Source organism: Mustela nivalis (genome assembly GCF_964662115.1).
Source record: "Mustela nivalis genome assembly, chromosome: 1".
NCBI lineage: Eukaryota > Metazoa > Chordata > Mammalia > Carnivora > Mustelidae > Mustela > Mustela nivalis.
Genome location: NC_139020.1, coordinates 1,134,707 through 1,366,653, shown reverse-complemented (window position 1 = coordinate 1,366,653; position 231,947 = coordinate 1,134,707). Strand labels below are relative to the sequence as shown.

The 231,947-nt window shown below is 59.8% G+C and overlaps 2 protein-coding genes and 3 long non-coding RNA genes across 12 annotated transcripts in view; 3 read left to right on the top strand and 2 right to left on the bottom strand.

Annotated features, from left to right (window-relative positions):
- Positions 1 to 38,236: 38,236 nt before the first annotated feature.
- On the bottom strand, positions 38,237 to 39,890 carry LOC309846227. Its single transcript, XR_014301802.1, has 2 exons — positions 39,810 to 39,890; positions 38,237 to 38,714 (listed from the first exon to the last, which is right to left on the bottom strand). It is a non-coding gene; the product is annotated as an uncharacterized lncRNA (long non-coding RNA).
- A 184-nt stretch (positions 39,891 to 40,074) lies between these two features.
- ADARB1 (adenosine deaminase RNA specific B1) lies at positions 40,075 to 171,001 on the top strand. 4 transcript variants are annotated; one of them, XM_082719857.1, is made up of 11 exons: positions 40,075 to 40,209; positions 92,937 to 93,066; positions 126,400 to 126,470; positions 129,590 to 130,524; positions 134,874 to 134,988; positions 136,922 to 137,090; positions 137,919 to 138,067; positions 139,241 to 139,409; positions 148,923 to 149,104; positions 166,487 to 166,621; positions 167,517 to 171,001. In XM_082719857.1, the coding sequence occupies exons 3-11, from the start codon at positions 126,443 to 126,445 to the stop codon at positions 167,900 to 167,902; spliced, it is 2,268 nt and encodes a 755-aa protein (XP_082575983.1). In that variant the 5' UTR covers positions 40,075 to 40,209; positions 92,937 to 93,066; positions 126,400 to 126,442; the 3' UTR covers positions 167,903 to 171,001. The 4 variants fall into 4 exon arrangements, with proteins under 4 accessions (XP_082575983.1, XP_082575982.1, XP_082575984.1 ...); XM_082719856.1 differs by having other exon boundaries at positions 126,396 to 126,470; XM_082719859.1 differs by lacking the exon at positions 40,075 to 40,209 and adding an exon at positions 61,152 to 61,304 and having other exon boundaries at positions 166,487 to 166,665.
- A 16,153-nt stretch (positions 171,002 to 187,154) lies between these two features.
- POFUT2 (protein O-fucosyltransferase 2) lies at positions 187,155 to 196,436 on the bottom strand. 4 transcript variants are annotated; one of them, XM_082720189.1, is made up of 9 exons: positions 196,170 to 196,436; positions 195,087 to 195,337; positions 192,953 to 193,097; positions 192,364 to 192,413; positions 190,938 to 191,004; positions 190,021 to 190,146; positions 189,148 to 189,328; positions 188,820 to 188,943; positions 187,155 to 188,211 (listed from the first exon to the last, which is right to left on the bottom strand). In XM_082720189.1, exons 1-9 carry the CDS (start codon positions 196,419 to 196,421, stop codon positions 188,058 to 188,060), a joined length of 1,350 nt encoding a protein of 449 aa, XP_082576315.1. In that variant the 5' UTR covers positions 196,422 to 196,436; the 3' UTR covers positions 187,155 to 188,057. The 4 variants fall into 4 exon arrangements, with proteins under 4 accessions (XP_082576315.1, XP_082576316.1, XP_082576317.1 ...); XM_082720190.1 differs by having other exon boundaries at positions 192,364 to 192,474; positions 196,170 to 196,352; XM_082720191.1 differs by lacking the exon at positions 192,953 to 193,097 and having other exon boundaries at positions 196,170 to 196,339.
- Positions 196,437 to 198,985: 2,549 nt separating this feature from the next.
- LOC309859565 lies at positions 198,986 to 203,227 on the top strand. 2 transcript variants are annotated; one of them, XR_014308760.1, is made up of 6 exons: positions 198,986 to 199,074; positions 199,202 to 199,525; positions 200,234 to 200,355; positions 200,483 to 200,575; positions 201,911 to 202,099; positions 202,884 to 203,227. It is a non-coding gene; the product is annotated as an uncharacterized lncRNA (long non-coding RNA). The 2 variants fall into 2 exon arrangements; XR_014308759.1 differs by lacking the exon at positions 200,483 to 200,575.
- Positions 203,228 to 226,984: 23,757 nt separating this feature from the next.
- Positions 226,985 to 231,947, top strand: part of LOC309847689 — a 5,326-nt gene continuing 363 nt past the window's right edge. The window contains exons 1-3 of the long non-coding RNA XR_014302570.1: positions 226,985 to 227,122; positions 227,831 to 228,244; positions 230,632 to 231,947. The exon at positions 230,632 to 231,947 is cut by the window's right edge and continues 363 nt beyond it. This is a non-coding gene — a long non-coding RNA (uncharacterized lncRNA). The remainder of the gene's footprint in view (positions 227,123 to 227,830; positions 228,245 to 230,631) is intronic.

Below are 231,947 nucleotides of genomic sequence, written 5' to 3'. Positions count from 1 at the left end.
GGGTTTCTGAGAAATCCCGACAAGGAGCCCAGAGTTTTATACCCAGCCCAGCAGTCCCGCACGACCGATGGAGAAGGAGAGCCGCGTTTGGACCTGCAAGAGCTCAGGACACATGCGTCCCTTCCGACCTGAAGGAACTGGCAGGCAAGAGGATGACATGGGGTCCGGGAAAAAGCGGCTGCACCCCGAGAGCACAGAGAGTGGGGTCGACAGATGTGACGCAGCTCTGCCTGGCAACGTCCCGGGCGGGCAGGAGTCAGGGACCTGACACCCTTGTCTCCAGCACAGGTGGAGTCCTTTCAACAACAGAGTAATTACGAAGCAGGACGGACTGGGGCGAAGGCGCATTTTTCTGTCATCGGGAGAAAAGAAATGTGGTTACGATCTCCAACAAAAACACAGCTTGTCCCAATGAGTCGGCGTCCGAGGAGGAAGCCAGCGGGACGGGGCAAGCGTTGGAGCCACTGAGGAAGTGATAGAAGACAGGACCCATGTGCTCTTGGAGCCTGGAGTCCGGCGCAGTGGGGGCCCAGTCCTGGGCCGTGGGGGCAGCGTGCGCCCCAGGGCTCTGCCGTGCGGTCCCGGTCCTCTCTGTGCCAGCCGGAGCTGGGGCGCCGGGAGGGCCGGCCTCACCTTCTGAAGGCCGACGGGCTTCTGCCAGACTCTGGTTTCTTCGTCACTGGCTTGTAAATCCTTCTTTGTGTTTGCTGGGGAAGCCAGAGGCCATGTGACGCTTTTGGCCCAGGGAGCAGAGAGGCGGTCGGGGGAGGGAGAGCTGGCCCTGGCCAGAATGCAAGTCCCGGTGGCCCGCGCTCTGCTCACCTCCCGCCACCGCTGGCTGGGGCAGGGGTCCTCCTCCCGCAGATTCCCCCCGGCATCTGTGTGTCCGTCCTGGGTCCCCGTCCAGGTTCTGGCCCCTCCACCTGTTCTAAAGGAACCGATGGGGTGGGTGAGGGAGAGGGGCTGCCTTTCGTCTGGGCCAGACTCGCGCCCAGCCTGGACCCGCGCGCGCACTGACAGCTCCGGCCCCCAGACACAAAGCAGAGGTTTCCACTCCTCACCATAAAAGGGAGCATACGTCCTGGGAATGTGTGAATATAACAGAGATGCGGCGGCCCTCGGAGGGCCAGGCTGGAAGGGCAAACGTCCTGAGCCTGGGTAGAGCCCGAGCGCCCCCAGAATCCTCCAGAAGCAGCAAGTAGGGGAACCAGTGTGCACGAGGCCTTTCCCCGAAGCTGGGAGATGGGCGTGGTGGGGAGCAGGGCTGGCGCTCAGGAGGCAGGACAGGCCAAGCTGCCGAAGGTGGCAGAGAGGGTCTCGGGCGCCCCCGGGGTGTGTGCCCGGGACGGGGCGGCCTGGCTGAAGGTGAGCTCACTGCGGGCTGTGGTCTGTCACCGAGGCCGTCGGGAGAAGGGGACGCACGAACCCGGGCTGAGCCTCACACCGTTCTGTGCAGGCAGTTCCAATGGCTTTCAAAATCAGAGACGTCTTTACAACGTTGAAACTGGAAAGCTTTTAAACTGTACCAGCGTCCAGGGGCCCCTGATACTTCTGGCTTCATAAATATGGAGTGGTTTCTGCCCGACAGGGCGCGCGTGACAAGGGTAAAAGGTGACACGGGCCGGGAAGCTGTGGACAGGGGACTGAGTCCTCTGGAAGAAGGTGGGCCTAGAAATCTGGGCGCAGAAGACTTGCCCACAGAGATCGGGAGAAAAGAAACACCAGCGACTCCACGCGTGCTCTGCACACGCACACACACGCCCACGTGCACACACACGCGCACACGTAACACGCACCTGTTCCGACGAGCACACCAGCCCTGTCTCACGCCCTCCTCCATCCCAGGACCCTGGGATCATGACCTGAGCCGAAGGCAGACGTTTAACCCGCTCAGCCCCCAGGTGCCCCTGCCTGATGCCATCTGACGACGGGGCGACCCCAGCTGTCCGTTCGCAGCAGCTTCTCCTGTCGGTCCGCCGGCCCGTGCGTGCGAGGCCTCTGCCCATCAGACCTGAGACCGAGACTAGCTGCCACCCAGTGGGGTGGCTCTGCCAGGCCTGGTGCCCCCAGCTTGTCATGCTGTGGGTCCCCCAAGGACCAAGCCGGGGAGGCTGTGCTGAGCAGTGAGGGCTCCGGGACAGACAGAGCAAAGGCGGACCACAGCCAGGAGGCTGTGAGACCCACATTTGATGCCCCCAGAGAGGCCACATGGTGTCCTGCTGCGGGGACATCAGCAGGAGGTGCGGGCCGGCTGCGGGCAGGAGGACCAGCCTCTGCTCCTGGACCTCCCGCCCTGCCCGGGTCATCTGCTCTCCCCGGCGGCCGTCCTCATCCGCAGAGAAACCCGGGTGCACGGCCTCTGCTCTGTGGTCACCACCAGAGGGGGGAAGGCCCACGTCCCCGCTGTAGAGGGGAACGGGGTGCTTCTGGGGGCGGTGTTCTTGGGGGACACTCCCAGGGGGGTATGTTCCTGGGGGGTCACTACGTGGGGGGATGTCCGGGGGGGGGGTCACTACGTGGGGGGGATGTTCGGGGGGGGGGGTCACTACGTGGGGGGATGTCCGGGGGGGTATTGTTCCCAGGGAAGATGTCCCGGAGGCTACTCCGGAGGGAGGCCGTCCCTGGGGCAGATGCTCCTGGGGCGGTACTGGGAAGGGCTGTTCCCCGCGGTGGTGCTTCTGGGGGCGTCGGGGCACTCTCGGGGAAGTCCTCCGTGCCCCTCCCCCAGGGCAGAGGACCCACTGCCCGCCGTCTGGACTCCAGAGGGGACAGGCGATGCCCGCGACCCTTCAGACTGGCCCAGGCCGCTCCCTCCACCGGGCATGTGTGCTGAGGGTCAGATTTTATTTGGGAAAAAAAAGAGTTTCTGCCACCAAATGTACAAAGGGTAAAAGCCGCCATGTGCCCAGCACACCCGGGGGCGCCCAGCTGTCGGGGAGCTCCGCGCGGACTGTCACTGCGTCTGTCCCTCTGGGGAGGCCGCCCAGAAGGGGCGCTCCTGGCTGCGCGCTCCGTGCCCTGCCCAGGGCGTCTCTATTTTGGAAGGTGAACGCGGCAATTAAGGGAGGAAACCGCCCCTAACTGCGCCCCTGGTGTTTTAAGGACCCACAGATGCTTACTTTCAGCCTGAAGTTCTTTGTCTAAATCCATATTTTATAGTTTAACCGAATTACTCTCATGCATTTTTAAATTCACGGGAGGCGCAGCCCTCCCCGCCCGCCGCTTTCAGAGCACCCCCACGGATGTTGTTATTTTGCCCACAGATAAATAAAAAATGGCCAAGACCTAAAAGTTGGCATTTTTCACTTGTCTGGTCTTCTCTGGGAGTTCCCACAGGTGATTCTGGGAAGAAAAAAGAGAAAATAGCCGAAAATCTAAGTAACTGGAAAATCCCTTGGCCACGGTGAGGCGGGGATCCCACCGACAGTTGAGAGCGCTCTGAGACGGCTGTGAGGTCTCCTGGCCGGGGCACAACTTTCCAGGGCGCCTCGGGGGTGCAGGAGGGTGACACGACAGCCCCCCCACACCCGTCTCTTCCCGTCTCCCAAAAGTCCACTTTAGGACAGAGACGCAAGGAGAAACACGCCGGGCCCGGGGCCCTGCCAAGACGCTGGGCTGGCCGGGGCTGTGGCTGGCCCCTGTCCCGTGCAGCCCCGAGGGACAGCTGCGGGAACATCTTGTCACCTAGAGATGGACGGCGGAGGCCCGGGGAGCTGGGTGGGCGGCGGTGCCGGATGCTGAGGGGGCCTGAGGCCAAGGGGTCCGTAGCCCCACTCCAGCCTGCTGATATGTGGCCCGTCCTGAGTTCTTCACTTCCAATTTCTTGTCAAATATTGCATTAAAGCAGTACGTATATGCGTTCGTGCATGGCTGGGCGTCCTCTAACATTTTGGCCTTTGTTTAAAAAAAAAAATCTGTGTGCGCGTGTAGAGGGAGAGAGAGAGAGAGAAAATGTACAAAAAGGTCTAAAATGGGGGCATGTAGGTACAGAGTTTACAGGTTTTGTACGGTTATTTCAACTTTTCTGTGAGTGTGACATTTTTCAAGATAAAAAAATTTAGTTGAAAAAATATATCCAACAAAATGAAACCACATTTTAACGTACGTGATGGTAGCATTCTCTGATTAAAGAGAAAAGAGCATTTTGTGTTCCTGCCTCTAGAACACCCGAGACCCACGAACTTCTTCGGCCACACGTCAGGGAAGGGCGTCCGTGGAAAGTCCTTTCTCCCCGGGGTGGGGCCGGAGCTGCCGGGGCCCCGGGACCTGGACCCGACCACTGTGTTTTCTGCCCAGGACCTCGGAGTACCTCTGGGTCTTCCAGCGGGCAAGATGCTGCCTGTGGGGCCTGGAGCAGTTCTTTCCCAACTTCTGGAACATTCAGTTTCTCATCTGGTTCTGGAAAATGGGAACGTTGTTACTGGCTCTGCCTGTATCACAGGTGTTTTGTAAAACCACCCAAATTATGCAAGATCTGTAATGTTCTTACAGACCGAGCTAAGCAAATGGACAGTCGGATTTCACTGTCATTGTTTCCCATAGCCGCCCGTATAGTTATCATCCCACGGTGCGAGTCATTAAAAAAACGAGTTGTTGTTGAAAGGAGAGGTTGAGGGGCCCACGGCGGGCACAGTGGTGGAGGGTGCGGCTCTTCACCTCAGGGTCCTGGACTTGAGCCCCACATTGGGGGTAGAGAACTTAAAGGCAGAATCTTTTTAAAAAATGTTTTAAAAAGATTTTTATTATTATTTATTTATTTGACACAGATCACAAGTCGACAGAGAGAGAGGAGGAAGCAGGCTCCCCACCGAGCAGAGAGCCTGATGCGGGGCTCGATCCCAGGACCCTGAGATCATGACCTGAGCCGAACGCAGAGGTTTTAACCCACTGAGCCCCCCAGGCGCCCCTAAAGGCAGGATCTTTAAAAAAATAAAAAATGAAGCCAAAGAAGAGGTAGAGCCAGTAATGAATGATAATATAAAGTGGGGTCCTGGCACATAGAAACTACGAGAAAATTAGGAAAATCTGAGAAATGCCTAAACTGACATGAATAATAATGAAGCTCCCGTGAATAATAATGAAGCTCACGTGAATAATAATGAAGCTCACATTAATAATAATACTAATAATACTAATAATAATAATGTAGTAATATGGGCTTGTTGTGCTCGAGACGCCGCAGCGAAGCCTAAGCAGGGGGGCTGGGCGAAGGGCGCGCGGACCCTCTCCCAGCCGCCTCTGCAGCCTCCCCATGAATCCGGAAGTACTCTGACATTGATTTCTTTTTTCTTGAGATGACTCAGGAGCCCGTTTGAAGGGATTCTGGTAGGGACGGTCCAGACGTCAGTAATGACCGTGGCCGGTCTTACACCCAGCAAATGTGCGCACTTCATTATGACGTTGGAGGAGGGAGTCCGCGTCATCTTCGGAGGGGCCGGGAGCCGGCTCGTGGCCTTGGGAACTGGAGCTGAAGGGACAGGGAGGGGCTCTCCTGCCTTCCTGCGGACTGTTGCCCGGGCAGCCAGGAATAGGGGAGAAAACCGCCCCGGCTGACGTGCTCCGCCCAATGCGCGAATGACGGGGAATAAAGGGGCACTGTCGCCACTCTGCAAACCCTGTGAACATAGACGCCTGTGTTAAGGGTCAGAAGCTGCAGACATCCTGAAGAAGGACAACGTGCCGTGTGTCCTGGGGTCCTGGTGAAGGGGTAGAATCTGTCCATCCTGGTCCCCGATGCACCCACCACCCCTCAGGAGACAGGGGACAGAGGAACACGCGGGACCGCACCATGAGGGAGCGCGTGGCCTCCCACGAGTCTGTGCAGGGCCGCTTGCCCAGGATGGACAGGACAGGGCTGGAGAGAGACCCCGCAGATTCAGGGACCCGAGTGGCCCACCGGCTTTACAGACGGTGGCCAAGACCCATCCACTGGGGTAGAACCGCGCGGAGTGCGTGCGAGTGACTCCCGCGAAAGCCAGGGTCCCGGGGACGGGGAGGGGGGCAGGCGGGCGCCTGTGCGGCCCAGGGCGGGGCTGCTGGGCTCGGCCGCCTGCGGCTGCTTCCTGGGGGGCCCTTTGCGACTCATTCAGCTGTGTGCGTTTTGAGTGAGCTCAATTTATGATATACATTACAATAAAAAGATTAAAAAAATGAGAAAACTAAAAATCAACGGTGCGGCAAATAACTTTTCAGATTAATCTTTTACGGCAGAATATTTCATTCATGTCACCAACGTGAGCCACGTGACTGCCGGGAGTAAGGGAGGGCCCAGGTTGTGGCGAGGCCCGCCCAAGGCCTCATTACCCTCTGGACGTGTTTATGCCTTCAGAGGGTCCATTCTGGCCTTAAAAGGAAAGCCCTAGCTGGCTCGTGGCTGCTCATATTTCATCACTTTATAAGTATCTGGGAAGCATTTTGTTGGTGTGACCGCATTGCTGTGTGATGTGTGAAGCTGACTTCGCCGTTAATGTGAAATTACCTGTCGGACGCTTCTCTCCGCCTGGTTGAGATCCAGGGACCTGACAGGCTGGCCTCCAGCAGGCTCCCTCCCCCAGGGCTCCCCGTCACCCCAAAGCCAGCTCCAGAGCCCTTCCTCACACCCTGAGCACAATGGCAACGCTGTGCTTCTCTCCAGCTGAGGTCATCGCTTTGGCTCGGAGAGTGGCTGTGGCCTGGGCCGGGGCCGGGACAGTGAGAGGAGACACGGGCTCTGCCGGCGGCGGCAGGTTCGCGCGGCCCACTGATAGGGGGCTGGAGAGGCAGGAAGGGCCCTGGGGTGAGCACAGCAAGGCTGAAGGCAAAGATGTTCAGCTTCCGGTTTTGTTACTGTGTTTGTTTTTTATTTTCAGGGTTTTTCTTTAAGTGAATTTAACACTCAGCCAGAGGATCGTGGAAAATAACGTGACAGGTTCTGTCTATCCCAGTGGACACAGGAGGCCGCAAGGTCAGCTGATGACCAAACGCCCGTTCTGTTCCCAGCTGTGGCCTCCCTGGGGACGTGAGCCCTGAGTAGATGTGACAGAGCCCGAGGGAACCTACCCACGCCCGACACAGGCTGCAAAGGTCTCTGCTGTTGTTTGCACAAGGATGACTTAGTTGTCACTCTAATTATAAACCCGTAAACTCTTTTCAACATTAAAAATAAAATGTGTGGTGCTTATTTGCATCTGAAGAAATTTTAATGTGAAGTTACAAAGATCTGATCAAGGAGTATAATTCTTCTCTGAGAGGTTTCAGACTATTACTGATTTTCAGACCACGGCTGATCTTTCCTCTGCTGCTGTTGCCTTAGTATTTTTCAGTATTGTTGTTGTGATCTTCTGGTGAACCAAAGAGTCGAATGCAACAGTTTCTGCTTCCATTCATGGCCAGGTAGTTCCTAATTGGACCATTTCTTTCAGAGATGTTGACTATAAACTCAGGATGAGAGTTGAAAGCACCACCAGGGATGTGCCGGGTAGTAGTAACCCAAAGCAGGAGCATTTGGAGGGGATGAGGGGACGCTAGTAAGAAAGAACAACACCGGGTGACTTTTCTGTATTTTATAACCCTCAGTCTCAGAGCAGACTCTAGTTCACATTTAAATAGACAGATAATGTTATCAACCACTTTTTTCTGTGTTCATGGGGTCAGAAGAACAGAGAGAAAAAAAAAAAGAATTCAGAAAATGAAGTGACTCTGAGGAGTCCATAGTAATATTAAAAAGTTGAGTGTACGTTTAATCATAGTCTAAGGAAGAGAAGAGAGAAATAACAGCTGAAAAACTTCCAGTTTTGGTGGAAAAGCTAGACTGATAGATTTAAGAAGCGCAGCAAACCCCAAGTAGAACACATACCAAGACAACCACACGTTAAGTACGTCACGATCGAAGCATGGAAAACCAAAGATCAATGGAAAATTTCATGACAGCAGTCACAGGAGCACAGCTCACTGGTAAGGCTGATTCCAATAACTGAATAAAATATGGAGTCTCCACTGGCAGACAATCAGTAATGACACAATTCAACTCAACATCAATCCATCAACAGGGTTCGACATCTACATCTACAGACCACTTCCTCCAAAGGGAGCGGGATGCACATTCATGAACACTGTCACGGAATAGTCATTAGGACTGACCGTGTTCTGGGCCCTAAACACACCTTGGCAAATGTAAAAGAATAGAAATCATACGGTGTATGCTCTCAGACCACAATGGAATTAAACCAGAACTCATGACAGAAAGACAGCTGAAAAATCTCTGAATACATTAAGATTAAAAAACACACTTCTAAATAACATGTGGGTCAAAGAAGAAATCACAAGAGAAGTTTAAAAATATTTCCAAATAAATGAAAATGAAAACACAGTTTATCAGACTCTGTGTAATGCAGTGAAAGCAGGTTTAGGGGGAATTTATAACATTAAATGTATCAGAAAAGAAGAAAGATCTGAAATCAGTCATCTAAGCCTCTATCTTGGGAAGCTAGAAAAAGAAAAGCAAATTAAATCTAAAGTAAGCAAATGAAAAGAAATAATAAAAATTAGAACAGAAATCAAGGAAAATAAAAATGGGAAATTAATAGAGTAAGTCAACAAAACCAAAAGCTGATTCTTTGAAAAGATCAATGAGATCAGTAAGCCTCTAACAAAAAGGAGCACACAAGTTACTAGTATCAGAAACTAGAGCGAGGACAACAGCACGGGTCCCCTAGACATCAAAGTGACAAAGGAGTACTGGGGACAATTCCACACTCACAAATGTGATAGCCCCGGTAGGAAGGATCAATTCCTTGAAAGGCACAGTCTGCCAACACCCACACAAGAAGAAACTGACAATCTGCAGACGTCCGTGTCTACAAAGGTACTGAATTAAGACTTAATAACATTCCGGGACACCTGGGTGGCTCAGTGGGTTAAAGCCTCTGCCTTCGGCTCGGGTCATGATCCCAGGGTCCTGGGATCGAGTCCCGCATCGGGCTCTCTGCTCAGTGGGAAGCCTGCTTACCTCCACCTCTGCCTGCCTCTCTGCCAACTTGTGATCTCTGTCTGTCAAATAAATAAATAAAATTAAAAAAAAAAAGACTTAATAACCTTTCAAAACAGAAAGCACCTGGCCCAGATGGGTTTAGGGGTGAATTCTTCCAAACATTTAAGGAAGAAATTATACCAATTCTTTACAATCTCTTTCAGAAGACAGAAGCAGAGGGAGTACTTCCGGATTCATTTGAAGAGACCAGTGTTACTCTAACGCCCAAACCAGATAAAGACATTGCAAAACAAGAAAACTGACGACCAGCATCTCTCAGGAACACAGATGCCAAAATCCTCAACAAAATATTAGCAAATTGAATCCAACAAGGTATGAAAAGAATTATTCATCACAATCAAGTGAGGCTAACACAACATCCAGAAATCAGTTAATCCATCCAATCAATATGCTGAAGAAGAAAAATCACAAATTATCTCAATAGATTCAATGAAGGCATTTGACAAAATGTCGTACGTATTTATGGTACGCTCTCCTGGGAAGCAGGTATAAAGGGAGGGGAAGGGTATAGGGTATCTACAGAAGACCTACAGCTGGTGTTATACTCAATGGTGAGAAGCGCGAGGCTTTCTCACTAAAATCAGGTTCAAGACGGGGAGGTCCCCCTCTCACTTCCTTTTAATATCACACCAGAAGTCTGACCTAATGTGGTGACATAAGAAAAGGGGGGAGGGCATAGAGATTGAGAGGGAAGAGATAAAGCTTTGCTGCAGATGACATGACTGTTTCTGTAGAAAATCCAAAAGAATTGATTCAAAAAAACCTCAACTCCTGGAACAAACAGGTGATGATAGGAAGGTTACAGGATCCAAGAATAATATCCGAATGTCAATTATCTTCCTATATTCTATACAACAAAGAAGCAGAATTTGACATTAAGAACATAATACCATTTATATTAACACCCCCAAAATGAAATATTTAGGCAGAAATCTAACAAAATATGTACAAGATCTGTATGAGGGAAACTACAAAGCTCTGATGAAAGAAATCAAAGAATTAAACAAATGCGGAGATAGTCCATGTTCATGGATGAGAAGACTCTGTTGTCACGAAGTCCACTCTCCCCGACTCGATCTGTAGACTCAGATCGAAGTCACTGTGTGGGTATCGACAAACTGATTCTACAGTTTACATGGAGAGCCAAAGACCAGGCATAGTCAAACCGGTGTTGAAGGGGGCAACGTTGAACTCACACCACCTGAGTTCAAGACACTCTGAGGCTCCGAGAGTCAAGACGGCGTGGTATTCGTGGACGTACAGAGAACTGGGTCAGTGGCCCAGAACAGAGAGCCGTGCACACGCACACAGTCGGCTCACCTGCGGGAAAGAAGCAAACGCAACACAATGGACAAAGGTTGTTTCTGTAACGAACAGTGACGGAAAAATTGGAACTCCAAAAAAAAAAAAAAATTAACCTAGACACAGACCTTACGCCCTTCACAAGAATTAATTCACAATGGATCATAGATCTACACATAAAATGCAAAACTAGGAAACCCTTAGGAGACAGTATGGAAGAAAATCTAGATAATCATGGGTTTGGCAGTAACGTTCTATTTTATTTTATTTATTTTTATTTTTTATTTTAAAAAATTTTTATTTATTTATTTGGCAGAGAGAAAGAGATTGCAAATAAACAGAGAGGCAGGCAGAGAGAGAAGGAAGCAGGCTCCCCGCTGAGCAGAGAGCCCGATGCGGGGCTCGATCCCAGGACCCTGGGATCATGACCTGAGCGGAAGGCAGATGCACTGGGCCACGCAGGCTCCTGGCAGTGACTTTTTAGATACAATAACAGAGACACGAGGCATGAATGACAGAGCTGATAGGTGGATTTCATCAAAATTAAGAACTTTCCTCTGTGAAAGACTGTCAAGGCAACAAAAAACAAAGCACAGATTATCAGAAAAGATTTGCAAAACAGTATCAGATAAAGCACTGTTATGCCCAATATACAAAGAGCTCTTAAAATTCAGTAATAAGAAAATAACCTGATTAAAAGCTGGGCGCAAGAGCTCGACAGACACCTCACCAAAGACAACACAGGGGGCAACCGAGCATGCGAAGAGGTGCTCTCTCCGTGTGTTGACAGCGACCAGACGCCACAGCACCTTCACTGGCGCGGCCGCCATCCAGAGCACGGACGGCGCCGAGGCCCAGGGAGGACGTGGAGCTCCCTGAGCGATGGTTCGTTGCCGGTGGGAACACAAAATGGTGTTTCTTTTTAGTTAACGTGTAATGTGTTATTTGCCCCAGGGGTCAAAATGGTATTTTAGCAGACACCGTTGAAGACACTTTGGCTGTTTCCACAATGTGACGTTTTCTTTTAAAAAGCAATTGAAAGTACAATGGGAAATAGTCAGAGATCCACCATGTACCCATGGCAGCCCCGAGGAAGAAGGTGACCCATGGGACAGAGCATTTAAGGCCATCATCCAATCATCCAAGAATACCCTTTAAATGAAGGGAAACAAATTTTTAGGTTAAAAAAGGTCACACTGGACTTCAAGAAAAATGGTCGTCCCACTGTCAGCAGCGAGACACCCTGGAAATTTACTAGACTTGTGTTAATTAAAGTAAAAATATCTTCTCAGCAGCCTCGCAAGAGCATGAAGCTGGTTATAGAGAGAAGCAGGGGCGGGGCCTTGAGCTCCGTCCTGCCGCGAAGGCCGCGAGCGAAGCCCTGAGATCCCCGGGGACAGGTCTCGGGGGCTCAGCCTCACCGGCAGCCCCGGTGTCATAAGAGAAAGGCGACCGACCGACCGTCTTCTGCATGCGGAGCTCGGGGGACGCTGGTCCTGCGAGCCAGATGGTACAGCTCAGCCCACTAAGGAACGAGTTTCAGAACATCGGACACCAGCAGGGAGCCTCGGCGCCGTGTAGCCGGAGGACGGAGGCGGAACAGGTTTGCGAGAAGGCTCGATGGCGGGTTTCGATGCCAGAGAAGCACCGACGCTCGTGGCGGTGTGGAGGGGCAAGGAGCGGACAGGGCTGACCCTGCCACCGCCAGGGTCCGCCGATGACGGGCCTGCCTCCGGGGTCGCAGTGCCCCCCTGTATCTTCTCTTCCTCACGACTTTCTCGATGGCGTTTTCTGCCAGAACACCGTGTGAGACACACGACAGACACAACACGCGTGCATCCACGGCTCCGTGTCCAGGAAGGCCTCCCGTCAGCCGTGCGCTATAAGCTGCCACGTTTTGGGGAGTCAGAAGTCCTACATGGATCCCGGGTGGTGCGGGGGCAGCGCCTTGAACCCCTGCGTTGTTCAGGGTCCACAGTCACTGGGAAGGAGGGCCGGTGTCCCATGTTCTTCTCTTTGGGGCTGGGGCTAAAATATACTATTCAAAATTGATAGGGGCGCCTGGGTGGCTCAGTGGGTTAAGCCTCTGCCTTTGGCTCAGGTCATGATCTCAGGGTCCTGAGATCGAGCCCCGCATCGGGCTCTCTGCGCAGCAGGGAGCCTGCTTCCTCCTCTCTCTCTGCCTGCCTCTTTGCCTACTTGTGATCTCTGTCAGATAAATAAATAAAATCTTTAAAAAATAAAATAAACTAGACAAAGCAGGGGATAGAGGTCCCGTGTGGCTAACCATGAGGAGTTAGCACGAGAAGACGTCCCCCTGGTGGGAGACGGCCGGGGGCGAGACACACAGAACCCCGGCTTGCGGGGGTGCCCACGGCGGACGCTTCCGGAGAGAGGAACCGGCTCATACAAAATGCAAATCTAGTTGCTTAAGTTTTAAAAATAAAATAAACAGGCCCCATTGTTCTCAAAATGGTAGGCACCCATCTGACACAAAACGTGGTGCGTGAGAAGCCCGCACACATCGCCCCTTCCAAGCTGCTCTTCTAGCTTTTGCCTCCAGGAGCTACGGCGGTCGAGACCGGGAGCCAGAAGTTGTCGCAAAAACAGCCACTTGGGGCCTGAGACCATGCAATGACATTCGGGGCGCTCAGGAGAGGGAGCTGCTTCTCTGTCTTTGCTAAGATTGAGTTTCGTGGCCAGCCTGAGGTGGGGTGGTGCCGAGGAAGATTTCCCGTGGGATGCGTTCGATCCTGCGTAAAGTCCTGGGACCCGGCTGAGAGCTGCGCGGACACCAGGCCGTGGCCCTCGCGCCCCGGGTGTGGGCTCCGGGCGCCCGGCCGCGGGCAGAAAGCCGGCCGGAAACTAGACTCCCGCGGTGAGACGGCTTCGTCCTTTGGGGAGAAATGATCCGCAAGGAAATTTCCAGATTCCGTGGCTGCAGTTTTAAGTTTCACTTTGGGCTCTTGTTAAAAATACATTGAGCGGAAATTGTTAGTTCATAAGGCAATTGCTTTGCTTACAACTGAATTGATCCCCAGTCAGGACGTCCAGTCCGGGGTCCCCACACCCGCAAGCCGTCGAGGCGGGGGGCTGGTCTCTCTTCGCGGCCGGCTGCCGGCTGTCCACCTGCCCGCCTCTGCCCAGCCCGTCTCCAGGAAGCACCCGGCCCTCCGGGCGGACTCCGACGCCGACCGCGCAGAATGCCAGGAGCGGCCCATCTGCTGCCCATTAGTCTGGGGACTTTTTGGTCAGGGTAACTTTCACATAGTTTTGGTACAAACTGAAAATACAGTATTCGATTACAAAAGAATTTAGAAAAATAAGTGTGGTCAGAGCAAAGTTGTACAGAGATCAAAAGGAAAAAAAAAACACCAATAAAAACCCCCCAAAACAAAAAAACAAACCCCAAACCCCAGAAAAAATACACCGGGAAAAAAACAGGAAGATTCACTGAAACAAAACTGAAAGCCGTTCAAAGATAGGCAGCGTTTGCCACAAAAGTTCTTTTTAGAAACAAAATCTTCAGTTGGACATTTTTGTGGTGTTGGCATTAATTTTGCGCGAAAGAACCCCACAGATAAGTGCTCGGGAAATCGTTTCTCTGTGTGCTCGTGAATCGTGAATCACGGTGCCTCCGGTATCTGCTCATTTAAAGGGGAAAAGTGGTTCAGAAGTACCGGCGGCGGGTCCAGGAGGACTCTGGCTTCTCCCACTCAGCGTCAGGGTTAGGGTCTGGGGTGGGGGGGACCCCGGCCGGATTCAGGCTTTTCTTCCTCATGTTTATTCTAGAAAGTGTTCTGGGTGAGCGCAGGCTGCCCGCGGCTCCTCAGACCCCGTTCTCCGCTCCTGGCCCCACGAGCTGCCTTCGTCTCCTCCTGCCTGTGGCCCGTGGGCTCCGGCCGGGGTCCAGCCCCTGGGTGGTGGCTGGGAGGGGGCCTGGGGGCCAGGAGGGGGAAGAGCCGCACCCCTGCCAGAAGCCCCCGCCTCCCGGCCTCCCCCATGCTGGCTGGCAGGAGACCGAGACCGTGCCTGCCGGAGGGGGGACCTCCCCGCCCACACCCTGACACCGGCCCCCGCGCCCCCATCAACCCTGTGCCTCTCTCAGTTCTTCGCCGGTCCTGGGCTGGAGCCCATCTCACGCATGCGCGCGCGTCTGTGTGTGTGTGTGTGTGTATGTGTCTGTGTGTCTGTGTGTGTGTGTGTCCGTGTGTGTGTCTCTGTGTCTGTGTGTGTGTGTCTGTCTGTGTGTGTGTCTGTCTGTGTGTGCATGTGTGTGTGTGTCTGTGTGTATCTGTGTGTGTGTCTGTGTGTGTGTCTCTGTGTCTGTGTGTGTGTCTGTGTGTGTGCGCGTGTGTGCGTGTCTGTGTGTGTGTCTGTGTGTGTCTGTGTGTGTGTGTCTCTGTGTGTGTCTGTGTGTGTGTGTGTCCATGTGTGTGTCTCTGTGTCTGTCTGTGCGTGTCTGTGTGTGTGTCTGTGTGTGTCTGTGTGTGTGTGTCTGCTGCGACCGGTCGCTCACCCAGCACACCCCGCAGATCGTGAGATCTTCCGCTCCCTTCCCTAAAATATCGCCAAGCGTCTCTGTGTTCCGTTCGCCTTGGGACACCAGCTTCTGTTCTGTGACTCAAGTGCCTCAGCGGCGTTACTCCCTGACGGAGTTTTTGTTCCGAGCGCGGGGTTCCCAGCAGCCGCGGCGCTCTGCTGCCTCGCCAGGGCTCGGCTCCGCTCTCGGCGTGTTCTGTACCCGCCCGGGCTGGGGAGCGAACCGTGGGCGTCTGCGCCAGGGCTCCTGTTCTAACCTGCCGCTGCACCTCCAGAACATTCCGTCCCCAGGGGCGTCTGCGCACACGGCATGCGTCAGTGCGGCCGAGGAGCTCAGACTCTGGTCTGATGCGCTCCGAGGAGAGCCTGTAACTACCTTCAGGCAGCTTGCGGAGCGCCTTCCGGAAGGCTCCGCTCTTGAGCAGGGGCTGGGCAGGGGCTGGGCAGGGGCAAGGCTGCAGAAGCTTGGCCGCTGCAGACCACGTTTTCCAGAGGACGGAGACCCAAGAAACGGAATGTAGGTTCTGCTCCGACCTCGGGGAAGCGTTTTATCCATTTGCCACATGAGGAAGAGGTGTCCTTGCAGAAAACATTCATAGCAAAGAAGTCTCCCCTCAGCCCGTCACGCAGAGGAACGGCTGGTGTCTGCGTCTCCGCGAACGCACGAAACAGGCACGTGGCTCTACACAAGTGTGCGTATGTAACGCGCCTCCAGCCACGTACAGTTTCTCGTGTCGCAGTCACGTCCCCAGCCGTCTTCGGTGGGTGCAGACGGACCGATGGTCTCCACCGCCGCGCCCGCCGGTCTTGCCGGAACGCGCGCCGTCCGTCGGCCGACCCTGTACTGCGGGCCACGTCGCTGTGGTTCGGGCTGCCGGGAGGAGGTTATGAAACTCCGCAGGCCTCTACCCGGCGGCTGATCTCTTGCTGTACGGTCAGGACAGCTCCTCGGAAGTCTCTGGTTGGTGTGATCAAAATCCCGCAGGATCGGGGATGAAGGTCCAGGGTCCCCCCCGCTCCCTCCCGCGCGGGACCCACGGTGCTTCAGTATTTGCGCATCGGGTAACCGAAACGTGGGACCGCGTAGGGTCCGTCCACGTGTGGCCGTCAGCCGTGCTCGGTGGCCGTGGGCCGTCCCCCTGCTACTTGCCCGCGGACTCCTCACAGCGTCTTTCTGGAAGCTGGTCTTTTCCTAGTTGATACAGAGGCGTCCCTTCAGGGCCGGGACTCTGACCCTCGGCTCGCGGACGAGGCTGTACGTGCTTCCCCTGGTTTGTCGTGACTTTGTCATCGTTTTGTCTCTGCCCCCGGAGTTTCCTTCCGCCTCAGTGGCCGCCTCCCCGCCAGCGGCCGGCGCGGAGAGGCCGGGCTCCCAGGGCGCGGCGTCGGCGCTCGCTTTCCCTCTCGGCTCTTTAAAACCCCGGGCCCCTGTCCCGGTGCCGGAGTGAGGCACGACGGGGGGGTCGTCAGCGTCGTGGGGACACGGCTGCCCGCCCGGCAGCTCCCACGTGTGCCCGCAGCAGAGCGCGGGGGGCCTGGCTCGCGCCTGGCTCTGTGACCCCAGGAAGGGCCTCCCTCCGGGTCCACGAAGCGACTCACCGCAAGGGGCAACCCCATGGTTGCTCTGAGGGTCGAACGGGCAGATACACGTCAGGTACTTATGTGGGCATCTGCTGCGCCGTAAGCGCCAGAGGTCTGTTCCCGTCGGAAGTCTGGTCTTCACTTTATGACGAGAGGCGGCGGCTTCGTCCCTCACAGTCACAGATCGATGCTCAGAGGCTCCTAAAGACTTCCCCAAGTCATCAGAGGCAGATGGGCTTGTGCAGACCCAGCGGGAATCCGAGGGGCACCTGGAGGTGACATCTGTCCGCTGGTCCTCCCAGGGCAGGCCCCTGGCCAGGAGGACGTGACGTTCTGAGCTGCCAGTTAGCGGGGCCCAGGGGATCAGCTGCCTCTTGGTGGGAAAAGATCAGAAAAGACAGTGTTCGAGGGAGAAGAAACCTAGAAGGAACACCGGAGCCCTCCAGAGACTGTCCATTAAGCGGAGAAATGTCCTCCCAAGGCCAGTTGGCTCTGCAGGCCGGATGGTAGCAGACGAAAACCTTAAGCAGCTCCCGCGAACCGAACCGGCCGGTGTCCAGGAACCTTGATGCGGCCGCAGCTCATCGACCGAGGCGGGCTCTGGGATCGCTGGGCAGAGGATGCGCTCCACTTGTCGTCCTAAAATTATGAACTCATCTCATCTCCCCTGTGGAGCTGGTGAGGCCGGTCCCTACACCGTCCGGTTTCCGAGCAGACGTGCCCTCCCGTCCGGCAAGCCGGCTTCCGGCAGAGGCAGACCGACGGGCGACAGGTTCCAGGTAACGCTGCTGTCCGGCTCACAGAGGAAGGAACGGTCCCCAGGCCCGGGGCAGGTGCCGCCGTGGGCCATGCGGCTCCCTGCCCGCACGTCCCTGGCTGGCCGCCCTCGCCGTCCCGCGGTCTGTCCCCGACTCGTCTGTGCTCTCACGGCCTCTCCTCGTCTGCGGCGACAAGCCACCTCCGAGGCTGTTGTCTCCACACCCGGCTCTGCCAGAGCCTCCGGGCAAGGGCACCCAGAGCTGCGCATGTAGGGAGAAAGGTCACGGCGGGGGATGGCTCATGGGACTAGGGCAGCTGAGCCCCTCGGGGTGGGCGTGAGTCGGCAGGCTGCGGGTCCGGGAGAGCGGACGGCCCGGTTCCAGGCAAGAGAGGGAGAGGCTGGCAGCCCAGCTCAAAGGCCATCAGCCCGGAGAACCCTTCCTAACTCGGGCTGGGTCAGTCTTCTTGCTCGGTCCAGCCGTCCAGCTGACTGCGGAGGCCCACCGCACTGGGAGGACCTGCTTCCTCAGGCGACTGCTTTCCCATTAACCTCCCCCGGAAACAGCCTCGCAGAAACGCCCAGCGTAATGTCAAGTCAGCGCCCCGTGGCTTGGCCAAGTTGATGCGTAAGAGTGACCGTCACGGTCCCCGGCTGCCCGAGAGGCGTCCATGCAGAGCCTCACGGGCACCGCGGGCCGGACGGGTCTAGAACCAAGCTCTGCGTTTCCTCCCCGAGCCCTCCCTCGGGCGGAGGCGAGACCTGTTCCCCGCGCCTCTCTCTGACACGCCGATGTCCAGTCCACCAGCACGTCTTGCTGGTTTACCCGGAAACACACCCCGAGTCGGGCCTCTTCTTACCGTCTCCCCGTCCCTGCCTCCCCACCTCGTCGGCCTCCATCGGCCTGTGGCCCGGGTCGTGAACTGGGCGCTGACGGCCACGGTCCCTGCCTCGGCCCCGGGCACGGCCGCAGCCGCTTTGGCGAGAAGGCGTGAGCCAGGGTCCCCAACGGGTGCGGGTGCCACCGGGAGGCTCCGGGCCTGGCCGAGGAGCTTCCCCCACCCTCTGCCGGTGGAGGCCACGGCCTGGGACCCCGAGTGGCGTGATGCCCCACCCGTCGCCCGATCAGCAGACGTCAGATCACGGTGACGTCCCCCAACCCTCCGGAGGTTTCTCCACCTCGGCTTCAACGGTGAGCCCGACTGACGGCCACCACCCTCCAGGTGCCTGTCACCTCTGATGGGGCCCTGTCCTCCCCCCTTCTCTCTGCAGGCCCCTGCCCTGCCCCTGCCCCCGCTCCCCTTCCCTGCCCGGGATGGCGCTCCCCTGGGCGCTTGCCAGCGTTCAGCTCCCTCCCCTACCTTTGCTCAAATGCCACCTCCTCCCTGAAGCCTCACAGCCGCCCTCCCACAGCTCCTACCAGCTCAGGGTCTCCCACCGAAAGGCAGCTGGGCAGATGGCAAGGGGTGCGAAGGAGGAGCAGAATCACCCTCGGGGGGTCCGGGGGCGGTGGGCGGGGGTGCAGGGGCTCCCGTCACCTCACGCTCTGAGGATTGACCCAATGATAACCTGTTCAGAAAACTGAGTGAGGGTTGTTGATGCAAACGCAAGACGAGCCCCCTGCAGATGTTCGGAGCAGCCATTCCCGAGAGACGCGCCCACACCGGGTCCCTGGGGGCTTCGGTGAGCGGCCCTGAGGCTGAAGGGAGCACGGCGGGGGGGGGGGGGTGCTCAGGGGCCAGCGCCTGGCCCCAAGGAAACGCAGCCCCTCCTGCCCTGTAGCACAGAAGGGAGGGACCTCCAGCCTGGAGGGGAGCGATCTGAACCACGGAGTACTGCTGGGCCGTCCAGAGCCCTGAAATCCTGGGGCGCCTTCGGCTCAGGTCATGGTCTCAGGGTCCTGGGATCGAGCCCCACATCGGGCTCTCTGCTCGGCAGGGAGCCTGCTTCCTCCTTTGTCACCGCCTGCCTCTCTGCCTGCTCGTGATCCCTGAAATCCTGCCATTCACAGGGATGTGGATGGAACCGGAGGGGACTGTGCTGAGCGAAGTCAGTCCGTCAGAGAAAGACAATTCTACGATCTCACTCGTATGCGGATGGAAGAAGACAGGATTGTCGGGGAAGGGAGGGAAAAACAAGATAAGATGAAATCAGGAGGGAGACAAACCGTAGGACAGACTCAACTCTAGGAAACAAACAGAGTCGCTGGCGGGGGGTGGGGTGGGGCGTGGGGGGACGGGGGTCGGGGTCGGGCGTTCCGGAGGCACCAGATGGGACGAGCCCTGGGTGTCGTGCAGCGGGACTCCCTGACCTCCACCTCTGAGACTAATAATACATTCTATGTTAATTGAATTTAGAAATAAGAATAAATTTTTTTAAAATACCCTATTTAAAAGAAGAAGAGGAGGAGGAGGAGGAAGCAGCCGTCTAAACCAGAAAAATCCAGCTTCTGAGTCTTCCAAGCACGGAGCTCCCGCACAGAGGCAGAAAGTCGGGGAGCGGGCCCAGGACGGAGCCAGGGCACACCTGCGTCCCGGAGATGATGGGCTTGGTGACAAGCTCGCCAGCCCCTGCCCTGCCCTGCGTCAGAGAAAGACAGTCCACCAGGACCCACTGGGACTCAGGGCAGCCAGGGGCAGCCCGCAGACCCGGCTCTGGAAAACTTCTGGTTCGGAGAGGGCAGCGCCAGAGTGAGGAATGAGGGTGAAGGACAATTCGGACGAGAATCCACTTGCAGCGCAGACGGGTTTAACCCTCCTGCGTGGAGCCACCAACACGACCAAGAGATTAAAAACACACCAAACACTGATCCTCAAGACACGGGCAATGGACACGAAGGGACAGCTCTCGGAGAGGCGGGGGGCAGATGAGGTGGTCCCGAGAGGTCCCTGCTGACCTGCTGCGGAGGGGGCGGGGACCGGAGGGCATCCGAGGGCAGGCTGGCCCGAGCCGTCTCTGCAAACGCCTGGGAAGAAAGAACAGGACGTTGTCAGACGTGGAGCCCTTCGGAGCTGTGTCACTGCGTCTGCCGCCCTGACTCACCCGCCCACACAGACCCGGCAGGGCGGAATTCGGTCCTGGAGGGTCCGAGCTCAAGGTGGTTCTCGGTGCAGTGGGGGTGGGGGGTCCCCGCCCAAGGGCCCTGTCTGGAACCCGCCTTCCTAATTCCTGACACGATGCCCCTCTACTCCCCCGGGGCCTCTGCTCCTAGGAGCAGAGCCTGCTGCTTGCAGATGAGGCTCAAGGACTTGGGGTGAACAGAGCCTCTCATCAGGCCTGATGGCCTCATGTCGCAGCACAGGAGTGGGCGGACGGGAGCACGAGGAGGGTCCGCCCTGAAGGCCGATGGAAACAGCCCTGCAGGAGCGAAGCCATGTTTCTCCCTTCTGCATCCACACCGTGTCGGCCAGGGCGACCCGCAGGGCGGGCAGGAAAGCACCCCTGTCAGGACTGTCCCAGAACGTCCTTCTAAACAACGTGGGTGTGCCGAGCCCCTGGGAGGTAGGGAAGGCACAGCCTGGAGACTGGCCTGTGCGGCAGCACACATGGCTCTGGGACGGGGGCTGCCACAGAGCTGAGAGGCCAGCGGGGAGTCCGAAGCAGAGGGCAGTGCCAGGCGGCCCAGATTTCCCGGGACAAGCTGCGAGGGCAGGTGCAGCCGCTGCCACCCTGCAGAGCCGTGTCCGGCGTCTCGCGCTCCCTGGCCCGTGGCCCACACACCGCAGCGGTCCGGGAGTGGCCCTTTCCTAGCCCAAAGCCATCAACCTATGGGCTCTGTCGGTTTTACGAACAGCGGCTGTGGTGGGGAGAGTATTTTTAGGCTCTTACTGGCTTCAGCGAGATTAGCATAACCAGGCATGAAAGCCCACACGGCACACGGCAGCGCGGGCGGTGCGCTCCCACACGCCTCACGGCCTGGGCAGGAAAGCCCTCTCCAGCCCAGACTTGAGTCATCGCTTCTATCTCTGGGCTCCTGAGACAGCCAGGATCTCGAATTAGCCACGAGAGAAACAAAACCAAAAACCATTTCTTTGTTATGAGGAGGAAGACGAGCCCCTGACGCGGATAGGCAGGGCCGGGCCCCTCTGTTTGCCGACGGTTATCTCTCTTCCTGCACCCTTCCGCCCCTCCTGCTCGCGGGAGGCCGGAGCTGCCCGCGGCAGAATGGAAGGACGCGCAGGACAAATGAGCAGTCTCGGCGGAGCGGGCTATCGGCCGCTCCAAAATACCCCGAAATAAAAACGGTTTTCCCGTAAAACATTTTCTTATTGGAGATGCAAATTAGAGATATTTTTAGGAAATATTAATGCACCAAGCACTAATTTGCAGACTGCGACTTACTTCTTCCCCTCCCCACCCAAAGCCACCAGCGGCTCCTTCGTTCTAAAATTCCTTTTCAGAATCCTGACCCGGTCTGCTCCTTCACAGGAGGGGTGCGCGCACGTTGTAGAGAGTCAGACAACTCCAAAAGTTGCATAAGAGAAAGCAACAACAAACTGAAAAACTCCCTGCCCATTCCTGGGCCAGAAATAGCCCTCATTCAGGTCGCGTGGGGCGGGCCGCGGCCACCGGAAGACTGGCCGCTCGCTCGGTGGGGGAATGGGCAGGGGCGGGGGAGGAGGGAGTTTCCTCGAGTTGAGCAGAAGAGGCTGAGTGAAACTGGGGACTGCCAGACTCCACAGAGGTTGATCTTCGTCGCAGGAACTAATTTCTGGGCGATCCCTGAAAGAGAGCCGTCACACCCTTAAAAAAAGAAAAAAACAAAAGACTCTGGGTCGGGACCAGAGCTCCTTACTGCCCGGCACCAGGGCTGGCGCAGACACAGACAACCGGACCTGGGACAGAAGTGGGACCAGAAGCAGGACGGAGTTGGGAAGTGGGTGATGACAAAGATCCCTGGGGAGAAACCGGACCTTGGAGTGGGGGAGCCCTTGGGAGGGGGTGGCAGCAGCTCCCCCCCAGCACACTCAGGGGTGGACGTCGAGGGGAGGTGGGCCTGCCGGGGGACAGGAAGCCACGCAAGTTCTGGGAGACGGTGGGGGAGGTCCTCTCTCACCCGGATGGGGGGAAGCCTCCTATGACGATGTCAGGAAAAGACCAGCACATAGAGAATGAACAAGAATGTTTGCACAGCAAAAACCACCACAAATAACCCCAAAGACAACGGAAGGAGGAAACCTGAGCACCGCACAGTACGGATGAGGGACCAAAAGCGCGGACACATGGAGAACGCTTAGAAAGAAGCAAAGGCCCAAACCAGGTAGAACATGGGCAGAGGACAAAGAGACAACTCACCAAAAAAGATGTTGAAGTGAGTCTTAAACATCCAAGAACAGTTCACTCACTCGTGCCTGCGGGTTGCAAATGTAAGCCGTGCCAAGATGCTCTTCCCTCCCGTGCGATCGGCGAGACGCGCAGGTGGACAAGTAGCGTGCGTCCCACGGCTCCGTCCTCTGCTGGTGGGAGTGCGACCCAGAGCACCTTCCAGAGGAGGTTGGCAGCACCTAGAGACACCTAGAAACTACATGCACACTTGGGTTTGCACCCAGAACCCCACCTCCAGGACTCCACCCCAAAGATGTCTCCCACAAAACGAAAATCCCTGTGCACGAGGTCATTCCACGGCCACCCTGTGTGTCACTGCCAAAAGCCGGAGAAAACCTGGACGTCCACCAGCAGGAGAGGATTGAGTGAACTGTGGGACGGCCACGGGTCTGGTGTGGTCCTGGGACGTAGTGATATGTGAACAAAGCCAAGTGTGAAAGACCATCTACAGGACAGCATCTCCCCGTGAGAAGGCAGAAGGGGGTGCAGAGGGGCAGTATGGCTATTGAGGGCAGGCAGGGGGCCCTGGGAGGGCAGCGCCATATAAACGAGGCAGGGGCAAGCTTTCAGTCCAGGCAAAGTAGAGCACGTCGGATTCTGCAGTCTGGAGGCTGGGAGGGAGGTAAGATTAGAAGCAGACTTCTGACCCAGCAGTCTAGCCGAGCCACAGCGGCCTTCCTCTGCCGCCCTCCTCAACCCTCTTCTGCCCTTGGCAGGCCCTAGGACACCTGTGCCTCTTCCAGGAAGCTCTTGATTAACCCAGAAGCAGAGGGCACTCCCTGGGCTCTCTCTGGGCAACCCTGTCCCTGCCGGCCTAGCTTTGGCCTAGCTTTCCAAGTTCCCCAAAGAGAACTGTGCTCTGGCCACAGTGCCTTTGCACTGCTACTCCCCAGGCCTCTCAGGGTCCTGGTGAATGAGTTCAGTTCTTTAAGACTCAGCTCAAATGTCACCTCATTCACCAAGTCATCTCTGACCCAATCAAGCACAAGTACCAGTGTGGTCACCGACACGCCCATGGCACAGATTTGCCACCCTGGGCTGGTCAGTTAGGATGGGGAGACAGGGCTGGATTAGACTGCCGTGTTCCTGCCATGGCACCATCTCCTCCCAGGTACGGGACCCGGCATGAGTTACGTAGGCTCTCGGGGCTTCAGTTTATCCGCAGGTTCTCGGTCATTGGGAGAGGGTAGGTCCTGGACAGTCAGACGTTCCAGATCTTAAGCACAATGCCAGCGCGTGGTGGCCTGTGTGGGACGTCGCTGGATGACTTCATTCATCTGCGTCCCCAGGGAAGCAGTTTTCATGCTGTTCCTCAGATGGTGCCCTCAGTAAACCTTCACCAAGATGAACTTGATGGATTTATACTTTTATCATCAGAAAGGGTAAGTGGTATAAAAATAAGAAAAAGGGCCCCTTTACCTGACGCCCAGAGCCACCATTAGGTGGGGTAATGAATCTCAATTACAAACCCTCAAGCACAGCTTTCCGGGTGTGCGAGCCGAGCGTGTGAGCCCCGCAGTCCCGCCACACCTGCTGGGGAGGTCCGTGCTCAGCGGGCGCTCCTGGGGGGACACGACTGGCCGTTGCAGGCTCTGTGGTTGCTGTTTTGAATGTCAGTATGTCACTGCGCGATAAGCGATAAGGGAAGGGGTGGGTGTGGGTACCGAGTGGGGCCCCTGGCGCCTGGGTGGGCAGGTCTATATTCTCCCTTAAGTATTCCCACGCCTCGGGGAGCAGGACCCTAAATAGCAAATCAAAACACCAGGCTCGGGGAGAGACAGGAATACAGAGAGGAGACAGGAAGAGGAGGGGGTGGGGAGCGAGAGAAGCACAGACAGACAGACGGACACAGACTTCAAAGGAAAGGAGAGAACTTCGTTGAACAAGGTGCCCCACATCTTCATTTGTCTCGGGGCCCTGCGAATCCCACAGCTGGCCGGCTCTCGAGTATTATACAAATACGAGCCGTCCTGCCAGGGTGTGCCGTTTACCGAACACAGAGAAGGCAGCAGAACCCCCAGAGGAAATCATGGTGACACTTTCTCTTGTGATTCCCAGGGACCTCCGAACCGTCTGTGTCCCCGCCCCGTTAGCTCAGTCGTGTGGCACAGTGAGTGCCGTCTGCAGCCGTGCCTCACAGGTCCCGGCCAGTGCCCTTAGGCAAGAAAAGGAACCAGGAGCCACGCAGATGAGCGAGGAGCAAGGGAACTGTCTACTCAGAGGCAACATGACTGGAGATGTAGATACAGAAAATCCTACACACCCTGGAAAAAGTCCTGGGGTCTGCAAGGCTAAAGGATACAGAGTCATTACAGAGAGTCATTTTTGTCTATAGACGCTAGTAAGAAACCACAGGCAATTAAATTTAAAAGTATGATTTACAGTTGTAGCAAAACCCAGGAAACTGCTGGGAATGAATTTAACAAAAAGATAGGCAGGAGCTCCACACGGAAAAGCGCAGAATGCGCCTGCGCAGAAAGAAAGCAGCTGAACGAGACGGAGATGCATACCTCGTGCGTGGACGGGCGGTGCGGTGTCGCTCGGCCGTCCGCTCGCCTCCAAGCAGCCTACGGGTCAATGCTGCCCTCGTGGGAACCACCCCAGCAGGCTGGGCGTCGACATGAAGGACTTTCCTCTAAAGTGTACTAGAGACATAAGGGACTCTGAGTAGCCCCCAGTTCTGGCAGGGAACCTGGGTGTCGATAGCAGACCCGTCTGCTAGGGAGCTGCACAAGTCAAGGCCGTGTGACGGCCGCAGGGACCTCAAGCAGACTGGCGGGCACAATGGAACCCGCCCACCACGGGCGCAAGACCGGCTTCCTCCTGGATCGACCCCCAGGGACTCTCGGGGCGGTAGATGCTGGAGTGAGACTGGGGCGCTGGTCCCAGTGAGTGTTGACCTGTCCCCAGTCCTCCGGCCGTGCAGGATGCACGTGGCCTGTCCTTGCAGGGGGTTAGTTCATATGGGAGGGTCTGATGCGGCGGGACAGGACGCGCCCAGCCCTCCCTGATGCACGGACCGGAGACGGCAAACTTGCTGCAGGCTCCTGTGGGTCATAGAGGGATTGCCGCTTTAACAAATGGGTTAATGAGTTTCTGTTACTTTCTAGAAACATTTTTAATCCTTGAGCTCCTGCCCATCAGCTGATTGTGAGGGAAGCCGGGGAACTGGAGTGGGTGTGCCAAGCTGGTCCACACCCGCCGGCAGGACGACCGCGGGGGGCTTCCCGAAATAGCGAGAGAGCGCGGCACCCACACGCATCCTGAGGGCGATGTGGCGAGAGAGGGCAGGGGCCCTGCTGCTCCCCGTCCCCCAGGGCAGGCCTGACCCCATTACAGAACGGTGGACACGTCTGACATCCTCGCCCAAGCCCGCCAACTGGCATATGTGTTAAATCCCGGCGTTAAAAACCAAAGCAAGACGGAAGTAGAGCTGGGGACAGCCGTCCACGGCGCACGCGGCCAGCTCCTGCTGGGAGACCCGGACGACGGCTCACGGAGCTCCTCTACAGACTAAAGGCACTTACTTAGTGGGCAACCAAGACATTGTAAGACAGTCAGGGGAAAAAATGTGCTTTTCCATTTTGGGAAATAGTCAAAGCTTTTCTATTCTACCAAAAATAGAAGTGGAATTCTAGAAAGCAAAAATAGGTGGGCTTGTACATGTGTGCGATTCAAAGGAATCCGCAAAGTCGACAGATGCTTTCTCATCTTTCCGGAATGTGTGCCTGCGCTGCCACGAGGCCGGGGACCCGTCAGGACAGCGCTGCCGTGGGACCTGGTCCGGGCCCCTCTCCAGACCCCGTCCTTCCCTGCTGGACCCGCTCCACGCGGCGCCGCAGGAGTCCTGCCCCACTCACAGGGGTGTGCCCCTCGCCTCTGCCCCCAGTGGGGACAACGGCGAAGAGGTCCTGTCCCGTGATGCTTCTCCCTGCAGAGAGCTGTGACTGGCTGACGGGTGACTGGGTCACAAGTCCCCTTTGGTGGGGGCACTGGACAGATAGAGACTTGCCCTCAAGGACCCTAGGTTGTGCTAGAACACTGAGGGCCGCGTCCCACAGTGGGGGAAGGGCCTCCGCGGTTCCAGGCCCGGACGCTCACCCGGGTGGATGCCCTGTACGGCACCTGCTGAAATTATTCTGCTTCTACATTCTTTGCTCTACCATGATTTAGTCTATATACTCGGGTGATGCGTGACGTATAGACAGTTTTTTGAGGAGGACATCAAGACCCGCAGAGACCAGCTGCTCTCCGGGGAGTGGCCTCCATGCTCCGGACAGGAGGCGAGGCCCGAGCCTGTCTTCCTCCAGGCGTGGTTGTGAGAAGAAGCGGCAGACAGGCAGGCACGGGAGCCGGCTGGAGGTCGGGGGGCTGGGCGTGGCACAAATTTTCCTGTTCCTTCCGCTGCTTGTCCTTAAATCAAAGACTGCGCGTGAGGCGGAACAGAGAGCGCTCCCGGGAGGGTGCCGGGGAGGACGGGAGCCCCAGGAAGCACCAGGCACACACACCATAGAGGTACGGGGAGCTGGGTTTCACTGGGCTGCAGGGTCATAGCTCGGGCACTATCTCTCCAGAAAGTTCTGCCGTGAAAATGAGCCATGCCTCAGCGCTCCCCGTCTGGGCAAGGGCCTTGCCAAGTGTCTCTGGGTCTCCCAGGAAGAGAAGGTGGAGTACGGGGCTTTGGCAACTGCCCAAGACTTCGAACAACACTTTGCCCAGTGATGCCCGGCCCCTCTCACTGCCTGCTGCAAACGGGCTCCGGGGGCCGCCCCACAGGGCCTGATGCCGTCGGCCTGAGTGTCCAGGGTGCGCGTCTGTGGGGAAGAGCCGGGTGGTGGTGTCAGAGCTGCTCTGCAGGCCACAGTAGCAGGAAAGCTCACCCGATCCATGCCTTCGTAGCAGACAAGAGGCGTTGTCAGGAGGAAACACTCAGAGCTTCTCCTTCTCCTGTCTGCTGGCCGAACCCCACTGAGTGATGGGTGTGGGAAATAAGGAGACTGAGCTTGGCTCAGTTAACTCACAAGGCAAAGCCAAGCAGATCCTCCTGGAAGAGAGCACAATAGATGTAGAAGGCGGCTGGGCAGGAGGGAACTTCTGGAACTTAGGAGAGAGCGAGGGGCAGCTGCCGGGCCGTGATGAGGGTTCCCGGGGGAGACAGAGCAGAGGCAGAGCTGCAGGAAGTTGCAATGTGTGTAGGAATAGAAATGCCGCCTCGGCTAAGGATTTGAATCGCTTCTCAATCCTTTTTGTGTGTCGGACTGGTATTCCTGCTGAAGGCAACACCATGCCAAGGTGGGCCGCTGGTCCCGGTGCCCCTCCCCACCCCCCAGCCAGCCTTCTCTGGCCCAGTGAAGGTTGGCTTGAGCAAGACCAGGGTGTGACTCTTGCCCAAATAAGAAGAAATAGAAAATCTCCATAGTCCTATGTCTGGTAAAAAGAAACAAAAATGAATCTATAATTAAAAACTATCTTACGAATCAAGCTCCAGACTTAGAAGGCTTCTGAATTCAACAAAATGTAAGGAAGACTTAACACCAGTCTCATATTATACTCGTCCAGAGACAAGCAAGTAAGAGGAACACCTCCCCACTCGTATGAAGTTCAATATGACCCTGACCCTAAAGCCGGAAAAGGACACTGTAAGAAAGGAAAGTTGTAGGCCACCTCTCTCATGAACACAGATAGCGAGGCCCCTGACAAGGTCTTGGTGAACCAAATCTAGTTCTACACAAGAAGGATATGGGGACCTAGATAAGCTTATTCGGGAAATGCAAGGTTGGTTTAACACTTGAACTTCAACCAACTTGCTGGTGTAGGCAGGTAGGTAGGCGCTAACAGGATACCTGGAGGCCAGCCACGAGGAGTCATGGCCAGCTGTGGGGAAGGTCAGGTGAGATGCCCGTAGGGGCGGCCCTCCTCAAGAGCTTGGATCAAATCAGGGAGGCCTATGGTGGTGGATGCCATGACAGGTGATCCCTGACCAAACAAGGAAGAAAGGACCCAATCCTTGTTCCCAAGCAGTCACCACCCTAAGTAACGAATATTCCCCGTCCTAGTTAACAACCATCCATACAGGACAGAAACCCAGCCCCAGGGCGTGCAGCTCTCTCTCTCCCTGGGCTCGCCCACTCTCACATCCCAAGAAATGAACGTTTCCGTTTGGTTCGCTTGTCTGCTCTGTTGTGTGTCTGTCCTTGAATTCTTTCTCCTCATGAGACCAAGAACCTTTGGTGACATCCTTCGGATGGGCAGGGTTGAGGCCTCAGGGCCTGCGGTGTCCAGTTCACCAGGCAACAAACTCAATTCATTATATTAATAGAACAAAACAGAAAAATCATGTTATCACCTCATTAGGCACAAAAGGAAACATTTGATAAAACTCAACATGCATTCATGAAAAGAAACTCTTAGCAAAACAGAGATAGAAGAGAACGTTCTTCATCTGATCGATGCGTCTATATAAAAAAGGTCCCACGGGACGCCCGGCGGGCTCAGGCGTTGAGCGTCTGCCTTTGGCTCAGATCATGATCTCAGAGTCCTGGGACGGAGCCTCACGTCGGGCTCCCTGCTCCGTGTGGGCTGCTTCTTCTCTGACTCTGCCCCTCCCACCCACGTGTGCTCTCTTTCTCTCAAATAAATAAAATCTTTAAAAAAATGTCCCTACAACAAATATCACATGGAATGTGGGATTCTTTCCCTCTGAGGTCAGGAGTGAGATAAGAACGTGCACTGCCGACCCTTCCAGACAGCACCAGCAAGCGCGGCACGCCAAGGGAAGAGCGATAAAGGATAAAATGGTTGAAAGGAACAAATAAAAAGTTGATATTCAAAGACAAATGACCATGTGTACAGAAAATCCAATAGGACCTAGGAAAGGTATTAGAGTTATTAGGTATATCTAGAAAGATTCCTGGATAAAAGTCAATATACAAAACCCAGAAACCAGTGATAATAAAATAAAAGAGAACATTTTATTTTAGTTTTTAAAAAATTTAATTTATTTATTTGGAGGGGTGGAGGGAGAAGGGGAGGGGGAGAGGGAGAGGGAGAAGCAGACTCCACACTGAGCAGAGAGCCCAATGCGGGGCTCCATCCCTGGACCCTGTGACCTGAGCCGAAGGCAGACGTTTACCTGACTGAGCCCCCAGGTGCCCCCCACAATAGAGAACATTTGAAATTATCATTGGAAGAATCAAATCCTTAGGAACAAACCCAGTAAATGTGTAAGGACTATCTACAGAAAATACTCTTAAGGGATCGAGAGTGGAAGGACACTTAACTAAACACGGGGGTGTGAACGGGAACCCTCAACGCTGTAAGATGCTCATTCTCACTGAACTGGTCTGCAGCTTCAGTGCGATTCTGGTCAATATTCAGGCAAGGGGCTGGGGGAAATGGATAGGCCAATTCAACACGTTATACGGGATCGTGAAATACCATGTACAGCCCCCAGGTTCTGAAGGAGGACAAAACTGGAAAGCGGCTGTACCAGTAACAAGGAAAGGCACAGCCCTTAACAAAATAGCGAGTCCGATGTGAAAGCAAAAGTAGCTCCTGCAAACCACAGGGAAAAGGGCCACGTCTTTTCAATAAACAGCCCTGGGCCAAGCGATGATGACCGCACGTGGATCTGGATCCCTACCTCACGCCACACAGGCACGGCAGTTCCGGATGGACTGTTGCTCGAAATCTGAAAATCGGGTGATGGGAGCGTATCTGCATGACGACGGGCGGGTCTGGGTTTTCTAAACGGGCCACAGAAAGCACTAAGCATAGGGAAATGTCACTACTTCGGATCACAGTGATTGAGAACCGTTCATGGAAGACACCATGAGGACTGTGGAAGGCCAGCAGCTGAGCAGGAGAAGATACCGGCACACAACCTACGGGGGAGTCTGTGTTCACAACACACAAAGAACTTCTACAGACAGATAGGGAAAACCTGAGACGCTCCTTCACGGGAAAGGACACGCGTGGGCAACAATGTGGACACATCGGTCCTTGGCGACGACTGCAGGCGGCTGCCCTCCTACCAGATGGAGAAGACGCCAGCACCCAGTGGCGGTAAGCACAAGGAGCCACTGGAATGCTCCCAGACCGCTGGGGGACCCAGCGTGGGTCCAATTTGGAAAACTGGCTCCCATGGGACATATGTGTGCCCCTGACCTGGTTTACACCGACGTGTGTATCCTGAAAGACGGGCTGGACAGCAGTCCCTGGAGCGCTGATCACTCAGCAAAAACTAGGGAACAACCGAGCCCTTGTTGGCGCGGAATGAGTCAGTGCACTGTGGCACGTTGATACTCTGGACACACTCTGGTGCGACAAAAACACATTATAATTGGTGCTGCTTGGACAGAGCATGGTTGGTCTCACCGTGCAAATGCAGCCAGACCAAGAGTTTCACACTGCAGGGTTCCACGCCCACGGAGTAAACACTCGCATGACTAGTCCAGGGTGTGGGTGTCAGGGCAGAGGTCTCCTCCTGGAGCCTGGGAGGTGGCAGAGGTTGGGAAGGGGGCTCTGGGTGGTGGGTATGTTTTATTCCTTGCCCCAGGTAGACGGTGTCTCTTGTGTCCACTGTGGGTTCATGCATCGAGCTGCACTCTGTTGGTGGGGGTGCTTCTCTGTGCGTGTATTACCCCTTGACAGAGATGTTCAGCAACGTGCTTCCGAGGGCCCTCCTCAGAGCTGCTGCATCCTTGAGAGACTTGGGACAGCCAGCTGGAGCCCTGAGAATTGGAGCTGAAAACTCCAGCTGGACCATATGGAGGTCGAAGCCCTCCCTTCCCCACCCGAAGGCTGCAAAGAACCACACGGGCCATCGACTGTGTCATTCACCAGACTCTGATGAGGTGCGTGTGCAGCCTCCAGCCCTCTCCGGAAGGTTGCCTGGGCGCTGGGAGGAGGGGCCTAGGGACCCCACACGCTCCACTCCCTCCTCACTCCCCGGCCCAGCTCTGGTTCCTAACTGCCTTTCAGTGTCTCCAGAAAGACTGCTAACATCATAATTAAGAGATAGCTCAGCAAAAACGGAAATAGGAAAGAAAGCTCCTTTTACTGGTTCTAGTTCATCATTTTAGAGTGGTGCAAACCAGCTGCCGTACTGGTTTTGAGTCTGATGTATAAAAAAAATCCACCACTGCTTGAAAGAAGTTGGTGAAGCTGATTTGTTCAGTTTTACATTTTTTTATATTCAACTTATCCCACAAAGAATTCGAGGTGTTTGGCAGCACGAAATCCTAATAGCGACGACAAAGTCGTCGGCCTCGTGTCAACCTCGGAATCGCGTGTGGTGCTAGCTCCCCCGTCTCACCACCGAGAACTGCTCACCTCCCGTGCTGGAGGTTCTGCGCACCCGGTCCCTCGGGACCCTCACGGAATCCTCCTCTCTGTGGACAACAGGCAGCCTGTGCCACGATCCTGATATTAAAAGCACCGCGGGGCCAGGTCTCCCGGGAAACCTGTACGAGCCTCTTAAGGGTGTATGCTTAGGAGAGTGACTGTGGATGTGTAGGGGATGTACATCTTTATGCATGAAAATTCCAGCTGCTTTCCCAAGTGGTTTGTCTTTCTGTTCCCCCAACCCCCATGCACACTGCTCAGGGGTTCTTGAGCCCCGACTATCGCTGGATCAAGCTTGCTCCCTGGTGAGGGGCTTCTCCCGCTGACTCTCCTGTCTCCATCCTTCTTCTGTCTGCGTTGAAGGGGTGCTGGGCGGCTCCATCGGTTCAGCCTCTGACTCCTGATTTCAGCTCAGGTTATGGTCTCGGGGTCTCGAGATTGAACCTGCCTAAGATTCTCTCTCTCCCTCTCCCATCCCCTGCCCCCTCTCAAAAAATGTCATTAAATTTTACATTGAAAATATACCTGATATAGGGGCGCCTGGGTGGCTCAGTGGGTTAAAGTCTCTGTGTTTGACTCAGGTCATGATCTCAGGGTCCTGGGATCGAGCCCCGCATCGGGCTCTCTGCTCAGCGGGGAGCCTGCTTCTCCTCTCTCTGCCTGCCTCTCTGCCTACTTGTTCTCTCTCTCTGTCAAATAAATAAATAAAATCTTAAAAAAAAAGAAAATATGCCTGATATGCAAAAAAAAAAAATACAATAAAATATACTTACTATGTACCTTGATTTACCAAAGGGCTATGTGTAAAGTACACGTAAGTTATAAAGCATCGCGCCCCCCTGTACCTCACCAGCTTCCCAGACTGAGACCACTTCCAGTAACCTTCATCTACATGCTGCTCCCAGAAGCTGTTCCCGGCGGCCTTCCTGCTGGAGGCGGTCGGCCCCTGAAACTGTGTGCTCATCACTCTCTTGCTGGTAAACATATCCTGTGTACACACATGTGTATGTGTGTGTGCGCGCACACACAGTAACGCACATGCACACACAGTACGATAGCACACGCGCGAGTGCCGTGTACACACGTGTGTATGTGTGTGTGCGCGCACACACAGTAACGCACATGCACACACAGTACGATAGCACACGCGCGAGTGCCGTGTACACACGTGTGTATGTGTGTGTGCGCGCACACACAGTAACGCACATGCACACACAGTACGATAGCACACGCGCGAGTGCCGTGTACACACGTGTGTATGTGTGTGTGCGCGCACACACAGTAACGCACATGCACACACAGTACGATAGCACACGCGCGAGTGCCGTGTACACACGTGTGTATGTGTGTGTGCGCGCACACACAGTAACGCACATGCACACACAGTACGATAGCACACGCGCGAGTGCCGTGTACACACGTGTGTATGTGTGTGTGCGCGCACACACAGTAACGCACATGCACACACAGTACGATAGCACACGCGCGAGTGCTGTGTGTGCCTGCCGACCCCTCTCAGGCTTGGCTCTCCGCATCTTCAGGGTCTCTTCTCAGCAAGCATGTTGCCCGTAGGATTCAGCAGAGCTGGGTGCTGCTGGCGTTGACTCGTCCACCAGCTGTCGCCATCCTGGGACGTGTGCACACTGGGAGGACTCAGCCTGATGGATTTCGTCTTTCCTCGGACGTGGACCATGGGCTATTGTGGGTGTGGCCATGACGCACCTCCGGGGCCTGTCTCTGAGCAGGCGGAGGGAGTTTTCCTGGGTGCGTACTCAGGGATTCGATCGCTGGCTCCCGGGGGACACAGCATTCATTCTGACGGGAAGGGTGTGTTCCACAGTGGTTGTGAATTACGTTTAGGAACGCCGTGAGCCGCAGCCTGTCCAGCACCTGCTGTCATCAGCGTTTCAGACTTGCAGGTGAGGGGGAGGAACCGAGCATTACTGCAAGCGAGAGCCCCATTTCCCTGCTTGGGACGCAGCCGGGCACCGCGCCAGGTGCTTACTGCCCCTACGGCCTTCCTCTCCTATTCATGGCTTTTGCCCATTTTTATTAAGTCCTTTGCGTTCTTCTGTTGGGTCAGCTTCAGGCATCCTGCATGCAGATCCTCTCTGCTTACACAGGGCAGGTGTCCTCCCCCTACAGGGGCATGGTCTCACTTCACCTCTTTTACTGAGCATTCTTCACGTCAACAGAGTCCGATGGACCCATCTTACGGTTCACGACCCGCAGCTTTCGTACCTTAAGACGTTCTTCCTTCCCCAGGGTCATAAGGATATTTGCCTCTGTTTGAGAAGTTTAGGAGTCTTCTTTTTTTTTCCTCCTTAATTTCTCTGGAGCTGAGCTTCGGGCAGGGTGCGGGCATGTGCCCAGCTGTAGCTTTCCGACGTGCACAGACGACGACCCAGCATCAGGCAGGGAAGCCCTCTCTCCCCCCACTGACCTGCGGCGGCTCTTCCCGTGCAGGTGGAGGTGGGGTGCGCCTGCTCCCGCTCTGTTCTCCCTCATGGCTCACTTTGTCCCTCCTTGGGCCCGTCGCGAACCGCGTGGCCTCCGAAACTTGTCAGGTCCTTGCCGCGGCTGAAGCAGATTGTCGACTTTGTCTTCTTCCTTCTGGTGATTCCAGCTCCTCTGCCTTCCTGGGGTCTGGGTTAGAATCAGTCAGTTGCATAAACATCCCTGTTAGAGTATTTGTAGAATCCCATCGACTCCACAGGGAATGGGTGGGAGAGGTGACATCTTCACGACCCTGGAGTCCTCTGATCTATTACAATAGTGTGTCTCTACGTTCGCTCGCTCTTTCAATAACTTTGTAGAGACATTTTTTCTCCTTAAAGATCACACACTCGTCCATTAGGTTGTTTTTAACTCATACTTTCACATGGATTGTAAGCAGGATCGTTTCCCGAACTGTTGCTCGTGCACAGAAATGGCTAAGTGTGCGTGTGTTGGCTTCGTACTCAGGGATCTTGCTGGATTTTATTAAATCTAATAATTTAGCTGCGGATAATGTTTTGTTTTCCACGTGTGTCATCAGGTCACTTGTGACTGCCAGGACCCCCACCCCCACTGCCGCGTGGTGCCCTGTCCTCGGGGCTCTCACCCTGAACAGCGCTGGAGAGGGCCAGTGTCCCTGGTTTGTTTCTGATTTTAGCAGCCTGCGTCTCACATTTCCTGTGTGTTTCATGCTCGGTTCAGGAGCTTATGGGCACAGTTATCAGGTTAGAGAAATGCCCTGTTATTCCCAGTTTCTCAGAGTTTGTGTTTCTAAACACGGGGGGTGCTGGTGTTACTAAAAGCCTCACCTGTGGGTGATTTGCAGAATAGATTTTAAGTGTTAGGCCAATGTCATCGTGTTCCTGGGTAAGCCCAGCTGGGTCATAATGGGCCATAATGTTCTCGTTCTCATCTTACCTGTTCCTGGACTTCGGCTTGCTGGGTGCTTGTTCTGGGTCCGTGGGTACCTACTTAGTTTGTGGACGGGGTTGGTGCATCATCTCTTTGGGGCCATTCTTAGGTTCCAGAGTCCAAGAGATGTCTGCCTCCTCCTAGGGGATGGGGGCGCCCTCTCTCTCTAGCCAGTTCTGTCCACCCCACTGAACTTCTCAAAGTCAGCACGAGCTCCGTGTCTTTCTCGTTTTCTCTGGACGGAGCTTTCCTTCTGGAGACACTCCCTGTGGGGCTCCTGGCGCTGTCTTCTGCGTCCACCACTTGCACTCTGAGGGGCCTCACAAACTCTGCACAGAAGGCCCTGGGGGCTTCTTCCCTGCTCTGCCTCGTCTCAGTGTCTGGTGCCACCCTCCGCCGGCACGCGCTGTCCAGGTCCCTCCTGCTCCGTGCCCCTTCACCCAAGCCACCACCAAGTCTTACCGAGTCTGCTTCTAGAAACATCTGAACTCGGCACCTGCACTGCTCCCTCCTGACACAGACGACTCCCAGGCATCCCACCTGGGTGGGCAGCAGCCTCAGGACACACGGACCCTCGTGAGCCACCATGCCACGCCAGTGACACTGTGGTTTGGGACTGCATTGCTTTCCCTCCCCAAGACAGTCTGTGTACTTGGATGGGGCCGGTCCGACTCCCCGTGTTGGGGTAGAGCCGGTCCACCCGGCTCTGTAAGTGGCCCGCGGGGGAATATTTCAGGCTTTGTGGGCCACGCACATCTCTGTCCCATGTTCTTCCGTCCCCCCAGACTGCTATAAAGGTGCCATTCAGGCTGAGCAGGTAGACAGTGCAGAAACAGACCACGGGCGTTGATGGGGTCCCCGCTGGTCTCCCCGCCCCAGGGTTCACCCCACAGGCACCTTCCGTCTTGACAGTGGTTGAGGGAGGAGACGGAGAGGCCCAGCGCTCGGGAAACTGCCCCTGACAGCCCCGATCGACGTGCTGAGAAGTCCTGCCGTCGTTGAACTCTGGCCAGATGCTCTCCCCGCCCCTCGGGTCACCCTCACCACCTGCTCACGCATCCGTGAGGCTCCGTTCAAAGCTTCCCCAACGAAGCCTGGGCTGCGTCTTGGGAGCCGGACAGGCTGCAGCTCCCGTGACCCCTGTGGCTCTCCACCATCGGGGGTCTTCACCGCGTGGCCCGTGCGGTGGGGGCGACGTCCTCCTTCCGTGGGTGAAGAGCGGGCTCAGAGAGGCCGGGCGCCCGGCTCACGCGTGGGGGAGCGGAGTCTGGACCCTGTTCTGGACCCTGTTCCCCCGGCCCGTCTCCCCTCTGCGCTGCCCGCCGCCCTTGGCGTGTCTCACCACCCCGCGCCCGGCTCTGAGGTCTGCCGGCTGCGGGACTCGCACCGCGGCCTGCTCCCCGGGGCACGGCCAGGGGTGAAGGCCATCCCGGCTGCTCCGGGCTTCCACAGGCAGGTGCGGGCACCGACGCGAGGTCGTCTCCCTGCCAGCGCCCACCTCCAGGTGAAGTCACGCTGAGTCAGACCTCCCCCTCTGGGCCTGGCGCTGGAGCGTGGGAGCAGCGCTCCGTCCGCTGCACAAACAAGTCCTCTCTGGGTCGGTCCCGGGACGGGGCTGGGTCCGCTGGCAGTTGGGGGGCCCCAGAGAAGGAGGTGGTTGTGCGCTGGGCAAACTACGCGCGGTGCCCCCTCCCATGAGGAGCTGATTGAAGGCTTCGCCCTGTCTGGTTTGTGTCATTCCAGTGTCATGCTTTTTATAAATGTGGGACACACACAAAAATATTTCATCTCAAATAAATGTATCGCAGCTTACTGGTTATCTCTTATTAGCAGCTTTATCTTCCTGACTTTTTTAGAAACCAAGAAATCAATAGCCTCTCCCAAGCACACTGGGCAGAATTAAATAAAACAAGGAAACACATCTTTACTCAGACACATTTTTGGTCAGACACGGAGACCACCGTGGAACAGACTTTAAAAGAGCACAAACAAGGTTGTCCTTGAATGATCGAGACCCACACTCCAGGCTCATGGGTCCTCATGGGTCCAGGCTCAAGAGCCTGCGTCCACAGTGACCATGACCAGAGCGTAGTCTCCACAGGACATTTCGGGAGTGGGATCACCACGGGGAGGCAGTGCTGGGACCACATGGTCATGGTGTGTGAGCAGAAGGTGTGGTGGGCCCAAGGCCTAGAAATGAGGGGCAGAAAGCCAGGCCAGCCCAGCGGGCCTACCCAGAGCCACCAGCTCCCCACTGGGCACAGGTCATGTGCTTCTGCCCTCTGGCTGCCACTCTACTGAGGACCTGGGCACAGGAGTGGTTTCCCCGCCTGCTGGCCGGAAACGCTTCCTTCTGCCGAAAGTCTTTCCGGACGCCCGGATCACGAATGAAGGCAAGCAGCCCCATGTGGTCGGGCTGGGCACCTCCTTTCCCCTCCCAGCGTCCCTCAGGTCACATGCCGTCTCCGGAGTCTACAGGAGGCCAGTGTCTCAGGGTCACAAATCCTGTAGCTCTGCCTGGAGGCAACTGCCCAGAGTGATTTCTTTTTTTTTTTTTTTTTTGTTTTTTATTTATTTTTTTTAAAGATTTTATTTATTTATTTGACAGAGAGAGATTACAAGTAGTCAGAGAGGCAGGCAGAGAGAGAGAGGAGGAAGCAGGCTCCCTGCCAAGCAGAGAGCCCGATGCGGGACTCGATCCCAGGACCCTGAGATCATGACCTGAGCCGAAGGCAGCGGCTTAACCCACTGAGCCACCCAGGCGCCCCCCCAGAGTGATTTCTAATTCTGCTCATGGGATCCAGCTAGGAGGCCATGTCAGCGAGAGGGATAACGCAGCCAAGCTGGTCTTTCGGCGTGTACAGACTGCGTGCCCCGCAGCCGACAGGTCCATGCACTCCTATAAAATCCTAGACCTGGGTTCCCTGGGCGAGCATTTGAGCAGTGGGTTTTTTCCCAAACACCAAAGTGATATTTTATTTTCACAGTTTGCATGAGTAAAGAACAGACTGAGTGCCCGGAGGGCAAGGCGGGCCACATGGAATTGCTGCCAGGTTGTAGCCCCCACGCAGTTCAGCTGCCAGACCTCTGTGGAGACCCAGGGATCGTCCCAGTGCCCCGGTGTCTGACGCTGACGGTAAGCAAGGGACGGGCAGGCTTTCCTCTGCAGCCTGTAGGACCCTCATCGCGGCCCTGGACCTCACAGGTGCTACGTGGGTGTGGCAACGTCCCACATCTTGGCCCTGGTGGCTGGAAACTGCTTTCTCCACATCAGCATAAAGAAGCATGCTCTGTGTGCCATCGTCCCAAGTCAGGGCGGAACACCCCAAGCCCGGCTTCGCCCGTGATCCCTGGCTCCTTGCTCGGTCTGTGTCCAAGCAGTGTGAGCGGGAAGGTCCCGGTCCGGCTGCACCAAACGAAGGCTTGCTTGTGGAAGAGAGACACAGAGAAGTGACCTCCAGTGAATCACACGTCCCTTCATGTGCCCTGCACAGCCCCCCTGACACCCACTCAGCGTTTGGCCCTGTGACTTTGGCCAATGAGACTTTAGGCTGGAAATGCCCCATGCACTGAGCTCTGCCTTTCCTCTCGTTGCAGATGGAAGTCCCGCACCATGAGAATCAGCCCTGGCCAGCCTGCTGAGTGCAGGTGACACGCCGCCTGGTTCCCCCATCCCCCATCCCTGCCGGTGGCCGGGGCGTGTGGGTTCAGCCCATGTCCCAAGAAGCGGACTTGAGCTTTGTGAGCTGGTGGCCATAGGATCGTGAGCAGTCAAGCAGCCTGGTTTGGGGGTCTCTTTCACAGAAACCGGTCTCAAGTCCTCATGCACGTATTTGTTTATTAAGGTGGAGTCCCTAGAGGGCATTCCGGGAGTCCCGATTTTTCCTGGGTTGTCCACAAGTGCTCCTCTGGGCACTGTGCCTGGCCCTTAGCCCTCAGGCTGGGGGACGGGCTGGCCTGCTGGCGGGCTGGCCCCAGACAGAGGCGGCTCCTTTCCAGGAGAGCGGCTGGAAGCAGGTCCCTGGCCCGTGTGGTCAGTGCAGGCTGCTGTGGGGGTCCTGCCCACCGGGCTCTGGCCTGGGCTCCTCCCCCGCCCTAGGCCCATTTTGCAGGGCGGGAGGCCGGCGGAGGGCCCGAGCTCAGGCGGCCCTGAGCGCGGCTCGGTGGCTCGGGGTCCAGCCTGGGCGGGGGCCCGCTCTGCGGGGTCGGGAGCCCCGGAGTCCCCGCCGCCCGCACCGCCCGCTCCGCTCTCAGCACCCGCTCCAAGGCCGTGGGCCTTTCCCGACGAGGCTGAGGTTTGCGTCCTGCTCGGAACCGACCCCGCAGCCGGTGGCATTTCCGCGCGTGTCCCCGCCGTGCGCGCAGTGGGGCGCCGCGCAGGGCGGGGGGCGGAAGCCGGCGGGTCGCCGCGCCCTGCGAGCCCGCCCCGCCCCCCGCAGGCCCGCTCGGCTGCCGACCTCGGCGGGAGCGCCCGGGGCACGCGCGGGGACCGGCTCCGCGCCGGGGCGCCCGGGACCCCACCTGCTCCGAGCACGCGCACCGCGCTGCCGGGCCCCGCCGAGTGCGCGCCCCCGCAGCCCCGGACCGCGCGGAGAGGGGCGGGGGGGCTGGCCGCCCGCGGGCGCGCGCACGGCCTTGCGTCGCGGCGCCCCCTCCCCCCGGCGTGCGCGCGGCCGGCGGCGGGGGCGGCGGGGAGGCGGAGCCGGCGCGGAGGGCCGCGGGCGGAGGGCGGAGGCTGAGGCAGAGGCTGAGGCGGCGGCGGCGGCGGCGGCGGGGTCGGGCCGCGCTCGGGGCCGCGCTCGGGGCCGCGCCAGGCCACGGCCAGCGCGCCGCAGCCCCGGCGGCCGAGGGGAGCCCCGCGGCCTCGCGGTCGGAGCCCGGGCGCGCCGTGCGGAGCGGAGCGGGGCGGACCGCGGCGGAGGTGAGGCGAGGCGAGGCGAGGGGAGGCGAGGGCGGGGGCTCGGACCCCGGGGCCCGGCACCGCCGCGGGGGCGCGTTTATGTAAGCGCCGCGGGGCAGGTGGGGAGGCCGGGCGGGCGTGCGCCGCGAGCTGGACCCCCGCGCTGCCCGGCCCCGGGCGGGGGTCAGGAGGGGCTGCCCCGCGGCGGCGTCCCGGGGGCCGCGCGGCCGCGTGCGGGACGCCCCGGGAGGGGAGGCTGCGCCCGGGACGGCCCCGCGTCTCCTCCCCGGGGCGCCGCGTCTGCGCGGGATGCTCTGCGCCGTGGGTGAGGGAGCTGCGCCCCGGGATGAGCTGCGTCGGGGCGGGGGGGGGGATGGAGCTGCGCCGGGGGGGGGGGTGGACTGCGCCCGGGGATGGAGCTGCGCCCCGGGATGGAGCTGCGCCCCGGGATGAGCTGCACCGGGGGTGGGGGGGGGTGAGCTGCGCCCCGGGATGAGCTGCGCCCCGGGATGGAGCTGCGCCGGGGGGAGGGAGCGGGTGGGGTGGACTGCGCCCGAGGATGAGCTGCGCCCCGGGATGAGCTGCGCCCGGAGCGGGTGGACTGCGCCCCGGGATGGAGCTGCGCCGTGGGGGGGTGCGGGGGGTGGACTGCGCCCAGTGCTGAAGATGTGCCCCTTGTGGAGGGTGCGGCGCCCTGGAATGAAGCTGCCCTGGTGTGTGTTTTGGGGGGGTAGGTAGACGGCGCTTGGAATGAAGGGGAGACTGCACCCTGGGAGGAGACGCTGCGCTGCCGGGAGAGTCGGGCTGCGTCCCGGGACGAAAGGGAGACTGCGCCCCTGGGACGGGAAGCTGTGCCCCGGGATGAGGCTGTGCCCCAGTGGAGGGGACACTGTGCCCGGGATGAGGCTGAGCCCCGGGATAAAGGGCACGCCGCACCCCGGAATGGAGATGAGCCCTAGGGAATGGGAGACTGCGCCAGGACAGACCCTTCTCCTCCCCCGGCGGGCCGCGTCTGCTCCGCCGCCGCTCTCCGCCCCAGGGAGGGATGGCTGCGCCCCGGACGGCCGGCGTCCCCTTCTGGAGGGCACCGTGTCCGCGCGGGAGGCGCTGCGCTGCCGGGAGGGGAGAGTGCGCCCTTGGGATGCGGCCGTGCCCCGAGAAGGGGAAGCTGCGCCCCCCGGGATCGGGCTGCACCCCCGACCGCCCCCCGTCCCCTCCCCCTCGCGAGGGCGCGGTGTCCGCGTGGGATGCTCTGCGCCGCGGGCGGCCCGGGGCGGGGATGTTCCCGGCCGGCGGGCGACTGGAGCCGTCCCGAACAATCTGGGGCGACCGGTGGCCCGCGATGAATTCTGACGCGTTCACATCTGCAGTAGGAAAATTACCGGCTGGGGATGGGTCGCAGGGAGGGCGTCACATTGAGCTGTGGACGCTGCAAGCGTCGGAGTCCGCATTTACAGACCCAAGAACCGGGCTCCGGCCCGGGATTTGTCGGAGTCCCCACCCGGCCTGTGTTTCGCAGTTAATATTTTTAGGCACCAGGTTCCGCTACTTACTTCTGATAAGGACATTTTGTTTCCTTACTAAGGAGCCGTGGGGTCGGGGTTGCACTCTGCAAGTAGGAGGAGAGCAGCCGGGTAAGCAAACTTGCTTCCTTACTCTGAGTGCCCTGATGGAGAGAAGAGCTGGATCAGGGAGCTTTGGGACTAGGAATATCCGTTCCTTCCTTTGTTCCCTCTTCTATTTACCCATTTCTATCGCCGTGAAAGGTGCCTCCACAGCTGCATTTTCTACAGCAGTGGGTTGTCTAAGAGCCGTTCCTGGGAAATGTCTTTAATGACTGTCTTTTCTTTGGGGCAGAGACTATCCTCTGCCTGCCCAGGGTTTCCTAGAGGAGAAAGGGAGAAGGCAGGCTGGGACCGCTTCGATAGGAGAGGAGAATTAGCTGTCCGTGCCCTCGTGGCCCTTCCAGTGGGCAGGTCCGCCCCCAAAGCACAGCCACCCCTCGGGCTGGGCAGGACCTGCTGAGCTGGGTGTGGAGACCCTGCCGCACGGGGAGGCAGGGGACGCGCAGGGGCTTTGAGAGGAGTGCCTCTGTGAGTCATGCCCTGTTCCGTGGCCAAGGCTTCCGAGACCGAACAGACTCAGCTACGTCTCCAACAACCTCGGAAGCTCTAGCTGGAAGGGAGAAAAGGAAGCCCTTCTGCAGGGGCAGTGGTGAAAAGAACAGCGGGCCAGGACGGCGAGGTGCGCTGAGCTCACGGAGCCAGTGTGGAGACGCCAGGGGAGGAGGCTCAGCGGATACCGTCATGGTCCGCACAGAGGCTCAGCGGATACCGTCATGGTCCGCACAGAGGCTCAGCGGATACCGTCATGGTCCGCACAGAGGCTCAGCGGATACCGTCATGGTCCGCACAGAGGCTCAGCGGATACCGTCATGGTCCGCACACGGTGCTCGGCTCCAGGCAAATGCTCCCCGTTGTGAACTGACGCGTTGTGAGAGCCTTTCAGCTGCTTCCAGATTTGGGGAATGCAAAAATTCTTTCAACTTGCGTTTCTCTGGTGAACGAATAAAGCAAACTGAATTCTGTTGACAGATACTTCCACGGCGTGCTGTGTGCGGGGCCCTCCCTGTCCAGGGCTGGGGTGAGTGCTGAACAGAGAGAGTTCACGAAAGCTCAGACGCCGGCAGTTCCAGTCGCTTCATAGCGTTTCATTAGAAAAAGTAAGAGGCGTGACTTGGGTTATAAAGCGTGAAGACGGACAGCGTTCCAGTTCTCACGTGGCGACGGAAGCGTGTGACCGTGCGTTCAGAAGGCTCGTTCCGCTCCGTTCGCGCTACCTGACGTTGATCGTGTAGCTCCAGGCCATGGTCCGAGTACAGGCAGGCGGCACTGTGATTTAATGCAGTTTTAATGTTCGCTGCGGCCTGCGAAGAGTTTCGTAGGTGGGAGCAGGCGAAACCGACCCGGTTGGACTAGTCCCCACAACCCTTCGTCCTAAAGTCGAGTTCAGAAGGGTTTATTCCCTGGAATGCTGTGACGCGCTGGGTCAAGACTTAGGAACGAGACTGCTGTTTAAATAGGGGGTGGCTGGAAAGTGTACTTTGGAGATTAATAGGTGAAATTATATACTTACCGGCCTTTAAAAAGTTTTAAGAACGATTGTCAATCTTAGTGTGAACCTGAAAAGCTTAGAAAGTTCCAGTTTTATTTAAGAACTTGACGGTTTTTTGTGTTAATTTTCTAAAATGTGAATTTCCAAATTTGTAATTCGGTGTGATGGAAATGGTGGTGTTAAAAAACAACCCTCTAAAAGTATATTCATAATGTGTGGTAGAAAAAGTAAACAGTGAGAATTTCATAGAAAAATTGTACATGAGGGGTACCTGGCCGGCTCAGTCAGTGGAGCCGTGACTCTTGATCTCGGGGTCATGAGTTCGAGCTCACGATGAATGTAGAGCTTACTTAAAATAAAAATACACAGACCTGTATCCCTAAAACAAATAATACATTATATGTTAACCAAAAAGTTAATTAAAAAATAAAAATAAACTAAAAATTGTATGTTGAAGCAATTAAATGTCTTTATTGCTTGAGTGACTGTCCACGTTTTATTCGGAACGTGGCCAGGGAAGACGCAGGGGCGGAAACAGGTCTTCCCACGGCCTTCCTGCGCGCTCGCGGGCCGCGGGGCCCGGACGCTGTTGTGCAGCGGGGCCCGATTCCTGCTGCCCGCCGCTTTCCTCCACGCGTGTGTGCGAGGTGCCCTGGGACCGCACCGAGAGAACACACTTTGGTTTTCCGTCCGGCATCTTTGTGATGGATCGAAGCGAGCTGGGGTGCGAGGCTGCGACGGCCTGGAGGGACCTGGAGTTTGCACGGGAAGTGTGGGCGGCTTGTTTGTCCCACGGGGTCGCCGGCACCGTTGCTGTTCCAGGAGCTGGAGACAGGTGTGAGCCAGTAAGGGTAGTTCCTGCCCTCATAGGATTCGCCTTATGGGAGGAGAGGACGGTAATTGCCAGCTGAAGTCTTACTGTGCCAGGAAGTGAAAATACGAGAATGCCGCGGGGGTGGGGTGGCCCGGAGGACGGGGGAGCTGGGTGCCCCCCGGCAGGCAGGGTGGACTCCGCAGGAGCTCCCTTGTCCGTGCCGCTCGGGGAGGGCCGCGGCTGCTGTGAGGAATTCGGACTGGCACTGGGGTGTGGTGGGAAGCCCTCCGAGGGCAGCCCTCCCTCCCTCCCTAGGTGCCCTGGGGAGTCTTGGATGAGGGAAGGTCAGGATGCAGCCTTTGGACAGCCGCTGCTCGTGTGTGTCAGAGACTCAGGACAAGCCAGGCTTCTGGGTCCCCTTCTATCTACGACTTAAATCTCAGGAGAGTCCAAAAGGTGGGCCGTGTCCTGTGTCCTCCCATCCAGTGAGGGCACGTGTAAGGGGCGATGCCAGGACTGCCCGGAGGCCCCGGGACACGGGGGCTCTTCCCGCCACCACGGCTGCAGGCGGGGGGCTCCAAAGGGGCACGTGCCAAGATCCCTATGGGCCAGAGGGTGACCTGAGCCCCGGCCCGCTGTCCAAGGGCTCTGTACTGTTGGCAGGGGACATGCGGCCGGTCACACGGGGTGTGGGGTGCCTTCAGACTCCTCTGCCTCACTTCCACTCACTCAGCGCTCCTGGACTTGAAGCACAGTCTTAAAATCATATCCTTGTGCCTTTAAAAAAAAAAAAGAAAGAGAAAAAAAAAAAAAGAAAACACAAGTGGAATGAAATACAGTAATTACAAAGTGTCTTTCTGTTAAAAATCCGATTCTTCCCAGGCAGTCTTTGAGCATCGATGTGCTCCAAGCTGCCCCTCTGTTGTTCCCTGTGCCCGCTCTCCGTACGAGCTCCCCCTGCCATCTGGGGGTCGTCCAAGCCCCTGATGCTCGCTCGGACCGTGCGGGTGCTGTCTTGATCTTCCTGGCGGCTGTTAAGGGCAGGTTTCCGGTCTTTGTTGACCGGCCTGTTGACGGGCCATGTCGTCCTGTCTCCTGTCACTGTGAGACACCACCTGTGCCCGGCATGTCCGATTTCAGAGTGTTCCTGTGTGGGGAGATGCGCGTCTGAGAGCTGGCCGACTGGCACGTGTGGTGGGCGGGTGGGCAGGCCCATTAGGATCAGAACATCGCAGACCGGTCCCTGGGTTGCCGGCCCGAGCGGTTGGCTGGCGCTGGGGAGGAGATGGGGGGCTGGGGAAAGTGAGCGTGTGCGGGGTGAGCAGGCGCTGGGGGCGGGCTGTGGGGGCCGCAGAGCCTGGCCGAGGCCGTTCCTCCGCAGGCGCGCCCACGGGCTGGGCCTTGAGCACGCTGCCCTGGAGATCTCTGCGCCGCGGCTCGGACGTGTAATCTCGAGCAAGCTGTCGGGTCTTCCTCTGCTTGTGTTTTCTGATCCCTACGTTAGGCAGGGCGGTGGCAACCTTTATCCTCTGGTTGCTGGGTCAGTACACTGCGCCAACGTGGCGCCTAAAACAGTGCTCCGACAGTGCTAACGAGGTTTGCTTGTTACTTCTGTGATTAGTCATCCGCGTGGAGATGTTTGGATACAAGTGGAAATTCAAGCCTGGGCTCAAGACGCAGTTGGGGCCAAGTATGTAAATTTGGGAGCCTTTTGGCCGTTGTGGCTATAGACAGGGTGGAGCCTCCGGAGGAGGAGGGTCTGGCCACACCTGCTGTAAAGGGGTCTGTTGAAGGCGGAAGCCGCAGGGCCTGGGGCCTGGGAGCCAGGGCTGAGGCAGTGAGCCTTGCAGTGGTCAAGGGCACCGTTCTCCGGGGGAGTCTGGTTAAAAGCCGGCAGAGTGTGGGTCTGTAGCTGGAGGGGTCCTGGGCTCCAGGGAGTCACGTGATTTCGTTCTTCAGATGGAGATGATGATGGTGTGTTTATGGGTTCACAGGAGTGACCCAGTTGGGGGGGGGTAGCTTTGTATGACGTCGGGAAGAGGGTCGCTGCAGGAGCCACGTCCTTGAGAAGGTGGGCGGGAGGCTGGAGCAGCAGGACCTCTGCGCACGGGGACCTGGACTCGCTTCACGATACTTCTGGAAGACGTGCTGCCCTTTTGAAAGGAAGGCATAAGACAAATCAGACTCTTGTCTCGGTCTCAGGAACTCGGGGCTCGTGCTCTCGAACGTAGGCCCCAGTTTCTTCTTAGCTCCTGGCGTCAAGCACGCCTTGGGCCCTCCTTATGGAAAGACACACGTGGGAACAGTATTTCGCTTTACCAGAGTCATTCCTTGCCTCGGCTCAGAAAGTGTCATGACCTTCATGAGACGCCGGCGCCTTTCCCCACCGGGTCGGGTCCTGTTCCTGAGGACGAGCGCGGGGTGCCTCCCGCCTGGGCTGCGGTTGTCTCTGGCCATCTAGAAGGGGGGAGCTTTGCATCTGGACGGCCCCCCCTCCCGGGGGAGGACAGGGTCGCTTCGGCCCAGTGAAGCTGGTTGTCCCCAGGGCAGCAGCCCTCTGCCGGCTGGGGCGAAGGGCCTCCTCCTCGCGCGGGCCTGTGCTGTCCGCGGTGGGCTGGCGCGTGCGCAGGAGTCCCGCCGTGGGCTCGGGGGTGAGGAAGCCTTCACCGGCTCCCTGCGTGTGCCCGCGCTCTGTGCCACGGGAAGACTGTTCATGCCGCTCTGGGCTCTCTTTCCCACAGTGACAGGTTCTGTGTGAGTCATCGTGCAAGGACACCCTCTCAAGGAGAAGCCCTCTGCCTCCTCAGGCCATCATTGCAGCGGGGAGGCTAAGCCAGGCACTAGGGCAGACGCTCTGCATCAGAGGGCGGCCGCTGGGCAGGTCAGGCCTCTCTCCAGAGGGGTGCCACGCTGATGCCCAGCGGAGACAAGCTCTTCTTCCCCAGAGCGGGGACAAGGACATTCCCAGTGGAAGGCACAGCCTGCAGGAACCCTGCTTGTTGGAGCCGCTGGGGGGTGGGGTGGACTGCAGCCTTTGTCCCGTCACTGATGGAGGTGCTTGGAGGTGAGCTGTGCGTGCGGAGTTGGAGGCTGGGGGTGCCGAGTGCGGGCTGCGTGCAGAGGGGATCTGGGGGTGAGGAGCAGGGGGCGTTAGCAGGGGCTCTTCGCGCTCTCTGAGACCTGAGGTGAAGGTCCTTCGGTTGCGGGCATCACTTTCTCTCCGATTCTGTTTGAATCTGGCAGTCACTGATCCTTTGGTGTGTCACGTGCGGAACATGCACGTATGTGTGCGTGATGCGGGACGTGTATGCCGCGTTGTTGGTAAGAGGCAGGGCAGCAGGGGTGCCGGGTAGCTCAGTCGGCAGGCGTCTGACTCTTGGTTTCAGCTCGAGGCATGGCCTCAGGGTCGTCCCGGCCCCAGGGTCCTCATGGCCTCAGGGTCGTCCCGGCCTGGTGTCGGTGTCGGGGGATCCAGCTCCGCCTCGGGCTCTGTGCTCAGCGGGGTCTGCTGGAGAGGGTCCCTCGCTCTGCTGCGTGTGGCAGAGCCGGCAGCACGGAGAGTGCTTGTCGTGGGCTCACGGATCCCTCCCGAGCGCGTCGCGCCTGTTTCTCAGCTGGGGACCAGATGTAAGAGGTCGGGCAGGGTCCGGCAGAGCGGGGTGACCTTCGGCTCGCATTCTGTAAGCTGTCACGGTGCGTCGGGCGCGGTGGAGCCAGGGACGCCGGCCGCTGCCCACGTGGCTCGGAAGGGTCTCCCTGACGTGGGCCATCGTCCCCCCAGACTGCTGCCTCCATAGCCTCCTGCCGGGGTCTCCTGCTGCCGGTTCCCGACCGGCCTCCTGATCAGAGCTGAAGCGCGGGGATGGATCCATCACTGCCCACCCAAGCCCCGCCTCTCCCCCACCTCAGGGTCCTCCCGGCCGTCTCCCTCTCCCCTTCCCCCTCCAGCCCTGGGGCCTCGCCCCCAGCCACCTCCTGGGCTTGCTCCCCCCACCTCAGCCAGCCACGGTGTGTCCTGCTGTCCCTCCGTTTATCTTCCTCCCCGCACCCCTCCCTCCCATCAGGCTGCCGTCCGACTGAGCAAGCGCTGGTCTCACGGGCTCAAGGCTCTGGCCCGTCTCTGCCCTCGGGGCTCAGAACGGCTCGGCAGAGAGTGGGCGCGCACCTGTGTCTGGACCGAAGGACTGGGGTTTTCTTACTCTGCAGGTAGTAAGTGGGCAGAGCGCATGGAGGCTCTGTGGTCGCCCTCCCCGCCGCGCCCCTCCCCTGCTCCTGCCGCACTTGGTGAATCAGGCATCTATTTATGCCCCGTATGTCTGTGTTATCTCCAGATTTGTGTGCTTTTCTTTGTAGAGTGAAACATTTACAAAACATTCGAAGTTGTTCTGAAACCCTGAAGTACAATATCGTAGTTTAGTCTGTTGAACACAGGGAGTCCTGTCAGCCTACGAGAGCGGCTGTGTCCCGCCGCCGCTGCCGTTTGAACCCCTTAGGGCGACGCACAGCTGGGACGCGTTCTCTTAAGTCGAAACAGCTGGAGGAGCAAGGGTTCCCACCGCCTGGGACCCAAGCGAGAAAGCGAGTAATTCTGGGAGCTTTCGGAAAACACACCGGTTCAACGGTGGGGGCTTCGAGGGTCGCCAACCCGGAGGGAAGGTGGCCGCTGGGTGCCCGGAGGAGGACGCAGCGCAGAGGAGGAGGCAAGAGAGGGCGCGCTGGGACTTAGGAAGCTGCCTCTGAGCTCGGGCTTCCCTTCAGCATCCTGCCGCTCGGCCCTCGGGTGTGAACAGGGCCGGTCGGGGCGATTTCCAAGCTTTGTTCCATTTCCAGAAGACGGCCGCACGCAGAGTGAAGTCAACTCCCAGGGTCTCGGGGTCTCCAGGGTCATTCATCAGCTGTCGTCCTGGTACCTGTGTGCGGTCCCCTGTCGAAGCAGGCAGCGCCGCGTCCCTTGCCGGCAGCCGAGACCCACCAGAGCCTTGCACGTGGCACGGAGCGTCCTGCCGCCTCCCTCTGGGCCAGGCAGCCTGCAGAAGGAGGTGGGGCGCGGGAAGGGAGCTGGGGGTCCGTCCTGGGTCCCGGCTCCAGGGACTCCAGACGGCCCCTCTCGCTAGCTCCTCAGTCTCGGGGGCCGAGTCGGTGTCGGTGGCCCGGAATCGAGCGAGGACTGTGTCTCCGGTGGGAGAGTCGGCAGCTTGGCAGAGCTGGCTGCAGGTAAGGAGGGAGCCAGCCGCCTCTGGGAGCTTCGCACAGTCTGGCTGTGGGGCGCTGAGCTTGGCGGGTGCGCCTGAGGCCGCGGCTCCGTGTGCGGGCAGCGCGCGTGGACCCTGCTTCCCTCCTGCTTTTGGCCGTTGGCAGGACGCCCCGGTTCCCTGCCTCTTCCAGCACTAAGCACGTGGGGTGAGTTGGTTTTCTCGAGAAGAGGAACTCGCTCCGGCATGCAAGATGGCTTCCCGCCATCTGATGAGGCTGAGTTGGTCACGGCACCGGGTTTCCCGCTGCCCACGCGCCGTCCTAACCCCACACGGAGGCTCCTCCGTATCCTTGTCTTCTCTTTCAGGGTTCTGCTGGGCACCTCCTTTCACGGGTTCCTGTCTGTGGAGGCCGGGCTCTGTGCCTGTCCCCGAGTGTGGCCGCGTGGGGCAGAAGGGGGTGTCTCCACGTACAGAAGGGGCGTGTGGGCGCGGGCATGGGGCGGCACTGCCCCGACTTTCGGCCTGGGGCCCGTCCCTATAGCTGCGGGTGCAGGGGCTCTGGGCTCGGGCCGCAGCCCACAGAGCTGTGGTGAGAGGAGGGACCGTGTCCCGGAGCCAGCGACGGGGGAGATCAGTCCGTGCAAGTGCCGGCTTTGTGGTCCGGAGCGTCTTCCCGCAGCGATCGACCCAAGCGACAGAGGGATGGCTCCCGACCCAGTCCCGGGCGCCGGCTCCGACCGTGTGCACCATCGTCCGCGCGGCGTTCTCGCTGGGCGGCTTCCCAGACTGCGTTGTTGTTGTTGTTAATATGGTAGGACTTGACTCTCCTTCGGAAGTTCCCGAAATGCTTCAAGGCCCTCCTGTCACGGAGCTCTGGGGGGAGGCTCGGCCTGTGGGGCAAGCTGGTTTGGGAGTTGAGCCCGGAGTCCGAACCCAGGGCGGCCTTCCCAGGACCCAGTCACGGGACCTGAGATCCGCAATCATGTGGGTCCCAGAGTTCAGCCTAGACTGGACCGTCCCCGAAGCCCCGGGGAGGATCAGTCCTGTCGGGTTCCGGCAGCTGTTGGATGTGCTGAGACGGGGACCTCAGTCGCGGCACTGTGTGCTGCGGTCCGGCCGCGGGGAGGCGTCACGGGGGCGTCACGGGGGGCGTTGGGGTTACCGTGACCCCTCCTCACTCCTGCTCTCCTCACTCTCCTGAACGAGTGACGTCGTTGGTCATTTTACTCTCCTTGAGTTTCCTTCCTCCGACGAACCTGAGAGGGATTGGTGTTTCCATAGAAACAGCAGGTATGGACCAAACCAGCGGGATGCGGCGCAGGGATGCGGGGGCGGAGAGCTGACAGCCCGTGTGCGGTGCCCCTTGTCCCGCCCAGCCCCCCTAAGCTCCCCACGTGGATCAGCCCTCTCTTTGCAGGGCAGGGTAGGAGAGGGGTGCTTGATGGACTCGGGGGTCTCTCCGGAAGGCCTTGCTGTAGGAGAGGGAGGTGTCTTCCGTTAACGAGCCCAGACTCTGAGGCGGGACGTCCCCCGTGGATGGAGCCCCGCCATGGGTGCAGGAGGCGGGAGAGGGCAGGGCTGTGCGCGACGGGCGAGCTCCCGCCGGAGTCTCCCGATGGCCGCGGGCAGGCGTGCGGCCGGGGGCTGGTGTGTGACTGCGGGCCGGCTCCGAGCGGGCAGAGCTGCCATGAGGAGGGTGAGGCTGTGCTCCGCGGCTGCCGTGAGATGTGCGCTCGGCGGTCTCGGGGATTCTCGCAGAGGCCCGGGCCGTGCAGCCGTTACCACGCCTGCGTTGCCCCCAGAATGTTCCGGTGCTCGTGGTACCACGTGTGAGTGCCACTGACCTTCCTGCGTCTACAGACCTATGTGGAGTCAGGCCGTGTGGCCTCTCCCGTGTCCGCTCCCGTCATGCCACAGGGTTTTGGGGTTCGCCGTGCTGGGGAACGGACCCGGTTGATTCCGTTAGCTGCCGGCGAGTACCCCCCGCAGGGTGCGGCAGGCCTGTTCCCCGTGGCTGGGCCGGGCAGTAGGCGCGATCGTGAGTGACGCCGTTCCCGACGGCGGCCGACCCGCTCCGCGTGCCTGTGCTCGTGCGGCCGTGGGCCTCGCGGCGGCGTGTAGCCCGAAAGCGTCTCGTTACGGTCACGCTGCTAAAACCGCTGCTCAGACTTGAGGCGGCTCTTTGGGTCCCTGGGAGGTGCATCGAGCTTCTTGAATAGTGTGAACGTTTCTCCTCCAGGACAAACGGTGGTGACGGCGAGCATGGCTGCTGGGGTTCCTTGCGATGGCAGCCCGGTGTGCGGCGTGCGGTGTGCTGCTCAGGGGCCCGCGGCTGAGCTCTTTCCCAGCGTTTGATCCGCTCTGTCTCCGCCGTCGGGGAGGAGGTCAGGGACGCCCGGCTGGGCGTGTCCAAGCCGCCATTCGGCCTACAGAGCCCCGTGTGCCGCGTGCCTTGACCCAGCAGTGCCACTCCTAGGAGTCTAGCCCGAGGGTACTCCTCTGGCTGTAGGGAGATGCGAGTGTGCTGACCGTCCAGAGAGGCCGTGTGGAGGACAGTCTCTGCGAACTGATTCGGGGTGATGTCCAGAACACACAGAAGGCGAGTGGGCCACAGTGCCAGTGGCTAGTGCGCTGCCCTCCGCTAAGACGACGCCCGCTTGGCCGCACCTTCCTGCCAGAGGGACGTGGGCAGGATAAGGCTGAGCTGAAGGTGGTGCCGTGGTGGGGGGTGCGGAGGGGGCGCAGACCCAGCTGCCCGTGTGGGGCCACAGGACACATCAGGGCAGCCTGAGTCTGGAATGAAGTAAGGAAACCCACCAGGGTGTGGGGGGCTGAACGTGGACTCCACACACAAGCACACCTTGCCGTAGGACGAACGATGCTGCGGCCACGGAAGACGGGCCAGGAGGACGCGGGTTAGCTGGGTCTCGGAAGGCCACATTCCGGCTCGATTCTGTGCAGCTGGAGTCTAGCGGTGCCTTTGTTTCTTGCAAGGGTCAGGTTGGAGTGATAGCAAGTGTGCCGGGGCCCGGAGGCAGGCTCAAGGGCCCGGTGCGTCTGGGCTGGGACCGGGTCACTGTGTAAACCCACGGTGTCTAACTCGTGCACACAGGGGTGGGCGGGTGTGGAGACGCAGAGATACACGTGTGTGCGTGTGTGCTAGCTCTGTCCTTGGCAAGGCCAGCACGCGAGCACGCCCAAGCATCCTTCTCCTCCACCCTGTCCGGAGAGCCACGGGGTCCCCCGACGGGGGTGCGGCTGGTGTGCAGAGGAAGGACGCGTTCAGAAAGGGTGGGGCATGTCGGGGGAGCAGGGGCCGCCCGGAAGGGGCACAGAGGGCCCCACTGAGCCCAGCTGAGTGGGGAAATGCGTGATGATAGCATCAGCTTGTAGCCCCCGGCTAGGATGACGGCCGCCGCTGCACGCCGGGCGGAACCGTGGCGGCATAAAGAAGGAAGCGCGCTGGGCCGAGGGCCGCTGTCCCGGCAGAAGAGCCCGACCCGTGCGGCGTCTGGCGAGGCACGTGGCACCCCAGCAGCTCGGCGCGGGGGCTCAGCCTCGCGGGCCAGGTTTGAGGAGAAACAGGATACCGGCCTCGACTCGAAGTATCTCTTCCCTGAGTTACTTATTCATTAAAGAGGGAAAAACGGTAACTCTAGAGTGGAGAAAGCCGCAGACGCCGCCTTCTCCGGGCGATGCAAGTTACCGCGTCCTGTGATCAGACCCAGGGCCTCCACCTACCCAGATGGCACATCCCGTCTCTGGTATTCCCGCCCCAGACGCACGTCACAGTCACGGGGCTGTCACCAGCAGGCAGCAGACCGGCCTGGCTCGACACCTGACCTGAGTCAAGTGACCTGAGTCAAGGCTCCTTGAGTGCCCAGGGGCCCAGGGACGAGCTTCTGGAGGGGGCCGAGGGCAGAACGTGGCGTGGCTTCTGGATGGGGTCCTGGCGCCGAGAGGGTCTCAGGAGGAGAGCTGGGGCTGCGCGTACAGCTCGTGCTGGAGTCGATTTCCTAATTCTGTGATTTATCCGCGATGCTGTGGGATGCAGACATAGGAGGGGGGCGGGGGATACGGGGGAGCTCCCGACCGTGACTCTCCTCTAAGTCTGTCCTTTCAAGTAGGAGGCCGAAGAGGAAAGCCCGCGGCGGACGGAGTGTGACGGGACCCGCGGAGCTCCGGGTGGGGCGGGGTCCCCGCTGCCGCCCCGATTCAGCGTCGGGTCGGCTGAGAGATCCCTCCTGCCTCCTTCCTGGGCGTTCGGGGCCCTCGTGCCCCGCTGCAGCGTTCTGGAGCTGTGGGGCGGGGGCCTTGGGGTTGCTGGGGAAGGCAGCCGCAGCCCTGGCTGACGGGGAGGCCTGAGGCCCCTCCCGGGGACCTCTCACAGGGCTCTGGGTGTGCTCCTCGGTTGTCCTTGGTCTTGTGGTTTCACTGCTTTTCTTTTCCCAAAGAGAGATTTTAAAGGTTGACGTATTAAACTCTACTGGGCTTTTCCTTTATGACTTGGGTTTTCAGTCCTGTCTGAGAACATTTTCCTACCTTAGGAGTCTTCTTTCCTCTTTCATTTTTTCTGCCAGTTTTATAGTCTGTTCCCCACACTTAGCTTATTATCCGTGTGGAATTCGCTCCTGTGCGGTTTGAAGTGAGAGCCGGTACTTCTCCAGTCGCGGAGCCGGTGGCCCGGCCGTCACCCAGCGGTCTGCCCTGTGCTGGGGGACGAGAACCGCCGGCCGGGGCCGTTCGGAGCGGTTTCCGACCCCTGTTCCTGCTGCGCAGAACGGCGCTCGGGCTCGCCCACGTGTCACTGCGTCCCGTGTCTTCTGGGGAGAGGGTCAAATCGTGCAGATGATGCTGTTTCCTGCGCGTCTTCGTCCTTGCCCTCGTCGGCGGGCTGGGCGTCTGGTCCCAGCCCGCAGGCACTGCGCGCACGGTGGCCGTGGTCGGAGGCCCCCTCTTGCTCTGACTCGGCGCCCGGGCGTCGGGCTTCGCCGCCGGGCGCGGGACGGACCAGCTGTCCAGCGAGGCAGTGGCTCCCTGCCTGCTTGCTGAGAGGCTCTTGGGAGACCAGCGGTGGAATCTCGTGAGCTTTTCCTGCTTCTGTCGGGACGGTTCTATGGTCTGTCCTCTCCAATCTGTTAATATGGTAATTTTATTAATGATTTCCTGATGTTCTACGTTTCTTCCTTCTTTGCTTGCGACACACTGGAAGTTCACTCTGCTGTGTGTCTCACCACCTTTTCCTTCTCCCAAACAAGCCCTGACCCTCTCCCCAACCGCGCCCCCCGCTCCCAGCATTTTGCTTCTATGCAGCACAGTTCGCAGCCCGTAAGGTGTAGCTCCGTGCGGGCAACTCCTTCACAGCTGGTGTGTTTGGAGGGACGGGGTTGCGAAGGGCCCTGATGTGTAGCATTTGCCGATTTCTGTGGTGCAAATATTTTCAAGCTACCAATGAGCCGTCCGCTGGGCCATTCCAGAAAGTCCTCTCCCCTGAGCCGGTAGGAGCTGGCGGGCAGCCCGGTGACCTTCCTCTGGTCCATGCCCGTCCAGGTCAGCCCTGCTGCCTCCCTGGGGAGCCGCTGCTCTGGTCTTGGTCCCCTGCTGTCCTTGCTCCTCCTTGTTTGCTGCTCTGTGCACGCGCAGCTCCGCATCTCCCCTCAGAGCCAGCGCGGTCTCCTCACTGACAGCTAGCGAGGTGCAGGGCTCCTGGCGACATCTGTCGGAAACCCGAGCATCTGGCCGCCATCGCCGCCTCTGGAGCAACTGCCCTTGTTGGAGAGACGAGGGAGGGTCCACAGTAGGAGCGTCCTGCGGCCTGAGGGGCATCTCATCTCGCGCTCGTGCGGCTCTTCACCCTCCCTTGTACAAACAAGCTCTTTTCCTGCGATCATGACTAGTCTTTCTTGAGCACCTACTTCGTGCGTCAAGCGCTTGGGATGCCAGCGGTGTAGTAGGGAGCAGAGTCCTAGCGCAGGTTCCGGAACACTTGGAAGCAGCCTGTTCTTCAGTTCACCGGCCTTGCTGTGTCCCCGACTCAGACGGCCGCTTGTCTTTGCCCCTGTTGTTAGATCGACCTTCAGTTAATCTAGTTTTTCCCACTGCTTGATTCAAAATTCCCTGCTTCAGTATTCCTTGATGTCCACTTTTACGCCTTCTGTGATTATCTCTGCTTCACTAAATTCTCGAGAGGAGAAGATGGTGGAGTCGGATCTGCGGTTTTACATTACGAAAGGTTGGTTTTTTTCAGGGGTCATGAGGGTAACTGACTCAGTGAAGTGACACTCCGTTGGAGCCGCGGGCAAGCTCATCGCCAGCATCGTCTTCTGCGGCCCTCTGGGTGCCCGTGGCCGGCTCCCTCCCGGCAGGGTCTCCGCCTCCCGAGGCACCGGGGCACGGCGGTGGGGCGGGTGGGGCCCCGCGCTTCGGGAGGTGGTGGCTCTGAAGGACGGGCTCGGCCCCGGGCCCCGTGCGGCATGGTGCGTTTGCTCCCCACTCTGCTGCCGGGTGGGTGCAGGAGGTCAGGCACGGGCCCCCGTTCTCCAGGCTTCCGCCCGGGGAGCCTGCTGGGTTTGCCTGGGGGGTGCAGATCTAGAGGGTCCCAGTGAGTTGAGCTGCTGGGCCAGGTGGGAGGCTCAACGCAGGCCGGGGCCTCAGGAATGCATTCGCCCATTTTAGTAAGAGAAACTAGTTCTGTTTGACTTATTTAGACAATTTAAAAGCCCGTAGAGATCAACTTCCCTCATTCCTTGGTTGGGGGTACTGAGAAACGGTGTGAAAAGCGCAGTCTGGGTGGGTCTTGGCTCCTGCCAGGTCCCCCCCGCCCCCAGCATCCTGTCTGTGGAGAAGACCCTTAAACCTGCGGGGCCCGTTGGTGTAGAAGGTGTTGCCTGGCCCTGCTGACACCCAGAGCCAAAGCCGCACGCCCTTTCCTTGCCCTGGTCTGGCACGACACCTCTCCAGGCCGGCCGGGGGGGTGTCTGTCGGGGATGGGGAACTTCCAAAGCCCATCCTTGGCTTATCAGCTGACCTTGGCCTCTTGGCAGAAACGGAGTCAGCTGGCGCACCGGCCCCGCAGTCTTCTGCTGTATTGTAACCGGCTGCCAAGGGGCATTGGAAAGACGGACCGCAAAGAAAAGCACTTCCGTGGCAGTAAACGTTATCTTCTTTTCCGGTGTAGTTGCACCTTGGAATCTCATCTTAGAAAATAATAATTATGGGGACTAAGCCTTAGTAGGATGGTTGAACCCTTGTAGATGAATCAGAATTCAAGAATCCTCATCAAAAGTAATTTTCCCATTGTTGTATACATGTTGAATTTTAAAAATGGGTGCATCTTACTCATCTGTAAACTTATAAGCCAGAATGACACCCCAATATAGTGTCACGTATCGTCCTGTAAGTATTAAAGTGATTGTCGAATGAGGAATTGTGCAAAAACGTAGCCAGTGAGGTGGAGGAAGTCGGTGAAGCTTTGGGTAGCTTAAATCTAACTTTACCTGAATAATTACTTTAAAAATTGTGTGAATAGAGCATCTTGCAAGCCCACACAATGTGAGTCGTGAACCATCCTCATACATTTTTACTTCTCTTTCTTGAAGGTAGATCTTAGGTCCTGGAGGTGTCAGAACCAGCATCAGGTCTAGGTTTCACTTCTTTTCTTTCCTTTTTCCTTCCTTTCTTTTTTTAATAAAGATTTTATTTGTTTATTTGGGAGAGTGAGAGAGAACACAAGCAGGGGGAGAAGGAGGCAGAGGCAGAGGGAGAAGCAGACCCCCCGTGAGCAGGGCGCCCGTCGTGGGACTCGCTCCCAGGACCCGAGACCATGACCCGAGCCGCCCACGCGCCCCTTCGTGCCCTTTCTAAAGCCAAGGACATCTTTATCTTGTTTTCAGAGCCAACAGCGTCGTCCGTTCCTAGGCTACTGAAATCTGTCGATGAGTCTCGTATCATCCTTGCTGCTCCCTCATATTTACGCAGAGAGCAGGGAGGACCGGGTATCTCTCGTCTGAGATAAGCAGGGCTTCCTGCCACGTCTGGGGCCACACGGCCACCTTCACACGGCTCAGGCCACAGAGGAGCCTGGACTGACCGTGGCTGGGGCGCTGGGGTGCTGCGCTGGGCTGCTCCAGGTCGCGGGAGGAGCCGGTCGCTGGGCACTCCAGGCCAGGTGCACCAGCCGTGGCTTCCTGCTCACGTTCCCCTTGGCGGGTCTCCCTGGCCATCGGCAGAGAGAAGCGGGCATTCTGTGGGTGCACAGCCCTCAGAGCCTCACTGCTGCTGTTCTGACCCGGGGCAGTCACCTTTTCTTCTCTGGTTCTGGAACTGGCCCTGTGTGGCGAGGGTCAGCGTGGTTGTGATCTCTCACCGTGTGTGAGAGATCTCCACAGGGGTGTCTGGGAAGACCTGCCTGTCTCCTGGCCTGGCCGCAGCCTCCCTTGCTGGGTCTTCTCTTGGGAAGAAGCCTGGCGGCGGCCTCTGCGGAAGCTGGTAGCTGCGTCCGCTGCAGCCCCAGGAATCCCCAGCAGCGTCACGAGGTCCCGGAGGTGGACACTGCCAGTCAAGGCCTTCTGCGTTTTTATGTTCTTATTTAATTTATTTTTTAAGTAGGCTACATGGCCAGTGTGGAGCCCAGCGCGGGGCTCAAACGCACGGCCTTGAGATCGAGATCTAGCTGAGATCGAGTCAGAGCCTCGGCCGAGGGAGCCGCCCAGGCCCCTGCTTTCTGGACTGTTGAGCGAGAGGCCGGAACCCAATGATTCTCGTCCTCCAGGCTGCGACTCAGGCCGCTCATCTCTCATCTGCCCGAGAAGCACCTTAGGTTTCGGCTTCCCGTCCCCGCGCGGCCATCACACGCGGGTGCTGGACGATAAAGTCATGCTCAGCAACAGGCTTAATTTCTGGCGCTTCCCTCCTGCTGGGGACGGGTCGTCCTCGCCGCTCCTGGCTCATCTGGTCAGCGCGTGGCCGGGTGTGACCGCGGCCCGCTGGAGTCGCAGACCCGTGAGCGGCGGTTTCTCGGTGTGAGCGTCCAGTGTGTGTGTTCGTAAGATGGGTTTCTGGTGATGCTGTGTTTGCAGATGGAGGCTCTTTTGAGAAATAGAATATATCAAATTATTCGGACGCTTCTCTTACAGCTCCCCGAGGGGCCGTGGTCAGCGCGTGCTCCGAGCCTCGTGGGGACCCCGAGAGGGGCTTCCATCAGGCCTCCGGCCCTGACCTCCCTTCCGGGCAGAGCTTCTCGAAATGAGCCCATTTCGCACCCAGTGCTAGTTTGTTGTCTGAAGTTTCCTTTACACGGGGAATCCCGAAGTAAAATTTTGGCAAGTTTTTGTTAATTCCACAGGATGTTTTTGAGTTGTGGGTTTGCTGAAAGTGTGTTTCTCATGTTTGCTGCCGGTGCGGCTCCAGGCGGGACAGTACTCCGAGCGCAGAGGCCGCACCGAGGCCGTGTGTCCGGCTGGGCCCCGGCTCCGCCCCCGCGGGCTCTCCGCATCTCTGTGTCCACGTGAGCCCCGGGGCCGTCAGGACCTCGTCCTGGTGCGCTCTCCGCGGCCACGGCTCTTCTCACCTCCTCCCGGCCAGTGTTTTCTGAGTGCCCCTCGTGTGGGGGCTCTGACAGGCCCCGAGCAAGCCAGGCCGGCAGATGTCTGCTCGGGCGGACCTGTATGTCTCAAGCTGTCCACGCACAGCCTCGGTGTGGGGGGGGGGGAGGCCCTTGGTGTTCATGCCGGGGCCTCCCGGCTTGATGCCTGTCCCCACTCTCGTGACCTTCCTGACTGTCCTGCTTGGCTTTTGGCCTCTCTGTCCCTCTGAAATGGCTCTTCGGAGTCACTGGTGACCTGGCTTTGGCAAGGTCAGCGGCCACTGTCCTGTCTTGTTAGGCCCTCAGCAGTGTCTGACAGAGCGGCCTGAGCTGCCTGGTTCCCCCGCCCCTCCCTGTCCCGGGCGCCGCTGCCCCCAGCCTGCTTGCCATGCCCTCCACTCCGGACGTGGCACGGTGCACACCCCTGCTGTCCCTGTCCCTCCCACGGGGGCCTGTGCTCACTGTTCCTTTCTCCCCGCCTTGTGCACTGTCCAGCTCCTTCTGGTCTGTCTCTGGCTCCCCTCGCTGGCTCTCCTGGGCCCAGACTCGCTTCCGTGCAGTCCACCGTCCTGGGGTCACTGTGCCCATCCTTCCAAGGGCGCGTTCCAGCAGCTGACCCCTGCTGGACCCCTTCCGGAGACTTCCCCTCACCACGGGGAAAGTCGGTTCCCTCAGGAGCAGGTCGACAGGCCTTGCGTCTTGCCGGTTTCCCTCCATTTTCCCTGTTTGTGGATCTGCACCCGTGGCACCCCCACCCCGGGTCCCATGCGTCTGTTGTGTCTCCCGTGGGGGTGTGGATCAGACTGCCGCCTGCCTGCCGTCCAGCCTTTGGCTCCCGGCGTGTGTCCTTGGCGCGGCTGTTCCTCTGCCCTCGCCGCACTGTTCTTGTCCACGTCGAGCTGCTTGAGGAACGCATGGCGTGGGCCTGCTTGCTGGTGGCATGCGTGTGGTCTCCCCTGTGCCCTGCACCGGGAGCTGCTGGTCGCCGCTGGTCACTGCTGTGGATCCAGGTCTGTAGCAGGCCTGGTCGTAGTCCCTGTGCCCAGGCAGTGTCCTTGGCCTGCATTTGGGTCGGGTTGACTTGGCAGCATGGAGCAGAACCTGGCTGGTCTGGCTTTTAGCTCCTGGGCCCCTCGAACCAAGAAGTACAAAGTCTGGGGCCGGAAGGTGCTTTCTGGGCCCTTGCGTCCTCCTGTCTGCTGTTCCGTCCTCGTGCTTGCGGGTGACTTCTGATGGCAGCCTGATGTTCCAGCAGAAGGGGCGGTGTCTCTCTCGGGAAGGCATTTCAGGAAGCCCCCGGGCTCCATCTCATAGTCTGGGAGAGTGCCGCGTGCCGCCTCTGGTCACTAGGATCTGGGGCAGCGTCTGTGCGTAACAAGACCAGGCTCCGTGAGGAAGCGGTAAGAGCGACAGTGGGCCGCGCCCCCACGGTCCTGTCCGCGGGGGTCCTAGGACCAGTCAGAGGCTTTGGCGCTGCAGGGTTCTCTGCTTAGCGCTGTTTGCAGCGTCTCGAGTTCTGGACCAGTTTGGACAATCCCCACCCGCAGACAGGTGGGTGGGGAGTTGATGCGGGCGCCGATGCCCTAGGACTAACTGGAGAATGGGGCAGTCTGTGGCCAAGTGGGCCTGTTAGTCTTTTACTCTGAACTGCACGGACTGACCTACCTGGTGACGAGAATGGCTGGGGACAGGTTCGGGGTGCCCTGGGCTGCAACAGGCTCCTCCTGTACAGTGACCTGAGTACATGGTCGCTGTGGGTGGGCCCAGCCCTGGCCCCCAGTGGAGAGAGGAGCCCTCGCCCAGCTCTGCGGGTCCTGCCCTAGTGACCACGCCTCCCTCCGTGGGGAGGGTCCAGCCGGGTTCTCCCCAAGCACCCAAACGTGGGCCTCTGTGGCCCGCAACATGGCTTTTGCTGTGTGGGTGGAAGAAGTCTGGGGGAAGTGCCCTCTGGGGCTGGGCTCCTGCCTAGCCGCGTGCCCCAGGGATGGCTGCCACCGCCCCACACTCGCACAGCCTCCCAGGAGCCAGGGAAGGGGCAGGCCCTCCTCCGGAAGAGCTGCTTCTTTGCAGCCTCCTGGGGTGGTGTCTGAGGTCGACCGACGGACTGCGCGGCAACCCCAGCCAAGGGCATATGCAGAACAGCTCCTGCGCGGATGGGAGCCTGGGGGACCCAGTCCGGGGTTTGGGAGGGGCCGTCCCCACAGCCGAAGCTCCCGCACCGCGCTTCCTCTCCGAGGGCAGCTGCCCCCAGTGGTTTCTGCAGGGATTAGATGAGGACACGGATTGGCCCCCGAGGTAGTGCCTGCGGCTCAGGGAGGACGGGGCTGGCCCTTCAGGTCCTCACAGGGTCTTTCCCGCTGAGAGCCGGTCCCGTGCTGCCTCTTTGTTAATTGAGAGCGGAAGAGCTAAGGTGAGCTCGGGAGCTTTGCTGGAGGCCCAGTAAGCAGATGTGGCCGGAGAGGGGCAGGCGGGCCAGCCGCAGGACAGCGAGTCTGACGCTGAGCCAGCGGTGGCCCTGGGCAGGGGTGCGGGCGTGCAAGGGTGAGGTCAGAGCTGTGGTTTGGAAGGTTCTGCGCTGCTGGCAGGAGAGCAGGTGGGGGCGGGGCGGGGAGGAAGGATTAGGGCAGGCAGAGACTTGAGGGCGCGCCTGCGCGTGGGCAATGCCGCGTGGGCAATGCCGCGTGGGCAATGTGCTGGCTGGAAGGCGGGGCATTTGGGACAGAGCTTCAGGGGAGCGAGACGGACGGGGCAGGGCGTCCCGCTGCTCTGCTGTGGACGTGCAGGCCTTGGGCCGGGGCCCCGTGCTTCTGCTTTTCCATCTGCCGTGCCCTGTGGGCTCTGGGCCCCAGGCCTGCCAGGCCGTGCATCGCAGCTCCCTCCCCGGCTGCGGGTCACAGGCCCAGCATCTGGAACCCGCCCCTTACCTGCCTTCCTCTCCCACCCTTTCTCCTCACAGCGAGCGGTTCCCTGCTGTGGGAACCTGGCGGCTTTTCCCTGCCGGCCCCTCAGTCCCCATTCGTCCTCCACCCGGGATGCCCGCTTCTCCACGCCCCCCTTGGCCCCGTGGCCCACAGGCCACCACCCGCTCTCCTTTGCCCCCAGCAGAAGCCTCCTGACTGGGCCCTGATCCTTCCCTCCTGCTCTCCGCGCCCTGCGTGCAGCTGCTGAGCTCCTGGTCTTCCTCTGCGCCTGCATTCCCCACGGGTCTGGGCCTCGGGCTTCAGCACAAACCGCTACCCACTCCGCCAGCGGCCGGCTGCACCCAGCTCCGGCTGCCCCAGCCTCCCCCGCCGGCCCTGCCCCGGGTGCTCAGGCCCAGACCCCTCCCCGCCGGCTCGGTCTGCCTGTCCGGCTCGTGCCTCTTCAGCTTCTTGCAGAGCTTGCTTGCCCTCCTCGTGTCTTTCTCTGTGTTGCTCTCCCTCTGTCAGATGGTGGCGGCCACCTCGGCCACGGTCCTGACCCACCTCTGGAGCTGTCCTCTCCTCTTCAGCTGGGAGGCGGCCGAGAGAAGTCCTTATTTGCCTGATCTCTGGAACCAGCCTGTTAGGGTTCAGCCATCCCAATGCTACCTTTCCCTGTGTGACCTTGACATGTTATTTGACCTTGGGGGCCTTGGTCTCCCAGTCTGCAGACTGGGGATACTGATATCCCCTCATGACTGTGAGGATGGGATGCTTGTGCCAACCACTGGTGACCGTGCCTGTGAATCGTGGGGGCTGGGCGTGCCCTGGACCCGGCACCTGGCCGAGCTCCCCAAGGACGGCAGGTGTGCGGAACTCAGGAGCTGGGCCCCCGATCCTTGAGCCCTGCTGCCTCTGCGCTGGGACCAGAGACACGCCAGGTGATTCTTGGTGTTTCAGGCCACACTGGGCACCTTTCCTGTGGATCACACACGATCCCCAATCTGGGGACATAGATTCCCCCAAGAAAACATGCATCTGAGTTTTTTACCAGCAGGCAGGTGGAGCTGGAAGGGAGGTAAGACCTGACGGACTCCCGGGCTCGGAATGAATCCTCGGATCATCTGATAGGAATTTCCACGTCTTCCATTAGGGGTTGTTCATTCAGCACTGCTGCGAGAGAGCAGGGGTCGGAGTGGTGACCAAGAAAGTGTAGTTTCCCATGGGAGAGCAGCCTTTCCATGATTATGTCAAAGAAAGCTCTAATTGGCCATCCTGTAATGCACAGAGTAAAACCTGCTAAATTAGGATTTTTCTTTATATTGCTCCTTCAGCCTTTAAGAAAATGATTTGCATTTGTGTTTGGTGCAAGTCAGTACTGGATCCCCTCCTGGAAATCGAAGCGGAACCACTCCCAGAGCGCGCGCTCCAGGACGCGGACTGCGTGTCACGGTGCTCGTGCTCTGCGGGCTGCCGAGCCTGCTGTTTCTGGGACGCTCGGAGGCTGGCGTGTCTTTGGTTCTGAAGGCCCCGTGTCTGCTTTACTGAGGGACTTGGGGAGGGTGTGTGTGTGTGTTGATGGTTGGATTAGACTAACCTCCGTAAAGTACTGTAGGCTTTGTTGTAGGTACAGTCTAAACATATTGAAAGAGTTCAAATGTGGGTTTATAAAGATAAAAATATGTATTTAAAAAAATGTGGATATGACTCAGGTGAACGCAGTGTAAAGCCAGACCTCGTGTTCAAGAAGTCACCTTTAAACGGCAAAACACACTCAGCACACACAGAAGTAAAGCAGCGTGTGGAGATGCGAGGTGGTGTGCTCCTCTTAGGAATTAGGTGAGCAGTGGTCCTGTGTGGGCTCGGAAGGGCGCAGAGCGCACCGCCGGGCGTGGGGTGGTCTGCTCTCATCGTGCTGCCCTGGTCACCGACCCCGCGGCAGGTGCAGCCACGGCTCCCCCGACAGCTGCCGGCTTCACTGGAGGCCCCAGGCCTGACCACTCCCCGTCACCCACAATCCACAGAAACACCTGCCACACCACCCATTTTGTGACTTTATAAATTTAATGAACCAAAGTAAAGGTAAACTATCTTTTAATTCTCACGGTAGAGCTGCAGGTGCCCCAAGCTCCCAAGCCCCATCTTGAACCCAGTAGGATGTCACCAGCTCCTCCCCCGTCTGTTCCTGCAGTCACAGGAGGTGTGACCTTTGTATCCACATGCTGCAAACCAGTCATGGTGGGATTCTCTGTTTTCTGGACCCATTTCTGTAGCGAAGTCCAGGAGTGGAGGCCGGTGAGCCCTGGAGCTCTGTGTCCACGCTGGGCAGTGCTGGCCACGCTGGACCGGTGCCCTACCCGAGCACCAGCCACAGGGCGAGCGGGATGAGCGGGCACCGCAGGGCAAGCGGGCCTGGCGCGGGGCGCGGGGCAGGCGCTGCGGCCTTGAACTCGAAGCCCGACAGGGGCTGGCCTGCTGACGAGTTCCCGACCAGGGCCCAGGGCCGGGTCGGGGCTGAGGCCGGGGCCAGGGCCAGGGTGGGCGCGGTTTCTGTGGGCTCCATGCGGCTGTGCGGAGACAGGAGCAGGGCCAGCAGCAGCAGCAGCAGCGCGGGCACGGGCTGGGTCGCCATGCCCGAGTGCTCAGGGCGAGTCCCCTTTTCAGTGCTGGTGGGAGTGGCTGCCGCTTGGCAAGTCTCCTGGGCTCAGTACTCTCAAGGTGCTGTCCCTTGAGGTCTGGTCCTCTGGCGGCGGTTAACGGTCAGCTCCCTGGATCCCGCCGCGCGCCCGCACTCCCGCGCGCCCTGAGCCTGCTGAGTGCGCACCACCGCGCGGTGCCCCCAGCGCCCGAGCCCCCTCCGCGCGGTGCCCCCAGCGCCCAGGCCCCCTCCGCGCGTTGCCCCCAGCGCCCCGGCCCCTCCGCGCGGTGCCCCCAGCGCCCAGGCCCCCTCCGCGCGGTGCCCCCAGCGCCCGAGCCCCCTCCGCGCGGTGCCCCCAGCGCCCAGGCCCCCTCCGCGCGGTACTCCCAGCGCCCCGGCCCCTCCGCGCGGTGCTCGCACCTCCCACTCCAGCGTGGTGCCTCCAGCGCCCCGACCCCCTCCTCCTCCGCGCAGTTCCCCCAGTGCCCAAACTGCGCCCAGGGCGGCGGCCAGCCCTGGCTGCAAAGGTGCTGAGCAGGGGCTCCCAGCAGGCTGGTGGCACGGTACCTCCCCTTTGCCAATCCGTGGGTTCAGCAGCTTCAGGGAACTTTGGGAACCTTTCCTCCTGCAGTGTGCACACAGCGTTTATGTTACAAACCTTGAGATTATGGCATCCTTTTCTTAAATGTGCCTGTCCTGTAGAGAAAACATTGTCAGTGCCTCTCCAGAGTTTTCCTCGTGTCCGCTTCCTTCCTGGACTGCACTTTGAAAGGGTTAACTTATTTCTCTGTAAACCCGGACTCTCTGGCTTTTGGAAATTAGGAGGAGCCCAGCCGTCTGCAGAGCTGCAACATTTTGTCCCCAGGCAGAGCTCTTGTGAAAATTTCCAAGTACTATACACTTAATATATAGACATTTGAATTTTTAAATTTTACTTATTTATTTATTTTATCTTTTTTAGTAACTCTCCACCCAGTGTGGGGCTCAAACTCATGACCCTAGGGTCAAGAATCACTTGCTGTACCAGCTGAGCCAGCCAGGTGCGCCCGGACACCCGGACGTTTTGAATGCCCGTAGGAACCTCAGTCTGTGCTGACTGCCGGGCGGGAGAGAGCCGCTGGCGACACTGCGGGAGGGCCTCAGAGGCTCACAGCCGCTCTGTGCTTTGCCAGACGGAGTTTATCGACTTCTGAGCAGAGGGAGCCTACTTTCTGCTTATTCCTCTTCTGAAGATTGTTGGTGCATCTTCCTTACTGGGATAGGGTGTCTACGTGCAGTCCACACAAGGGTTTGAAATAATGCTGCGTGTTTTTGAATTATAAAAGTATGCATGTTTCTGGAAATAAGTGTGCAAGGACTTCAAAATGGAAGGGTTCGCGGCCCCCACCGCCACCCCAGTCACTACAGGTAGCCCCTTCCGTAGGACCACCAGGTCGGTAGCCCTGGGGAGTCCGTTTCCTTAGAACAAATGTGGTGCTGTATCCGTGGTTGGAAGATGGATTTGGGGTCGGGTAAACTAGCTTCTTCCATAAGTGTGCTTTGTAAAAGAGCGTATAAGAAATAAAGAGGAAGGGCTCCTTCTCAGGGCCCAGCAGGACCTGCCCCGGGGGCCCTAGAGCATCAGGCAGAGCCAGAAGGGAAGGAGCCCCCACCCTGAGGTGCGTGTCAGAGGGACAGAGGAACCACCTGAAGGGGCTCCGGTGGCCAGAGCCGGACCCGTGCCAGCCGCGGAGTGAAGTCGTGCTGGATCACAGCCCGCACGGTGCGTAACTACCCACGAGTCCGCACTGACATCGTCTGCGGCTCACGCGCGCTGCTCCCGAAACGGCATTTCCTCCTCCGAAGGAGAACCCCCCAGTGTCCGCACAGCCGCTCTGTCCTCGGGCGTGGAGTGTGCCTCCCCCTCCTCAGGTGTGGGCTGGGCCCCAGGGGACGGTGCAGGGAAGGGAAGGAGCCACGTGGGGTGGGGACACCCGGCAGACCCACCCCCACCAGGTGACCACGGCCCACGTGAGCAGGGACAGGTGCCCCCAGCGCCCGGTCCCCGTCCGCGCAGTGTGGATGGGAGGAGACGGACACTTGCGCTCTGCGGTCCTCCCCGCCACAGCCCCTGGCCCCGGTCCACCCACGAGGAACCGCCATGCCAACCCCAGCGAGGGGCGTCTCCCCAAAGGCCTGACTGGGCCTCCGCCCAACGGTCGGGGTCCTCGGAGGGACGGTCACAGCCAAGAGGAGACGGAAAGCGACGTGACTGATGTCGCGTGGTGTCCTGAAGGGATCCTGGGACAGAACGGGGCCTTGGGGGGACTGAGGAAATCTGATGCTTAGTTAACAATAACGTGTCAATACTGGTTTGTTAATTGTAACAAATGTAACGCACCGATGGGAGATGTTTATAAAGGGGAAACCGGGTGTGAGTGCGTGGGGAACTGCATGTGAACGCGTGGGAAACTGGGTGTGAACACGTGGGAAACCGGGTGTGAGCACGTGGGAAACCGGGTGTGAGTACCTGGGAAACCAGGTGTGAGTACCTGGGAAACCGGGTGTGAGCGCGTGGGACACCGGGTGTAAGCGCATGGGACACCAGGTGTGAGCACGTGGGAAACCTCTTTACCATCATCTCACTTGTTCTTTAAATCTAAAATGGTTTTAAAAAATAAAGTCTATTTTAAAAAAATAATGTTTTTTAAAAATCTAATAATTTCTCAGACGTTCCTTTTGTGATCTCATCCTCTGCCCTAAGTCCCATTGACTTTTGAGGTAATTGCTTCCCGGTTTCCTTTGTGGATTTATCACTTTGGTTACTCTGAGCAGCGTATTCGTTGGTTTTGCCGGCCCAGACTCCCCTAAACAGGAAATGGCCAGTGGGGCCCTGGGCATGGCTGGGGCTTCACTCGCGGAGGTCCCTCCTGGCCGGTGTCCGCATACGCTCTACATCTCTCAAGAGTGCGATCTTTTAGCTGGAGTCACCGGGCCTGCTGCCTCCTTGTTCCCCGGCTTCTCTCTTGCCCATCCCCTGTCCCGGGAGGCCGTGGACGTCCTTGGGCTTCTTCCTGAGCTGGCTGAGAGGAAGTCACGTTGGGCTGCATTTAGCTTGGGTCTAGCAGGATCCGTGGACATGGGTGTGGTCGCTTCTGGGAAGACTCGGGTGCTGCCCGGTGCTGTGACCTTGGATCACATGTGTGGGGGCATAAAGGAGTAGGGCCGGATGGGAGAATGAGAGGACCATTGCTCACTGCACCCGTTTACCCTGGGGGAGAGTTACACTCCAGAAAGAACACGGAAGATCTGGGCAGGGGCCGGCCCCAACTGCTGTTGGGAGTCGGATGGGGTTGAGGGTGGGGGCTGGACCAGGAAAGGAGGTGTTCTCAGGGAGCTTTGAGATGAAGCTCCTGTCCAGCTGGCTGGCGGTCAGCTCCAGCAAAGTCGAGATGGTCTGCTTGGCCCGGTGGACAGACACAGTGTTGCAGGGGGCACCACGAGGGGCTTGGGGCAGAGGAAGTGTCCGGAGTGGCGAGTAGGGATTTTGAGAGCGGGGCCCCTGCCCTGCAGCCGTGGGCAGCCCGTGGGGTTGGAAGTGCCACCTCCTGGCCTGGTGAGCACCCGTCAGCCGGTCTGGGGGTCCTGGCACAGCACGCTGCCCGTACTTACCCTGCAAGTCTCCTTGGGGGCACAGCTGGCTGCAAGGGGTCGTGGTTTTTATGACATTAATGCAAAGCTGGCATCTTTCTTGAGGGGAAACCGTCCCGGCGCCTTCTGAGTGTTGAGCCAGGTCCAGGGCAGCGTGGGGACAGAGCGAGGTGACGTGGGCGCTGCGCTCACTTCTGAGGTGATTTTGTTGTGTTTTCGGGGCATCTTTGATCCCTTGCTTTTTTGATATTGGACTTTGTCACTTGTGATTTTTTAGAGATCTGGTTTCATTTTGGCCTTTTAAGTATGATAAAGGACGTCGATGGCTTGGTTTCTCCATTTTCTTCTGATGCCCCCTTGCAGCCTCGCTGGTTCTCAGGTCACCATGAACTGAAAGTTTTTATTTTTATTTTTTTAAGATTTTATTTATTTATTTGACAAAGAGACACAGTGAGAGGGAACACAGGTAGGGGGAGGGGGAGAGGGAGAAGCAGACTCCCCGTGGAGCAGGGAGCCCGATGGGGGACGCGATCGCAGGACCCTGGGATCATGACCTGAGCCGAAGGCAGACACTTAACGACGGAGCCCCCTAGGCGCCCCTGCTGAAAGTGTCTTGAATGAGACCGCCCGTAAGAGTTGGGCGTAAGGAGCCCTGGAGTCGTCCGAGCCGCACGCAGACGAAGGCTTGCTAACGGCGTTGCTCCTGTGCTGACTTACAGACTTCGCCTGGCGAGAGCGTGCACGCGTGCGTCGTTGGTGTTTCCAGAACTGGGCCCATCGTGCGAGCGGATGGTGCCGTGGGAAGGTGCGGGACCTCAAGTCCTGGCTCGCCTGTCCGCCGAGTACCAAGAAACCCACCGCGTCCAGGCTTCGGAACTCGGGTGAGTTTTCTGTCTACCGCGCGCCCGTGTCGAGGCGCTCCGCCCGAGACCAGCCACTGGGGTGATTCGACTGGTTTCCTCGCGGTCCTGGGTCTTTGTTCTGTGAAACAACCGTGGACGAAGAGAACAGTCCAGTCTGGAGGCTCTTTTGTGAGAAAAAAGCTGCTTTGGTGTCATTTCATGTTTTAGGATTCTTCGCTCCTTGAGTTGTTGACGAAGTTGTCCTGGTACCAGGAGGGGCGCGGCGCTCCCAGCCGTTTGCTCCTCTCTCTCCCGTGGTGGCGTCGCCTCGTGCTTCCTGCGGCTGTGTTAGGACAGTGGCCTCCCCGGATTCCTTGTTTGTTGGTTGGTTTTTTAATAGTTCCCTTTCTTCATTCGGCTGCGACGCCTGCTGATCTTAGAGCCCGGTCACGACGTTTAACCAGGCGCCTGTGTGCAGTGTGGCTGGAGGCCGCGTTCACTGGTGCGGCGTAGCCGAGGCAGTGGCTGCGCTAGAGCCTGTCAGGAACTCATCGTCTGAGCGTGTTCACGATCGTTTCTCCAAACCGTCCTAACCGTGTGGCCAGAGACAAGTGTGTGTAGACGTGCGCACCTTGATACCTGGATGGAGTTTCCCAGGTGTGAGTCTCTGTGGTAAAGAACCAGGGACGCTACAGGCCTTCGGTGTGTTTGCTGTCACACTTTTCTCTTATTCTCCTAAAAGTGAGTGAGTTAGGAATTAGTCAAAATGACAAATTAATAAAAAATGAATTTTCCCAGCAATGTAAGAAAAGTTTAGCATGTTTTCCTTATACAAAGCCTGTTTAGTGCTGTCTGAAGTTTGTTAGCGTTCTTCTGACGGAAGGCACTCGCAGCCGGGGTGAGCGGGCGGAGGCGCCCCTTGGGAGTGAGCGGTCGTGGCGGACGCAGTAGGTGTGCTGCGGGATTGCTGGAATCCTCAAGTAATGAGATTGGAGTCGGATGTGACTTTCCTGTGCCTGGGGGGCTCCGGGGGTGAGGCCGCTGCCTTCGGCTCAGGTCATGATCTCAGGGTCCTGGGATCGAGTCCCGCATCGGGCTCTCTGCTCAGCAGGGAGCCTGCTTCCCCCCCCCCCACCTGCCTGCCTCTCTGCCTACTTGTGATCTCTGTCTGTCAAATAAATAAATAAATCTTTAAAAAAAAAATGTAACATTTAGAAATGTAAAAATCTCTTTTAGGACCCATGAATGTCGGTCATTCGGTTTGTTTTTGATGGGAGTTCTCCTTTTCTCGAGGAAAAAGTCGTATCCAAGTCTAAACACGAGCCAGAAGGCTGAGGAAGATGTTGCTGAAGATGAAGGCAACAGAGTAAACTTCGCGGCCGAGGAGGGCTGGGCGCCGGGTCCCCAGGACAGCAGGAGCAGACGTTGCACGAAGCACAGATGTGCAGTTTCATGAACGATTGCGGGGAGGATCCAAGTGTTGTTACCAGCAGCGTGGGACAGGACGAGAGACAACACAGGCATGGGATTTGGAGTGCAATACGTAGAACGCGGGGCTCCGGGGGTGAGGCCGCTGCCTTCGGCTTAGGTCATGTCTCAGGGTCCTGGGATCGAGCCCCGCGTCGGGCTCTCTGCTCAGCGGGGAGCCTGCTTCCCCCTCTCTCTCTGCCTGCCTCTCTGCCTCCTTGTGATCTGTCTGTCAGATAAATAAATAAAATCTTTTAAAAGAAAGAATAGGTAAAATGATGTGTTTGCAGGGTGCTCAGGAGACCCCTCTGTAACGGGTGCTTGTGTCATAAGGAACCGAAATCATAAAAATCCGCCAGTAAACACGTAACATGCAAACATCCTTACACACGGAGTCTTGCCTGCAGATGCCCTAGAGGTGCCCCCGTTCACAGCAGCTACAGGAAGATCCGGCCCAGGCACGAACATGGTCCGAAAGGTTCACAACCTGAGTAAAGACCACAGCAAAATTCTTGAGACAGACGGAAGTAGCCTGGAGCCCAGGGAGGGGCGCGCCCTGTTCACGGGTAGGGGTCGCCGCCGTGATGCCCGTTCTCGCCCGGGGGTAATGGGCAAAGTTCATGGGATTCCAATTAAGGTGTGAGTGCGGCAAGAGCCGTCAGTGCCCTCGGGCTGGACGTGTGGAACCTAACACGGACACCGAGAAACAGGCATTCGTGGAGACCTAGAAACTCCGAAGAGAAGGGGCGAGGAAAGGCGCACGGCCCACCAGACACCGACGCGCCCAGAGAGCCCGTCCGGGTTGAGTCCGTGTGTGGGAGGTGACGGTGCCGACCGCTCGGGGAGAAGCCCGGATCCGGATGGGTGTGTCGTCTGTGGCTAGGGCGGCAGCTCCGACTGCCGGGTCGTGAGGGACGCCCGGCGACGTGATCTGGGGACAGTCGGGCACCGTCGTGTGAAAGACAGCGTCGGCCTCCGCCTCGCGCCACGTGCCGCGCGAGCCCCGGGCGCAGGAGGGAGCTCGGTGCGGGAGGCGGGCGGTGCGCATGGACAGAAACGCAGCCGAATGCAGCCCGTGTGGGAGGCCAGGCTTGTCACAGAGGAGCTGAAATCTCCGGTCCCGCGAGAGGCAAGACGGCGAGCCGAGCTCCGAGAGGAGGCACCGCAGCCGGGGAGACCTGCCCGAGCGAGCAGACACGGAGAACGGAGAGCAGACACGGAAGGGCCGGCCGCGGGGAAAAGCTTTGCAGCGGACCACGGGTATTTAAAAATCACGGAGAGGGAGGCCAGTCTCCTGTAGGCAAACAGGTGAAGACACGGGCGTGTGTCCCGCGCACGCTCCCACCCGCGACGGCGGCCCTTCAGCGTCGCTGCGGTGCCGCTTCGCCCGTCACGCTGGCGAAGTGAGCTGTCAGCCGCGGCTGCGCGCCCTTGGCCGTGGCGGGGTAGGCGGCCCGTTCCTCAGAGTGGGGAGTTTCTGGTTCGTTTCCCGGCTTGCTCGCAGGCAGGGTCCTCTGACCTGGACTTGGGGCAGCGCAGCTCGGCCTCTAGGTGGCGGGGACTAAGCTCGCCGAGTCCGTGGGTTTTTGGGAACCTGCCCGCACCCTCTTCGCCCCGTCTCTGGCTCCTGTGGCTGCTCTGGGCTGTTCCCCACGCCTCATCCCTACACGGGGGTTGGTGAGTTTGGGGTGTCTGCTCTGTTGCCGTTTTTCCTGCGGCGTCTCTGTGCTCACGTGGGAGTTCCCGTCGGCCTGGAAGGGGTCTGAGGCAGAGGGAAGCCCGGGGAGGAGGCAGGGCTCCGTCTGTGGTCTGTGTGGCCATGGCCCTACTGCACTGGCATGGGCCTCTCGGTGCAACCCATCCTCGGTGGCGAGACGAGCTCTGTGCACGCGGCGCTGAGTCTGTCTTGGGGATTCGCACTGAAGAAGTCTGATGGAGAAGAGGAAGGACACGGAGAGGAGGACTTGGAGACCCGCAGAGCTTCCCGAAGGGCAGAAGGTCTGCTCTGGGGTGTGCTGGAACCTTCCGTTCCTGAACCACAGGCCTGGCCCTCCCACTGCCACCTTACAGCAAACACCCTCTGTTGACAGGAGACCGTGTTCTCTGCCCCTGGGTTTTTGTTAAAGGCTGAATTGTTGTTTTGTTTGAAGACCTAATTGTGTGGCTCCCAGTGTGGACCTAAGACCACACAGTCTTTCCTCTGCTTGGTGCCTCCTGCGCGGAGAACATGGCGTGGCAGGGGGGTGACGCACACTGCGTACCAGTTCTGCTTCTGGTCCTTGTGTGCCCAGTGGGGCAGGAGCGGGAACCCAGGCCAAGGTCCCCAGGCAGTGCTCCCTCACTCCGTGCCAGGTGCACAGGAGGGCCCATGTCCGTCCTCCCGGCGGCGGGGGGCTCGCTAGTTGCTGGTTCTCACGTGGCGTGGGGAGCAGCTTTGCCTCAGGCAGGTGTCACCCTGCGTGAGGAGACCGGGCCAGGTGCAGGAGTGGTCAGGGAGAGGGTCAGGGTGCTGCCACCCGCCGCGATGTCTCCCTGGCCCCTTCCACATCTCTGGCGTTGGGTTTGCGTGCTCTGCCTCCCGCGATCCCCTGCCGTCCCCTTCCCGACTGCCACGGCCGCCTCCTCTGCCGACCACGGCCCGTTTTGGAGGAGGTGTTTGTGGCTGGGAGAAAGGCTTTTGCTTTCTGTAGTACATCTGGACGAATTTAGGTGTTTCGGGGGCCCGGCTCGGGAGAACGCGCCTCCCCCTCCTCCGCTGTGGCTCTTAGGGACAACGGAGCGTTTCCGACAAGAGTGCACACCTGAGCTCCCGCTGTGCCGCTGATGACTCCGCCTGTCGCCACAGGCTGCCCCACGATGGCTGGGGTGTCCCGAGCCATGCCCTGGCTACACGGCCTCAGTCCGGTCCTCGAGGCCCGCGGGGCGATGGAGGGACCCGAAGGGGCTTGTTTTCCCAGTGTTCGCAGCAGCGACGCCTGCGACAGCCGGACTGTGTCCGTGTGTGCACACACGCACACACGCGCACACGCACTCACGCACACGCGCTCACACATGCACTCACACACTCACGCACACGCACTCACACATACACTCACACACTTGCGCACGCGCACACGCACTCACACACGCACTCGCGCACACTCGCACACACGCACACACTCATGCAAGTCACACACACATATGTGCACACACATACACGCACAGTCACGCATACATACATGCACATGCACATACACATGCGTGCACACACATGCACACACGTGCGTGCACACACACATACACACACAATGGAATATTACTCAGCCACCAAAAAAGGAAAAAAATCTTGCCATTTGCAACGACGCAGATGGAGCTGGGGGCCGTGCTGGGGGACGTTGGTCAGTCAGAGAGAGACAGTTGCCAGGTTCTCACTCACGTGTGGGATTAAAATAAACAGAACCGAGGAGCATAGAGGAAGGGGAAAACATGAAGCAACTGGAAATCCGAGAGCGAGACAAACCATGAAACTCTTACCCGTCGGAGACAGACTGAGGTTATGGAGGGAAGGTTTGGGGGGACTGGGGTCACGGGGGACGGGCATTTGGGAGGGCACAGGATGGGGCGAGCACTGGGTGTCGTATGCAGCTGGGGACTGCCTGACCCCCACCTCCGCAGCTAATGAGGTTCTGCATGTCCGTTGGTCAGAGCAGGGACAGCGCGGGGCAGGGAGCGCGTGAGCACAGGCCTGGGCGGTGTGTGCGGCCCGCCTGCTGTCCCCCTCACGCTGCTCCTGGACGTGCTCTTCCCTTCACAAGCCGTGGGCTTCGTCACAGGACGTGCGGACGGTGCAGACAAGGGAGGCCGTCGAGAGCCGTGGTCTCCCCACGGGATAAGCTCCATCCCCGCTGGGAGGTGTCTTCGCGTGTACACACGTGCACGTGTGCATGCGGGTGTCACCGGGCCCGGGGGGCGTGGTTGGCCTCCCGCAGCCGCAGGGAGCGAGCTCTGCTGACCGACTGGCGGAACAGCCGCGGAACCGCGGCCACAGGCGCGGCTGCTGCCCGGGACGCACGGCTGTCGCGGTGGCGCTGGTGGCCTGGCGGTCCCCGGGGCTCGGAGTGCGCGTGTGAGCCGATAATCTGCCCTACTGCCCCCCGAGAGCGCGGCGTGCCCGCTGCAGCGCCCCACATGGGAGCGCCTTCCCCCTCTGGGAGCTGTTTCAGGGGCTGTGCGGTGTCCCCGCGCCGTCCCCTGGGGACGCCGAGTTCTCGGGTGCCTGTCCTCCCCTCCGTGCCCTGGGTGTCCTCCCGGTGCGGCCCGGGCCGTGCAGCGGAGGGCGAGCGGGTGACCACGGTGTTCCCCGCCTCGTCGCGTGCCTTCTGGTGTCCGGGTTTGCTCATGTGTTCGCTGCACACGACAGAGACGCCAACACAAAGCAGTTTTGAGTAAAAGCAGGGTTTTTACTCCGAAACTTTCCTTTGGATTTCCCTGGTCATTGCCGGAATGCGCTCGTCAGGATTGGGTTGTCGGCTCCCCTGCGAGAAGTTGGTCTCTCTTTCCTCCTGGCTGCAGCAGCGTGTCCGGGGAGAGCGGGGCCGAGCTGGGCGCTGCCGCCCCGTCCTGTCCCGGCGGGACGCCGGATGTGTGCCGACACTTTACCCCCCAGCCCTTGCTCCAGAAAGCTCACACTTCTTTTATTTTTAACTTGAGCTTTCTGCTGTGCGAACTGAAGAGGAGCTCAAATTACTTTGCTTTGTATTTATTTTTACTTGACCTTTTCACTTCTAGATTTTGAGAAGAAAATGTGAGATTCTCTTCCCCGCACAATTTTCTTCTGAAGGTGGTGAAGTTAGCCCCAGGGTGGCACGTCTCGCGGTTTCCATTCATGAAACGAACTTTCAAATGCTTGTCAGTTTAGTCTATGAAATAATTTTAAATCCCAGCTCGTTTGGAGCACGGTACGCGCGTATCCCAAGGAGCGGCCGTGCTCCCAGCCAGCCTGGCAGGCTTTCGAGACCCAGGGGCGTGGGGCCGGCTGCGTGTGGGGGTCGTTTTGTCCGAGAACCAGGTGAGGCGACACAGCAGAGAATTTGTTCACGCTTTGGTGTTTATTCATTTTGTTTTCTTTAGGAACTGAGCTGAGCACTTGTCACTGGCGGGAACCCATTGGAATTCCCGGACAGCAACACCCCCACCCCCGGAGCCCCTTGAGAAGAATCCTAGTGTACTGAAGCCCGTGCCCACCCTTTCGGAAGGTCTCGTGCTGCAGGAGTGGCTAGTGTTGCTGTGCCTTTAGTACTGCTAGTTGGTGTCAGGGCTCCCGTTATTCTGAGCGAGGAAAGCGTACAACGTAGTGACAGAGGACACACCAGGAAAGGCACGGGGGAGAGACGGTGGGCGGGCGGCAGACGCCAGTCCCCGGGACACGTGCTTGTTTATTGTTAATATTTTAATTACTTTAAAGGCTAATAAGTAAACATATTAAATCAAATCTCACGTACAGCGTTTCACAACAGGTTCTTCTCACACTGCGTGAACGTGGGCTTGCGTCTACCTTCATTCTCCTGGGGGGAGCTTGTGGGTGTGCGGCTGAGGCCGCTGTTCCCACATCTGGCACCGGACGCCCTCAGCTTCCCACGTGCGTCCCCGGGCCACAGCCCAGAGGGGGCGCTCGGGGGTCCCGCGTGTCCCGGCCACAGCCCTTGCTTCCCGTGCTTCCTGCCCTGCTGCGGCAGCTGTGGTGGCGCTTGGTGGTATAACCGCCCAAGGAGCAGCGCACGGAGCACGGTGTGTCCTCCACGAGCTGTCCCAGAGCACGCTCCCGCGGAGCTTCTGCCCAGGAGCAGCCGTGGGGCGCAGCTGGCCCACAGACGTCCGGGTGACAGGTGTGTCACCGGAGCTCCTGGCCTGCGGCTCTGGGCCGTAGGTCTGCCTGCCTGCCTGTTGGTTGGTTTTAACTTTTTCCTATAAATACAGAATGCATCTTTGTGTCTGTTTCCCTTGGTTCAGGGCTGTAGGTGAGAGGCTGGGCTGGTGGGCGGCTTTGTGCCGTCTGAGCTAGTCCTCTGCGCACCGCGGCGTCCGTTCCCTCTCCTTCCGATGGCGGCTCTTCATCCGTTACGGCACCGCCGCCGACCGTTCCGACGCACTGTTTGTACAGGAGGGCCCGTATCCCTGGGCCTGGGCCTCCCCGGGCGCACTTGGACGTGTGCGGCCGTCCCGTTTTTCTCCGCACTCCCCCGGGGCATCGGCTGCCCTCGCAGGCCTTATGCTCCCGACGCTGCCCCGAGGGTCTCCCTGCGGCTGTAGATCTCCGTCCCGGACGCCGATGAGACCGAGCACTTCTGTCCTGTGTTTAGTGATCGCGGGGGCTTCCTTCCCTCCCTCCGTTCTCTTCTTAAAGATCTTATTTGTTTGAGAGAGAGAATGAGCGGGAGGGCAGAGGGAGAGGGAGTCTTAAGTGGACCCCCCACTGAGCGCTGAGCCCGACTCGGGGCCGGACCCGTGACCCGAGATCGGGGCCTGAGCTGGACTCCAGCTGGACCAGGTGCCCCGGGCTCCCTGTTGGCTGCCGGGGAAAGGGCACAGCTCACACCTCTGCCCCCAGGGAAGAAAGTGGGGCTGGGGTCGGAGTCCCTGCCGCAGCTTCTGTCAAGCCCACGTCTGTTCTTAAAAACAAGCAAACCCTGTTTCCCTCGTGAGTTAAAGAAATTGGCTCATCCTTCTGAGTTCTGTCTCCGCTGTCTTTCCTGGAGTTGCCAGTTGTATTTAGTTTTAAGAAAGGCATGAATACTTGATAGCCTTGCTCTTCGTGGGGCCAGTTCCCTGGAGATACACGGAAGCTTCTGGCAGGGCCTCGCCTTCTCTGTGCTTCTGGGACTCCGTCTAGGGCCTCCTCCCACTCCCTGGGCTGCCTGGGCACGGGCCAGGCCCAGCGCGCAAGCCCTGATCTCAAGCTTATCTCCACGCACAGCTGCTCTGGGGGATTCTCCTTCTGTTCTCAGAGCCGCGGGGTGGAGATAAGAGGTGAGGGGACCTGGGTCCCCAAATATCTCTTGCTTGGTCCGCCTGGTGTGAGGGGGAGTTGGGCAGCCAGCGGTCCTCTGCAGACCCTCGCTGTCCCCTCTGGTTTGGGTAACAGGCTTGTGGTAAAGTAGGTGGGCAGGCAGTTTCCTGCTGGGATGGTGCCAGCTTTTGAGAGCCACGGGCCTGCGGTTGGGAATCACCACCGAGGGCCCGGGGGTCTGGGTGTCCTAGGCCCATGGGGTCGGGATCCCAGAATTGCCATCCAGAGGCCGACAGGGTCACCAGGAGGCGGAAGGGGGTCCACCGGGCATTGTAAGGGGTCCTGTGTGTCCCCTGTGTAGCCACACCCAGAGGGGACGCGCAGGGGTCCCGTGTATTTTCTGAACCACAGCCAGATGGGGCCTCTCGGGGCCGTGGGAAGATCTGGTGTTGGAGGCAGAATTTCCAAGTGTGTCTAAGTATTTCTCACGTCCTCTTTTTAATGTTTAGTTTTATTCGTTCATGGAAAAGGGAATCTGTTCATCTTGCTGGAATCCCTTTCCGTAGGGCTAGTTGGGGAATAAAATGTGGTAATAAAACTTAAAAATATTTTGTGAAATGTGATTACTGATTTTGTTTTCAACTCTTTTTTTTAAAGGGTCTTGGAAGGGCCTCTAGAACTCGGTCTCCTCTGGCTAGTGTCCTTGATTCTGCTGAGGAAGGTGCAGGGACCGTGGTGCTGGGGCGGCGGGCGGCCCGTCTCGCCTCTGCAGCTCCTGCCGGCCTGCCACGCTGACTCCCCGAGAGGCTGTGCCCATTCGTCACCGTGTGAATGAGCTCCTCGCGCCTGACTTGGTTGCGGCCCTGCCGGGCCTTCCTAGCCAAGGGCAGAGGGCAGTTTAGCTTAGCCCCTTTATGAATCTGTCACAGACTTGCAGTTGGCAGTCCCCGCTGGCTGTTCTTCTGTAAGCAGCCGCTGCTATGATTAGTCACGTACACACACCGCGGAGGAGAAGGGGACTGTTTAGTTAGCTACAAGTACTTCTAAACAGCTGCCGCCGGGCTGGAGCCCTTCCATAACTCGAGGAGCTCCGCGTGATCCCACACGGGTGCGGCCTCACGTTTCTGTCCCGCGAGCGTCCGTAGCAGACGCAGCCCGCGCACTGGTCAGGTCCCCGCCTGTGGCACGAGCGCTCGCTTGTGCGGGGCTCGGGCCTGAGGGTACGGCCAGGCAGTGCTGGCTCCTCCGTCCACGGTCAACCCTTCGGAGGGGGCCTGCGGGCCCACATGGGTCACAGCAGAAGGAAGCAGAGCTTGTCAGGGACGTCAGGAGGACGCGGGGCACAGCCCTGCCGGTGGCAGGCGTGGGAGGTCTGCCCTGCCGGCCTTTTCCATAGGGCCGTGGCAGCCCTGGGGCACGTGTCAGGGCGGCGCTGGGTTCAGTCCCCGAGGTGTGTGGCCGCCCGCGGGCAGAGGGGCTCCTCCCTCACTGGGAGAGCTCTGGGTCTGCAGGGTCTTCACGGAGGACGTGGGGCTGCAGCGGAACATCGTTTAAAAGCTTCGATGGCCTGAAACAATGGGGAAACTGTTCACCGTCACTGAGTTTCTGGGGGTCGGGTGAGTGTGTGGGCAGCTCAGCCTGATCGTTCTAGTCGTTGGCCGTGCCGCATGCGGGGGGCACGGCTGCTAACCCTGGGTCCTGGTGGGAAAGCGTGAGGTGCCTGGGGCTGGGGAACTGGCTTCTGGAGCAGACGGCCTCCCCGCGGTGCCTCGCCCTCCGGGCTCGTAGGGCCCACTCTTGTGTGCGGAGGCCGGGGCTCGCTGGGGAGTGGGCGGTGGCTCGTGGACACGCTTGCTGCGGGCAGGGAGGGTAATCCAAGCGCCAGTCATCTGGTCATAGACGGTATTGTGGACTTAGTTCTGTTCTCTCTTCCCAGAAATGCAAAAATACATGGTTTTGCACAGTTGATCACACCTGTTCGTGGTTAGGAGGAGGTGACCCACTTTAGTCCTGCTCTCTGGCTGTGGGCCACAGACTGAGTGGTGCTTGGGGCCCCGTGGTCACATAAGAAGCTCTGGTGCATGCTGTGTCCTCACTGGGCACTCAGGTGTCAGGGTTGTGGACAGCCTCCGTGATGGCTCTGGGCGCTCCCCACCGGCAGAGCGAGAGCCGGGGCCCACGCAGGCTTCACAGGGGCTGGACGTTGCCACGTGTCTGTGACTTCTAGGGGCACACGTCTCGACTTCAGCGAGAGTCTGCCCCTTTTTCTGCATCCTCAGGCTTTGAACTTTACGTATTCACTGTGTAAGAGCGGGATTCGCTGTTTACTTGTCTCGGTTCTTGCAGAGCCACAGGCCCTTTCTGCTCGCGTCGCTACCGTGTCCGCGGTGGGGGCTTTGCTCTCACACCCCGCCGTGCGGTCTGCTGTGCGTCCCGTAGCCCACCGCGTCAAGTCCCAGGGCCCTGGCCTTGCTCAGAGGGTCCAGCGTCTTGCCCGAGATCCGGGACAAGGACGACCACCCCATGAAGCGGTAGGGACAGGACTGGTGCTTTAGGGGCCTTATTTTATTTTCTGCGGAACCAGAAGCTGACGAGCCTCGTGTTTGCTCATCAGTGACTGCCCGGATGGCGTCTCTGCGCCGGGAGCCGTGGGCTGCGTTTTTACTCTGGAGGCAGAGCCCTGTGCCTGAAGGTGGGCCCTGCGGCAAAGACCAGTGCTTCCTGGGACGTGGGGTCAGAAGGCTGCGGCTGGCTGTGTGGCCCCGTGGCCCCGTGGCCCGGGGCTAGTTCCATCTAATGACAGGACAGACTGGGAAGCAGCCTTGGCCGAGGGGAGGGCTCCGGGTGGACCCGAGCCTGCGCCCCCTGGCAGCGGCTTGGAAGAACACTTCCTGCTTGGGAGTGTCTTTTAGGGCTGTTTGACAACGAGCTGCTCCCGTGAGCTGGTGTACTCGGCAGAGGTGCAGACGGGACGGCGGGCTGTGTGAGCCCCACTGCCCCACCGCAGGCGTTGGAGACATGGCGCAGGTGAGTCTGTTTGCGTCTGTTTTCCTGGACAGATACCTTCTTTATCCCCAAAGCTCCGCCGAGCGATGGCCGGCGCTGTTCAGGTCACCGGAACGGGGCGTGGCCCGGGTTGGATGTAGACGACCCGCTGGCGCGTGGACCGATGGTCTCTGCTTTCCCTTTCGCTGTGTGAATAGAGATGGTCCGGCACGTGTTGTGCGGTGCGGTGAGGCCGCCGTGTGTGGTCGCCACACTGCTGGGCTTCTTGGCTTCCTTCCTCTGGGGACGGAGGGAGGGGCTGCGGCTCTGCTGGAGCGCCGGCCCGACCCACGCTCGCCTCCGCCGCGGCCTGGGCCCGCTGCCCCGCCCGCCCCCATGGGGATGGCCTTCCGGCAGCGGGCTCGCCCTGGTCACCCCGTGCTCGGCACTAGGCCAGCCGAAGGTGCTCCGTGGGGGGGGCCCGTGGTGCCTGTGAACACCGGCTTCCGCCGTGCGTGGGCTCCCTGCTGCGCGCACGCTGGAATCCCTCTATGGTGCACAAGGACTTCTGGTACACAGGACTCGTGACGCGTGTGGGGTTTCTTCCCTCACTCTCTACTGCCCGTCTTGGCGCGCCCCGGACGTGTTGTGCAATGGTCCCTCCCTCGATGCGCTTTATCTCTTTATCTCTTTTCGTCCAGAGTAAAAAAAATTCTGACTTTAGGGGCACCTGGGTGGCTTAGTCGGTTGAATGTCTGACTCCCGATTCCGGCCCTGATTTCGGCCGAGGTTGTGACCTGAGGGTTGTGGGACCGAGACCCGTGTCGGCCTCCGTGCTGTGTGTGGAGCCTGCTTGAGGCTCTTTCTCTCCTTCTCCCCGCCGTGTCTCTCAAAACCATCCTGATTTCATGTAACTGATTCAGTGCCCACAACGGCCTCTTCCTACACGAGGGCATGTTGTCCGGCCCTGTAGATGCCCGACTGATGTGCTGAACTTTCATCGAACTGTTTCAAAGCATCTTGAGGTGAGACCAGCACGTGGTGTGAGAACATACTCCCACCCGCCCGTGCGAGTCTGTTCAGGGAAAGATGCTTCTTTCCGTCCCCTCCTCCCGGGGTGACCAGTCCCCGTGTGTGTGTGTCTGTCCGCTGTCCCACTTGTGGCAGCTCACGCGGGCCGCGCGCCGGGTCTCACACGTCTTGGTGTTCGTGAGTTACAGGTTTGGATTCGTTGTCTTTCTGGTCTCCGGGCGGGCTTTCTGTGTCTCTTGTGCAGCGCTCGTCTACACGTGCTAACGGGGGAGACAACATCTGTAGGGCTGCGACCGTGTGAATGTCACCGCAGAGCCGAGCACTCTGACGGGAGGAGCAGAAAGTGTAGTCTCTGCCCCAGGACTCTTGCCCAGGAAAAGAGCGCGTTTGACCGGAACCCCTGGTTCTTCTCACGTTTCTGAGCTGCGTCAGGTGCCGTGGTCTCCCGTGTCACGTCCATTTGCTTCTGGATTCGGTTTTGGTTTTGCTGGAGCGTGTCCGTAATCCGTTTCTTTACGGACTGCATGGCTGAGAGACGTGTTGGGGTCTCGTGTGCAGATACTGTGTTCCCACACTTGACGGATCCTTTGGCGAGGTCCAGAATTCCAGGTTCTGAAAATCTTCCCTTCAAACTCAGAGAACATCTCCTGTTCTTTTCCCTAGTCCGGTGTTGCCGCGGAGAAGTCCGCCGCCGGCCGATCCTCGTTCTTCACGGTCTGGGTCTTCTGCTCTCCCCTGCGCCTCTGGCGCTGATGCCTGATGGGGGACCGCCCTGTGCTCTGATCTGCTCCTCTTCCGAGACCAAATGGCCACGTTTGGATCCCCCCCTTTGGAAAGCCCCAGACCGTCTTTGCAGGGCAATTCTCCGGCTCAGCCTAGAAGTGAGAGCACTGCCCCGAGGCGCTTGCTCTTCGGAGCCCGGTCTCCGCTGTCTTGCACTGTGGTTCCCGCCGCTCCTTCAGGTGGACCCGGTTCCGTCTTCTTGCCTTGACCACGTACGGAGTCCCCGTGTCTGTTGCTCAGCCCGCTTCCTCACGGTTCATTCCTCGGATGGTTCATTGCCAGGAAGGGCCTTTTTTGCCGTTTTGATGGGGTTTTGGGAGGAGAAGAAAGAAGATATGTACTTTCTCACCATTTTCAATAAAAAGCCTTTTAATCTTTTTTTTTAAGTTTTTTTTTTTTTTTTTAAGAGAGCGAGTAGGGAGACTCCACCCTCAGTACGGAGCCCAGCATGGGGCTCCATCTCACAACCCCAAGACGGTGACCTGAGCTGAAATCCAGTCGGAGGCCCCACTGACTGAGTCCCTCAGCACCCCCAACCTTTTCAGATCACTCTTAATGGCAAGATTCCACACCTTGAATATCTGTAACATGGTGGTTTTTTTTCCAGTGGAAAATTGCTCAGCTTTATCAAAGAATTGGTTAGAGATGAAGCGAGCCGGCTCAGGAAATCCGTCGGCAGCCTGCGTGAGTTCTTTGTGAGAGACGTGGTAGTTTCCACCTGTCATCAGCACAGCGGGGTAACCGTCCCGTTACCTTGTAGTGTGTGGCAAGTCAGAGCTCGCACTCTGAGCCCGAAGGTTGCCAGTGAATGGAGTGTCACTGCCTTATCGAAACTGGGCAGGGGGGGCAGTTCTGTGCGTCTGTTTCAAAACGAGGCTGGGGAGGATTTATGACACCGAGAAGTTTAGTTATTAAAAAAATATGCGTAAAAACCGGATGAAATTTTCATCACTGTGGACACAGATAACCCATATTACACCGAAGCGCACCGGTAAAGCAAAATTTACATCATAGTGATAGACGCGGGGACAGTCGTCGTGGAAGCCCGTGGTCACTTAGGGCGGTGAGGAATGGTGACCACCGTCTGGACTGCGGGCCTGTGGCCCCCTGCCGCTGTGTGTGGGAGCTGCACGGCTCGGAACTGAGCTGGGGGCCTGTCCGCGCTGGTGACGCTTCTGGTTTAGGTGATGAATCCCAGTGTTAATGCACCTCACTCTGTAGGTCACCATGGACGAGCCACCACCGTGTGGGAAAAGAAGGGCCTGAAGTGTTGCCGGTTCGGTGCCACAGAGAGGACTGGGTTTCGGTCCGTTCGGGGTCCTCCGAGAGGTCCTTCTGAGTGCCTGATTGAAGCCGCGGACGTTGTCGTTAGAAAGATGCACGTGGGCTTAGAAACACACCATTTTGTGCACAATTTTGCCTTTCTCATGGATGTGAAGCCTTGAGGGATACCTGCTCCGGACCCGTGTGGGAAGCGGCTGTTTCTCTGCCCGGGGCCGTCACCCAGGCTGGGGCCCGCGCACGGGGACGAGCAAAGGCCGTGCGGGCTGGGGTGCACCTCCCCGCCCCCGCCACGCCCTCTGTCTCTGCTCCGGTACCTTAAGGGGGACACGCGTGGATCTTCGAGGACACCCCCCCCCCCCCGAGCTGTCGCCAGCTCTGCTGCCCTCGGTCCTCCCGAGGGAAGGAACATGCGGCGACGTCTGTGTACTTGAGCTATTTTCATGATTGCCAAAAAAACAGTGTCTTCATTTTATCAGCTGCTTTTTTTCCCTCTGTTCTCAGTTTTTCACAGTTGGATCATATTTTTTGAGAAAAATGTCAGGTTCATTGTACTGAGGGAAATGTAGGAAAATACCAGTTTGGATTATTAAAGATTCTCAATTAAAGCTCTTAAAAAGAAAACGTAAAAGCTTTTACTTAAATTTCAGGAAGTTAACACAGAAGCTCTCCTGAAGAAAATGTCTCGTCCCACAGGCCACTCGCTTTTATCTCCTCCTTTCTTGTCGCTTATTTTCTCTCGAAGGTCGCTTCCGTCCCGAATCGCATCCGTTAGGGATTCTCCCAGATTGGGGTCAGCGGGCGGCCGACATCCGGCTGTGGGGTGCGGGGAGACGTCTTCATGGGCCTCGTGAGGGGAGGTTGCGTGGCTCTGGGCGTGGGTCTGGGCGTGGGTCTGGGCGTGGGTCTGGGCGTGGGTCTGGGCGTGGGTCTGGAGCCCCCGGCTCAGCCTTTCTCTCTGTCCCGCCGAGAGCTGCGCCTCCCCGGCCGTCTGGGGCGCAGCCTCGCCTGCCACCCCTGCCGTTTCTGGGCTGCGAGTTGCCTGGTGGCCTGTCCGTGGGGCTGGCGGGCGCCTTGGCCCTGCCCCGCGCTCCGTCCCGCTCCTGCGCAGGCTGCCGCCGGGTCGCCGCCTCAGCTGTCGGTCCCGGCTCGCTCACCTTCTTGCGTCGGATGGATGTCACAACCCACCGTCGAGCCTTCAATGTTCGTGATTTTAGTCTTCAGTGTTTCTTATTGATAGGAAGTTTCTTCCTTCCTGAGTCTGACTGGTTCTTCATTTTCCCGTTGCCCGTCTGGTTTTGTGTTCGGAGACAGCGCGCCTGGGGCTCGGAGGGGCCGAGAGACGGGGAGAGAGAACCTCAGGCGGGCTCCCCGCTGAGCACGGAGCCCGACCCGGGGCTCGGTCCCTGACCCTGAGGTCCCCGCCTGAGCGGGAGTCGGGAGTCGGAGGCCGGCCCGACGGAGCCACGGGCGCCAGCCCCGGCTCGGCTCGCTACTCACGGGGGTCTCCCGCGTCGTGGGCCTGGCAGCTCCGCGCACCCGCAGGTCTGTGTCTTTTGTCTCTTGGAGATGCTGCTTGTCCTTCAGGCCTTGCTTCCTGTGGGAGTCTCACTGTTTACTCCCAGTGGTATGGATTCTTCGAGGCCTCAGATGACGGTGCATTTTTCCAGAGACGGTGTTCCTTCGTCTCTGCCACGTGTCTGTGTTTACCGCTAGTGCAGGGAAAGCGTTTCTTCGGGGCCCTTTGGCTATGTCTTGGGGCATCTGGGTGGTGTGATTTGGGGCTCGGGAGATTGGCTTCTGACACACCTTGCCAGGCAGCTTCTGTTCCTTGCTTTTGTTCACCAAAGAGAGGAGGCGTTGGCATCCCCTGGTTAAAAACTTAAATCTGGTATTACATAAGACAGTGAGATCTATTTGAGAGATTTCTGTAAAATAGTGAAAGGTGGTTTTTAGACAATTCATCTCCTTGCAGTGGATAATATTACACTAAATTTTAGTGTTTGGTAAATAACCTGAATCTTCTTAAAATTATAATGTCACTTAAATACAGACGTCCTATCGGTTTGGCTTTGAATGAACTTGTGAAGCTGTTCGTCGGACACGAGTGTGTTGAGAGCAGCGGGGATGTTGCAGTCCACGGAGGCCGCAGGTGCATGATGACCGAGGAGACCCGTGGCCACAGGTCCCTCAGGAAGCTTAGGGCTTGCGGACTGTTCTAGACCTTGAAGTCTGTTGGGGGTCTTGGAGCTGCCCACCCGCCCGGGGCTGCAGTGCCCCCCGTGCGCGGCCGGACAGGTCTGCGCCCCCGTCATAGGATCAGAATCATCTTCCCGTCCACTCTCTTTTTCTTACTTGGCTTTGCCTTTGTGGAGAGGTTGTCGCCTGTCTTGCTTTTGTTCGTGGTGTAATCCAGCCCGAGTTTCTTATGGGAGCACCTGGTGTCCCCTGCGTGTGCGTGTGCACTGCAGACACAGGGGTGGGCCTCGGGCCCGCAGCTCTCATGCTCCACGGCGGGCTGGGGCCTGAAGTGCTTTTCTGTGGGTCGTGTTTGTTTGCTAGCAGTGATGAGGCAAAATCAGTCCTCACTTTTATGAAAAATCACCCTGGAAAACAACGGGGGAAAGTCGTAATAAAAGCAATGTGGCTGACCCTCTCTGCTGGTGTTGGGGGTCTCTCGCACGGCCCTATTAATCGTGGCAGACCAAGGCCTCGAGTCCCGCCCGTAAGCGGTGCTGACTCCTAATGATATGCCATATGTAACTAAATAGAATTAAAAAAAACAAATAAAAACAAAAAAACAAAGGTGTGGACTCCCGGGAGGCAGCCCTCCGCTGCCCGCTGCCCGAGTACACAGGCCAGCCTGCAGCGGGTGGCGTGGACCAGGACAGGAGGTCCCTGTGTGCGGCACTGCTGCCGCGCCTGCATGGCCCCCGTAGCGCAGCCCCCTCTCCTGGCCTGTCGGCCTTCCTGGGTTGTTTTGACGTATGTGGCCAAAGGGTGGACAGTTGTCCCGAAGGGAGCGGGTGCGGAGGGCAGGGAGGCTCAGAGCCCCCACGTCCTTCTCACCGACCTTCCCTACCTGACATCCCGGTGGCTGAGGCCTTCCCCTCCGTGCCGTGACCCGAGACGCTGGTCTTCCGGGCTGGGAAGATGCGGGTGCCACCCGCTACGCCCAGGGTCACTCGCCTGCTTGACCTCAGTGCTCCCCCCTCCTTCCTCTGTCCCTGTCTCTCCCCGCACGTGCCTTGTGTCTGTGAGAGCAGAGCTCATGCCCAGTGCCGCGAGCAGGGTCGCTCCGGGAAGGGCCACACACCAGCAGAGTGGGGCTGGAGGGGAGAACTCTCTGGCCTGTTTAATGAGCTGTTTTAATGTTTGCAGCAAGCTTTAATGTCCCATAAAACATTAGAGTACTCAGAGTTTTAAAAAATCATGTTTTCCCTCAGGTCACACAAATATTTTCAGTAACGTTTCCTAATTCGTTTCAGAAAATAAGATGAGGGGTTTTAAAATATAAAGCAAAGAAGTTTGTTTTTAAAGCCAGCTTTTTGGAGGTGTAGTTGATATGCCAAACGGCACATATTTTAACTTGTGCAGCTTGGAAAGTTTTGAGACGCCGGAGAGGTGGTTGGACAGTGAAGGTGTTGAACGTGCGTCGCCGTTGGGGCCCCCGGCCCATCCTCTCCCTGCCCGGGCCACCGCCCCCTCCTTGTTGTCACATGGACCCCTCTGCCTCTTCGAGAGTTTCATGTAAATAGGGTCAGACAGTGGGTACTCTTGTCTGGCTTGGTTCACTCCCCGTTACTGCTCCGAGATTCATCTGTGCCGTGTGTCCTGGTTCATTCTAAAGCAGTCCTTCTAACGAGGCGAAAGACGTTCTTACTTGCTAAGAAAACGGAGTATGCTGAATTCAGGAAGTCGAAGGGATGACCAAGTCCATCGTGCTGGTTTTGTTAAGACCAGAACGCCGGGGAAGTAGAGGGAAGGGCCCCCGGGCTTCGTGGTCGACGTGGCGGGCGCAGTGTTGAGTCAAGGCCTCCGGACTGAGCGGGTCCCACGCTCCGCACCGGGGAGAGGGCGTGCGTCCTCCGTCTGAGCTGGGCCCCGCTCGGGCCCAGAACACAGAACAGAATGTGCTCTGCAAACCACTTCAAATAATATTAAAAAATCCAGATCAAACCAGGACCTCTGGACTAGAGCACCGTTTCCTCTTGCATTTCTCCTCCTCCCTAGAAGCACCGAGGAAAGGGGGCCTGCGCCCTCCTCCCGGCCTCTTGATAACGCCGGGTGCCTGGCGGTGCGCCCGCGGCCCGCGCTGCCCGGTGGGTTTGGTCCCCTGTGGCGGTGCTCTCGCCTCGGAAGTGCTCACTGGTTCCTCACCACGGGAAGACCTTACCTCTGCCCGTGGTCCCTAACGCAGAACGGACTTGTTCCTTCGGAGATGTCAGGCAGCCGGGGCGTTGTTGACGTCCAAGTATCCACGACTGTAGTTCACGTACTTTGAAGGTTTTTATAGTTGAAGACAACTGAAAAATGCCTCTCTTCTGAAGTTTCCTCTTTTCTTTCGATTTTCTCATGTTGGATCTTGGAAATTCCATCACCCCTTTGACAGCGTCAGGGTCCTTGGAGCCGCCCGCTGGGGGCGCTGGCCCCGCCGCCGTCCCTCTGTCCCTGGCTGCCCTCCCAGACTCCAGCCGTGGCCCCTGGAGCCAGGAGAGCCGCCCCTCTGAAGACAGGCCAGAGCGCTTCCTTACCAAAGTGCGCGTGCAGGGCGTCTGCTGAGGGGCCGCCCCCGTCCGCCTCGGAAGCATCTTGACAGGCCTTCTGGGCTCATCTCAGCTGAGGAACTGTGTCCTTCTGGAGCCTCTGGGCTCATGACTCGGGCCCCACCGTGGCCCTGCTCTCCGTGCCCCCCGGCTTCCGGTCCTTCTCTTGGGGAACGGATTCTTAGGACTGACAAACCACTTAATATGGAAGACGCGGTTGAAAATTAGGAAGAAGGCTCCTGTCGCTTAGCGTCTTCCATCGGCTGCTTATTCCCGTCCCTTGTCTTGAGCGTATCAAGCCTTTCTATCCTGAAACAATTGTCGTCTCTAGACACGAGAGACCGAGTAGCCGCCGGACATCTCTGTTTAGCTGTGTGGTCTAGTTACGTGTGTATGAGATGGACAGTGAGAGTACTTACTTTTTGGCAGAGGAAAGCCCTAATTTCCACGGTCTAATTAAATGATGATGATAACTTTCACTTTAAAGGAAATGCAGTGGTTTTACTTAGTGCAGTTACTACCGGCACAGCAAGTCCGTTGAGTGCCGGGTGTTTCGTGTCTTTGAGTGGGACGAGTCCTGTCCTGCTGTCGGCGCTGGGCTGGGAAGCCCCGTGTGAGCCCTGTGTCATGGACAGCGCCGTGGCCCCGAGTCTCCTCGTGGTAGCAGGGAGTTGGGCATCAGATGGTGTGGAGACCCCTGCAGCTCGGCCCTGCTTTCAGGGAGCCAGGAGCGGGCACTGGGAGAAGGCTCCAGAAAGGTGGTGGTGTGGGGTGAGCTGGGCTGTTGCCCTCGAGCGTTGCAGGAGCTGGAGGCCCCAGAGCGGCCCCAGTGGTGGTCCCACACGACCTCCATGCCCTGTCCAGGTCCTCGGGCCACCCCAGGGCCCACTGTTTCTTGGGGTGGCTCCGAGCAGATTGAGGTCTTGGTAACTCATTCCTTGCCTGGAGGGCATGTCTCCCTGTGCTTCATCCTGGGTTTCTCCCTTGAGACCTCTCCCTGCCTCACTGGCTTCCCCCCAGGCTGGTGGCGGTTGGCACCCCTGGTGCCCTAGCTCCTACCTTCCCTGCTGCCGACAGTTGGCTGCTGGTGGTGTCGGCCAGTCACTTGCTGCACGTCAGTAACGGCACGGCCACCACTTGGTTCTGTCGTCCTCGGTGGGTACGGTGGTCACCGTTGGCCATTTCTGGGTCCCGTTGCCTGGGGGTTTCCTAGGGCACGTTTGTTGTGAGTTCCGTTGTTCCTGCAGAAGAGTGCATGTGTGAAGGATGATTTTCCTTACGTGTTCCTGTCCCCGGCACCCGGCAGCGGAGACATAGCAGACGCTGCAGGTCCGCGCCTCCCTCGTGCTGCTCGTTCGTGGCCCCCCGCTGCCTGCGCTCCAGCGCATGGCCCTGCTCCGCGGCTGGCCGCGGGGGCGTGTGTCCCTACGCAGTCAGCCTCCGTGTCACCTGCCAGTGGCATCGCGGGTGCCCTCCGCGCCTCTCTCGGTTCATTAGTGGGGCAGGTTACATTCATTGGTTTTCGTCCACTGACTCGATTCTACACTCCTGGAGTGAACCCGTCCGGACCATGTATCAGCCTTTCCGAAGGTGGTTGGATTGAGTTTGCGGATCTTTCCGTTAGGATTTTTACGTTTGCATTTGTGGGTCAGTTTGGCTGACACTCTGAGCGTGATTTTTGTGTTGATTCTTGTTCCTTGTAGTTGAGTCAGATTTTCTATTTCTTCCTCAGTCAGTTTTGATAACTTGTATTTTTCTTAGAACTTGCTCATTATACCTAAGTTTACAAAATTTTTGAAATAAAGTTCCTAATACCCTCTTACTATATTTTTAGTGTGAGACTTTGGCATGGTAATTCTGTCCTGGTGTCTCTTGCTGCCTGATGCCCTCCCCGACCCCCAAATAAAGCGCAGCTCGTGGCTGGAACAACCCCCATGCGGTTTCGGCGCTGACGCTGTGGGGCAGGAGGGGGGCAGGGTGCAGCAGGGACGGTTCGTCTGTGCTCCGTGGGCCTGGGACCTCCACAGGGCCCCTGGGTGACCGGAAGTGGCCGTGTGTCTGCATCGCTGGTCCCCGCAGTCAGCATCTTGTCCATCTTGTCCGAGGAGGCTTCCTGAGTGACGTGGCGGGCACCTGCCTGAGTGGACGCGGGCCCATCCTCGGTGTAGACACACAGCGGGGTGGGCTCAGCAGCAGAACCGGCTTCGTGCACGGAGAGTTCTCAGAGCAGCCCCAGAAGGCACGGGCCCAGCACGCAGTGACCCTTCCGCGTCCACCCGACCCTCCGTGGTGGGCCTAGAGCCCGCTGAGCCTCTCAGGGACGCCTTGAAAGGACCACTCCGCTTTGTGGCAGGGGTGCCCCATCAAGGTGGGCACCCGGTTCTCCACTACCATTTCTAGGGCCTCCTCTCTCTCCTCTGTGTGTTGGGATTAGCCCGGCCAGCGTCTGTCCGTGTGTGGCTGCTAGTCTGTGTGATGAATGCAGGTTTATTTCTTCCTTTTCCCCCCTCCCATTTCTTTGGGCTTATTTTGCACTTATTTTGTTCTTCTGGGCTTATTTTTGTTCTGAGGTGGGGATTCATGATTTTCCCCCCTTTTCTAAAAGTGGGAGTGTTAGGCTACGCATTTCCCTCTGGTGTGCTGCCTTATCTGCATGCCACATGTTCCCACGTGGCATCTCTTTGGTTTTTAGGTTTAAATATTTTCTGGCTTCTGCTGGGATTATTTCAACTATGGATGCCTTAGAAGAACACCGCCTAACTCACAAGCGCACGGAGGCCTCTCTAGTTGTCTTGGCATGGGACGCTGTGCGTGGCGCAGTGGGGGGCCGTGAGCTGACCCCTGCCCCCGGGGCCCCGCTGTTCACTAGATGCGTCCCGGCGCGTCCGTTCTGGACGCAGGCCTCTGCATCCCTGCTCTGCGGCGTGTTCCTGGCGCTGCTCCCTGCTCTCTGTCAGCTGCGTTGCTACGGCCCCCAGGACCACAGCCTTCTCCGTCTTTGCCTTCTGTCACGCCCCTGCTGTGACTGTCGCTGTCCCTGGGCCCAGCCCTCCACGTCTGTGACTCCGTTCAGTCCTCGCAATGCCATATGTGGCACCGTCCTCCACGTGACCGCCAGGACCTGGAGGCCGCCCCACTCCTGCGGCTGCGGAGCCGGGCGGCATCCCAAGGCCACCGTCTTGCCGACTGAGCCCACAGCTCTACAGTCCCCAGGGTGTGTGGCAGCTCCCACCGCCCCGTTCCTGTTCGTCCTGCTGACGCTTTGCAGTTGGCAGAAGCTATCCCCACGTGAGTCCGGCTCCCCCGGGGCAGCTGTACTGGGCTGTCCTGGTCCTGGTCCCTCCAGCTGACATCAGGGCTCCGACTTCTGCCCTCACTCTGGGCCAGCGGGTCACAGCGTGGGCACTGGAACTGGCTTCTGTGAGCCGCGGCCGTGTTCTTCCTGCTGGTTCCCTTCTGTGTACCGTCAGACCTTGACTGGTGCGGTGACATGTGAATTCTTCCACACATCGTCCTTCCTTGGATTGCGGAGGCTCCGGGTCCTGCTCTTTGTTCCTTGTTGGGGGGGCGCCCTGTGTCTCCTGTACACCCTCCAGCAGGGCAGGAGCTGATGGCCAGATTACCGAGCAGATGGGGGTGGCGTGGAGGACGGGGTGGGGGCACGGCACTCCCACTTCCTCTACTCTCCTCAGCTGGGAGTGGAGACAGGACCGGCGGGGCGCTAACGGCTCAGTGACAGTGTGTGCAGACCTCTGTGCTCTGCCCCGACGCCTCTGTGCCGGATGGGACAAGCCCAGGCTGAGAGGCCACTGTTGTCAGTCACTGTCAGCCCGGCGACAACAGCACGGGACGTGGGGACCGTGTCTGAGACCTGTCCTTACAGGCCTGCTGACATGTGTTACCGACAAACGGAGTCACGGCTGAGAGATGTGGGGCTTAGAGACGGGTCACTTCTGACCCTGGAGGCCCCACAGCCAGGGCACGTGGCCCCAGGAGGTTCGTGGTGACTGGACTAAATCTGCAGGTGGGGCCCCTCCGCGTTCAGAGATGCACCGGTCTACACTCGCTGCCCGTCTTCTGGGCGCCCACTCGGGGACTTACTCACTCTTCCCTGTGGGTGCAGCTCTGCGCCGGGGAGGCCGCACTCTGGACTCTCCCCTCATGCGGATATCGGTTTGTTTCTCTAAAAGAAAGTGTCGACATGCGTGTTTAGGCTTTGTCAGTATATAAGCATGTTGACATGCTCCCTTTAATGAGCTGTGAGTTGAGAACATCTGTGCCGAGAGGAAGTGGCGTGGCGACGTTTCTGTGACGCACGCGTGGCCGGTGTCTTCGAAGCCCAGGCGGGAAGGGCAGGGGAGGCCCGCTTCTGTGCGTTTCTGATGTCTGTACGCATGCTTGGGTGCGTGCCACGTGTGTGCACGTGGCCTTTCATCTTCCCGAAGATGACAGGTGCGCAGGGGGTTCCCCCGGAGGCCTCCCTCCGCAGCTCGTGGGTTGGCGCGCGTTTCCATCCGGACGCGGCCGGCGCGGGCGTGCACACCTGCCTCTCGTGAGCGTCAGGGTGGAGGTGAGGCTCATGGCTGTGCACCTGCTGTAGGAACGCGCGGAGGACACCAAAAATGACTCAAGCTTCTATTTAGAATGAGGACTTTTAATTAACAGTGTTTATTATTAGAATTCTCATCTGAAGTGTTGAGCTGGTGAAGTGATTGGGTCTTTCTCTTGCACAGAGTGAAGTCTCTCCAGCCGGGCATGGCGAGCTCCGGGAGTGACTGAAGGAGACGGGTCCCTGGGCCCCGCCTGCACCCGGGCTGCTCTGCCTAGGGTCCGAGCAAACACAGACGCTACACAAATCTAAAGGTAAGGTACAAACTTGCAAAATCCTGCTGATGTCTGATGGACTAAAAAACACCTTTTGCTTGATGTAAACTGATGAATTAAGGCTGCTTGCCCTATTAAGCAATTAAGGTGTGTTTTCTTAGTAACTTACAGCCCGGATCGCCGGCTGGGCTCGTCCTCTCCGGGGACTTCTTGCAGGGCCAGCGCCGCGCGGGGTCGGTGCGCTGCTGCCCCCCCGTGGCTGTGTGGCCAAGAGCGGCCCCGGCGTCCTGGCTCCACCGGGTGCCGCCGTGCCTCCTGCCTGGCACCGAATTAATTACGCTTGCTGGAAGCTTTTTACCATAAGCTAGTGCCTTTGAGGTGATTAAAGGAAAACTTATTTAGTACTTACTTGTTTGGTGACTATTATGTGATTCAGCATCTGCTTTTGAGAGAAATTGAGGCAAATTTAAAGTCCCGATGAAGATAATCCTAAGATTAATTTGCGGCTGTGCAGTGACTAATTCGACGAAGTTGGGTTTTCAACATCCAAGAGGACTTGTCTTGGGGAAGAAGCATGAGGAAGTCGCGGTGGAGGCTGCTGGCAGCCCGTGCTGGCTCCCCGTTCCGCAGAGGCTGACAGGCGGCTGGCGACTCAGGCGACTGCCGCAGGAGTGGGTGCTGAGCTCCCGGTGGGCAGGGGGTGCCCGCCGTCGGGGGGTGCAGGTGCACCCACGTCTGCTGGTCGTTTCAAAGTCTGGACGGGTCGGGAGCGTGAGGTGACGAGCTCCCAGGGGAAGGGAAGGTTTGCTCTCTAACCGTAGGCCCCACCCCACCCCTTCTGGCCCAAGAGCCCTGAAAGCGCGGAAGGGGTGAAGTTCTGGTTATTTCCATCTGCCGTGCCGGTGGGGGTGCCTTCAGCCCCAGCTCTTCTGTGAGCCGGATTAGGGGCATGAAATCAGCGTCCCTGTAGCTAGAGGGTGTGGACAGGTGGTGAGTGGCATCGAGCGGCTGAGTCTGCAGGAAGCACCGTCCCTCCGTGTCGCTGGGGTCGTGCAGTCGGCGACAACCTACATGTGGTGCCGAGGCAGTGAGCACCACGGTCGCTGTGTCCCGTATGCCAGACGGCAAGTATTTCTGTCCCATGAAGCGTGCACCGGGGAAATGAATTATTCGTGATCCGTAGAAATAAATTGTCCTTAAAGGCATAGGAGCAATACCGAGGCCTGAAGGAGGGCCGCGGAGCGCGTGCTGCGGAGTGAGGGTCCGAGCAGTGGGCAGCACAGCGACTCGGAGGCCCCCTTCCACGGGCGCTCCTCCGTGGCTGTTCCCACAGCAGAGGAGAGAGGTCGTATTTCTCCCATAAAATGAAAGCTGATTTGGCAACACATAGTCTGACGTATAACACCTTTCCTTTTCCAGGGTGGTTTGGGAAGAAAAGTAAGCCCGAAAGCTTCTGACCGGCCCAAGCCTTTGCCTGGGTGTGCCGCTGCCCCCCAGCCCACCAGGCCCTGCGGCTTCCCAGAAGCCCGGGGCGCCTGGCGACCCCACAACGCATAGCTTCATTTGGTTCCATGTGTGCTCGCTGCTTTTGCCTGCCTCGAAGAGATGGAGTTGTTTCTTGTGTCTTCTTTTCTAAAAATTTAAAAAGATTTTATCTATTTATTTGGCAGAGAGAGAGCGCACAAGCAGGCAGGCGGGGGTGCAGAGGGAGAGGGAGAAGCAGGCTTCCCGCCGAGCAGGGAGCCCGGCCACGATGACGCGGGGCTCGACCCCAGGACCCCGGGATCATGACCTGAGCTGCAGGCAGACGCTCCACCGACGGAGCCCCCCAGGCGCCCTGTTTCATGTGTCTTACACGTGAGTGTCTGCCGCGGTTGGGGCAGCTGGGGTTTCGCCTGCGGACCCCTGCAGTGTCTCCCCGGGGGCTCCCCCACGAGAGGGGCTGGGAAGCCACGACGCTTGTGCTTCTCATCACCACCACACCCGGACACTTTTCTGGAACAAATATTTATGAACTCCCCCGTGGTACTCTGAGTGAGGATGACAGAAGGCACTACTTTGTATCATTCTCACCATACAATTTTGAAGAGGCATGTAGTGCCCACGCCCAGTAAAAGAGAAATTACGAGCGCACAATACAGGCCCCTTGAGTCATCCAGTGCGCGGCACCCGGTACTCAGGCTCGGCTGCTGGCCGGGGACACCGAGGCGTGCTCTGTGGTGCCGGCACCTGCGGCTGGTGGCTCACCTCCGGCTACACCTGCAGCCTGGGGCGGTTCCGAAGGACGCTGGCCCGCTCTTGCCTGTCCCCATGTGTCTGTGTCGTGTTTGCACGGTCAGGTGTGCAAAGACCAGAGAAATGCCTCGTGCTTCAATGTAAGACCCAGTGGGGGTCTGGGCTGGGAGCTGGGGGACTGTCTTCCCCACCGCGTCAGTCCTTTGGTGCAGGAGGCTTCTGTGTTTCTGGGACTGCCCTGCGTGTCCCCGTGGCGCCCTCGCCTGCAGAGCGCCGGAAGCACCCAGCTGGGTGGTGAGCGGCCATCCGGAGGGTGCTCCCTGGGAGCCTTGGGCCCAGAGTCAGCGGCAGTACCGGGTGGTGTCCCGGACGGCTGTCCCCTGGGGCTGTCCCGCAGGGCCTCCCGTGCTGTGTCTCCAGCTCACGGTGGAGGCGGCAACGGGCTCCCGGGGAGCAAGTGACATGGGTGTCCACGTGACAGTAATCCAGGTGGCATGTCCCACCAGTGAGGGCTGCTGCGGTGAAGGTTAACGCTGCAGTGGCACCAAGCTTTGGATTTTTTTTTTAAGATTTTATAAATTTATTTGACAGAGATCACAAGTAGACAGAGAGGCAGGGTGGGGGTGGGGGTGGAGGAGAGGCAGGCTCCCCGCCGAGCAGAGAGCCCGACCTGGGACTTGATCCCAGGACCCCGGGACCATGACCCGAGCCGAAGGCAGCGGCCCAGGGAGCCACCCAGGCGCCCCGAGCCTTGAATCTATGGATCATGGCAATAGCTTGACCTTTTTTCCTTTAAAAGTGGTCTCGCTTTTGAGGAGCTGTTGGGCACAGATGACGCCTCCGTTTAGAAGCGTTCCTGAACTTTCCCGGACAGAGTCTGGCTGCAAATGAGCTGTGATTCTCTTTTTCTGGCATTGGTCACTGTCCCCGAGAAGGTGTCTCTGTGGGTCTGGCCTGGCTCACAGGGCTTCGCCGGACAAGGTGTTGGTGTCTCTGCGGTGCTGCGAGCTCAGACCCACAGCAGTGGCTGCAGTGGGAGACACGTCCTGCCCAGAGTTCTGGCCTCGGGGATGCTCTTCCAGCCGTGCCGCCGGCACTGGTGGGCTCTTGTGCGGTGGAACTGGGGAGCCGGAGTGGACGCGGCCCCCCGGGGTGAAGCTCCGCATCTCCTCGCGACCTCGGCTTGGATGGCCCCTGCGGGGCACCATGGCCCGCCCGGGGCGTGTGGCGAGAGGCGGAGCGGCTTCCAGGGGCGTGATGGCCCCCCAGATGGCGCTGAGCTTCCCGCATCCCGGGAGGGTCCGTGGGGAACCCGCGCCCCCGGGCAGGCGCTCCCACCCAGTGTGGCGCGGTCCCTGGAGACGCAGGGCGCTTGGTGAGCGGCCGCCGGCCCTGTTCCGGCGCGTGAAGCCAGTGGGACGGCGCTTCAGCCGGCGGGAGGCGCTGTGGGCCGTGCGGGCGGCGCTGTGGGCCGTGCGGGCCGCGAGGCTCCCGGCCCGGAGAAGACGGAGCTTTCTGCGGAGGCTCTAACTAGGGCGGCGCACGCAGGGACCCTGGCACCCTGTGGGCCGCGTCACGCTGAACGGAGGGAAGGTGAGCGGATGGGCTCTGGGCTCCTTGCCAGACCCGCGCCCACGGGCAGGTTCCAGCAGGTGCCGGCGCCCCCACCGCAGCTGCGCGGAGAAAGCTGGCGCCGCGGGCCTCCCTCCGGGTTCTGGGATCTGGGGCCGGAGCATGGGAGGACCGAGGGTGGCTTCCCTTCTGGACATCTCGAGGAGGGGGCAGGGGTCTCGTGCTCACTGCAGAGCTGCTTTAGAGGCCTGGGAGGGGGCTGGGACCTCGCGGGACAGTGGTATCTGCTGCTGCCCCGACAAAAGTGGGGGCAGGAGGGAGGTGGCTTCCTGGGCTGCAGCGGAACCCACCGGAAGGGTGCAGGGCTGTTTTCTGTGGGACGGGAGCACCGGGCAGGGGCGCTGCCGAGCAGGGGCTCGTGGGGCACTCCAGCCACCTGGTGCGTCTCTGACTGTGGGAGGGGGCATGGTGGGGGGGTAGAGCGGAGGGAGAGGGTAGGGGTATGGAAGGGCAGGGCAGGGCCTGGGTGGATGCCTGTCCCGCGGGGCCGACGCCGGGTCTGTGTTGTATCCGTTCTTATCCAAGTGATGCCTTTATAGACAGGTCACCTAATTCAGGCTTTTGATGAAAATCGGCCATCCGTAGCCTTCACTTTCCTCTGATGTTTTTAAAAAGTTGTAGATATTTATACCTCGGGGTTGGTCAGTGTTCGGACCTGCTGCCCGTGACAGCGCCGCAGTGCAAGGGGCCCCCGGAGGGAGGGCTGCCCCGCACAGCAGCCATGCTCAGGCTCACGGGCTGGGGGAGGTCCCAGCTGTCCCGGCCCGACTCTGCTCTGTGTGTGGCCCGTCACGCGTGAGCTCACCTGCTGCTTCCCTACGGCGACAGAGCGTGCGCGGGTGACAGAGTGTGCGTGGATGCCGTCTCAGGAGGTTCCCAGAAGCCTCCACGTCACACTTCTGTGAGACACGACCTCAGTCCCATGACACGGCCAGTCCCAGGGGGCTGGGAGTGTCATTCCTGGTGACGTGGCACGTGGGTGCTCTGCATCAGAGGAAGGAAGGAGTGGATGTTGGGATGAAGGTGGCAGTCCCTGCCGTACTTTCGTTTCTAAATAATAACTTTGCTGGTTTGTGATTTACATATTTTAGACGTTATCTGTTGACGTTCAGTTCAGATACCAGCAGCTTGAGCTCACGTCACCCTTTTTTTGCCCTTCTTTGTTGTGTTATGTGGGAATGCTTTTGGCTGAAAGTCCCAGAATGCATGACCTACAGTGCCTTACAGAGTGGGGATTTATTCCTTCACTTCATCGTGAAGAATGCAAACGCAGGTTTTTGCTAGAGTTGGTTGATAGTGCAGCCGTGTCAGAGGTCTGGATCTGTGTCTCACTGGTTCTCCTAACCCTTCCCTCATGGTGCACTGTGGCTGCTGAAGCTCCAGCCATCACATTTGTAGTCAATGCAACAATAACTGGGAATGGTCAGGCATCATGGCCCATGTCTGTCCTTTACATCAGGGCATTCCAGAAACCTCCATCATACTTTCATTTATAGCTTCTTATCTAGCACTGTATCCTGTGGCCAGCTGTTGTCCCAAGGGACCCTGAGAACACGAGTGTCTGACTCTTGTAGCACCCTTGGTGAAGGCAGGGAGCACGAGGCCAGGCAGCCCGGACTGGCAGCCATGTTCTTGTACTGCTTGTCCAAGGAAGCGGTTCTTAACCCTGGAGCTCAGGCTGCCTCCCAGCGGCCCTCTGCGTCAGGCGCGTGCAGACACGGGCCCTGCCCGTCACCTCCTTCTCACTCTGCTGCTCCGCAGGTCTGGGTCCCGCCCGCTTTCCTCCTTTTACATAATCAAAGCAGAAAACTTTATTTTCTGTTCTGTCACCATGCGTCAGTCCGTTCCCGATTCGTAAGTGGTGTTTGTGTTACACGAGGAGTGAATGTTCATTAGAGTCGAGTAAAATGTGTGCGGTCGGCCTCCCTTCTCCGTCATCCCCGTGCCCTCGCCGCCGTGTGCGACTCCTCTTCCAGCTCTCTCTGCGCATGGTGGACGGTCGTGTCGCGCTTGAACATACCTTATCATTGGCTCCATCGCGCCGTTCTGGTGCACGCTTCCTTTCCCTGAAGCTCACGACGATGCGGCCGGAGGAACAGAGCGGGCAGAAGCGTGGTCCTCCGTGGCAGCCCTGCGTCCCCAGGCCCCCTGCTCGGCCCCCGCGCCCAGCCTCCTGGTCTGTGCGCCGGGGGTGGCAGGGGTGCTGCAGCAGCCACGGGCACGCGGGGGCCGGTCTGGGCACGGCTGCCCGTGGAGCGCGTGTCGTGTCCTCGTCGGGTGAGGACCCACACGCTCCATTACTCCCAAGCCTTGTCCGCTCGTTCTGTTCACTGGACACATTCCTTCCTTCTTCCTGAAATCTGTGTGTTTTCTGTCTTACCTCGAACCGAGACCGGATTTCTGTGTTCTTCAGCTGCACTAGCTGAGGACAAACGTCACCTGCTTCAAGCGCACAGTTTGCCGCATTCTGACAAGTGTGTGTGGTTAGCACGGCCCCCGCTGCAGCCAAGACATGGGCCCCGCCCCCCCGGGGGTCTTGGTTGTTCATGGCCCCAGCGGGGCCTGGTCTGAGTGCGCATCCCGGCGGCAGAGCGGGCTCCTGTGACCCCCCGAGTCGCCGGCCCCGCGAGCGGACGGCTCACCACTAGGCGGTGCTGTGGGACCGCGCCGGGACGCCGAGCTGCGGCCCCATCTCCGGGTTTCCGGGCATTTCCTCTGTGAACCCCGATGCCGGGCTCCTTCTGAAAAGCTTCCGCTTAATGGCTTTATTAGGACCGTTTTTAGAGAACCCGGGAGGTCAGGGTACGGAGCATTTGTAACTGATTTGGTTCAGTGAGTGGTAGGATTTGTAAATTAGATTTTATCAGTTTATAAGTTTAACAATGATTAATTGAGTCTGTGGAGGGGCCTGGAAGACACAATTTCATACATCTGTGCCAGTATTTAGAAAATCAGTACTTTGTACAGTTTACGTGTAACATGATGATGTGGTTTTACTATCTTAGAACAGGCAAGATAAAACGCAAAAAAGCCTATACCACCAAGCTCTGAATGTGTGGCTGTAAAACCCAGCAGAGTTCGTTTTGAAGGTAGGATGGCTTCGTCCAGCGACCCCTGAAGGAGCCCCAGGAGCCAGGGAGCCGCACAGATGAGGGACCATCTGGGCAGGAGGGAGCAGGACAAGGACGCCAACCCAGGAGGGCCCGGGCTGGCTGGGCAAGGCCCCGCTCCTGCAGGGGACCGTGGGGCCTGCCGGACAGATGACCTCCCTCGTGCCCGCCCAGTGACTCCTGATGGACATTGGGCTCCCGCTTCTGGGCGAGGCCGTAGATATGATTGGGTGACATCTCAGTTTGGTGACCTGGGGCTCAGGCTAAGTGTGTCCATTTTGGGGCTGGTTGTCTTGTCTTTAGTCGTGCTGACAGGTTGCCGGCTTTAGTAAGAGAAGAGTGGTTTGTGGACGTGTGTGTCTGACATGCACTGCAGAGGAATGTCAGTATTTGAGTTTTAAACTCTCCCTTCTGTGAACCCGGTCTTGCACCTACTGGACCTTTACTGGCCAAAGGTCAGTCCCGTTCCCACTCTGCCGTCCTGTCCTTCTGCACTGCTTGTTCTTCTCTGGCGGGGCAGCAGCGGGGACCGGGTCCTGGGGGGCCGGCCTGGCCAGGCAACTGCTCACATCTGGGATGTCATCCAGGGGCGAAAAAGTCCTGACTCCGATTCTGCCCACGAGGCACAGAATGCTGGGATTCTAGATGGGGGGGAGGTCCAGTGTGTAGAGTTGCCTCTGGGCAGAGGGCTGGGGGTGACTGCTACAGAACCCCCCCTCAATGTTGGTCCAGGGTGCACCCCACTCTGCAGGCTCAGGGTGATGGGCCGCTTCCTGCCCACCACGGGCCTCGTGGCTTAGAGGTGGCTGTGGGTCCTCAAGGGCCGTGTGCACCTGCGTCTGTACAGACAGGACGTGAGGCCCGGGGGCCGCCTGCCCCAGGACCCTGGACTCGGTCGTGGAGGTGCGACGACACGTGTCAGGGTCTCGGAACACCCCCACCCCCACCTGCTCTGTTTGAGCAGCATCTCAGAACTCAACTTCGGGGTCACATTGTCCTTCTCCTAGAGCGGGATGTCCCCCTCCCTGTCCTTTGGCCTGACTCGAGCTCCTCAGTGGTTAGATTCTCTCGGTCTAGACTCCCTTCGAATTCTTTCTTCTTGGATTTCAGGGATGTTGCTGAGAAAAACACGAGCTTTCTTTGCTTTTTATCACCTTTTGCACACGCGGGGCGTCTTCCGGTGGCCAATTCGGATTTTTATTTCTAGGACGTCTTCTTCCATCCTAACGAGTGTTTTCTTGGTTTGCGTGTTCGGGTCTGTGGACCCACAGGTTGTGTGGCTTTGGCTCTGCGCTCCGTGGGTCCAGGCCTTCGTGTCTCTGGTCCCTTGTTCTGGTATTCCTCTCCGTTGACTCTCGTTGGAGTTTGCAGTCAGAGCGAACACGCGTCCCTGTCCTGCGCTTCTTGTTCGCACTGAGGTGTGTGCCCCTTCCTTTCTCCGCACGTGTCCGAGTTAGAAGCAGCCCGACGTCACCCGCAGAGACATGCGGCTGGCCAGAGGTTTTCTACCCCAGACTGAGTAAAGTCACTTTGTCTTCTTTGAAGGACCAACCAGTTCTACTTTATATTTCAAGAGGTTTGTGTTTCATTTTTTTTTCATGTTCAGTAATAATAAGCGTTATTTTTAAAGGCTGCTTCAAAAACTCACCTTTAAAGAAATACCTGTTTGAACCACGGCTACGCATTGCATATGCCAGTTTAGTTTCAAATTTATATTTAGGCTTGATCATAGCATTTCTTTCTGAGTTTTCTTCGGTGCGTAGCACGGGTTCAGAGCTCTCCCTGGCAGCCCTGGGCCTGCTGCATGGGAGTTCCTGTCACCAGCATCCGTCCGCGGGCCACCTGGCCCACCCACGGGCCACCACCCGTGGCTGCTTCCTTAGCTCTAGGTTGCTTTAGGCTTTGGGAGCTAATTTTAGGGCCTTCAATTTAAGTGCCTTTTCCCCCCCTGCCAAATCCAACATCTGCTGTACTTATTTGAGAAATGTATGTTCTGATTTTAATTTAAAATTCCTTGATAGAGTTACTGTAAAAGAAAATGGAAAAAGCTTAATTGAATTTACGATCTTAATTGAGCAGAGGAATTTTGTGAGCAGACGTAAACTATACTTATCTCCATCTGTTTGAACCCATTTTCATATAGGAAATAAAGATGTGTTAATTTAAAGAAATATGTATGTGTTATTTTGACTTAAAGTTGTGAGGAATCGTAACATATAAAGAAGTAGAATCGAGCAGTCATGGTTTTGCTTTAACTGGGCGGCACTGGAGTGAAGAGCTCGGGCCCCGGGTTCCAAGTGTCCCGGATTCTGAAGCGTCTTCTGCTGCTTACACGGTGTGTGACCTTGGGTGAGCTGTTCTGCCCTGTGGCCGAAGGGCTCCTTTTTATAAAGCGGCAGTGCTGACGGAACGATAGTGGCCAGAGCTCGCTGGACACCGTGTCCTGCACTGTCTTCTCTTGACCCCCCAGCGAGCCTGGGGCAGGTCCTGTCACTGCCTTCTGTGTTGTACTGAGGAGTCTGAGGAACCAGGAGGGTAAGAACTTGCCCAAAGTTCCCGGGCTAGCGGGGGGTAGGGTGGGCCTTGGACCAGACAGACTTGCTTTGGGCTTTGTGCTGGTTAGTTACTGCTGGCTGTAATCACGGTCACACTGTACAGCTGTATGGACTGTGCACTGCACAGCTCCATTCAAAGACTTGAGTGACATCCTTGATGGCTGTAAAACAGATGGCGGCTGTTTCTAGGCTGCCCCTTGCGTAGGCAGTTCAGAGGCTGGCATTTGTGAGGTGTAAGTGAGCTGACCCGTGTGTGGTATCTGGGAGGGACAGTTCCTGGTAAAGTCGTCCTCCACACTGTGCCGTAGCGGCTGCTCCCTTGCAGGCTTCTGCCCATCCTTCCCGTCCCGTCACTGCCCGCGGTGGTGCCTTCGTGGCCCAGGCCTGGCTTCTCCTGGGCTCTATCTGTACTCGTGACCTGGCGTGTCAGCCACATGCACTTCTGTCGGCCTCGGACCCTGGGTCTGCCCACCGTCTCTTCCTGGGCATCTGCATTGTCTCTGACTTCAGACAGCAAACTGGACCCCTGGTTCTTCACCCCACCCGAAGTCTTCCCATCTCTCGAGACTCTCGGGCCACAAGCCCTGGCCATCCTGTGTCTTCTCTTCCCTTCTAGGCCACCTGTCTGCTGTCCCTTAGCATGTGTCCGGGTTGGTTATTTCTTGCCTCGGCCATCGTGTGCCCTGAGCCATCGGGTGTGTCCGCACCGGTCTCCTGACAGGACCCCCTGTGCTAGCCCTCGCCCCGCATCGGTTCTTCATCAGTGGCCAGAGGCTAGGACCAGGCTAAAGCTCCTGGGCGGAGGGACCGCCAGGTCCCTGCACTGGCCCAGAGTCCCCGGAGCTGGCCTTTGGACCTCCTGGTTTTCACCTCTGCCAGTCTGGCCTCCTGGCTGTTCCTGGGCTGTGCCCGCTGCTGCCACGGAGCCTTTGCCTGTGTTCCTCGACACCGTCTTCCAGGTGCCTCCTGCCAGTTGCTCGGACCGTCACGTGTGTGCTTCCCTGCTGTCGCCCTCAAGACCCAGAGAGACCGCTGCCCTCCCGTGCCAGTCACCTTCTGGGGGCACACCTACTCCCTCTGACATACGAGGCCAGTCGATGGCTTATGGGGCCCCTTGTCACCTGTCTCTCTTCCCTCCATGAGCAGAAGCTGCTTTTGTTCCCTGGTGTGTTGCCAGCACCTGCTCAGGCCTGGCCCTCACTTCGCCGGTGCTCACTGTTCGTTGAAGGAATGGATATTTGCTGTTTTCATGCTAACAGATCCAGGCACTTTAATATTAAGTAGTGCCACAATTTCCCATGTGTTGATTCTATGTGGTAATAACAGACTCATTTCACAGACTTTAGAGTTCTAATGGAATCAACTCCTTTTTCTCTCATAAGAGAAAAATAGTTGTTATGAGTTTTTTTCATAAATTAATGTTCTAGGAACATTAAATTTCAGAGTCTTTACTCTGAGGACATGGACAAAAATAAAATTAATGAGGTACCAGGAACGTCAGATGCTACATGGTGTAGGGCTCTTTATGACATTCTCCTAGAATTCGGTACTGTTAACTCGCAAAGACGTGGCCGCTGAAGTCAGAAGCGGGTGTACTTGTGGAACAGCGAGTAGGACACAGCACGGAGGACGTGGGGAGATGGAGAGGAGAAGGGAGCGGGGGGTAATCGGAGGGGCCGACACGCGATGAGACGGTGGGCTCTGAGGAACTCGCTGGGGGTTTTGGAGGGGCGGGGGCGGGGGTTGGGTGAGCGGGGCGGTGGGCTTCGAGGAGGCTCGGATCGTGCGGGGCACTGGGTGTGCTGCTTACACAGTCTTGGGACACACACGAAACTAAATTAAATTTAAAAAACCAAAGAAATGGATGTACTTTTACAGTTGCAGAAAAGATCTTCAAAGTATCTCTTTAAATTATGAACTGTCGGTTCGGTCGTTGCAGAGACCGTATCTGGGCGCTGAGTCGCCGCCGTTCTGCTGGGAACTCCTGGGTTCTCGTGAACGCAGGATTCTGTTTCTATGCTTTCCTTAAGTGATCGCAAAGGTCGAAAGAATCGGGAAGAAGGAAGAAACAACTGAGAGGCGCAGAGCCGGGGCCTCACGTCGACTCGGGGAGCGCCCCCCGGGGCTTGTCCTCGGCAGCGGTGTAGCCCCCCGAGGCTGGGGCCCTGTGGGCCTGGTCGGGCTCGTGGATTCTCGGCTTCTCGGACTTTCAGGAAAGCAGAAAACACAGCACTTGTCACGGCAGGAAGCTCTGCTGTGCGCTGGCTGGTGTCCTGTGAGGAGGGGCCCGTGATGAGTGTGGGGCGGGAGACTACGGGCGACAGCCGTCTCATCGAGCGCGTCGTGAGCGCGCAGAGCGGGTGCGGAAGGCCGCGCAGGGCGGTGGTCGGGGCCAGCTGGCCTTTCGTTTTATAGCCCGTGTGTGCCCTTTAGTTAGAAGGAAATGAAGCAGACTTGGTTCTGTCCGACCGTGCTGGCCTCGAGAATGGTACCGCTGTCCCGCTTGTCCCCACGGGAGGGTAGTTTATGACATCATGGGGAGGGAGGCCAGAGCCATGGAAAGATTTTACTACTCACGTTTTCCTGGAGGAGGAGCCGCACCACGCAGGGCCGTATGGGGAGCATTGGTCTTGGTCTGGAGGCAGAAAGAGGGGAAGGCCTAGGTGGGCCAGAGTCTTCTTGGGGTTTCCATAGGAAGGGCAGGGCAGGGCACGGAGACCGCTTACAACCGGCAGTTTGAAGAACTATGGCAGGGCCTGGGCTCTGCGTGGTCTGGTTGCCTGGTACCTGACCCTGGAATGATTCAGGGCAAGGGCAACCCTGGCTTGACGTGACAGTTACAAGAGGAAGTGAGGGGTCGTGTGCATAGGAGGATGCAGTCCTGGCTGAGCCCTGGCGGGGGGGCGTCTCTCCCTGCGTGTGGAAGGCTCCCGTATGCTAGAGCATCAAGAGACAGAAAACACAGGAGATAGGACTTTCCCCGTGACAAATGTGTGCCAACGAGACAAATACAGCCTCTGAGACAGCAGGTAGAGCAGCAGCCCCCACTGAGAACACGGCGCAGCTGACCCAGGACACCAGGACACACAGACGTCCAGACGTCCAGACGGTACCAGCAGAGGGTCTCCCGGCAAACCCACCGCTGTGGCTTTCATCGCGTCAGCTCTCATTTCCAAATTCATGTGTAAGGACGGCAGATCTCCTGGGCTTGGTTTGCTGCATTTCCACCTGCTGGGGCCGGAGGAGCTGCGCACGGGCTAGCCTTTTGGCAGTTGTGCCACTGGGCCTGGACGCACTGCCGGCCCCGTGCTTGCTGGGGCATTCGGGTCAGGGCAGCCGGCCTCTCACGCCAGCGCCCAACTTCCCGGCTGTATGGTTTCAGGTCGCCCTGATTCATGCTCTGGGAACTTTAGATCTAGGAGCGTATGCAAGCTTTTCACTTTGCAAGTTTTTCTTTTTCTGAATTGTGGTGTGTCGTGATGTGAAACATTTTTGTCTCCTTTAGGTCAGGGTTATGATGGAGGAATTAAAATTTTCTCCTTTCCCGGGCGCAGAGAGGAAGCCTGTGCCAGTTTGTTCTGGCCCTGAGGTGGCTCACCAGGGCTGTGCCTGAGCCTGGGGCAAGGTGGGCCCCCACCGGGAGGGAGACCAGACCCCAGTGAAAACCCTGATGCAGAAAGAGAAAACATTGAAAATGGGAGTGTCTCTGATAGCGGGGTCACATTCCCTGTTTTTACCTGATGTCTTTGAGCATTGTTTCCCCAGATGGTCTCGTCCTAAGGGATCTGGGCTCCAGACAGCTCCTCATCGCTTACCTCTTATAAAAACAGTCTGTGTTTGATTCGATCTGGACTCTCCAAGACTCTGAGAGCGCTGAGCTCTTTCCCATGGGTCAGAGGGCTCCAGAAGTTCCAGCTCTGTTCTCAAATCTTGCTTCCTTGGTTCAGCTCCCATCAGGAGACCCCTGGGGCCAGTGCCCATAGCTGTGCAGACCCGCCTGCTCCAGTGCACTCCGGCTCGTCCTCGGCGTCTCCAGCCCAGTTACGCACGGCGCGTGACCATTTGCAGGGTTAGGCACCTAACTTGTTTTGGTGCGTGGCAAGGGAATAATTAACAAAGAAACTCATGGAAAAAATACCCAAACAGATTTTAAATACAGTAAGTAACTTCATAGTTTAAAACAGGTCCAAAGAAATGTTCTTGTTTCTTATTTAAAATAATTGAAGAATGTTTACGTTTTTTTTTCCTTTTCGTGGTTTCCTCCGTGGTTTCTTGGTTCGCAGTCCCCTGGATTGCTTTAGGATTCCTCCGTCGGGGATAGACTGCATCCGAACTCAGCAGAGGCTCCGAGCCCCCAAGTCCCAGGTGGCAGGCCGGCCGGCCGGGTGCTCGGTGCCGGCGGGGGCTTCCCCCAAGACAACCTGTCGCAGGAAGCAGTGAAGCCTGTGGCGGCCGGCTGGAGAGAGGGAGGCTGTTGGATCTTGTTTGACCACAACCCGCTGTCCTGGGTATTTCAGGCCAGGCCTTTGCGGGCATGAGAAATGCAGAGCCGCAGGAGAGGGGGCACATCCCGGCCTGGTGGGCACCAGGCCCCAGCACTCCTGCCCGTGCACTGGGCCCGCACACTCCTCACGGGAGCCGTCTGGGCGTGGACACAGACAGTGCCCTGACCCGACGTCCTGGGGCCCGACCCGACGTCCCGGGGCCCCACGCCTGCTCCCCTCGCCAGATTGCAGGCTGACCGGTCCTCGTCCCTCCCTAGCTTCCTTCCCGCGGCTCCTCTCTGTCCCGGACCTTCCCCTGCTCCCTGAGTGCGGCTGGCCTGGAGGCCGGCCCCGCACCATGCCGTGTCTCCGTGGCCCCCTCCCTCCCAAACCCAGCTCCCGAGCCGAGAGTTCTCTGCTTTGCTGAAGAATCTGCGCCATGTGTAGGGGAAGCCTTTGCCAGAAGCTTCTCTCCTGGTCCCAGCCCCAAGGCCATGACCACCTCCATGAGTTTGCGAGTGACAGAAACATACGGCCTCCAAGTCTGAAACACTGTCTGCTCTTTTATCCAAAGGATTCAAAATAAAATACATAATCAAGTTTAAAATATATAAAATTTGAATATATTTCTGTCAAAAATGCAAATTTTGCTAAACAACAAACCAAAACATTGTAATTTTTTCATGTTTTCAGAAAATGTCTTCACAATTATCTATTAAAAGTAAGTTACATAATGTAAGTTACCGTCAATATCAGATTTTTAAGACAAAAGTATTTAAAGAAAGCTGGATTTTTAATTTAGTACTTTGAAAATTTAGTTAAATGGTATGAATAATTTTATGAAGAATGAAACTCGTGGCGATTCTGGTCACCCCGAGCGGCCTGGGCTTCAGCGCACCGTGGGGAGAGGGACCGCTTCGTGGGGGAGAGCGCCCCTCTCTCAGGAGGGGGCCCTCCGCTTCGGCTGGGACCTGCGCGAGCGTGTGGGCCTTTGGGGGACCGTGTAGGCAGGCGGCTGCTGGGGGGTCCTGGAAAGGAGCTTGGCTCTGCAAGAGAGAGGAGCTGGGCGACTTCGTTGTCTTCCCTCTCAGCCAGTCTCTCCCACGGACGTCCCCCCCCGGCCTGGCTCCCCCCGGCACAGCCCCTGATCGGCTGGCTTTCGGGTGCCGTGGTCTTTTGTTCCAAGGACACAGAGCCGTGATCTGGGATAGTGTCCCCCTGGGGCCTGATCCGTGTGTGTCGGACAGGAGGAGGTTGGGGCTGTGCGTTGTGCTGTGTCAGCCCTAAATGCTGGGTCCCGGACACAGTCCCCTGGGTGCAGGGGACGCCGTGAAGGTTCAGTGTCTGCCCGCCCGGGATGCTGAGCCTGCGGAGGGGGACAAGCTGTTCCCCAGCGGAGGAGACAGCTGCATGTGGGCTGTCTGGTGGGCGCGGCAGGGAGGAGGAGTGGCCCCTGACCCAGGGCTCCTCTGGGCACCCACACGCTTCGCCGGCACTCCTGTGGGTCCTGCGGCGGCTGGCCGCCGAGCCTCTGCGCGGGGGGCGGTGGCCCCGGGCTTTCCGCAGCTGTGTTTTGTGCCCCGTGCTCCTTCCCTGGTGGCTCCCCTCATTGCCGTGCGAGCTCTGTCTGTTTTCAAGGTGACAGAAGCCTTTCTAAGGCGAGACGTGGTGTGTTTCTGTGGGGATTCCTGTTTCCCTGGAAGGGGTCCCGGCACGTCTTTCACTCCTTCCCGCGGTGTTGTGTCCGGGAGTGCGCGGAAGGGTTAACTGTCACACGTCACTGCTGGGTGGTGTGCTCCGAAGGCATTGTGGTGTCCGCGAAGCCCTCATTCTGCAGTTTGAGCAATGAGCCCGGGACGGAGGAGGGGCTGCTTCCCCGAGCCGGTGGGGGGCCGGCCGCGGGTGCTGCCGCTCCGCGGGCCCGGTGGCCGGGGGCAGGGGCAAGGCTGGGGCCGGCCCGGGCTGGTTTCGCTCGTCTGTACGGCCTCGCTCATTGCCGGGACTTGGACCACGGGGACCTTCTTCAGCATCGCGGGGCGTCGCTGTAAACGGAGGCGGAAGAAGCGCTCTGAGAGGAAAGGTGACTCGTTTCGCTTTCATTCTAGGATGGGAAGTGCGGGACCTCACACGCGACACGGAGGCGGACGGCTTCCTAGGGAGCCCCCGCTCCTTCCCAGCAGCCCTTCTGAAGGGCCTCTGCTTTCTGTGCTGGCTTTTATAGAATTTGGGGCTAGTTTAAATGCGAAGGTTTTAAAAGACCCAGATAGAAGTCATTTTAGCTCCAGTGTTTGGAGAATATTCTAAGGAAGGTGTTTATGAAGCCTTAGACGGCTGTGGCTGTGGGCATCAAAGATCTTTCCTCCTGGGACGGAGCCTTGTGGTGCCTTCTGCTGCCGTGCTTCACTCGTAACTTTTCTAACCTGAAAACTGCTCTTCAAGCTGTGGAAATGAGGCTGTGGCAGCCGTTGTTAAAACTGCTTTTGAGGGGCGCCTGGGTGGCTCAGTGGGTTAGACGGCTGCCTTCGGCTCAGGTCATGATCCCAGCGTCCTGGGGTCGAGTCCCGCATCGGGCTCCCTGCTCCGTGGGCAGCCTGCTTCTCCCTCTGCCACTGTCTGCCTGTGCTCACTCTCCCTCTCTCTCTGACAAATAAATAAAATCTTAAAAAAAAACCCAAAAAACAAAAAACTGCTTTTGACAACACAGAGAACAACTTCCTTGCATTCGACACCGGGTAGTTTTTAGCCTCCAGTTCAACCTGATGTTTTAAGACATTGAAAATCTCTGTGTCTTTCTTGACACCAGACCTAAACGTTGTCCGTGGCTGTAAAGATCACACCGCACCAGCCTGGGGCGCGTCGTTGCCATGAGGGTGCCGAGAGGGTGCTGTCCCTGTGTGCTCCGGGTTACCTGACACAGTGTGTCTTCGGGGTAAAGAGGCTTCGGGCGAGGGAGCCGCCTGCTGTCCAGGGAGCCTCTCTCTGGCCGGGTAGGGCTGTCACCGCCCCGGCACCCTGGGGCTGTTTTGTGGCAGAGACCGTCGGCCCTTCAGGGAATGAGGTGAGCCAGTTTTCAGTGGGGCCTCCCCGGGAAGAGAAGAAGAAACCGATTTTGGAGCAGCAATCTGAGATGACAGCATCCTGCTGCGTCCGCGGAGATGGGTCGCGCAGAGCTCTGCGTCTGGGCGCAGCGAGGGCTTTGCAATCTGCCGACTTCAGGGGTGCTGTGCCTCCGGGACACACGGCGCCGTCCCCAGGGGACGCGTGTCTTCAGTGCGGCTGTCACAGACCCTTGCCTCAGGCGGCGGTGTTGCTCTTTGTTCCCGAGTTAAGCATCAGATGCCGAATGTCCTTAGCAGGAGCCTTGGAGAAGGAACACAAAGACAGACAACGGAAACTGCAAGAACTTCCGCTCAAATGCCCTCAATCCAGGCTGGCCGCTGTTTTCTCCTGGCCCTTCATCACTAAACATTTAGTTTGGGGAAAATACTGAAAGCCACAGGGATAATGGTTTTGGGGGGAACTTGCTGTAATTCAAACGGTTTGTTAAAATGTTTCCTTCATGCATTCTAGAACCACCTTCTTCAGTAGAACAGTCACCCCCAAATAGGCTGCGCCGTCGGCCGGCGTCTGGGGAGGCCGAGCACGCCACAGGGTACCGCACTGCAGCCGCGGGGTCGAGCGAGTCGCGTGCGCCGGGCACTCCCGCGGGCGTAAATGCGCTGTGGCTGGCGCTGAGCGGCGCGTCATGTGGTGGCAGCCCTTCTGCCGTTCAAAATGATCAGTCTCGGCGCTGGGCAGCCATCAGGTTGGACTCTGGGGTTCAGCTCAGGTCATGATCTCCGGGACCTGAGATCGAGCCCCGTGTCAGGCTGCGTGCCTGGTGGGAAGTCTAAATCCGCTGGAGACTCTCCCTCTCCCTCTGCCCTTTCCCTGCTCCCGTGAGCTCGCTCGCTCTTGTTCTCTCAAAATAAATGAGTAAATCTTGAAAAAATAAAAACCAGTATTTTTAAGCTTGGCCATTCCGTTCATACCGGATGAACCAAATTTTACAAGATGTACAGCATCTTCTCTTAGGATTCCGTAATTTTAAGGTGCTCCGAATCGTGTGTGTTGAATTTTTCCTAAGACTGGTATCAGGGTTTTCAGTATTTTTTTTAGAGAGGCAGGGGAGGGGCAGAGAGAAGACCTCAAGCAGCCTCCAGGCCCAGCTTTTTCAAATGGAATTAGTTTTTTGAGAACAACAGCAGTGGGTTACTTGTTGGCTTCAGGAATGCTAAGATTTCAGGGATTTTTCGTGGCTTCTCAATGACCCACATAGTTACTACCTCCTCTAGGGCAGGGCGTGGGCTGTTGACTGGGTGAGGCTCAGCCGGTGAGATGAGTCGGCCGGAAGTTACGCCTGGAAGGGAACCACGTGCAGCTCAAGTGCTGACCAGGCCCCCCCGTAAAGCAGATGCTGCTGGGACAGGTAGGCGCTGCGCACCACCCTCCCTGGGCCCTGGCCAGCCCCGGGGACGGCGTCTGCTGCCTTCTTTCCAGGGCTGGCACAGCTGCTGAGTAAAGACACGTTGGGGCAGGGGGGTCGGGGGGAAGACCCAGAGCCCCTTCCCCCCATCATTGTGTGAACGAGCTCTGTGTTCCGGATCAAAGGCTTTCTCGGGGAGCGTTTTGTCTCAGGTGTGAGAACCCCCTACCTGGGCGCAAGCCGTCTGACGACCCCTGTCCCACGGGCCGCAGCTCTGCACCGCGCCGGTCTGGGGCTGGGCCCTCCCACGTCGCAGGGTGGAAGAGGAAGCGGGGTTTGGGCACCTTGTGTAGACGCGGAGACCCAGACCCGTAGAGCTGTGCTTCCTGACCCTGCCGGAGGAAGGCTCGGAAGCCTCCTGCCCTGTGTCCGCAGAGCGAGGAGATGCCGCCGGCTGCGGGCCGATGCCGCGGGACCTGAGGAGCGAGCAGGCTCCTTCCCTCGCGGCAGCCCTGGCTTCACCTTGCTGAGAACGTGCCTCTTCGTAAGGTGCGAAGCACTTGGCAGCTCGAGACGCAGGGTGCGATGGCATTTGTTCATCCGTCTGTCCGCCCACCCATCCGTCTGTCTGTCCACCCATCCGCCCACCCATCCGCCCCCTCCCCACTCGTCCACCCGCCCGCCGTCCGTCTGCCCGTCGGGTGGTCCGCCCACCCGTCCACCAGCCTGCCCACATGCTCGTCCCTCCGTCTGTCCGCCCGTCCGTCCGTCCGTCTACTCACCCGTGACCCACCCATCCTCCCAAGTGTCCGTCCGTCCGTCCGTCCGTCCGTCGGTTCATCCATCCGTCTTCACACCTGTTCCCGCACCCATCCGCTCATCACTGACCCACCCATCGTCTGCCCGTCCGTCCGTCCGTCTGCTCAGCCGTCTGTCCCCGTCTGTCTGTCCGTCCGCCGTCTTCCCCGCGCAGCCATCCGTCGACCCATCCGTTCATCCGCGCGTCTCCTCACTCAGCCCTCATCTCTCCGTGCGTCCCTCTGTCTGTCCATCCAGCCTTCCTTCCTTCTCTCTCCGCACCCACCCACCCGTCCGTCCGTCCGTCCGTCCGTCCGACAGGTGCCCGTTAGAGCCTTTTGTGTGCTGGCACTGGGGATTCGGGCACGCACAGGGCAGGTGTCGGGGCTAGGGCGGCAGTGGCAGAAGGACAGCCCAGTGTGAAGGCTCGGGATCTGCTCTGGAATGGGCCACGGTGGAGGACGAGGGCGGATGTGTGACGCGTGGCTGCTCTGCTCTGTATCAGGGAGGAAGGGACGGACCTTCCAGTCTCCGGTCAGAGTGGAAGTCCCCGTGTCTGCCAGGAGAAGGACACGTGGCAGGACCGCCGCGGAGCTCCGCCCCCACCAGTGAGCAGCAGTGACGGATCGAAGGCCCAGGTTTCCTGAACCCGTTGTGCCAGACGTCTGGGTGTATCTCCTGGCATTCACGCCGAGGGGCTTCCCAGCACACGAGGGGCCCCACTCGCTTGAAGGGGCTGCTTCGGCTAGCGGAGACATTGGGAGACGGAGCCGCGCTGGGCTGGCGGGAGACATTGTGAGGGAAACCCAGGGTGAGACAGGTGAGGTTGTTCTCGCAGTGCTGCGGGAAGGGCCTCGGGTCAGGAGACATTGTGAGGGAAACCCAGGGTGAGGCAGGTGAGGTTGTTCTCGCAGTGCTGCGGGAAGGGCCTCGGGTCGGGAGACATTGTGAGGGAAACCCAGGGTGAGGCAGGTGAGGTTGTTCTCGCAGTGCTGCGGGAAGGGCCTCGGGTCGGGAGACATTGTGAGGGAAACCCAGGGTGAGGTGAGGCAGGTGAGGTTGTTCTCGGAGTGCTGCGGGAAGGGCCTCGGGTCGGGAGACATTGTGAGGGAAACCCAGGGTGAGGCAGGTGAGGTTGTTCTCGCAGTGCTGCGGGAAGGGCCTCGGGTCTCCGCCGTGCTCCTTCCTCCCTTCGTCATCACTGTTCGTGCGCCTTCCTGTCTGCTTTTCCTTTGAATCCAGAAAATGAAACGTATCTTTCAAATAACCAGGGTTTTAATGAGGCAGTGGTAAGAGAGCAGACAGGATTGCAAATGCAGTGTGACTGTGTGTCCGTCTTGAAGGACGAAGAATGGTTGTAAAAACGGTGCTTTGTGAAGGTTTCTCTTCCCCTCCTCTTGGTCCTGAGCCGGTGATGTGACTCTGTGGTTCTGGAAGCCAGCTTCCGCCAGGTGTGGGCCTCCCTGAGGTTGCTCTCGCCGCGTTGAGGAGCAGGAGAGGCAGCCCAGGGCGGGGGAGGGCGCGGAGGTCTGTGTGCGCGAGCGTGCACACACACGCACGTGCGGGTGAGGGGTGTGGCTGGAGGCACTGGCCGTGGGACGGGCCAGCCCGGTGCTCAGACACAGCTGGCCCTCGCAGGCACCCAGGGACTCAGGCCTCTTTCCTTCTTTGACAGAAGGTTCCAGAGTCACCCTGGGGGGTCACCGCCCCCCGGTCCCGCAGAGAAAGATGGGCAAGAATTCGGGGAAGCACACAGGAGGCCACGTGGCCAGGCCTGGAAGCATGGCCTCAGCACGGAGAGTGCGGCGGCGGCCCAGGCGATACACCCGTGTCTTTGCCCGCCACGTCAGACGGCCCGCCCGGGGCGGGTAGCCTGGGACCACCGCTGGGGAAGTCTTGCCCGGCTGGGCGTATGCCCTCTGGCCCAGCGTGTTCTGAGGGGGCCATCGTCCCCCAGCCGCCGGCTCCGTCCCGGGGTTCTTGCTTGTCCTCTGGGGCCCCACCTGACGTGGCGAGGGCCGTGTGAGAGCCGGCGACCGTCTGAACGGTTTGCTGGGGGCCTCACCAGCCACAAAATCTAATCTTGGGCAAACCCGTTTCCGTGTATTTGCTGGGAGTAGAATAGGCGTGTTTAGAATCGTGTGTGTAACGGCGGCATTGAAGGGAGTAAGTGCCTCAGACTTACGGCGTTGTTCAGGGTTTAGAATCCTTTGGTCCCTGTACGAGTGACATCATTTTACGGAGGCTCCTGGTGAGCTGGGCGGCCTGCCCAAGGTCGCTGAGCAGCCGTCCCCGCGGTGCCCCCAGGTAGCCAGCGTGGTCGCTCCTTCCCCGGCGGTCCCACGGCCCATCGGCTTGTCCTCTCCTGAGCAGGTCCTGTTCTGCCCATAGCTCAGCTCTGCACTGTCCCTCCGAGCTCGGACATGATGCCGAGGTCCGCGGGCGCCCGCTCTCTGCCGAGCACCAGCGGGAAGGGCATGTGTCTGTTGGCGGCGGCCGCGGGTGGGCTGCAGGGACGGAGCCGCCGGCTTCGGATGGGGCCTGCCGCGTCCTGGCCCACTTTCAGAGTCTGCAGTCAGCTGCGCACCCGGGTGTGTAGAAGGTCGGCCTAGAATAAAAACTCTGCTTTTCTCATTATAGAAGCAATGTTTATGGCAGGAATTAGGAAGTACAGACGCAGAATGAACTTTATAAAAAAGCAAAGGCAGTAATTCTTGTAACTAAATCTTTGACTATAAGGATAAGTCTTACTAGTTTCCTCCAGTTGTTAGGACCGGGCTCAGAGTGCGAAGGCTCGTGGCGGTTGAGCCTTTGTGTTGTGTTGTTATGGTGGGGGCCCAGGGACGCCGACTGTGCCTTGGGCCCTCCCAGCAGCCCCTGGGAGGTCAGCACCCTCTCGCAGACCTCCTCCCGACTCCAGTGCTCAAAGCATTTCTTACGGCCCCCGGCTCGCTCCTACCCAGTCCCTGCTGAGTCCTGGGAGGGTTCTGCTCTCTGGACGCCAACATGGAGAAGGCCAGAGCCTCCTGCAGCAGGCACGGCCTTGGCCTTCGTGGGGGCCACTTCTTTCCGGTCACTGTACGGGGACCGCTTCCCTGTAGCTCAGCCAGCCTGTGCCTTGCATGCTTCCTGACCGGTTGGCAGCGGACGTCTTCCTGGGCTCACGACGAACGAAGCGGAACTGGAAAGCTTATGAGAGCCCGTCCACGTTTGTCCTTTTGTAAGTTCTGTTCAGTCGTGTACCTTTTCTTAAATCAGGTGTCCGTCCTCGTGTTACTGACTGTAGCTGGCTCCTGAGACGTGGCCGGAGAGACGCGCGTCTTACTCTCAGGCAGGCTGGCACCGGGAGGTCACTGAGGCTTCAGGTCAGCTCATCGAGAAGATGTTGCCTTCTGGCCCGGGGGCTCCGAGTGCCCGGGCGTGCAGGGAGATGCACGGCCGCGTGTCCAGGGGACTCGGCAAGAGCGGGTGGAGAGGTCAGCTGTTCCCGGAGGCGCCGGCGCCGGCTGCCACACCCACCGGCTGCTGGCCGAGGGGCCGGGGCTGGGGGGCATGGGGGCTCGGCTGTTGGAGCCCCAGAGCAAGTTGCCTCGGTGTTCTGTGTTTGTGGGCGCCGCAGTGTACCCACTCGCTTCCTCCGCCGTGGCGGTGGTGCCGGGCGGTGTGGGCTCGCTGACCGTGGCCGCTTGCTGACCCAGCTGCTCTGCTCTGTGTGGCTTCCCCAGCGCTCAGCCTAGAGAACTGGTTACCTGGAAGGGGAGAGTCGAGAGTTCATGTGTCTAGAATCCTGGTTGGCTGGAAATCTTTCTGGGTGGGACTCGAACACCTCATGTTAGGGGCTTTCATCATAAGTAAGAATGGGTTTCGTTGGCCGCTAGTGTCTTAGTTGGGGCTGGCGTTCCTCTGGCTCTGGTCTTACCCCCTCTGGCCTGGGGGTCACCAGGGTGTCAGACGCGGAGTTCAGAGGTTGCTCTGGGAAGGTCAAGTTGGGATGTGACTTTGAAAATACATTTCTTGGTTCCCCGGAGATTGCCAATAATCGAGGTTTCTCCCGTCTGCCGTGGGACTTGTGGCACAGACAGAATCATCCCCTGCGTTTGTCGGCTGTTGTCGCAGTATCTGGTGTTTCGGTGACCGTCTGTCTCCTGTGGTGTGGAGTCACCAGCAGCAGCCTCGGGCGCCGGCACGGGGACGAGCAGGAGGGTGAGGGCCTGGCCGTGCCGCCGCGTCCGGATGCCGCCGGCGGTGCTCAGGGGCTCGACGCACGCAGGCCACAGGCTGTGCGGGTCACAGCAGACCCTTGCCTGAGGCCACAGAGCTGAAACTTGAAACAGGCACAGGGGCCGGTCACCCCAGCGAGTGGCATCCTGCAGGCCACGAGCAAGTGGGTGCTGGGAAGCTTGGCCTCCCACAAGGCCTTGACGGCCCATCTAAGAGCGAGGTCGTGGCTGCCGGAAAGACATTTCTCCTCCTGAACTGTCCTCTCCCACCCACGGGGACCACGCTACAGCTGCTTCGGGTTTAAGGACTCGAGGGGCAAGGGAGTGTGTTTCATCGTAGACGCGTTTCACAGACAGCTGCTCAGAGAGCCACAGGCAGCCGTCGAGATGTGGTCAGAGGGCTGGGGACTTCCCAGGGGGACGCCCGTCCTCCACAGCAAGCAGCGCTTTGGCTGAGCGCCGCCCGACGGGGGGTCGCAAGCAGGGACCCTCGGCTCTGAGGCCTGGTGGGAGGGAGGGGTCTGCCCCGAGAGGAGCGCTCAGGGGGGGTGCGGCCTCGTTGCGGTTAGACAGCCAGAGCCCTGGCCGGGGCTTCCGAGGCCTGCGGCACCCCTAGCTCCAGGTGTCGCGAGCCCAGGGGTGTGCCACCGTGGAGGGAAGAGCTCATCTGGGAGTGGAAGTCAGCGTGCCGGGGGTACGCTCGGAAACCCGAGATAGTGGGTGCTTATTGGTGAGTGGAAGCCAGTAAGCAGAATCGTGTTGGAACTTGGGGACTCTGATCTTGGCCATGGCTGTGCACACGCTTACTGTCTGCTTTGTGTCTGCTGGCTTGTTGCTGGCCTGGTTTCTGCTCAGGGCACCCGGCTCAGCAGCTCAGGCTGTGTGTGCTCTAATGAGGTCTGGATTGTTAACAGTAGCTCCTCTGTCTTTGCACGAGTTGACATCTAGTTGGCACATTTCAGTAAAAATTATAAATTGGGAAAAATGGGTAAAATCCTGCGCCTTTCCTTCTGGCACAGATGACCACATGCCCTCATTAGAGCAGCAGCTCTGAAGGGAACGGAAGCTGGGATCAGCCAGCACCCTGTGCTCCTGTCCCACGGTCGGGTGGGGGGGTCCTGGGTGTGTGTGGTTCTCGGAGCACAGTGCAGCTTATTTGGGGGAAAACAGCTGTGGCAGCAAGTAGAGACTCTGGGCCGGGGGCAGGAGCTGGAGGCAGGGGCACCTATGCAGCTGTGAGCTTGTGCAGGTTGTCTGAGCAGAGGCAAGGCCTGTGTAGCTCAGACCCAGGCCTTCGGAGACGGAGCTGGAGCTGGAGGAGCTCGGGCTCCTGTCGGGCCTGTCCCTGCAGGCAGGTGCTGGGCAACCAGAGGCAAGGCGGTCTGGAGGCCCGGTGGAGGCGTGGGGGAGACTGGTGACAAGCAGGGGTCAGGCCGCGCATCGTAAGCCTCTGAGTGGAGGAAGGTGGAGGGCGCCCTGGGTAGGACAGTGGCCGAACCTCTGGGGGGGGCAGCCTGCACTGACGGGGTGGAGGGCGCGGGGGGTGCACGACAGGCCCCGTGACCCAAGAGCACAGGGCCCCATGCAGAAGAGTAGTTGGGAGAGCCCTGAGGAAGGCCCTAGGTCGGGCATAGGGACAGCGGGGCCAGGGAGGTCCCCTGTGCGGGGGGAGGTGGCCTCCCGGCTCCTGGGGGCTGTGGGCAAGCCTAGGGGTGTGGTTCTAAGTGCCATGCTTGTGCGTGGGAGGACTTCCCGGTCACCTGGAGAAGAGGCGGCTCCCGTGTGGGGGCGTGGCCACGTCACAGGCAGGTAGCACGGCCCGGCCCCAGATGCCTGGTGAGCGCGGCCACACAGAGGCCGGGGGCTGGTGGCTTGGAGCTCCTGCTGCGTGTGTGCGGGAGCTGGTAGGGCAAGCGAGGGCCCAGGCTCACACACACGTGCACTGATGGGATCACTACCAGACCTGCAGCCCAGCCCGAAGATGCCAGAGGCCCCGGCCAGGTCGCCAGGGAGCCGGGTCTCCTGTGCCCCACCCTCCCCAGCGCTGTCCCCGCCAGCTCTGCGTCCGCGTGCCCCTGCGCTCAGCCTGCAGCTCCTTCCTGAGGGGGATCCGGACCCAGAGCTCAGCACTGTGCCAGCTCCTGCATTCGTCTGATGGCGAAGGACGAGTTGTCTGTAGCGGTCGCTCCTGCTGGTTTGTGCACCAGCTGCTGGCGACCTGTACGCGCACATGAGCCCGCTAACTCCCCGCGCGCGCCGGCTGCCGGCCGCCCTCCCGGCACCGCGCTCCGCTGGCTCCGTGGATGTGCTTCTCATCAGCTTCCCCACGGCGTCGCGAGTGTCCGTGTGCATTGGTGCTGTCTTCAAAAACGAGGACTTCGTGTTTTAGAGCAGTGTTAGGTTCCTAGCAGAACCGGGGAGACCGCCTGTGTCTCTCTGCCCCCAGAGTGGGGTGTGTGTCACAGCGGATAAGGCTGCACTCACACACCGTTACCACCTTTGCACACGTGTGGGACAGCTCGCAGCCACCCCTGCAGGGCCACACACCTTGTCTTCACGGCCCCCAACAGCCTCTGTGGTCTACTCATTCATTCCCCCACCTCCTCCCCCCGCCCCTGCAACACGACCCGTCACCAGCCCCACGACTATGCCTTCGCCACAGAGTCCTGTCGCTGGGATCACACGGGCCGCAGCCATCTCAGACCGGCTCCTGTCACTCTGACACGCACTCACGGCCCCCCGCGTTCCCTCATGGCGGATGGCTCGTGTCCTCTTCGTGCTGAACACCCTCCCACGGCCGGAGGGACAGTTCCCGTGTCCGTCCACCCGCTGGAGGGCTCCTGGGTGGCTTCCAGGGGTTGGCAGTTACGCACGGAGCTGCCGCCGCCCTCGTGTGCGGGTTTCCGTGGGGGCGTGTGTTCCTGTCCGCTGTGGGGGACCTCAGGGAGTGCGATCGCCGGGTCGGGTGGGAAGAGCAGGTTTCGTCTTGGGAGAAACCACCAAACCTCCTTTCGAGGTGGTGGCACCACCTGCTTTCCCCGCAGCCGTGACCGGGCGCTCCGGGCGCTCCTGTCCTCGCCAGACCGTGGCCGCTCTCGGAGGGGTGCAGCGGTGTCGCCGCTGTTTGAGCTTCATCTCCCCGGTGTCCTGGGACGTGGGGCAGCTTTACTGATTGGCCGTCTGTGTGTCTTCTCTGTTCAGGTCCTTTGTCCGTTTCTAAAAGGTCGTTTGTTTCATTGTTGAGTTTCCAGAGCTCTTTATATATCACAGATCACTGTCCTGTATCGGAGGTGTCGTTGGCAAATGCTTGCTCCCAGGCTGTGGCTTGTCTTCTCACTCTCCTGACACGGTCTTTCACAGAACACAGGCTGACGCGTTAACAAAGTCCGGCTCATCCGTCCTCTCTTTCTCGGATTGTGCCTTTGCTGCTGAGTGTGAAAAGTCACCCCCTCTGCCGGGTCCCCCAGGATTTCTCCTGTGTTGTCTTCTCCAAGTTTGATCGTTCCGCATTCTGCATGGAGTCTGTGATCCACGGTGAGAGCATCGTCAAGAGCGTGAGGTCTGTGTCTAGAGTCACTTTTTGCGTGTGGACGTGCCGTTGTTCCCGCCCACTTGTTGAAGACGCGGGTGGCCTTGTGCCTGGGGCAGCGTGTGTGTGGCTGTGTTTCGGGGCGCTCTGTGCTGTCCCATTGCTCTATTTGTCTGTTCCTTCTCCAGGGATATTATTTTGTTCATATCATGGTGAAAGCAAGATATAAATCGTGAGGTTTGTTCTCTAAAGGTGCTGGATTAAGTTGTTGAATTTCAGATTATTTTCTTTCAAATGATATAAGAATTATATATTTCAGTTACTTTTGTTAAATAGCCAAATCATCACTTGGCATTTTTGCTATGGCTAAAAAATTAATCTAGACTTTAGCAAGTTGCTTGATTTGTAGTAAAGTATCAACACAAATCATCTCCATCCTAACACTTCTGTGTTTAAAAATTTGCTGTGTATGACTGTTAAAGATAAAACCCGTAGCAGCTGCAAATAATAAGTAAAACTTTTCTTACAGCCATTCTGTTTTGAGAATAAAATGGATAAAATCTAGTAATAATTGCTAGTAATCTTAACCAAGTTTACTGCTTGTTTTAAACACTTTTTATTTTTTTAAAAGATTTTATTTATTTATTTGACACACAGAGATCACAAGCAGGCAGAGAGGCAGGCAGAGAGAGAGGAGGAAGCAGGCTCCCTGATGAGCAGAGAGCCCGATGCAGGACTCGATCCCAGGACCCTGAGATCATGACCCGAGCTGAAGGCAGAGGCTTCACCCACTGAGCCACCCAGGCCCCCCTTAAATACTTTTCAATCTCTACGTTTTTAGTGAATTCCTAACGATAGCATTTCCAGCAGCACAATAGAATATATTCAAGTTCTGACCCATTTTCAATACAAGTAAGTCATGTTCTTTATATTTCATTCCAGCATACCTTTTTTCACTAAGGAAGAGGGAGGGCGTGAAAGGGTAGGAGTGAGCGCAGCCTCGCTGTCTTGCGAGGAGAGGGCACTGCCGCAGTCACGCTGTCTTACAGCATAAGCATCTACAAAGGTGTGAATAATAGCACGTCCACTTAGGAACGAGCACATGGCCGGTTGACTTGTGTTATTTGAAGGCAGTTGTGTGCGGTCACCCAGCGTCCAGTCCGGTGTGTTAGGAAGTGCCCGTCCCTGACGCGGGCCACCACCGTGGCCACACTGCGGACTTCTGAGTGTGCTCGCTGCCCCCCACTGCTCAGCCGTCCCCCTGGCGGTCAGTCTGAACCGCACGTGCCGTCCTGGGCGCTGGCGTCCCATCACGTCCAGTCCAGGAGGGCGAGCCCGGCCTCATCGCCGCACGACTGTTCAGACCGTTCCTTTTTCCACATAAACTCTGGATCCAGCTCACCTCGTGCTGCCAGACAAAGGGAGGCTGCAGTTGTCCCTGGAACCCACTTAAATCCGGTCTTTTGATGCCAACTTGAAGGGTCTTTTCACACTTCAGTGCCCCCCCAGTTTAGCTTACTTCCTGTTGCATTAGGGAGATTATTTGAATATTGCTGTCGAAGAAAGCTATTCTTTAACTGGCCATTTTTGGAATTTTGTTCGATATGCGGTTTTTTCACGGGGTTTTAATTCTTTCTTGTTTATCGTTCAGGCCATAAAAAGTGCTTTTGCGAATGAAAGAAAAATGGTTCTGTGAAATGCCCTGCAGTGCTTGCATTTATTATTTTGGTTTGTTTTATAACCTTCGGTACCAGAGTTGGCATCTGTAGATGCTGGAAATGTTGGCTTCTGCTCCGCAAGAGATTTCTGGCATCTGTTCTTAATATGCACGTACCCACTTGCCACTGTGCATAGCCTGATGATTTTCTACCGTGAGACATTTTCTGTGTCCGTTTTTAGAATTTTAGTATGTGGGAGCAGGTAAGCGAGGTGAGCTCCCCAAGTCAGGTGAGCTCCACGAGGGCCAAGCCTGTCCCGTGGTGCAGACTCCCCCTCCCCATCACTGCACGTGCCGTCTTCCTGGTGCTGGACCTGCAGGGAAGCCGGCCCTCTCTGTGGACCAGTTATTGGTTAATGATCGCGTGTGCCTGTGTCTACGTCTAACTGAACTTCTCATTTTGGGATCACGACAGTTCACAGGCAGCTGTTAGAAATAACACGAGAGCCTGCTTGCTTTCCACAGAGCACTGTTGCGACAAGGATGTTGACCTCCATACAGTCAAGATCCAGAACATTCTAGCGCTGCAGGGGTCCCTCCTGCTGCCCTTTTATAGCCACAGCCACCTCTTCCCGAGCCCTGGTGGCCCCGACCTGTTCTCCATCTGCAGTTTTCTCATTTCCGCAGTAGTGCGCATCGTGGGCTGCACACAGCTCCATACAACGGACCATGAGATCGGGGTTTTCCACACTTTCTCATTCTCTGGGAATCTACCCAGGTGCTTGTGTATCTCAACAGTCTGTTCCTTTTTATTGCCACACGGTGTTCCGTGGTGTGGATGGACCGTATTGTAGTTCATCGTTCAGCTGCTGAGGGGCCCCTGGGCTTTCCCAGTTTGGGGTTACTGTGAATCGAGTGGCTCTGAGCACGCATGTACGTATATAAAAATTTCTCAGGTCCTCTCTACCCCCAACGTGGGGCTTGAACTCACAACCCCGAGATCAAGAGTCACACGCTCCACCGAACCCACCAGCGTCCCCTGTATCCATTTTCTATGTGACCATGTCTTCATTTCTCTGAATGAATGCGCATGTTTCGTTTTTAAGACACCGCGAGACTGTTCTCCGGGGCGGCTGCACCTGCTAGGTTCCCGCCAGCCGAGTGTGGGACGCGCTTCTGCGCATCCTTGCCAGAGTGTGGGGTGGCCGCGGTTTTCCCTCGTAGCCGTCCTCACGGGTGTGTGCTGGAGCCGCATGTGGCCCGAGGCGCGTCTCCCTGAGGGGTGACGGCGTCCGGCACCGTCTCGGGGGCTCATCTGCCGTCTGTGCACCCCTGTTGGTGATACTGCTCTTCATGTCTGCTGCCCAGTTTCTGATTGGCTTGTTTCATTGTCTGGCTTTGAGAATTTCTCACATAGGGTGTGGGTTGGCTATGTGGCTTCCAAAGATTTTCTCCATGTCAGTAGCTTGTCTTTTCATCTTTTTGTAGGGTCTTAAGCAGAAGTGTTTCATTTCGATGAGGTCCACTTTATCAGTCTTTCCTGTCAAAGATCATGCTTTTGATCTGCAAAAGAGTCTGCAAAGTCTTTGCTTCGTCCTAGATCCAGAGGGTTTTCTCCTATGAATTTCCTAAAGGTGTTATAGTTTGTGTTTTACGTGGAAGCCCCTGGCCCGCTGCAGGTGGCCTGCCGTGGGGGGAGAGGTCGCACCGCTCCGGCGTACTTTCCTGACAGGGCTGTCTGTCCTTTCTGCGCTGACCTGCCCGGGTGTGCTGGCGAGAACTTCTCCGAGGTCCTTCCTCCTGCTCACTGCGACCTGCTTGTCTGTCCCGCACCAATTCCACACCGTCCCGGGGACTCAGGCTGTCTAGTAAGCACGTTATGGTGGCTGTTTGGAAGCTTTCCTCCAGTGAGTCTGACATCTCTGGACAGCATCTCCTGGTTGTATGTTTTCATTCAGTGTGGGGTCTTCGTGGCTGTCAGTATGAGGAATGATTTTTATTGAAACATGAACATACTACGTTACAGGACCTGACTCTTACCTAACGTGTGTGCTAGCTGACTGTCCCTCACGCCGCTCGACAGCTTGCAAGTTGGCTCCTGTTCTGTGGTCTCCTGACAGCCCCAGTGGGGATGAGATGGGCCCCTCAGCACCTCGGCCCGAGTGTCCCCCCGACCCTGCACCGTGGCCGGGACGAGCGGGGTCTTTCCACTCCGCCCGTTCCCCGTGTAGCCGGCAGCTCCCTGTCTTGGACCTTTGGCCGAAAGAACAGTTCTCGTTCTGTTTGTGTCTGTGCCCCTCCCCAGTGTCGTCTGGCGTCCTGGGCTCCCAGGCTGGTGATGCAGAGGCAGGGGCGGGCCCTCCCTGCCGAGCTCTCCTCGGTCCCCGGCTAGTCTGCCTTCCTCCCTCCCCCTCAGAGCCCCTCGGATGTTTGCTGTTTGTAGTAGTTTGGGTTTCTCTGAAGTGCTTTGTGAGGTCGGTCTCACACCAGCTCTGTGCTTTCCTCTCTGCCACCCGCGTCCCGTCTTCAGGGCGCGCCCCAGCCGGCCTGACCCCCCGGCTCCAGCCAGCACCCGTGCCCCGTCGTCCGGCGAGGGACTCCCCAGAGCACCTGTGTCCCACCGAGGGCGTGTGGGACTTCTGCACTCGCGACTGTGTCTTCCCTCCCACTTTGTAGCTCAGGGGAGTCACTTTTTTACTAAAACTTGCCATAATGGGAATATTGAAACCCCGCAAATGCAGACGCGTGAGAACACCCACGTGCCCACCGGCCGGCGTGAGCGCACCGGCCTGCCGCCCCGTGTCACCCACGCAGCGTCTGCGTTTCTCTGTGCCGTGCCCTGCTAGTTTATAAGAACAAGTCTCAGATGTTCTCTTTTCATCTTGAAATACTGAAGTATAGGTCACTAAAATTTAAGTACTATTTTCACACCGAAGATGACTAATAATTTCTTAATATAATCAGCTATTCAAATAACATTGTTTTTAAGTATTCACTTACTTATTAGAGAGAGAGAGCGGGCTCGAGCGCGGTGGGGAGGGGCAGAAGGAGGAAGAGAGACTCTGCAGCAGACTCCCGCCGAGCACGGAGCCTGACGCGGGACTCGACCTCACGACCCTGAACTCACGACGTGCCGAAACCAAGAGTCCGATGCTTGACTGACCGCACCACCCAGGTGTCTCAGTGGCAGAATCCGTCTGATTTATTTAGGTTTTGTGCTATCCACAGTGTGATTTGCAAGTAGTACATTTTCAGAAACTGTGTCTTGAAGTAATTAACTAATATAAAATAAAAATGCTTTTAAAACTATGTGGAAGACTTTCTTAAAGGATCTTTTTTTAAAAGAACATTTTATTTATTGGAGAGGAGGGAGGGTCAGAGGGAGAAGCAGACCCCCCCTGAGCAGGGAGCCCGATGTGGGACTTGATCCTGGGACTCCAGGATCATGAGCTGAGCTGAAGGCAGATGCTGAACCAACTGAGCCACCCAGGCGCCCCAAGGATTCTTTAAAATTCTAAAATTCTTTAAAAAAAAAAAAAAAGATGTATTTATGTATTTGAGAGAGAGAACAGGGGCAGGGCAGGGGTGGGGGCCGAATCCCAAGCAGACCCCCCCATGGAGCATGGACCCCCCAGCATGGGGCTCGATCTCACGACCCTGAGATCATAACTTGAGCCGAAACCAGGAGTCAGATGCTTAACCCACCCAGCCCCCCAGGTGCCCCTTGAATGAAGGATTCTGTATCGAAACTTATTTAACGTTTAGCTACAAATTTGGTGCATATACATTGAGGTTCAACAGCGTTAACAGCTGATTGCTGTGAAGACTACGTGCGTTTTAGAGAGACGGGAAATTTCTAACATGCAACGATTGGGCGCATTTTAGTCACCATTTTCCTAAAGGAACTGAATTGCCTCTCAGTGACTTACGGGATAAATTTTGCTCGTATACGAAGCAGATGTGGCTACGGCATGTGCCATGCTGTCTTCCTGGCTCGCAGTGTGATGGGTCCAGAAGATGTAGGGATGATGCCGCGGTACAGTGTCTGGGAAGAGGAGACTGTTACATAGTTAAGAGTTAGATCCTTGGAGTAATTGTTCTTGGAGGACTTCCTGTGGTTTCCCCGCCCACAGGATTAGAAGTTACAGGTTGCTCAGGGGTTAGATCCGGTTTGAATAGGCCTGTGCTCTTCAGCCGCATCCCCCTGAGACCCCTTCGGGGTGAAGAAGAGCAGCCCGGTGCGAGCCGCATGGTGCAACCCTGGCGCTCCTGCTTGCGTCTGTAGTTTACGCCCTGGGCCAGAGTCCCGCGAGCCGCGAGCAAACGGCGGGGGGACCGGCGTGTACCTGGCGCGTCTTTGTTCGCGCTGTGGGAGAGCTCCCTGTGACACATCCTTGTCCTCGCTGTCCCCTGGGACCCAGCCCCTGCCGCGGGGCCACTCTCCTCGGAGTGGCCCTGGAGTCATGGGACAGTCCCTTCCTGCCGGCGCCTCCTGACGGCGCAGCCCCGGGCGGCGGCCCCTCGGTGTCCCTGACCACGCAGATGTCCCGTCCTGGGCCGCAGACCTAACCATCCTTGTTCGGGACTTTCTTCTTCAGCTTGTCGTAAAGGAGCACGGAGCAGGCGGACGCCATCTGCTCACGCGACGGGCACACTGACCAGTCTTTCCTTGCTGTCTTTCAGACAGAAACCGCCTCCGCCGGTCAAGAAGCCCTCAGAAGGCCCTTGCCATGGACACAGAAGATGAAGAAAACACGAGTAAGACCGGCCTGCCGTGTGGCACCGAGTAGCTCGCTCTCCGCTCGAGCCCTAGTGTTCTTGTCAGTCTTTCTAATGGGACTAATTTGGGAAAAGTGATTCTTTCCTACAGTATTTCCTACACCAGTGACGGTGGCTGTTTGAAGTCTCTGATGTGTTCTCTACAGGAGGTGTTGGTACCTGGTGTGGGCATTTCCCTGCGGCCGTGTGTGGGACCGTCTGTCACTCTGGGCCGCCGTGTGTGTCCCTGGAGGCAAATACAGGCCTCCGGACGCGCTGGCCGTGGAGCGGCCCGGCTTCATCAGACATCACAGCCTGGTCTCCCACAGGCGGCCGGACTTTCATCTGTTCCAATCCAAAATACCCTTTGAGATTAATTTAAATACTTGCTCATCTAGGATAACACTACCCAGATTTTTTCCTGTAAATGCGATGGATTCTTCTCGTGCTTTGAGGGAAGGGAGCTGATCTCGCTTCCAGATTTGCGGGAGCCTTTGGGCGCTGTGGACCAGAGCTCACCGTTCGGCCTGTTCCGCGCCCCACACTGTCCTCCCTGGAGTGCCGGCTGGTGAGCCTCAGGGGCGCACAGCTTCCCTCCGCAGCGGTGTCCTCTGTGAGACGTTCCCCGAACACCTGTCCTCTGTTTTATCTTTATTCCCAGATAGGCTGCATTTGCGTAAGGTTTAAAGGCTCCCACAGAAGTTGGGAGCTTTTAGTGTGGAAATTACAGCAGAGCACATTTGGCGATACATGTACACGGTATTTTTTTCGGATATTTGTACATGTGTACATTCTCACTTGTCTGTGTTCGGTGGCTCCCAAGGAAGACCTGCAGGTCGAAATGACGAGTGACCTTTTACTGAGCGTGGTCACCCGTGACTAGAGCGGAGGTCAGTCCAGCTCCCTGTGACTTCATCCAGAACCGGCCCGCTGAGGCCTTACCCTTGGGCCTGCTGCCCCACGGGCTGCTCCACGGGCTCTGCAGTGGGGAATGTGCCACGGGCCGGGCCTCTGTCACACGAGCCGCATGGAAAGTGCTCTCTTGGGTGGTTGGGGGCGTGAGAGAGCGGGAGCACTTGCTTTTCAGCAGCGAGACCCGAGCTCCGCCTCCCGCCTCCTGCAGGCTGCTGTCCCCATCAGTCCCTCCTCGGGAGGTCAGTTCTGCGCGCAGTGGCCACTTTGGCCCGTGCGCTCCCCCACATGGGGACATGCGAGCACCTGTCCCCCAAGCCTCCTTTTCTCGGGCCCGTGGGCTGTCCTCCACAGCGGCAGCCGTGGGTTTGGGTGGAAACATCGCGTGTGTGTAGACCCTGTGGTAACTCTCCAAGGTACACGAGTCTTCTGAGTGATTCTGCAGGAGACACGGATGCTGGTTCCCGAGCTGGAGGTGACGGGCAGCCCTAGATCTGCTGTGGTTTCAGAGGCAGTGAAAGAGCTCATCGCGGTTGTGTTCACATCTGTGGAATAAAGCAGCAGCTCCGTGTGTTTAAGAGCCGGGGCACTGGGGCCTCTTCTCCCTCTAATGTACTTTTCCTTCACGTAGTAGCAATTCCGGTCCGGCGGAAGCGGGGCCGTGTCAGCCCCGAAGCAGACGGCAGCCCGGAATCTGTGTGGCCTGTGTCCCCGGAAGCACCTTCTTCTGACGATCTCAAGTCTGTCTGTCGCCCCAGTACGGGTTGTGTTCATGCGTGCACGGCCAGCCTTTGTGTCCAAGGCTGTGTGTGTGATTGTGTGCTCGCGTGCTCGCGCGGCCGTGGCCCGGCCCTCGCGCTGGGGGCTTCTCTGGCTCCAGCCCAGCGGTACGCGGTCGGGCGCGCGCTTCTCTTACTCACTTGTGGGTCTGAATTTTGTCTCTCTCTGCCCTTTAACCTTTGTTTCCTTTGAGCACCGAAAGGAGTGACCTACCGAGCTTTTGCTGGAGGATGTTATAAATGGGAATTTAGTGTCCTCCGTCAGCTTTGCAAACTGGGAGAAGTGGTGTGTGTGGGGGCCCCGGGGCACTCGCCGGTGTCAGAGAGCCGTCTCCGCTCCCGCCTCTTGCCCTCGGCCGTGTCCAGGGCATCGTCCTTGCATCTCAGCTCTGGAAGCTCGAGAACTTGAACTTTGGGGCCTGGTGGCCAGCAGCCCAGACTGTCTGTCCCGCTTAGCCTCCCGGCAGGCAGCCTATGAAAATGAACCTGGAAAACATGGGGTTTTTCTCCGTTTTTTTCTTTTTTAAGTCTTGATAAACTTACAGAGAAGAGTGAATACTTTCCTATTCCCCTTTTTGAAATTAAAATTATATTTATTTTGCCTTGAACTTTAAGGGTTTAAAAATTATCCTTATTAATTGTAAACAGAAACTATCCTTAAAAGGTAGAATAATCAAATTATTCTGTAAGTCCATCAAATATTTGTTTAAAAAAAAAGACAAAATCACTGGCTTTACTTAGAATGTTAGGAAGTTGTAGGCCGTTTGCAGTTTCAGTCTTACGTCTTTTTCTACGTATTTTTTCCCTGTAGGGGAATGTAGTAAGGGTTCGCAGGGGAACAGTCCCCACACAGCGTGGAAAGAGTGGAAGCACGTACTGGAAGTGCAGCCGCCCCCTGAGGGTCCCCCCAGTAGCCAGAGCGCTTCCCCTGAGATCGATTCAGGACTAAATCAAGGCACTGCACCTGATGTGAATATTCAGAGCCTGAACGCTGATGAGCTCAGAATGCCTGCTTGAAGTCCTGTCCCCATGGGAAGCGCTGCTGTCCAGAGCCTGAGGGCCCGAGAGCAGGGACATCGGGGAGGAGGGGCGTGTGTGCGCTGACGGGAGGTTTTCGGATTCGGCTGCCATCCCGCAGTTTGATAAGCTTGAACAGCGCATCTCTAGACACTCAGAATATTCTTGTAGGAGAACGTTGTTTCCAAGATTCCCCTTTTAACGCAGAGCATCTGGGGATTCAGACTAGCGGTGGTGGCGGGGCGATCGTCCGTGGGTGGCCCGGGTGGCTGTCCGCACGCCCCGCGGGGAAGGAGGGATAAGCACACATCACTTACCCAGTTACAAAGAGAGACGAAGGAATCTATAAATTTTGCATTTACAAGATCCTACAACGAAGGCGTTGTAAGTTACTCTTTCTGGGCACCGCAGGTTCGAGCAGCACAGATGTTAAGGAAAGCTGCGGTCTGGACAGCGTGCCCCCCAAGGACGGCAGCGCGCCCGGGCCCGGCGAGGGCGCCCCACTCCACAATGGGGGCAGCGGCGGCGCCAGCCGGAAGCGGCCCCTGGAGGAGGGCAGCAACGGCCGCGCCAAGTTCCGCCTGAAGAAGAGGAGGCGGCCGCCGGGGCCCGCGCTGCCGAAGAACGCCCTGATGCAGCTGAACGAGATCAAGCCCGGCCTGCAGTACGCGCTGCTCTCGCAGACGGGCCCCGTGCACGCGCCCTTGTTCGTCATGTCCGTGGAAGTGAACGGGCAGGTGTTCGAGGGCTCCGGCCCCACCAAGAAGAAGGCCAAGCTGCACGCCGCCGAGAAGGCCCTGCGCTCTTTCGTGCAGTTCCCCAACGCCTCCGAGGCGCACCTGGCCATGGGGAGGACCCTGTCCGCCAACACGGACTTCACGTCCGACCAGGCCGACTTCCCCGACACGCTCTTCAACGGCTTCGAGACCCCCGACCGGTCGGAGGTGCCCTTCTACCTGGGCTCCAACGGGGACGACTCCTTCAGCTCCAGCGGGGACCTGAGCTTGGCGGCGTCCCCCGCGCCCGCGAGCCTCGCGCAGCCCCCCCTCCCCGGCCCCCCGCCGTTCCCGCCGCCGAGCGGCAAGAACCCCGTGATGATCCTGAACGAGCTGCGGCCCGGGCTGAAGTACGACTTCCTGTCGGAGAGCGGGGAGAGCCACGCCAAGAGCTTCGTCATGTCCGTGGTGGTGGACGGCCAGTTCTTCGAGGGCTCGGGCAGGAACAAGAAGCTCGCCAAGGCCCGGGCCGCGCAGTCCGCCCTGGCGACCATTTTTAACTTGCACTTGGATCAAACGCCGTCTCACCAGCCCATCCCCAGCGAGGGCCTGCAGTTGCACTTGCCACAGGTGAGGACGCGCGCCGCTGCCGGAAACGGTGGCCATGTCTTGACAGTGCTTTCAGACAGGGCTCCTTCTCCTGGTCCCTGTTGATGTCCTGTTGGAACGGCACTGGTAAGTCTGGCTCCGGGCATCCTGCCTGCCCGGGTGGCGTGTGCTGGGCGGCCTGTCCGGGGCCAGGACGTGCACCAGCATCCACCAGGGGCAGCGCTGTCGGCGGCCTCCAGGCCGAGCCCTGCCCCGCGCCCCATGGCAGCCCGAGGCTCCCTTCCCCCCAGGCCTCCCCTGCGGGGACCCAGGTCCCGTAACAGCCTGTGACATGAGCAGCTCAGCGGTTTCCTGCGAAGTCTGCCCGGGGAACCCCGAGCACAGAAGAGAGGCCGGCCGGCCAGCTGCTGAGAGCCTAGCCTGGGTGCGAGTGGGTGTCTCCCAGCTCCAGCGGGGCTGACAGCGGCGGGCCCGGCCAGGGGGTGCTCCATGACAGGCATGATCCCTCTCGGAGGGTGAGGGATGGGACGGGGCCCTCCAGTGGTCCTCACGGGGCTTGGGAATTTGTACCTGGAATGTCCTAGGTGCGGTCCATGTGGGCCTCCCTGCTGCTCGGCCGGAGGGAGGCGTCCACTCTTGTTTGGGCGTGGACGGTCCCCCCCCATAAGACCAGGACGAAGACAGAATTTCAGGCGGGCTCGTGGCTTGCACACAAAAGGGGAAGCACGAAGTGGGGGATAGCAGGTGGCTGGCATCTCTACAGCCTAGAAACCTTTTTGTGTTGCTTCTCTTCTTGGAAATCCAGTTTTCTGGGTGAGGGTCACAATTTTTTTTAGAGAGAAAATCGATTACCCTTCTCTGTTCCTTTTTGTTGAAGTAGTACCGAGGTTGAAGATGGATTGTGTACTGGTGTGAGGAGAGAATGAGAGGCTCCGATCGGCACACGGACCGCTTGTATTTCTCGTAGAAGAATCTGGAAGGTCGAGGCTTCTCTGGTGCCTTTGAACACAATTAGAGTAATTTCTCTGTGCTGTTGCCCGAGGTGACCGGTACTGCTAGGGTTTAGAAGAAGAAACTATTCTGCCTAAAGCTGAGCCAAATACAGCATCATGTAAGAAGTAGCGTGTTCAGAGTGTCCTACGGGCAGTTAATGAACCCGGTGATTGTTGCGGCCGGCACGACAAATCGACCAGGAACGTGAGGGTAAGAGGGTGGTGAAAAGAAATTAAGAGACAAAGAGACGGGGCAGGAGGAGCACCAGGGAGGACATCCCATAGAGCTGATTTTATTCCAGGCTGTGAGGCATTATAGAGCTAACAGAAACAATCCTAAGAAAAGTATCTAATTTTAGCTGATTACTAAAGAGTTTGCAACAAGCACAGAAAATCCTCCAAGCTTTCCCATTATCTATTTCCTAAGCACCAATAGCAGACCTTCTAGCGCCAGATGTGCTGAGTTCAAGGCCACTCAAGACATAGTTTGTGTAAGCACAGCTCAGTCTTACTGTGGCGTAGGCTAGAGCCCGTGCACGGACAGCAAGGTCCGGCCAAGAATGTCTGACCCCGGCCCAATCGTCTCTAGCTGACTAGCCAACGTGTGGGAAGTCACGTGGGCGAGCACCCAACACAGAGCACAGACCCTTTCTCAGTGCTACTCGACTTTATCGACCTTAGCTTTTGTTGTGCTATTCAGCCTTTAAAGGAGGCACAGTCAGGGCCTGGTTGGGTCCTCGTCTCAAGCCTTACCATGGCCTCCCACAGGTAATACGTCCCACATTAACCTGTTACGAACGTTTGTCAGAGGACGTCAGTCCACTTATCGTTTCATACGTCGGTGGCACTAGTTCCCTGGAGATTTCCTGTTTTCAGGTCTGCTGTTTGCTGCACGTGTTCCAGCTTGAGTTCACGACTGTTCACGGTCTGCGGCCACCTGACTTCCCTTAGCATCAGAAGAGTCACATGTGAGACGATTGGAAACCTGCCAAACGCTGCGAACCCCTGATGCCTGGGTTTTGCAGGGTGGAGGGGTCCCAGCGTGGCAGGGAGGCAGGCAGGGGTCCTAGCCTGGGCCCGGACTTCTGCGGGAGCAGAGACCAGAGCTCTGCTGGGGTCCACGTGGGGCCTCCCCGGGGGGGCGTCTGGGAATCCCACCTGAGGGAGGGAGGAGGTAGGCAGGGGTCATGTCAGCCCTGCCCCCGGCCGCCGGCCTGGGTTCTGCGGGCTCCCAGTGCTCGTTTCTGAACCTTGTGGCCGCGGAGCCGTCTGTCCCTGTGTCTGCTCGCTGGGCCCCCACCGGGGTGTCTCTGGAGCACCCCCCGGGAGCTTTCCTTGGAGGACCTGGGGCGGTCCCTGCAGAATCAGCCCTCACAGCTTGATTTCTGGGCTCCGCCAGCTTTGCACGGGACGTCTCCAGGCCCGCCCCCGGGAGCGCCGAGCATCCACACCATTGGCCTGGAGTGGCCCTTGAGTCCCTGGTCTTGGGACGTGTTGCCTTCATCGTGCCCATAGTGGCGTTCCAGGGTTTAAACCCAGACGCCACGGACCATGGAGGCGTGCAGAGCCCTCGGCCTCTAGTGGGTTCTGTGAGGGGCAAAAGCCGGCCATCGGCCCCAGCCCAGCTTTGAGCCGCGGCCTCTCAGCACCTGGGGCTTTTGCAGAGACACCTGGGGCTGGGGGGCGCGGGCGTGGGCTGGGGGGCGCGGGCGTGACTCTGCTGCGTACGGCGCCCCCAGCACGTACAGAGACTCGCTTCCTTACCTGCAGTCTCTGGGGGGCTGGAGGAACAGTCCTGGTGCTGACCGTGCCCGCCTCTGACCAGTAAGTGTCCACGCAAGGACCTGACCTCCTCTGAGCATCTCTGAGCTCTGTGGTTTGGAGATTGGCCGGACCTTGCACGAAACGGAAGCTTTTCTTTTCTGTGGCTTATTCTGAGCCTCTCGAGACTTTTTCTCTTACGTAAACGGGAACACGTGGTCCTTCATCTCTGACCCCTTCCCACCGTGTCGCCTGCCCCCACGCGTGTGGCACTGAGGCCTCTGCCTGGGGTGCGGGGGGGCTTGCTGCCCCCCGTTTTCTGTCCATGCTCCCCACCCCCGACTTGAGCGCAGTCTTCTGGGGGCTCTTTGGTACTTACTGGGGCAAAGGCAGGAGGAAGAAATCCTGGTGACTTTTGTTTTTTTCAAAGAAAGTCATCATTTAAGGGACACCTGGGTGGCTCAGTTGGTTAAGCTGCTGCCTTCAGCTCAGGTCCTAATCCCAGGGTCCTGGGATCGAGTCCCACATTGGGCTCCTTGCTCCGTGGGGGTCTGCTTCTCCCTCTGCCTCTACCTGCCACCCTGCCTGCTTGTGTTCTCTCTCACTCCCTCACAAATAAATAAATAATTTTTTTTAAAAAAAGTTATCATTTAGGATGATGGATGTTTCTGTCCATTTGGGGAGTGTTTTATCACAGGCCAAGCTGGGGACACCAGACATAGCCGTTTGATACTCACGGACCAGTGTGAGGTAGGAGGACGTACTGCCCACGCGCACGTCCTGTCGGGCTTCACTTCCCAGAAACGCTTGTATCCAAGATACGTTGTAAACCGTGAAGCAAGACCACGGCTGTGTTCGCTGCTGGGAAACACGGCCTGCAGGGCAGGCCGACTGGTCTGGCGGTGGACCAGCCACCTGTCACCCCTTCCCCAGGGAGCGTGGCCGTCAGTGCTGTCTGCGGGCGGCTGGGTCTGTGGCAGGGGCCCTCCCAGGCCTCACCGACGCTGCTCCCAGGCCGTGCAGCAGGTGCCCCAGGCGGAGGCTGAGCACAGCTGCGTGGCTCTTCTCCTGGGCGTTCATCATGCAGCCCCTTCTCTTGCCCTGATGTTGTGGGTCACACTCAGGGGAGTGTTCCCTGGCCCCGTCAGCCCCCGAGTGGATGGAGCACTTTCACTTCCTCCAAAAGCCCTGTTGCTCCCCGTGGCCTCGGAGGCTGGGAGAGCTGGGTGCAGAGCCGCGGAGGGTGTAGGGCGGGTGGCCGGGGGGGGGGCGCTCTGGCTGGGGCCTGCCTCAGCTTCTTCATCCAGGGGCGGGGGGGCTGGGGTATTGGGAGGGCCAGAGGGGTGGCACAGGCTCTGGACTGTCCCTGTCCGTGAGACTCTCGAAGAATTCCACCCAGAGCCTGCAAAGCTCCGCGGGCCTGTGTTTCCAGGGAGTGTTTTGGAGGGAGAACAAAGCCCGCCCGCCCACGCACAGACACGTGCCTGTTTGCCAGATTTGCCCATGTGGCTTTTCAGAAGAGAAGCCATCTGTAAGGCCACGCCGAAGGGACAGCCTTGTCGGTGTGCACGGGGCAGGGGCCAGTGCACACCCCTGACTCCCTGCTGTGGTCCTCAGGTGTTAGCCGATGCCGTGGCCCGCCTGGTGCAGGATAAGTTCGGCGACCTGACGGACCACTTCTCCTCTCCGCACGCTCGCAGGAAAGTTCTGGCTGGCGTTGTCATGACAACAGGTAAAACGCCGGACAGAGAGAGGACGCACTCTCGGGCCGCAACCCACTGTCTCTGGGACACTAACGGGGCTGTTTTCCTAGTTCTTCAGAATCCCTGCCACCCGCAAACGTGGGAACCGCACTTTCCAAACTTTTCTCTTACATGTTCATTGCTTTAACCTACGTTTTCTTATTTGGAGAAAGCATGCTGCTCCATGAGCATCTGATTCCTATGATCCCATGTGAGCGGTTTTGACTGACTCTGGAAAAGTCCAGCAAAATGGCACCACCCCCCCCTTCCTGTTCATTTGCCAGCGGGTCGCATCTGACTTACCCAGGAGTGACCCTGATGGCTAGTTTTGTGGGGACAGGCAGCTCTAGCAAGAACAGGAAATGCACAGGTAAAAAGCACACTTCGGGATGGCAGAGGAGCCCTGTTAAATTTACCCAGAAGTTCCCACCATCGCAAGGTACCCCTGAGTCCTTTCCTGCATCCCAGGGGTGAGGACGCTGGGCCCTGTCTGCCCAGGGACCACTCCCAGGGGCAGGAGACCACAGTGGTGGCCCCAGAGGGGACCCCTGCTCCTGTGGGGCCCTCTGCTCTGGGGCATCCACTCGGCCCCACGCTGGCTGGCTGAGCCTGGAGGGCCGTGTGCAAAAAGCCCCCGAAGGCCGGAGAGCAAGCGAGTGAGCTGGGAACGCTTTGCCTGTCTCCACCTGCCGGTCAGGGAGGAAACCCCGTCCTCTGTGTGGGCAAACGCACTGTCCTTTCTTCCAAGGTAGCTCTCTCTCCCATCGCGGGCCGGACGTGAGTCCGTGGTCCCAGGGTGGCCAGCCCCTTGGTGGTCGAGGACACCTGAGTGCCGTTTTAGTGACAACTTTTCCTTGCACCACGTCCTCACCCTGGCGCAGCGGAGCGTGGGTCTGCGGTCGGAGGACGTGCTTTGGACGTGCCCTGGGGTCTAACTCTGCGGATAGATGCCCGTGCTCTCCCGCCCCTCCCTTTGCTGCTGTCTGTCGCGTGACGAAAGGGGGATGCTTCGGCTCCTGGGACGCTGTCTTCCCTGGGCGAGGCTCTGGGCCCCGGCCAGCAGCAGGAGTGAGCAGCCGCCGGGTCCTCCTGGGCAGCTCTTCCCGCCGGCCCAGAGGGGGCGGACTGGCTCCCGGGCCGTGGTGCCCTCGCCATACATCTCCCTGGGGACCTCGTGCTTAGGGCCACCGTGTTCCCTTGCAGATGGTGCCACCCAGCCCGTGGCCTGTGGCCCTGGCGTCAGATGGCGGTTCAGGTTGGGCTCCTGCTGGTTGAGCGACTTTGGGTGGCCATTTGGCCGGCCCCGTGGGTCCTTATCTGCTAAATGGAGACAGGCCGCGTGCCCCTGAGGCCGCGTGTGGGAATGAAGCGGAGACGCTGCCCTGCGGGCCGGCGCTGCACCTGCTGCTCGGGGCGCGCCGTGCGTGTAGCGGGCGGTGAGGGAGGTTACCGCAGGGCCGTGTCCATGTCTTGCCCCGTGTCTGCAGCGCGTGGTCTGTCAGCAGATGTCCCATCAGTGGCTGCGCTCCCAGGGCCGTTCCCAACACCCCACGGGCCACGTTCTCTCTTTCCTCTTGTCCCTCTGGCGGCCGCATGCCCTTCCCTGTAGCCTAACGGCGCTTAGATGGACCAGTTAGTCGGCCTGTACCTGGGGCTGCCTCCCGGGAGCCAGCGGGGAACGTTCAGGAGAAGACCAGGCTGCCCCAGAGGAAACACCTTCCTTGGGGTTAGAGCCTGTAGACTCACAGACGAGGGAGGTTTGTGTCCAGAAGCGTCACGCCATGAGTCCTTGGGTGGGGGGGGTTTCCAGTTTGCGAAGGTACCAGCGGGGGGCGGGGCCTCTCCCCCCGGGAGCACAGGCGGCGAGCGCCACAGAGCCGGGAGGGGCGAGGCATGAGGCATCCTCTCTTGCTCATTCTCCAGGCACAGACGTGAAAGACGCCAAGGTGATCAGTGTCTCCACGGGGACAAAGTGCATCAACGGCGAGTACATGAGCGACCGCGGCCTCGCGCTGAACGACTGCCACGCGGAGATCATAGCGCGGCGGGCCTTGCTCCGCTTCCTCTACACACAGCTCGAGCTCTACTTAAAGTGAGTTCCGGGAGCGCGAGACTAGAGGAAACAGTTTTTGTTTTTTGTTTATTTTGATTTTTTTAAAGGTTTTATTTATTTATTTGACAGACAGAGATCACAAGCAGGCAGAGAGGCAGGCAGAGAGAGGAGGGGAAGCAGGCTCCCTGCTGAGCAGAGAGCCGGATGCGGGGCTCGATCCCAGGACCCTGAGATCATGACCTGAGCCGAAGGCAGAGGCTTTAACCCACTGAGCCACCCAGGCGCCCCGAGGAAGCAGTTTTTAAAAACCACGCCTCCCGTCAGAGTGTATTGCAAAACCATCGTTTCTGTAATCTCTGAAAAATTCTTAAAATAGTGACTTTATTGGCAAGGATGAAGTTGGGTCCTGTTTTCCCATGATGCTCCAGCTTCCGAGTCCGGGGGTGACCACACATAGTGGGCACACGTGCTCGTGGCCCACGCGGCCGTCGATCTGAGGTCTGTGCTCGGGGCGGCGAGCTTCTGGGCGCAGCGGGAGCCTGAGCAGAGCTGAGCCGCGTGGGGCCCAGGGCCCTTCGTTCTAGTCCCGTCTGAGCTGCTTTTCTTTCCCGAGCCGCTGCTTACGCGCCGTCTGTCTGTGTCGAAGTTCTGAATGGGAAGAAGGGACGCTCGTGCCACTCCGACGGCGTCTTTACTGGGTGGACTCGGTCACTAGCTGTGTTCTTCTCACCAACACGGAAACGTCCCGGTTCGAGCGACCCGTACCCTGTTGAAAGCAGTGGCCTCTGACAATCGTCGTGAGTTACGGCAGACAAAAATTTGGCTGTATATGGCTTTAAAGTTCATTTTTGCAACTCTTCCTTCTAGTAACAAAGAGGACCAAAAGCGATCCATCTTCCAGAAGTCGGAGCGTGGGGGCCTGAAGCTCAGGGACACCGTGCAGTTCCACCTGTACATCAGCACGTCTCCTTGCGGGGACGCCAGGATCTTCTCGCCGCACGAGCCCATCCTGGAAGGTACGGGGCTCGGCCAGCTGCGTCTCTGGGAGGCTCGGGTTATGGGGTGACAGCAGAGCAGACCTACATTAGTGTCCTTTTCTTGAAACTTCTGGCTTCAAAAGTAGATCTGATGGGAATATATAAAAGCACGAGGTGTTGTTGTTGTTTTTTTTTTAAGGATTTTTTTAAAGATTTTATTTATTTATTTGACAGACAGAGATCACAAGCAGGCAGAGAGGCAGGCAGAGAGAGAGGAGGAAGCAGGCCCCCTGCTGAGCAGAGAGCCCGATGTGGGGCTTGATCCCCGGACCCTGAGATATGACCTGAGCTGAAGGCACAGGCTTTAACCCACTGAGCCACCCCGGCGCCCCCAAGGCTTTTCTTTTCAAGGAATAATTGGATGAGGAAACCTGAGAGGTGCCCAACGTGCACTAGCGGGTTAGAGCGAGGCTGCTGAGTCAGACTCGTATTTAGATTTGGCCGTCCGTTCTCTGCCTCTGGGCTTCAGACGAGCTGTGCTCTGGTGCGCGTGTACCTGCGTGCTGTGGCGGGCACCTCAGAAGCAGGCACACACGAGTGACCGGGGGCCCTGGTGCGTCGTCGCGCCAGGTCCGTGCCGCTGTCGTAGAGTGACCTGTGTCCTTGTTCATCTCTTGTCCTGAGCGGGAGCAACTCCAGTTCAGCATCTGAGGTCTCATCCCCTTGATTACCGAGGAAACACGCACCCACTATGGGAAATTGCTGCACGTTGTACGGTGTAAGGAAACATTCTGGCCGCCCGGGTTCACGTAACCCAGAGATAGCCCGTTAGGTGGGTGTGCGTGCCCGCTTCCGCCCGCTGATTTCAGCATCTCTAGGATTTGTTTCTGAAAGTTTAAAGACGCAGGGAGAAGACACGACACTCAGACACCCGTCATGTCACGTAGAGTCACGCACGTTCGCGTTTTGTCCCCTCTGCTCCAGCTCCTTTTTCACGAGGGAAACCATTTCGGTTCGAACGGAAGCCCTCCCTCCCGAACCCCAGACAGACCCGTGTCCCGGAGTAGGTCTGTCGCGCAGCCCGTCCGGCCCTTCTCTCTGCCGTGTTGCACGTCCGTGTCAGAGAGACGGACGCGGCGCAGGGCTGCGAGCGGACGTCCGCCGTCCGGGGCGGCTGCTCGTGGGGACCCTCACCCGGCCTCCCTCTCCTAGAACCGGCGGACAGACACCCGAACCGCAAGGCCAGAGGACAGTTGCGGACGAAGATAGAGTCTGGTGAAGGCACGATCCCCGTGCGGCCCAGCGCGAGCCTGCAGACGTGGGACGGGGTGCTGCAGGGCGAGAGGCTGCTCACCATGTCCTGCAGCGACAAGATGGCGCGGTAAGGCCGGCCGCGGGCTCCGGGCTCTGCTCGCCGTGCTCTCCGCGGGCCCGGGGCTCCTCCCCGCTGGGGATCGAGCTGGGCCCCGCTTGCCGCAGGCCCCGGGCCCCTCGCGCTGCTCCGCGTCTGGGTTCACACGTGCGGGTTCTGCGGAGTCCGGGGCTGCAGATGGTGACTTTACACCTGTCTGCCACCGTCTGAAGGGACAGTGTCCTTCCTCCCGGCTGCCACCCGGGCAGTCCTGCTTGCCGCTGACCAGCCACTTCGGGTTACGGAGCGCAGGTGTCCCTAGCGTCCGGGCGGGGGGTGGTTCCGCGCGAGGCTGGGCTGCCGCAGACAGTCGTCTTCGTGTGACAATGTGCCTTCAGAAGCAGGTGTGTCCAGGCCGGGTGACCATTTGCTCAGACGCTGGCGTCAGCTCTAGTGCTCGTAGGTTTTCACAGATGTCCACTGGGAAGAGAAACGAAGTGACACAGGGAGATGGCAGGGAGTGGACGGCGCAGAGCCCGTGAGGCTGAGATCTCGTCCGTCTTCCCGTCCCTGCTGGGCCGCCCGCCGCGAGCGTGTCCCGTCTGCGCTGCCAGAGCGGCCGGCCCCGCGAGCGTGCGCACACAGCGCCCCGCGCAGGGGTCAGTGAGCCTCCCAGGCTGGTTTTCTTGAGTGGATCTTGTCAGGGAACCTCAAGGACATGGAGCCTGATTCCTCACACGCAGCCGCTGCCCCCCCAAGCACAGGTGCCCACGTGCCCACCCTGACGCCTTTGCTTATCACGTGCCCTTCGTGTCCGCCCTCTGTTTACTTTCACGTCCGTGCGCGCACGTGTGTGTGTGTGTGTGTGTATGTGTGCAGCCTTGAAAAACACGCGTCATGCTGGGGTATTTATGCGTCTGTTGTCATTTTTAGAGATGGAATTGGATTTTTATTTTTTTTAAGATTTTATTTATTTATTGGACAGACAGAGATCACAAGTAGGCAGAGAGGCAGGCAGAGAGAGAGGAGGAAGCAGGCTCCCCGCTGAGCAGAAAGCCCGACGCGGGACTCGATCCCAGGACCCTGAGATCATGACCTGAGCTGAAGGCAGAGGCTTTAACCCATGGAGCCCACCTGGGCGCCCCCGAAATTGGGTTTTAAATGCTGTCCTGTGTCTCACAGTTTCTCTTAAGCCAGTGTTCGGGGACTGTCCCTGATGCTGATTACTTCTCAGCTCTGCAAAGACCCTGTCGCTGTCGCGGACCCTACCCTGTCCGTTCCCTCACTGACCAGGCTTGGGTCGGCCCTGACTCTCCTCTATGGTTCAGCCTCGAGCTTCCGTGCGCGTAGCTCATTCTAGACCTTCGCCATCCAGGATCTCTGCTGTACTCGTGGGGAACTTCTCAGATGATAGCAGCCGTGCCCCAGAGCGCTCACGCGATTCACACCTCCACCATCCGTGTGTGACACCAGTCTCCTCATCTGAAAACGGGGTCTGCTGGGCGCATGGGGTGGCAGCCTTCTCGTCAGACTTGCCTGGCGACGCCCTCTGCCCATTTGACTTTGGGATCTCGTGCCTTTTCCCTCTTTGTCTATAGGCATCTCTCGTGTGGTATGTACTGCCGTCCTTGGTTTCAGAAGTCCGTGTCGGGGCACGTGGGGGGCTCAGTTGGTTAAGCGACTGCCTTTGGCTCAGGTCAGATCCCGGAGTCCCGGAATCGAGTCCCGCATCGGGCGCCCTGCTCCATGGAGAGTCCGCTGCTCCCTCTGACCTCTCGTCTCTCATGCGCTCTCTCTCTGTCTCTCTCTCGCTCTCTCAAATGGATAAATAAAATCTTTGGGGGAAAAACGGTTCCGTGTCTTCTCCAGTCCAAACTCATGTCTTGTCTTGGTCCGTGCCGTGCTCTTACTGAACAGAAACCGCTCGCGTTGTTACTACCTGATTCATTAATGTTTCACCCTGTGATTTGCACTTTCAGGATCTTATTTAAGAAATTCCTTCTCAAATTAAGGACATAAAAATGTTCTCCCGTACCTTTTTCTGAGACTTTTATCATTTTACTTTCAAATTCAGGCCCATAACAAGTTTGTATGGGAAGTAACAGTTTGGCTTTGTTATTTTAATACAGCGAACCTGTTTCCCGGATACTATTTACTAAGTTACTGGCCTCGTGCTCCTCACTGATCTGTGAAGGCCTTTCTCTTCCTACAGAGATGGGTCTGTTCCTAGCCTCTCGAACCCCTGTTAGCTCATCGTCAGGCGTGACTGTACGGACCGACAGTGTTTGCCCGTCTGGCGCTGCGGTGTGTCTGACGGCCTGACTGGTGTCGCTGTCGTTTTGTGCTCTTCCGTCTTCCAGGTATTTTGCAGCTTCTTACGCACCTCTGTTCTTCCGAGAATGTTTTAGAATCTGCTCAAGGGTCACCAGATGTCTTGCTTAGATTTTGTGTGGACTTGTGAAATTATGGGTGGAAATGGAAAGAATCAACATAAAGTTCAATCAATCCATCCAGGAATATTGGCTCCTTAAGAAGTGAACCATACAATGACCGTGTGACCCCGCGGTTCCCCTTCTGGGCATTTGCCCCGAAGGATCGAGAGCGGGTCTCCCGGAGATCCTTGCTCACTCACGCTCGCCACGGCCGCTCACGCTCAAGTTAGCTCACAAGAACTACAGACATGGTGAGCTGTCTGTTAAGACCTTTCACCCATTTGTTAATAGGGTAGTTTGTTTTCTTTTGGGGTTTTAAGAGTTTTTTCCGTATATTTTAAATAACAGTCCTTTATCAGACGTATCTTCTGCAGAATTTTCGGTGGCCTGTCTTCTCATTCTGTGGATACTGTGTTTAACCGGAGTCTTGAATCTTAAGGCAGTCCAGCCTGTCGGTGTTTCTTTCATGGGTTGTGCCTTTCTGGTGTTTTGAAAAGTCATCACCAGACCTAGGGGCGTCCAGATTGTCTCCTGAGCTCTTTTCTAGGAGTTTTCCAGTTTTGCATTCTACGTTTAGGTCTGTGACCCGCTGTGAGTGAATCGGGAGGGGCGTTAAGTCTGTGTCAGGATCCGTGTTTGCACGTGGCTGCGCGGTTGTTGGGCCACCCTTGCTGAAGACGCTCTGGTTGCCTCCTGGTGTGGCCTCTGTGTCTTCATCAAGGATCGTTAACTGCATCTCTGCGGGTCTGTCTTCGGGCTTTGTTCTGTTGCCGGGACTCGTTTGTCTGCTGTTCTGCCGCACTACACTGTCGTACCGTTGGATTTTGAATCCAGTTCCATTGTTTGGGGGAGGAGTCAGTCCCTCACGTCTAACAAGGAATCGTCAGCACCCGGTGGGTGTCCCGCGATTCGCCTGTGCTTCTGACCCGCCAGCTATAAGTTGGGGGTCTCAAGGCCCTTCTCCTTGGGTCCGATTAACTTGCTGGAGCAGCTCGCAGATCTCAGAGAAATGTTTTCCTCAGTAATCACCAGCTTATTCGCAAAGGATGAACTCAGGGGCGCCTGGGGGGCTCAGTGGGTGAAGCCTCTGCCTTCGGCTCAGGTCATGGTCTCAGGGTCCTGGGATCGAGCCCCACATCGGGCTCTCTGCTCGGGGGGGAGCCTGCTTCCCCCTCTCTCGCCTGCCTCTTTGCCTATTCGTGATCTCTCTCTGTCAAATAAACAAATAAAATCTTTAAAAAGAAAAGAAAAGGATTAAGTCAGAGCAGCCAGATGAAGAGCCACAGAGGGCGGGTCACAGGGAGGGGTCGCGTGAGGCCTCGGGAGGGAGCTTACCAGCCCTCTCCAGGGGCTCTGCTCTGGTCACATCCCCATGTCCACCGGCCTGGAAGCTTCAGGCTCTGTCCTTTGGGGTTTTATGGAAGCCTCGTTACACAGGCACAGTTCATTGAATCATTGGCCATTGGTGATTTAAAAAAAATTTTTTTTAATTTCTTAGGTAATCTTTACACCCAACGTTGGGTTCAAACTCATGACCCCAAGATCAGGAGGCACATGCTCTACCAGCTGAACCAGCCAGGCCCCACATCATTGGCCACTGGTGATTACCTCAGTGTCTAGCCCCTCTCTGCTCCTTGGAGATTGGGGGATGGGACTAGCGGTTCCACCCTCGTCCTCAAGTGCTTTCTAAAACTTCCCTCATTCACGTAGCAAAAGACACCTCTAAGTGCTCTCCTCACTCGGGAAATCCCAAGGGTTTTCGGAGCCATGAGCCGGGAAGCAGGAATGGAGACCAAGTCTACGTCAGGCCGGATGCAGTTCTCAGGAATCACAGCATCCCCGTTGCTGTAGCTTTGTAGTCAGTCATGAAGCCGCGGTCTTGGCTCAGCCTTGTTCTCCTCCTGTGCTGTCCGTGTTGGTTTCTCTGGGTCTTTTGCCTCCACTTGAACTTCAGAATCCGTTTGTCAGTACCTGCGGAATCCTTTGACTGAGCCTCGTCGAATCTGTGTGGAGTTGGGAGGAGCCGACATCTGGACCGTGTTGGGTATACCTGTCCATGGACATGGGATACCTCTCCCGCTTCTCTCTCGGATTCTTTTATCAGAGTTTCGTAGTTTTCCTCATATAGATCTCGTATGTGTTTTGTTAGATTTATGCCTAAGTATTTAATTGTTGGTGTCAGTAATGTAAGTGGATTTATGTGCTATAATTTCAAATTCCACTTGTTCCATGTTAGTCGCACTGACTTTTGACCAAGGTGCAGTGTTAATTCAGTGTCGAAAAAGTCTTTTTATTTAGCCAGTAGTGCTGGGAAAGCTGGACGTCCGGAAGTAAAAACTAACAAATGAATTTCATGTTCTGCACAAATACCAAGGTTAACCCCAGGTGGATCGCAGACTGAGATGTGTAGGAGCTGTAGAAGGAAGCAGTGACACGCGGTTGTGGTAGGCGCCGTCTTGCACAATATGCCAAAAGCACTCAACTTCATCACATTAAAATGATTTCTCTTGTATATTTTTAATTTTTAAGAAAGATTTTGTTTATTTATGTGACAGAGAGAGAAAGACAGCAAGAGAGGGAGCACAAGCAAGAGGAGTGGGAGAGGGAGAAGCAGCTCCCCGCTGAGCAGGGAGCCTGACGCGGGGCTCGATCCCAGGACCCTGAGATCATGACCCGAGCCAAAGGCAGACGCTTAAATGACTGTGCCACCCAGGTGCCCCAAACTCTTTTAAACACACCATTGAAAGAATAAGAAGTAAAGTCACTGACTGGGAGAAAATATTCACAAATCAGGTATCTGATAAAGGGCCTGTTTGCATTATTAAACTTTAGACCCTCAAAACTCAACATGGGGGAAAAGCAATTTTAAAATGGGCAAAATATTCCATCTCAGGACACTTCATCAAAGAAGACGTCAAGAGGACCATCAGCCCCGTCCTCACTGGGAATGCATGCAAGACACAAAACACACCCACCAGAACTCTGAGTGGATGCGGTGTGGACGGCGATGCCGGGGACCCGTGCCCTTAGCCACTGAGGGTGGTCGTACGGATGGCACAACCACCTGTGCAGAGTTCAGCGGTGTCTTAAAAGTTAAAGATGTGCCTAGCGCACGTCCAGAGTCACACATGCGTGTGCCTAGCGGCTGTCCTTGTAGTCAGAAGTGTGAACAACCCAGACGGCCGTCTGTAGGGAGGTAGATGAACGCGTGCTGGTGTGTCCGTGCCGTGGGCTACTCCTTGGGGAAAATAAGAGTGAACAGTGCTGCCCTGTGCACCTCGGCTAACGCTCAGAAGGATGATGCAAAATGAGAGAAACCAGACAGGAGTATGTGCCGGTTGGTTCCATTTACAGACCTCCTAAAGAGTGCGCACCAACCCCCACGACAGAAAGCAGGCCAGGGTTGCCCAGGGAGGGGCCGGAGGTGGGGGGGCAGCAGAGCAGGCATAGGACAAGGTCTGAGAGGGCTTTGGGGGTGATGGTCTCAAGAGAACACACACAGATCACCTCTTGGGACATCTGGGTGGCTCAGGCTTGGTTAAGGGTCCGACTCTTGATCTCAGCTCAGGTCTCGATCTCAGGGTCGTGAGTTCGAGCCCTGTGCTGGGCCCTGCGCTGGGCTTGGAGCCTGCTTCAAAACAAGCAAGCACACGCCTTACCTTACCCTGTGTGTGCCTTAGCACGCGCGGCATGTATGTCAGCCGCAGCTCCGTGACTCCCAGAAGGAACCACAGTGGAAATTAGAAAATGATTGTAAGATCACAGAAAGCCCCACAGCTGCTACGTGACAAAGGAACAAATCCCAGTACATCGGAAGAAGGAAACAGTCAAGAAATGGTTTTGGAAGGCGACAGAGAGTCCGTGGTCACTGGTGCCCGCCGGGAGCTCCAGCCCTCCACCCTCCCCAGGAGTGGGGGTGCGGGTGCGGGAGTGGGGCCCGGTGGCCCAGCCCTCCAGCCCCTGGACCAGCCTCCACCCTCTCGGGGTCACCTCAGCAGCATAGACTCAGGTAGGCTTGAAGGGAGCAGCACGGGCTGGGCGGCTAGAAGGTCGCTCAGAAATGCTGTGGCGGCCAGGGTGTTGCCGGCTGGCTGCGGCGCTGTCCCTGCCCCGAGGCAGTGAGAGCATCCCGCGTGGCCCCTCTGGAAGGTGACGGCCATCAGAGGGCCATCACCCTGTGCCACAGACATCCCTGTTAGGACAGAAGAACACAGGATTAGGGCAGTGGGCAGGCTGGGCGTGGGGGGGGCAGGAGCGGCCCTGCAGCTGGGGGTCACCAGGTGCCGTCTCTCTGGTGGGGGCCTGTGATGAGAGGGTAGCCACGGGGCCTGGGGAGACGCGGGAGTCCTGTCCAGAAGGAGTGGGGGCTCTGTTCCCGTGACCATAGCCCCTGTGCCCTCAGCTGCGTGGAGGGAAGGGGGGAGGAAGCAGGGACCCCCTACCTGAGGCGGGTGCCCTCCACTCTGCTGGGCGGGCAGACTCAGAGGCAGCCCAGGGTGGGGAGCAGGGCAGTAGGGCCATGGAGAGGAGAGGCGACCCAGGGCAACGGAGCTCTGAGCCCTGGCCTCGGAGATATCATGTGCGGCGGGGATGGGGTGGGGAGAGAGGCCGTTTTACCCGGACACCCGCGGGTTCTTCCTAGTATAGCCAGCTCTGTGCTGCGGATCCTGGCGCCCTCAGGGGGGTTGAGCCGGCCCCAAGGCATAGGTGGGTGGGCACACTGGCCCGAGTCTTTGCAGAGGTTTGCTTGGCGACATTGGGAGCCCAGCTGCCTCTGCGCTCCCCGCCCTCCCCATGCTCTGTGAGGCGCGCTGGCAGAGCCCATCTGCAGAAGTGCTCGCGTCCCACGTGTCCCCGCCCGGGGCCTCCAGAGCCATCGTGGCTGCTAGAATTCTTCACGGAGCATGTGTTCAGAATTACTGACGCAGGGTTTTGCAGGATCACGCCTCAGGGTTTGCCCTGGGAAGCTGAATTCCACTTGGAGACTGTCTAAACCCCCATAGAGACTTGGATTTACATAAGAAGGGGGCCTGTGGTTTTTGTTAGCGTGGAGCCATTTCACGCTTTCTCTTGGAAGATGGGAAAGTCTGTGTTTGAACTTCCTTTCCAGGGGGTGGGAGGAACATGTGGACTGGGATTTATTAGGGATGCGGTTCTGGTGCCCCGCGGTCTCAGTGAGGGAGACGAAGCCTGTGCGTCCCTCCTGGAGCTTGCACACCGGGGTGGGAGTGGAGACAGATAATGAGGATTAGAGCCGGGGGGGGGCGGGGGGCGCTGGGACGTCCACAGCTGTGGCAGGTGGAAGCCCTCCCCCCACCCCCGGAGAGGGACTTCCTGCAGAGACCGAGAGGTGCAGGCACTGTGGCCCGGAGGCTGCTGGGGACGGGCTCCAGGCTGGAGGGCCTGGGAGGAGTGGCCAGAAGCCCCCTTACCCCTGTGGCCCACGCCCAGGAGGGAAGGGCAGGGGAGGGAAAGCCAGGCCAGATGGGGTGGAGGGGCCTTTGAAATGCCCGTGATTTCCAGGGGAAGATAGCAGTGCGGGAGGGTTTGTGCACAGCAGTGGCCTGGCCTGGCCTGTGTTCACAGGGTCCCACGGCGGCTCTCCTGGGACGGGCCACTGCGGGTGGGAGACAGCGGCGAAACAGGTGGGGACCTGGGACTTGAGATCTGTGGTCCAGTAGGGGCCGTGGCAAGATGGCGCCTCCTGGGTCCGTTCTGACGGGGCGCCCCCAGCTCTGCTAGCCGCCCACCGTGACTCTGCAGCTCTGGCCCCAGTGCGGAGCATGGAGCTGGGTGGGTCAGGAGTGTGGGCAGTGGGCCCTGTGCCACCACCGGTTGCCAGTGTTGACCCACTGGGCACTGCCCTCTGCCCCTTTCTACAAGGGCCAAGGGGGCCACTGGACTTGGGCCCGAAGTGCAAGCACGATGCAGCCACAGTGGCCTCGCGGTGAGGGCAGCGCAGGGGGCGGAGAGGGGCTTGGAGAGGGGCTCAGCACCTCAGCCCCACCCCCACAGCCTGCCCAGACCCTCAGCCCGAACCTGAGCCCGCGGGCCTCCCTTCCTGTCCCCGCGCAGTTCTGACTCGTGCTGCCGCCCTGGCGGCCCCCAGCAGCCTCCCCCGGGGCTCCTGCCTCCCAGAGCAGCATGGAGGGGAGTCGTCTCCAGAAATCTTCCCGTGAAATCCCATGGTGCTGCTGCCTTGCCCAGAGTCCTTCGTGGCTCCCTGAGGCTCTCGGACTGCTCAGGTTGGCCCTGGCCTGCCTTCCCCTGGTCTTCCTCCCGCTGCCACTGCGGCCCTCCAGGGTCTGACTGGGTCCCTCCATCCACCTCAGGGGTCCCTCCTGGGCCTGAGCGTCAGGGCTGCCCTCGGAGCCTTCCCTGAGGTCAGCCCCCCGCGTCCTGTTCTTGGAATCCTGCTTTCCCTCCAGTCGCTCTCACCTCCCTTGAGGCTCTCGATCCTGTGTCTGCCTTGTTCCTGCGTGGCCTCGGTCCCGACAGCCCCCCGGCCCCAGGAACACGGGGCGGGGCCTTCCCTGGCGCCGTGGCCTTGGCACCCAGCACCACAGGCTTCTTGCTGTCTGTGGGACTCAGGAAGGCGGAGGGGCCTGCTGGGGAGCGGGCAGCTGCGCGGGAGCAGAAGGCCTAGGTTGCCAGCGGCGGGAATGGCGCCATGACTCGTGGCCCAGGGCGGCGGGGAGCTCGCCCTCCCCTCCCGTCCTAGCCTCCCCCCACACGTCAAACCTTGTCACCAGGGAGCAGGAAGCAGCCAGTTGGAGGTTTTCAAGATCCCCTTTGCCATTGCTTTTATTGGAAGTAAGAAAAATGTATGTGCTCTTTTGGTTTTTCTCCCAGGAAATGTGGCTCGCGGACCCTTCCCAGCACTGAGCCTCAGGAATGCGTCCCAGGAGATAGAGTGGCCAGAGGCCATTGCGCAGTCCCGAAGAAGCGCTGAGCAGGGTTCGCTCTGTGTCACTTCTGGGTGCCGCCTCTTCCCGGTTGTGCGGTCCGCTCGCCGGGAAGGACGTCTGTGTGCAGGTGCAGGGCCGCGCAGGGCTGTGGCGTCCCCCGGCGCGGAGCCCCTCCACTCACAGTGTGCCCCCTCTGCCCGCAGGTGGAACGTGGTGGGCGTGCAGGGGTCCCTGCTCAGCATCTTCGTGGAACCCATCTACTTCTCCAGTATCATCCTGGGCAGCCTCTACCACGGTGACCACCTCTCCAGGGCCATGTACCAGCGGCTCTGCGGCATAGAGGACCTGCCCCCGCTCTACGTGCTCAACAAGCCCCTGCTCAGCGGCAAGTGCCTGCGCCGCGTGGCTGCGTCGGTGTCCGTGACCGTGACCGGGCCGTGTCGGGCTCTCGTGGTCCTTGTTCCCGTGACCGTGACCGGGCCGCGTCGGGCTCTCACGCTCCATGTTCCCATGACTGTGACCGTGACTGGGCCACGCAGCTGCGTCGGTGTCCCATGACCGTGACCGGGCCATGTCCGGCTCTCATGGTCCTTGTTCCCGTGACCGTGACCGGGCCGCGTCGGGCTCTCACACTCCATGTTCCCATGACTGTGACTGTGACTGGGCCACGCAGCTGCGTCGGTGTCCCGTGACCGTGACCGGGCCGCGTCGGGCTCTCACGCTCCATGTTCCCATGACTGTGACTGTGACTGGGCCACGCAGCTGCGTCGGTGTCCCGTGACCGTGACCGGGCCGTGTCCAGCTCTCAGGCTCCGTGTTCCCGTGACCGGGCTGGGCCGCGCAGCTGTCGGTGTCCCGTGACTGTGACCGAGCTGCGTCGGGCTCTCAGGCTCCGTGTTCCCGTGACCCGGCCAGGGCGCGTCGGGGTCTCACCTGTGAAAACGCCACAGGGAATCTCTTCTCTGTCCGAGCGGAGAGTGGGAGGCTGTGTCTCAGGGCCTCTGGGCCACTGACAGGTCCTCGTTCCTCTCTGTGCTGACCGAAAGCCTTTGCAGATAGATCACAGCGCGGACTCGGCACCCAGCATCTTTCTTTGCCTTCTACGTACTCACATCCCGTGCCAGACGGAGAGACTCAGGGATGCGAGTGCCGCCCGCAGAGGGAGGCTGGGGATGGAGGTGTGCGCCCCCGGGACAGGCAGTGACGCGGCGGCGGCCGGTCCTGGCCTGTGGTCACTGACTTGTTTGCTGTGTTCCCTCTAGCAGCTCAGTGGTGACCGGTGAGGGGAGTAGAGCTCTCGAGTGCAAGGGTCCTAACTTCTCAGTTCACCCCTCTTTAAGGGACACAATTAAGGTATTTTTATTCTTTTGAAAATATCATTTTACTCACTTTTTTAATGCTCAGAACTAAAACCGTAACCCCAAACTAACCCGTGTGTTTTGGCGTCGTGGGCACGCTCCTGGTTGCGGTGCTGGCTGCCGGCTCGCCCTTCGCTGGAGGAGAGCAGCGCGGTGTTTGAGTTGAAGGCACGTCTGTTAGAGCACATAAGTTGGGCAAAATGGAGAACACCAGTGGTTGTTTCTGATCACATTTTACGGCTTCCTGACTTTAACCTTGATCTTTTATGAAAAAGTGCTGACTCTGCTAAAACTCGATGGCGAGGGCCGCGGGTGTCCGCGCGCACGGAGCCTGCCCCGGGGAGAGGCGACACGCGTCAGAATCCTGTCGCGGGGTAGGACGCGCACTTCCCAGGACGCAGAAAATCGCTTTCCCCCGGGGCCTCCGCGGTCTGTCCCATTTCAGCGGCCGGCCATCTGCGACGCCGGGCGCAGGATGGGTGCTCGGGCATGGCCTGACCAGCGCCGTGTTGGCCAGGACTGTGCCCAGGGTCCTGTTGCCGAGGGGATGTTCTGAGACAGTGGAAGGAAACTCATTTGTGACAGTCAGGAGTGTTCTTCCCACAGCGAGCGTGAGCTGTGCACGTACTTGTGAAACGGTGGTGGAAACAGCGTTTGCGAGACGGAGACCGTGACGTCGTCCTGTGTGTCTCGTTGCAGAGACCAGGTCTGTCACAGAGTAACTGTCTGCTCTTCGCGGTCTCCCGGCGTTGCTCCCGCTCCCGGGTGCTTTGGTGGACGGAGCCCGTGGGTGCCGAGGGCCTCCCGAGGGGCTGGGTGGCCGGCTGCTGGGCCTCATCGGCGGCTTGCACAGCCCGGGCTCCTGGTCTTCCCCATGACGGGGCCGGGCCGGTGCCCGCACGACCCATCAGTGAAATCCGAGGGCAGCCCTGGGGTTCGAGAGGCACAGTGTTCCTCAGACGCTGGGCCTCTGGGCAGCGTCACTCTGCCGGCAAAGTCCGTCTCAGAACGCAGACTCCTTGCGGCAGTTTACCTTGGGCAAGGCTGAATTTGGAGGCTGTGCTGCTGCTTTACCTCAGGTCTGTGCAGCAAGCAGCTCTGGAGACGTCGTCAGCCCTGGCGTCCTGGTGTGGCCGGCAGGGGCAGCGCACTGGGGGCACCAGCACTGCAGGAGGGGGTGCGGCCACCGCTCCGTGGGCCCATGGCCCGCCCCGCAGTCTGGGCTGACGACGTGGCATGTGTGGTCTCGGACAGAAGGACTCAAGCACGGGGAGTCTAGAGCAGACTGTTGACGTCATAAGTTTGGGAGGTCACACTCCTGTGAGGTGGGCCCCACGGTCAAGCCCTGCAGGCTTGCTTGCGAGGGAAGCCTTGTGTTGAACAAGGGACCTGGGCGGTGGAACAGCCGGGTGCTGGGGCTGTTGCCCTCGGGTCCCGTGCGTCGGGGTGTGCGTGCATTTGTTAAAGTTCCGGGCGTTCGTCCTGCCCGTCACCTCCCGTTGTCTCGCAGAGGGTGCCTGGGTTCAGGGAGATGGACAGCGCGGCAGCACCGAGGTCCACGGCATCTCGGGGATGGACGGGGTGGCCGTCAGCGCCGCACAGGGAACGGCCTGTTCCGCAGAGACCAGAGCAGACCCAGGCGGACTTCAGCAGAAAGTGTCGCTCTGGGCCGGCGTCCTTGGTGCCACTGAGGACAGATGAGTCATTTTCCTCTCAGCACAGAAAATAGATTTTTACGAGAAGAGAGCACTTCTCGGAGGTGAGCTGCTTCCATGGGGCCACGGGCACGGCCGCGACGCCTTCCCTGACGCTTCGGACGTGGAAGCCTCTTGAGCTCTTGGGTCTTCTTCCCGGATTCGTTTCCGGTCCGGCCCCTGTGAGCTGCAGAACGCTTCTGGCTCCCACCCGTCTGCCCCCGAGTCTGAGCTTCTGTGCCGGCCCGGGCTGCCCTCCAGGTGCACACAGCGACCTCGGGAAGAAAGGCCCATGGTCTGAACCTTCCCAAGGCCCTGGGGTCGTGGCCGGCTGCGCCATCAGCGTGGACGCAGGGCGTGACCATTGGCAACGCCAGGAGTGAGTAGGTTCCCGTGAATCCAGTCCATGGGGGCCTCTGGGACGCGGGGCAGAAAGAAAGCAGGGGCGCTGCTGGCCTGCTGGGTGAGACGTGCGCACCTTCGCCGGTGGAAAGCCACGTCCCCATTCACCGTGGTCGGAGGAACCCACGTCTGCCTTTCGCCCAGAGCACAAGAGAGGGCCCGTGTGACAGGTGGCGGGTGAGGACAGTGTTTTCCAGGCAGAAGCAGGTGCAAGGGGCTGGAACGGCCTCGGCCAGAGTTTCCGGACGGGAGCTCAGTCCCTGGTAGCAGCAAGTGCTCACGTTGGATGACCCCAGGGCCTACAGGGAACCCGGTGACGGCAGCTTCTGCTGGGAGGCCACCGAGACAACCTGCCCGTGTCTTCTAAACTCTTAAGTCCTGTGGACGTGGTCTGCAGAGTCCGGTGAGGATCCTGCCTGTGCCCCGGGTCTGTGTGACGGGCTCTCGCCCAGCCCCGGCCGCCGGCGTCATGCTCGTCTCTCGGCTAGAGCGCCTGGGCTCTTCCCCGGGGTCAGTGCTTAAAACCCCAAGGCCCGGTTCCAAGAAGAAGTGTTGTTTGGCCAGAGGTGCTGGTGTGAAGGGATGTGGCCAGGGTCAGTGGCCACCCAGGAAGACGAGGCGGTGCCCAGGCCAGGAGGAGCCTGAGCTTCACTGCCCCGTGGCTTCATTCACTTCCCTGTCGGCTCAGGAGTCACCTTCCTTAACAAAAATCAGAACGACCATCTCGCAGGTGCTCTGCTGCCAGCCGAAACGTCTGCAGACACAGGCCGAGGCTTGGGGGCATTGCTGCGGGAGGCCACATGCTCGGTGTCTGTACGGACGCCTTCGCAGGTCGTGGGCTGTTTGCAGAACAGAGGCCACCTCCACCGAGATCGTAAACTCTACATTTTTCTGGTCAACCAGCAAGTGGGAAACAGTTTCTGTAACGGGAACCCCTCATGGCCCTAAATATCTGTCACCAACCGTTCCATCCAGACGTCAGTTCTGAGGCCCTATCAGTGTGTGAGGAACCGTAGACAGCGGTCTGAGGAAGGGAGCGCGGCCGCACCCCTGCCCCCAGAGCTCTCAGCGGCTCACGGTGTGAGTCGTCAGGCCGGCTCCCAGTCTGTAGCTTGGCTCTGAGAGTTCGGATTCAGCACACCTCATTCACAGCGGCGGGCGGCGGGGGGGCGCCCATTACCAGCCGAGCTGCTCCTGCTTTCATTGGTTTCTGCACCACGGCCCATGATTGACTCATTACCCTAGTTCTCGCTCCGTGGCCCCAGAAAGAGAAGCTCCTCATTAGTGTCTGTCCCCACGGTGGTGTTGGCCCCGGGGACTCATAGACATACATACACTCTTGTGACCATTTGAGAGCTTTTCCGCCCCAGAAAAGGCATATGGTTTGCATTGAACCTTCAGGCTAGCTATTGCTTTTTGCCTTTTCTCCATTCTTGCTAAAGATGGCACTTTATTTAGCTGAAAATATAAAAACAAGTTGTACTTTAAAGTCTTATTTTTCTCAGTTAACTCTAGTTTTAATATGTGAAATGTTGTAATTCTAAGGTTTAAGTATCATTAAAAATAATCCTTTATTTTGATCTTATTGTAAACAAGTAATGGAATTCTAAAGGAAGATAATATAAGCATTATCCATTTATTCGTGAAAGATTCAATTCCATTATGGTAGAGATTCCCCACCAATTGTTCCTAAACAGGTCCCCACCTCCACTCAGGACCCCCAGGAGACCCTCCCTGATTCTGTCTACTTGAAAGGCCGTGCCCTTTGATGAGCTCAGTGGCCTGGAGGAACCTGCATGCCAGGCGGGTGCCAGAGAGAGGACAGGTGTGCTAGTGACCCTGTCAAAGACCCAGGGACCCTGGCAGAACTCCAGAGGATAAGGTATGGGTTCCTGATAACAGAGACTCGGTAAAATGAGAAAAAGGTCGTATCAGGACTATGTCTAACTCCTAACGGTGCCTTGATGTCCCATAGTCTTGCGACATCTGTAGGGAAAGGCCACCTGTTTCCTCAGCGGGAGTCTCACCCGTGGTGGGGCTGCTCTGTAAGTGGTTAGTGTCCCCTGACCATCCCGGCAGCCAAGCAGTGACTGGGCTGGACCTCTGGAGTCCTGGTCTCGAAGGTGATGTGGGTCCCGGCTGGACGCGGCTTCCCTCCAGGCTCTCCGTCCGGTCACACACACAGGCAGGAAACAGTCTCCGGTTTATGTAACAGGTGGAAGAAACCACGCCGGCCACCCAAAGTAATCAACCGGAATTTTTATTCACAAACATGAATGAATAGCCATGATCATTTGAGGAAAATAAACCGCACAAACGTGAATGTTCTGTAGGAGAAAATCGAACAACAGGAGAAACAGTCCTAACTCCGGGCATAAAAGAGAATACAAAGAGCCAACCTTGGGCGCCGACACCGAGCACCCTGTGAGTGTGGAAAGCCGGTGTCCGTCTGAAGGTCTAGAAGGCATCCAACAGATGCACCAGTTACGTGTGTCATAGGCAGTGTTCTGGGTTGGGACGAGGAGCGAGCAGAACAAAACTCGCCCCCAGACTGTCATTCTTGTGAGCAGAGGAAGGTACGTCACGTGTGTCTCTGGAAATCGGAGCAGGAAAGCATTAAATGTAAAGAGTGAGGAGATGTGGGGAGCTGTCCCTCTGGCGGCATTTCGGAAACAGAAAGCAGAGGAGGAGATGACAGAAGAAAAGTGGGGGTGCTGAAGAAACGCACGAGTACCGCAATGGAAAGAACGCGCTGGGTCGTGAGCAGAATTAATTTTTAAAAATCCATTCCTAGCACATCCTTACAAATTTCAGACCAGCAGAGAGATAAAGAGAAGGTGCTGAAAGCTTCCAAATTAACGAGAGTGAGTATCCGGTTTATGTAACACTTACCAGGGACACGGGAAGCCAGCGCTGACGAGAAAATGGTTTTTGTGGAATTTCTTATTTAACCAAATATTAAGCATTAGGACAAAGTGATAATTTTCAGATATTCAAGGGTTCAGAGGGTTTCTTTCCAATATATATATTTGTTTGAGGAAAAAAAAAGTAAAGATACGCTAGCAAAATGAAAAAGGCATCTAAGAAAGAGAGAAATGTGAAATCCAAGAAAGAATACTTTGTAAATCTAAGAATACAGTGAAATAGATAAGTTGTCAGCAAGACTGGATTGTAACAGTTCCACGTTAGAATGGAGAATCATATCAGAGAACTCTAAAAAGAATGTTTTCTTCCGGAAAAAGTGAATGCATTTTAACATAGCCTAAGAAACTACCGTAAGTATCGTAAATGGTCTTCGCAATAATGTGAAAGTGAATGTTTCTCCGTGAACAGTAAAAAAAAAGGAGAATGGCAGCTCCAGGAAACCCAAAAAGCTCTTCGGCAAGGAGGGGTGAACCGCGGTGCTGCGGTGGCGGTGTCATTGTCCCGTTGAGTCGCCCCAGGCACCCAGATTAGACATTGCTTTGGTCCGGGAGGGTGTTTGCCGGGTGAAATCAGCATCTCCCCGCCGTGCGAGGACATCTTCTAGCCTCTGAGGAACAAAGAATGCACAACACAAAGTAGCACAAAGAGTGGCAGAGCGGGGAATGTACTTCCGTTTGCCCGCCTCACTGAGGGCGCCAGCGTGCGGCCTTCTCCTGCCGTCGGACCAGGGTTACCCCATCCGCCCTGGTCGTCAGGCCTCGGGGCTCAGAATGAGCACCACTGCCAGGTTCTAACCTAGCCCTGGCATGGTTTTGAGGACTTGGTGTGAGATGGGACAGAGTCCGTTCCAAGTGGATGCTTGAAATGGTCTCCTTGAAGTCGTTTGGACGTAGTAACAGGATGAACACTGTCTTCTCAAGTCTGTCACACTACTCAGCTCTGCCGGGCCTCACACAGTCACGGTCACAGGTAATTAAATCCAGACTCATTAACTGTACAGGTGGCCTCCTCTTACTGCAGACCTCAAAACTCAAAGTTAGCTCTAAAAAGTTGATATTGAAACCAAAAGTCCTCAGCCACTGGGAGGTTAGACTCTCGGCAGTAATTCTTCAATCAGAGAAGAACCCAGTCCTTAAACTGGATGCCTAGAATACACACATCAAAAATGATGAGAGAGCCACAGTTTTACTCGGCAGAATCGTGCACGGCCCCGAATGAATGAATGAAAAACAACGAGCTAAGCATTCGGCCCCGAACTGAGGAGAACTGCAGCAGAGCTGAGTGAGACGCTGACTGCGGGAGGAGGGAAGAAAATCAGACACGCAGAAAGCAAAGGGGAGGGACGGAGCAAGGAACCAGATGACAGGCCGTCAGTAAAAGTAAACGTGCTGATTTGAAAGAACCGTGAGAGAGATCTACCACCATCAGAGAAAAGTCGTAATGTCAGACAAAACAAAAGTAATGGTAGGATTCGCGGCTCCTACCGATATGGAGGCAGCCGCAGAATTTTAAAATAATTCTTTATTCAACTCTAAGACTGATAAATTTGGAAATCTCAACAGCAACAACAAAAGGACAAGTGAGTTGTAAATTGCCAAAATGTACCCCAAAGGAAATGCAGAAATCTGGCAAAGGAAATTTCCAGCAAAGACTTGGAAAATATTATCAACACATTACCTTCCGTACGTTCAGAGTTCAATCAGTCTGCCAAAAAACACATCATTCCACGTCTGTATAAACTTTCCAGGTCATAGGAAAGAACAGTTGACCTAATGCCAAAACTGGACAGAGAGGCACAAATAAAAAGAAAATCACAGGCAGCATCACCTACGACTAAAGATGCAAAACTCCTGAGTGAAATACTAGGAATCGAGTTTAGTGACAGACCCAGAAGTCGAAGTGTAGCCTGGTTTTACAGCTGTCATACCGCTCGGCTGTGAGTGGACGGCGAGGGCATCGGGATCGGTGCGTTCCAGAAGCGAGCCCGCGGGGCATGCGCGCCCCTGTCCTCTCGAGCGCGGATGCGCGGGCCGAAGGGTGGGGATTAAAGTGGCGATTCTCATCTGGAAGGAAGAATTCTTGGCGGAGGGGATGTAAGAACCTTTGTAGAGTCTTCAGGAGTTTCTGGTGGCCAAGGGCACCCCCCGCCCCCCGCACACAAACCTACCCAGTCCGGTCTCAGAGGCGGGACGCACGTGCGCTCACACTTCAAAGCTTCTTGGATAGAAGCTTCTGTCGGCTTAAGACTCTGTGGGTCGTAGCTTGATCTTTCAGGTTTGTGGAAATTTTTGAAATGTCCCGCAATGAGCAAGTGTCATTTTTTAATGAGAACAGTATTTTTTCTTTTTAAATTACCTTGCGGTGTTCTTTCTCGGCTTCACTGAAGTATGATTGGCATAAACCGTGTATTTAAAAGATACAGTTTGGTGAGTGTTGAACTCTGTTTGCCTGCAGCCCTCCCCGCAGGGAGGGTACCCAGCCCACCCCCACCCCACCCCCCGTTGCCCTTCCTGCGTCCCGCCCCCAGGCAACCATGGATCGGCACTCTGCCAGTGGAGAGTGGTTTGCATTTTCTAGGATTTTACAAAAATTGTGAGATACGTACTGTTTTGTCTGGCGTATTTCATTCAGAATGACGGTTCTCGGATTCATCCGTTTGTGGAGTTTATCAGGCTAAGTCATGATGGGTTGTGCGGACGGACCACAGCTTGTGCGTCCGTCCGACCGTTGATGACATTTGGGGTGTGTCCAGTCTTTTACTGCTACAAAGGAAGCGCCTAGAACGTTCGCTACACGCCATTGCACGGACATGCCTTGCCGCTCCTCTTCGGGGGGTACCGAGCGGTGTGAAGGGTCGGTCTGAAGACAGGTGCAGGTCGTGTTTCTCCGACGCCGTCACACCTTTCCGGAGGGGCTGTGCCCCTGCACACGCCCCCGGGGCCGTGTGAGCCTCCGTCTGTGCTCATTCTCGCCAGTGCCGCGTAAGGAGCCCCTCCGGGTTTCCGACGGGTGGAGGGGGTCTCCGTGGGCTTTTAATTTGCATTTCCCCAAGACCGAGGAAGTTGCGCGTCTCTTCGTGTGCTCTCTTGCTCTCCGTGTGTTGTCTTCAGCGGACCGTTCAAAGCTTTCCTCATTTCTTACTGAGTTGCTTAATCTCTTACCGAGTTGGAGGGTTCCTTACGTGTTCTGGATATAAGATCTTCATCAGATACATGATTTGAAAATGTTTTTCTTTCCATTCTCTTAGCCGTGGCTTTCAGAGACCAAATAATTCTAGTTTTGGTAAAATCTTATTTATCAACTTTTCTTTGTTAAGTCATGTTTTTGATGTTCCATCTAAAAACTGTGGACCTAAGTCAGTGTCACAGAGATTTTCTCCTCTGTTGTGTTCTTAGAAAATCTACAGCTCAGTGTTTCAGCTTGGGACTACCTCCCTCCTGAGCCCGTGTTCATTTGTTTAGCATATCCCCGTCAACCCGCGCCGTCTGTGGGAAAGGTCACCCTTTCCCCACTGAATTCTTTTGCATCTTTATTAAAGATCCATTTGCAAACACACATGGAGGTCTGTTTCTGGATACTAGTATCTTCCATTGATCTTTTTGTCTTTTTTTTTTTTTTTAAATCAGAGGGAGAAAATGAGCACAAGTGGCCGGCAGAGGGAGAAGCAGGCTCCCCACTGAGCTAGGAGCCCGATGTGGGCCTCAATTCCAGGATCTTAGGATCTTAGGACCTGAGCCGAAGGCAGCTGTTCAACCAGCTGAGCCACCCAGGCGCCCCTACTGTCTTTTTTTAAAAATTTAATTTAATTTAATTTAAATTCATTTCAGTTAGCATGCAGTGTATTATTAGTTCCAGAGGTAGAGGTCGGGGAGTCACCAGCGGCATGCAGCACCCAGTGCTGGTCCCATCAGTGCTCATGCCCTCCTGAAGGCCCCCCATCCCCCACCGCCCTCTGTTTCCTAGAGATAAGAGATTTGTCTTGTGGTTTGTTTCTCTCTCTGACTTCATCTTCTCTTATTTTACCCTTTTTCTCCTATGATTCTGTTTTGTTTCTTAAACCCCACATACGAGTGAGATCGTAGAATTGTCTTTCTCTGACGGACCGACTTCGCTCAGCACAGTCCCCTCCGGTTCCATCCACGCCGATGCCAAGGGCAGGACGTCTCCCTTTCTGATGGCCGAGTCACGTTCCGTCGTGTAGACGAACCCCGTCTCTCTGTCCGTGCATCTGCCGACGGACGTCCGGGCTCTTCCCGCAGTCCGGCTGTCGTGGGCGTCGCTGCTGTGAACACTGCGGGGCAGGGGCTCCTTCGGGTCATAGGTAGCGCAGTTGCTGGGTCGTAGGGTAAAGGAACCTCCAGATTGTCTGTCTGTCTTCATACCAGTATCACACTGTCATGATTACTAGTCTTGTAAGTTTTGAAATCAGGGAGAATTGGATCCCAACTTTCTACTTCCTTCTCGAAGCGGTTTTGGCTACGTGGGCCCTTTCTGCATTTCATAGCGATTTTAAAGATTTGATTTATTTGAGAGCATGAGGGAGGTGGGAAGCAGAGGGAGAGGGACAAGAGCACTTTGCTTGGTGCTGAGCGTGGAGCATGACGTGGGGCTGACATGGGGCTCGATCTCGTGACCCCGAAACCATGACCTGAGCTGAAGTCAAGACCTGGTGCTGAGTGACTGAGCCACACAGGTGCCCCCATAGCAATTTCATAACCAGTTTCTCAGCTTTACATAAAACCCCGTTTGGATTTTGATTAAGTTTGCTTTGAACATGCAGATCAGCTCAGGGAAAACTGACATCTTAAGGACTTTGAACCTTTCGGGGACGAGCACAGACGCCCTCCACTCTGTTAGCCGCTCACCATTTCTCAGCCATGCTCTGCCCTTTCTCAGTGTGCGCATCTGACACGTCTTTTGTCGGGTTCATCTTTAACTGTTTTGTTCTTTTGACGCTGCTTTAAATGTTATATTTCTGTTTCAGACTCCAGTTCATTTCTGATATAGAGAGATACTAGTTTCAATAGCTGTTTTATGAATTTCATCGAATTTTCTTTGTAGATGGCCGAGATGTGTATGTTTCAGGTCTTCCTTGTAGTCAAGATGCCCGTGAGTTCTTCCCTCCCCTGTGGCGCCCAGCTGGGCCTCCAGGAGACCGTGGAGCACGGCACCGAGCACACACGGGGTCTTGTGTGTGGTCACTGGGAGAGGGTTGGCCTCTCTCCGGTAAGCGTGGCCAGCTGTGGGGTATACAGATGCCTCTCTCCGCTTAAGGGGCCTTCGATCGCTAGTTTGCGAAGGGGTCTTTCATCAGGAATGAATGGTGGATTTTGTCAGGCATTTTTTTCTACTTTCAGTGGAGCTGATCATTTGGTTCTTTTTTAGTTTGTTAATGTTTCGTTCGGGACATGGTGACATTGAGTTATTTAACTAAACCTTGTGTTCCTGGGATAAACCTTGTGTAGTCGTTATATATTCATCTTCTGAAATGTGCTATAATTTTGCTTAGAATGTTTGTATCTCTGGTCCAGCGGCCTGTGGTGGTGTTGGTCTGTAGCTGTCTTTGAGTATCTGTCAGGTTTTTTGGCATCGAGGTAACACTGGCCCCATAAAATGAGCAGAGAACCATTTCCTCCTCTTCAGTATTCTGGAAGAACTGGTTTAGATTCGATACCCATTTTTTCTTAAACATTGGTAGAACTCACCAGTGCGAAGCCATCTTGCCTGAGGTTTTCTCTGTGAGAAGGTGTCTACGTATTCATGATCTGTAACAGGATAGATACGGCGAATTGTGTGAGTCTGTTTCTGTTTTCTTCAGTGAACTTTGGTAATCCGTGTCTCTCGGGAACATTTGTCTGTTGCTCCTAAGTTGTCAAATTTATTGGCTTGGAAGTGTTCATGACGTCCCTTTATTATTCTGGTAACACCTGAGCGTCTCCGGGGACGCCGCGCCTTTCCTTCCTGATTCCGCTGCTCCACGTCTTCTCTTTCCTCATCCGTCTACCTAGAGGTCTGTCAGTTTCATTTCCCTCTAGAGAACCAGCTTTTGGTTTTATGGGTTTTGGGGTTGGTTTGTTTTTCAGTTTTCTGGCTTTTTTTAAAAAACAATTTCTGGGTGCCTGGGTGGCTCAGTTGGTTAAGCGACTGCCATACATTCCCGTCAGGATCCTAAAGTCCCAGGATCGAGTCCCGCATCAGGCTCCCGGCTCCATGGGGAGTCGGCTTCTCCCTCTGACCTTCTCCCATCTCAAGCTCTTTCTCTCTCTCTCTCTCAAATAAATAAATAAATACATAATAATCTTAAAAAAAAAAACAATTTCTGCTCTGATCTTACTATTTTTGCTTACTTGCTTACTTTGTTATCAGTTGCTCTTTTTATTTCAGTTTTTAAGGTACTAGCTGATGCCGTTGTTTTGAGACCTTTCTTTCTTAACATTTCACAAATTTTGACATGTTGTGTTACTGCTTTCACTCCTTTTGAAACACTTTGTCCTGTGTGCTATGTAGAAGTCTGCTATTTAGTTTCAAAATACTAGGGGACTTTGCAGAGGTGATTTTGTTGTTCATTTCTAATTTAGTTTCATTTTCTAACTTAAGTCCTTTAAATTTATGTTTATTTTACAGACCAGGATGTGATGTTTGTTGGCGTTCCATGAAAACTTGAAAAGAATGTATCCCTGCTGTTTGTGAAGAGTGGTGTGTGAGTCAGTTGATTGTGTTGTGTGTGTCTTTTATGACTTTACTGATCTTCTGCTGGGTCTGTCAGTTACTGAGAGAAAAAGATGGAAAATCTCTTGACTATAATTGTGCTTTTGTGTATTTCTCAAGGTTTTTATCAGTTTTTACTTCTTGTACTTTGTAGTTCTGTAATTAGGATTGTGGGTTCCTTCTAATAAATTGGCCTCCTTTGTCATTATAAAATGATCTTTATCTCTGTTACTATTCTTCACTCAGAAACCTCTTTTGTCTGGTATTAGTAGATCCTCTCTTTTCTTTCAATTAATACTAGCATAGTGTATCTTTTAACACCCTTTGATTTTTAAATTGTTTTACATTTTTTAATATTTAAAATATGTTTCTTGTAGTCGGCATGTTTGGATCTGCTTTTTCCCTCTCCCCGACTGACAGTCTCTGCCTTTTCATTAGGGTGCTTAGAGCATTTACGTTTATTGTGATATTGATATAGTGAGGTTTAAATCTGTCATCTTGGCACTTATTTTTTATTTGTTCTATATTATCTTTGTCCCTCCCTTACTCTTTTTCTCTTTATATTAATTATGTCTTATGATTCCATTTTAACTCCTTCTTGACCTTTGGCTATACCTTTTTGTTTTGTTAATTTAGTGATTGTTTTAGGGTTTTACAGCATACATGCTTAACTTATCACAGTCTGTCCTCAAGTGATATTATAGCACTTATGTATAAGAATCTTCCATTTCTCCTCTCCTGGTGTTGCTGATATTGTTGTACATTTAACATTTGCATATGGTAACAATCCCATACTATACTGTTACTTTTGTTTCAACAGTCAATTAGCTTTTCTATTTAATTTTTTAATTTTAATCCAGTATAGTTGATAAACAGTGTTATGTTGACAACCAATTAGCTTTTAAAGAGATTTGCCACTTCTGGTGCTCTTCATTCCCCTAAGTAGACCCTCATTTCTCTCTGTTACCATGTCCCCCTGCCTGAAGGACTTCCTTTTACTTTTTTGTGGTGCGAGTCTTCTGGTGATGAATTCTTTCAGCTTCAGTGTGTCTGGAAAAGCCTTTAGTTTGCATTCCTTTTTAAAATATATATTTCTGGGCAAATATATTTTTGCTGAAATGGCAGTGTTTTCTTTTCTTCTTCTTTTAGCACTTTGAAGATGTTGCTCCCTGTCGTGCTGTGAGCACTATTTGCAGTAAGAAATCTGCCGCCTCATCTTTGTCCCTCTGTATGTGGTGCCGTTCCTCTGCCTGGGCTTGACGTTTCCTCTGCGTACCAGTGTGGAGCAGTTGGTCACGATGTGCTGGTGTCGCCTTCTGCACATTTCCCATGCTTGGGCTTCATTGAGATTCTTAGATCTGTGCGTTTACTGATCTCAGAACATTTGTCTAATTTTTTCTTCGCGTTTTCTGTACCCCCTTCTGCCTCCCCTCCTTCCGGAACTGAGTCACATGTGTGTCAGGCTGACAGACTTGTCTAACAGTGCTCTGATTTGCTGGGTTTTCTTTTTCCCCCATCTCTTTCCTGTGTGTTTCATTTTGAATAGTTTCTGTTATTGTATCCTTAAGTTCACTCATCTTTTTTCTATTCTAGATCTTTTTGTGTGGTGGTTGATGACTTCAAGTGTGTACCTAAACTCTTCATGTCTCTATGTGACCATCGGGTATGTTCTCTGACCCTTTCTGGCAGTTCTTGCCCAGTGTTGAGCAGCGTGTGTGCTCTTATCTGCCCTCTGCTGACGCTCAGGGGACCCTCTGCAGCTCTCTGGCCTCTGCACCCTCCTGGCCACCGCCCGGCCACCTTAGTTTCCCGAGCTCTCTGTTCAGGGGTCTGCCTCGGCTCCTTCTTTCCACACTGCTGCCTGGACGCTGTCGGGACCGCAGCCTGGAGCACTCATGGGGTTCACCTCATAGGTCTCCTGTCTCTCAGAAACCACTGCCCTTTCTTGCCTAATGTCCAGGGTCTTGAAGATGGTATTTGGTGTATTTTGTCTGGTTTGCTACTATGTTAGTAAGGAGGGTAAATAAATCCGGCAGCTCTTACTCCGTCTCACCCAGAAATGAAAGTCTGACCCTATATTTAAATCACAGAATGCCCATTCTTAAACACCGGTCCTTTCTGTGTTCCCCTTCCAAAATAGAGGTGTTTGCAGTGTAGCCCTGATTCTGCGCCTGGTCATCTGAGCCAGCCGGTCGTCCAGGGCTGGGTTTGGGTGGAAGTTGGAATGACATCTCCAGGTCTGGGTCTGCGTTCCCTGGACAGCAGAGACTGAGGGGAGAAGGGAAAGTGCTTTCCTCGGGAAGTGTGAGCTCCGAGCAGCAGGGTAGATGAAAGGGGCAGTCTGACGGGAAAGGTGGCTTGGGCTGCAGGAGAAGTCGCCGCACGGCTGTGCCCACAGAGGGCTGCTCCTCCCCCGCGAGCCCTGACTGGGGGCCTGTGGGCTGTGTGGCACACCAGAACTGTGCTGTCCGCGGCCCGTCTGCTGTGGCCGGCCGGGGAGCTTGTGTATGGGGACCCACAGCCCTGTGATGGAGGGCACGTGACTGGGGTGTCCGGTTGAGCCCTGCCGCATGCCGTCCCAGGGAGGCTGGCCACACACGTCGCATTTCCTGTCTCAGCAAGATCAGCATTGGTTTAAAGCCTTTAAAAAAACAGATTCTGGCCCTGTCTTCCTGATTCTTTTTGTGCTGGGATAGAGCCGTAGGCAGGCCATGTGTCTCACTGCCGATGGCCCACGGGCTGTGGTTCCCTTTAATCTGGTCGTCTCTGGCCTTTCGGGTGGATGGACTGCGGCTTCTCATGGCCCTTCGCTTACTGACAGGACGGGGTTTTATCAAAATCTAACCAAAAGCTGTGAGTGATACCCCACCCAGAACCTTTAAAATTGTGTTTAATCTCGACAAATGGAAAAAGAAGCCAGTGCCACAGGTACCAGGGGCCGCGTGAGCCGTGCGGGCTGCGGGACGGTGCCTGCGTCCGGTGCGACCGCCTGCTTCGCGAGAACGGGAGCTCGTCCCCGCGCTGAAGTTCAGGGACTGTACAAGCAAGTGGGGTTTCTTTGTAGGAAGGCAATTTTGTTGAATCGATTTGTAATTTCAGTTGATTTTCCTGTGTTTCAAGTGGCTTCTTGAACGGTGCGGTGAGTCGGCGGAGTGGTGGGCCACGCGCGGCTCCCCAGCGGTCACTGCCGCTCCGTTGCGTGGCTCCCTGTAGCGTTTCCAGGCGATCAAGTAAGAAACGTCTCTAGCCGGCATGACCTGGTTTGCCCGGTGTTTTCAACGCTTCCGTGGGACATTGCGTGTACACGCAGCCATTGCAGCCATTGCCTCCGTCAGACACCTGGCCCTGTGGCACCGACGCGTGGTCAGGAATGCTCACACACACTCTTCAGAATAGCCAAGTGCTAGAACAACAACAGAGTGAGGAATCCTCCAGTGGCCTGTCCCCCAGCAGGGTCCCGGGTGCAAAGGGGGGTGGGCAGCAGCTCTGTCGCGGGGTGTGTGACTCATCGTGAGGTGTGTGACTCACACACGCGACCTCGAGCAAAGGTGCGGCGTACGGGAGTTTGTGTGTGTGAATGGCCCCACAGAGGTAAGGCTCCCAGCGGGCAGCCCCGGCCAGCGTGCTGGGGTCAGTGCCATGACCCGCGTGGGGCAGGACCGGTTGTGAGGCAGGAGAGCCCCCAGACATGTGGGCCCTGGCCGGTGACCGGCTGCTGGGACGCTGGTGACGGGTGTGCGCCCTTTGTGAACAGTCCTGAGGCCCTGCCCTCGTGGACTATGAGAGGTCAGTGAAGAGGCCTCTAGGAAGGAGAAGCGCTCACTGCCCGGGGGCCGGCACGAGAAAGTGGCGACCACAATCCTGACTTCTTCCTTAGAAGCTGGTCACAAGGCGGCCCCCGGGGCGTTGCACGGGCTGCGGGAAGAGCTTCCCAGGCACGTGGTCGGCTCGAGCTGGCACCGGCCGTGGCCAGCCTTGCGGAGAGGAGCAAGGAGGCTGCAGGAGAGGGCCGGGGCTCCCGGCGGCCTGAGTGCCGCCACGGGAGTACGCAGCCTCCTGGCCGAGGGCTGTCGGGCGCGGCGGCCGTCCCAGACGCGGTGACTCATAAGGACTTTTCACCCGGCTCTGACACCGGGGGCTGCTTTGCCTGAAGAACTGGGGCTTCTCCACGATGAAGCTTTCCTGCGGGCCCACCTGTGGTGTCGGCTCTCTGTCCGGGGTGGGGGGGCTCACAGTGGCGCAGAGCAGAGATGGAGCGAAGGACCCGGCGTGGCAGCCCCGCGGAGCTCGCAAGAAACCGTGCTGCGCTGCTTAAGTCTGCTTCTGCGCGCCTCGGGTACATGCGTGCAAGGGGGTAGCCTGGCCGTGCCCCGCCCCTGGCGTGTGGGGCGCTCGGGGCGTGAGCGTGAGGGCCGCCCCCACCCGTACAACCTTCGGGACCGACTCAGCCCCAGAAGGGGCTCGTGCGCCCGCGCTTGGAGCTGTTGATCCCGAGGGTGCTCAGAGGTGCTGTGAGGTCCGACAGGCTCTGGTGTCTGCGGGCCTGGCCCACCTCCCGAGCACCATCAAGGCCGCTCCTGGGCGGCAGCAGGTGACACTGGGCAGGGGTGAGTGCACCTGGGCTGCACACACCGCTGGGCGCGCCCTGGGCTCCTGGTCACCCATGTCTCTCCGCTCCAGGCATCAGCAACGCGGAAGCGCGGCAGCCGGGGAAGGCGCCCAACTTTAGCGTCAACTGGACGGTGGGCGACGCGGCCATCGAGGTCATCAACGCCACGACAGGGAAGGACGAGCTGGGCCGTGCGTCCCGCCTGTGTAAGCACGCCTTGTACTGTCGCTGGATGCGTGTGCACGGCAAGGTACCGGCCCCTCCTTCCCGCAGCGCCCCCCACCCCGCAGCCGCCCCCCCGACGCCCCGCGCTGCTCGCACAGCAACTCCCCAGCCTTCCGGGGTCTTCTCCTCCAGCCTGAGCGTGTGGCCCCGGATCCCCCCAGTACAGCCTCCCCGCAGCCCCTCCCACCCCGCCCCGCACCCCCGGACGCCTCTTCCTGGTCCCACCCGGAGGAGGGGAGCCAGGGCTCCCGAAGCCCTTAGAAGGCTCTGGGCCTCTTTCCTGCTGGAGGGCAGAGTCCGTTTCCCCAGATAAATCCTCCTCTGGTCGACGGGCATTCCTGGCTCCCTCCGTCGGTCGTGGCGGGAGTTTGTTGCAAAGCAGGTGGTGCCCTCGGCATGGCCGTGTGGACAGAAGCCACCAAGTTCGGGCCCTGGCCCTACAGGGCGGGCGTCTGGGCTGGGGGACTTGCTCCGCATTTATTCTCACGATCTGCACCAGCACGAGTCAGGCGGCCGCGGGGCAGTGCCTCCCAGTCCTCCACGTGACCAGTGGCCGGTCGGTGCTGGGTTGTAAATGTCTGAAACCACTCACCTGGGAATGAGAATCAGCTCCCTGTGGGTTCAGAAGTGCCTGTTTAGAGCCTGGGGTCTGAAAACGCCCGTTTGGCCTGGAGCCTGTGTGGGGAGAGTTCACAGACCGCCCCGGGGCTCACGCTCCGCCCCCGTGATGCAGCCCTCGGAGGCAGGCGCCTTCCGGCAGGTGACGTCCCCCAGAAGCCTGCACGGGACCGAACACCAGATTTGGAATGTCTTACTGAGCTTTGGTCTCTGCTCTGGCTGCTTCCACACTTGTGCCTGTGTTTGAACTCTTCACAGGCTCCCTCCAGCCTGCTGCGCTCCAAGATCACGAAGCCCAACATGTACCACGACTCCAAGCTGGTGGCCAAGGAGTACCAGGCCGCCAAGGCGTGTCTGTTCAAAGCGTTCATCAAGGCGGGGCTGGGCGCCTGGGTGGAGAAGCCCACCGAGCAGGATCAGTTCTCTCTCACGCCCTGACCGGGGGGGGCGTGGGGCAGAGGCTGCCCGCGCCGGCGCTGTCTCCGGAGCCTCACGTCCGAACTGGGGGCAGGGGTGTGCGGACGCGGGGTGCTGGGCAGGGAGGGTGTGGGCTCCAGCGTCTCCCTCTACACCACCGTTACCCCTGGAATGACCCAGTGACCACTTTCCATTTCCGTTTACGTCTAGAAGTCGAGTTCTACTGAGTAGGGCTTCCTTAAGTTTAGGAAAATAGAAATTACTTTGTGTGAAATTTTTGAATAAATAATTTATTCAGAGTTAGGAACGTGGTTTATAAAGTAATTAGATCAAGTCACTCTTAGGCCACGTTATTTTAATTGCAGAAGAGCATTTATCTGTGGAGAAGGTGAGGAAGTCGCGGTAGGAGGAGAAGCCTCGCAGCCGAGCCGCGGGCAGGTCCCCCGGATCCCTGGGCGGGTCCTCCCAGCGCAGGAGACCCCGCAGGAGGGGCCCGGCCCTGCGCTCCCCTGCGTCCCCCACGCAGTGACGGCGTGTGCCCGGGGGGCGCATCCCAGATCCCCGGAACCTTCAGTCCCCTGGAAGCGTCTGCGCGCCTCCTGGAATCACATCCTGGAAACGTGTGTTGGTTTGCGTCTCCGTAACCAGAGATGAGGCGGGGCAGTGATCCTGGCCGTCCTCGTGAGGTTCTCGACAGTGTTTGACTTTCAGGGACGAGGAGGAAGCCGTAGGGGCCAGTGCACAAAAGTCAGCCTGAAATCCCCCTCCCTGTCTCCGAATCCCGCGGATGTGGATGACTCTCCAGACATCTTCACAGGAAGGAAATAGAATTAATTAAGTAGATAGAGTCGTTCATAGAAAATGCCAGTAAGGCGTATTTTTAAATTCTTCTTTCCAGCTTTATCAAAGACATGTTTGAGTCAGTATTCAGGCTGGAAGCTGGTGAGGCAGCGTGCCGCGGGCATCGTCCCCACCAGGGTCTGGACGTTGACGGTCACGGCAGGGAAGGGGTGCTGCTGGTGCCCGGGGTGGCCCAGGGGCGCTGCTGCACATCCCCCAGCACCACCCCCCCCCCCCGGGTGTCCCTGGGCTGAGCCAGCAGACAGTCAGGAGTGCGGGCAAGGGTCCTGGGGCACCTGGACCTGAGCTCAGAGATTTGCACCAATTGCCTTGTTGCTTCCACTCAGGATCAGACAGGAGCCCCGGAGCGTCCTGCCCCTGCTGGATCAGGGCCGTTTACACGGAAGTGGGCAGGGGCTGCTGTGGAGGCTGTAGGCAGAGCCGGGAGACCCCACCTCACCTTGCCAGACTATGAAAACGCAGAACAGGAGCAGGGCGGCCACGGTCCCCTCTGCCCGGGCCCCGCGTGCTCAGAGCAGGAGACTCGGACCAGAAGCGCCGTGCCTGCCCCTGTCGCCAGCGGTTCCTGGGGGGCGGGGGTGGGGCTGGCGTGCTGCAGGGACCCAGGGGTGTGGCTGGGCTCAGCGGCCGTGGCCTTCTCTCCGCTGTAGCAGGAAGGGTGTCAGCTGGTGTCGCCGCCCTCCCCAAGCAGGTGCCGCCGCGCACAGAACATCCGAGAGCTGCGTTTTTATTCTCTCGATAAATGGTATTTTTTCTAATGGGGATTGGGAGATGGACTTAGTTTTTAAAAAAATACGTGGATTTTGATGAAAAGGTCAGTGGAAATATATTGCATTATACATACAAACACCACCCAGTATGTCCGACCTCCTCCCGCTAACCGCTGAGGCGAGCGCGGCGTCCCCGCTCCGAGTGCGCGGCTGTCCTGTGCGCGTCCAGGCCCACAGGTGGCCGGGAGGGAGGAACGGAGCCCCGTCCGCCCGGGACCCGGCGGGAGCGGAACAGAAGCGGAGACGTGAACTCCTCCAGGCGCCGGGTCCGGAGACTCGGCCCTTGAAAGGGTCCCTTCCGAGGCTCAGGGTGCACCACCCCGTCTCCCCGGGCGTCACTTGGCATACCGTGCCCTTAGTCAGGATTCTAGAGACTTAGACAAATTGACACAGCCAAGAACTTGGGTGTTTGAGAAAAATCTTCAATTTTGAGGACATTTTGACCAGGGGGTTGGAGGGTTCTCTTCTCTTTTGTTCGCTAAGCCTATTAATTCCAGGAAGACACCGGCCACGGGCCACTATCCTGCTAGAGGAAGGCCTGAGTCACAGCAGTGTCCCCGGTGGGGCTCGTCCTGCGTCCGGGGTCAGCCCAGGCCGGGCGTGCCCTCTGCGCGGTCAGATGCCACACAGCGCAGTTCTGATTCTGAATCAGAGTGTGCTTGACTCATTTAATCAGAAACAGTTACTTTATTTTAAAACGTACAAGCCAGCATCTCACCCGGCGCTCCCTTCCCTGGGGTGTGTTTATTCCCGTGATCCCCTGCTGCCCAGCCGACGGGACCGCCGCTTTCCTTGTGACAACAGTGTTTCCCGTGCTTTGTGCCGTGACGCTGGGACGAGGCCGCTCGCAGGCAGACCCCGGGGTGGCTCAGTGAGCGCTGTGGGTGAAGGCTGCACGCCCCTCCGCTTTTTCTCAAAACACAAATATCAGATGTTTTTTTTTTATTTCTGAAACATTTTACACCAAAATACAGGGTGCACCCCAACCGTAAATTTGTTCTAGCAAGAGAAGTAACATCGGCTGGTTTTCCCATCCCTAAAGTCTACAAAGCTAGAGTCTCTCAAAAGATTCCTCGTTATCAACCCCACCTATGTAAGCGGGAAGGGCAGAGTATTTGTGACCATGCGCGTGTCCAGTGTTGTCTGTCCTTGTCCCCTGGCGTGTCCTGTGACCCCCTCTCCAGCCACGCGGCCAGTCACGTCCTTGGGGCCGGTGAGGCCAGGGTCTGGCTTGATCCAGACGCGACGCTGTCCTCTAGAGCCGCTGTGCACTCGCTCACGATGCAGGGATGAGCCCCGAGCCCCAAGAACATGTAGCTCGGCCCCGCCGTGGGCTGACGGGACATCAGGAGCCGACGCCCGTCCTTCCGGATGCCACCACCAGTGTTAAAGGCCGTCTGTGGAATGTGTGTCGAGTGAGCCTGGAAGCAGTTCGCTTCTCCAGATACTGGGCGATGTGCTTTTATTTTGTTTTATTTTAGAATTGGGACACTTTTCTATGAATGTAATTCAGCCAAGAGCCCTGTCGCTAAGACCCAGGCCCCGGTGTCCTCTGTACGTACACTGATGTATATACCACCCGTGCAACCCGCATGAGCTTGCCCTCGCACCGAGACCAGCCGGAACCAAGCATGAGACGCTGTCCTGTAGACAAAGGACTGGAGATGTTCTCAATAAAAGACACAGTGTTCCACCGCTGCCGTGTGGCTGGCTTTTCTCTCCTTCCTAGTTCTCCCCCGGTCCCTCGCAGTCTGTCTGATGAGTATGATTGGGAGGGGTGCGTAAGCACCGGCTGAGAGCCGCCCACTGGTCTTGTCCCCTGTGCGCTGCCCCAGCGCTCAGCACATTTACCCAACTCAGGACAGTTCCTCTGAGCCCCTGGGACCCGTGGGCTTCCTGAGCGCGCATCACGCCCACTCCCACATGGAAGTTGTGTAGAGGACCGTGAAACGGCGGCCCCGGGCAAGATCCCACGGGTAAGAACACTGGTAAGAAGGGAGGACGAAGTAGTCCCCGCTGACCTGCCGGGCCCTGTGAGGGCGGCATGAGCGGGAAGACCCAGCGTGGACGCCCGTGGGCCGCTGGGCGGGGGGACTGGGCGGCAGCAGGTGCAGGGAGACGGCCCAGCTGCTAAGTTACGGGGTGGGGGGGACTTGACTATTCAGGGCTCACGTTTCTGCAGGACGTTCATAATAAACCGGTGAAACCGGCTGCAGACACCGATTACCAGAGATCGGTAATTAACAAATTAGGGAGCAGGTAGTTAACGAATGCTCCAAACCCACCATTCGCTAATTGCAGTTTTACCACCGTTTGCATTTAGTGCTAAAGAAATGCCGACGCTTTCCGTACACGCGTACGTGCGGCAGCCCCGTCCCCTGTGAATGACGGAGGATTTGGCGTGATTTTAATTCAGTTTTACTTTTTAAAGCTTACCCATTTGTCTGATGTTCCTACAATTCAGAGAAAAATAACCAGGAAAATGTTTTTAAAAGTAAAAATCCCCACACAAATAAAACGCACTGTTGCCAAATAATTTTGCATCAATTTGATTCTGTTATTTTCCTACAATAAAAGCAACATTAAATGTGTGGGGCTCCTGGGGGGCTCCGCTGGGTGAGTCTGACGCGGCATCTGTGCAGGTCGCAAGCTCAGGGTCCTGGGATCGAGCTCAGCAGGGAGCCTGCCTGCGAGTCTCTGTCTCTCCCTCCCCCTTCAAACAAATCAATCTTTTAAAAAAGTTAAATAAAATGAAAATATGTTACCTAAAAAGACACATTAAGCTTCTGAGAAAGGATGGGGACAGCAAGCCCCCTACCAGCCCGTGGTGGGGGAGGGGAGGCTGCCGGCTGTGCCGCCCAGCACGCCCCTGACGGCCATGAGCCTGGGGACCCGCCAGCGCGACCCCGCCCGCCCAGGTGCTGGTACCGTGGCCACCGCGCAGGCCGCCCCGCAGGCCGAGCTTCCCGGGGAAGGACGCTGGAAGTGTCGGCCTGCAGCCCCCACGGGCAGGGAAGGGGTGAGGGAAGGGGGTGGTCAGCGGAGCCGGATGCTGGCTCCGGGCGGCCGCGCTGGAGGGAGGAGCAGTTATTTAATAAGCCTTCATATTAGTGACATAATTAAATGTTTAAATAATTAAAACGAATATTTAGTAGGAGCAGAGGCAACTATCCAGTGAGCTCGCAGGCCGGAAGCTGTGGCAGGAGGAGCCAGAACCCGGAGCGGAGCTGGGTCCGCCGCTTGCTGGGCCCACAACCCCCCACGGAGAGCCCATGCCCACCCCCCGCGTCCCCGCATCGCAGTGCCCAAACCCCGTGGGCACCTGCAGGCGCTGCGCACCCCCCCATGACCCTGTGGGCAGCGCGGGTTCCACAACAGCAGAGCAGCCCCGAAGCCCTGCCCGCGGCCACCCTGCGCGGCCCTGCGCACCGAGGCTCAGCAGAGACCCCAGCCGGCCACTCCGTGGGGCGCACAGAGCTGTTGCGGTTCAGCTTTTGGGCTGGGCTGCGACCACGGGTGCTCACACACCGTGGGTTGGGGGTCGTGGGCACGTCCCCCGCAGCAGTCAGGGCCGTGCAAAGGCCCTGTGCCCTGTGGGGGGCCCCGTGCTTCCCCGCCTGCCTGATCCCACCTGCAGGGCCACCGCGTCCTGCGGGCTCCGGCGCGCCCCGAGTCTGGGCCCTCTTCCTGGGGCTCCCACTCTTCTCCCCCTCAGCACGCCGGGGTCACACCGAGCTCCGGAACACAGTCAGAGCAGGCGGCCAACCCCCTTGGGGAGACGAGATGTCTGAAAAGCACAACCAGGAATATCCGAATGGTCGGTATTGGGTTAGACTCGGTAAGGACACGCTCCCATGTTTCAGAGCAGACCCCAGGTTTTAAAGTGAACTTGGTAAAAGTTGTAAGAACAGACAAGAAAACAAGAATCGGAAAACAAGAGCTGACGAGCAGGTGGAGTTGGCCGGCACGACGCAAGGGACAAAGACAAGGCCGTCCCGAGACGCTTGGGGGCTGATGGCAACCGCCACACCCGGCCGACCGGGTCGCCCGCCACACACTGACCTCCGCACGCAGGCGGGGGGGGGTCACAGCCGAGCTGCAGCAGGTGACCTGGCTGGGACTTCCTTGCTTTAAGAGTGTATTTGTTTACTTGGCAGAGAGAGAGCGCGCACCAGCAGGGGGAGGGGCGGGGGGAGCAGAGCCCCCGCGGAGCAGGGAGCCCGACGCGGGACTCCACCCGAGGACTCCACCCGAGGACCTCGGATCGTGGCCTGAGCCGGAGGCAGATGCGTAACTGACTGAGCCACCCAGGCGCCCCGAACAAAGACTTTTTAAAAATTCCATTTTTATGATATCCTAAGGGCTCGTGGATTTGTTTTTACAGAAACACAGGTGATGGACACAGAAAAAATAAAACGCCAGCGAATGTAGATTCCCCAAGTTTAAAAAAAATTAAGGGAACTATCAGGAAGGGGGTTTTGTTTGTTTAAGTCATCTGTACACCCAACATGGGCTCGAACACATGCCCCCACAGCAACAGAGCAGCCGGGCGCCCGGAAGGTTCATAAATGGGGCCACCGACAGCGTCTCCCGAAGTGCGCACTCACGCTCCGCCGTCCCCGGAACGTCCAGCTCCCGCGTGTTCTCTTCCTAACGCTCACGCTGCTTCATCCGTGCCCGGGACACGGGGACAGCGGGCGGCCAGAGGCGCGCGTGTGCTCGCGGCCGTCCTGCCACTCGCCCCAGCCTCCCGGGACCGTAGGCCCTGGAAGAGCACGAACCGCTACGGGCTCGCGGCCCCAGAGCCTTCCCACGAGGACCCGCACCGACGGCGGCTTCTGCGAGATGCCCAGGCGAGACCCGGGATCCCCGGACCCGCACAAGAGCGTCCGGGGGGACAGTGGTCCGTGCGGGGTCCCGCGGCCGGCAGCTCGCCGCACGCCAACGGCCAGACTAACTCGCTCGTAGCCGCGTGTGCGCGTCTCCCTCTCATCAGACACGAAGGAGACGCAGGTCCTGATGCACCATGGAAGTGGCGAAGGCGGGACGTTTCGGAGATGGTTGTACATGCAGTTCGCGGCGGTGCGGTGTTCAGCAAACACGGACACTAGATCTACCCTCGCCTGAGCGCTGGGTCACCTGGCACCGGCCGCACAAAGGGAAGCGGCTGCAGCACTTCTCTCCGCGGCTGTTGTAACGTGGGTCTCGTGCGGCTGTTTACCGCCTCCGGGAACTTGCTTCACAGCGTGTCTCCCACAGTCTCATTTCGGTGTTTCTCTTGGGGAATATCCTGGGGAATCACTGCAGCTGAAAAAGTGGGTCAGACCTTTCTTGGCAGAAAATCCGTCTGATTGGGTTCGACGGTTTGACGAGAAGCACGAGACCCCAGGCCGGACGTGGCCGTGAAGAGAGCGAGCTCCGTCGGCGGCTCCGAGTTTGGGTGACAGCGCGAAGATGACGGAACGACAGAGGCTTTTATGTTAAAACGTCGAGTTGGCAAAAAGGCCATGAAATCAACACTTGGACGTCCGCAGCCCCCGTGGCACGTCCAGGAGGAAGGAACTAGGTAGTACTCGGGGACCACGGGCGAACGACAGTCCCTCGATGTGCGGGCAGGGCTGCCCGTGCCCCGGGACTGACAGCGACAGACAGCGGCGCTTTCCCAGGCCGGGGCTTCACACCCTTTGCTTTCCAAACACCGTGACAAAAGCCTCGTCGGACCGACAGGTGGTAAATTATTACGTAATTTCTGCGAACGACTTTTCCAGACGACCTTCTGACTCGGGAAGTGTTATGTGGGGGCAGACGGTGGAGACGGGAGGTGGACGGTTCGCGGAGGGCGGGGGGGGGATATTAAACGTGGGTCCTGGGTCCTGGCCATCACCTGTTGAGGGTCTCGCTGGCTCTGGGGTGTTCGGGCAGTAGAGGCAACGGGGGCGACCTCCTGTCACCGTGGCTGCCGCCGCCTGGACGCTGGCTGCTCCGTCCATGCGTCCCCAGGAAGCTGAGGGCCTAGGAGGGTAGGGAGGGACCCTCATGGCCCAGCACGGCCCTAACAGGTTGGGGACCGCGGTGAGGGCCAGCTGACTGGGGCAGGGTGGAAGCAGCCGTGGGGAGGGCCCCTGCCTGCAGTGGGTTCGTGCACAGGAGTGTCGGCGGGCAGGGGTCGGGGTGGGGGGGGACGGCCTGGTGCTGCCTGTTCGGGGACACGCACAGATGACATCACTACCCATCCCCTGCAGGCTCGTCCATGGCACAGCGAGGCCGAGGGGACATGGAGCCGTCCTGGTTTGTCCTGAAAAGACCTTTTTGTAGAAACAGAGCCCCGAGTCTGTGACGGGCTGTTTCACGTATGCCGAGGCCTCACCGTTACCTCATGTGGCTCGAGGGCCCTGGCCGGCCAGCTGCGGGCACAGATGGCTCTGGAGCCCAGAGGAGTGTGCGTCAGGCCCGACCCCCGTTAGCACCTGGCTAGGGAGCCCACAGCCCGGCTCCAGCCGGCCCCTCCCTGCGGCCTCGTTCTGGGATCCGCACGGGGCGCCTTTCTGGCCGGCCTCCTCCCCGCCCAGCCAGCGCTCCGTCCTGCAGGTCCTGCTCCGGTCGGCCGTCCGTTGGGCTCAGGAGCCGGGCTCGGGCACAGGACTGACGGGCAGGCCGACCACAGGGGCTGAAGGGTGCCTCTGGGGACGCGCGGCTGCCCATGCTGGGAGAGCTGCTGAGAATGTTCCAGGCCTCAGGGCAGAAGACACTGCTGTGCAGAATGAGCAGCCCTTGTCACCACAAGCAGCGGGATGTTTAGCTCCAGTGAGCCTGAATCTCCACTTGCCTCGTATTTTCTGGGAGGTCGGGACATGGGCCCCAGGTCACAGCCGTCGGCTCCAAAAAAGCTGAGCGAAGGCCACCAGAGCCGCAGGCCACGTGCCCGAGGGTCTGAGCCCTGCAGTGACCGGTCGCCACCTGCAAATCTCCTGTGCCCGTGGCTCACTCTGTGAGCTCGTGAACTCCTGTTGCACAGCAAATCAGCCCCAAAACTTGGCAGCCACGCCAGCCTGCGTCCTCCAGAATTTGTGGGTGGGGACCTGAGTGTCCTCTGGGCCAGGGCTGCGCCACCTTGGTGTCCCCTGAGCTGGAGCTGATTTCAGGCTCTCTCAGTGGGTGTCGGAGGAATTCCGGGCCTCGGCAGGACGCTGCTCCGGCTGTCCCACCACGGGGGCCTCTCAGGGGTGACTGCGGGCGGCTCCTGGGTGAGCAGGGGAGAAGCGGGGGGCGGGGACGGGGAGAAAGTTTGTGACAAGTCTGGTAGAGCTGGCCGTCCCCTCGGCAGGGCTGGAGCGGGCCTGAGGGCAGGTGTGGGCGGACAGCAGCCCCGGGTCTGTGCACCTGCTGTGCTGGTGGGAGCACGGAGGCCCTGGGACGGGGGCTCCCTCCAAGCAGGGACAGGCCTGTCCCCGCCCTGCCGGGTCCACCTCCCCCCGCAGGTCCCGGATTTGCCTCTGGAGTGTGCGGACTGGCAGAGCTGTAAATCGCGCGGGATACTCAAGGCTGATGCCCTGCGGCGTCCCGAGCGCCCCCCGCAGAGCCAGCCGGGGGCACAGTCCGGTGACATCGGGCAGTCAGCCCGAGACCTGTGCGTGTCCTGAGGCCGCCACGGCAGAGCCCACAGACGGAGGCCCGAAGCCCCAGCACGCAGTCCCGCTCCTGGAGGCCGCGGGGGGACGGCCAAGCTGGGCTCCCGGCGGCCGCGGCGTCTCGGGCCCTGCCCGGTTGTGGCGTGGCCCTCTCTGCGGCTCCTCTCCTCCCTGTGGGGGCCCCAGACTGGATGCCCCCCAGGACGATGTGCTCCTGAGACCATCACTGAGGCTCACCCGCGAGGACATTTCTCACATGAAGCGACACTCTGTGGTCCCGGGAGGAGCGACAGGAGTTTGGGGAGCGCGGCTCCGCCTGCCGTAGCCGGGGGAACAGGCCCGGGACGTCCGTCTGCTCCTGCTGTCACATGAACGTGAAGGTTGATTTGCACTGAATTCCGCGACAGACACAGGGGATTTGTCCCTCCCCCTGTGGCTCGAGTTCTCCGGAGGCCGTCCCGGCGGCCCTGGGGAGGCCGGGTGGGACCCAGGCCACCACCCGCCACCAGCTGCCTCCCTCCCGGACCCAGGACGCCGGCCCTGGGAGGGTCCCGGAGCCCATCTGCGGCCCATGGCTTTGGGCGGAGCCCGTGTGCTCCTCGCCGCTGGCGACTCGAGCTCCCCGCGCCAGGCGACGGCTGCCGGGGCCGTCCAGCCCCTCGCGGACACGTGTCTCTCTCCGTTAGTTTCCGCGGGGTGGGGTGCGCCCGGGTCGGGCTGCTGTGTCCCCAGGAGGTGGTTGGTGAAATGCCCCTGGCTGCAGCCTGGTGACTCTCCAACCCCTGGGACAGGCCACCCAGCGGCCGCCCCAGCGTCCTCTGCCCTGGGCGGTCCGGCCCCACATGCGGAGACGCCATCTCTGGTCGACGGCTCAGGCGCCTTCCTGGGCACTCTTCACCCCACGGGTCTTGAACTGGAGGTCGTGGAGGTTAGACCAGGCCCCAAACACCAGGTCCTAACCCTGGAACCTGAGAAGGTGACCTTGGGAGGAAAAGGGCCTTGGCAGCCCGAAGCTCGGGTGCAGAAGTGGCTTCTCCCGTGGCTTCTCCCGTGGCTTCTCCAGTGGCTTCTCCCGGGGGCCCTGACGCTTCCAGGGGCCCTAAAGAGGGAGGCGATGGTGGGGGTGAGGTCGGCGGGGGCAGGGGACAGGCCGCGTGGCCACCGAGACGGAGCCTGGGGTGAGGCCGCAGCTCCCGCAGCTGGAGGACTGTCCTTCCCCGGGCCCCGAGGAGCCCGTGGTCGGGAGCAGAGGGCGCGCTCGGGAGGCTGCGGGGTGTACCTGAAACGCTGGTCAGTGTTCTGTGGCCCTCTGGTGGCCGTGGGCCCAGGGCATGACCTCTCTCGGGCCAGCTCGCCTGCTCCACGGCGCCTCCTGTCGCTTGGCTCCCCGTGGGCGGGGCCGTCCTGCTGGGGCAGGTGGGGGTCTCCCTGCCCCCTGGGTTCTATCCTGCTCTGCTGCTCTCCCCAGCCCTCCGTGGGTGCAGCTCAGTGGGGGCACCGATGTCACTCACCCTTGCGTCCCCAGAGCCAACAGCCGGGCCCCCTTGCTAGAGCCTGAGCGGCTCCCCAGGGTCCCGGCAGGGCCCAGTGAGGGCTGCAGGTGCAGGGCAAGGTCCGGAGTTTCATGGGAGTGACCTTGGCCCAGGCCTGGGGGCGGGGCTTGGACTCACCGGAGGGAGCTGAGGCTATGGGAGGCCCCGTAGCCCCCGGGTCTAGGGGAGCACCATGGCCCCTTTTCCCACCTGAACGAGGCAACCTGCCCACCGGCATTTCTAATCTCTGAACGGAGGCCCTGGGCCAAGGCTGGGACCCCAGGTCCCCTTGGCTGGAGCCAGACCCCCCCAGGGCCCCTCAGGGTGGCTTGGACGCCCCGGGGTGAGGGTGTCTCTCGCCTCCTCACCCGTCCATGCAGCCGTCCCTGGGGCTTCCGGGCCTTTCCGTGTGTGGCGCGGGGTCTTTGTAGGTGGTGGGACCCAAACAGGACCGGCACGCGAACATCGCTACGTCCCCAGAGCCAAGAGTGACGTGTTCACGGTCTCCTTCCCACGGGGCGGTAATGGGACTGGGGCAGGAATCGGGGTGAGGCCGGGCTGCAGAGCGGGGGTGGGGGGTGGGGCCTGGGGCTCGGAGGGCAGGCCGAGGGCAGGGGAGGGTTTGGAACGCCTCTTTCTAGCTGTCCCCCGAATGGAAGGGGCCGAGGGGTCTGCACCCCTTGATGTCCGCTGTGGAAGTTCCGAGCCCGCCTGGAGACAAGGAGGCCGGTTGCGGTCTGGGAGGATCTGAAGCGGTTCAAGGGAGGTTCGGGGGCTTGGGACTGGCCTGGGGTGCAGCGAGGGTTTGGCTCAAGGGCAGGAGTCCGGACGGTTCCTTCTGCAGGCCACGGGCGGGCTCCACGGGTGTTCAATGAAGCCAGGCCTTGAGGTCCTGCTTCTGTTCCCCCAGCGGCGGGCAGTGGACACCAGGGGCCCAGGTCAGAGCGGAGGCCGAGCCAGGGGGCCCCAGGGTGAGGACTGGACAGAGCTGGGAGACGCTGGCTCTGGCTGCGGGGCAGGGGCGCCCAGCACAAGGTGGTTCGGAGTCCCGGGGTGAGAGAGAGCTCGGCCACTGGTCCCACAGGGTCCCCGTCCTGGGGTCCCCTAGCCCCTGTGCCACCAGGGTGGATGGGGCTTGGACTCCAGTGCAAGGCCTGGGATGGCTTTAGAGGGGGTAGGAGCTGCTGGACAGAGGTGCCTGTGAGGGGGTGGTCAGCCCAAGGTTAGAGGTCAGGGTCAAGCGGTTGCCCAGTCTGGAGATGATGGCCGGCAGACACCTACAGCTGCCCAGGGCATGTGGCCCTCCTGCCCCCCACCCCCACTGTGTCCCTGAGGCCGGCGCTCGCCCCCAGGACGCGGTGGGGAGAAGGCCACTGGGCGCCAGTCTGCCAGGGGAGGGCGCACCACCATCCCCAGGTGCCCAGAAGATGCTAGGGGTGAGGCTTCCCTGCTTGGGGGATGGGGTGGGGACAGCAGCATTGGTGTCGGGGGCCGTGTGGGGACCCAGGCTTCGCTCCGCAGCTGGAGCCGTGCTCCCTGCACTGGAGTCTCCGGCGTGAGGTGGGGAGCCATTCAGACCCCCGGGCCCAAGGGCCGGACAGGGCCCGTGTCTGAACAGCCAGTGTCCACAGAGATGAAAATCCAAGGCTGGCCAGTGGTCAGTGGAGGGGTGTGGACAGCCTCGGGGTCCCAAACAGGGACGTGGGTGAGTGAGCCCGGCCCGGGCTGCGGCTCGGAGGACAGCGACTGTCACATCTTCTGTGAGTGCCCTCGGCGAGGTCAGCCGAGCGCCGCCCACTGCCCGGGGCTGGGGGCCGAGAGGCGGGGCCCCCGGACCAGCAGCGGGGCTGACTGTGCAGAGCCCCGACGAGGCTCGGGACCCAGCGCAGACCCGACCGAGGTGGAACAGCAGGTCGAGCCTGGGCGGGAAGCTTGTGCTCTGCCTCCTCAGGAAGCACCGGGGCAGGTGGTGGGAGGTCAGAGAGGAAGAGAAGTGGGCTGGGGGGTCTCTGCAGGGGTGCAGAGCAGGTCCCTGAGAGCAAGGGAACCCGAAGAGCTCTGGTGCCCGAGGCCAGGGCTGTAGGGGGACGGAGGACCAGGAGAGGCTGCGGGACTCCTGGGAAGGGGGGGCTGTGGTGACGTCACCCCACAGGTGCCCGGGGAGGAGGTGGGGGTGGGGCTGGCACCGGACAGGCTCAAAGTCCCTGACAAGGCCTGCGGGGCTGTGAAGCGTCAGGGGGTGGGCCGGGGTCAAGCAGTGCATGGGGCCATCACTAGTGTCCCCGCCCTGGGGATATGGGGTTCAGCCACAGAGTGGAGGCAGCATCAGGGCGGGGCAGGGGAAGGAGTGGGGCTGTGCGGGCCTGGCAAGGATGCGTCCAGGCGGGACAGTGGGACCCAGGCCCTCCCCCGCCCACTTGGCTCCTCACCCTGCCGTCTTGGGGTCCCGGGACACCTGGGGTCGGGGCCTGTGTTTCCAAGCTCACTGGGCCGTCCCGGCAGGAGCCCCGGGCAGGACGACAGGGCCATCTCTGCAGTGCTGGGAGGAAGAAGGGGCCAGTGGGCATTTCCTGGGAGTCGCGGAAAGGTGGCCACTGACCCTCCACGCTGTGGTGGACTCAGAGCCTGGCCCAGGGTGCTGACGGAGGGGCTCTGCCGCAGACCAGGCACCTGCCCGCGGGCGCCGTCTGGGGTGGGGGCAGGGCCGTGCCGCTCCCGAGCCTTCCTGGTTCTCCGAGCCCTGACGGGCGTCCATGGCCGTCTGCCGGGGGGGTCTGCGGGCCGGGTTAGAAACATATGTGCGCGCATGTACGGTGGGCCCTGGGGAAGCAGAGAGCCTCCTGGTGCCCTGAGCAGACTCAGAGCCTGGGGGGGACGTGGAGGTTCCGGACGGCCAACCCCCAACAGGGCCCCGGGACGGCGGTCACCTGAGGATCCAGGGGCTTCGTCCTGTGCCCCGCGGGCCTGGGAGCCTCAGGCAAGAGCTCAGGTGTGTCCTGGGGAGGGTCGGTGTGTCCTGGGTGAGCTCTCAGGGTGCCCTGGGGAAGCACTCAGGTGTGTGGCTCCCCGTGTCTCTCCTTCCTGGCCCCCGGGCAGGTCGGGGAGGGCCTGCCTGTGGCCCAGCTGAGCCCGCCGTGCACGGTCCGGAGCCGCGGTCACCGGCGCCCCTGCGGAGACGCGTGCGCATCTTCTGTCTGGCGTCTCGGCTTCCCTCCCTGCGCCTGCAGGCAGACCCGCTCCTCAGCTGGCCGGGGGCGCGACCTCCTGCTGCAAGATCCCGTGTGGGGGCGGCTGGGGCATCTCACACTCCGGGGAGAGACCCACCGTGCGGCGGGAGGACCCAGGGCCTGGTCCCAACACGGGGGGCCTGTCCCTAGAGCGGCCGTGAGTGGGCCACGGCCGGGGGCCCTGGAGAGGCACAGGAGGTGGGGGCGGCCTCCGGAGGGGCTTGGGCCGGGCCGTCTGCTGGGAGCGTGGTGCCCCCCACCCCGACACCCCGCGCAGAGCCGCCGAGTCAGGCAGGGGAGGCTGGATCCGCTCCCTCCGCTCCCGGGCTCAGGGATTAAGACACAGACGCAGACAGAACGATGAGAAAGAGTGATCTCAGCAGGAAGAAACGAGGCGTAAGGCGCGACTTCTGTCCTGAAGTCTCCCCAGCCTGTGTAGGGGAGTGCGGACAAGGGCTTCCCGGGTTACCGTGTGGGACTGAGGGCCGAGTCCTGGGGGCAGAGCGGCTGTGCTCAGGTAGAGGGGGGTGGCTTCCCTCCCCCCGGCCTGGGAGGGGCTGTACCCACACCTGGGGCTGGGCCCAGGGGCGCCCTGGATCCAGCTGTGCCTGAAGGCGGCCACTCCTGGCCTCTGAGTGGTGCAGTTGTACTTGCTGACTGTGGAGCAGCTTTGGCGGGTCTCTGCCGTCTTGATGGACTCACGGCCCCCGGCAGGAGCCCCTTGGCGAGGGCCAGGCAGAGCTGCCACAGGCCTGGGCCAGCAGCTGTCCCACCTCCTCTGGGAGCTCTTCTGGGCCAGGACCCACCGGACCCACCCAGACCCTGTCTGACACCCGTGCCCACCTCTTCAGGGAGGCCTCGGACCCTCGGTTGGGGAGTCCCTCCCCGAGCCCTGTGTCCCGCATGGAGATGACGCCTTACTTTCGTGAAATCACCCAAAACCTCAGCGGCATCGACCCCAAGGGGCCCGTGGTCAGAGAGGCGCACAAGCAACAGAAGAAGAATTTCTGAAAGTCTGTCTTGAAATAACACCTTGGATTTCGTATGATTTACCTTTCTTTCTGGTGCGAAGGTCCACAGGACGGACCGCGGCTTTTCTAACGCCGGCCACAGAGCAGCGAGTGTTCACAGCCCGTGGCACCGCCTCCGGAACCAGGGCCCACAGAGATGTGCGCAGGCAGGAAGGTGCAGCAGGCCCGGCAGGGCGGAGGACATGGTCACTGCAGAGGTCATGCCTTGCGCCTCTGGGGACGCAGAGCCAACCGCGTCCTCGCTCACATGCTCCTCTCCGTGACCCTCCAGATGCTCCCCGGTCCCCGCAGCAGCTCCAGCACAGGTGAGGACACGAGCCCTTGCATGTCCCCGTGTCCGCACGCGCTGTCCCGCTCTGGCCGCAGGCTGGAACAGGAAAGGTGAAGATCGAGTGTCGCCGTGTTTCTCAGAAGCAGCTGGAGAGGGCACGGTCCTCCAGGGAAGGGCTTGGCTCTGGGGACGCCTCTTCTCATTCGCTAGGTAGAGCCTCCAGGCCCCAGGAGAAGGGGCGCCCAGCCCGGGCCTCTTGGGGCAACAGTCTAGCTCTGATCACGTCCCCATCGGAGGCCCTGGGCTTAGGACTTTGCCCACTGTCCCACCAGGGACCGATGGGCACCTGGTTCTGCTCCTCATGCTCCCAGCTGGCCAACTATGGAGGCTCCTTCCGGCCCCGTCCTGCCACAGCTGGGACCCTCTCCACAGCTGGAAACCACAGCACAGTGCTTCCCACCCCAGGCCCTTTGCCACTGGCCTCGGGGCCCCGTGACTGTGGGGCTCCTGCCATCCTGTTCGGCACCGTGCCGCGCCCTGGCACCACTGTACTGGGCTGGAACCTGCTTTGTGTTTCTCCAACAAGCCAGACTTGAGCTGACCTCAGGGCCTTTGCACAGACACCTTCTCCTCTGGTGCTCTCCCACCCGCTGGGGCCCAGCTCTCTCCTGTCAGGCAGACCTCCTGGTGCAGGTGCCTCAGTCGCCCTGCGGGAGTCCTCACGGACCTTAGATCCACGGCCTCCAAGCACATTTTGCACGCAGCCCTCGAGTCAGGGTGGTCCTGCTCGCCTGAATGCTGGTCCCTGACCACCCGTCAAAGGACGGCTCTCACCGGCCCCATTTCCAGCACAGAGGACCCCGAGCTCTCGATTCCGTTGAACGGCATTCTTGTGTGTCCACCCCAGGGAACGCTGCTCCTGGCGGCTGTCCCAGCCCCTGCCCGGCGTCCGGGCTGCTCCAGTGTGCAGGGTCACGGCGGGGCTGGTGCGCCCAGAGGGCATCTCAGGCTGAACACGGTGCGTGCCGTCCGCGCGCAAATGTGTGCTGGCTTTACACAGTAGCCCCGCTGTGAGTCGGCACACACGCCACCCAGACGCGGGCCCCGCCCACAGAAGCCGCGTGGACTGGAATGTTCCGTCAGTATGCTGCTAATTAAATGACGCTAACGCCCCGGACATGAAGGGGTTGATGGCCACTGGGGGAGCAAAGCCAACCCCCAAAGGCTACGGATGGCGCGATTCACTTCCGTTGTCCTCACAAGGTGACAGATGGCAGCAGTGGGGACTGGGGGGTGGCTGCCAGGCGTGGACGGGGAGCAGAGGGGAGAGGGGAGAGCCAGGAGGGGGCCAGGAGGGGGCCCTTGAGAAGGGACTGCCTCGACTGTGGAGACTCACACGTGCACACACACGTGAAGACACGCACTGACACACACCCACGCCACACGTGGACAGGCGCGCACACACACACGGGCGCACATGGGCACACACACATGGCAGTGCAGGGGGCAGCCTGGGACCCATCACCGCGGGCGGCCAAGCCGGGCAGGGCGTCCACAGAGGGCACACGGGCTGGAGCTGTTACTGGACCCCGTGGGCGTCTACGGCGGTCTGGAAACCAGCGAGCTGAAACCACATCTCGTGGCCGCGTCTGCATGTGGTGGCCACGCCTGACCTGCCCTTGGCCGTTCAAAGGCTGCTTGACGCACATGTCCCTGATGGTGTCTTCAGGGACACGCTTGGGCCCACGGGATAAGGCATCTGAGGGAAAGTGCCCCCCATGGGAGGGGCGGGACGGCGAGGTGGGGTGGGGGGCGCGGCCGCGGGACCGTGACACTCTGCTCTGCTGAGGGTCCTCCTGAGCCCAGGCCAGGGCGGGGGGCTCTGTCTGCACTCGGGTCGCCGGCAGCGGTCCTGGCCAGCGTCCCACTCAGGCCACGCAGACCTTCCGGGCAGCGCGTGGCTTCACTCTGGAGAGCACGGCGGAAACCCTGTGACGGGAACGCTCCACGGCAGGGACAGGGACGTCACAAGGCTCACCCACGGGCTCTGACCGCGGCTCCTGCTTTGCCCACCAGGGAGCTCCCGACGGTTTACTGTGTCGCGCACACTTGAGCCTGTAGCCGGCAGGGGTGACCCTGCTGCCGAGGTGAGCCGGGCTCCCCGGGCTGAGCAGAGGGGAGAGGGTGAGGGCACCCGGCGGCCGGATGAGGGGCGCATAGACCGCGGCTCCTGCCCACGGACGCTGGCGGCCCCAGGGCCCGGGTCCAAGGGAGGCCCGGTTCAGGGAGGTGCCGTGTCCCCAGCGCCAAATGCTCCGGTGGGTACAGGGTTTCCCCAGGTCGCATGCCTGAGCTCCAGCCTGGGGGGCCAAGGTTGGGGGGCGAGGTCGCTCAGGAGAGTCGGTGGGGGGCACACACGAGGTGCACTGACCAGGGGCTCTGTCAGCCCTTTCCTACCCCCGAGGCACGACCCGCACAGAGGAGGGTCGCAGAGGCTGGGCCTGGGTCAGGCTTCCGGTCCCACAGTGGCCTTGGCAATTTATTTTGCCCTGAGTGGCCTCAGTTTCCCCATCTGTAAATGGGGGAGAAGGGGCCAGCGAGCAGACATACTCCATGGTCCACACTGTTCTGCCCCTCTCCACAGCCAGCCTGTCCTGCTGGGGCGGGGGGAAGGTGTGACAGGCTGCGGCAGGTCAGCCCCCGGCCCAGAGCACGGCGGGGTGTGCAGAGTCAGGCCGGAGGCTGCCAGGAGTCAGGGTCTGTGGCCGGCGGAGGGGGGGCATGCCTGGGTCGCCAGGGGACCCTGCCCCTCTATGCCCGCTCAGTGCCCAGCCCACGATCAGAGTCGACCCCGCGTCCTCAGCCCTTCCAGCACAGCTCCGAGGTGTGGCTCCGAGGTGCCCGGAAGCTTCCGGTTCTCCAGACTGGGGTCGGAGGCAAGGTCAGCCAGATCCCCAGGCCCAGCAGTAGCCTCTTCAAGTGCCCTGCCCCCCTGCGGTGCCCAGCACCCCACCAGCGCAGGGAGGGCAGCCGTGGTCCCCCCGCCCATGGCCCCTTGGACCCTCAGCGACGGCCCCCCGCGCCCAGGGCCCCAGTGGGGAGTTGGCTGTGCCGCGGGAAACCGCCGACCTGCTGAAAGGGAACAGTCTTCGGGAGCGGGAGGCCCAGGCATCACAAGGGGCCCGTTGGCCGCCGCACCCCCCTCTCCCACGGGGCGGTGCTGACGCACAGACGCACACGAGTCCGCGAACACAGTCCTCGCCGCGCACCTGCCGTCTGCCCCATGGCGCACCGGCCTGGCTGCCCTGGCTGGGAGGCCGAGCTGCCCCGTCGGGGGCAGGGCCAGGCCCAGGGAGGCACCGGGTTTCTGCCAGGCTCTAGGCGTGTGCATGGCTCCCACGCTCCCACCTCTCACGTGCAGGGCTGACCGGCCCGTCTTGAGGGTGGGCGCACAGGTCGGGGGGCAGGACCACAGCAGCTCCGCCGACTGGGGGCCTCCCCCAGACAAGCCGCCCGATGGTCCACCTGCCGGGCTGAGGCCACCAAGGTGGACGGCTCCCGTGCTTCCTCCTGTGCCCGCGCTACCCCTCCCCGCCCCATGTCCTCCCACTGCCTGGCCTGCCCCCCAGCCCCGCATGAGTCCTGCCCTCCCGGGCGGCCCCGTCCCATCACCTGGCCTGCAGCTGTGGGCTGTCCACCCCCTTCTCTGCTCAGTCCCTCCAGGGGGTCCCGGGAGACGCCTTCCACCCCTCCTCCCGCGCTCCTCCTCCCGGGGGCCGGGCCGGGCCGTGGTCACAGCAGCTCCGGCCACACAGCGGCTCAGGGACGTGGGGTCCCAGGGCCGCCCACAGCTGAGCCGCCCGCTAGCACGTCTGTGCTGTGGGGAACGGACCCGGCAGGACCGGCCTTCCCGGAACCTGACCTGCTGCTCTCCCGGGCCCTGCTCTTCCCAACAGCCTGGCAGCAGCCGTCCAGCGGACGGTGGGAGACGGTGTGCTCGCCGGCCCTGCCACCGCGGTCCCCAGGGGAGGCCACACACGGAGCAGGACAAAGCATTCGTTCTCCTTGAAACAGAGTGAGGACAAAGTCTGGACTGTTTGTGTCGTTTTCAGCTGGAAAAAATTCAAGGCGTAAGAAGACACTGTTTCTAGAATTCCACTTTTCTAGAAAATGTACTTTATTAATAGCATCTGAAGGTACAAATTAGCAGAGAATAAATACTTCATCATCTCCCCACACACCACGGGGACACCACGGGAACCGAGCGCGATTCGGGGCAGGTTTTCAAAGCTCAGGAAGAAAACACAGAAGCCGTCTCTGGGTCACCCGGGCAGTCTGTGCGAAGTCGGGGCTCCTGGTCAGAGGGGGTGTGTGGTGGCCACACCTGAGGCCCAGAGGGGATTCTGGGCAGCGGCACGAGCCCTCCGGAGGCCAGTGACCGTCCTGCTCGCCCCCCACCCTTCAGCGCACTGCACCCACCGCGAGGCAGGGCCCAGGGTGTCCGACCCCCAATGCCGCCACACTCGCTGTGGCCTGCCCGCAGCCCCTCAGCCAGCCACAGGGTTCCTGTGTGTGGACCTGACAAAGCCCCAAAGCCCTGCTGAGGAACCTTCCAGCGCCCGAGCCGGGGAGCAGAGAGCCCCTCACGGGCCAACACAGGCCTCAGGCCCAGTTCTGCAAGGTGGGGGTTCGCCTTCCCGCCAACGCACACGGCGCCTCCCGCGGGTCCAAGTGCAGGTCGCGCGGGCCCGGCAGGCTGAAACGCAGCAGCCCGTGGGGATCCGGACGCCCTCCAGGAGCCCGAGCCCCCGCACCTCCTCACATCACACCGGCCCTGCCAGCAGCAGAGCCCCCGGCAGCCCACGGCGGGGGACACACCGACAACGGGCGTGCGCCGTGGCTCACGTGGCTGTGAGCAGGGACCGTGACCCTGAAGCGATGGTGGGGCAGCCTTGCCTGCCGGCCAAGGCCAACGCGACCCCGAGGCCACACGGGTGCTCAGAGGAAGACGAGGCCACGTGTGCGGATGTCCCGGGCGCAGGGCCCACGAGGAGCCGGCGGCTCAGTAGGCCACCCTCCAGTGCGTGGGCTGCTCGCACGCCTCCTCCCGGTCCCCGCAGAACCGGTTGTACGTCGTCCGCGGGGCGAGCCCGAGAATCTCTCTCTCCTCGTGGATCCGAAAAGAGAACGTGGAGACCGAGGTTCCGATGAAGAACCTGCCAAGGAAGCAGGGTCACGAGAGCCGCTCCAAGGGGCCCAGCACCCGCCGGCCTGACCTCTCACCCCACAGCCCTGCGGCCAGGCCGGACGTGCGGAGCAGCGGCCACGGGTCCCGCACGGGGGGGTTGAGAACGCGGCCAGTGCCCGGCAGTCTGGGGCTTGGGGGCGGGGTGCTGAGAGCCAGGCTGAGACCTGGGGACAGAGGTGGAGGAGAGGACCCTGGCCCCACAGCCTGCACGCACGGGCTCAGGGGCTCTGGGGACCCTACAGATGCGGAGAAACCAGGCCCCCCACTCGAAGCGTGCTGGCCTCCTCCTGGGCCCGGTCCCCCCGCTCTCCTCTGGGGTGGGCCTGCCTCCCGCGACGACACACGGAGGGAGGCCACAGCTGTGCTCCGCGGGGACACGCGTGACGGGAGGTTGTGGCCGGGCGCAGGGGAGCAGAGTCCCGGGGGGGTCCCTACGGGGACGGCCGGGACCCAGTCCACTGGCGGGACCGGGGAGAACGCTATGGGTGGGGAGTACAGCCTTGAGACGAAGCCGGGTGTCAGCCTAGCCCACGCGGGACCAACCGCCACGGAAGGGCCAACCGTGGGCAGAGGCACCTGGCGTGCGCGCAGATCCACTGGTCGATGATGGCCACGCCGCCGTCCCTGTACAGCTCCAGCTCCTCCCACGTGGGCTCGAACCTCACCATCTCGGGCAGCAGCCGCCTCAGCTGCTCGTGCTCTGCAGAGCGATGGAGAGACGGTGACCGGGGGCTCCGCGGGCACCGGGGGCTCTGCTGGCTCCGCGGCTCAGGTCCGAGGCCCCGGCACGAAACCCGGCGCTGCCTCCTGGCCACGCTGCGGGCTCGTGGTGCACCTGGGCCCGCCCGGGACGGGACGGGACGGGGACCGGCAGACAGGGGCCGGCAGAGCCGGAGCCGCGTACCCGTCCTGATGGCGTCCGTGGCCACGAACACCCTGTCCAGCTGGTGGGTCTTCATGAGGCTGCGAATCTTCTTCACGGCCCCGTCCAGGCTGGGCACATCCTCTCTGTGGCCCCAGATGAAATCTTTTCTCCTCAGGTGAACCGCGAGGTACGGGCCCCCCAGCGCGGAGCCCAGCGTGACCTGGCAGAGGAGGACGGGGAGCGCTGAGCGTCCAGGCCGCCGCCAGCCCTTTGGACACCGCGAGCCCCCTCACGGCAGCCCTGCCCACGGGCCCGTCTCGGGGACTCTTGGGGCCGCGAACTGGTGAATCACACAGACCCTCTATCCGAGCGCCATCAGGTAAACACAACTCTGGGGAAAACGTGCAAATTAGATGACCAAAACCACCTATTCCTGCATTTTCCCCAGATATGCGACCCGAACGCCCCCGTAACGGCCGTGGGATCCCGCCGCTGCGCTGGAAGGCGCCCAGGGGACCAGCGCCGGGAGGCTGGCCGGGACGCCTGTGACACTGGAAGCGTCGCCCGCTCGGTTCAGCAGCGTGTAACCGGCTGCGGTTACGTGCGAACCCGACCCTCCAGAAGCGACTTCTACGGACACCGACGGCCCCGCGTCCGCCGGCGCAACCGTCGCCTTCCTCGCTCGCTGCGGCTCCCGCACCTCCCGGCAGACGGCGCGGACCGGTCCGCGGCTGCTTTCATTCCCAGAGCGGCGCCTCCAGCTCGCCGAGGGGAAAGGGAGCCTAGCCGTCGCCCGAGCCTGTGGGGACCCACAGGGACCCTCCCGAGGGGCGTCCGCGCTGCCCCGAGAGCAGCTGGGCGACCGTGCGCCCGGGCAGGCGCCTGCGCGTCGCGAGCAGTGGGAGGCGCTACCTTCATCTTGGTCCAGTCCTCCTGGAAGGGGGTCCTGTCGGCCTCGTCCGTGGAGTTCAGGTACTTGCTTCGGAACTCGTCCCCCACGGCCCGCAGGTGCTTGGCGAACACCATGCTCCGCCGGGTCTGCGGGCGAGAGAGCCGCTGCTGAGCGCCCCGCCCCGCCCCCGCCGTGCCCGCCCCGCCCGGGAGCCCCGCAGCCCAGGCCACCGACCGGCCCCCGACTGCGACAGGGAACCCGAGGACGCCGCCCCAGCACTCGCGGAGCTCGGACGCGGACGCGCTCCTGAGTCTGCCGGCGACAGCCCAGTGACCAGAACGCAGAATGATCCACCAGGACGGTCCCCACACGCAGGGACAGGCCCCCCACGGACGGGAGCCACTGTCCTCACCACTAGCTCAGGGCCACGGTGCCCACGAGAGGCGCAGGCCCTGTGGGCGGCGATGACAAGGCCCCTCCGTGCTTCGGGAAGGACCCACTCGGGAGGCCCCCACGTCACGTGTCCAGGGAGCAGGGGTCTCTCGGGTCCTCCTGCCCAGCCGCCCACGGGAGCGCCCCACCCCTCACTCAGGGCAGACCCCCCAAAGCATGAGCCAGCGGCCACGAGGAGGGAACATGAAGCCCGATTCTGCAGGCTCCTGCCCGAAGCGCCAGGCACGCGCCCCAGGACGCAGACGAGCCGGTCACCCACAGCAGGCGGCGGCGTGGGGCCGGAGCTCACGGCAGGCTGCGTTCCTCCAGCCATCGGCTGCCGCAAGCAACAGCCCCACTGTGAGAGACGCCGACCGGCTGACCACGTGCACCCCGGCGGCTGTGCCACCCCCCGCCGCACCCCCGCCACGCGGGCCAGCCAGCGCCCCGTCTCAGATGTTTGCAGGTGCGCCGAGCCGTGTGGCGGGACCCGCGGGGCACTCACGTTCCAGTACTCCTTCCCCCCGTAGTGGTCGTGCAGGAGGTTCTCGGCTCTGTCCAGCATCACCGACCTGTTTCGGAACGACACGGAGCGTCTAACGGCCGGTGCGGCTGCCCCAGGTGCGCTGGGAACCGAGCTGAGCCCCTCCCGGGCGCACGCGGGCCCGTGGGGGGACCCCTCGGGGAGGAGGCTCCGCACACACTCCCGGGGCGGGCGTGCAAGTTCTCAGCGTCCCGGGACGGGGGTCGTCCTCTCCTGTCCCAGCCACTGACCTGGGCAAGGCCCCGGGACGACCCGCACCAGACACAAAACAGACGGGACGAGGCGAACGAGTGAGACGGCCCCGGCAGCCTACGGAGCCGGACCGTGCCGAGGGGGCTCGCAGCAGGAGCGCAGCCGCGGTTCTCTGCGAGGTCGGGGACTCTCGAGACTCGAGCCCGAGGGCAAAACCGCACAGGAGGATGGCTGCGTCCCCCCTGCATGCAGCCACCCGCGAGAACCCAGCCGGCCGTGCTGCCTGAGGCGCAGGCCCGCCCCTCCTCCGAGAGCACTCAACTGCTCCCCTGCAGAGCGAGGCCGCGTCAGGCCCCGTCCAGGGCGACCAAACAGCCCGAAGCATCAGAACGGGCAGAGGGGACACACCAGCAGGGGCCATGTCCACTCGGACCTGGAGGACGCGGGGGCACGCGTCTGGGAGAGGCGTGTGGCCTCCTACTCTGCCCTCGTCCCAGTGTCCCGAGTGGGACAGGGTGCCAGGGAGGGGAGGGCGCGGACAGGAGGCCGCGGCCACCCCTCTGACCACTCCGAGGTCCAGCTCTGAGGAGGCTGAGTGAAAGACCCACTTGCAGAGGCGAGCACAGGTGGGACCCGGGGTGACGCGGCTGGGGGCCGCGGTGGACCACCTCCTCACCCCGTGTCAGCCACCCGGGCAATCACCGGGTCCGGTGAATGAGGAGGGTCAGATCGCCGCTCCCTTCCAGTTGGGCCTGAGCCCTCGCTGTCCCCTGCCCCCAGGACTCCACACCTGCCCACCGCCCCCTCGGTCAGGGCCCCGGGCTATCCCGGTGTGACTCCGACTCCCCCGCCCACAAGCAGCAGAACGAGACGCCGGCCGCTGAGTTCCGGCCCGGCAGTGGCTGCCCTCGCCGCAGGGACCCACGCGTGGGGACAGTCCCGAACCCGGCTCTCCCCAGGGACACGTGCGGCCTCCTCCTCCCTCTCAGCCCTTCCTACTGTGGCCCGAGAATGGGGTGCGGACGAGGTTTACCTCTCCCGTGCTTGCCACAGAGGCCACAGCCAAGAGGGATCCCGACACTAGCAGGACGACAAGCACACAGGCATACGTGTGCACACACGCGCACACACGCGCACACACGAGCACACGCGCTGCCTCACTGGCCGGTCACCAGGCAGAGCCGGCGGCGCTCACCTGGCCGACGTGTTCCTCAGCAGCACCGGGGCCATGATGGAAGCCGAGCCCTGGACGGACAGACACGAGACGTTGAGCGCTCTCGTTTCTTCATAGCCCCAAAACCATCCCCTGGAAAACAAGAGCCAGCGCCCCCATCAGCCTGGGCCCAGCGCGCGACGCTTAAGCCCAGACGCGCACGCGGACGGCTTCACCCCGACACGCCGGCCCCGCTCTCGGGGAAGAGCGACCGCTCGGGACTCCGGCCGGTGACGCTCTCCTGAGATCCTGAGAAGAAACCACGACCCCCATCCGATTCCACGGGGCCGGGGGGCCGCTCGGGGAGCTCCGGCCGGCAGAGCACGCAGAGGGGCGGGAACGGGACCCACACGGGGCCTCTTGGCCAGAGCCCGGCAGGAACGGCCCCAGAACAGCCGCGCCCCGTCAACGACCTCCCGGAGCACGGAGTTTCGAGCACCCAGTCATTCGGATGCTTTGTCCATGGGTGCTGCTGGGGGGACAGCCCGCCGCAGGCAGGTCTCCTGATGGCCAAGGGGTCCGGGCGACCGGACCACCGCGGCTGCTGCAGCGCGGCCCCGCCCAGCCGCACCTGTAGTACTCGTGCTTGTCCGGCGAGTACAGCAGCGGGTCGAGGCACGGCCGCTCGTCCACCTTCTCTTCCCAGGTCCCCTCCTTCCACCCCTCCGCGTAGCTCTGCAGCACGTACACCTGGTCGATGAAGGGGCCGCCGGACTCTGCAACAGGCCAAGGACGACCGCGTGACGAGAACCAGAACGGCCGCGGCACGAGAATCATCGCTTCCCCGAACGCCACCCTCCTTCCCGCGCGCCGCAGAGAGCTCACGGGGGCAGACGCGGGACACGAGCGGCAGCACGGCACGAGGTCCCAAAAAGGCGGAGAGGCGCTGCCTGGGGCGGCGGAGCTCACCGGGCCCTGCTTGCTCTCAGGGGCTCCTCACCTGCCCCGCTTCCAGCCGCCGGGCCTGCCCTCGCCACCCGCACTCCCGGTCCTCACGACAGGCACGGGCCCCACACGTGCTGTCCCCCACGCTGCCCTGCCAGCACACGCTCCCCTCCCTGCAGGGACCAGCCTCGTGGGGACTGCTCCCTTCAGGGCTGACCCTGACCCCTCAGGAAGCCGTTTAAACCACAGGACACCTGCCAGCCACAGCCCCCCGCCCCACAGCCCGGTGCCGCTCTCATTTTCTCCAGTCGCTCCTCGCCATCCGGGGCCTCCTCCCGGTCACCTGGCTTCCACCTCCCCGTCCCCACAGGAGCCCCAGGAGAGCAGGAGTCGGCATCCGTCCTGCCACGGCACCCCCTCCCCTCGGAACCTGCCGGCCACGCGCACAGTGTTCATGAAGATGGGTGAGCAGAGCCCGGCCACGAGAAAGCCGCCCCGAGCGCAAGTCTGGTGTCTCCTCCACCCTCCCCCTCGCTCGGCTGCACTGCGGGTGGCGTCTGGTCCTGGAGCTCCAGAGGCCCCTGTCGCAGGAAGGCCAAGAGGCCTGCTGCCCTGTTGCACGTGCCCCGGCAGCAGGTCCCAGGACAGGCTCCCTCCCCGCCCCCTCTGTAGAGGGAGACGGCTGGGCAGGTGGAGGCCAAGCGGGTCCGCCCGCCCACGGCACATCACCCAGGATGGCCGCCTTCTCTGCCCAGCTGCTCTGGCCCCAGGCTTGAGGCTTCAGCAGCAGCAGGGAGGGGACCGGGCGCCCCACCCCACATACCCCGTGTCCCCCACTGAGCACCCCCTCACCTGGCGGAAGCTCACACCTGTCCCCATATCTGCCTGTCAAGAAACCCCCTGGCCACAGCCCTGTGCGGAGGTGAAGGGCTGTTTCCCGGGGAGGCTCCATGACCCGTGGCTGAGACAAGTCTGAGGCCGATGCCCAGACTCGGTCAGACCTGGCGCCCGGCGACGGCGCCCGTCATGGGTCCCCGAAGAATGCGCTCCACACGTGCTTCTTCCAAATCTCAGAGTTTGCTTCTTCCCCGTGAACGAAGGTTTCAGCAGGTCCGTATCGCCCCATGCCTACAGCCGTCCTGGGACTGACCCCGCCATGGGAGCAGCCCAAAGGGATGGGGACTAAGGTGCCATGAGAGCAGAATGTGGAAGACGCAGCGGCGCAGCGGCAGCCCGAGCTCCGTGGGTCCTCCCGCGGCAGGAGACCCGCATCGTGTCTGCGCCCCTTGTCCCCTCCCCTTGTCCCGGCTGAGGGGGCAGCAAAAGGCTGTTGCGGCCTTTTAAGCACGAGTCTTTCGGAAACACAATGCTGAACCCTGCGCACCCTCGCGCTGCGAAGATCCTCGCCTTCGCTCGCTAAGAAGCTGAGACTGTGCAGGATTCAGGGGAACGAGACACACTACGACGAGAATCTTCGCCAGCAGCGCAGGGAGATGCCAGCAGGTCAGCGCCCCCTGGGGCACGGACAGCTGTCCCTTGGGGACACAAGGCTGTCCGTCTCCGCACGGGAGCCCGCCTGGCCCCTGCACGGACAGCTTCCCCACCGCCGTGGGAGCGCCCTGCGCGGGCGCACCCGCTGCCCCAGGCTTCAGAGGCAGGGGCCACGCGCTCGCACACTTCAGATCGGCGTCCCTAGACCAGCTCTGGAAGGAGCAGGACGCCGGGGAACTGTGGGTGCCAGACGGCAGCGGCCCCGCGCACACGAGGGTCAGCGCGCCCGGCCGCAGACAGCCGGCGGACCGCCCCGACCACGGCCTCACCTGCAATGAACTGCTCGTACTCGATGACCGGGATGTTTCTGTTGAGACTCGGAAGGTCGAAGAAGTCGGCCCAGGGAATGCGCACCTGGTGGATGTCCGGGCTCTGCCAGTGGTAGAGGCGGCCCCAGGGCGGCAGCACCAGCACCCACTCCTCCGTCTCCAGCAGCGTCTTCAGGAGGGAGGCCACGCGGATGTACACGTCCCTGCGGAGGTTGAAGCCCTCCGGGGGGTTGACGTCGTACAGGAGGTACCTGCGGGCGGCAGGAGCGCGGCGCTGGGGCAGCTCCGGCGAGGAGGGGCAGCGGCCAGCGCGCGGCACAGCCCACCGCTCACGGAGCCGGCCAGGGGCCAGCCGCCACGCGCCCTGCGACCGGCGGAGTCCGGGCCACAAGAGCCCGAGGACGGTCTCCCGCCCGGCTCCGCTCTGAGCGGCCACCGCAGAGCCCGCCCGTCTGCGGGATCGGAGGGAACCGGAGCCTCCGCACGCGTCGGTTCGCGCAGGACGCCCGTGAGAAGCCGCGGCGCGGACGCGGGGTCGCGTCTCAAGGTCTAGCGAAGACCGTCGCCGGCAGCGCCCCTCGGTCCTCCGCCCCGCGCCCGCCCCGCACGCTGGCCTGACACCGCGCGGCTCCCGGGCCCGCGCAGCCCCCGCCGCGACCCAGGACGCTGGGACGTCACCCCCGCCCGCAGCCGCAGGGGCCCCGCGGGCCACCCCGGGCCGCCAGCGCGCGGCGGGGGCTGCTCGGGCTGAGCCCCGGGAGCGGCGGGACCGCAGACACCCGTTTCCCGCCGCGGACGCTCCCGCGCGGACACGCCCAGGAGGTCGGGCCGGGCCCCGCGCCCGCCGCTCGACGCTGACCCGCAGCCGGCCCTTCCGGGGCCTCCGGGACGCCGCCGCTGCCCCCGCCGAGCCCGGCTCGCGGCGCAGTTCCGACGGCCGGCGGGGGGCGGTGCGGTGCGGGGTGCGGGTGCGGCGCTGACGGGGTGCGGGTGCGGTGCGGGGGTGCGGGGGTGCGGGGGGTGTCCGCGCCGTGGAGCCCGCCCCGCCCCGCCCCGCCCCGCCCCGGCGCGGACGCCCCCTACCGTCTGCGGGACGCCGCCCCCGACAGGATGTCGGCCGCCGACTGGCCGGGCCAGAACTCCTCGCCCGACCCCGAGGCCGGCGGCCAGGACGCGGCTCCCAGCAGCACCAGGAAGGCGACGCCGAGCGCCGCCATGGCCACGGGCGGCCACGCACTTCCGGCCGCCGCGCCCCGCCCCGGAAGCGCCCCCGCCCGCCCCCCGCCGCGCGTCCCCCGAAGCCCCGGCGACGCCCCCGCGTGCGTCCTGCGTCATTCCGAGGCCGGGCGTCTCCCGGAGCGGACGTCGCTCGCGGGCGGCGCGGGGCGCAGGCCGGGCAGGTGCCGGGCCTGGGCTGCGGCTGGTCTAGGGGCGGGGCCCCGCGTCTGCGGGCGGAGCCAGAGGGGCGGGGCCTGGGTGTGGGCGGAGCCAGGCCGGGGGCGGGGCCGCGCCGGGCGGAGCGCGGCCGAGGTGGGCTCCGGCAGGTGTGCGCGGGGCGCGGGTCTCGGCCTCCGCGGGCGGCGGGCGGGGTTCGGGGCCGGCAAGCCGCAGGGCCGACCCGAGGCCCGCCCAGCTGTCCAGGTGCGGCCCCCGCGCCGCGGACCCGCCCGGCCCGGTGACCCGCAGAGCCGTTTCCGGGGGGACGAGGTGTCTCCCGCTGGGTGCGGGGTCTCCCTGTGGAAGACCGCGGCCCGGGGGCGGCAGAGCGGCCCCTCTGTGTCGGCGGGCTCAGGACTCCGGAGCGCCTGGGGTAGGAGGGGCATCTGCGGAGCCGGACCTTGGGGTCAGCAGGCCAGCGGCTCCCGCGCCCCGTCCCTGGGCAGCCCAGCTCTGCACCCACCTGCGCGTGGGGCTGCGCGGCGGCGGCAGGGGTCCCGCAGGAAGCTCAGGGCGGTGCGGGGAGGCCTTGCCTCCGGGCCCCTCCGGCCACCCCTCGCTTTCCCGGCACCGCCCTCCCCTCCCCCCAGCAGCTCCCCGGGGACACTGTCTCTCTTGGAGGCGCTTAACTCCGTGTGGCTCCTGCCCGAGGGGGACCCTTTGGGTGACCGGAGCCTTCCTAGTTTCTGGCATGAAATGCACCCTGGGTCCCGGGCCGAAGGAGGGCGGCCTCAGCCTGTGCCCAGCAGTGTAGGGACCCCGGGGGCGGGGGCAGCGAGGGGGACGGAGTGGTGGAGACGTCCACACCCCGCTCCCGTCCTGGAACCGTGATCTCGGGCTTCTCCTCGCCGGCCAGAGCGCCTCTACTGTTGAAGCCACGTGCGGTCCAGCGCGCAGACCAGGTGTTTGCCGGCTGCCCTCGGCCTGCAGAGCACACAAGGTCACCTCCCGGTTCTCTGCTCCAGGAGGGCCAGCAGCACGGACCTCGCCCCCGGACCTGCCCTTCAGCCCTCGTCCCTGGGGCTGGATTCTTGTTCTTCTCTGTCTCAGTAAAGCCGTCCCCACACTATTCCCAGCAGTGTCTGTCCTGACCTTTCAGCCGCAGAACAGAAAGGACAGAACTGGGGGGCTGTGTGCTGCCCCCAACAACCCTGGCGCCTCCCACCACACCGACTGCGCCCAGCCTGTTCCCCTGGTGTTGCCTCTACTATTTTAGAGTAAATGACTTTTTTTGGCAATGACATCAACTTGTTCCAGTTGAAGTATTTCTGTGTGTATCTCTGAAAAGTAGGACATGTTCTCACAGCCACGATATCATTAATCCACCGAAAAATGTGCTACTTCTGCTATAGCATCAAGCGCACTGTCCCATGCACCGGCCCCTCGTGGTTTCAGAACGCCCTTCATCACGACAGGTTTGCTCAGATCAGGACCCCCCTGGGTTCTCCAGAGGAACCCCGGTGGATCTGTGTGAGGAGATGGGTTACAGGGATGGGCTCCGTGGGCTGTGCAGGCCCAAGGCCCCAGGATCTCTGTCGGCAAGCAGGGGGCCCAGGGAGGCGGGTGGTGTTGGTCAGTCCAAGTCCAAAGGCCCGAGAACCGGGGGCTCCATTGTCTGAGCGCAGGATGAGACGGGTGTCCCAGCTCAAGAAGGGGGAGAGAATTCACCCTTTCTTCCTCCTTTTGGTTCTACCCGGGCCCTCAGAGGGTTGGGTGAAGTCCACCCATCGGGGGAAGGGGATCTTTGGTCTGTCCACCAGTTCAAACGCTAATGTCTTCCGGAAGCTTCCTCGGGGGCACACCCACAGATGGATGTTTTCCCAGCGCTCTGGGGGGACTTAGCTGGGACGAGCTGACTCAGAAAATGCGTCACCACAGGCTCCTTGTCTGAACCCGCCACCTGGACACTGGCGGATCCCCCGCCTCCCCTCCTCCTCCTCCCCACCCCTCCCCACCCCTCCCCACCCCTCCCCCTCCTCCCTCCCCTCCCCTTCCCCCTCCTTCCGCCTCTGCTGTTCAACCTCTGGATTACGGGAAAGACCCAGCAGAGGTCTGTGAGTCTTTCTCAGAAAAAATAGATCAGTAAGAAAAATAACCAAATTCCTTCCTCCCCCGCACAATGGGAGTCATTCTGAAGGTTTCCTGCCCCCGTGTGAAGCCAGAGCCGCTCACCGTCCCCTCCTCCCCCCACTACCGCATCTGCCGGAGGGGACTTTGCCACAAGAGGGCAAGAGAGGCCTTTGACAGCAGGGATGGAGGCCCTGGGCGGAGGGAAGGGGCTGGGAAGGGGCCGACCTGGAGCACACAGGGCCAGGCCCCCAAGAGCAGGGAGCTGCTCCCACCCGAGGTCCCCCCAAGGCTAAGCCGCAGGAGCCACCCCTGAGGGGGAGAAGGAGAGGGAAGCCCTTTGACCTGGGGTCCAGCAGGTGTGCTGTGCGAGTCCCGGGGTCTCGGGAGATCCCAGCCCTGAGGTGGCCGGGATGTGGCGGGCAGGCGGGCAGTTCTCAAGAAGAACCTAGAGATTCTTCTGGAAGCTGGAGTTCCAGAGGAGGTCCTGCTAGAGCCAGGGAAGGAGTGGGGGGAAGGGGCAGCTTTAGGGCCACCTGGCCCCACCTTGGGTCCGCAGAAACAACCCCGGGGTGGGCAGGGAGGGGGTCGGGCCGCAGGGGCTGCAGGAGGTAACTCACTGGAGACCCCTCCGAGTCCTTCACCTGGAGAGGTTGGCGGCAGACGCGGCGGGGCTGGGCAGACAGTTGGTGGAAGTGGGTGTGGGTGTGGACGGGGCCGAGAAGCACGCTGAGGCGGGGGCGCACACACCCCCCGGTTCACACTGTTTTCACACCAGGGATGCCCTGCTTTTCAGTGTTCAGAGTGAGTTACTGGGACCCGTGAGCAAGACGTTTCTGGACGGTGTGGAGCTCCCTATGTCCTTGCCTGTCACAGTGTCCCGCCGCAGAGTCCTGCTTCTGTCCCCAAAAATGCATAGCAGAGCAGACTGCCAGGTGAGTCACCGCTGGTGAGAAGCCAGGGACTTCTGGTTAGGCCAGGAGCCACGAGGGCTTTTTAACAGGAGCCTCTGGGGCTTGCCTGCTAGGACTCGAGGGACAGCCCCAGTGCTCTGGGGACCCAGGCCACCAAGTGACCAAGACGTGAAGGCATGCCGATTCCTGCAGTTGGCATGTGGGTCTGGCTTCCCTACGGGACCTGCCCACAGTGGGGCCCACAGTCATCTTGGGTGGTGGCGGACCAGGACCTGCAGAAGGGCCAGTCCAGGGAGTCCCAGGGCTCCGCAGTGAAAGTGCTGCTCAGTGCTCCGGCCCTGCGACCTTGCAGGCCACCTCCCCCCGAGGCAGAACCACAGCCTTTCCCTGGACTTGTGTCCTGCTGCCTGGGAGACAACCCTGCTGCCTCACATGGGGAAAGCCACCGACCGACCGATCTCAGAACTAGGTCATGGGGGTGGGGAAGGCCTGCGGGGGCACCGCTCGCAGGGATGCTGGCTCGGGGTGGCGGGGAGGACACTGCCTGGCAGGTCCCCGGGGCTGGGTCCTGAGGCTGACCCGTGTGTGGGGCGCAGGGCTTCTCCCCTCTCCAGGCAACGAGGGGAAGGTAGACTCCCGGTGAAAAGTCGGCCCCGACACGGCCAGTCCACAGTTCAGGAAAACACCTTGGCCTGCCCCAAGGCAGGTGACTCAGAACGTCCTCTGCAGATGCCCTGGGTCCCTCCTTTGTGGCTCAGGGTACTCCAGCGCCTCGCATGTGCCTTCCGGGGTGAGCTTCCTGCTGGGGCTGAGCCGGGGAGCCGCCGGTCCCGGAGACTGTGGGAAGAGCCGTGAGTGTGCGCGGGGGCGGGGAGGGGATCAGGCCACGGGTGGGGGCCAGGACTGTGGGAATGGCCCACAGCGTTTCTGGAATCGAAACACTAGCAAATGTCAAAACGTGCGTAATTTGTTTTACAGAAACAGGCTGCTTATGTGTGTCTGGAAGGCCTGTGTCAAGGATGCGTCTTGGCCCTTCTCAGAGGATCGCGTCAGCGGAAACACACACAGATGGCGGGGGTCTGGGGGCTCGGGACGAAGGGCAGGACAGGAATTCGTGCGGGCTGCAGGGAGGCGCCACCCACGGAGCCCCGGGGGGACAACTCCACGTGACCCTTGCTCTCTCGCTCTGGGGCCCTGGATCCCGCCACGGTTGTGAATTCTTCCAGACCTGCCCAGGCGAACTTGGGGGCTGCGGTCAGATCCCGCCCCTGAGAACCTGGGAGAGGCTGGGTGTCCTTTATCCCGTGCTCGGGCGGCCTAGTGCACTGTAGCTGGGGGGCCTGCCGCCCCAGCACCCAGGTGGCCACAGGCTCGGGCTCGTCCCCCCTGCTGGGCCCGTCACTGCTCTTGCAGGCCTCCCCCCGCCCAGAGGCTGCGGCTGAGGCTGTCCTCTGCCACCCTGTGACCACCCGTAAGCTCCGGCTCCTCCCCTCCCGTGGGCTTCCCTTCTCCGCCGGGGACGTCTCCGCTCCCCAACCTCTTCTCGGCCCCTTTCAGAACGTCCAGGCTCCTTTTGCCCAACAAGGTGGTGACAGACACACCACCAGCGTGGGGTGGGCCGCGCATCCCCGGGCTCGGTGGAAGGCAGAGCAGGCGAGTGGACAGAGCCCGCTGGGCTGGGAGGTTGTCCTTATCAGAGGCACAGCAAGGGACGCAGCGTCTTGACCGGGCAGGGACCCCGCCGTTGCCGGCATGAAACGGTGCCATCGTCATCTGTCAAACACTCTGTCTCTGGCCTTTGCGTCCTGACCCGCGGACCTACCTGTCAGTGTCGGCCCGGGACACAGGTCACTCCCCAGGACGGCGCTGTAGCCAGGCCCCTCCGCGCATCCCTTCAAACACGCCTGCCGGCCGGTCTTGCACATTGTCTCTTCCCCATGACGTCAGAAGCAGTGACGTCACCGGTCCCACAGGCATCTTCCTGGGACTGCGCCGGGAGCCTGGGCTCAGTCGGGAACATTGCCACTGACGTGACACGGAGTTGCTCGGGAATAGGTCTCTCGACTTATTTAGAACTCGGGGGAAGTTTTCTGGTTTTCTTCTCTGTCGGGTGTTCTCCTCCTGGGCTCATTCCTGGGCTTTATTGCCAGCGCAATAAATTGTATTATTATTCTATACTGACCTTAAAAGTGGCCACTTGTAAATCTTGCTGTTTGCCATGGACTTGCCAGTTGGGTTTTCCTAGTCAAGCAGCCCCAGGAGTGTGTGGTTAAGTGTAGCCTATCTCTGCCTTCCGTGTGCGTGATCACGTGTATTTCCTTGTGTTACTGCGCTTGTGCGGAGTCAGATGTAAAATCGGGTGTCTTCCTGTTGCTTTCCTTGTTAAGGTTGCATTTATGTGTTTAGCTCAGTGATTGGAAGCAGAGAGCGTGCACGAGCGAGGGAGGAGAGGGAGAAGGACCAGCAGGCTCCCCTCCAGGAACGGGGCCGGACCTGGGGCTCGATCCTGTGACCCTGAGGTCACAACCTGAGCGGAAATCAGCAGTCAAGGCTCCACCGGCGCAGCCCCCAGGCGCCCGTCTCTTGTTCCCGACGGTAACAGGAAGGGTTCTGATGCGGGGTCTGCAAACTCTGGCCCATGTGGCCCCTTTTCCTAAATAAAGTTCTACCGGCTCGCGGCCACTCCCGTCATCAAATACAGCATAATGGCTGCGTTCTTGCGGCACGGTGGCCTCGAGTGGGAAGAGGCCAGCTGGCTTGGGAACCCTGAAAGCTTTGCCCTGACCTTTCACGCAAGTTTGCTGACCCGCAGTCTCGCATCAGCTCAACGTGGCTCAGGGCTGGGGACTTTCCCCACTCCTGTTTGGTCCCTAAAGGTCTCATGGCTGTGTGTGTCGAAATTCAGGATTCGATACCCAGTTTTCCCACATGCTTTTTGGGGAACTGACTGTCTTTTGAGATGGCGAGAGCTTTGCCTCTTTAATCTCTTACCGTGACGCGTCGTAGGGACGGATTTTGTGACATTCCCGGGATGGACGGCACTTGCTCCTGCTGGCTTCCGTGCTGTTCGTCGCTGCTTTTATTAGGGTTCGTGCCCTACTGCAAGTCGTGCGTCCCTAATATGGATAATGTGTGTCCTAGCAGCGTGCCCGTGTGTGGGAGTGTGAGTGTGTGTGTGAGTGTGAGTGTGATCCCACCACTGGTTTTCCACTAACTGTACGGACTGAACTGTGATGCTCCGTCTTCTGGGCTTGGGAGCGAGTAACTCTTGGTAACAACTGAAACGTGTCCAGCAAACGGTTGTGTCCATTTCCTGTGAGTCACGTCTCTCATCTACAAGCACAGCCTGTGCATTAGCTACTGTTTTTCACGTTCGCAGGACGGATGAGGAAACTGAGGCTGCCGGCGTGTGCGTGGCCCGCCCGAGGCCACACGCCGCTGGCGAGGAGTGAAGACGGACAACCCCCCGCCGCGGTCCCGCGGTCCCACGTGCACAGATTCCTGAGAGATCGTGGATTCGTGTGAAGCTGCCGGCGCCTGGAGCCTCTTTAAGGTTAAAGTTTTGACTGTTTTTTCCTGCTCCCAGGCCATTGGACTAATTAGATTTCCTGTTTCTACCCGAGTTGCTTTGTACTTGAAAAATGTATTTCCTGAGAAAATCATCCATGGAATCTAGCTTTTGAAATGTGTTGCTAGGATCTGGAACACGATCGTTTCCCGAGATCTCCCTTCTCTTTCCTCCTCTCTCCCTTTGTTCTGGGGTTAGCGTGGGCCGCCGGTGTGGCCTCTGTCCCAGGGCAGCGGGGCGGCCGCGGCCGTGTGCTCTGTGGGACATCAGCCATCTTGCTTTGTGGCAGGGATTTGCCCAGAACTTGTTTCCATGCAGGTGATGGAGAACGTGTCGGACAGCCTGGAATATCACGGGCACAGACGACACAGATGCGTTTTCGAGATTAACCCGTGCACAGCTCCCTGACGTCCCCTTCTCTCGAGTCTCGTTAATGGATAGATCGGGCTGGGGAGGTGATTGTCAGCGGAGGCACATCACAAAGTTACATCCCAACACCCGCTCCAAATCTGGGAACGCGGAGTTCGGTGGCTGGTCAGCAAGGTCTCCAGTGCCTGGCGCGGGTGTGGTTTGCGGCCCCGAGCGGGGGCCGATTCCTGCGGGGAGGTCACGGGGCTTCCGGAGGAGCTGCGGGCACCGTGGAGGGAGGCGGGGAGGTAATCCGCGTGCTTCCCAGTGGGAACCTTCTACACGGCATAGTCCTGTCCCGGCAAGTTATTTCCAAAGGGGCTTAGAATCGAGCCCCAAATACCACCCGAGGCCATGGATGGGATGTTGACAGCGGTGGTGTCAGATGTGGACCGCCGAGTACACACCGAGTAAAGCCTGCGCGTGCGGAGTCCTGCCCCGTGCCCAGCTGGCCACGCGTGGCGGTTCTTCCAGCCTCTTCGGACTCCTTGGAGGTGGGCGCTCTCCTCCACGCTGGGGCTCCTTGGCGTCCACCACAAGAGGGTTGCTGGGTGCCAGAGCAAACAGCCGGGGTGGCGGCCGCAAAGGAAGTCTGGGTCCCCCAAGCTCTCGCCCTCGGCACCTCCGTCTGACTCTCCGCTCCCTCAGTCTCTGTCCCCAGCACCCACCCCGGTCCGGGGCCTCGTGCACAGGCTGCAGAGAGAGATGCATGTTTTCTGAATATCACACGTTTCTGGGGTTGAGGTCTGGAGCCCGAACTCCTCAGAGGTCTGGGTTCAGGCTGCATGTAACACCGTTGGCACCCACTGACCTTTCCGGGCCCCACAGCCTCTCGGAATGAGGACAGACTGGGTCTGGCAGAGTTCCCACAGCCGGCCAGTCCCTCCAACTCCCGGGAGCCGTTTGCAAACAGTCCACGAAGCCCGCGGGCTGGAATGTCCACCATCTAGCGGGACCGTGTCTGCAAACCACAGCTTCCTATGTCCAGCTCACGGAGTGGGAAAGCTGGAGGCTGAGAACCTCAGAAAACCCCTCTGGAAGCTCGCAGGCGCTTTGCGGGCAGCTGGGGGATGGTCAGCGCCTTGGGAACCTTCTCCGGCCTGGAACGGGCCCCACCCCCAGCATCTAACCGCCCCCTCTGTCCTCTGGCCCGGTCCCTCCGGCCACTGCCCTCACCTCCTCCCCGTCTTGCAGCTGATGCCCCACCGAGAATCTCCGGACAGCTGGCGAGGACGGTGCCCCCACCCCGTCCCAGACACCCCGACACCCCTGCCTTGGGTCCCGCATTTGCTGGCCTCCCTGGGCCCCAGCAGCTCACGTGCTCTCCGGGGCTTCTCACCCTGAGCCCGGAGATCAACAACAAGGCACTTCGCCCGCCCCCTCTCCTCCACAGCTGGCCCTGACCATCCCCTCTGCTCACCAGCCTCACTCCCAGCCCCACCGCCCCTCCCTGGACCTCCCTCCACGTCCGTGTCTGAAATCTCCCGCGAGTTCACCCACTGCAAACGCGCTTGTTTCTGCCATTTTATTTGACGTGGGGGAGGGGCTCCTTCCTCCCCACAGCAACCTGGGACCCACGGGGCTCAGCCCCGGCACTGCCCCCCGGGCTCCCCACGCCCAGCCTCCCAGACCCCAGCGTCTGCACCATCAGGGCAAACGCGGCCTAACGTGTGGCTTTCCCTGGGTCCTGGGAGGCTCGGCTCCCATTGGGAGCGCGAGCCAGAGATGAGGTTCAGTCCTGACCCACCTCTCTGCGCAGCTCTAGGCCAGTTGTACCCCGTCTCCGGGAAGAGTTTCCTCTCCCTGATGCCAGGAGGTTGGACCCAGCTGGCCGGCCCCAGCCTGGAGCTGGAGGTTGGCGGGACGGCGCCCTGCTCCCTGTCTGCCTGTGGGCCTGGGGGACGTGTCTGCCCCAGCACGGGGGACAGTCTCCATCTACTCTTCTCTGGGACCTGCTGGTCCCAAGTGGCCTTTACGCCGTCAGGATAAGGCATGAGTGCTGCCTGGTACTGGTCCCAACCCTCGGAGTCATGGGGTCAGACCAGCCCCCGGGGGCCATGGTCCTTGCTTGGCTAACTCAGCAGCCCCCAGAGTTGTGACCCCAGAGCTGTGACCCCACGTGGCTGGGCAGCTCAGACTTCCCAGGAAGGCACAGCCTGGCAGCGCCTAGCTCCTCATTTCGGCCACCGGAGGTCCCTGTGCCGCCTGGGGCCAAGGAGACTTGTGATGGGCGTGGCAGGACCGGGGTGGGGGGGAGCTGGGGAGCTGGGATTTCCCCAGGAAGGCTAATGGGGCTAGCAGCCGTCACACTATTTACCCAGAGATGCTGGAGTTTTAAAGTCCGCGCCCACGACAGGATGGTCTGAGAAAGTGCTTCTCAGTGCTTTGATCCCAAATCTGAGCCACAGCAGCCGGCCTCCCCCTCAGAGGAAGTGGCTGAACCTTGGCCAGGAAACTGTCTCCCTGAGCCTCACCCTGCGCTGTGATGTGACCCTTGGGACTGTCCCCAAATGCTGGCCTCACCCCCTGGAGTGGACAGGCCCCTCTGGCCGGTCTCGAGGGAAACAGTTATCACCCTGCTCAGAGACGGACAGACAGACAGGGCCTGGCTGGCCAGAGCCAGATGTATCCTCTGCCGTCCAGAGGCAGGTGGGGAATCCATCAGCGTCTGCGGCACGGGGTCTGGAGCTAGATGGTTTTTCCTGACATTCCCGTGATCCCAAAGCGTCCCCAAAGCAGCTTATGTCCCTGGGACTGGCCAGCAGACGTGGGGGAGGCCGCAGCTCCGTGAGCTGCCCAGCCGCAGGCCGGCTCCCAGGAACAGGAGCCTGGAGAGAGGGCCGGGCCCAGCCTGCCGCGGCCTGACCCGCGAGCGGCTGCTGGCACCATGGGCAGTGGGCGCAGGGCACCGGGCACACCCCAGAGCCGCATGTCCGGGCGTGACTCTGACTCTATGCTGGTCGCGTGATGGGGGATCCCAGTGAGGCTCATCCCCGTGTGGGAGGAGGCGGGGGCCTCCCTGGGCCATTCTTGGGCGTGGGTGTGAAGTCCCGGGGCACCCCCACAGACGCTGGCATTAGGGGCGCACAGAGGTCCCATGTCAGCGTCCAGCCTGCAAGGCCGCATCTCGGGGGCTTGCTTCCTCCGTGTCTCTGGCTTCCCTGAGCTCCTGAGAAGATCTGCCCATTGTCCAGCACCGGGGAAGCTGCCGCAGCCAGGGAGCAGTGTGGGGCTGTGCCTGTCGATGCGGCGTGTTGCCCCAGAGCCCCCCAGGCCAGCTGAGGCCGCACTGCGTGGCAGACGGGGGTGGGGGGCTCAGGAGCGGCTGGCACAGGCCGGGCGGTGTTGAAGGACAGCACGGCCGGCAGATGCACTCAGTCGATCCCGGGTCATCCCTGCGTCTAGAAGGTCCTGGGCTGAGCTGCGTGCCGAGGGCACGTGTGGAATCCTGACCCCTGCACTGAACACCGTGGATTTGAAACACGGTCCTGACAGAAGTGACTGCGTCCAATGAGAGCACAGACATGAGCCGTCCCCAGCCTGCGGGCGTCCATGTCCGAAGGGTAGACCAGGATGCAGACGGGCACAGAGGGGTCCCTTGGGGAGGAGAGGGCCTCGGGGACCCACGCCAGCCCTGCCATATCGGCTGTCTGGCAGTCCGGATATGCTGCTGCTGTGTGAGTCACTGGTCTGGGGCTCTGTTTCGGCTGCCCACGCTGACCAGCGCGGATGTCAAAGCTGGTTTTGCTAAGTGTTAACCTTGACCCTCAGCCACTGTGCCTTCAGCCAAAACAGGCAGGAGCTGTGCGGCCACATCGCAGGGGCTCCTGGGCACCCGTCCTGCCACGGGACCCACCAGGGGCCATGCCAAGCGCTGGGCTCTCGCCTCAGTTTCCCTCTGAAGCCACCTCCGGTGGGCAGGCCGGAGAGGGTGAGATGTACTCACCCATTTCGTCATCTGAGCCTCGTCCCAAACACTGTGGGTGGGAAACGGGGCAGGTGGGGGCCGTAGGTCCTCCAAGGGGTACAGCGGGTCCGGTGATCTGGCTCTCCTTAGCCAGAGGTGCTGGGAAGCGTTTGCTGAAATAAGGCCTAAGTGAATAAACGTGTCCCCAGGGTATGGCCTGGGTGGTGGAAGCCGAGGGTCCGCGGCGTCGGTTACCGGGTCGGTTACCGGGCGCGTGAGCCGTCCTCACGGCCTCTCCTGTGGGGGCGGCGCTTGTGGGGCGTGGTCCCTGTTCCCCTCCGCCAGCGCCCCCAGCAGGCGCCCCACAGCCGGGCGGCCACCGTCCACCCTCCGGGACGTGCTTCCGATGGCTGGACGTCACCGGGTCCCATGTGGTCCAGGACCTTTCCTTGTGGCCAGACCTTCCTTGGGGCCCACCTCACCGAGGAGGCTGGAGATGGGCTTTCTAGTGGGAAGCCATGGCTGAGCTCCCCGGAGACGGTGTGTTGAGAGCCTTGGGGCACCCCCAAACCTGGGGCCGTCTCTCTCCTCGGGGGGCCTGGCTCCCAGCGCCGAGGTGCGCCCGGCCGGCCCTCACAATGTTCTCCTCCCAACCCTGCAGTCGGGCCCGTGGCCTCTCCCGTGGGCGGGGAGCTCCGTGGACGGCGCTTCTGTTCTAGTCGCTGCTGCCTCAGCCGTAGCGGCCGCAGGTGCTGTGGTCAGGGTCGGGGTCGGGGTCTGTCTGTGGAGGGAAGGGGGGCTCCCTCGCTGCGGGCGCTGCTTGGCCGGATGGTTTGCTCACCCTCCCACACTCGTTGGTCCCCAAGTGTCCCCAGGCACGGCTGGGCCTCCGGGGACCGCTGCATCCAGAACCGCGAGGGTGCCCCATCGCTCCTCCCCGCAGCTGGCCGTCGGCCTGCCTGGCCTTCTGGGTGCTGGTGGAAGACCCCGGAGGCCTGGGGCAGAGGCAGACGACAGTCTGTCAGGCTGGGACGCCAGCCAGGGAGGGATTTCCCTGCGCTGTTCCCTGAGCACGACCCCGCAGGGGGCAGGGACAGGCCGAGGGACCCGCGTGGGCAGGGCGGGCTGCGTCATACAGAGAAGCTGAGATCAGGGCTCCGGACTCCTGTGGAAGGGACAGTCCACCTGCTGCCCCGGACAACCTTGAAAGGAGCCCGGTGTCACTCCCGGGCCATGCAGCGCCCAAGAGGCCCGTGGTGCTGAGCAGACGCCCACAGCGTGGCGGTGTGGACAGTGGCCCAGGCTCGTGTTAGCCACGGCCCTGGCCCGTCATTGTGGACGTGTCGGCTGCCTCGATGACCCGACGGCCTCTCCAATTCCTGGCCCGACTGTCCCATACGGGTTCCGTGCAGCGAATCCGCTTTCCCATCGCCCCAACCCGACCTGAGCAGACGCACACTTGGTGCCCGGCCTCACCTGCAGAATCAGGTCCAGACTGAGCTCAAGACCTTTCCCGCCGCACACCCCCCGTGTCTCCCGGGGCTTCCCACAGCGCCCAGCCGCCCTGCTCTGCACCCGCAGCAAGGGGGGGTGGACGGCTTAGGAACGAGCATCGACGTGGTGGGTACATCTCGGTTCCAGGCCATCCCAGCCTCTCCAGGACTTTGAGGGGCTGGTCCCCCACCCCCCACCCTTCTTCCAGAGCACCCCGTCTGAGGTCAGGGAGGAAGGTCGGGCAGGGCACAGTGGCCAGAGATGGAAAACCCTGCGCAGGGCGTTTTAAGTTCTGCACTTTCTTGGGGAGAGCACCAGAATCTACCAAGACCGTGTTTTCAGCATCTGAGAGGTTGGGCGTGACCTGTTACACAACCGTTTGCTTTCTTTTCTTTGCTCGTATTTTTTGGAAAAAGACTGTTGTTTTGGAAAACTCCAATAAGCAACTCTTGGAAATTCAAACCCGTGGACAAGCCCCCCCCAGAGATGGCGGTGATGGGTGGGCGCGTCTCTCTAGCCTTGTCTGCAAGGGGACGCGTGTGCGTGTGTGCCTGTGTATGTAGGCACGCATGTGTGTTTTACGTGCGCACATGTATGCGTGTGCACGTGTGCGAGTACATGTGTACACATGCGCACACGCCTGTGTGCACATCTGTGCGTGTGTACGCGTGTGGCCACGTCCGCATCCAAAGCTGTGTGTCCCCGTGCTGAACGCGCTCACCGAAGACCCTAGTGCGTCCTATCATGTCTCGGGACGCGTCCCTGCGTCCCCGTCTCCTCCAGCGATCTGTGAGAGCGCTCGCTCCCTTTTCTACAATTGCAGTCACGTTTCCACAGTTCCCGCTTTTTAAAAATGAAAAACAGGGCCCTTGAGCTCCCAGGGATGTTGGTTGGATTCATGGCCGGTATGTGACCATTCAAATCCAGGGTGAGAATTTGAACACATTTGTCTGTAAATTCCATTTATAGTGATTTTTGATATAGTGACACTTCATTTGTGCAGAGTCAACTGTACGACTTTTTGGTTTCCTTTTTGGTCTTCAGCTTAGAGACATGTTTTCCACCACAAAGAGGTTCATGATAATTATTTCCGTCCTGTGTCAGGTACACGGGACCCCTGGGTGTCGTTAAAAAGCATCTTTATTTTTACACTTCACTCCTCCTTGAGCATTGTTCCAAGAGGACTGTTTTCTCATGTTGCAGTTTGAAAACTTGGGTCAGGATCTGGAACGTTCCGGTCACTGTTAGTCCTGCGATTAATTCAAGATGCTTGTCTCGTGCCATCTGTCCCCAGGGAGCGCACATCCCGTCTAGGGGACAGACCCGCACCCGCCAGCCGCGTCCACGGAATCCTCGGCCCCCACTGTGCCGGCTCCCGGAGACACCCGCCGTGGAGTCACGCGTCAGACCGCCCCATCCCTCTGGGAGCCCGCGTCACAGCCTCGGGTCGGGTGGTGGACATCCCCGAGGGTGGGGACATGAATCTCAGCCCCTAGTCAGCTCCAGGGGTCCTTCCACAGAGCCCTCAGCCCCAGCCACGCCTTCCCCAGGGACAGAGGGACAGGGTGGGGGGAGGGTGTCCCACAGGCTGTTCTCGGCCTCTGCTGGGAAGACCCCTCCAAGGAAAACACGCACGTGTGGCTCGGTGGCTCCTGATGGTGGCCCTGGGGCCACGGCCCACATTTCCAATCTCACATCCCGTTACAACCACCTCTGTGACCTCACTGAAGGATGTCACGCTTTGCGTCCCCGTGGGGCTGAGCCGATCATCGGCAGAGACAGGAGTCCTTCGCGTGATCTGTCTGTGGACCACGGGCTGGGTCTCCCCCCGGGAGCAGCGGTGGCAGGCTGCGGTCTCCCCCACGGACAAACCACCTGGGGTCCCGGGAGAGACGTGGGGCACATGCTGACCTGGCAGCGGGGGGGCTGGGTGTGAGGGGTCATCGGGCGCCATCCCTGACCCCCAAGGACCACAAGAGTGACAGCCAGACTGGGCCCTGCGGTGAGAGGGGTGGACGCGGGAGCAGGGTGGCTCGTGGCCCGTGAGCGGCGGGGAGTCCTGCGAGGGGCTGGGAGGAAGCAGCCTCCAGGGGTTGGGGTCCCGGCTGGAGGCGGGGAAGAGTGGGGCACCGGCCAGTCGGGCTCTGCGGGATGCGGCAGCCGCGGCGCAGGTGGACCGGGCCTGTGTCAGGGGACGTGACGGGTCAGCATGCAGGGAGAGCATCCGGTGTGGAGCAGGGGGCGGCCACACGGGCTCCACCGCCACGGGCGTCCCCACGGCCTCTGGCGCCCACCCCATGCCGCCTGGGTGGGTCAGGGCTCTGCGAGGCGCCTGGGAAGGTGGGTTTTAAGAAACCCTGGGGGTGTCTGTCCACTAAGGAACTGGGAGTCCAGTCACCGGGCTGGAATCCTGGGACTCCTACTAGGGCCAGCAGGGGCTTGGGGGGCGCCCTGAGTCCCCTCCACAGTGTGGACAGGCACCTGTGTGCCCCATAGACCGTGACCCGGGTAACATGCTTGGGCTCTGGGGAGCGGTCCCAGAGGCAGGACCAGGCCCTGCGGGTGGGTGGCAGAGCCTCCAGCCACAGGACGCGGGGTCCATCCCCTGACCAGCCCAGGCGCCCAGCTGGGTGCGGGTGGGGGGTGGGGGGTTCGTCAGTGGGAGGGAGCGGGGAGGGTCACGGCTGGGGTCAACTCGGCCAGCTCCCCCTGCGCGAGGGCAGCGTGGCGGGGGTCTCTGGCCCCGAGGTCCCCGCGCCTCCTTCCTGTGCCGGGAAACAGCTCCTGCTCCCGTCTCTGGAGGCCTGGGGCGGGGTCCCGGCCGTGAGGCCCTGCGGCTCTGCTCTGCGAAGACAGGCAGGAGCGAACTCGTCCAGACGGCAGAGGGGACGCCTTTTTAAACATATTATTTTTACTGCACAACAGTTTTCTTTTCTTAAAAGATTTAATTTATTTATTTTAGAGAGAGAGAAAGCGCCCGGGGGAGGGCAGGGGCGCGAAGCTCCGCAGACCCCCTGCTGGGCGCTGAGCCCGATGGGGTTCGATCCCGCGACCTCAGCATCAGGGCCTGAGCCAAAACCGAGCGAGAGTCGGATGCTCGGCCCACGGAGCCCCCGGGCGCCCCTCGAGCGCGGATCTTCTAATTCCCTCATTTGTTGGCTGGTTCTCCCGTGAGGAAGCGCTTCCCCCGAGTCATGAACGGAGTTTCCTCAGTCAGGAGACTCTTCGCTCCTCATTTCCCGCGGGGGACGGTCATCTGTTACTGTCCTGACTGACTTTCCTCCGGCGCTCGCGTCTGCCCCCGGGAGCCGCCCCAGGCCCACTTCCGAGGCTTCTCCCCGTGCACCTGCCGCCAGGCTCCTCCCTGCCGGCCCCAGCCCCCGGAGCCCTGACATCCCCCGGAGCCCCCCTGCTACATGGGAGGACGGGACGAGGCTCCTCTCGGAGAGTGAGGAGAACCGGGGACCCGAGGGCAGAGGTCCCTCGAGGTGGGGGTGCTTTCCTACGCCTGGTGTCCTGCTGGCCGGGCAGCCCCCGTCAGGTCTCGGGCCGGCAGCGGGAGAGGGAGGCTGGGGACCCACCGCACTCTCGGGGTTGCGGGAACGGCAGCAGGCCACGCTCCCCGAGGCCATCGGGACGCCCACAGGGACCCCAGGCTGCCCTGCAGAGCCCTCACACGGCCTTTCCTCCTCAGACCCGGGGGGCTTTGTGCCCGAGCAGATGGAAGTCACCCCCTCGTCACTGTTCCGTGGCTCGAGCAAACCCCGGGGATCACCCTATGAACTGCTCCGCCAGGGAGAAAGTGCCTTGGCCACAGCCGGCGTCCTCTGTTCCGCTGCAGGTTCAGGGACAGGGCTTGGTGTGACAGGAGGCCCCAGACGCCGATGTGACAAGGAGGGGAGCTCTTGTCCCCCGGGCCAGCCCGGCGGCCAGACAGCCGGTCCATTGAGCCATGTGGAGCCGCCGCAGCCGCCGAGCGCACAAAGGGGCCTTGTCCTCACCCGTCACGTGCTCCCGGCCGCTCCCGACTCTCTGGGGACACGATTAGGTGTGGGAACTATTTCCCTTGGGGCTGCATTCGACATTTGCCATTCACTCCAGAGGAGGCATCTGGACCGAGGGGGCCCCCTCAGCCTCCCCCAGCCCTGGCTCCCTGCAGAGGACTCGGGGCAGGCTGTCCCGACGCCCCAGCTGACCTGAGCCCGGGCCAGAGCTCGGCCGTGCCCTCGCCCTTGTCACCTTCCAGTTCCGCATGAGCACACGGGGCCTGGGGTAGGGCTCAGAGGGGAGAGATGGAGCTGGTGAAAGGTACAGAGACGTGTGCACACACGTGCACAGACACATGGCGGCACACGTGGGCACAGACACAGCGGCACACGCATCCACACACGTGCACAGACACACGGCGGCACACGTGGGCACAGACACAGCGGCACACGCATCCACACACGTGCACAGACACACAGCGGCACACGTGGGCACAGACACAGCGGCACACGCATCCACACACGTGCACAGATACACGGCGGCACACGTGGGCACAGACACAGCGGCACACGCATCCACACACGTGCACAGACACACGGCGGCACACGTGGGCACAGACACAGCGGCACACGCATCCACACACGTGCACAGATACACGGCGGCACACGTGGGCACAGACACAGCGGCACACGCATCCACACACGTGCACAGATACACGGCGGCACACGTGGGCACAGACACAGCGGCACACGCATCCACACACGTGCACAGATACACGGCGGCACACGTGGGCACAGACACACGGCGGCACACGCATCCACACACGTGCACAGACGCACGGCGGCACATGCATGGCAGGACCACATGCACAGATACACCCAAAGATGGAGTATTCCCTTTGGAGGGTAAGGGATGCACAATTCCTGAGGGTATTGGGTATTCACACACACACACACACACACACACACACACACACACACGGTGGCAATCTCAGGGAAATCAGGAGGCTGGATGGCATCACGTCCCTCTCAATACTGACTTCCCCACGGTTCTGCTCGGTGCGGGGGGCACAGGGCCTGGAGCCGGTCCCCGCTCTCAGGACTGGGATCGGAGCCACCGTCGGGCCAGCGGGACGGAATGTCTCCCAGCTGCCAGGACGAGGCAGGAGAGCAGGCGCTCCAGGACCTGCGGATTCCGACGCCGGCCCGGATAACCGTGGGGCCTGGAGCGCGGCGCTGGAACCGTCCGCCAAAACCACAATTACGCAGCCCCCGAAGGCCAGGCCCGCCTGTATACAGCACGCCCTCCCGGGGAACGGAAAGAGGCTCTTGGGAACCCTGCAGGGGCATTGCAAAACTGAGCTCTGCGGGACCAAGGGTCAGGTGGGGCCTCACATGCTGGGCTAGGGCCTGAGGCTCTGCGGGCCTGTGGCTCTCAGGACCCCGAGACCTGCTGTCCCCTGCAGACCTCGCTGGCCGCCACTGCCACCTGGCTTGGCGAGTTAACTGGTGGGCAGGGATGGGCCACGGATCCCAGCGGGCTCCCTCCTGCCGTCCTCGAGCGATGGCCCCCAGCACCCCCGCCCACTGGCTGAACGCCTTCCCCTCCTCACTGCCTTCCCTTCTGCCGGCGCGGGGGTCGGGACCTGCCGGTGCGGGGGGGCCGGGACCTGCCGATGCGGGGGTCGGGACCTGCCGGTGCGGGGGGCCGGGACCTGCGGGCGTGGGGGTCGGGACCTGCTGGTGCGGGGGTCGGGACCTGCCGGTGCGGGGGGCCGGGACCTGTGGGCGCGGGGGTCGGGACCTGCCAGTGCAGGGGGCCGGGACCTGCCGGCTCAGGGGGCCGGGGCCACCCTTCTTACCCCTGCCCGTGGAGGGCGGAGCCACGCAGCTCCCGTCCACGTTCAATCCCCAGAGCACGTGACTGTGACCTTTGGAGGAAGAAGTGCCTTTGCAGATCTGGAGGAGTTAGGGTCTCGAGACGAGGGGACCGTCCCGGGGTCCCCGGTGGGCCCTGACCCCCACTGCAAGTGTCCTCGTGAGAGGGAAGAGTGCAGCACCGACACGGGGAGGGCCCGGGACACGGGTCTGGAGGCCGGCAGAGGCAGCTTCCCTGGACCCTCCTGGCTCCCCGGGGAGCCGCTCGCTCTGTCTCAGCTGGGGCAGCCGCAGCCCCCGACAGCGTCGACCCCAGCACCAGAGGGACGCTTTTGGTCAAAGTTCTCCAAAACCAAGGGTACCAGAGGAGGGAAATTAAGGCTTTGAGGGGGAAACGTCATGAGACGCTTCAGTGAGGAAATTAATTGCTGATAGTCAGGGATGAGTTCCGAAATTTCCCCGAAATACCTGGTTTCCTGGACTTGAAGTTCTCCCACATGGACCAGAAACTTAAAGCAAAACGACTGGGCATGGGGGTCCCGGCGGCCAGCGTCTGCTCTGCTCTGGCCAGTGCCCAGGAGAGCCCAGGATCGGGAGCCCAGTCCAGACCCCAGGACCGACCCCGAGGCACCCACTTGACTTCTGCGGACGGGCCTCTTGGGCTTGGGGGGCCAGGCCCGGGACCCCGGCCCACAGTACGCTCGGGGTAGCTGCCTGAGTCCTGCCCGACCAGGAGAGAACACAGGGGGGCCAGTGACCCGGCTGAGGCCCAGTGACCCAGGAGACCCAGCCGCTTCCTGCCATGGGGCTGCCGCCTCTGGGTGCTCGGGACTCCCGGCCTTCCGGAAAGCCCCACGGCTGCAGGGCCGCCCGCTGTGAGCTGGGACGGCAGGGGCTGTCCCCCGCTGGAGGGAGGGCCACGTGCCCAAGCTTCGCTGGGTGATGGGGCTACTCCAGGAAGAGTGTGCAGGCGCACACACGTGCACACACACACACGCACACATGCGCGCACACCAGCATGTTCACAGCAGGAGGTGAGCGGGAAGGTCGCTCCTGGCTGAGTGAACACAGGTGTGCGGGGACCGCTGGCCGGGGTAGGGGCTGGCGCTGGCCGGACGCCTGCCTTTCCCAGAGCCGGAAGACAGAGACTAAACACTTCTGTCCACTTCTCATTTCCTGAGAAGTCCTTTCTGCCAAGATGAGTAGATGTGTATCAGCCGCCTGGCCGGCCACAGAAACCCTGCCTGCTGCAGAGACGGGGTGCAGCTACCCAGCGGAGGGAGGGTCGGCACGGCTCCCCAGCACGGGCTCCTGCGCCGGCCCCCACAGCCTGGGGTTGCCAGAGAGCAGGGGGAGGCCTCCCACACTGGCCTGTCCCAGCACCGGCTCACAGTCTCATCTGCACGGGCTCCCCTTGGGGTCATAGACCCAGCCTCAGAGTCCAGACCGCACCAGTGGCCCTGCCGCCCACTCCCCGCACCCCAGGGGCAGCAGGGGGGCAGGGGGACAGTGCATGGGCCCGCCCCCATGGACACTGCCGTTCCTAACCCATCTGCCGCTCAAGGTCCCTCTCCACACCGGGCTTCACCTCTAGCCGTGTGTGGGCTCCCAGAGGAGGCTCTGCGTGACCCCTCCCTGTGCTTTCCTTTGATGGGGTGGGCGGGGGAACAGAGGCTCCGAACTTCGAGGATTGCTTCTCCCCACGTGACACACATGTAAACGGCAATCTGAGGGGCCCCTGGGGGCTCAGTCGGTAACGCATCTACCTTCGGCTCAGGTCTGATCCCAGGGACTTGGGGTCCAGCCCCGCATCGGGCTCCCTGCTCAGTGCGGGGCCTGCATCACCCTCTCCCTCTGCCTGCCCCTCCCCCTGCTTGTGCTCGCACGCGCTCTCTGTGTCAAATAAATAAAATCTTTTTCTAAAAAGCAATCCTAACCAAATCCCCAAAGATTTTTGGAACCTGACAATTAGAAATAGTAAATAAGAAGAAACAAAAACAGTTTTAAAACACCGTTAAGAACAGCGACACAATAGTGAAGGGAAAATTGAGGAGCGACACCCCGACTTCAGGAGTCACCATGGGGCGACTATGGTACTGGAGAAGGAACAGACAAATAGAGCAATGGGACAGCACAGAGCGCCCCGAAACACAGCCACACACACGCTGCCCCAGGCACAAGGCCACCCATGTCTTCAACAAGTGGGCGGGAACAACGGCACGTCCACACGCAAAAAGTGACTCTAGACACAGACCTCACGCTCTTGACAATGCTCTCACCGTGGATCACAGACTCCATGCAGAATGCGGAACGATCAAACTTGGAGAAGACAACACAGGAGAAATCCTGGGGGACCCTGCAGAGGGGGTGACTTTTCACACTCAGCAGCAAAGGCACAATCCGAGAAAGAGAGGACGGATGAGCCGGACTTTGTTAACGCGTCAGCCTGTGTTCTGTGAAAGACCGTGTCAGGAGAGTGAGAAGACAAGCCACAGCCTGGGAGCAAGCATTTGCCAACGACACCTCCGATACAGGACAGTGATCTGTGATATATAAAGAGCTCTGGAAACTCAACAATGAAACAAACGACCTTTTAGAAACGGACAAAGGACCTGAACAGAGAAGACACACAGACGGCCAATCAGTAAAGCTGCCCCACGTCCCAGGACACCGGGGAGATGAAGCTCAAACAGCGGCGACACCGCTGCACCCCTCCGAGAGCGGCCACGGTCTGGCGAGGACGGGAGTGCCTGGAGCGCCCGGTCACGGCTGTGGGGAAAGCAGGTGGTGCCGCCACCTCGGAAGGAGGTTTGGTGGTTTCTCCCAAGACGAAACCTGCTCTTCCCACCCGACCCGGCGATCGCACTCCCTGAGGTCCCCCACGGCGGACGGGAACACACGCCCCCACAGAAATCCGCACACGAGGGCGGCGGCAGCTCCGTGCGTAACTGCCAACCCCTGGAAGCCACCCAGGGGCCCTGCAGCGGGTGGACGGACACGGGAACTGTCCCTCAGGCCGTGGGAGGGTGTTCAGCACGAAGAGGACAAGAGCCATCCGCCATGAGGGAACATTGGAGGGACCGTGAGTGCGTGTCAGAGTGACAGGAGCCGGTCTGAGACGGCTGCGGCCTGTGTGATCCCAGCGACAGGACTCTGTGGCAAAGGCATAGTCATGGGGCTGGTGACGGGTCGTGTTGCAGGGGTGGGGGGCAGAGGGTGGAGGAATGAACGAGTAGACCACAGAGGCTGTTGGGGACCGTGAAAACAAGGTGTGTGGCACTGCAGGGGTGGCTGCGAGCTGTCCCACACGTGTGCAAAGGTGGTAACGGTGTGTGAGTGCAGCCTTATCCGCTGTGACACACACCCCACTCCGGGGGCAGAGAGACAGAGGCGGTCTCCCCGGTTCTGCTAGGAACCTAACACTGCTCTAAACAATAATGTATTCCAAAAAAAAAAAAAAAAGGGACACCGTGTGGCTCAGTGGGTTGTCTCCGACTCTAGATTTCAGCTCCGGTCGTGGTCTCTGGGTCACGAGATCGAGCTCAGTGCTCCACAGGGGGTCTGCCGGAAAGTCCCTCTCTCCCCGCCTGCCCCCCTCCAAACAAATCACAGCAGAAGTAAGAAGGAAATTTGCCTTAATAGGCACGTGGACACGTAAGAAAACCCGAGGAAATAAAAGGTTTTCCGGCTGCAGGAACAGAGAAACTCATCATGGAACAGAAGTGAGGGCTCGGTGGGGACTGTTCCCTGGGTCGGGGGCATCTGAGACGGGAGGCAGCGGGGCGGCTGGGGGCGCACGGGGGGTCAGACCCACTCCTGCCTGCACCCACAAACGGGAACACAAAAGTGTGAGATGAGCAGGAGAGAAGAGGAAGGCTCGTTCTGGACCCCGGGCGGGAGTTGGGGGCACAGCCACACGGACACAAAGGAGGAGGTGGTTCAGTCGGAAGCAGGAGAAGTTAAACTTTTGATGACATCAGACCTATACCCAAAGGACAGGTGACAGACGGGAGGCTAGGCAACAGGAGGGACCACCCCCCCCCCCCGCCTGGCTGGGCCTGGGGAGCTTGCAGCAGAGTGGGACCGTGACCGCGGAGATGGGGCCGATGGGCCGCCGCCTGCCGCCCCGGCTGCCCGTCCTCGCCTGTCCTCCGTGGCCCAGAGCAGGCTCTTCTAGGCTGTACCGCACACGGCGTCTGCGGTCTCTCAGACCGCCCGGCTCCTTGTGCTTTATTTTATTATAACTTTTGAAGATTTTTAAAAATTTATGTTAGAGAGAGAGCATACACAGGTGAGACTCCCAAGCAGACTCCCCACGGAGCTCGGAGCTGGACACGGGGCTCGATCCCACGACCCTGAGGTCCCGACCAGAGCCAAAATGGAGAGTCAGGTGCTCAATCGGTGGAGTCCCTGGGGCGTCCCCCCACCGCCCCCGTCCTTGTGATCTTGAACGTCAAAGCATGCTTAGCTCCGGTGCATCTGGCGTGGGCCAGCGGCCTGTGGCGGAGCTGGGCTGGCCCCTGAGCTGCTCTGAGCTGCCCCTGCACCCCCGGGGACACTGCTGGAAAGGCCCAGCCGGCCTCCCCCAGAGCCAGGCTTGGGCGGGGCTGGCACAGGACCAAGGACGCGCCCTCCGGGTTCTGACGCGCCTCCCAGCAGGCGGTCCCGGGAGAATGCTGGTGCCAGTGCACGGACGTCCAGGGAACTCACCCGGGGTCCACCCAACGTGCTGGAACCCCGGCTCCTGCTCGAACGCAGGTGCCCGTGCAGCAGGCCTGGGGGCCGGGAGGCTGCAGTGCCCTGCCAGGCCCACCGGACGCCACGGCTTCCTCCAGGTGCCTTAAAACCGCACCCCAGAGCTCTGTCTTCCCCGCTGCTCTCGTGTGCGGCGGGCAGCTGGGAACGGAAACGATTGTCGCTCTATGGGGGACGTGTCCTTGGACCCTGAGAACGTAATTTTGGGGAGAGGGAATGGGAAACCATTGTGGAAGTGGGAGAAGGTCCGGCCCCAGAGGCCAACAGCCGCCGTCCTTGTCCGTGAACTCGCCCTGCTGGTGGGTGAGGGTTTCTGTGGGTCCTGGAGGACCGTTAGGCCTGGATCCCACTGGTGTGCCCTTGGTGGGACTCTCCGTTGCGGAGCGGGGCCCACGGTGGCTGGCTGTGTCGTCAGTCCAGACCACCTACCCCGGGCCTCCCGATACCCCGGCTACAGAAGGAGGCCACTGGAGGGGTCAGTGCTAGAAGTGGGGGCGGGGAACATGGGGGTCCCCATGGCCCTCCAGAAGATGCCACCACACTCGGGTGCTGTCACTGGGCTGGTTTTGTAGGCTCGGCGAGCCCGCACCCCGTCGGGCTGGGGATATGCCGGGCTGGGGAACGCCCCGTGGAGGGTCCCCTGGGGGGCCACAGTGCCCCTTCCCCCCACTAAGAGCTCCAAGGTCCTTGCCTACAGCTGAACATTTTTCAAGTTTGAGATGGCAGCCGCTGTGCCCCCACCGCAGGACGTCTGCCGGACCTGGATGTCTCCCCGAGGCCGGGTGCCCGCCGCGAACTGTGGAGCTTACTTCTCACCCGCCGTGGCTGCTGGGCCAGGCTCGGGGCCTGTCCTGGTTGCCCAAGGTCTCTCAGGGGCCCAGGTCTTGTACTCGGTGCCTGGAGCACCCCGCAGCTGCCTGCGCTCCGTGGTCTAGCCTCATACCCAGACCCCGCCCAGCGACGGCACCCAGCGAGCCCCGGGGCGTCCCCGATGGCTGACGGCCCTTTTGCCCAGGCCGCATCCCTGGGGGGTCAGAGCTGTGCCCTGGCCTGCTTGGGGGCTCAAGGGGGGTCACCATGGGGGCAGACCCTACACCTCCTCCCCGGGCTCCACCCTAGACCCCAACCAGGCTTGCCAGCGCACCGCGAGCCCACGCCCCCTGCCGACGAGTGGAGGCCAGGCGGGGAGGGGCACGGGGCGGGGAGGCCGGTGTAGGGATGCGCGGCTCCCACGCCCACCCAAAGGTCACTGCTACAGGGGTGCCCCCTGCACTTCCTCTCGGTGAGGATCCCCTCCCCCACACACCTGCCCAGAAAGCGTGTGCGTCCGGGGGTCTCAGCCCAAGCGGACCGGCAGTGGGAGGGAGGAGAGGCCGGTCCTTGCAGGGGGTCCCTCCCACAGGCAGGGTGCCGGCAGGGAGCAGGGCCGGGTCTGAGATGGGCCCTGCTAGAGCGGGGCGGGGAGGCTCCCCTCTGGGCCGAGACCTCGGTCAGCCTAAGGGTTTTCGAAGGACGGCGGGCAGGGCCCGGGCGGCTGGTTATCACGTCCTCTCCCGTCTTCACCTCTGCTCCCACCTCAGGCCCTCAGCCCTCAGCCCTCCTCGCTCGGACCTCACCCTGGTCCCCGGTGTCCCATCACCCTGTCCTCTCAGGCCTCACCCCTGCCCCGGTACCCCCCCCTCAGTCCTCCTTCCTGCATCTCTTTGGCACTGGACATGCTCCGGGACCCTCTGGGGTCCGCATGCAGCCCCGACCATCTCCCGGGCCAGGCTCCAGGGTGTGGGGTCCCCCCTGGCCCACGGCTCAGTTGCTGTCACGTCCTGCACGGCCATCTGGGCAGGGGGCAGACGCCCCGCACAGCCCCAGCCCTGGGCCGCCTTCCGGGGTGACTCACGGCGGAGTCAGGCCCGGGGCAGAGGGGCCAGACGCTGACCTGCCCCGGAGCAGGGCTGTCGCCCCATAACGCCCCCACGGAGGAGCTCCCACCTCCCGACGCCGCGACCAGAGCCCTGCATTTCCGACGGCCGGTCCCATCGGCCTCCTGTCCTGTGGGCTTCATTTCACACGTTTCATCCTGAGGATAAGCGGGCTTTGCCGGGGGCCGGGGGGCTGAGGCGCCGTGGTCCTGCGGTGGGCGGTGCTGCCCCCTCCCCTCCTGCAGCCACCGGGGCCCGGGTGGCCGGGAGGAAGGAGCCGGCCTGAGTGTGGGCCTGACCAGCTCTGGCCTGGCTGCCCTGGCACCCTCCTCGGGACCCTGGCGCCGGCCCGTCCCGGGGCCGAGTGGGGAGGCTATTCTGGGCGCTCGTGCCGAGGCCCCGGGAGCTCCTTATAAGGCTCCCTCCAGCAGCACGCTGCCATCCGACCCGAGGTCCGCCCGCCACCCCAGCCTCCTGCGGGACCCGGTGCACAGGCCCCTGCCCCGAGCCCACTTCTCCGTGGGCTCCGTCCCCCTCTGATGATGCTCTCTCTCCGCTGCATTAATGTCAGCAGCCTCAAGGCCTTGGGGTCTTGGGAGAGAAGCAGGGACAGCGCGGGCCTTTCCACATCCTTATATGACGAAGCTCCTGGGCGGGCTGTGTCACCGCAGCTCGGGGCTCAGCCCTGGGAGCCCGTGACCCCGGCTTATTTTTAGACACTCTTACCGGAACACCTGGGTTGGGCTCAAAAAATACATGTATTTTAATAGCTCGAAAATATAACTTTACAGCAACTCCCTCCCTGGGGAGACAGTGCCCGGCAGGCTGTTTCCGGAGGCTAATGGGCCTGGGTTTCCTCTTCGCCCAGCCGTCCGGCCACCATGTGGCCCGGGCTCTCTCCTGACGTGGCCCCCGCAGGACACGCTGCGCTGAGCCACCTCTGCTTGCGGCTCTCCCTTCAGACAAGCAGGTGCTGGAAACGGGAGGCCAGGACCAGATTTTCACCAACTTCTCCCTGCGAGGGCTGTGGTCCGACCCCCAGTGCTAGGCACGGGGACCGCGGGCAACACTTGGTGATGAATGAGAGGGTGAAGCAGTGGGCTGTCCTCTAAGCCCTGCGCCGAGGCTGGCCCGCGTCTTAGTTGGCTGGTGTCCAGTGGGGCTCTGCCGTGGCTGGGGGCAGGTGGGCCGTGCTCGCTGCCCAGGCACAGAACTTGACCCCCACCCCAGCTCCCTTGCCTGCTGCATGGGACAGACCCGGGACACGGGTGGGGAAAGCGTGGAAGGCCTTGCATCCTTGCAACTTCGGGCGGAGTCCCTGGCCCAGCATCCTTGGCACCACTGGGAGCTCGTGGGGACGCAACCTCTCCGAGTAGCTCTCAGCCTCTCTCTCTGGCTGCGTGGGGACCGGCTGGGCAGGGCAGGGGCTGTGGCCTCTGAAGGCTGGACCGGCTACAGCCAGGCCACATAGCTTGTGCTGGGGTGAGCTTGGGAGCCCCAGCTCGGGCCCAGTGCCAGTCCCTGCTCCGCTGTCCCCAACCCCATGAGGCCCATCTAGATGCCCTCGGTCGAGAGCACGTGTCACGTCTAACACACATGATGCATTCCCTGTTTGTGGCTCCTGCCATTGTGGGAGGCAATCCCAGGTGGTTGGGGGCCTGGGAGTGTCCCACGGGGCCCGGCACACACACGTGCCCCACAAACCCTCCTGGATGAGTGAGTGTCCCGTGCAATCCAGGAGAGATCCCACGAGGAGGAAGTGCCCTGTGGCTCCACACTGGGTGTGTCCGTGAACAAGGACCTCACCAGCGCGTGCCGCTGTCCGGACCGGGCGCTGGCAGCTTGGGGCCGCGTCTGGGGGTTCTGGACGCCCACCCTCCCCTCCGGCGCCCTGACACTCTCCAGGCCTCTCGGCGATGCAGCTGCCCTGAAAGCTTTGCGCTCCGAGAATCAGCCTCCCTCCCTCATGTGCGCTCAATGCCTGGACCCTGTCCCTCTGTCCTTAGCCTCTACGGCAAGTGGAGGTAATCAGAGACTCCACTCCCCTGTCCAAGCCCCTCAGCTGAATTCATGCTGTTCTTTTGAAATGAGGTTTTTAAAAATTTCTTTAAATGCAATTAATTAACACGCAGCGTATTATTAGTTCCAGAAATAGAGGTCAGGGAGTCCCAGCTGCACACAACACCAGTGCTGGTCCCGTCACGCGCCCCCCTGAATGCCCACCCCCCCGCACCCCCCACGCCCCACCCCCACCCTCCGTCCAGCAACCGTTTGTCTCCTATGATTCAGAGTCTCATGGCTTGTCTCTCTCTGCTTTCATCTTGTTTTATTTTTCCTCCCTCTGTGCTCCTCTGTTTTGTTTCTAAAATTCCACATACGAGTGAGATCATGTGATAATCCAGATGGCCAACAGACACATGAGAAAGGGCTCCACGTCCCTCGGCATCAGGGAGATACACATCAGAACCACAGTGAGATCCCACCTCACACGGGTCAGAACGGCTAAAATCAACACGTCAGGAAACGACAGGTGCTGGCGAGGATGCGGAGAGAGGGGAGCCTCCTGCACGGCTGGTGGGAAGGCAAGCTGGTGCCGCCGCTCTGGAAAACAGCACGGAGGGTCCTCGGGAAGTTGAGAATAGAGCTGCCCTACAACCCAGCAATCAGAATACTGGGTATTTACCCCAAAGATACAGATGGAGTGACCCAAAGGGACATCTGCCCCCCAGTGTTCACAGCAGCGACGTCCACGACAGCCGGACTGCGGGAAGAGCCCGGACGTCCGTCGGCAGATGCACGGACAGAGAGACGGGGTTCGTCTACACGACGGAACGTGACTCGGCCATCAGAAAGGGAGAAGTCCTGGGTGCCTGGGTGGCTCAGTGGGTTAGAGCCTTTGCCTTGGACTCGTGCCATGATCCCAGGGTCCTGGGATCGAGCCCCGCATCGGGCTCTCTGCTCAGCAGGAAGCCTGCTTCCTCCTCTCTCTCTCGGCCTGCCTCTCTGCCTACTTATGATCTCTGTCTGTCAAATAAATAAATAAAATCTTTAAAAAAAGAAAAAAGAAAGGGAGACTTCCTGCTGTTGGAGATGCCCTTTTAACGGCTGCTTTGTAACGAGAGCAGACACGGTCACAGCCTGTCCCCTAAGGAGCCCCTCAGCCCACAGCTCCCTGGTCAGGGTCCCTGCCCGCCGTCCTCAAGCTAGGCATTCAGCAGGTGCTCAGCAAGGATCTCAGCGGGAGCCGAGTAGAGGCCAGCCTTGGTGAGCAGCTGGCCACGCGTGTGTCTGGTCTCTCCGGGACGACCACTACGGGGGAGCACAGCGTGAGGAGCCCCGAGCCTCAGGCAGACCCCGCCCCTGCCAGCAGGGAGATGGTCTGAGCTGGGGGATCCCTCCCCAAGCTCACGACGTGTCCCAGCAGGGCCATGGCAGGGACCCAGGGTCCCAGGCTGTCCACCCACATTCCCCGTGTTGGTTGGGGTCCCTGGGGTTCCCGGTGCATTCTCACCTGCTTCTGTAGGAAGATTCCGTGTGTTCCCTCCCATGGCCATGGGCTTGGGTTGTGGTGCTGGGTGGGCAGTTCTCTTATCTGCTCCCACCCGGCCGGTCTCCAGGGTGATGTCCTCCCCGGTACCATCCGCCCTGTGCGTCCCCTTACCAGAGACGGCGTGACCAGGGAGCCTGCCAGCGGGTGGCTAAGGGTACTGATGTGGGTTTCGGGAGTCGGCCTGCACTGGACAGGAAAGGCTCAGATCCCAGGGCCACATTCCCCCGAGTGCCAGGTCTCGGAGAGTCAGAGGACACCAGCTGTGCCGGTTTCCTCCAAGTCGCGGGGGACGTGCCGAGGGCTTGAGCGTCTGCTTGCTCAGGGGAGAAGGCAGGGAGGCGCGGGAGGGGCTGGTTGTGGCTCAGGAGAAAAGTGCTGGGGGCATGGGCCAGGGCAGTCAGATTTGGAAGGACTGGGAGATCCAGCACCATGGCTTCTGACGGAGGGAGGGGGCTGGGGAGTGGACGGAGGGAGGGGGCTGGGGTGTGGGAGGAGGCAGGGCGCCGTGTGGGTATAGTGGCCCCAACGCGTTGTGGTTCCCACAGGCTGTGACGGGGCTGTAGACCCCCATGAACTCTGGGCCCCATGAACTGTGGCTCCCTCCTGCCCCCATGGGCTGTGGTCCCGCTGGGATCTGTTCCCTCATGAACTGTGCCTCCCCTTGCCGTGGGCCGTAGTCCCTGTGAGCTGTGGTCCCCCGTGACTATGGTCCCTCCAGAGTCCTCCCAGGGGCTTGGTCTGGACTGCGGTCCTTCAGGTCCCGGAGCCCAAGCCTCCCCAGAACAGGTCCCGTCTTGAGATGCATGGCACGGAGCTGGCGCAGCCCTCGCCCTGGGGGTCTCCGAGAAGCCCGCCCGAGAGGGCCCGTTCCGGCGACCGGCTCGAGGCAGAGCTAAGATTAGATGAAGCCAACCCCCAGAGATGCCCAGTGGCCGTGGCCGTCCTTGTGGGCTATCTCTGAATCATCCGCTTGCGTCAACCAAGCTGGCCTGCCCCCAGGAGCCAGGAGGCCACGCTGACCTTGAACGGTGGAAGGAGCAGGGCTGGTGCTGAAAGGGGCTCTGTCCTCCACGGGGTCTCGGTCCCAGAACAGCACACAGGGGGCTTTGTTCTCCAGCCCGGGCCCCGGAAGATGTCTCCTTCTGCTGGGGACCCCGGGGGGGCGTCCTGGGGGAGGGGACAGGACTCTACAGGCCATGGCGCAGGCCGACAGGGCCCTCCCAAATTCACTGCCCACGTGTCTGCTCTCTTCACCCCTTGCTCAGAGCCCGGCCAGGGGCCATGCCTGTCTGACCCCTGCCACCGCCCGCGATGGGCCGCGCCAGGACCTCAGTGCCCAGAACCCTCAGGGACAGCTGGAGCGCCGCCAGTAGCCTCCGTGCCCCGGGTGGGGGGACCAGCGTGCTGATTTCTCTCTCAGACACTTCTCCTGCCCGGACCTCAGCATTTCCTCCTTTTTCTTTGAGACAAAACATTGTGCTTTGTGATGAACGTGATGTTAAAGCCCTGGGCCCTGCCCATCGGGTCCCTGAGATGCTACAGCGGCCACGTTCAGGGCCCCAGGACCCCCGTGACCCAACCCCGTTCCCTGGCGCCCCACCCCTCCCCCCACACTGGTATGATTCAGAACCTTCCCCCCAAGACCATCTCTGAAGACGCCCCCTGTGGCAGGAGAGCCCTGCCCTCGGACCTGTCCTGTTCTCTCTCCTCCCGGCCACCCCCTCCGGCTCACTGGCAGTGGCCAGTTCTGCAAGTGTCCACCCGGAGCTCTCCTTGTCCTTGCCAGCTGGGCAGACAAACAGCCCTCTGACCCCGGGTCGCGGGGCGGCTCTTCCAGGAAGCCCTCCTGACTGCCCCAGGGAATGAACCTTCCCCCTCCAGGGGCAACGGGAGACCCGGGGTTTAGGAGCCCAGCTCTGCTGCACCATTTTCACCCGAGGAGTGCGGCCCCACTGCCGACAGGTGCTGTCCTGCGGGCCGAGGACGGCCTGTAGGGGCAGGGACACGTGGCTCTGTCCCTGCGGAGCAAGCCAGAGAGGGGCCAGATGCAACCCAGGGAGGGACTCCGTTACCTACTGCAGGTGGGGGCAGGGCAGGGCCCGCTGGGAGACGGGCGCCACGCGTGACCAGGCGATGGGCAGCGGAAGGACGTCCAGGTGAGACCCGGGCGCAGGGTCCAGGGGAAGAATGAGTGGGAGGGGCGACTGCTCCCGCCAATGTCCGAAGGCAGGAAGGAGGGGCTGTGGGAAGAAGGAAGTCTGTGAAAGGCTGGGGAGGAGCCAGAGCAGGCTGCGGGCCAGGGTCCCCCGAGACCCCGGCGTGTGTCCTCAGCAGGGCAGGGAGCCCCTGTGGAGACCTGATTGGGGGGCAAGAGAGTCTTGGGTCCTGGTTGGGGTACTGCCAACGCCGGGGTGAGCGGGGTTTGGACCAGTGTGCCGGGAGGCTGAGCTCATAGGCAGGGCTGACGCGGGGCAGGGAGGCGGGGTCGGCCCTCCTGGGGCCTCTGGCTTTGGAAGTCGGGGAGCCTGGGGTAAGACGGGTCTTTCGTTTTACGCATATCCTGTGGGGTGTGTAGGCCGAGCTGCCTTCAGAGCCTGGGGCTCTGCACGGTCCAGGCTGGGGAGTACAGGGAAACCCTTGGCCCACAGGAAGGGGGTGAGTCGTGAGGTCCTGGGGTCCCAGACATGCAGGGAACCCCCGGCCCCAAGACTGGGCTTCTTTGTGAGATGAAGGTAATCCTGCTGGAGGTTCTGGTCCTTTAAGGGAGGTGTGATTAAAGGAGGGAAAGTTTCTGAAAGCCCTGGGGCACGTGGGCTCAGGGCAGGAGGTGAACCGTCTTCCACCGTCCCTGACCCCATGCACAGGCCTGGGAGCCCGGCACGGCCGCGGCAGGTTCTTTCTGTGTCTGGGGCACCGAGCCCACGGGATCTGCGCGTCTCTGAGCCGCCAGCTCAGCGAGGTTCCCTTCCAGGTGGGTGCTGGGCACAGACGGGGCGGGCAGTGCAGACCGCTGGTGGGGGCCAAAGTCACGGAGGGTCAAATCTGAGGGACAGGGTGCATCTTCAGGGAACGGGAAATGAAGACAACCATGTCTTGACCCAGTATCGAGACCCCTCGATACAAAGACCGTGGCAGCGTGGAGAGCTCAGGGAGGCATTTTGCTGCTAGAAGGCGGTCCTGACGGGACAAGGGAAAATCGCTCCCTGACGCGGGCTTTTCCGGCAGCGGAGAAGAACCGTCTCATCGTCCGGACGCCAGGGCCTAGGAGATGTTTTCAGGTACAACTGGCCAAGTTATGGCTCGAGGGTCTTTGAAACGCAGAGTCCCCTTGCATGGGGTGTAGACGCCCAGTCTGCGGGTCTCGCTTCCAAGTTACTGGCCCAGCTTAGCAAGAACCAGCTCGGTGCCCCCAGCAGAGCTCATTTTCCTAAACGTGTGTTGTTGGAGAGACGGTGGATGTTTTGGTTCCGAAACAACATGAGCCTTCCAGGCAGGAGGCAAAGTTGGGGAGTTTCCCGTGCACACCTCAGGGGCTCCCTCGTGACCACGGGCGCCGAGCACAGCCCCTTAGGGCTCCAGAGCCCCGTCCCCGGGAGGACGCAGCAGCCCTCCCCTGAGGCCCTGCTGTCCCCTGCTGACCCCAGTGCCCCCGCCCTCACCCCCAGGAGGGCTGCCAGCACGAGCACAGGTCTGCGTGACCGCCACACACCCCGGCCCGCGCACCCCTGCGCACTCCCCCGCCCCGACCCCTGCCCCTGGGCCGTCCTGCTGGCTGTGATCCCACTGTAGCCAGGGTTGCGGGTGCTGTGTATGGCCGAGGGGCGGTGGGCGCCGTGGGCAGGGGGTGGTGGGGGGGACTGGCTCGGGCCCTCGCGGGGAAGGGGCGGGGGTCTCAGGCTCACTGCTCCTCCAGGTGAAGTGGCTCTTGCCCGGGTGGGTTTGCGCGCAGCTGGGGCTTCCCTCTCTGCCACAGACCCCAGGCACGCAGTTGTGCGGCCTGATGCCAGCCTCGCGTCCGGTTCTGCACGAGTCCGCAGAGCGCTCTGCCGGGTGCCCGCCCCCGCACGGCCCCCCCACCCCCTGCCGGGTGCCCGCCCCCCCACGGCCCCCCACCCCCCACCCCCCGTGTTCCCCCACCCACGTTCCCCACCAGCCAGCCCCCCACATTCTTCCCCCCACGTCCCTCCGATGTTCCCCCCACACTCCCCCATTCCTCCCCACGTCCCCATCCAGCCACGGCCCCCACCATGTTACCCCCCACCCCACCCCTCCAACTCCCCACCCGGCCGGCCTTGCGGAGGAGCCAGTTTTGGAGGTACGCGGGTCTCAGGCTTGCCAGGGCCTCTGTCCTGGGGGTGCCCGACGGGTCAAGAACCAGCTCCAGCTCCTCCAGCCGCACCAGCACTTGCCTTGCGAGCTTTGGGGCCACACCCAGGAGAGCATCTGCCTCTCACAGCCGCACCTGGGGACAGGGGACATTCTGATGTCCTAGTGCCCAGCCTCGGGCACTGGGAACCTGATCACGGGTGCGGCCTCCCCGCGTGCTCCTGCCCCATGGCCCCTGCAGCCCTCCCCTGCCTCAGTGGGCTGCTTGGGGGCGCGGGAGGTGGTCTGGGAGTCCCTCCCCGGCTGGCACGGCAGGACAATCCCTCCAGGACCCTCCCCATCTTCCCTGTGGGCCTGTGCCCTCGGGTGTGCTCGCCTTCCGCAGGGCACCCTGCCCTGGCCTTGGAAGTCGGGGGACAGTCTCCAGCTGACCCTTCCTGCCACCCGGCGTGGGGACCCTCCCCCGGGGCTCAGGTCCTGCCTCGGGGCCTGACTCCAGACCTCAGGTGCTCTGATGGGCTCAGAAAGCTCCAGCTTTGCAAGGTGTCCAGCGTTTTCTGGTTATATGGGTGGGAGCCAAGCTTCCTCAGCCGGGCTGGCCGGTCCGCTGTGATCCCTTGGAGACCCTGACCCCGGCCACAGGGGCCCTACATGGCCCCGCACCGGCCAGAGGTCAGCTGGGAAGCCTTTTCTCCCCGTGCTCCAGTTTCTCCCGGCGCTCCCTGGGAGCACTGAGGATCGTGGGGGGGCACCCTGGGACCGAGGGCCACAGGGCTGGGGGAGGCGGGTCCATTCCAGGGACCGCATGGGGAAGCCCGGGCTCCGGCTAGATGGGATACTTCACTGCGGTGCGAGGGTTCTGCCGCAGAGCCACGTCCCCTCGGCCGTCTCTTCAGAGTCCTCTCAAGGAGCCCACCGAGGAGGGGCCGGCTGCAAGGGCAGGAGGAGGGAGGCGTCCCTGAGACCAGGTTCCCAGCACCCAGTCTCCCCCAGCACGGTACCGGTCGGTCCTCCCTCCTCTGGTCAGGAGAAAGCGCTTGTCCAGGCGTCCACAGACCTTCAGGCTTCTTCCGGGCCGAAGCTCCAGAGGACAGGCCCACCTTCTCCCCAGCGCTGTCCCTGTGCCCGAAGGGGCCCGCTGGTGGACGCCGAGCACACCCGTGCCCCTCCGTTCTCTTCAAAACAGGGGTGCCTGGGGGAACGTGTCCCCGAGGACTCGCCTCTGACCCTACTCTGCCCTGCGTGTCTGGTCACGACAAAGACACAGGGAAGACAAGGCCACAGGGCACAGGGGGGCAGACACGCAGGCCAGACTCGGAGAAAACAGCCTTTCTTTTAGAAAGAAGACCATCTCTTCAACAAATGGTGCTGGGAACACCGGACAGCCACATGCAGAAGAATGAAACTGGGCCATTTCCTTACCCCACACACAAAGATAACCTCAAAATGGATGGAAGACCTCAACGTGAGGCAGGGATCCATCCAAATCCGAGAGGAGAACACAGGCAGCGACCTCTGTGACCTCAGCCACAACAACTTCTTCCTAGAAACATCACTAAAGGCAAGGGAAGCACGGACAGAAATGAGCTATTGGGATTTCATCAAGATCAAAAGCTTCTGCACAGCAAAGGAAACAGTCAACCAAACCAAAAGACAACTGACAGAATGAGAGAAGATATTTGCAAATGACATATCAGATAGAGGGCTAGTGTCCCACATCTATAAAGAACTTATCAAACTCAACACCCAGAGAACAAATAATCCAATCAAGAAATGGGCAGAAGACATGGACAGACATTTCTGCAAAGAAGACATCCAGATGGCCAACAGACACATGAGAAAGGGCTCCACATCACTCGGCATCAGGGAAATACACATCAGAACCACAGTGAGATCCCACCTCACACGGGTCAGAACGGCTAAAATCAACACGTCAGGAAACGACAGGTGCTGGCGAGGATGCGGAGAAAGGGGAGCTTCCTGCACGGCTGGTGGGAAGGCAAGCTGGTGCCGCCGCTCTGGAAAACAGCACGGAGGGTCCTCGGGAAGTTGAGAATAGAGCTGCCCTACGACCCAGCAATCAGAATACTGGGTATTTACCCCAAAGATACAGATGGAGCGACCCAAAGGAACATCTGCCCCCCAGTGTTCACAGCAGCGACGCCCACGACAGCCGGACTGTGGGAAGAGCCCGGACGTCCGTCGGCAGATGCACGGACAGAGAGACGGGGTTCGTCTACACGACGGAACGTGACTCGGCCATCAGAAAGGGAGACGTCCTGCCCTTGGCATCGGCGTGGATGGAACCGGAGGGGACTGTGCTGAGCGAAGTCGGTCCGTCAGAGAAAGACAATTCTCATATGTTTTCACTCCTACATGGGATTTAAGAAACAGCGCAGAGGACCACAGGGGAAGGGAGGGAAAACTGAATGGGAAGTCATCAGACAGGGAGACAAACCATGTGACACTCTTAACTCTAGGAGACAAACAGGGTCTCGGGATGTGGGTGGGGGATGGGGGGACGGGGGGTCGGGCGTTCAGGAGGGCACGTGACGGGACGAGCACTGGGCATCATATGCAGCGGGACTCCCCGACCTCCACCCCTGAGACTAATAATATAGTACATGTTAACTAAATTGAATTTAAATAAAAAAC

Excerpts from the sequence above, each read along its gene's own strand:
- ADARB1 (XM_082719857.1), top strand. The coding sequence starts at position 126,443 with ATGGACACAGAAGATGAAGAAAACACGA. Across the intron at positions 149,105-166,486 it reads CAACAAGCCCCTGCTCAGCG|GCATCAGCAACGCGGAAGCG; the intron begins GCAAGTGCCTGC and ends TCTCCGCTCCAG. Across the intron at positions 166,622-167,516 it reads GGGCCGTGCGTCCCGCCTGT|GCTCCCTCCAGCCTGCTGCG; the intron begins GTAAGCACGCCT and ends AACTCTTCACAG.
- POFUT2 (XM_082720189.1), bottom strand. The coding sequence starts at position 196,421 with ATGACGCAGGACGCACGCGGGGGCGTCGCCGGGGCTTCGGGGGACGCG. Across the intron at positions 193,098-195,086 it reads GTACGAGCAGTTCATTGCAG|AGTCCGGCGGCCCCTTCATC; the intron begins GTGAGGCCGTGG and ends GGCCTGTTGCAG. Across the intron at positions 190,147-190,937 it reads GGGGGAAGGAGTACTGGAAC|ACCCGGCGGAGCATGGTGTT; the intron begins GTGAGTGCCCCG and ends TCTCGCCCGCAG.